Here is a 288358-nt window from a genome sequence, read left to right on the forward strand (position 1 = left end):
CACCAGCCTCCTCCGGGATTAAAGCTGATTCTTTACCCTCAAATTCTCCTGTTTTTCCTCACATGACCTTGCTGAGACGGAAGGTGGGCTGCTGAAAAGCTAGAGGAATCAGATGAATAACTTCCCTGAGAGTTTAAAATGGCATCCGTAGCATCCTTACTTGTTATCGACCAGGCCTAACGGGAGTCAAACACAATAGAGTGGCTCGGAGTTGTTTGAAAATAGTCAGCAAAGCAGCCATAAAGTAGCATCAAAAACCAAAGGGATTAAATTGGTTTACTAACAAGACTGTGAAACTTTAAGGGTGATAATGAAAATGCTAGCTGAAAAATATTTCTTTAGAAAAATGTTTAATCTCCTCCGAGGCAGAATGTACTTGAAACAGGTGAGCATGTTTCAAAGAACTCAAGCCTTTCATTGTTGAATCTAGTTTACTCAATATTTTAGAGACCTATTTAGAAGAACAAATGCTGAGACTATAATATATGTATGTTTCAGAAGTAGGCTACTGCTCTGTCTACCTCTGAGCTACATTCCTAGCCAGACCTGTCTTATCTGAAGGATGTACCTTCAAAAAGAAAAGAGAAGAAGCTGGGTGTGGTGCTGCATGCCTTTTATCCTAGCAGTGGTGGCTGAGGTGGGTTAGGGGTGTCATTGGCAGGAAGATCTCTGAGTTTGAAGCCAAGCTGGTCTACAGGGTGAGTTCCAGGACAGCTATGGCTACACAGAGAAACCCTGTCTCAGAGGGAAAAATGGGGGGGGGGGCAATGAAATATACTTCTTAGAATATGATCAGCTTATTAAATCTTAGTATTACAGGTACTTTTGCTTGTTGACTTTCTGTACCGTGTTTTAACATCTTTACTTTTTCTAGTTTGCAGTGGATTTTGGATAAACAAGATCTGTTGAAAGAGCGCCAGAAAGACTTAAAGTTTCTCTCAGAAGAAGAGTATTGGAAGTTACAAATATTTTTTACAAATGGTAAACTTTAAATTGGTTGAAATGGTATAGTATAGCTGGTCACCTTTGAAACTCTTGTGTGGTAATTTTCAATGGATTATTACAGAAGAGTTAATGCTTTTAAGTACATTTATTGTTTTACTCTTCTGGGTAACACTTTGCACCTTATGTGTCAGAAGCACAGTTTTAGCTAATCTCAGGCATTTCTAGTGCAGTCCCTTTTAAGGTTGACTAAAACAAAGCAAAAATAAATGATTCTCTAAACTGAGATCCTATAGTTGTCATTTTTACCTATAACTTCACATTAGCAAGAAGGGGATTTAGTCAAGATGCCTTTACTGTACTGGGATAGCTTTGTTGCCTGGTATTTTTAAAAATAAATTGTATTTGTTTTATGGGTATGGGTATTTTGCCTGCGTGTGTATATGTGCACTATATATATATATATGTGGTATATTTTGCCTGGTGCTGAGGAGGTGTGGTGAGGAGGTGAGCAGGCCTGCTTTTTGTCCCGCCCGGTTCCTGGCCGCCTGGCTAACTTATGCCCCGAAATAACAACACACAAATTGTATTCTTTTAAACACTGCTTGGCCCATTAGTTTCAGCCTCTTACTGGCTAACTCTCACATCTTGCTTTAACCCATATTTAGTAATCTGTGTAGCACCATGAGGTGGTCGCTTACCAGGAAAGATCTTAACCTGCGTCTGTCTCAGAGAAGAGAGGCATGGCGACTGTCTGAAGTGTCTGCCTGACTCTGCTTCCTTTCTCCCACAATTCTGTTCTGTCTACTCTGCCTACCTAATTTTCTGTCCTATTAAAGGGCCAAGGCAGTTTCTTTATTAACCAATGAAAGTAACACATAGATGACCCTCCTCCATCAAGGAGGTTTAGATCCCTCCTAGTTACAAATGATTGTGAACTTCCATGTGGGTGCTGGGAATAGAACTCGGGTCTTCTGCAACAGTAGGTAGTGATCTCAATCCCTGAGCCATCTCTCAGTCCTCTCACCTTAACTCTGTCACTTTCTGCAAATCTACCTTTCTCTTGTATAGAAGAGTAACTGTGGATTTCTTGGTAAATAACAATATCTAGTTTAATTAAAAATTTTTTTATATAGATAATATATTTAATGGTTTAATTTTAAACCATTAAAATACATAGAAAAAGAAGAATATTTGCTATTCAACCTCCTTATTGCAAGATAGCTTGTAGGCAGTTTCTTTGTCTTGTTTATGCATATTGCTGTATTTGCAAGTCTTAGGCAGCTGTGGTTCAGAAGGTGTCAGAAGACCAGGTGTGGTGTCACGCTCCACTAATCCTGCTCAGGGAGGCAGAAGCAGGCAGAGCTCAGTGAGTTCAAGGCCATTCTAGTCTTAAAAAAGAAAGAAAAACAGGGTGTCAGAGAGTACATAAGTTGAGTGAGCAGAAATCTAAGATACAGAAATTTTTGTTAGATGTTAATGTTATTATAATGCCAGATGATACATTTAAATTTTATTATTTCCCTTTTAGTTATCCAAGCATTAGGTGAACATCTTAAATTAAGACAACAAGTTATTGCTACTGCTACAGTCTATTTCAAGAGATTCTATGCCAGGTATGGATTTTATTTATTTGTTTGTTTTTGTTAGCCTGTTTGAAATTATTTTCTAAGCCAGGTGGTGGTGGTGCAGGCCTTTAATCCCAGCACTCGGGAGGCAGAGGCAGACGGATCTCTGTGAGTTTGAGACCAGCTTGGTCTACAAGAGCTAGTTCCAGGACAGGCTCCAAAGCCACAGAGAAACCCTGTCTCGAAAAATCTAAAAAAAAAAAAAAATTTATCTTCTAATTCCCATATGCCATATATAAGTAAGCCACTTGTTTGCTATAGAGTTATGATTCCCTGCTCCCCTGTCTCCCAGTGTGTATTTTTTAAATGAACATTATTTGATTCTTGTCTAATTATGTTTTAGGTATTCTCTGAAAAGTATAGATCCTGTATTAATGGCTCCAACATGTGTGTTTCTGGCATCCAAAGTAGAGGTATAAAATAATTTTTGTTCTTCATCAGAGTATAATCCTTACATATGTCTTTTTTTATATTGCCTTTGTATAGATAATCGTAGGGAGTAATTTATACAAGAAAATATACACATCTTGAAAATATATGCATATTTATTAAATATGGCACTTATATCATCAGGTGCTTTAATGAGACCCTTTATGAGTTCTTATTTAATCCTATAACAGTGGCGTATACAGCAGTAGTATCTCTGTAGGGTAAAAGGGCCTTGACCTTGACTTGAAATGAGACTGAATCCAGGGAAAAAACACTCTGCCCCTGACTTGACCCCAAGCCTGAGACGAGGACCGTGAAAAAGAATCTTGGAAATCTCTGCTCCCCAAGAAACCCTATATGAAGCCTGCCTTCTACTCAGTTTCCTGCTGCTTCTCATACAAGCAGAGACAGCCACTCTCCTGGGTTCTTCTCTCCCAGTAAATCTCTTACGTAAGGTTTGTTGTGCGATGTGACTTTGTGGTATGCCTGGACTTCCAACTGCCAGGATGCCTTCCCAGGAGAGATAGATACAACACTTTCATAGGGAAAGCCTTTCTTCTCAGAGCCTTAACACTTGGCATTGGGGAAATCCTCTCCTCAGCTGCCAATGGCTCCATCAGGTAAGCATTTCCCCTCAGAGCTGCAGTACCTCAATGGGCAAGCTTTTCCCTTCAGAACTGTAATATTTTGGTAGGGATGCCTTTTCCCTCAGAGCCATAACACTTACAATCCCCATTTTATAAATAAGACAGAGAGAGAGTAGCAGTCATACACTAGTCAGTGGCAGAGCCAGTACTCTGGTGCTAATATTCTGGTTCTTTATCTTATGATGTAATCGCTTTGCTACCTTTGAAATAATTGTTTGGCTGACTGTGGTGTGTACACCTTTAATCCCAGCACCTGGGGGCAGAGGCGGGTTTGTTCTCTGAATTTAAGGCCAGTCTGACCTAACAATGAGTTCCGAGTTCAGAGACAGCCGGAGCTACATAGTGAGACCCTGTCTCAAAGCTACAACAAAAGACATTGTTTGGTGTTAAGTACTACAACTTACCTGCTATAGCCTAGGAATGTCTCTGCTCCTCTCCCGTATGCTTTTTCTTTATTCCTGTCTTCTCTGGCAGTAAGCAATAGAGGGAAAGTGAAATGGTGGGCAAGGATTGGACTCTAACTAGGAAGAGTGTGGGTGGAGCAGAACGGTGATCAGAGAGAAGACAAATGAGGACTTTGGCCCAGCAACGGGAATTGTGCTCAACTGCTTTCCAGTGTTGCTGAGAAAGCTCGCCTTTCAGCTGTCACCCGAGTAGTAGCAGATTATAAGAAGTCTTTTTCTTAACTGATCCACACAATCTTTAATCTGTTGTTTTTATTCTTGGTAAAGTTTTTAGAATAATAATTGTATTCATGTGAATTGAATGTGATTTTAACCTAGTAAGTTTACATTCCTTTTATGTTCATTTTGATTTAGAAGCATCCATGGCATCTTTTTAAATTATCTCCCAAGAAGTACTAAAATCCTTTATAGGAGCTTTTGTTCACTCTGTCCATGAGTTATGAGATAAAGTTTGAATAAATCTAACTATGGAAGGCAGTTGTAGAGTGCTTGCCTAGCGTCCATGAGGCCTGGTTTCAGTCCTTATGACTGGATTTGTGAAGGGTTTTTTGGAATAAAGAGGTGTTGTAGGTGAGGTATATTTTCAGGTTTGGTTGTTGAATTGATTTTTTTTTCCTTAAAAATCTTTTTCATACACTATATCTTGACCATGTCTTTCCCTCCCCCGACTTCTCCCAGATCCTCTTCCCTTCCCACCCAATTTAGTGTTCTTTTTTCTCTCTCTCAAACAAAAAAGCATAAAACCAAAAACATAAAAATCAAAACAAACCAAAATGCAGAAAGAAATGGAAATCCTGCAAAAAAAAAAAATAAAACAATAACAAAAACTATGGAGTTCATTTTGTTGGCCAACTACCCCTGGGCATAGGGCCTGCTCTAGTGTGGTTGACATGCCCAGTGTCACTCCACTGGAGAAAACCGACTTTCCCTCTTCTGGCAGGTATCAATTACAGATGGCTTCTTCATTCCCCTTCTCAGTGTATTGCATTACATTTTATCTCTAACTATGACCAAATTTCTGTTTTGTCTAGTTGAATAGAAATTGTGTACAAATCATATTTAACATACTGTCTCTAGTTTTTAGTTCTACATTTTAGGATTTGAAGTTTAAATTTAAATATAAGTGTGTGTGTGTGTGTGTGTGTGTGTGTGTGTATATTAGGTTGTAGAGTACAGATTATTCCCCCACCCTACCCCTGGTTTTTTGAGACAGGGTTTCTCTGTGTAATAGTCCTGGCTGTCCTGGAACTAGCTTTGTAGACTGGCCTCAAACTCATAGAGATCTGTCTGCCTCTGCCTCCCAAGTGCTGGGATTAAAGGCATATGCCACCACCGCCTGATTAGATTACAGATTTTTAATTGAACGTATTTGAATAGTTTTTAATTTGTTAAATAAAGAACCAATTCTTTTCCAACTTTAAAAAGAAACAAATTATTTAAATCTTGAGTGATTTATATGAAATTAAATACAAGTATATTTAAAGTACATTACATGATAAAATTTAGTTATTTTATAGTGGTAATATATTAAGTTGAAAAGCATAAGAAGCCTTATATTCCATTATAAGCTTCATTCTTTCAGAAAGGTTGGTGTTTATATGGTCTTCTGAGTAATACCACATTTGTTTGTTCATTGACTGGTTGGTTGATTGTGCTAAGAATTGAACACAGGCAGGCCTTACACATTCTTGGCAGGCAAGCAATATACCTCTGAGCTATATCTCCCACCCAAATTATTGAAATTTTAAGGAAAGGTAATAACATTTAGAAATTTAAGTGCTTCATAGATTAAGTAGGAAGAAACTGAGCAGATTGTGAACATGTGAAGAGCTTGGAAAAACTGTGTTGAGTAGATCTCAGGTATCTTTAATGTTTATTGAGTTAGTAAGTACTTGATCTCATTCACTTTTCTCTAGGAATTTGGTGTAGTCTCAAATACAAGATTGATCGCTGCTACTACTTCTGTATGTAAGTGCAAAAAGTGTATTCTGCTTTAAGGCTGAAATCTAAAGAAAGCTCTGTAACATACAGATTTTGTTTTTTGTTTTTAGTTTTTATGAGCTACATGTAAGTGGGTTTATTACACAACTCCAAAGAGTATCCTTAGCATATTAGACAGGAAAAAAATGCTTGAAAAGATGTTTTTACTGCTGTAGTGGTGCAGACCTGTAATCTTAGTGCTTGGGAGATGGAAGTAAAGGATTAGGAGTTTAAGGCTAGCCTCACCGACATAATGATTATTGGGCCACATGAGACTATCTTTAAAAAGCCAGGGGTTCTGTGTTTTTGTTTAACTTTATTTTTATTTTATGTTCATTGGCATTTTGCCTACATGTATGTCTATGTGAGGATATCAGATCCCCTGGATCTGGAGCTAAAGACAGGTGTGAGCTGCCATGTCGGTGCTAGGGATTTAATCCAGGGCCTCTGGAAGAGTAGGCAGTGCTCTTAACTGCTGAGCCATCTCTTCAACCCTGAAATTTCTTCTTAATTTATTTCATTTTATTTTATGTGTATGAGTGTCTTGCCTACATGTATATCTGTGCACCTCATTTGTGGTTGGTGCCCAAGGAGGTGGTGAGCCTCCTTGTGGATGCTGGGACTTGAACCCAGGTCCTAGACAACAACAAGAAATACTCTTCACCACTGACAACTCTCCAGCCTCAAAAACAAGTTTTTACATTCATTATGATACTACTTTTCTTTTTTAAATCAAATCTCATCTGAAACTTAGGCTCCTCCAGCTTCTACTTACCAAGAAGGATTATTAATCTGTTGAGATTACAGGTGTGGGCCACCATGCCTAGTTTAAGACAATACTTTTCAGTGGTGAAAAATGAGCTGTATTGATGGGAATTATGTATTATCAAACCTTTAAATTGTGTGGTACAGAAAAGAATGCTGACTATATAGTCAGCTAGCTGAGTTAATTTTTGTTTTTTGGCATTTTGAGATAGGATGTCACTATATAGCCCTGGTTGTCCTGGAACTCACAGAGATCTGCCTCCTGAATGCTGGGATTAAATTGAATTAAAATTAAATTAAACTTTTATCATTATGTCCAGCAACTCCTGTGTTTTTAAAGCATTCTTTTTAATTATGTGTAGGTGTGTGTTTGCATGTGGGCAAATGCATGTGAGTGTAGGTGCCCAAAGAGGCCCAAGGCATCAGTCCCCTGCAGCTAAATTTTCGTGTGTGTGTATGTGTGGTTTGTATGTGGTGGGCATATGTACTTGTATATGTGCATACATGTCAAGACCTGAGGTTGATGTATAGAATCATCCTTCGTTTCTCTTGTACCTTATTTGTTGAGGTGGGGTCTCTCAATTAAACCCAGAGCTTGCCAATATGACTAGTCTTGTCAGTAGCCAGCTTCCTATGAGGGAACTCCTGTCCCTACTTTCTGAAGCTGAATCAGAGATGGACTGCCATACGTGTAATTTATGTGTCTGGGCATCCAGACTCTGGTTTCCTCGTGCTTGTAGCACTTCAACTGCTGAAACATCTTCCTAGACCACTTCTTAGGCTGAAGGGTAGAAGTTTAATAAAAATTTAAAAATAAAAGTTTAATAAAAGTTTAATAAAACCATACATACACGTCACCTTAATGATGCTTTGAATTGTTTTATGGAACCATTTAATCTATTTTCTCATCTGCAAGATTAGAGTTATTATGAAGATAAAATCAGTTAATATGTATAGCATGTTGAACAATGCCTTGCTATTTCTTTTCTAGGATTATTATAACAAAATACCCGATTGGATATTTAAACAGAAAGGTATTTTCTCTAAGTTCTAGAGTCTTAAGGTTCAAAAATCAAAGCATCAGCAAGTTTGGTTTCTCTGTGGCCTCCTTTAGCTGTTAGGGCTGTTCTTTCATTGCCCTTTGTGTACCTACATCCTTTCTTTCTCTTTGTTTTTTTAAACTTTGTTTATTTTATACATATAAGTATCTTGCCTTCATGTATGCCATGCTGGTGCTGTGGAGATCAGAAAAAGACTATTGTATCCCCTGAAACTGGAGTGATAGATGTAAATAGTGGTGGCCATGTGAATGCTAGGAACCAAACCTGAGTCCCCTGCAAGAGCAGTGTGTTCTTAACCACAGAACCATCTTTCTAGCCATCTCCCATGTGTCTTCAACATCGTGTTAAAACAACAGTAGCCGTGTGCAGTGACACACGCCTTTAGTCCCAGCACTTGGGAGAAAGAGGCGGGCAGATCTTTGCGAGTTTGAGGCATCCTGGTCTACATAAGTGAGTTCCAGGATAGCCAGAACTATATAGTGAGACCCTGTCTTGGGTGGGGCAGCAGTTAGACATTCTGTTGCTGTGGAGAATATTGAGTGAAGCAGCTCTTTTGTTGTTGGTGCTGGCTTTTTTTGTTTGTTTGTTTTGTTTGTGAAGCAGCTTTAAAGGAAGGATTCACTTTGACTCATAGCTTCAGTTTTCTGTCTGTGGTTTGTTGCTTCCGTCACTTTTGGCCTCTGGCAATGCAGAAACATCACAATGAAAGGGTGTCGTAGAGGAGAAGTGCTCCTTCATGATGACTAAGGACAAGAAGGATCTCTTTAGACACTCTCCCAGGGATCCACTTCCTCCGCTTCCACCACCCACAGCTCTACCGTCTCCTTTGGATGTCCAGTATGACTCCATCAGGGTTCAGAAACTTCATCTTTCAGTGATTTGGTGAAAATCACCTTTCAGGGATTATATCGTCCAGCTGATGACTTTGCCTTCAACATATGAGTCATGGGTGATATTTCAGTCCAAACCATATCAAGCACTCCTGTAGAATTATGTTCCACTCTCATGTTCTAATTAATTTAACCTTTACCTCTTTTTAAAAATGATTTATTTATGTGTATGTGTTTGGTGTTTTGCCTGTGCATGTGCATATGGGCACCTGAAGAAACAAAAAAAAAAAAAAAGTGTTACATTCCCAGGAGCTGTAATTACAGAGAGAGCTGCCTCACGTGGGTGAGAACTGAACTCTGGTCCTCTGCAAAAGCACTACTGAGCCTCTTTATTGCTCTAAAGGTCCTTGCTGGGTATAATCCCCTTCTGAGGTAGTAGGGATTAAGATTTAAGCATGTACTTTATTGTTTTTGTTTGTTTAAGTTTTTTGAGGCAGTGAGTTTTACTACATAGCCTTGGAGAGATGGCTCAACCCAATGGCCTGAGTTTGATCCCTAGATGTCCTCTGAGTTGTACCCATATCGTGGTGTACATGTGTGTGCATGCACAAACACAGGATAAAGAATAAATGTTTAAAAATTTGGATCCAGTATTAGTAGCACCTTTAATCCTGGCACTTGGGAGGCAGAGGCAGGCAGATCTCTGTGAGTTTTAGGTCAGCCTGGTCTACAAAATGAGTTCCAGGATAGCCAGGGCTACACAGAGAAACCCTGTTTCCAAAACAAAACAAAAAATGGATCACATCATTTCAGCATAGGTGGAATAGAGGCTGATGGCATAAGGTGAATCTAATCTCAGTGGAGATGTTGGGTGTCCGAGTCCAGGGATTAGTGACATGTATCAATTACAGAATTTTTGGAAACAGGATTTCAATATCTAGACGAGACTGGCCTCACACTTAGAGAGACCCACCTGCCTCCCAGCTGCTGGGATTAAAAGCATAAACCACTATGCCAGTCCTGTACAGACGTTATTTTGCTTTATTATTAATCTCTGCCATTAATAGGAACCTGTTTTATTTGTATACTTTACACACTGCTTACATATAAAGGAATTCTAAAACCCAGAAACCTTCCTAGGGATATTTTCAAAATGAGGGAAAGAATGTGAATTTCCTCATGTTTAAATAGTTCTAGGTTTCAGATCTTGGCAGATGTTACCTAAATTAATTGTAGAGAACTTCATTTATAAAATAACTTTTTTGAAAATTTAGTACATGAAATGCACAAATTCCTATTTTGAATGAAGGAAATCATTTGTACCAGTGGAAGGAATTATAAACCAGAGTTGCTGGGGCTTCCAGTTGCTACCTAATTGGTTTAAGGATGTATTCTAATGTCTTAAATACTATTTTCTCAATAGTACTTAAGTATGTATAATTCATGACTTCTTGAGGAGATAGCTAACGGGTCTTCCATTTGTACTTTATTAGTGAGTACAAATGGTAACTGTGTTGTATATGAAAATGACCTTGCATGTATCATGAGGCAGCTGAGCTCTATTACGTTGAGGCCTGCCTAGCCTACATAGCAGGTTCCAGACTAGCCAAGACTACATAATGATACCTTGTCTCAAAAAATAAAAAAAATGACAATAAATAAAAACATGTATGTGTTTCTTTATAAATACATTTACATATTTATGTATTTTGATAAAGAAACAGTTATAAGTTCAGAAAGTATCAATTAGTTAAAAAATTCCTTTAGTCTCAGATAATCACAACTAGTTTTGGTATAATTGCCCTAACTTCTTTCTCACCTTGATTTTTTTTAGAACTTGCTGTGTAAGTGTATTCTTTCTAAGATAAATTACAGGCAAACAGAAAAATACCACTCTAGAGTTAAAAAGATTTTAGAGATAATAGAATCTAGTGATTTTTTTCATTCTTTTAATCTTTTACAAAGCAGTAAAAGTCTTTCCTTTTCCTCCTTTCCTTTTCCCTTTTTCCCTATCCTTCTCACCCACTTCCTCTCTTTCCTTTTCCTTTACCTTTTCAGTCTTCTTGAAAAGTAGAAGTACTTTTCTCAGTACTTCTTCCCGAGTACTGAGAGTGCAGACACATGGTACCATTCCAGCATGAACGTGTGTGTGTGTGTGTATATATATATATAAACTGTAGCTCTCCATTGTATAGGCAAGGGTGCTTCCAACCACTCAATCATTGTCCTTTCTGGAAACAAAGCTCTCTTTTAAGTAGTTCTGAGATCTCCTACTGAAGGTAATAAATACAGCATACTGTCTAGGATTTTATGCTGCATTAGAGGAATTTTGGATAAAGTTGTGTTGGCATTTTCTTGGTTTTAATTGTTTTGCTTTCTTTCTTATAGTAAAAACTAGATTTTCATATGCTTTTCCAAAGGAATTTCCTTACAGGATGAATCATGTAAGTATATTATATAAAATTCTGTATTAACTAGCTCTATTCTATATTAGAATAAATTTCATAGACTCTTAGAAATTGTAGTTTCAAGTACTATAAAATACAAACATTATTTCACATTAAACCTCAGTTATTTCCCTCTCTCTATTTTTTTGGTAATACTTAACAGTAGTGATTATTGCTCTCGAATGCCAGTTAAATCATCTGAGGAAGTTTTTGTTGTTTTTTGTTGCTGGGGTTGGTTTTTTGAGGCAGGGTTTCTCCATGTAGCCTTGGCTGTCCTTGAACTCTCAAACTCACTCTGTAAACCAGGTTGGCCTCTCCCTCCTAAGTGCTGGGATTTAAGGCATGTGCCACCGTGCCCAGCTTAAGTTTGAAATTTCTAGCAATTCTAACAGGATTTTCTTTTCTTTTTTCTTTCTTTCTTTCTTTCTTTCTTTCTTTCTTTCTTTCTTTCTTTCTTTCTTCCTTCCTTCCTTCCTTTCCTTCTTTCTTTCCTTCCTTCCTTCCTTCCTTCTTTCTTTCTTTCTTTCTTTCTTTCTTTCTTTCTTTCTTTTTAATAGCAGGAATTCTGGGGTTATAGCTCAGTAGTAGAGTTAATTGCTTAGCATATTTGAGACTTTGGGTTCAATTCCAAGTTACTCCTATTCCCCAAAAGAAAAATACATGATACAGCCTTTTTTTTTTTTTTTTTTTTTTTTTGTAAGGATTTAAAACATAACAGTAAAATGCAACTTTTTGCCAAGTTCCCAGTACTGGGAAGGCAGAGGAGGCAAATATCTGTGACTTTGAGGCCAGCCTGGTCTCAAAAAACAAACGAAACTTGTAATTTTTATTGTGAATGTTATCGATTATATGTTACTGAGCTTATTTTCTTGATTTAGAAATTTCATATAAGACTGGTAAATTACTTAATTTATCTGTATTTATAAGTTACTAATTTAAACAAAGAATATTTACATAATCATGTTGTTTTCATTGGATTTTTTTTAACAGATACTAGAATGTGAATTTTACCTTTTAGAATTAATGGTATGTATACATTTTTTTATAATACAGTGAAACAATGTAATGAATTGTTCTGAAGGGAGGTAAATTTTAAATTTATCAAAATGACATGTGATGACAAATCACAGAAATGTAATAGCATCATCACTTTATGAGGTCTGTAAAATGACTTGTATATCTGACTTGAGCTTAAAAATAGTTTTATTATAACTATAATAAGGATTGCAAGCAAATAAGTCAGAAAGTTAAACCACTGTAAACTGTGTGCACAATTTGTGTGTGTGTGTGTGTGTGTGTGTGTGTGTGTGTGTGTGTGTGTGTGTAGAGTTAAAGATAGATTACTCTTGGGCAGAATTCTGCTCCTCCATTGAGGATTATGACTTCACAGACTTATAAGAGGTTTCAGTGTGTTGCAGATGTCACTTTGAGTCTCTAAGCGAAAGATGGATGCTAACTGTCTGCCACCTGATTTACCAAATTACATTCCAGACAGAACACTGCCTTCACTGTCATAGTAGCTCAGGGTTATATTTGAGCAAGAAATTAAAAAGGAAGCAAGTATAAGATAGAGAAATTCATTTGAACTACATAGAACAATAAGTTGGAAATGATATTGTTTTATGTTGTAATGAATCTGCTTTTGTACATATATATTGTTTCTAGGATTGTTGCTTGATAGTGTATCATCCTTATAGACCTTTGCTCCAGTATGTGCAGGACATGGGCCAAGAAGACGTGTTGCTTCCGCTTGCATGGTAACTAGAACAGAAATTACTTGTATATAACTTGTTGCTGGACAGGAGGGTTGACGACTAATAACATGGTTTAGTATTTTAAAGTACCCCAAGATGTTTTGTATTCAGCAAACTATCTGCTTGATAAATATTAATAGCTATAGTGGCATAAATTATAAGGTCATGCCTATCTTGAATTACCTATTTGATAAGTATATCATCTGTTAATGTTTTGTATGAAAACAAGACTTCACATGAAAATTAAGAATAAATTTATTTTTAAAATAATACTTTTTTGGTTGGATTCAATACAAATCCATTTCAAATTGTATCTTTAATTTTACTTTTTATTTTTCAAAAATGTGAAAAATTTTTATTTTACATAATTTGTTGTGGGGTCCCAAAATTGAAAATATACTCACTAATACATGTATTTTATGTTCAGTAATGTGTATCTCTTTATTGTCACATTCATGCACCCGTTGTTTTGCCTCTTTTCATCTTTGTGACTGCTCTTAGTAACAGAACAGAGATGTAAGTGTAGAGATGGGAAGTCTGGCTCTGTCTGGAAGGAGTTACATAGTCAGTGCAGTAGTTGTGCTGTCAGTAATATTAAGATTTACATTTCTACAGGAGGATAGTGAATGATACCTACAGGACGGATCTTTGTCTGCTGTATCCTCCTTTCATGATAGCTTTAGGTATGTAAATATGGAGTACCTTTATTGATTAAACTGTTTTTTGCCTATTTAGGTCATCCTAAGATACAATTAACTTGATTGTAATTTATGTTTTTATGAAGTAGTAGACTAATCCTTGAATGTGAGTTCTTGATAATATATGCTACGCCCCCTTTCTTGGTAATTTTCACCCCTTAATTCATTTAAAATATTTTCATCAGTACCTAAACAATTTTACTTACTGAAAGGGGAAAATTCAGGTTTAAATCTGCTGATATTAGTTGTATTTAAGTAACTGGTTCTGTTTTCCATTTCTGGATCCAATTAAGTACTCAAGAGCTTAAGGCAAGAAGCGTCTGTTGCTAGAGTTAGCTAGCACCCACGGTGTGGAGAAGGCACGCAGTGATGGGCTAGAGGTGTCTCTACAGAAGACTAGATTTAGACATTGCTTTCTTTACAGTTATTGAAACAATTATCTAATTTTTCTGAGTTTGTGAAGTTGTGGGAGCGATAATAACTTTATAAAGAATTGTCTCAATAGTTAAGTGAAATGCCCTATAGAGCCCCCAATGTCTGTTATATATATCCTAGGCGTTTTTAGTTTCTGCTCTTTTTTCTCTCCATCTGTTGATTTTCATGGCTCCTTTCTTATAACCTCCCCTCTTTTTAAATTTTAAAAATTAATCCAGTTTTTTTTTTTCTCCATACTTAATTTCACTGGATGGATTTCCCCTCTCTTCAGTTTTTTTTTTAAATTTTATGTAGTGAGTGCTGTGCACATGCATCTGCGGGCCAGGAGAGGGCACCAGATCCTATTATAGATGATTGTGAGCCACCATGTGGTGCTAGGAATTGAACTCAGAACCTCCAGAAGGGAAAAGAGGGTTTTTTAGCTCCCAAGTTGAGGCAATAGTACATCATTGTGGGGAAATAAAGACAGTGGGAACCTGAATCAATGTTAGTCACAGGACATCTACAGTCGAAAGCAGAGAGAATGAATGCATGCATGCTGCTTATGCTCAGAGCCCTTACTACACTTATACAGGGCCCAGCTCCAAAGAATGGTGCTGCTTGTTTTTAGGTTCTCTAGAGGAACAGGACTTACAGAATAAATCTATCCATATACATGGAGGTGGATTTTAGAATGGCTTACAGGCTGTATTCCAGCCAGTCCAACAATGACTATCTGCTAACAGATAGCCCAAGAATCCAGGAGTTCATTTCACAAGCTGGATATCTCAGTTGGTCTTCAGTATACTCCAGAATCCTGAAGATGTAGGCTCTTTGACAGTGAAGGAATGGATTGGCAAAGAGTGAGCTATTAGGATTCTTTCTACACAACAGTCTTTTATTTTTTAAGATTTATTTTTATTTTATGGGTGAGTGTTCTATCTGCATGTACAACTTTATGCCAGAAGAGGGCAATAGATCCCAATGTAGATGGTTGTGAGCCACCACCATGTAGTTGCTGGATATTGAATTTAGGTCCTCTGGAAGAGTAGTCAGTGCCCTTAACTTCTGAGCCATGTCTTCAGCCCTTAAGACAGTCTTAAAAGCTTGTCCAACCAAACATACCTGTAGTGTAAAGGTCAATAAATGCCTAAGTGAAATCTAGCTTTTTAAAATTTAGGCTTTATCCCTTGAGGTTGGGTTCCATTGGTTGAGAGCTAAAGATGAAGTTCTAGGGAGGGAAAGTCTGGGATAATCATCCTGGGGTATTTGGTGTGGTCTGCCTCTATAGATAGCAGGTCACCAGATCATTAATAATAGCAACTCCTAGCTTTCTGGATAAAAGGCAGGTATTTTATTTCCTCCTTTGAGGAGACACCCCTGCATGATTAACATTCCAAGGCATAGCAGTACATTGGTGAGGTGGGGCTCTGTTTTCTGTCACTAACTTCTGGGTGTGATTTAACTACTTTGCCCTAGTGTTCACAGGTAATTTTTCCAGTTTAATTTCTTAGAGTTGTTTCTCCTATAAAAAAAAAAAAAAAAAAAAAAAAAACTACCCTTAAGGCACCCACACTGTGACCAGTATACAGTGAAGACAGGGTGTCAAGAACTATCCTGCAGCTAGAGATTTTCTTCTGTATCATTAAGTTGATAAAGTGGTCTACTAAATGTTGGTACACAATGTAGTGTGTGTGTGTGTGTGTGTGTGTGTAATCTCAACTAGTATCTAGAATTTAGACTTTAAAAAATAGTATTGGAAAATAAGATAAAATCTGTATGAAAATCTTTAGTTCTAAGAGTGCTGTTAAATTTGAACAATTGGTTCTCATTTTCTTTCTAGCTTGCCTACATGTAGCCTGTGTTGTACAACAGAAAGATGCTAGGCAATGGTTTGCGGAACTCTCTGTGGATATGGAGAAGGTACTTTTTTGTTTTGTTTTTTGAAGACACAGTCTCACTGTACAGCCCTGCTTTGCCTGGAACTCTGGAACTTGCCATGTAGATCAGACTGGCTCCAATGCATGGCAAGTCACCTGCCTCTCTCTCCCAAGCGCTGGGATTAAGCATGTGCTACCAGGCTCTGTGTGATGTATGTTCTTTATATACCAATGCATTGCTAGTTTTTGCTACTGAGAGCTTTTCAAATATTTTCTTCTAGATTTTGGAAATAATCAGGGTTATTTTAAAACTATATGAGCAGTGGAAGAATTTTGATGAGAGAAAAGAGATGGCAACTATTCTTAGTAAGATGCCAAAACCAAAACCACCTCCAAACAGGTATAGTTTAGACTTAATTACTGATTTGATTTCATTGTATAGTAAACTCGGTTATATTTTTCTTAGATTGTGTTATATCTTTTTCTAAAAACTTACACTAAAATTTCTTGATTTATGTTTATATAATTTGTCTTGATAAATTAAGGATGTCTCAGTTTTAAGATAAATTTTCTGTCTAGTAACTTCCTAATGCAATGGAGGTCTATTACAGGTATCCCTCAACATATAGCACATTCTGTTCATAAATGGAATTGAATTAGGCAAACTTATTTAAAATTCAGAGATAAAATGCTTGACAATAAGTCTTTCCATTTGGTTCTCTGCCATTCCTCTCCCTTCAGTAATGATTATTTTATACATTTCAGTAGCCATTTTCAGAAATTTTGATGATCTGATATACTAAAGATAATAAATTTTGGCTTCTGAGTAATCCTATGATCCATATAGCACAGTTACATATAATTTTGCCATAAATGAACCTCCTACCTCCTCTGCTAAGAAGTTTTTGTTGTTTTAAATTAATGTTTAGTTGAGTGGCTCTCTGCCCTCACTGTGTGTCAGATCATTCGAGGAAGAGAAACAGGTGAGAAGGAAAGGCAATTCTGTCAGCTTAGTTGTTACTTAGACTTTTATGTGACACTGAGACGCATTATAGTCTGCTGCTGGTTACAGTGATGTTACAGTCGAGAAGAAAGTGATGCTTAAGTGTTATGAGGAGCTGCTTAAGGCAGTCACTCAAACAGCTACCTTTGGATGCGTGTTTTACAGAAGCTCCCTGAGTGATTCTCCACTAATGGCAGGGCCCGAGGCTGCAAGATGACGGTGGACAAGATAAGGCATCTCCGTTGTCACAGCTGCTGGTACTTTCAGCGTTAGTTCTTTTGATTTTTATTTTAATAGTCAACATTTTTCTAGGAAATTACCATATTTTTGATGTATAAAAGTTTGTCTTTACCATATGATTTTATTATGTCATTGGACAGCAGGTTGTTGTTGGTGTTTTTGTTTTTGAAAAACACTTTGGATTTTCCTAAAGAGTAAAAGTAGAGTTTTACATGTCAGATTTAACTTTGTAGGAAATTTGTCCAGAAGTTGTAATCTCTATGTTGAGTGATACCTGTAATAATAGTGAAATCTCAATGCTAACTTAAGTCTTTGAGTGTATATGAACACTAACTTCCAGACTGCTTGTTGTGTATGAGGGCCCAAAGTTACAGAAGAATAAAAACATAATACCAAATGCTAGTTTGCTGGGTTTTAATTTTTCTACAAATATGTCTTATAATACAGGAATGTCTTTGTTTTATAGAATTGTGCCACAGAATAATAAACTTCAGAAACTAGTAGTACTAGTTTCAACTATCAGGTGTTGAAAATGAATCTTTTAATTGGCATAAACTTTCTTTCTTCCCCGTTTGAACAGTGAAGGAGAGCAGGGTCCAAATGGAAGTCAGAACTCTAGCTACAGCCAATCTTAGAACACCCGGAGGAATCCTGTAGTGGACCACTTGGAAGTAAAGCATGGAACAGTTTGAGTAAGGTCTTCACTGAAAATCAGATGCAAGCTATTGGGAATTCACTTAATTTTCATAAAATAAGTTTTTCTTACTTAATTTGATTCTAGTGTATAATTTATTAAATCTTAATTACAAAATTTTGTAAAGCTCCAAGGGGACCTATCTATACATACACAGACATTTCAAAGTTAACTTCTGTCTCACACAAATATAATAGCTTTTTCTTTTAATTAAGGCAGGAAACATGAAATGTCATTTGTTTAAAATTTTCTTTGGACATTGAGGGACCAAAAAAAAAAAAAAAAAAAAAAAAAGGACATGAAAAGTCAATAAGAGCTCCCTATCCTCCCCAGTTAAATTTTAAAACTTTTTCTTTGTTTGGTTGGGTTTTTTTGAGACAGAGTTTCTCTGTAGCTTTGGAGCCTGTCCTGGAACTCACTATGTAGACCAGGCTGACCTTGAACTCAAGGAGATCCACCAGTCCCTGTCTCTGCCTCCCTAGTGCTGGGATTAAAGGCATGTACCACTACTGCCCAGCAAATTTTAAGTTTTTAAGAAATTAAATCTTAGGAAAATCTAGGATGTTTTGAGAATTATATTTATAATTTGGGGGAGATTAATCAAGAACTTAACTGATTTTTAAAATGTATTTTATTCAGTACTTTTTATATCATCACAGAAGATACTAGCCCAGCCTGTTAGAAAAGTGCAATATGTGTGGTCGACTTTGACATTTTAAAGGCTATATTGACTTATTAGCTGTTTTGAAATGCTTGGAAACCTGAAAGAAAATTATTTGCAATAATTCACAGTTAATAAACATTTTAAAAGTTTAATTTGGTTAATCAATGAAGGTGAAATTTTAATGTTAATCATTAATCTGTCCTGAGAATTTTTTATGAGATGCATACACCCCAGTCTAATTCTGTGTTTTAGTGTGAGCCAACAGATGTGCAGCAAGTATTCTAAGTCAAGAACCTAGTCAGGTTTTAGGCCAGTGTGATACTGGCTATTCTTAATTTTCATGAGTATAGACTTGAAAATAAATGTTACATTTGTGAGATTGGTATCTCTGGAACTTCATAAGTTACTCTTTTTCTTCAGACTTGAAGGAAATGCTAAATAAAATTTGGAATAATGGGGTATGAGTGTGTAGTGTTGCACATTTAAAAAATAAATCATGAAATAAATTACTAAGCATTGACTTCCTAGATAAATTGAAAGAATAAAAGTTAAGTTCTTCAGCTATATTTACTAGTGTCTTAAGTTCATCTTGTTAAGTTTGACTTAGGTTTTCTGAGACTCTTTCTGCATGCTAAATTAAAAGTCCCTCCCCCCAACTTTGTAAAGGGATGATTCCATATGGTTTATAATTAGATTGTAAGGAAAGTTTTGGTTCCTTATGGAAAGTATCAAATGAGCTGGAAAGGAGACAATACATTACTACCAATATGGGCCCTCCTAAGATTGTATAAGGATAAGAAACAAGAAAACAAGCTCTTGCCAAGTCTTAAGGAGTTAATCGGAGCTTAGCTTGGATGCTTGGTGATTGCTCATCATAGTCATTAACTATGTTTTGTCTTCAAGTTTTTTTTTTTTCCCCAGTTTATTTTTTCAGTCAGATCTTTCTGCTTCATAGTTTTCTTTGCAATCTCTTATGGTAGAAAATTGAAAATTTAGAAGAGCAGCCAAAGCAGTACAATAAAAATCCGTGTGTGTATGATCTAGCTTCAACAATCACTGGTTCATAGCCAGTTTCATCAAATTCCATACCAGTCTCCAGTTTGCATATTATTTTGAAAAAAATTCCAGATATATTATTTCATCTGTAAATGTTTCAGTATGTACTCTGAAAGGTAATGGATCCTTAAAACACTATAAAAGTAAAAGTGCTTTTATAGTTTTCTATGGTTTTTTTTGTACTTTACCTAAAAGTTAATAAAAATAATTATCAAATGTTACATTAAAAGTTTCAGTTCCCTTGAAGTTGCAGAACATTCTGTAGATTCATTTATAAATCCTATTAGTTTTAGATTCATGAATTTTTTTCTCCATGTTATTAAAAAAAATTCCCTGTTTTCATTTGTACATCTATGAAGTTTCCCATAGCCTAAATTTTGCTGTGGGCATCTTTAGCATGCCAATTAGTGTGGTTTTTTCCCCTTTGTATTTCTGTAAATTGGTAATTGAACGTGAAGTCTAATCACATTGAGATCATTTTGTTTTTGCTAGACTACTATCTATATAAGGTGGCAGTCGCTTCCGTTAGTAAGCAGATAGTGGCATTCTGTATTGTCACCCACTTACGACAAGTATTGTTTTTCGGAATCAGTTACTGTCTTAGGCACACTGTCCCGTATCATAGCCACCAGCCCCTTCGGGTGGAATGGTTACCATGTGGCTTGTCTGAATGCAGATATGCTGTAATGTGCAAACATGTTGGGTTTCAGGTACTTACTACAAAAGCAAAAGAATGTTAAAATTTCAATTTGTTTATAACCATCATGTGTTTTAAATGATAATATTTTGGAAATATAGAATTAAATAAAACATTATCAAAAATAATTTTTCTTGTTTCTTTTTAATTTTTTAAATGTGGGAACATTTAAAATCGCATTGGACAGTGCTGCTGCCAGATAATAATAAAATGTTAGACTTCTGTCTCATCCCATATACCTCTCATTCCCATTTCCTGCTTTTCCTTTTAGCTTCTAATCATTTCTCTGCTATTTACTTCAGAATTTCCAATTATCATGCTCTTAATATTATCGTTAATTTGAGCACTTGCTATGTGTCAGATGTGCGTCATGTGCTGAGTGTGAGCTAGTTCTCAGAGTAGGTTTACTCCACAGATGAGAACTCATTCAGTTATAGTTGAAGTAAGCTGCAGCTTAGATACAGATTCTAATCCATAAAACCTGGTGTCTGTACTCCAGATGTTACCATGCCCAACCACTTCTGCTTAGCCTCCTTCATCTATCTATCTATCTATCTATCTATCTATCTATCTATCTATCTATCTATCTATTTATTTATTTTCAGTTGTAAATATTGCCCTACTATGGAAGGTGAAAGGTCTTGCTTTCTGGCACATTTCCCCTTCACTCCTACAGTGGACTTCTATCATTTTGCTGTACAGTTTGAGCTGGCCCACACCTTTAGTACTAGCAACTTAGGGTATGGAGGTAGGAGATCAGAAGTTCAAGTCAGCTAGGTTGGATTCTTAGCACCCACGTGGCCAGTCTGTAACTCCAGTTCCAGGGGATCTGATGCCCTCTTTAAGCCTCTACAGGGGCCAGTTATGCAAGTGATGCATGACATGCATACAGGCACATAAACATAATAATTTAAAAGTAGTTTTAAAAAATAATGCAATACTTATTGTTAGAGAGATGGCTCAGAGGTCTAAGAACATTTGCTACCCTTGCAGAGAGCCCGAGTTTAATTGCCAGCATCCTCATGGCAGCTTACAACCATCAGTAACAACAGTTCCAGGAGATTTGACTCCCTTTTCTGGCATCTGTGGGCACTACACACATTTGGTGAACCACCAAATGCAGAAAGAAGTCATAAAACTATACACATAAAACATAAATCAATTTTTAGATATAAAACTTCAATAGATTAGATGCTGAACCTTTTTCCATTAAGTGTTATGACACATACATGGTAAATAGCAAAAGAATACATTCTCACAGAATCAAAGAGGCCCCATGGAAATCATGAAGTAGCTGATGAAGATAAGCATGAAGGGAAGCTGAAGCATTTGGTTAATATAGAATTTGGTCTATTGATGCCACATTTTCTATGGTTACCTCTGTTCCCTTGTGATCTACTTAAAAAGTGATCTGCCATGATTGAAGTAAAACAACTACTTTTAAAATTAAGGCATCAATTCATGTTGTATCTACATTTTGAGGCCTCTGACACCATAATAGTTCCATGGAACAGATGAAGATGGCAGACTAAGAAGCTTCCCAGTTGAGACTTAAGGCATCTCTGTCTGATTGTCTTTACCAGAACGTGGTTCCCAGAATGGTACTGGGACTGTCCTGTGTCTTATACCTAGGCCTGCCTGTTTATGTTCTGAAAGAACCTCTTGGGACTTGCTGCGGTCCTAGGATTATGCAGTGAGAACTGAGCTGGCAAAATCACAAAGCTAACCCACCAGGAACACATATTCTGATGGAGGACGCTGACACACAAGGCAGTGGGAGGATTTGCTTTATGAATAGCTGCTGCCTTGCTGTAAGTTCCCCTTGAAGCCATAGTGCTCCCCTCTCTATGGTGGGATTCATCCCAAAAACCCCAGCAGGGTATTTTCATCAATTACTGGGCACAATTCCTCCTATGCATTGGTATGTTGGATGACTCTTCCCAGCAGTGCGTGATTCTGGCAAGAAAGTAACCAGTCAATTACCCTTATTCTCTCACCCAGGTTTTTTTGGTGTTTTGTTTTTGTTTTTTAAAATTAACTTAGAAGGCTGCCCTCCTGCAATTATCTTCCTTGGCAGACAGTTGATCAGTGCAGAGAGACCTCATTTGAGATATTCACAGATGCCCACGGACAAGAATTATGGCTTATCTAAAGTTGTTGAGCCATAGATCTCAGAGAACAAGAGTGTCCTGGATTCCCTCTGCCAGCAGTTAGGAAAGCAAGCTAACCTCACATTGGCGTTAAAGCAGGCCTATTCTTTGCATGCCAAAGACCCAGGTCTCAAAGCTTATCTCACTGTACTTCCGCCCTCTGGTCACAGTCTCACTTCTGTAACCTTGGACCCTTGTGTTGCCATGGTAATGGCCCTGCCCTTACCACAGTGAAAAGCAAACTCTAACTCTTTTTGCTTCAAAGCCTCTGGGGAAAGAGATTTTGAGAGGTAAGACAAAAGAGGCAGTAGCTGGCAAAAGTTAGAAATGTAAAAGGGTAAGAGTTAGGAAAAGGCCGGGCGGCGGTGGCGCACGCCTTTAATCCCAGCACTCGGGAGGCAGAGGCAGGCGGATCTCTGTGAGTTCGAGACCAGCCTGGTCTACAAGAGCTAGTTCCAGGACAGGCTCCAAAGCTACAGAGAAACCCTGTCTCGAAAAACCAAAAAAAAAAAAAAAAAAAAAAAGAGTTAGGAAAAGAAGAAAGAAGCCAGGAGGGATTAGAAGAAGGGCAGGATTATTAGGGTAAGCACAGAACAATAAAGAGCATGGCCCTCAGATTGTGTGTGAAGTTATAGAGATCTTTTACCCACCCCCCTCCGCTCCTGAGAAGCCTTTTATCTTTGGAACCCTGGGTAGGGTCTGGAGCAGGAACTTGGCTACATGGGTGATACATGTTACCAGCAGTTAGTTTGAAGAACAAGTTACTTCAATGGACATGCCTGCTTTACAAGGCATCTCAGGGGCCATTCCCTAAGGGCTAAGGATAATAACTTAAGTCCCATTTATTCTTTACACTTTTCTGGCAGACTGGGAATGCCAGGGACAGTGAAGTTTAAATTGTATCCCCAAGTCCCAGGAAAACTCCTTGGGTAACTTCTGCCTTGAAGTCTGGCCTATTGCAACTCTGTATGCTCTTGAGTATCCCAAGCTTAGGGTTCCCCCTCCCCCCCCCCCCTGTTTAGAAGAATGGCCTTTCCATCTGAACAGGGAATGGCTTCAACTCATCCAAAGTGTGTACCCACACTGTAGGAGATGGGTCCTTGTCTCCCTGGTATGTAGGTAAAATCTGCCAATCCTCTTGGGTATTTTTTTTGCCTTTGCATGCCAGGGAGAGGTGAGTGATTTCCTGGGGATTTGTCTTTTGGCAGGTCCACATCTTTGGCCTATGTGAGCCAAGACTCTCAGTAGCTCATTCCCTAAGAATATCTTCTGGTTAACAATCTCAGGGTTTCTATTGCTGTTAAGAGACACTTTGACCATGAAAATTCTTTTAGTTTTTTGATACAGGGTTTCTCTATAGCTTTGGAGCCTGTCCTGGAACTAGCTCTTGTAGACCAGGCTGGTCTTGAACTCACAGAGATCTGCCTGCCTCTGCCTCCTAAATGCTGGGATTAAAGGCGTGTCATAGTCACTGCCTGGCTGACTATGACAACTCCTATAAAGAAAACATTTAATTATGGTGGCTCGCTTACAGTTCACAGGTTCAGTCCATTATCATTGTGGTGGGGAGCATGGCAGCATGCAGGCAGATGTGGTGCTGGACATATCTTGATCAGAAGACAAAAGGAAGTGAACTTTGTGTCACACTGAGGAACGCTTGAGCAAAAGAAATCTCAAAGCCCCTTCCCACAGATGGCACACTTCCTCCTACAAGACCACACCTATTTCAACAAGGTCACACCTCCCAGTAGTGCCACTCCCTATGAGCTTAAGGGGGCCAATTTCATTCAAACCACCACACTGACAGAATGGAAGTTTCCCTTCCCTAGTGATATGTTGGGTGCAGGGATCTTTAGAATTTTCGATTGTATTGATCTAGACGTGCATAAACGACGATTGGTGGCAGGCCACCATCTGTGGTGATCCAGGCTATAGCAGTTTTCCTGATGGTGTGTGATGTATCAGTAGAAGTAGGAAGTAGTCCCTTAAGAGGGGAAACCTTTCATCTGTCCTGAGTGCCTCTGCTCAACACCCTGCATCTGCTGAATTATTGTCCAGGACCGTCACTTTCTCCCTGAAAATGGCCATCAGATAAGAGTAATTGAAGGTTAGGTCTTTGCTCTCCTTCAGCTCTCTGAAACACAAAACACACTTTCTCTACCTTTTCCCTGGGAGTCAAGGACATTGCCAAATAGATTGCTCAAAGGGACTGCCCGGGCTCCTGTGGGAACTTAGTGGTGGACCTGTGGTCGTCACTATTATCAGCTACCACCCTGTTACCCTCTTCTTTCCCACAAGGTCAAAGTCTTATCTAAAATGAACAAGAGCTGGATGTGGTGACACAGGCCTTAGGAGGCAGAAGCAAGCACACTGTGAAACCCTATCCCAAAACAAAAACATGGCATCCCTCCGGGCCATGTCATAAAGACTCTTTAGTTCTGGAAGACCTGTTCCTATTGGTTGGGATTCTCAGCAAACTATCTATTCCATTTAGATATCTCTAACTCTGTTAATGAGAAGGTTCTGTGGGCATAGATGGATCTTAATTGCTCCATCTCCTTGCTAGGGAAATATCCCAGGAGCCTCACTCAGGCTGAACTTCCCTAGGTTTTCAGGGTATGGTGGGAGGGTTCAGGTGGAGCCAGGGCTGCCAGGTCAGAGTATATGGGTTTGAAGGAGCTGGAATTAGTAGAGAGAACTAAGGTGGCGGGGTTCCTGAGTTATGTAGGGGCACTGATTTCAGAGGTGGGAGCTGCACTACAAATGATTGTCAAAATAGTGGACTCCGCCTGGCAATAGACCAGTTCCAGGTGTTGTCAAAGATAAAAGGTGAACGTAGGGAACCTTGGACCATTTTTCCTCTTTTTTTGCAGGACTGATCCAGTTGAAGGATGGTATTATAATTGAGGGTCCCTGAGGCAGCTTCCCCCCACCTCACCCAGGGGACATGGGAGAAATGCCTCTGAAATAAAGAAAATTAGGGGTTTTGTTTGAATGTCTGTCTAATTCTGTTCTGTAAAGGCAGTCAAGTGAAGACTAAAGAGAAATCTTAGCATCTGTTCCTATCTTCAGTGAGGAGGAAAGTTAGAGAAGTCTTGGAATGGGGTTGCCACTCCCCCTGCTTGTATGCCCAAGGTCCCTGGGGATGGGGGTCATCTCCAACCTGCTAACAAGACAGTGTGGTCTTCTCTGTCCCAGGGAGAGGCCAGAACAGGTAGTGAGATTTCTGCACCTACCCATGGCTCATTCCCCTACCCACTCTCAGTTTCCTCCTTAGTCTGGCTTGGTAGAGCCATGTCAGCGTGTGATTGTCTGCAGGCTTGGACACCCGATTGCTCTGTATCTAAGATACTTCTGGGGCTACCATTTCTCAACACACTTGATTTGCCATCTGATTTCTTGCAAGAAAGAGTTTACGAAAGCATATCAGTCCCAGAGCTCCTCAATGGGAGAGGCTAAACCTGGAGGGGTAGTGGGCCTCTAACAGAGAAAAGAAGAGAGTGGCCACAGTCTCAAGGACCACCGTTGTCCTTTGTGATCCAGGTGCGATCATCTGGTCTATTGAGCCAGTTCCAGGACAGCCAGGGCTACGCAGAGACACCTGTCTCAAGATGTCTTACAAGATACTATTGGCCATTTAAATGACAGACAGCAGTAGCCACCAAGGCAAGGACAGACTGGAAAATTAAGCATTGGGAAGTATTGACAAATAGTCCTACCACCCTCTACATTGCAGCTGAAAAATAATGGGTTAGGGCAGAACATTATAAGCTTGTTACTACTGGAATTACGAAAAGATTGACATTTGCTCTCCTTTCTTCTGATGGGATTCCTTCACTCCCAAGCTTAGTGTGATGCCAGACACAGGCCAACCAAGACGGTAGTAAGAAAAGTACACCATAGGACCATGAGGGACTTCATTGCGCTCCTTTTTCATTTTCAAAGCTACCCGATCTCGTGTGCCCCTCTGTTGCTGTAGTAAACCACAGAGTAGAAACAGCTAGGGGAAGGAAAGGGCTCTATTTGACTTCCATTTCCGTGTCACAGTTCATCCTTGAGGGAAATCAGGGCAGGAGCTCAGTGCAGGAACCTGGAGGCGAGAACTGGCACAGTCCAGAAGAACCCTGTTTACTGACTTGTTCTCCATAGCTTGCCAAGCCTGCTTTCTTATATGACTCAGGACCATCTACCCAGGTCTGGCACTGCCACAGTGAGCTGGGCCCTCCCATATCAATCAAGAGAATGCCCCACAAGACAACTGGATGGAGGCAGTTCTTCAGTTGAGATTCCCTCTTCCCAGATATGTTTAAGTTTTTGTCTGTTTGGCAAAACCCAGCACACTACCCCAAGCACAGATCTGGCTTTTTGTTGTTGTTGTTGTTGTTTTTTCTTGTTCATTTGTTTTTTGAGGGTGTCTCTGTGTTACTTTGGAGCCAGTCCTGGAGCTAGCTCTTGTAGACCAGGCTGGCCTCGAACTCACAGAGATCCGCCGGCCTCTGCCTCCCTCATGCGCCACTACCGCCTGGCCAATCTGGCTTCTTTCTGCATGTACAGACATGACACAAGAAGCTAGTCTTGCAGGATTTCACTTGAAGAACCAACCCCATAACTTCAGAAGGGGCATCAGAATGTCTGGGTGCTGGGTGAGGAACTTGGCGTGGTCCTTTTCCAGACTGTGATGATTGAAAGAGAATGTCCCCCATAGCTCAATATTTGAATGCTTAGCTATCAGAGAGTGCCTCTATTTGAAGGCATTAGGAGATATGACCTTGTTGAAGGAAGTGTGTCACAGGGTGGGGGGGTAAGGGGGGTGGCGGGCTTTGAACTTACAGAAGCCCAGGTCAGGCCAGTGTTGTCTCTCTGCCTGTGGATCCAGATGTAGACCCCTCAGCTCCTTGTCCAGCACTGTGTCTCCCTACTGCTTGCCTTGAGTATGAGTCTTCTAGAATCCCAGGTGAGCCCTCATGAACTATAAGGCGTGTGCTCTTTGATCTAGGAAATGGTAGCGTTGTGCAGTGGGACAGGAAAGACAGCAAAAGCCACAGCTCTACTCAAGCAAGCAAATGGCTCGCTTTGGTATGGGAGGCCCCTTAGTGCTGGGAGTTGACTACATGAACTCTGGATTGGGGATTTTTAGACCCCCTAGGTCCTCTCCTTTTCCCTGTTGGTCCTGTTTAGATACCCACCCCCATGGCTTCTTCACTATCTCTCCTCACAATGTTTTCTGGAACAAGAAACATTCTCACTCTTCCTCTCTGCATATACCTTAGACTCTTCCCTCAATAATAATCCCTGTCCTCTACATAGAAAAGGCAATAACAAGTAACATATTAAATAGGATGTTAGCAATGTTGTTAATACCTATGTTTCTCTTCTCTCACTGGAAACCATTCTGAAATTGGCATTTGTTTTTCCATGACTATACTGAAATGCCTAATAAATGATACATAATTTCATGTTTTAAAGCTAGGCTATGTAATATGTTTCTATAATTTGCTCTTAACTCTAGTCTCTGTGTAGCCTTGGCTGTCCTGGAACTTGCTCTGTAGAACTCAAAGATTCACCTGTCTCTGCCTTCCATATGCTGGGATTAAAGACAAACCTCTAATTTTTCATTGACATTAATTTTTTCTTTTCCTTTCTTCTCATTTTTCTTTTCTTTTTCTTTTTGGTTTTTCAAGACAGGGTTCCTCTGTGGAAACAGTCCTAGTTGTCCTGAAAACTCACTCTGTAGGCCAGGCTGGCTTAGAACTCACAGAGATCCACCTGCCTCTGCCTCCTGAGTGCTGGGATTAAAGGCATGCGCCACCACTACCCAGTTTACTTTAATTTTTTATAGTTATGTTAATCCTTGTGACAGAGAGTCCACTATATAAGTCCCCTATGGTTCTGTTCCTAATCTCTTCTTTTTTTTTCTCTGGGGCGGGGTTTCATATAGCTCAAGCTTGCCTTGAACTCACTGTGTACCTGAGGACCTTTAACTTCTAATCCCCCTGCCTCCACCGTCCAAGTGCTGGGATTACAAGCATATGCTAACATACCCAGTTCTTTATTTTTCAATCATAGGATCCTATTTATTGATGGTGGTACATACCTTGAATCCCAGCATTTGGGAAGCAGAGGTAGGTAATCTCTATGAGTTGAAGACCAGCCTGATCTACATATTGAGTTCCAGACCATGCTAAAGAGTAAGACCCTCTCTCAAAACAAAAACAAAAGATCCTGCTCACTGCTGCACCTAACCACTTGTGATAAAAGTCTGAAACATTCTATGTGAAAACTTTAGAGAGTCTTTGGTTCTGGTTCAGCCAACCACACACTGTGTCCTATAGGCTAAATCTGGTTTGTCACCTCCTCTGTGGCCTGGCCTTGAAGTAAGAATGTCTGCTCTATTTTTAAATAGTTGAAAGGATATTTGGTGACGCATGAACATAACATTAAAACTTTGGTGTCCATAAGGAATTTTACTGGAATACATTTCTATATATTCATCTCTCATAGGATCAGGAAGACACCTGAATTTGGGATTTAGTTGATCAGAGTTCATGAGGGTACTGCTTATTTGCACCCACTAGTTGTAACTAAAAGCCTGGCACTTTTATCCAGGCTCCTGTGAGTTGATGGACCCAGTACTACCATGCAGGCTCATCCTCTAAAGCTCACCATCCACCTTGAGATCATAGATCTTCATAAACCTTCAGTAATGCTTTTAGTATTACTGAATGCTTCAGTAATAACTTTAAATAGACTGACCTGTGCGTGCATGCATGTGCGTGGGCGTGTGTGCGCACGTGAGTTTATATGTGTTGCAGCACTTCTGGTCCTAGTAGGAAGAACAATCAACAAACCAGAAGGACATTGTAAAAATAGTTCAACTGTTTGTATTTCTAGGTTTCTCAGTGTCTTTCCATCTTATTTTAGAGAGCTTTGCTAGGTAGGTCCTTCATGATCTAAAACACTACATGAATGTGGGTAAAAAAAATGGGTCAGGGACAGGCTCTAGAAACTACAGGGAAACCCTGTCTCGAAAAAAAAAAAAAAAAAAAAAAAAAAAAAAAAAAAAAGAAACAAAAAATGGGTCAGAAGAAGCCAGTAGGAAGATACAAATTTATAGACTGGAAAGATGGCTCAGGAGTTAAGAGCACTGGCTGCTCTTCCAGAGGTTCTGAGTTCAATTCCTAGCAACCATATGGTGGCTTGCAACCATCTGAATTGGATCTGGTGCCTTCTTCTGGCAGGGAGTGATGCATGCAGACAGAACACTGCATACATAACAAATAAATAAATCTTAAAAAAAAAGAAAACAAAAGTTTACTTTGCTACTATTATGCCAGCTCACTAACAAACGTATAATTTAACATTCTAAAGACATACATGCACGCTAGAAGGAATCAAAATGGTATAAATATTTGTTTTTAATTAGTTTTCAAATTGAGGTATATTTTTTGTAAAGCCATGTCTTTGTGTTTGCTTTGATGGGTTTTGACGGGCATACTCCTGACATTTCAGTCATACCATAGAAAATCGCTACTATCCTACAAAATTTCCTGACCTCTTCCAGGTTAGTTTGCCTTCCACAGTCATAACCCATGCAACTTTTTAGCTTCACATTGACCTTAAATTTTAAAATTAGTTACATTGTTTCTATTCTGGCCACACGTTGTCCTGAGTGTTCAGATGCTGTGAATGTGTTTTCCTGTTCCGAGTTTACTTCTCTGGACCCCAGATCCTTTTCTTTGCTTTTCTTTTGTAGCAGAGTATCAAATTCATAGCCTGCCCTCAAATTTACAGCAATCTTCCTGTCTCAGTCTACCAAGTATTGGAACTACAAGTATGGGCCTAAAACCGATGCTTAGTTATTGTTTAAGATGGGGACTGCTTGTTAACACGCATGCTTATAGCATGACTGCACATGATTAGGTAATACAAGCTACCTGATCCTTTGGAATACCAAATAAACTGTAGAATCTGTATATTTCGATGGCAATTGATATTATCTCAGTTCTCAGTAGAGTCTGAAAGTGTTCAGGGGAGCTGTGTCTTCAGTTCACAGAGCAGGAAAACAGTTGCCAAGCATATCCTTGGTGCCAAGACTGCAGATTTCTTTTGCTTCATCCACTATCCTTGGATGTATGAACACAGGACAGAGTTTCTTGTTCCAGAACTCAATTTTCTTGTTTCTTCTCGGAAATTTCATAGGTTACCCATTCTTTCCATCCTCCAGCATAGTGTTGAACACTGAAAACATACAAAATGGGGTTATATTTCATAGCAGAAGACTGGGAGGAACTTTGCAATAGCGACTCACCTTACTATCTAGTGCTATACTGCTTTTCAAAATCGTTGGTTTTTAGTAGGTGGGAAAGACACATGCCCTTGGTCTCTACACTGCCTTTATTAACATTTGGTTTGTTGTTGTTGTTTTACCCCTGCGGTAGTAGGGATTAAATCCAGGGATTTGGGCATGTGAGGAACATGGTTTACTACTGAATTCTATTATCAGCTCCAAGACACCCTTTTTTTTTCTGAAACAAATATCATGTAGCTCTGATTGACTTAGAATTTTTGTTACATATGTGTATTGGTGTTTTGTCTGCCTATCTGTCTGTACACCACATGCATGCCTAGTGCCCAAAGAGGACAGACGAGGGCATCAGATATCTTGGAACTGGAATTACAGACCACTGTGAGGTGCCATGTGGGTACTAGGAGTCAAACCTGGATCCTCTGGAATTGCAGACAGTGCTCTTAACCACTGAGAGCTCTCTCCAGCTCTGCCCCCTCTCCAAGAGACTCTTAAGTAGACTAACAGATGTTTATTTTTATTTTTGTTAAGCCAGGGGTTGCATCCGGGGCTTTTCACATCCTAGGCAATTATACTGCTGCTGGGCAATAGCCCCAGCATCCCAAATGTCTGTATAGTATTGCAATCCGGTGCTCAGTCTAGTTTCTCCTTCATTCACCCACCTGTTAAAGCCCAGTGATATTGCTGTATCCATAGCCTTCTTACTTCTCACTCCAGCAAAACAAGAAAACACTAGACTGTCGGATTTGGATGGCTTCACTTCATGGTACTTCTCTTTGAAATCCCTTGAGTTCATCTGTAGCGCTTCACCTACCTCATCCACTGGAAGGAAGTGGTAACACGTTTAATTAAGTTTTGGATATAATCACCTATTAAGCATATGAATGGATCTGTTTAAAACGCACAGCACTTACATGGTATGTTGACTGATCCAGGTATTTTTCCATGCTCAAGAACTTCCCACGTATCTCTAACATCAATTAACATAATGTTTTTGGAGTTCAACAGGTCTTTTAGTTCTCTATACGTGACACCCTTAGGAAGAGCAGAGCAAAATCGTTGGCTGCTTCCCCATATTGACTTCAAACCTATAAAAAAATTTCAGACTTTAGTGACATTGGTATTAACAGCTATAAGTAGGTTATAGTTAGATGACATAACTGAGTTCACCTTTTTGTATATTATATATACATACACACACAGACACACACAGACACACACAGACACACACAGACACACACACATATATATATGAATATGTATATCCCTTCTCAAGCCATGAGCCAAAATAAACCCTTTCTGAATTTGCTTTTGTCTGGTATTATGTTACAGCATTGAGAAAACTAATGAATATATGCTGTTGGATTTAAATAATATTAATGTATACACAGTGCAATTAATAATTATTCCTGTTTTCATAATTATACCATACTGCTCCTTCTGAAAGAAATACCTCTCCCTTCATTTTTACAGGGAGCATTTACTCTCCTTTCATATCTATTTAATATTTCTTTTTTTTTTTTTTTTTGGTTTTTCGAGACAGGGTTTCTCTGTGGCTTTGGAGCCTGTCCTGGAACTAGCTCTTATAGACCAGGCTGGTCTCGAACTCACAGAGATCCGCCTGCCTCTGCCTCACGAGTGCTGGGATTAAAGGCGTGCGCCACCACCGCCCGGCTATTTAATATTTCTTGTCACTTCCCTTTAACAATTCTGCTTCTAATCCATTCTACTAAAATACCTGTTGTGTGCACAGGGTAGATTACACAGTGATTATCAAATAATTTTATAATAAAATTTGGGACTTAAATTTTTTTTACAAGTGACTGGTTAGTAAACTGTAGTACATTCCCACTATGGGAAAATATGCAGGTTTTAAAAGCTAAATACCTATGTGAGTCAAAATATAGAAGTATATACATAATACACCATATAATACGAACTTTTATCTGTGGATAACCATAGAAAAACTTAAAAGAGCCATTATCATCCATATCTGAGGAGTGGGATTGAGTATTTAAAGGAGATCTGTGGCTCTGCTATTCTTTTGTTTGCTTTATTTTAGTGAGAATATAACTATGCACTATTTGTGTACTTTTTAAAATACGGAAAGTGCGAGGCAGTGATGGCACCTACCTTTAATCCCAGCACTCAGGAGGCAAGAAGCAGGTGGGTCTCTGTGAGTTTGAGGCCAGTCTGGTCTACAAAGAGAGTTCCAGGACAAACTCCAAAACTACAGAGAAAAACCCTGTCTCGAAAACAAGCAAAATGAATACACAAAGGCTCCTCCTCTAGCAGGGTGCTCAAGTCAGGATTCACTCTGGATTGGGCTGTGTACTTGTATCTGTCTCCATCTCGCTCATTCCATTCACAATGGTGAACTCCTTAGGGAGATAATTCCCTGCAGGAGGCCTGGCAGATTTGATTACCTACTTTTGCTACAGAAACATGAATGGTAACAGTTTGCACAGAAAAGTCCATCTTCAGCAACAAAAGAGCAAGGGAGGCTAGCTTTCTGGGCCCATAAACCTGCTTCTTTGGAAGAAAATGTTACTTTAAAGAAGAGACGGTTTAAAATAATAAAATAAAATAAAAAGGGTGTGGAAGAGTGTTGGGAAGGACTGAAGCCCTGGATTGAGTTTTAGACCCGGCTGGGTCAGTAGCGATATTCACTTCTGCCTTCTTCCAAATTTACAGAATTAATGGGAGAGGGAGTAGTTTCCTAGTTCTAACCCCCACCCCCGCTCTCAGTGTGTGTGTGTGTGTGTGTGTGTGTGTGTGTGTGTCTGGTTCATGAAAAGATGAGCTCTATCCCCTGGTGGGTCGGGTCACAATGGTAAGTTAAAAGGATGGGTTTATAATTAAGCCTTTCCGGAGCCTTCTTGCTGGCTCCTTTCAGTGGCGAAGTGACCTTCATCACTCAAATTTGCATAATTAATTTTCATTATAAATAACCTTGGTGCCATGCTTGCTCTGCCGCTGCGTTCATCAGCGCATCTCCGGACATGGAATCCGGAGGATCAAAAGGAGCAAAAACTGCACTACATACCTACGTGCCAAGAGTAGATAGTGGGCTTCACTTATATTAACTGGAAGTCTAAAGACGAGCGCACGCTCAATGTCATCCCCTCCCTGGCACTCGACATCAGGTGGGTTTTGTTTCTCAGGGATCAAGCTCACCGCTAAGCGCAGCCTCCACCGATCCTAGCGCCGCCCTGCGTGAGGTCCCAAGCACCCGCCTGGCCAACATCACCGTGGGCAATCTGGGACCCCGGGTGCTGCTGACCACTTCCTCCTCCTCCTTCCTGGCTTCTCACCACGGGCGCTGTCCAGGCTCTTGAGCGCCCCGCAGACAGCACCGACAGAACCGGGTACTGCCACACCGTGAATATTGTACTTTATCCCGAAGATGGTCTTTGGCAGTTTTATAGTGTTAGCTTCTTACTGCTACATTGACAAATCGCCATATGTTTACTGACTTAAATCAGCAGAAATTGATTATTTACAATTTTGAAGTTACCATACTTAAAGGAAATCAATGTATCCAAAAATATGTGTATTTTTTTGAAAACACCAGGGAAGCTTTTATTTTAATTTACTTTTACCTGTTTTCGTGTCTTCTCGTGCTGACTCATCCCTTGGCTCCTGGTCTTTATCCATCCTCAGAGCCAGTATCTAAGGACCTTTACATCTCTCTGGCTGACTCTAGCATCTGCTGTAAGTCCTTTCATTTGCCCTCCTCTCTTCTTCCTCTAAGGACCCTTACATTCAGACCACTGAAATAATCCACGCCAGTGTCCCCACTTCCAGAGAGTTAACACGGGATAATATCTGCAAAGTCTCTTTTACCAGGTGTGGCAGTTTGAATAAGAATGGCCCCCCATAGGATCATATATTTAAATGCTTAGGGAGTGGCATTAGGCAATGTTGCCTTGTTGCAAGAAATGTGTCATGGGGGTGGGCCTTGAGGTTTCATATGCTTACACCAGGCCAAGTGTGTCTCTCTCTTCCTGCTGCCTGCAGATCTGATGGAGAACCCTCATCTCCTTCTCCAGAACCATGCCTGCCTGCACACCACCATGCTTCCTGCCATGATTGTAAAGGACTAAACCTGAATTGAAAGCCAGCCCTGATTAAATGTTTTCCTTTAATAGAATTGCCATGGTCATGGTGTCTCTCCACAGCAATAGCACTGACTAAGATACCAGGTAAGGTAACACATTACAGGTTCCAGGAATTAGAACTCGGGGCATATTTGGGTTGGGTGGGCTAGGACATTTTTTCCCCACATAAAACTTCTTGTTTTACCTTAACTTTCTCCTCAGTTTAGTTCTCCAAACATCATGAAAGCTGCATTGAACTGGAATTTATTCAGTTAGAAATTAACATATTGCCGGGTGGTGGTGGCACACGCCTTTAATCCCAGCACTCGGGAGGCAGAGGAGGCAGGCGGATCTCTGAGCCTTGTCTACAAGAGCTAGTTCCAGGACAGGCTCTAGAAACTACAGGGAAACCCTGTCTCGAAAAACCAAAAAAAAAAAAAAAAGAAATTAACATATTAACTCAAACTGATATTAAATTGTATGCCCAAGGAATTATTTCATAAATACACATTTTGAGATCAGTACATTTTCTTTTTTTCTTTTTTGTCTTTGTCTTTGTATTTGTTTTGTTTTGTTTTTTGAAACAGGGTGGCTTTGTGTCCATGGCTGTCCTGGACCTCGCTCTGTAGACCAGGCTGGCCTCAAACTCACAGAGATCCGTGTGCCTCTGCCTCCCAAGAACTGGTATTAAAGCATGCTCCTCCATTGCCTGTCTAAAATCATCATCCCATTTTCAATAATTTAGTACTTTTTATTGTGTGTTAGGTGTGTGTGTAGTTGTCTGTATATGTATGTGGTGTATGCACTAGTTAGGGTAGGTTATGTGTATGGAGGGAGAGGTTAATGCTAGGTGTCTTTCTTCAATCATTACACCATTATTTTTTGAGACAATGTATCTCACTGAACCTGAAGATGACCAGTTTCGGGGGTGGGAGACTAGAGAATGGTTTAGTGGTTAAGAGTACTTGTTGCTCTCTCAGAGAGCCTCGGTTCAATTCCCAACATCCATCTGGTGGTTTATAACAATCTATAACTCCAGTTCCAGGAGATCCAATGACCTCTTCTAATCTCTGAGTGTAAGTACATGGTGCACAGACATACATGCAAGAAAACACTCATATGTGTAAATTAAATAAATAAATTTTTTTTTTTTTTTTAAAAAAGATGAATGGTTAGGCTAGGCTGACCGGCCCCTGAGCTTTAGATCAGACTGTCTCTGAACTCCCAACGGAGCACTGGAGTTATAGGCACATTGTGCTTTTCTAGATGGTTCTGAGATTCTGAACGCAAGTCCTTATGCTGTGTAGCAAGCACTCCGCCAACTGAGTCATCTCCTTAGATCCAGTAATTCAATAATTCATAAACCACATCAGATCCTACACCGGTGACATCATCTGCTACTAGGTGTTTCCTAATCACTTAGAGTTTAAGCTCTTAAATTTCGGGTTTGAGGGGGTTGCATGTGTGTGTGTGTGTGTGTGTGAAGAGCACATACATGCCACAGCATGTATGTTGGAGGTCAAAAGACAACTTTGTGGAGTCAGTTCTACCTTGAAACATTTATATGGGTTCTGGGGATCGAACCCAGGTTTGTCATGCTTAGTGACAGGCACCCTTACCTGCTAGGCCATCTTGCCAGCCCTCTGTAATATACATCACATGTGTGATGGTTAGCTTTAATTGTCAACTTACTGCAACTTAGAATCATCTGGGAAAAGTCTCAGTGTTGGATTGCTTACATTGGGTTGGTTAGTTGGTATATCTTTGGGGAACTACCTTAATTACAGTAATTGATATAGGAAGATCCAGACCACTGTGAGTGGCACCAATCCCTAGACAGGGGGCTCTGAATTGTTTGAAGAGTAGAGAAATGGAAGGGCTAAAGAGATGAGTGAGCAGGGAACAAGGAGTAGAGTTCAGTTCCTAGCATCTATGTTGAGATTCAATGGCCTTTTCTGACTTTGCAGACACACCTAGACACTTGGCACTCACTCTCAAACATACATACACATACATAAAATAAATGCTCCATTATTTAAAAGTGGAAAAAAATCAAGCTGTACACAAACAAATGAGCATCCATGTGTTCATTTCTCTCTGCTTGTGACTTGGTATTTTATTAGAAATAAGTTCAGGGTCCCAAAGAAAGAGACCACCTTTCCAACCTTACTCTTGAAAAAGAGGGCATTCTTGGAAAATTGAACAAAGACAGGAAGTGCCCTTGGTTTTTATTCAACTTTGAATGGGGATTGCAGTCTCTGGAGATTAAACTAAATGCATATCCGTTAGATGGCAAGGTTGCTGAATGAAATGGGGGTAGTAAAGAAACCAAACTAGCTACTCCAGGGTGAAAAGGGAAAAGGTTTTTTTCCAAACTGCAAGGCTGTCTCCTAGGAAAGCAAGGAAAAGAGATAGGGGAAAGATTTCCAGGGAATAGGATGCTTGTGAGCTGGGGTGGGGCTTGTGATCTGGGACAGGGCTTGTGAGCAGAGACTGAGGGAGCCAAGAGGCTAGCATTGACCTTGACAAGTTAATAGGTACCTTTGCCATCTGTTAATTGAAGAGCCACTTGTTCCTCTTGCCAGAGATGAGAATGTCTCCCCTTTTTAGCAAACAAGCACTTTCTTCAAGCCGCTGAGGGAATGATGGCTTTTGTCTAAACACCAGATGTGGAAAAAGCAATTTCTTGGCGGATCAGACAGTAGCCATGGGACTTCATTAATTGTAAGAGAAATTTTAATATTCAGTGATTAATTGCAGAGTTCTTAAATTTCTTTTTATTAAGAAGAGAATCTAAATTTTCATGTTTAAATTCAGCCCTTCTCTGTCTAACTGTAAAGTGAGTCTTAAAATATGATATTTTAAAAAGGTCCTATTCTAATGCAATTTAGTTGCAGATACTTGAGATTTGCTCTTACCTTTTCATCTTCCATTTCAAATTCAACATTAACATATGAAACTTTGTATTTATACAGACAATTTTGACTTGGAAATTATATCACAACGCAAACTGTTTTTCCCCATGCAACATTTTTTTTTTTTTTCATCCTGAAAGAGAATCTCCTAAAAGGTAATTATGCCTCCCCACACCTAGCACTTTGACCTGCATATTTGTATTCCATTGTATTTGTCCAATGCACGGTTTCTATAAACACAATGTAAACGAATAGCTAGCCCTTCCGGCAAGTTTTCCCATAGAAATGGATTAGAATTTTTAAGTTAACCAGCAGTCAGCTTTTGGCTCTTAGTTACAATCTTTTAACTTCTAACCCATCACCTTGTCCACTAGGCCACAACTTGTCCTTTGTGAAAGAATGAGACTTCTGGGACCCATCAACCAGTGCTTGCAACAAAATAATTTCAAACCAACTATTTTTACTCAAAAGCAAAGTGTACATCGCTGTTACAGATGATTGGACTCTGAAGAATTAAGGGCGTGATGCACTGTCTCGTTCAGGAGAGAGAACCACATGAAAAAAAAATTTCATGTACAGTGAATGTCGGATTTAATTCTTTCGAGTTCCCAGAACGGTGATGAGACACTGGAGGCCGTCCCAGACGGTGCTCAGCGAGACAGGCCTGAAGGACCAGAACAGCTCACCGAAGCCAGAACCTGAACCTAGGCCTGTGGCTGGCATTGTACCAGCCGGCTGCAGGGAGTCACCCCTTCATTACACCTACACCTACTCTGGTTCGCTCAGACCTCCTCGCGGCGGTTAGGACAACCGGGATCAGAGCCTAGACTCAAAGACCCGCCCCTGGCTCCACCCAGGACGCCAGGCCCCGCCTTCTCCGGGTTGCCTGTCGCGCAGGCGCAGAAGCTCCTGTGTGTGGAAGCTGCGGCCCGGCGGGCGGGGTGAGTCGGGGCCCAGGCTTTGGGGTCACTGCAATCCTTGTGTCTTCGCTGTTTTTGCTTGAGCGGCGAGGCTTCCTTCTAGGTGGACCAGCCTAGGAAAGGAGGTTTCCAGCGTGCCCTCGCGTCCACATTCGCAGGGGCGCCGGGCGGCTGCGGGGCCGAGTCTTGGTGGCTGCGGGAAGAGCCGGGGTCGGGGAGGGAGCCAGGCCAAATTCAGTCTTCTTGCTGATGCGGGATCTCTTGTCCCCTCGCATTCCACTCTGCTAACTTGGAGTGCATCAGTGGCCTGAGGAAGAGAGCCTAACTATGGCTTTCTGGCAACACCGAATATTAGGTTAGGGTCGTTCCTACCTGAGTCCACTTCTGGCTTCCTGACTTCTGCAAGTCACGTTACCTCCATCCAATTTCAAGTGTCAAATGAGGATGATGATAGTGATGATAAGAGTAGTTGGGAGAAGGTTCTTGAGTGTTTTGAGCCCGGGTATCTAAAAGGAAGATGTTTACGTTTCCTCTTCTCATGCTGGAGAATAGCAGCCCAAAACTTAAAGAACAGTATTTGGACATGGGTTGCTAGTTGAAAAGCAAAATATTAAATATGCTAGCTGTACATCCTGTGTTAGACAAAATGCAGGTGCCAAGTATTGTTTAAGTTAAAAACTGAAGCTGATGGTTCGGCCAGTAAAGGCTTTGACTGCCAAGCTTGGTGGTTCAGTCTCCCAGGACCCACGTGGTGAGAGATCTTCAGGGCAAAGCGAAACACATGAACACATGTACGCGTGTACATCCTTACACACAAAATACATAAATAAATAGATTTTTGAAAAAGCTGTAGCATTTGATGTTTAGAAAACGGCACGAAGTAACAAAATAGCCAGAACATATTTTATGATGAAGAGTTAACAATCAGGCCTGAGGCTTCTGTCCTATGTCCGGTCTCCCTGCAACCATGGCAACCTTGTTTGGCACCTGGAAACCTGGAGTTTGGGAGTGTTCTAATGTAGCAGCAAATTTTCTATGCCTAACGTTATATTTTATGCCAAAATTACCAATTACCATAGAGATCCCAGGCTTCTGTTATCTAATGGGTTCGTTCCCCTGAGCTCAGATTTATAGCTGCTTATTCCTTGTGAGGAGGAGAGGGAGAGAGCTTGTGGAAGTTATTGTAAAGCCCCCCTGTCCATTCTAATTACGTGTATGTCCATTCAGATGCTCTCTGAAATGTCCATGAGTACAACTTATAACCATGTGCTGACACCTTTGAATCCTTCTGCTGGCACCTTAGTTCCACAGTTTTGATAATGGAAAATTAATGGATACAGGTTTGTAAATTTAAAGATAGAAAGAGCAGATTTGCCATCTCATTGTGGGGAGGTAGAGAGTGGGCCATTCAGGAGATTGAAAAGGGTTGTACCGAGAGGTGTGGTGGATAAGGGTCGGCCCAGTATGCTGCATGAGAAAATGACGACTTCGTGTTCATCTAGAATTGACTTCTGCTAAAGTGGGTGATGGTAGTGTTGCTTGCCTGAAGTTCAATGTGACCATGTGATTTTTTTTCTTTAAATGCAGAAAAATATCCACTTAGGGCATTTATTGAAGATTCTTTTTTAAAAATTGTTTTTATTGAGCTGTACATTTTTGTTTGCTCCATGTGATTTTCTTTAGTCTGCCAATATGAGTTTCAGGCAAGGCTTTAAGAATCAGCTCTGTGTTAGAATCTTTCCCCGTTACCCTGTTGTGCTGCAGGAAGCCTTTGCTGAGATGTGTTAATAAGACACCTGCATGTACCACCCTCCACACATATTCTTTTTTAAAAAGTCGGAAAAGAGCTAGTTCCAGGACAGGCTCCAAAGCCGCAGAGAAACCCTGTCTCGAAAAACAAAACAAACAAACAAACAAAAAAAAGTCATATAAGAAAGCAGTATTAAAAAAGAATAAAGAACTGTAACATAAGAAGTACGAATAATGATTAAATCTTCATCCAGAAACCCCTTGTAGAATGCACTTGAATCAGAAAGGGAAATTAGAATATGTTAGGATAAAAGACATTAGGAAAACTTTTCCTACATATGATAGTGGTGTCATGTAGGAGACTTCTTTATTTTAAAACACTATGTTTAAGTATTTAAAGATGACTTTTCATTATTTCTACAATTTATTTTCAGATATTTATCAAAAATAATCACACACACACACACACACACACACACACATTGTGTTGGAGATACATCACAGTGCTTAAGAGAATGTATTACTCATGAGGAAGACCAGAGCTTGGTTTCCAGCACCCACACTGGGCAGCTCACAATTGCCTGTAACTCCCTGCAGGGGATCCAATGCCTTTTGCCCTTTGCAGACCCCTGCATCAACATGCACATACCCACAGGCATACTCATTCTTTAACAATTTTTAAATTGTATGTTTCTACTCGGGTGTGGTGGTACACACCCTTAATCCTAGTACCTTGGAGGCTGAGGCAGGAGGATCTCTGAGTTCAGTGCCAGCCGGGTCTACAGAGTTGAATTCTAGGACAGCCAAAGCTACACAGAGAAATCTTGTCTTGAAAAACAAAACAGCAACAACAAAAATTGTATGTCTCTATTGTTGATATTTAGATAAAACAAATATCGTAAAACGGTAATACATGTATAATCTAGACACTGTGTGAGAATTCATTATATGATTATTTTAACTTTTTTAGTTTAAAAAATTTTTCATAATGAGAACTTGGAGAGAAAATATGGCATCTGAAAAGTAGGAATTAATTTTTCTGTCAATAGTCCACTAGGTAGTGCAGCCACTGGGGCTCCTGACTACTAGGTTTACAGTTTCCCTCCCTAGCCCGCTCTTCCAGCTGCCACTGTCAGCAGAGATGACGGGGTGAGGAAAGAGGCCATTATAAGAAGCTCTACGTATTTCCTTGATGAAACATTCCCTCTGACACGTCATGTATACAGGAATGTGGGGGCTAGTCTTTGTTCAGGGGAAAATATTACTGTCCACTGAGTGTCTTAACAACAAACATTAGTTAGTGCTGAAGGCTAGCAAGCCCAAGGTGCTGGCAGATCTGGTCTATTCTTGGTACAGCAAGGGTAGTGTAGGCTTCAATTTTAAAGAGATCTATTTATCTTTCCTTTCTTCTTGCTACCTCACATAAATGCAAGGTTCACTCTCTCACCTACTCTTGTTCAGGCTCATCTCCGAGTACTGTCACATTGTGGATGATTTCAGCAGAGGGATTTTGAGTAGTTGGAATGTGTGATTTATGTATTGGCCTTTTTGTAGGTGTTGCAGTCCTGGGACTGGGGCCCGGTGTTTCATGCATGCTCTACTAATGAGCTGTACTCTCAGGCCTCTGTATTAGTTTACAGATTTATTTAACCTGATTTGTTTCCCTTATTTTTTTTTCTCTGTTGATTTATAGACCGGTCGAGTTTGAATATGCATTAAATACATGCAAATTTAATTTTAAAAATTATTGTTATGTTTCTTTAAACTTTTCAGTAGATAACAGATGCGGGTAAAAGATCCATCAAAAGACTTACCTGAGAAAGGCAAAAGGAATAAACGACCATTGCTACCTCATGACGAAGATTCTTCAGATGACATTGCTGGTAAATTGTGACCTCTGGTGTCTCAGAGAGAGGATGGGGCTCTTTAGTAGATGCTTCAGTTCTTTATTTTCACCGTTTTCTGCATAAACCTGACAGCCAGCTTGTCTGCTTCCCCCCACAAAACCATTGCTGGCATTCTTACTGGGATTTTAAGTTAAAGTATATTCAAATTGTTGTATTCTTCTTTGTCTTTTCTCAGGACTCGTTAAAATTAAGTCTCTAAACTACCAGAGATGGACGTGGTGAAACTTGTTTAACTGTAGGACTCACTTGGCCCGCCCTCCCCTCACTCTCTTCTTCTCCCTTCTTTCTCCTTCCTTTCCTTTCCTTTTTATGGTGATGTGGTTGAAATTGGGCCACATTCCTAGTTCCCCAGGATCTGCACGTGTTAGCTGAGTACTCTAGCACTAAGCCACATGCTTTCTTGCACATCCTGCCCCCTATTCACTCTTAGAGGGTAAGGCTTCCCATGGGGAGTCAACAGAGTCTGGCAGGACCAAGCCCCTCTCCACTATATCCAGGCTGAGCAAGGTATCCCTCCAAAGATAATGGGTTCCAAAAAGCCAGTACAAGCAGTCAGGGTAAATCCTGGTTTCACTGTTGGTGGCCCCACAGTCTGCCCCAGCCATACAACTGTCACCCACATCCAGAGGGCCTAGTTTGGTCCTGTGCTGGTTCCCTTGTTGTCAGGTTGGGCTTCTGTTTGCTCAGGTAAGCTGTTTCAGTGGGTGTCCCCATCATGGTCTTGACCTCTTTGCTCGTATTCTCACTCCTCCCACCTTTGACTGGAATTTGGGAGCTCAGCCCAGTGCTCCGCATCCATCCACTTATTTCTGAGATTACCAGTGATTTCAATTTTATAATGAATGGCAGCATCAGAAAAATTGTGTTATTTTGGTCAGAATCCCATGGATTGTGGAGATTTATAGAATAGAATGACTTTTCACCTCAGAATTTTAAACTAAAGATCATATAAAGTAATGACATTTTTGTAAGCTGTTGCTCTGGCTGGCTCGTCACTCATCAATTTTTACCCGAATGTTCCTTCCTTTAATGACACGGGTCCTCGCTATTTGAATCTATATCAGAATTCCTCTTTTGTCTTGTTTTGTTTTTTTCTTTTTGAGCCATGGTCTTCAGCCCTGGCTAGCTCAAACTCACTGTGTCGCTGAGGGCAATTCAGAACATTTTATGCGTCCACCTCCCGAGTGCTTGGATTATAGGCCTATATGACTGTACGTTGTGGTAGGGTAGTAGGGTTCAAACCTGGGGCCTTGTGCATGCTAGGCAAACATTCAACTGAGCTGCATTCCTACCCTTCCAGAATTAGTCTTTCATGTCTGTTTTTGTGGCTTGCCCTTGATGTAAAGTTAGGAATTTTAGTGCTTTACATATTTCATTGTAAATACCTCGTGAGGAATGACATTCGTGCCTGAATAGAGTTAGTGCATAGCTAGCCACACAACTAACCTTTCTAGTTAATTTCTAGATGGTTGTGGCTTTGTAAATATAGTTTTGATGTGGATATCTGAGGTAGAGAAATTAAAGTGTCCAGATATTTGGGGACAATTGAAGTATTAACTGGGCCCTTGGGAGGAGAATATAATTATTTGAAGACTTTGTACTTGTACTTTGTTTTAGCCAATTGTCTCCAATACAGTAGAAGCTTTTATAAATGATATTTAGGGACCAGACAAAAAAAATTCATCATGTGTGAATATTCATAAGAAGAATTCTGGGGGCTGGAGAGATGACCTTGATGACATCTTGACCAGATGACTGGTCAAGAGCACTTGCTGCTCTTACAGAGGTCCTGAGTTCAATTCTCAGCAACCAAATAGTATCTCAAAGCCATTTATAATGGGATATGATGCCCTACTTTGGCATGCAGGCATACATACAGAGAGAACACTCATACCTAAAAAATGCATAAAAAATAATTAACAAAAAAGAATTCTGAAGCTGAGCGATGCTGGCTCACGCCTTTAATCCCGCATTCAGGAGACAGAGGCAGGCGGATCTCTGATTTTGAAGCCACCCTGGTCTACAGTTCCAGGAGAGACCATATAGAGAAATCCTGTCTTGAAAAACCAAAACAGATAAACAAACAAACAAAAAACCTCACCTGGTTCCTATAATTTTGTCACCATTTGGTTTTTTTTAAATCTTTATTTATTTATTATGTATGCAATATTCTGTTTGTATGTATGCCTGCAGGCCAGAAGAGAGCACCAGACCTCATTACAGATGGTTGTGAGCCACCATGTGGTTGCTGGGAATTGAACTCAGGACCTTTGGAAGAGCAGGCAATGCTCTTAACCTCTGAGCCATCTCTCCAGCCTCCCATTTGTTTTTCTTTATCCTAACAATGATGAAAATAGCAACATAGCAAAACTAATATATATAAAAAGATTTTATGTATCTTTTTTATTTTACTTACTTATTGGTACTAGCATATGAACCCAGAGCTAAGCACTGACTCCATCTCTGAGCTACACTCCTAGTATAAATATGTGTCTTCCTGCTCTCTTTTGCAGTACTGGAAGTGAACATATGGATACACTTTAAGATAATTTTTATTATTTTTATTTATATGTGTATGTATTTGTCTGTGTCAGTGAATGTCATATGTGTATGGGTGCCTGTGGAGGCCAGAAAAAAAGTGTTATGTCCCTTAGAACTGGAATTACAGGATGCTGGGAGCTTCCTGATGTGGGTGCTGAACTCCAGTCCTATGGAAGAGCAGAAACTGCTTAATGAACAGAAAAGACATTCAAAGTGCTTGATACATTATAGCTGTTCAGGAAAAAAAGTCTTTAAAAAATACTCTCTGTTTCCCTGGGGGGGGGTCTCACAATGTATCTCTGCCTGTCCTAGAACTCATTATGTAGAACAGGCTGACCTCCAGTTCACAGAGATCCGCCTCCCTCTGCATCCAGAGTGCTGGAATTAAAGGCGTGGGACACTACACCTGGCTTAGTAAATACTAATCTTAATTGTATTTCTAGTTTTGAACTAGTTTTAGATTAACATGAAGGTCTAAAGAAATGTGTAGAGGTCTCGTTTGACCTTCCCTTGTTCTTTCCTAATGTTAGCATCTGGCATTGCTATAATATAGTGTCAGAATTGATGAAACTGTCCCTAACTTATTGAGCTGTCAACAGAGGTACATATACTTTGTATGTGTGTTGGTGTGTGTGCATGCTTGCATTTTTATTGATTGTAGTTTTGTATACTTCAGTAAGCCGTGCTTATCACCATCTTATATGTTACCTGTTTATATTCATACCCCTGTCTTCACCCATAGCTTGTAGCAACCACTAATCTTTTTTGTAATTACTCTATTTCAAGAATGTTATGTATGAGCCTTTGTGGAATTATATATCTTTATGAGTTACTTTGTTTTTGAATTCATGCCTTTTGTTCAGTATCACTTTAATGATACAGACATTTGCTTACTGCCCTGGTTTGCTTTCTGTGCCATGGTAAACACTAGGACCAGAAGCAACTTGAGTAGGCGAGGGTTCATTTCAGTTTATAGTTTATAATCTGTCATGAGGGAGATCAGAGCAGGAACATGGAAGCAGGAACTAAAGCAGAGGCCATGGAGGAACACCACATACTGGCTTGTTCCCTGTGGCTTGCTCAGCTTGCCTTCTTATACATCTTAGGACCACCGGCCCAGAGCTGGCACTGCCCATGTGGACTGGGCATTCTCACATCAATCATTAATCAAGAAAATGCCTACAGATTTGCCTACAGACCAATCTGGTGGAGGCAGCATCTCAGTTGAGGTTCTGTCTTTCCAGATGATTCTAGCTTGCATCAAGATAACAAACTAACCAGCACACTTGCTACTGGCAGTGCTTTGGCCTAGCAGCGAAACCGTTTCACGTTGCCCATCTCATTCAGTAGGTTTAACGTGCCAGCACATCAGTTATGCTGTCAGTGTGAACCATGTGAAGAAGGCAGTGGCTGAGAACCTGTGGGCAGTTTGTGCAGAGTGTCTCAAAGAGAGAAGATTTGGTGATGGACAGCCAGTGCTTCCTTCTGATGTCTGGCTGTGCCTCAAGTGTGGTTTTCAGGTAAGAAAGGCGTTATTTATATGTGTGCCTTCGATTGTTTGTAAAATGTTTACTGTGAGTTGCACATCTGATGACATAGGCCTTGAAATAGATTCGTTTCATGTTTATATTGTCATGCCAAGATGAAATGTTTAAGATTAAGTAAATATATACCTATGTTTAGAAGGTAATCATGTGTTCATACATAGTTTGGAAAGGAATCTAACACACTAATTTCTGGACCTTCTTGTTTTCAAATGCTGTTTATTATACTACCATAGAAAATGTCAAAAATAAACTTCAAATTCTACATTTTAACATGCTGGACCTTTTTTTCCCTTAAATTTAGAAATGGATTCAATTTTCTGAATTCCTTTTTCCATTCCTTTTTAACTTCTTTTTTATTAATTTACTTTGTGTGTGTGTGCGCGCGCATGCCACAACACATCTGTGGATCTCAGAGGACAGCTTATTAAAGTCAATTCTGTTCTCTGTTTATCCCCATGTATGACCCAGGGACCACCTCACCAGCCCTAATGATGGATTTTTCACTGAAATAAAAAGTTGTGGAACACACCTTTAGTCCCTGTAATCAGGAGACAGAGGCAGGTAGATCTCTGAGTTCGAGGTTCATAGGAAAGCTAGGGCTAGACAGAGATACCCTGTCTCAAAATAAAATAAAATAAAATAGCCAGGCGGTGGTGGTACATGCCTCCTTTAATCTCAGTATTTAGGAGTCAGAGGCAGACCAGGCAGATCTATGTGAGTTCGAGACCAGCCTGGTCTACAATATGAGTTCCAGGACAGCCAGGGCTGTTACACAGAGAAACCTTGTCTCAAAAAACTAATAAGTAAGTAAGTAAATAGATAAATAAATAAATAAATAAATAGATAAACAAACAAACAAATAAATAAATACAGAAATTTAGTTACTTTGGACCTAGTGATTAATTCAAGAGAAAGAAACTCTCAAAGTCAAGCCTTCTATTTTTTTTTTTTTACTGTGTTGTCTCCAGCTTCCTAGACTTCCTAGAGACTGGAGATGCTTCGGGTATTATATGTCACACGGCAGTCTGCTAAGCTCATAAGGAAGGAACAGTATATTCCTTTCTTTCTGCAGATATACAACGCCTTCCTAGACTCTTAATACTCATTAGAGTATTACCCAATCTGTGTAATTCTCATTCCTTTTCTTATCTAGTGAGGGCTTTTACCACACTGGCCCTGTTTCCATGTTCAGTGGCCTTGGGGTGGAGGAGTGGGAAATATGTATTTGGGGTAGGCAGCAGGATGCTCAGTGTCCCACAGTATATAATATACAGGACAGCAAATGCATGCATTCCTAAATGGCAGAGAAATAAATCCCCTGTGGTTATTTTAAGTAAATACATAATAAGCAATAAGTTATCTACTTTACAAATAATGAAATTTCGTAAAAATTTTATCGCTCTTTGAAATTTCCCTCTTGTTTGAAATCAAACCTGTGCTAAAGTACAATTTAAGATTTGCTTAGTTTGAAAGAAAGGTGTGTGTGAATCATACATGTAACATTTTGTTCATCTTCAGGGATGTGGTAGAAATTCCGAAAGCCAGCACTCACTGAGGCACTTCAAGAGCTCTGGGACCGAGTCCCATTGTGTTGTCATTAACCTGAGTACATGGATCATATGGTAAGTTAACTTTTGCTAATACTTTATCTGCTAAAAAACGCTGAGCTTTACAAGGCAAAATAAAACTGTATCAATGAATACATTTTTCTCTTGTATATACTCTGTGGGGTAATTTAAGAAAAATAATTTTACTTATAAACATAAAGCTTAAATTAAAAAAATTCTTATCTTTCCCATTTTCTTTGTACCATAAAAAGAAGTCTGTCTGTCTGGTTGAATTTTCTGTAAGGCACTAATGCTGAATTCCAGCATTCTAAGAGGAAGAAGGTACTTTAAGCACTCAGTGGGTCAGGGTGACCCTCACAGTGATTTTTTTAAAAGTATTATTGGAATCAAGTATGTTGCTGTACAACTGTAATCACAGCGTTGGGCAAAAACAGATGATTGTGAGTTCCAGGCTAGCCTGGCTCTCTGGCTAGACCCTGTCTCAGAAAGACCACAAACTGGGGCCAAAGAAATGGTTCAGAGGTTAGGAGTATGTATTTCAGGACTGGAGAGGTAGTTCAGCAGTTAAGAGCACTGCTATTCTTCCAGAGGACTCAGGTTCAATCCTCAGCATCCAGTGGTCTTAACTCCAGTCCCAGGGAATCTGATGCCCTCTTCTTGCCTCTGTGGGTACTGCGTGCATATGGTCAACAGACATGGAGTCAGGCAAATACTCACACACATGAAATAAAAATAAAGACTTAAAACAGAAAACGAAACTAGGCATGCTGATGGACACATTTAGTCCCAGCATTTGGAAGGCAGGGGCAGGTGGATCTCTCTGAGTTACAGGCTAGCCTAGTCTACATTGCAAGTTCTAGGACAGCAAACACTAAATAGAGAGACCCTCCCTTTGTTGTTGTTTTGTCTTGTTTTTTTGAGACAAGGTGTATCTACATAGTCCTGACTGTTCTGGAACTCAACCAGATTGTCTTCAGTTCACACAGATCTGCTTGCTTCTGCCTCCTGTGTACTGGATGCTGCCTCAAACAAACAAAAAGCTGCAGTAATACACCACACACACACACACACACACACACACACACGAATTGGTCTGTATAACTGCTCAGCCGCCTGAAACCTGAAACCTTATAACGTTCTGTTACATTTAAGACAAGCTGCAAAACTTGACTTGAGCAGTGGGGACCTGTGTGAGCCGGCCCTCCCTTTGCTTATTTGCTCAGGCTTACTTGCCCACCTTCCCCGTTGAGTTCCCTGTTCTATTCAGTTTAAAGTCAGAATTGTTAAGTACATACCTTATATGTAATGATTGAAGGTGCTTTCATAACACTGACTTGCATTTTATATTTTTCAGGTGTTACGAATGTAACGAAAAATTATCGACACAGTGTAACAAGAAGGTTTTGGCTCAGATAGTTGACTTTCTCCAGAAACATGTTTCTAAAACACAAACAGGTAATTTAAGCAATTTGCTAAAGCAATTTGTATTAAAATATGGCTCGCACTTTGTGTAAAGAGTTCCTGAAGAATACCTTTGACCCCTGCACTCAGGAGGCAGAGGCAGGCAGGTCTCTGTGCATTCGAGGACATCCCAGTCTACGTAGGGTGTTCCACGCCAACCAGGGCTCTGTATGGAGAACCTACCTCAGATACAAAACAAATTACATCTTTGATTTCACTAGACTTTTCTCAGTTGTCCTTTGAGTAAAAATACTATCATATGTTCTTAGCCAGCAGTCCCATCTTGCTGTCATATGTGTATATTTCTAATATGAGAAACAGATGCGTGTAGCTAGCCCGAGCTGTAAAATATAACAGCCCTAGTTTGAAGTTATTCTCCTGCATTATCAGCTGTGGGCTTCCCCTCTGTTGTTTCTGTATGGTAAAATTAGGGTAAGAATTCTATTTTGAGGAGTGTTGTGAAGCTTGACAGTAATGCTTTGTGAAGATTTAGAAATAATGTTTGTGAAAGTACCGGACTGGCTCCTGGCTCACATTTTTGAAACTGCAGTCTACGATTGTGTGTAGCGTGATTGCAGTGCTGTTCTGTTCCCAGCCACTCAGATGTAGGCCGGACTTCACTGCTCAGGGATCAAGTTGCCCACCAGTCAGCTTGGTGGCCCCAATTTTTAAATTTTTAAGGATTTTTTACGTTTATTTGGGCCCAGTGAGTAAAGAGATGGCTCAGTGGGTAAAGATGCTTTCTGCCAAGACTGATACTTTTGAGCTTAATCTTTGGGACCCCCATTGAGGGAGGAGAGTCAGTGCATTTGTGGGTACATATTTCAGGGCATCTGTGTGGAGGCCAGAGGGCAACCTGTGAAAATTGGCTCTTCCTTTTCATTATGTGGATCCTGGGGACCGGACTCTGTCATCAGACCTGGCAGCATGTTCTGTTACCCCTGAGCAACCTCGTTGGTTCTTGAGATGCCTTTGAATTAATGAACTACTTGGAATGTAGCACCAGCAACTGAAAGGGTTTATGAAAACATAGTTATGATAAAAATGCTGGGGTTTAATCCCAGGGCCTTGTACAGGATAGGGAAACAGTCTACCACTAAGCAATATTCTCAGCCCTTTATTGTTGTACAAGACCAAACAAACAAACAACAACAAAAACCCCATAATTTCCTATTGTGTTCCAGTATGTGGTTGTCCTTGTTAGCTACCTGTCTCTCTGTAGTGGCGGTTGTGGTAAAACCAGAGGAAGAGGAGGAGATAGAAGCCCAGGCTTCTGAACAGCAAAAGAAATCATTTTATTGCTTCTCTATTAAACCTATTCAACAAGCATTTGCGGGATTCCTACTTTCTCTCAGGTATGCCAGTCATGGCTCAATGTCTGCTGAAACAAGGAACCAGGGTGATGTGGCCAAAGACCTCGAGTGCTTCAGCCCCTGAAGTTGGCCCAAGTGCTGTCTCTTAGAACTGCACAGTACATTTTGCTCTGTTGCCGTCAGGGCACGTGCAGTCATTTGATGCCAGCAGGGAAGAGGAAACTATTGTTTTCTGCATTTCTTACCTTAAGTTCCCTAAGGTTAAGAATAATGCCATTCAGATTTCTTGAATACTTAACTGCAGAAAGAATATTAGGAAGAGACTATGTTAGTTTTTCACTGCTCTGACAAAAGCCGAAGAGAGCTGCAGTGGCGCACACCTTTAATCCTAGCACTCAGGAGGAAGAGGCAGGCAGATCTCTGTGCGTTCGAGGCCAGCTTGGACTACAGAGAGAGTTGCAGGACAGGCAGAGCTACATAGTGAGACCCTGTCTCGAAACACAAAACAAAAGCAACAACAACAACAACAACAAAACCCTGAGAGAAACAATTTATGGGAAGAATTTATTTTGCTCCCCTATTGTCTTAAGATGTTAGAGATTTTGTCTATGATCAGCTTGTTCCATTGCTGTGGACCTATGTTGAGTCAGAACATCATTGTAAGTTTTTTTGTTTTCAAGACAGGGTTTCTCTGTGTATCTTTGGCTGTCTTGGAACCGATTCTGTAGACCAGGCTGGCCTCGAACTCACAGAGATCTGCCTGCCTCTGCCTCCCTATTGCTTGGGATTAAAGGTGGATGCCACCAAAGCTCCAACACCCGGCCCTTATTTTTTTGAGTCAGAACATCATTGTAGTATGATGTGTGCCACAGTGAAGTTGTCTGCCTCATGGTGACTGGCGAGCAGAAAGAAAGAGGGAGTGAATCAGGAGGAAACAGGGCAAGATACAGCCCACAAGGACATGTTCACAGTGACCTACTTCCCCACTAAAGTTTCTGTTACTGGCACATCACAAATAGCAACACTAGCCGGTACAAGCCAGGCGCTCGAGAGTTCCGTGAGAGTTTCATTTGGATTAGTTATTTTTCTGATGTTGTGATAGAATGCCATGACCAAAAGCAGCTTAGGGAAGAAAGAATTTATCTTGGCTAATGGTTTCAGAGGGGAAGGAGTCCATCACGGGGGAGGAAGCATTGACGTGAGTGGCAGGATCAGGAACCAGGGCTCACATCTTCCGCTGCAGACACCAAGGAGAGAGTGAACCGGAAGTGGGGCAGTGCTGTGCGCTCTCAAAGCCTACCCCTGCTGACATACGTGCTCCAGAGACTCTGCTTCACTTCCACAGTGCCGCTCACTGGGAACAAGTGTTCGGATATCTGGGCCTGGGCCTGTGTGGGCCGTTCTCCTTCAAACCACTGGTCCTCAGACCTCAGCAGAACACGAGCTCTGAGTCAGGGGCCTGGCGTTCAGACCTGGCAGTCACTAGCTGGTGACCTCATTTTTACCCTTAGCACGTGGTTGCTTTCTCCTGGGCTACTTTAGAGTCCAATGGGTAGCAAATCTAATCCTTAGGATGAGGAAGGACTGGAGGGATGCCCTGCAGTTAAGAGCACTGACGGCTTCTGCAGAGGAACTGGGTTTGGTTCCCAGCACCTATATGACAGATCACAACTATCTTGTTACTCTAGTTCCAGGAGAGCTGATGCCTTCTTTCGGCCTCTACAGGCACTGCACTCATGTGGTGCACATATATGAAGCAAAGCACTCATACATATTAAAAAATTAATCACAAATAATTTTTTAAAAGACAAAAAGAGGGCTACAAAGGATGGATTGCGGCCAGATGGATATAATCACCTGAGGTTGTGGGAGACTAATCCTTAGTTATGTTCAGGAGCCTTGAGTAGCACCTAGGAAATGGGACTTGGAGATAGTTTGAAAGTAAGGAGTCATTCACAATGAGACGGTTTTGAATTCATGGTTTCCAAAAGTTCCAGCTATGGTGTTCCTCAGGGTAGATTTGGTTTTGAATGAGATCCCATGGCTTGTTGGAAGAAACCTGTCATATACCTGTATGAAGTTTCAATGTATTTTAAGAAAATACTTTGGAAAAAATGTGAGAATGACTGTTAAGGAAGAATTTGGAAGAATGGTACCTCTAATCATGCAGTTATTAAATAATAATTGTGAAGTCTCTATACAGTAAAACACCACAGCTCACAATTCAAAAGGATATGTGCTTGGGTAGGAGAAAAAGAATGGTATTTTTTTCTTTTTTGTCTATTTTTAACATTGTATATTAATTACAACATTTTTCCCTCCAAACCCTCCCTACTCTCCTTCAAATTCATGCCCACTTTCTTTCATGCGTTGTTATTGAATGCATATATGTATTTGTATAAACCATATATATTCCCAAATATAACCTTTTGAGGCCATATAATGATACTTTTATGTGTTTTCAGGGCTGACCATTTGGCACTGGACAGCCAGTTGGTGTGCTCTTCCCTGGGGAGGACCTCCTCATGCTCCCAGAGTTCCTCAGTTCTTGTCATTCTTTGTGTATGATATTAAAAATTTTTATAGTTTTCTACTGAGAAAATAATCACCGAGAAGAAAGCCAGTACCAGCTCCGCAAGCACACTTCAGTTATGCAAGGCCTCCTTTGTAACACTTTTATTGTTACTTAGAGAAAATCTAGGCCAGTTCCCCTTGCACCTCTAAAGACAAGGAGCTCTTTGAGTCTCAATATTTTGATGTCACTGCCTGTTTGCACTTTTAAAAAATGCTTGAGGCTCAAGGAACTTTGGTTTTGTAGCTGTCTGCCAGTCTTATTAGAAGTGAAACTAAAAAGTTGGGATGTTCAGTGAGAAATATCAATAATTCCATGACAGTTAAGATAAATACTATCTTTTAGGAACTATAAATACTTTTCAAAATTGAATGAGTAGTATTGTTTACACTTTTAGGGGGTGGATTGGCCCTAAAAGCCCTCTGCACTTTCTTTGTTTTTCCCTCCCTGCAGGTTCTGCCAAATTTAGCCAGTCTTCTACTGTTTCCTGGTGTGTGAGTTCTCTTTCTCCACTAGACAGATTCAATGTCACATAGCCCGGGGTAGCCTTGAACTCACAGAGATCCCTCTGCTTTGTCTCCCAAATCCTGGGATTAAGGGTGTGTGTCACCACTGTCTGGCCTCTAGTTGCTTAGCTCTGCACTCTTCAGGGAAGCTTTATTTGTTAAAACACAAATAAAATATTATTACAGTTTTGGCTGCCTCTAATATGGCTAGGCAGTAGTACCTGCTGATTAGCTTGAACTGAACATAAACAATTGTTGCTGAGGGAATAACAGAAAACCTTTGTTATTTTCATCCTCTCTAAACCCTGAATGTTAGCATCAAAATTATTTTACTTACCAATGTTTTATTATGTTTGTGTTTCTGGTTTTTGCAAGATGTTATGTATGATGTCCATCTATTCAAGGTGAAGCGGAAGTGAGTGGAAGAAACCACTTCCCAGTTACTGTCCTAGCCAGTCTGTTGGTATAATGAGGGATGTAAAGAAGCAACACTTCTCGTTTGCTTGTTTATGTGGTGCTGTGATTCAGTAAGCACAGTGGGCTAATGGTTTCTGACCTCAACTCAAAGAGCCAGGGGTATTTATTTAGAATTGCTTTCTAAGCCAAGAGCGGAAAGTTAATTATAGTATGGCAAAAAGAGAAAGGGTGTGTGTTTGAGGCAGAAGGAACAGGTTGTTGGTGAGGGTTTCTATAAAGTAGGAAGATGGATTTGGTGGTACTGGGGGCTCTGATAGAGCAGGAAGAATAGGTTTCGTGGCGCTGAAAATGGTGAGAGGTGAGATCAAAGTAGGAGCAGATGTTTAAGGGCCTCCTACTTACAGAATTTGTCCTTAGGACAGTGAAGAACCACTGTTTTCAGTGGAGAAGTGAATGGTCAGAGTTGTATTTTAGACAGGTTATTTGACTCATAATATAAGACAGGTAGAAGTGGATATTCCAGCTATTATTGATGACATTTATCATGTCTAAATAAGTTTATGTTTCTAAGGCTGATGATTAACTATGAATTAAACTTTGAGAATGGGTGAATTAATTATTCACTTTGAAAGTAGGGGAATTGTGAAAACAGTTTTTCTTAAAACTTCTTTCAGCTGTAGAAATGGGCAAATTAGCATTAGTACTACATGACTGGTTTAGGTAATTGCATTAAGCAATTGAGATGAATCCAGTGCAGGTTCCCAGAAGAATGCTTACAGCTGTGTAGATTTCACATCTGATGTTAGAATTTGTGTGTATGGTGGGGGAGAGCTCACCCTTGTCATATGCATAATGAAAAGGTCATATAAAACACAAAATTGAAAAATGGCAAAAAATATCCTTGCAAGATTCAACCAGAATGATGTTAAGAAGTAGACCAAAGACCTGGAAACAATGGAAGAAGGGATAAAGTTGGCAGAACCTTCAGGGAGGGAGGAACAAAGCGCAAGGGGCTTTTAGGGCCATGGGACTATCCCACAGGAAAAGGGCGGCTATCTGTCATTATGTATTTGTCCAGCTGAGAGGAGCATCCACCACCAAGAGGAAACTTAATGTAAGCTATGAATGCTGGCTTATAATCAAGTGTCAATGTAGCTTCATCATTTCTAACAAATGAACCATCTTGGTGGTGGATGTGGATAATGGAGAGGTTTTGAGTGTGCGGGGGCGGGCTGTGTGGCTGCATTTTGCTTTCAACCTAAAATCTGATTACAATTTTTTTAAAAAACTGACCCATGTACTCTGAAAAGTTCATTAAACTTCAGTAGACACTAGAGTATTGTACAAATACCAAATGCAGGAATTCCTAATGGAATACTGAAGAATATTGATTTGGTTTTTGTTAACTACACAGAAGACTGAAAGTTCCATGCTCTTTCTAGAGAAATTTAGCTCAAAATGTCAGTATTGGCACAGTGCTATTTTATTAGAATTAAAAAAAAAATCATAGGCCGGGCGGTGGTGGCGCACGCCTTTAATCCCAGCACTTGGGAGGCAGAGGCAGGCGGATCTCTGTGAGTTCGAGACCAGCCTGGTCTACAAGAGCTAGTTCCAGGACAGGCTCCAAAGCCACAGAGAAACCCTGTCTCGAAAAACCAAAAAAAAAAAAAAAAAAAAAAAAATCATGTATATCATGTTGAGTTCATTACAGTAATACTTCTTGGGGTACCAAAGACCTGAAGTATGTTTGTTTTAGAAAGTTTTCTTTTGTTTTGAGGCAGTCATAGCTGTCCTGAAACTAGCTCTTGTAGACCAAACTGACCTCGAACTCACAGAGATCCTCCTATCTCTGCCTCCCAAGTGCTGGGATTAAAGGTGGGTGCCACCGCTGCCCAGCGTAGAAAGTGTTTTTATGTCATCCCCCAACCCACATATTTTTTTGTTTTTAAAATGGAACAGTATTAAATGGTTTGATTAGGTTCTGAAGCTAAGGATTAAAATACTGTGACCTAAACCAGGCAATGGTGGCACATGTCTTTAATCCCAGCAAGATCTCTGGGAGGCAGATGCAGGCAGATCTCTGGGAGGCAGAGGCCAGCCTGGTCAATAAAGCAAGTTCCAGGACAGGCTCCAAAGCTACAGAGAAACCCTGTCTCGAAAAACAAAACTAAACAAACAAAAATAGTGTGACCTTATATAGTAAAAATTAGAAAGTGGTTTAGTATCATTTTAAAAGGTAAATAGTTTCTCTGCCACAAATTGAGAGTTCTACTCTTAATTGCATCTTCACAAAATGAACACTAGCTCTTTCCCTGCCGCTGCAGAGTCCTGTGAGCCAGAGGCTCGGGTGTATCAGGTTTGACTTACCGTGTAAGCTGCGGCAGAGGAAGGTATAGCTGCTGGGGGGGGGGGTAATGGATGTTAATACTACTTTTACAAGATGTGCTGAAGACGACCCTTAGCCATGAAGGCTGCACTTGGAATCTGAGAGGCTACCCATCTCTGTACACTTGTTTGGGATTTTGTTTAGCCTGCATATGTCAGGTTGGTGGAGGCTCTTTGTGCTGAGTATCAAATCCACCTAATTTAATGTCTTAGGGTTAGTATTGCTCTGATAAAACACCATGACTAGAAGCAATCTGGAGTGAAAGGTGTTGATTTCACCCACAGTTCTATATCAAAAAGCAGTGAGGACAGGAATTTGGAGTTAGGAGCTGATTCAGAGGCCAGAGAGGGGTATTGCTTACTCCCTTGCTCAGCCTGCTTTATAAAACCCAGGACTACTAGCCCTGGGGTGGCCCTACCCACAAGGGACGGTTTCTCCTATCAATCACAGGCTTGCCACAGGCTTGCCTGCAGCCCAATTTTATGGTGTTTAATATTTAGGTGTTTAATATTTGACTAATTCAGATACACACCCCCCCCCCCCCATTTTAAACTAGAATCTTAGCTCTCTGCAGACAGTTCATTAGTGACTAGATCCACAAATGTAGGTCCTGAAAGTTCTGCTGAGATAATACTATAAACTTGAGGCTTTCGGTACCAGCTCTATACTTTCTGGTCATAAATCTTAAGTATTCTATATAATATAAATGGTGGTTCATATAATACCTGGCAGACTGTAGGCATTCCATAAACTGACTGTATTTAAATTCTTCTGTATTATAAAACTTTTCCTATTTATTTTTTTTAATTAAAAAAGTAGCTTTCAGAAAATACTGTTATATTTTCTGGTTAAATTCTCTGGTGTATTTAATGCCCAAGTCTAACAGCATTGTTACATCCTGGCTATTTTCTCATAGACTTACCGCAAAAGTGAGCAGACAGACCCTTGCCACTTGTGTCAAGTGGCTATTTAACCGTGAAATCCACTGTGTTTATTGCTGCTGCCCTGTGGGCATGTTCTTCTGGCAGCGCTGTCCATATTTGGTGGCTGTGCATGGAGAGCCAGGTGGTGCTGCAAAGCATCGCACAGTGAAGCGTGGCTGTCTCCAGATTTGACATTTGCCATTCCTTCCTGCTGAAGGGAAGAGGAATCTGGTTTTCCATATGTTTATGCTTTTTTTTCTTGCCTGCAGATTTGTCCAGATGGTCTTATGAACATTGTTTACTTTGGGATGTCATCCCAGATGTTTTTAAAAGTGATGGATGAATGAGGTACAGAGATACATAAAGGATATATCGAAAATAATTTAATGTTACTTATTTCTAGGACTGTTTTTCCAAGTGGATTTGTGTATTATTTATCTCTGTGTAGTTACTTTCTGTAACTTACTTCTCCCAACCATTGTTTTTTTTTTGTGTGTGTGTGTGAAAAGTTCAAAGAACAGGGCTGGTATGTAGTTCAGTTGATAGAGTGCTGGACTAAGAGTCCTGAGTTCAGTCCCCAACACGTAAGAAAACCTGGCATGTTGATAATTGAAATCCTGAACACTGGAGGGAAAACAGCTACATGAGCCCCCATCTCAGATATGTTACATAGCAGAACAGCACTTATTAAGGTTGTTCAAGAAAGGAAAATCTTTTGAGGATTCATTTGTTCAGAGCTGCATACACCTAGATCTGTAAGAATCTTAATCGACTGTCTTTTATAGTTGTTTTCTTTGAACATGGGTCATTGATATGAGTTTAGGTTGTAAAGAGATGGATTTATAATTGGAATATTACTGCTATGTCCTTGAGCAGATCACTTAACCTGTGTGAGACAGTGCTGGACCTAAAGGCATGTGCCACCACACCTGACACAGAGACATTTAGTGGCACATCCACTTGTAAATGATTCCTCAGCTGGGATCTTGTAGGAAACATTGAAAAATGGGTCACCAAACAGCACCACTGACAACAAAACAACATGGGATGTAGAAATGGGGTTGACTAGGAAGCAGGGATGAGCAAGGTGACGAGGCGACCAAGAATGGAATAAAGGAGGATGGGGATAACAAAAACATTAGATACATGAAAATGTCACAACAAAACTCATTATTACATAAAATTAATATATGTGAGTAAAATAAATAAGAATCCATTATCACTGAATATCCACAAGATCAGACAGCAACACTAGTAGAAATCTAGCCTTTTTATGCCTGATGTATTCCCAAAATATATTTGAAGGATTTGAGTATTTGCATTCTAGGAGTTCTAGAAGTGTGGTCTACTGTGGGTATATCGAGGGATGACTCTAAATGTTTTTGTTTGTTTGTTTTTACAACAGGGTTTTACGTGTCCCAGGTTGGTCTCAAACTCCCTATGTAGTTGAGGATGACCTTGAATTTCTGATTTTCCTGCTTCCACCTTCCACATGCTGGAATTACATGCATATTCCCCCAGCCTGGTGCTCTGTAGTATAGGGAATGAGCCTAGGGCTTCCTCTGTGCTAGGCACAGTCCATGAAGTAAGCTGTTCACAGTGCCCTGTATGATGATTTTGAGTCACAGTAATCTGTTGCGTAGATATCATCGACATGTCAGTTTGTAAATGTCGAAACTGTTCTTCATTCTTACGTTGTCATTGGACACAAACTAATAATGCAGTTTTCAACTGGGCATGGTGTTACATACCTTTAATTCCAGCCCAAGGGTGGCTGAGGCAAGTTCAAATCTATCTCATCTACATAGCAAGTTCTAGGCCAACCACAGCTACATAGATCCTGTCTCTAGAGCTATGTAGACCCTGTTTCAAAACCAAATAAAAATCAAATGCAATTTTCAGATCTATTCTAGTTATCTAAATTATCAGTTACAAAGCTTGATATTTTACTTTTTGTAGTATACTGTGATCCCATTAACTGTTTCAATTTTTAAATTTTCAAACCCATAGGAAAGTTGCCAGTTTTACCAAAGGGCGTCACTGTAAGATGGTAGTTTCCTGACCTGGTCCTTTCTTTTAACTAGCCGTCATCTTTTCATCAGAAGTTTTCCCTCTGAGCATGGTTAATGATGCTTTTCTTTAGTCCCAGCACTCAGGAGGCAGAGGCAGGCAGATCTCTGTGAATTTGAAACTAGCCTGGTCTACAGAGTGATTTCCAGGACAGCCAGGACTACATAGTGAGACCTGTCTCAAAATCAAAGAAAAGTTTTCCCTTGTGGAGCTAAGAGATGGCTTAGCCATTAGGAGTACTTGCTGCTCTTTCAGAGGACCAGGGTTTGATTTTCCCTGACCCACATGGTGGCTGAGAACCATCTCTAACTCCATCTCCAGGCACCTAATGCCCTCTTTGGCCTTTGTGGGCATCAGGCTTGCATGCACAGGCATACGTGTAGGCAAAATACCAATGCACATTAAAATGTTTTTGAATTAAAAAATTCTCACTATTTCATCTTATAAAAAAGTTATTATTAATATGCCTTCATTCGGTAATCATCTATTTTACTACTCTTGTTTACTTTGATGTTCAAATTGTCCACCTTGGACTGATGTGTTATGCAGCCTGAAGCCAGTGGTTTGTTTGTCCATAGCCCAGGCTGACTTAAACTCTATTTGTAGCTGAAGATGACCTTGAATCTCTGACCACCCTACCTCTACTTCCCATGACCCAAGTGTTCATTACCATTTTGAACCCTTGCGTATCCTTTGGCACAACAACAATTTCATAGCTCATTTCTCATTTTTCCTTCCCGAGGCTTACAATAGCTTGTCTTTAGGCACTCATTTCTTTTTCTGTGGGGAACTGTATTTACAAGGAAGGTCTTTTCTGTTTGTTTTCACCTATTTTCCTATAAGCTTTTAAATGCATCAGGAAATTATTCTGCCATGTAAAGGTACAGATATCTATATTAAAATGAGTTCAATTCAATAGCAGTAAAATATAAAACCAAAGATACTGAGTTTGTGGTCTTGTTCAGGAACACTAAATTCAAAGATTCAGTCTTACTTGATTTTAAATGATATATCTAAATTATTAAGTGACATTTAATTTTATATCTCATGACATAAGTTTTCTGTAACTTACGTATGTTTCACAGGTGCATTTTCTAGAATCATAAAACTCTGTGAAGAAAAACGTGAAACAGGTGAAATAAAGAAGGGAAGAAAAGGCAGCTGTGTGCCGTCTGTTAAAGGAATTACAAATTTAGGAAACACTTGCTTTTTTAATGCAGTCATTCAGGTAAGAGTCACCAGAATGATCTGTAAACTGTAAACAATTATTTGAACTAGTTAATATGAGCATAGACACATTACCGTGGAGACTGTCCAGTAACTGTTAAATGTTATTCTAGAAAGTTCTTTCTGCTTTTCTTTGTTTGGAGTAGTTGTTAGTCATTATTGTATGTATACTCCACAGTGCTACTTGGAAGTCTGTTGTCTTGTAGTATCATACTGACAGACACATAAATTGTAGTCAGTTAAATCTGTAAGATTTTAAGTGGACATGTTTTGTTGTGCTGGTTATGATTGGAATCTTTGAGAGTATTCACATCATCACATCAGAACCACATACTGAGAACATTTTGTGTCGTCACATCAGAACCACACACTGAGAGAGAACATTTCATGTTATCACATCAGAACCACACTAACTGAACACTGACCATTCATATCATTACATCAGCACCACACACTAATGTCATCACATCAGGAACACACACTAACGTCATCATGTCAGGAACACACACTGACGTCATCACATCAGGAACACACACTGACGTCATCACATCAGGAACACACTGACATCATCACATCAGGAACACACACTAACCATCACGTCAGGAACACACTAACTGAATGGAGGCTTGACTCTCTATTGTTTAGAACTTGGCTCAGACTCACATTCTCTTTGAACTGATGAATGAGATAAAAGAGGATGGCACCAAACTCAAGATTTCTCTTTCGTCAGCTCCACAGCTGGTGAGTAACAGTACAACAGCTACAGAAACATAATAGCCTGTCGTCAAAATATTTCTTTTCTGTTTCTCTAAGCTACCAAATGGGACTGTAGTCTGAGGGCTTTAAAACATAATTCAAAAATATTGTAAAAATAATCAGATAAAGTTTTCAGAAATTGTAACTTTAAGGTATGCTATGGTTCAGAAATATTGTGGATCAAAAAATAGATATTGAGGCAATTATTTGCGGATACTAGAAAAAACAAGAGTCAGAACTTTTATTGAACAAAATGCCTAGGAGTCTTGTAGCTAACAGTAACATTTATTTAAATTTAGGATTTGTTGTTGTCGCTGTTATTTAAACGTAGATTTAAATATTTAATATTTGAAGGTTTAATTTCTTTCTTTTTGTTTGTTTGTTTATTTGCGTCAGGGTATCACTGTGTATTCCTGGCTGCTATTAAACTCACCCTGTAGGCCTCGAACTCACAGAGATTCACCTGCCTCTGCCTCCCGAGTGCTGAGCTTAAAGGTGTGTGCCACCACTGCCTGGCCAGGTTTAATGTATTTTTATTAATAGTTTAGTTATTTGGTGTGTATGTATGTGTGCCATGACACAGGTGCAGGGTCAGAGGGCAACTTGTGGGATTCGCTTCTTTCCAGTGTGGCTCCTGAGGATTGAGTTCAGGTCATTGGGCCTGATGGCAGGCGCCATCACCTGCCACACAGCCTTCTCACAGGCTCTTCTTGGAAAGGGAGTTAAAGGCTAGTCTGATGATGGGATTTTAAGCTAATGAGAAAGGAAGAGAATAACAAGAAGAGCAATCACTGGCATTCAGAGCTGGCCTAAAATACCCAAAGTCAGACCATGTTACTCAGTCTCACAGTCAGGCAACCTTGCGCTAGGTCTCTGACTGGGACAAAAAAGAGCAAAGTAAGGCCATTTTGTAATTTATCTATCAAGTTTACTCTGCCATTCAGAAAACCCAATACCCAGCTGGGTAGTAGTGGTGCACACCTTTAATCCCAGCACTCAGGAGGCAGAGGCAGGGGAATCTCTGTGAGTTCAAGGCCAGCCTGGTCTACAAGAGCTAGTTCCAGGACAGGCTTGATAGCTACAGCAAAACCCTGTCTCAAAAAAAAAAAAAAAAAAAAAAAAACCAGAAAAAAAAGAAAGAAAGAAAAAGAAAAGAAAACCCAATACGTAATACCCACGCTGGGTAACGCGAGAGCGAGTGGCAGGCAGTGTAGCAGACCTACCTCAGTCCTCTCTAGCTCTGTGGATTAGACTTGATGAGATAGTCAGTGGTAACTTCCTGTCTGCTGATGGCATCTGTCTAGAGGACATCCTCTTTTCCTTAGATTCTGTGCCAGAGTTAACCAAAGTCCAAAGTTGTATAGGTTCTTATACCACCCCTTACTGACACACTCATCACAGTGAGAACTTCTGCATCATGACAATGAGTAGTTGGCTTACTTTATTTAATTGTCTGTATATTTTGGATGGCTTTGGACAGAAAGGGCTGACACTAGTAGCCAGAAGTAGTTACGGAGAGCTAGTGTAGTATCTGTGCTTGTAGTCCCAGGCAATTGAACGGGAGACTGAAGCGAGGTGGTGGCTTGATCCCAGCAGTTCAAGGCAGCCTAGGCAACATGCTGAGACCCTGTGTTTATCTTAAAAATAAATAAAAAAGGCATAGGGTGTGATTGCTCCTGTATGGGATTCTAGGTACTTCGGAGGCTAAGTTACAGGTGTGCTTGGAGCTGAGCAAGACTTTCAAAACCGATTTTTTTTTTTTTTTTAAGACGACAGGGCTGGGTATATAGCTCAGAGGTGAGTGAGTGCTTGCTTAGCATATGTTCAGTCTCTAACACCACACAAATAAAATAGAAAAGTAATTGCTTTGTATGTATGTGCACGTGATACAAGTAGTTACAGGAAGACAGCGTGTGGCTCACAGCTCGCTTGTGAGAGCAGTTTAAGGACTTCGGTGCAGTGTTCTGGATCACACCTCCCAGGAGACCGAGAGGGATTAACAAGAGAGCAAAGCTTGGTGGGGGAAAAGACCTAAAATGGCTTAGTCCTTAACAAAGTGCTATTTATTGAGCTTTGTATCTCCTTTAAAAGAAGATGTAACATACCATTCTGTCATGTAATTCCCCATCCCTTCCTTTATTAGTAAAAGGGGAAAAGTAAATGAATTTTAAAAAATGAAATAAAAACATGGCTTCTAAAGTATGGAGAAGAATTTTGTAAGGGAGAATGCAGACAGAATCCAGGCTGATCATGACCAACAGACTAAACCAGACCTTGAGATGGGGAGGCAGAGCAGGAGAGGAGCTGCTGACTAAGGTGGCTTAACCAAGAGGTGAAGAGCCAGAGGAAGTGGAAACCCAGCCCCTGGGAGGGAGAGGTTTAGGGTAGGGAGTGCAATGAGAAGTGCCAGGAGGAGGCACAGGTACTGAGTGGTGCTGGGAAAGCTGGCCAGCATCCTGTCTGATATGTTGTTGATAGACTCCTCAGTTAGCCGTTTGTCCCTAACAAATGAGACCGGACAGTAAAGTGAAGTTCTAGTAAATATAATTTGTGTTTATTTGTGAATTTGTACAAATACCAAGCAGATTTATAATTTTGCTTGTAGAAAAATTTGCAGGTCGAAACAACTGAGGATTGATGATTTCACCAGGCTTGTGATTAAGTAAGAGGCAGAAGATATTGAAAATACTGGTTTTTTGTTTTGTTTTTTTAAGCAAGGCATTGTTATCAACCTGGGGATCACAACTTGTGCCTCATATCAGGTCCAACAAGTTGTCCTTCTCAATACACCAACTGAAGAAGAGCCAAGTGAAAATGGAAAGGAGGAAAAAAGAGTTATTGAGTATGACCACATTTGGGAAGAAGGACCAAAGAGATCCAGCAAACCCTTATGTCCATCCTTGGGGTCCTGAAGTGAGGAAAGTGTAAATAGAAGACCGAGGATATGCAAGGGCGTCAGTCCCATCCTGTTAAGTGATCTGGCAAGGAATTAGAACTGTGTAAAATCAGTTTTCCCATCTGGCTGGCACAGGTCCTGTTTCCCAGCATGAGATTACGGGGAAATTCCTAGTTCTTTGGGGTCCATTGTTCCAACTGCAATACAGTCAGATTGAGTGACTCAGTCTCTTAGAGCATTTAATCCTATTTTCTCTTTTTAAATATTTTATATATGAAGGACTAAAAGTTAATACACTTGAGACAGTTTAGTTACTATCAGTTAAATAAACTATAGCTTTAAGATTCTTGATAATATTTTGTTTTAAAATTATGTATTTCTGACAAAGCATTGATCATGTTTTCAAAGGATCCGTTAGTGGTGGAACTTTCAAGCCCTGGACCATTGACTTCAGCCTTGTTCCTGTTTCTTCACAGTATGAAGGAGGCGGAAAAAGGACCCCTTTCTCCTAAAGTTCTTTTCAATCAACTTTGCCAGAAGTGAGTGTGTCTGTATTCTTAATATGAACAATGAGGTCATAAAGTTCTGATGCGTTCCCACTTAACAAGGGTTTTATTCCCACTCTGTTGTTTGGGTTGCTGCCCAGACTGACAAGACAAAGAAGCAACATCTGTTAGCCACATCTGTGTGCTTTATGCATATTTTCACCATCCTCTTTAGAAGTGAGTGTTCATCCCCATTTTATGTGTTTTAGGAAACAGAGACACAGAACTTAGGTAGCACCCCTAGTGTGGGGGCAATAAAATGGAGAATCAAATTAAGTCTGTTCTGACTCAAGTCTATGATATAATGTTATGTATGTCTGTATCTCCTAGGAAGTTACAGCCTTTTTTGTGGTTTGGCAAGGAGAGTTGCTTGTGCTACCTGGACATACTGTTTCTGGGGTGGAACTAAGCGGTCAGGCTGGGGAACTAAGTGGGTCAAGCAATTCTTCATGGCTTGGGGCTATAGATGAAAGTTTTCTGTGTCCTGACAGTCTCACTGGACTGATTTTTCCCGCCCACTGCTCCCTGCAGCTGGCTATAAAATAATCATTTAGAGGCTTAATATTAATTATAATTGCTTGGCTAACTCTACATATAAATCAGGCCATTTCTAACAATCTGTGTATTGCCGTGTGGCTTTGTGGTGTTACCTGTTCTAGTACATCTTGTCCCAGCAGCTTGCCAGCTTCATCCGCAGTCCCCTGCTTTACCTATATCTATGCTTGGATTTCCTGCCTAGCTATATTCTGCCTTGCCATAGGCCAAAGCAATTTTATTTATCAACCAATAAAAGCAACACATATTCGCAGCACACAGAATATGCTATCATGGGGCTATCTTTCAGCTATAAAATCTAGAAAGTAGCATAACAAATATGTTTCTTGTGTTGGTGCCTCGCATGTGTCTGGCAAAGTCCACCACAAAGCTACATTCTCAGACCCTTAGCTTCTTTATTTTAAAGATGACTTGGAGGCAAATAGATTTTATGTGATTTCTCCAGGTACTAGTATATGCTTAAAAGTAAAATCTTCATATGCCTCGAAGTGAAAAGATGCCATAAAGAGCTTACCTAAGTTGATGTTTGTAAGAAAAATAAAGCAGAGAAGCAGACGACTGCTTTATTGAGACAATGATGGGCCTGACCCCAACCTTTTCACGGGATGAAAGTTAAGCTCATTTAGAGAGGCTGAGGAACATATTGTTAATCCCATCAATCGAGAATAAGACTACTACCACAATTTTTTGAGCCAAATTTGAAGCAAGTTTTAATTAAATACTAGCCAGGATGATAGACTCTGGCTCCCAGAAAATGGCTACGAGTCACATTTTGCAGAGGCTTATAAAGGCAAACCCATAAGATACCATATTTCCTGTAAGGTCCAATCAGGAGCAAGCATAAATCCTAACATACTTCTTCCCTGCCATCTACAACCAAGCAGGGGCAAGCATGTATTCTGACATACTTCCTGCCGGTATACTTTCTGCCTACATATGATCAAGCACATCCAGTGCAGTTTGGTCAAACAAACTTGTTTAGGGAGTGAAAACATGTGTCTTGTTGTCTTCCATAAACAATAGCCTCCAACATTTCAGGAAGTATATGTCCTTAAGGGGCTTACAGGTTAGAAATATTTTTGTTTTATAGACCTTTTAGTCACAGTAATTAAAACTTAAAACATATGTGCATACATGCATGTATGTATCTACCAGGAACTTACAGCATTTTTGAGGTTTTGTTATGGGAACCCACCAGAAATGAGCACTCAGACACAGTGTATAGCCAGTTAAGTCTTTATTCTTGCTGGCTGGGACTACACTCATGTGTTCAGGACCTCAGTAATAGCACCACACATTTAGACCAAGGGGATTTTAAAGGCACAAACCATGTTCTGGCTCGCTTGGCAGCTGCAGGGAGTGCTTTTTCAGAGAAGCAAGCAGTTTAACAGAAGCTAAGTGGTTAGCTAGAGGGGGTTCTGCACAAAAAGCTAAGCTAAATTATCCAGGGCATCTTGACCATGGGTTCCTAGAATAGAGTTGGGTATTTGTCCATGGGATTCTCCATCCAGGAGATCAAATTTTAGTTAAATCTGACATGGCCTCAGCAAGAATACAAGATGGAGGACCAGAAACGGTGTCTTGCCCTGTCACAGTTTGGCAAGGTGAGTTGCTTGTACTACCTGGACATACTGTTCTGGAGGAGGATCTGAACTGAATGGCCAGTCTGGGGCTAAGCCACTCATTTTGACTTGGAACTATCACCCAGTACAGCCTGATGTAGTTCTTCATGACTCAAGGCTATGACCCAACATATCCCAATTCTGAAAGGGTGAAAAGGAGAAAGGGGAAGAGTCATAGCTTTGGGGCAACTGCTTCCTGCTAGAGGGGGGCTGCGATCTCAGTTTTAGAAGGGGTACATTAAGGTTGCTTCCAGGTTGGATAAGGGCTAGTCAGTTACCTCTGGGCAGTAAAAGCTAGTACAGTAGTCTTTGTTGGAGGGACTTGGTGAGACAGCTTGGGAGCCAAGTGGGGATAATTTGTTTCTGGTCCTATGCAGTCTGCCTCTCTGATGGGGAGAGCTGGGAAACTAGAGCCTGGCTAACTTGAGCTTGGTGAGACCTAGAGATGTGGAGTGAAATTGTAGGGGAGCCTTTTTGAGTATGGAAAGGTGAAGACAGGAGACATTTATGGCCTATTAATCCTCTCTACTTCCATTAAGACAGGTGGAATTTCCTGGGGATTTGGAGACGGGTTGGGTAGTCGAAGAGAGAAAGTCAAGGCCATTGCCTGTCTGTGTGGAGGAGGGCAAGCAAAGGATGATCTCAGAGAGTAGTGTGTGAACTGTGTGCCCTCTTATTTGTGGCTGTGAAAGCCTCAGCCCATCCTGGAAAGGTGTCTGCAAATGCTAGTAAATATCTGTGTCACCCGACCAGAAGCCCATGGTGAAGCCTAACTGCTCGTCTAGGGGAGGTAACAACTCTCATTTGGTGAGATGGAAACTGGCGGCAGAGGTTGGGATTAGGATTTGTCTTTGGGTCAGACTCACAGGACTTGATTAGTCTTTTTAGGAATAATCCGTCAGAGGATGAGCGGTAATGAACTGCGGGGGGAAGGAAAGAAGGGTGACTCAGGGAGTGCAGACAGTTAGGGTGTCAGCCCTCAGGGAGGCTGCAGTTATGGGGAAAGAGCATCCATGTGGATAAGAAGGCTCTGGGGGTGGGGTCTTGTTGTTGTAGAATCAGGGTGTGATAGGGCGGTCTTGGTCGGCCTTGTTACTGAAGAGAGATAAATCTTTTTTTTTTTTTTTTTTTTTTTTTTTTTTTTTTTTTTTAGTTTTTTGAGACAGGGTTTCTCTGTGGCTTTGGAGCCTGTCCTGGAACTAGCTCTTGTAGACCAGGCTGGTCTCGAACTCACAGAGATCCGCCTGCCTCTGCCTCCCGAGTGCTGGGATTAAAGGCGTGCGCCACCACCACCCGGCGAGAGATAAATCTTTTGTCCTCTTCACGTCCACTGCAGTGGAGAATGGCTGCTTGGGTGGGAAGGAGAGCTGCTTCAAGGAGTTTCTGTATTAAAATGGGGTTAATAATTGGGATGAAGTTTGTGTGCATTCAGAGAGGCTTGGGGACATGTGTGTGTGTGTGTGTGCACGTACCTGCACGTGTGTGTGTGAGTGTGTGTGTGTGTGTGTGGTTTGGCAGGGTGAGTTGCTTATGTTACCAGTGCATTTTGTCTCTGCAGGTGGAACTAAACAGGCTAGGACTAAGTGTTGTTTGTTTGTTTGTTTGTTTGTGACAGGATCTTACTGTGTAGCCCTGGCTGTCCTGGAACTCCTGTAGACCAGACTGGCGTCTAACTCACAGAGAATCCACCAGCCTCTGTCTCCTTAGTACTGGGATTAAGGTGTGGGCCATCAATCCTGGTTTGCTAAACAATTCTTCATAGCTCGGGGCTATTGCCAAATACAACCTGACACAATTCCTCATGACCCGAGGCTATTACCCAACACTGTTAAAATAGTCACTCATTTCTTGTCTGAAATGGTGGAATGATTATATGTCAGGTTACTGTATGTAACATTAAAACTGGTCCTTTTCTCATGGACCTAATAAACAAGTTCGGTCCAGTTACTGAGGTGTGAAGGAAGCAAGTTCCTTAAGTAGGGACTTGCATTTTATAGTATTTACAGACTTCACGATTTTGTTTAAACTGAAGCGAGTCCCAAATGTAGAGGGTTGGCCGTGCTTCATTAATTCAGCACATACCATTTCTTTGCTCCGTGAAGGCCAGAAAAGACTGTGAGAGCTTAGAGATCTGACTGCCACATAAAGTTAACTTTAGAGCATTGCAGGCTTGACAAATTTGTTATAATTCTGTCCAAAATAGCTTCATTTGTTTTCATGTTTTCTTCTTTTATTAAGATTTATAAAGTCAAAAAGTATGTTGAAATAGTTGAGTACTCCTAGACAAAACTCAGGTTCTTGTCTGCCCTTTTCCTCAGGATTCACTGCAGGGTTACACCGTTCTCCTGAGATGCTGAGGGGCAGAAATGCCTTACACTTCGGTTTGTTCAGATTTTGGAACATTTTCATATATTATGAGCCCTCTTGAAGAAAGGGTTCAAGTAAAAACATAAAGTTGACTTATGTTTAATATACCATGTGAGCATAGCCTACCAATGAGTTTATTAATATTTTTAAAGTGATTGTTTATTATGTGTATGAGTGTTTGCCTGCATATATGCATGTGTACCCCCATGTGTGCCTGATGCCCTTGGAGGCCAGGAGAGAGAGAGCATCGGATCCCTCAGATCTCCAGTTGAAATGCTTGTGAGGCTTGGGATGTGGGTGCTGAGAAACAAACCCAGGGTTTGCAAGCAGCAAGCACTCTTAATGCTGAGCATCTAGTGGACGTTCTCGGAATATTTATGGGGACATTTTAGGCAGTTCTATAAAATGCATTTGAAGTGAAGCTAATTCATACTCTTGTTATCTTTTCTTTAGGCTTCTTCATATGTTTGAATTTTTCAGTTCATAGGCTTACTTGGTATATAGTTTTGTTTTGTTTTTGTTTTTGTTTTTGTTTTTTTTTTTTGGTTTTTCGAGACAGGGTTTCCCTGTAGTTTCTAGAGTCTGTCCTGGAACTAGCTCTTGTAGACCAGGCTGGCCTCGAACTCAGAGATCCGCCTGCCTCTGCCTCCCGAGTGCTGGGATTAAAGGCGTGCCCCACCACTGCCCGGCGGTATATAGTTTTTTTCCTTATTAATGTTCCTTCATTTTGTTCCCACTTCTTTCTTACCTCCTTGCCTCATCTGTTACTCCTTTACTTTCTCCCTTTTACATCTCCACTCCCTGCTTATTAATTTTAGATCTTAAATTTCCTCTCACATAATCCTCTGGCTGGTTTTGGAGGTAAGTTTCCTAGTGTGGCATTTACGTTGTGGCCATGATTTGGGCGTGTGGTGTAAAGGCTCGGCTTTAGGTACTCAGGCTATCTTAGTCTTTTTGTGGCTTTGGAAACGTTGTCCAGGGACTTTCTTTAAAGTTTAAGGAACTGTCCCTCATCCTTAGACCATCCGTAAACAGCTTCATTTTGGTCTCTTTCAGGTCGAACATGGCTGTGTCTTGCTTTGCCTCTTTTATGTTTGTGATACACGGAATTCGCTTGGAACTTTTGTTTTATTACCTTTCTATTACTCTTACTACTATTATTATTACTGTGTGTGTGTGTTTATATGATGCTTGTGATGCAGCATGTATGTGTGCTCAGAGGACAGCTCTGTGAAGTCAGGTCTCTCCTTCCACCTCTGTGTGGGTTCTAGGCATCCAGCTCAGTATTGGGAATTGAACTGGGTGATTTGGAGGAGCAGCCAGTGCTCTAAACTGCTAAGCCTCCTCCCCAGCCCTTGTATCTTGAAGAATTTGAAATTTCTACTTTCTTTTTTTTTAATTTATTTTGCCTGCATGCTTGCCTACATGCCAGAAGAGGGCACCAGATCTCATTACAGATAGTCATGAGCCTTCATGTGGTTGTTGGGAATTGAACTCAAGACTTTCGGAAGAGTAGCCAGTGCTCTTAACCTCTGAGCTATCCCTCCAATCCTTTTCCTTCTTTTTAAACATTTTTAAAAAAATCATGTGTGTGTGTGCTTGTGTGTATTTATGTGCACTACACGTGTGCCAGTGCCTTCTGAGGCCAGAAGAACAGCACATTGGATCACTGGAATTGGAGTGACAGGCGATTGTGGCCACTTGATGTGGGCATTGAGATCTTAAATCTGGTCTTCTGTAAGAACAATGATTGTTTCTAACCCCTGAGCCATCTATCCAGCACGTCTTGCCTCATGACAGCACCACTCATATTAAATGATAAGGTTTGAAATCTGAAATGTCTCTTAGAGGCTCATGTGTTTATACACTTGGTCCCCAGCTGCTGGGGTGCTTTGGCGGGGGAGGGTTGTGGAACTTTTGGGATAGAGAGCTGAGCTGGTGGATGTTTGGTCAAGAGGATTGTAGTCTGGCTCTGTGTCTGGGCCCTGTATCCTCTCTGCTTCCTGATCCAGCAAGGTGTGAATAAGCTACAGGGCAAGCTCCAACTGCCATGCACCAACCTGCTCTGGTGGCTAGCCCTTCCCCCCCATGAGCTCTTCCCTTCAGGTGTGTCTGTCTGATATATTGTCATAATGATGAAGAAAATAATTAATATACTAAGGCACCTTTCCAATGAATGTTCCTCTTATTTAATAAGCTGAATGTCTTCATATGTTTGGTATCTGCTAACCTTTTTAAAAGTAAGTTTAAAGGTATTTGATATTGGTACCTCAGATAGGATCCTTCAAAAATTTTATAAATTATTGGATTATGTTTTCCAGTTCTAAGTAGAAGAATGGGGAAAAAAAACCCTAGGTTTAATTTTTTTCAGTGATTATTTAGACGACAACCAACAATTTATACATTATGGAGATGGAGATAGGCAGCTTCTTTGTTCAGAAATGATCTCCACCCTATGTGCCTGTCTGTTCGAAGGCCACCGGGAGACTCTGGAAGGATTCCTGGTTCTGTCCTGGTTGACTTCACTAACAATGATATTAACAGCACAGGTCTATTATGTAATTTCTACCTCTTGTGATGCCAGCTGTAGAGGCTCAAGCAACTCTGGGATCTGTTTCTAGCCTGAGTTTCTCTGACCTACTCCCACAAGCCTTCTCTAACATAACGATGCTATTTGCAGCTACCGAGCAAAAGACTAGCTGAACCGGTGTTTCCTCTTCTGTGGTTACTTCACTGCCAGCTCCCTTAGCCTGTGGCAGGCACATCAGTGCTCTGTAGGGTGGATGCTAATTATGAGACTCTGAGGAATACTATTTAAAGTACTAGATTCTGGGTCATAAGAGCCGGATTAGTATTCAGTGACATTTAACTTGTTCCTCTTCAGTCTTCTCAAGTAGAAAAATGTAGTTCATTTTTACTAAGTCTTTAAGAGTGTGGTTTATATCAAATGAGATTACACATACACATCATAGTGACATTATTGTAAATTTGTTTTTATATAAATTTCATATCATTTCAGGTGTTACATTAAAGTCTTTTATGCATTTTGTGTTGGTTTTTAGAGGGTGAAGGATTATGTAATTTCTACCTCTTGTGATGCCAGCTGTAGAGGCTCTACATCTGGTTTTTATTCTTTGTCATGTGGATACAAAGTTTTCTCAGCACCGTTTATTGTTGAAGTGGCTGTCTTCTCTCCAGCATAGGGCTTTGACACCCTTGTTGAAGTATGTTTGCATCTGTATTGTCTGTTCTTTTCTGTTGGTGCACATGGCTGTTTTTGTGCCACTGCCTGCCCTCTGGCTTTGTTAGTATAGCTCTGTAGAACTGATTGGAATCAGGTATTGTGATCCCAGAACTGTTCTTTTGCAGACTTTAAAAGTTACCAAAATGAGCCGGGCGGTGGTGGCACACATCTTTAGTCCCAGCAGTCGGGAGGCAGAGGCAGGTGGATCTTTGTGAGTTTGAGGGCAGCCTGGTCTACAAGAGCTAGTTCCAGAACAGGCTCCAAAACTGCAGAGAAACCCTGTCTCAAAAAAAAAAGTTACCAAAATGAGCTAAATATTTGCTATTGGTATCTCTATGCATAGCACTTAACTATCTCATTTAGTCACATAGGAAATCTAATTATTAACTCCTTAGAAGGAATATATTCACATAGTTATCAGTGTGCAGTATATAAGATATATTCTGTAACTGTGTGACTGTATTTTTTCTAAAATAAAAAGCAAATAATATTTATATTAAGATACAGAATGTATCTTTTTATTCTTTTTATTCTTTTAGATAAAATGATAAATCACAGAGGCTTGGGTTTGAGTGCTGTTTTTCTTGCTGACACTATGACATTATGTATTGTTTTAATATCTCTTCTGGTCCCTGTGGTTGTACCTTTTCGTTGGGACTAACAGGTCCTCAATAATGACATGGAGACTTATTATTAATTATAAAAGCTCGGCTGATTACTGAGGCTCGTTACTAACTATCTCTTACAACTTAAAATATCCCCCTCCCTTTTTTTTTTTTTTATCAATCTACTTTTTGTCTCGTGGCTTTATTACTCTTACTCCGTACTACCCAGGCTGCTTCCTTTCCATCTGGTTGGTGACACCCTCCTTTTTCTTCACAGCTTCCTATGTGCCTGAAAATCCTGCCTAGCTATTAGCCATTCATGTTTTTATTAAACGAATCAGAATGACACATCCTTACAGTGTACAAAAAGATTCCACAACAGGTCGCTCCTTTACAACTTGAGAATGTAGCACATCTCAGTGAGGTTTTTTGGGGAAAGGGAGTGAGCGTGTATACAGCTGCCGTGTAAAGTACTGTGTGTGGCATGCCTGGTTAAGTGCCTACCCAGTGGACTCTTTTGCTCTGGAACACGAATAGCATCTTGTCTGTTTAATTGAAAAGCAGTAAACTGACTGTTAATTTATTTCACGGTGGTCTTAAGTAAGTCTGACGTGTCTGGTGATCTGTAAAATGATTGTTCCTTTTTCTTTGTTGCTCTGTTTTAAAATCCTAGGGCTCCTCGGTTTAAAGGGTTCCAGCAACAGGACAGTCAAGAGCTGTTGCACCATTTGCTGGATGCAGTGAGGACAGAGGAGACAAAGGTCAGATTTCTTAATGTGTGTCACATGTTCTCTTTAAGGCAGGGATATTGGTCTGGACTAATGTCTGTAATTTTAAAGAATAGTGACCAGTCATTTTATCTATATTTTGCCTTTCTTCGGTAAGATTGTTTCTCTTGTAGCCCTCTTTTTGTTTTTCTTAATGTCCCTCAGCTCTTAAATCAACTCAAAATAGCTCAGAGACAAAACTCACTATGGTACATATCTACTGTCCCAGCTACTCAAAAGGCTGAGGCAGGAGGATTACTGGGACCTGGGAGTTTATAGTGAGAGACCTCTCAGGAAAAAGAGACAGGCATGTTTTTAATCCCAGCACAAGGGTAGTGGAGGTCTCCGAGACTGAGGCCAGCCTGGTCTACATTGTGAGACTCTGACTCAGGAAGGAAGAGGGAGAGGAAGACATAAAAAGAAGGGTAGAAAGGTTGTTTTAATTATTGAGGCAAGGCATATAAATATAGAAGACAAACAACAGTCTGGAAAGCAGATTTTAGTGGGGCGAGGTAGGATTCTAATATTTTATTAAAAATTATTTCAGCACAACAAAGAAAGAGTTCATGTCTGTGTTCTACAGAACAGTGTGTCCTGTAATCGTGCTTTGCTGACTGCCTCTCTGACTGGGCTCAGCCTTCGGATCTCCAGACTCCCTTCTTCTTCAGCACTCTTACGTGTGTTTTCACTTTGGAACCTGGTTACCGTCTGTTAAGGTTTTTGTCATGATTTGGCGTGGATAGTCTAGTAATTCTAGCACTCTGGTGGCAAGAGGATGGTGGGTAGTAAGTTCTGGCAAGCCTAGGCTATATAGTAAGATCCTGCCTCAAAACCAACAATACAAAAGAAAGATTGTATCCTCTCTAACACCTTTCCTAAGTCGGAGAAAGGTACTGTTGTTTTGTTTCCTTCTTTATACCTGGATGGAGTTCTCTCAGTACTGTTGAGCAAGTTTATTACAGCTTCCAGTGAGAACCTGAGTGGGAAAGCACGTCACCCATTGTGTAGGTTATTCCTGGTTTCCTGGGGATCTGCAGCTGTTTTGAATATGTTATCATTTGAATAAGTCAGTGGTTAACTACCACATCATGTTGTACCTATTTTATAAAAGATAAATTAAGAAATTTATAGTTAAAATTTGGAGACATTAACATTCCCATGAGCTAAAATTTGATCATTCTTTCTTCTTTTTTCTGCAGAAGTATGTTTATTATCTAATGATAGTCATACATCATTGCAAATTAAATTTTTTACCATGCGTTGTTTTTCTCTGTCATACAATATCATAAAAACTCAGGAAGTATATGCTGCTCTTATTCTGCCATTTGAGGGCCATTGCTAGTTTGACAAGATTGAAATGTCATGTCTGTGGATGTACTTAACCTCACAAGCAGATCAGCCATGCTGGTTGGTTACAGTGAGCCCGCAGATGGGAGCAGCATTCTCTTACCTGGGAAGGAGCAGATGCGAAGTGCCGCTGTCTGGGCTTTCTTTTTTTTTTTTTTTTTAAATATTTATTTATTTTATTATGTAAAGAATATTCTGTCTGTGTGTATGCCTGCAGGCCAGAAGAGGGCACCAGACCCCTTTACAGATGGTTGTGAGCTACCATGTGGTTGCTGGGAATTGAACTCAGGACCTTTGGAAGAGCAGGCAATGCTCTTAACCTCTGAGCCATCTCTCCAGCCCCCTGCCTGGGCTTTCTTGATGGAAGAAAGGCTGCAGCGTTAAGTCTGCCACCAGATCATGGAGAAATGACTTACATATTGTCTCCGTAAAGGGTTTGCTTGTGACTGTAAGGTTGAAAAATATACTACTGCTAAATTGAATACAGATTGAATACAGTGCTAAAAGGAACATGTAGTCGAATTATACATATTTGTGTATGGACAGAATTTATAATTACATTTACTATAAATAGTTCCTTTATGGGCAGCCTTTTTACCTTCAGATCATGTTTTCTTTGCTTTTTTTCCCTTTTAATTTGAGCTTTCACTAAGATTAGACTTATTATTTTAAAGATACCTCATTTTAATGTAGTGTTGAGTAAGATTATGTTAAAGGCAGAAGTCTCAGCTACACTCTGTCACACATGTGTTTAAGCAGCTCCATCCCTGGCTTTCCCTTTTCTACTAACGTGAACATTTAGGTGATTTTGTGTGTGTGTGTGTGTGTGTGTGTATGTGTGCATGTGCACATCTTATGAGTTTATTATAGATGTATAGGTGGGAGCATAAGAGGGAGAGAGCTTTGCTGACAGAATGAGGCCTGGAGTCAGCAGTGCTAGGCAGGTGGCCTTTTCATGCCCCCAGTACTGTAGCTTGAACGTAGGGCCTGTGTTTGTCAGGCAAGCACTCTACCAAGTGAGTTACTTCCTCAGCTCTCTCGAGTCAGGTTTTAGACCTTTACTATACTTCATAGAAGTAATTTGGAATCTTTTAAAAATGAATTCTATGCCTTTAAAATAGGTTTGGTGGTAATCTGTGAAATTTTTAGGCTTTTATTCTTTCTTTTCCTTCCCTCTTTTTCTACTTCTGGCATGGTAGATGATTTTCTGCCTCTCCTATAATTAATTTTAAAAATTGTATTTTCCTAGAAAATTACCTACTATATTTTTTTCAAATGTAATTATGTTATAAAGTATTCTCTTGGGGTTATTTAAATTTTATTTAACTTTCTTAGTGACTTATTTAAGTATGATATTAAACTTCCCTTTATTATATAAAGATTAGCTAGTACTTTTACTTATCCTGTACTGAAAGAATTAGTTTTGGTTTCATGTATTATTTCTCTCCAGTTCTGTTTTTATTTCCTTTGAAGCTTTTCCTTCTACTTTTGTTTGGTTTTAGCAGCCCTTGTCTCAATTCATAATTTGTCTGCTTAGTCCATTTGTTTTTATTGTTTTCAATTTATTTGAATATTTAAGGTGTGAAATTTCTTCTGAACATTGGGAAATATCTTAGATTCTGATATGCAGTGTTTTTTTGTTGAAGTGTACCACATAGTGTCTCTAGGGCATTTTTTTAAACAGAGAATTCTGTGTAATTTTTACAGTGCAAAAAGCCATTTTAGCGTCTGGAGAGATGGCTCAGCATTTAAGAGCACTGGCTATTCTGGTAGACCCAAAGATGGGATCCCAGCTCTCATGCTGGGGTGTTCACAAAGACCTGTAACTCCAGCCCCAAGGGATCCAATGCTCTCCTCTAGATTTTTGGGTTCCTGCAAACACATACCTCATACACAGTTGCAAATAAGTGAATAATAAATCTTCTTTAAAGTCCGTTTCAGGCAATAGAGTTGGGTTTTAGTGCATGCACATGCACATGTGTGTGTGTGTGTGTGTGTGTGTGTGTGCGCGTGTGTGTGTGTGCACGCGCGCGCATGTTCTCATATGTGAGTGCATGTATGTTTCTGCATGGAGGACAAAGTTGACTTTGGTATTTTCTTTAATAGTTCCTCATCCTGTATTTTGAAGCAGCGTCTCTTACTGAACCCAGAAGTCATCTTCTCAATTAGTCTAGCTAGACAGCTTGCTAAAGGACTCCCTGCCTACACCTTTCCTACTCTGGGATTCCAGGCAGGCCCCCACACCCACCTTGGCTTTGTGGGAGGCAGGGTTTCTGGAGATTCACATTTTTGGTCCTCGTGCTTACATGGCAAGTGTTGTTCAACCGAACTTTCTCCCAACCCTTCAGCCTCTCAGACAGTAGTTGTAGAGTAAAACCTGTGAGCAATATGTAGAAAACTGTCTTTTGAAAGATGACAGGCTTCCCTTTACCCTATGTAACATTGTAAGTTACACTTGACAAAATTCATCTTAGAGGCCCACCTAACTGAAGGCCAATAATTTGTTGACTTAAATGAATATTTATTATTGTAATATATTCTTTTATTCTGTTTCGAAATGTCTGTTTTGGAAGGTTGAGACTTGCCTAACATAGACAGAAGATGGAGAGATAAGGACTATGAGTGTGTGACTCAGTGATAGAACTCTTACCTAGCATGTGTAGGCCCCAGTTTCAGAGCTCAGCATCACATATGAACACATGCACACACAGGTGTGGAAATAGAAACCTCGTAACTTGCTGTAAGCAGCTGAAGACACAGTCATTATTGACGACTGCGTGTAATGATCATCATAATTGTGATTTGGGAAGTTCTTGGTAGATGTTGTTGACAGTGTGGACTTTAGGGTCTGTGTGTGTGCACTTTCTCTGTAGAGACTGCAGTGACTAGTCTCATAGCTTCTTATATATTAAAATTTCTTCATAGACAAGAAATTTCATGTGATCTGATCTTTTTCGCCCTTTTCATATTTATATCTTGATAAAGAATGCTAGTTTAGATAGAATGAGAAGGGGCAGAGGGACTCTTACTCTGAAGCTGAGGAGAAGCTGAACTTACTGGGGTACTTGCTTTTTGTACCTGCTTTAAATCTGAGGGGGAACCTAAACACAAACTGCCGCTCATCTGGGAAAATTTGGCATTAGAGAGCTTGTTTGAGCGTTGTGTTTGTTTTTGAAGTTGTTTTAGAACCAGTCCAGACTGGTTCTTCCTCACTATCCTGCCCCTTCTTCCCACTGCCGAGATTACAGGTATGCACTATCATCTCCAGCTAGAGGTTTTGTTCCTTGGTGGAGTTTTAGAACTGAAAGATAGAGTACACTTAATGTTTCTAAATGTGTATAACGTAGGGAAATCTCAATCTCACAAAAATCTTTCAAAACAAATAAAACTACTTATCCCAACAGTAAGTACCTATTTAAGATTCAAATATTTTATTTTCAGCATAGGAACCATAGTGTATCTTGCTATTTGAAGGTTCTTTTTATTGAGAATGAGATCTTCATTGACTACCAGTAGGTTCTCTTATCTTTCTTTTACAGAGGATACAAGCAAGCATTCTAAAAGCATTTAACAACCCAACTACTAAGACTGCTGATGATGAAACTAGAAAAAAAGTCAAAGGTATGTCGACTCTGTTAAGGTACCTTATAGCTAGCCAGGCAGTGCTGGTGCATGCCTTTAGTACCAGCACTCAGGAGGCAGAGGCAGGCCGATCTCTGTGAGTTCAAGGCTATTCTGGTCTACAGAGCGAGTTCCAGGAGAGGTTCCAAAAGTTTCAGAGAAACCCTGTCCCACCCCCCCCCCAAAAAAAAACAAAAAAGAAAAGTACATTATAAAGCAATATAATAAAGGTTTTTTCATCCCAGAAGACTCAAGGAACATTGCAGAGGGCAGCATCTAAGAGCTGAGGGGGCAGGGAAGGGGAGAGTGTTGGAGAACACTTTCCTCTGGACATGGCCTACCTTGTACCCTGGAACTCTCAGCAGCTGTGATTTCCCAGTCCCTGAACAAACATGTAGAGAAGGGTGGAAGGATCAGAAAGGTCATGCTTCCCTGAGAGTAGAAATGCTGCTTGTGGTTGCTAGAGGGAGACTTGTTTCCAGAGTCTAATCACTGGTAAGATGCCATGCATCTGTAAATAGCCAGTCTGTACCCGTGCTCCTGTAGGGACGAGGAAAAGGTGATCAGTGGGAATGGGGGGGGGGCATAAAAGACAGTGATTCCCCCTTTTCCAGAATCTAGTGCTAGCCAGTAGTTCAAAGGTAAGGCCCCATGAGTGCCTTGATTTATTGATAATGCTGGTCCTGTGTGGTCCTGCAGCAATAACTACTGTGTGAGCTGATGATTATGGTAGTTGCATCCCATCTACGAAATGGCATCTTATAGCCCTTCACCCTTCTTCTGGCTCTTACATAATTCCTGCCCCTCTTCCGCAGTGTTCTGGGCCTTAGAGAGACTGGTGTAGGTGACTTGTTTGGGGAAGGGCCCACGATGGCTCTGTTCTCTGCATCCTGGGGCAGTCGTGAGTGTGTACTCACCACTATTCATTTAGGAGGGCTTCTTTGATTTAGGCTGGGAGAGACTTGTCTGAAAAACGCAGTTTGCTGCTCTGTCTAGTTCACTATCAGAAACATTTCCCCATTGAGTCTACGTCCCTGTACCTACATTGTTTACCTACATCAGTATCAGCCATTGGTTCGCCACCTCTGCAGAGATGGTATTGAGTTTAATTCAGAGGGCAGTTCCATCACCTTGTTTTAACTAAAAAAAATGACTGTGCTTTAAAGACATTGAAGATTCACTGTTTATTTAAGAGACTACGAATACTAGCACATCCTGCCTGCTCCAGCTTTTGCTACATGCCTGTCAATGTAAGCCAAGCCAGTGATTTCTAGATAGTGCGGTTTGAGTGTGTACCCTGTGACGCCCAATTCCTACTTCAGTATATGTTCTGCTTTGGAGTACTATATTAGTATGAAGTCGTCATTATAAAGGACACTTATCTCTGAGTTTTATTTTGTAGTATTAAACTGTTTATAATACATGACTATAATTGATAAGTAAGTGCTCTAATATTCTACTATAGTTACAGGTTTAAGACTTACTTTCTCAGCCAGGTGTAGTGGCACATGCCTTTAATCCCAGCACTTAGGAAGCTGAGGCAGGTGGATCTCTCTGAGTTTGAGGCTAGCCTGGTCTACATAGTAAGTTCCAGAACATCCAGAGCTACATAGTGAGACCTTATCTCGGAAGTGGGGGCAGCTGGAGGAATCATGTCTCCAGTGTGTGCCTTGTTGCTCTGTGTTGTGATGCTGCCATCTAGTGCGTGTTGGCGGCAGCAGCCCTGGTTTTTTTTCCATCTGTCAGTTCTCTTTTTAATCCCTTGTTCGATTGTTCTTAATGAAACATTGTATTTCTTACTAGTTTCTATAAAATGTCTTTTGGTATTAAAGTATGTCTTCTCTGTTATTAAGTGCTTTGGATAATGCTTTTAATAATTTTCAACACTTTCTCAGAAGGTAGAGGCTTGCAAAGGATAGGAGTTTGAAAGCAAGATGAACAGTTTTGTTAATATACTTTCTGTCTCAGAAAACTTGAAACATCTGTCCAAGCAGAAAGATTAGCACAATGCCTCCTCTTGTGTGTGTGTCACCTAACTTAGCTACATCCATAGCATATTGTTTGGTCAATTTCCCAGGCTATTTTAAAGTAAACCATTAGCACAGTTTCCTTTAATCTGTAAGGACTTCATAAACACAATTTCAGCTTTTAAAAGTAATCACCAGGCACACGTATGTACGTGTTCATGTGAGTTATTAATTGCCTATGGTCACTTCTCACACTGTGCTTCACATACCCGTTTCTTACATCCCTTTTTCATAGCTGTGATTCTGGAAACGTTAGCCTCAAAAACTGTTATTTTCCCTAGTCTGTCTACCTTTACATTAGGACAAGAGGCATCAAAAAAGATTAGTGGGAGCAGCTGGGATGTGATATAAGTTAGTAGTTATTGCTTGTTGCAAGGAGCTGCTTGTTCATCCTGGCCGCCCAAAACCAAAATAATCACACAGAAACTGTATTATTTAAATCACTGCTTGCTCCATTAGCTCTAGTTTCTTATTGGCTAATTCTTACATCTTAATTTAACCCATTTCTATTAATCTGTGTATCGCAACAAGGCTGTGGCCTACCAGCAAAGTTTCAGCACGTCTGTCTCCAGCTGCAACTCCATGGCTTCTCTCTGACTCTGCCTCCTTTCTCCCAGCATTCAGCTTAGTTTTCCCCACCTAGCTCTGTTCCTCTATAGCTCTACTATAGGCCCAAAGCAGTTCCTTTATTCATTAATGGTAATCACAGCATAAAGAGGGGAATCCCACATCAATTGCTTTACTTATTTTACCTCTTAAAAATAGTTTGGGCTGGCACGAAGACTTAGCAAATAAAGGCGTGTGCTGCCAAACCTGATGGCATGATTTCAGTCCCTGGAACCTGCATGAGGTTAATTCTCACAGATCACGGTACTTAGTAGCCATATTTTCTTTACAAGAAATTGTAAAGGAGAAGATGTAACATAATATAATAAACACATTATTGGATATAATATGGAAGCTATACTTCATGCAGATAACTTTTGAATAAACAAATAATGGCATGTAACTGTTGGATCATTGTTTTGTGAATTTTTTAATTAAAAAAATGGGTGCTCTTTACAGCCTATGGAAAAGAAGGCGTGAAGATGAACTTCATAGATCGGATCTTTATTGGTGAATTAACGAGCACAGTCATGTGTGAAGAATGTGCAAATGTATGTACCTAGAATTCACTTCATGGGCTACACCTCAGTCACATTGTTTCTGTTGTGCTGTGTTTTATTTCTCAACTATCACAGTGGTTATTAATAGCTGTTTGATAAATTGATAGACTTACTTTCAGTAACAATTACTTTTCAATGACAATTCAGATTCCCAACCTCACTTCACACACAACTAAAGCCACTTCAAGGACATTAGTTGTGTCCTAGAAGTGACAGAGTTATGTAAGTGAACTGCTTTTCCTTTATTAAGCACTTTATCAAGTGCTTGCTGGAGCTCAGAGATGCCAAAGCTTCTAGCACACAAGACCTGTTACTGAGGAAAGCAGAAATGCCTGTTATGGCAGCAGTCAGCACAGTTAACTTCCCTGTAAGGATCGGATGGGTAAAGACCACAGCAACTCAGGTCATCCTGAGTAAAGTGCATTTCTCCTGCGGTCAGCTTGTTGTTCACTTGCTCTGACTTACAACAGCTAGTGGTAATGGCAGCAAAGAGGTGTTCTTCTACATGCAGTGTTGAACAGTCATTAAAAAGACCTGCGACAGGTGGCTACGTAGTAATTCTTGTAAAATATACCTGTCACTTCTAAAAATCACATTTTTAAGTTTTTCTGTGTAAATGTGTTTGTTTTTATGATTTCATTTTTCCTCTTGATTTACCTGAGTCAAGTAACTCTTACTTCACTTCACTTGGCTCCCCTCCCTGTTTTGCTGTGTATATGTAGCCCAGGCTGGCTTTGAACTGGGGTTCTCCCATATCAGCCTCCCAGGCAGTAAGACTGCAGGTCTATGGCACCATGCCTGATGAGTCAGCCATCTCAATATGATCGGATATACGAGCTTCTAATTTAGGTTGAGGTGAGAAAGACATTTCTGTGAAAAGAGTAACGGTCACAGTGCCGTGCCTTAAATTGCGGTGGTGTAAGAAGACTGTCACACTTGATTTAGTGTGTATGTGTGTGTGTCTTGACTCAAATCTTTGAATTTAGTATGAACTCTTATTTTAATACTGTCTATAAGAAGATAAAACATGCATGCATTTTTATAGATTTTTCAACTGCTTGATAAGAAATAGTTCTAAAAATGTGACTGAGTTAATAGGTTAAACTATCAGATTTTAATAAAGAGTCTGAATGTTCAGTTTTTCTGCCCTCCCTAATTTTATAAAACTAGGGTTATTGTATCTCCTCTTGCCTATGGCATTAAAACATAGAATATGACTATAACTTTTACTAAGATTTATAGAACTTTGGGCACAGACACTGATTTCTCTCTTACATAGATATCTTCAAAAGCACAATTATCCTAAGAAATCAGTCAAACATTGTCATCTATGCTTTCTCTCTGTCTGTCTGTCTGTCTGTCTCTGTCTCTGTTTCTGTCTCTGTCTCTCTCTCTCTCTCTCTCTCTCTCACCCTCCCTCCCTCCTTCCCTCTCCCTCCCTCCCTCCCTCCTGGAGACAAGGTTTCTCTGTGTAGCTGTCCTGGCTGTCTTCAAGCTCACAGAGATCCACCTGCCTCTGCCTCCCAAGTGCTGGGGTTAAATGTGTGCCCAGCTTTCTGCTTTTTCTTAATACTTCATATTTAGTCTTAACTTGAGACTTAAAGTCACCTGGGAAGTTTGATTTATTTTGCTCATTGACAATAGTGTGTATCTATGTTAGAATTTAACTGACGTTCTCAATCTGCTTTTTCTTTTTTTAAGGTCTCCACCATGAAGGACCCCTTCATTGATATTTCCCTTCCTATCATAGAGGAAAGGGTAAGGAGAAGGATCCAGGAAACTCCTGTGAAGGGAGTTCATTCATTCTTCAAGCATCTGTTGAGCTTATTATCTGTATCTCAGAGTCATGTCTTTTATACAGAACTGGGTTTATGTAGTGTATTTGATTACCAGGGTTGTGTACATGTGCATGAAGTGTATGTGTTTCCTTACTGGAATTAGATCTCTAATGGACCGCCAGCTCCTGAATAATAACACAAAGAGTTTTTATTAATTATGAAAGCTTGGTCTTAGCTTAGGATTGTTTCCAACTAGCTCTTAAAACTTAAATTTATGGGGGCTGGAGAGATGGCTCATTGGTTAAGAGCATTGACTGCTTTTCCTGAGTTCAATTCCCAGCAACCATATGGTTGCTCACAACCACCTGTAATAAGATCTGGTGCCAACTTCTGTCTGCAGGAACACATGCAGGCAGACCATTATATGCATAATAAATAAATAAGTCTTTTTAAAAAACTTAAATTCACCCATTTATATTCATCTACATTCTGCCACGTGGCTCGTTTCCTCTCTTCAGTACCGTATGTCCAACTTCCTCTGTGTCAGGCTGTGAATCCCCTACCTCGGATTCTTTCCTAGAGTGCCTATCTTTGCCTAGAAGTCCTGCCTGTTCTCTTCCTGCCTAGCTATTAGCCATTCAGCTCCTTACTAAACCAGTCAGGGTGCCTTAGACGGGTGAAGGAAAACAGAGACACACCTTTATACAGTATGCAAAAAGATTATTCCAACATTTGTATTTTGAAATTGTTAAGAAAATTACCTTGTTAAGTGGGTTGGAGAGAAGGCTCAGCAGTTAAAATTACTGGTTGTCTTTCCAGAGGACCTGGGTTCAATTCTGAGTACCCTCATGACTTGTGAGCTTACGATTGTCTTGTCTTAGTTAGGATTTTTATTGCTGTGAAGAGACACCATGATTATGGCAACTCTTATAAAGAAAACATTTAATTGGAGCGACTCACTTATAGTTTCAGAGGTTCAGTCCATTATCACGATGGCAGAGAACACGGCGGCATACAGGCACACACGGTACTGGAGGAATAGCTTAGAGTCCTACATCTTGTAGGCAACAGGATGTTGACTGAGACCCTGAGCATAGAAAACCTCAAGGCTCACCCCCACAGTGACATACTTCCTCCAGCAAGACCATATACTCCAACGAAGCTACACCTTTCTAATAATGCCACTCCTTATGAGATTATGGGGGCCATTCAAACTACCACGTTCTTCAACTCCAGTTCCAGGTCCAGGACATCCATTGCCCTCCTCAGGCCTCTATGGGCAATGCATGCAAGTGTCCGCAGACATACATGCCAACAGAACACTCATTCTAATAAAGTAATTTACAATTATTTCAAAAAAAAGAAAATTACCCTTTGACATTTCCAGTAAATTAGGAATTTTGAAAAGAATTTATTTACTTAAAATGTTTTATGTTACATAGGTTTCAAAACCTGTACTTCTGGGAAAAATGAATAAATGCAGAAGTTTACAGGAGACAGACCGAGATCATAACAATGGCACTGTTACTGTAGAAAATACCCATCATCCCAGAGCTGCCAAGAAGCATTCCTCACCTAAAGAGAAGGCAAGTGAGACTTTGGGGGGGTATGTTTTAGTACTTTTATTTTGAAAAGTCTCCAGCATGTTAACAGATAGAAACAGCAGTATCTAAAAGACACCCCCCCTCCTTTTTCTCAGCTTTACAACAACCAGTTCGTGGCTGATCGTGTTTTCACCATATATATCCATCACTTCCTCTTTGCCCAGCCCAGGTTATTCCAAAGGAAATCCCAAAATATTGTGAAATTCAAAGTACATCACTAAAAGTTACTTTTTAGGAACCCAAGATAGAGTTCTGCGAGTGCTCAAACGTTCAGCAACACCCAGAACAACAAAGCAAAAAATGAAGATGCTGTCTATAAACATTACCAAAGGACCAGCATATATTTTGAAATCGTTAGTTAACTCATTAGTAATATTAAACATGCTTTAAAGTTTGGATTTATGATTTAAAGGTAGGGTCAACAGATTACTGTTGATTAGCACACTTTTAATCTCTTTATAATCTACAGATTCATTCCTTGAATCTATCCACTGAAGCAGTATAATCCTTTTGTTACTAGTGTCCCACATTCAACAGCAATTCATTTTGCTACTGAGTTTCGATGGCTCTGGCAGGTTCTCTATCCATTATCTCCCTTACTTTTTCTCTACTGCAATTAGATTTAGAGGCCAAATTTTAGTTTATTTAATTTTCAGCAAGACAGCTTCCATCCAGGTATGGTTGTGCATGCTTATATTTCTAGCACTGAAGAGACTGAAGCGGGAGGATCCCAAGTTGAGCTTCATAGTGATTCCGGCCTGGGCTGAACTACAGTAGCAAGATTTGTCTCTGAAACTGTAAACAAAACAAATTGGGGGAAATGGAGCTGGGCAGAAGGAGGAGATGGATTTTTACATGGTTGTCTATATTCCCACCAAGTAGGGATATACAGTTTTTGGTGTCTCTTTCCATATTGCTAGCTCTTCAAGCATCTTGCCAATATCTTATTTTTCTAGAGACATGTCTGGTTGTTAACTATTCTATTAAAATAGAAATCACTCCGAATTTGTATTTTATTTAAGGAGACTGCCTTTTATATGAAATAATTTGTACTGACTTGGCAAACTTTTAGAAGTCTTATCAGTGACAAAACTATAAAAGACAGACTGTGTGGTTTTCTCTTGTTATTTTTATCTTACTTGTTATCTGTCCATCTGTTTGCCTGTCTGGATTTTCTTTTTTCTTTTTCTTCTGAGACAGAGTCTTGTATTATAATTCTGGCTAGCCTGAAATTCACTATTTAACTCAGGCTGGCCTGAAACTTGCTTCTACCTCCTACGTTCTGGGATTACAGGTGTAATCTTTAAATAAAGTCTGTCTTGTTTCTACCTCATAAGATTCTTAGCATGGCTAATATACTTGAACATGTTCCTTTTTCTAACAATGGAGAACAGAAGTGCTTTGACTGGAACCTCGTGGGTTGGAAGCGATGAAGGCACTTCAGGTTCTGATGTGCTTTTCTAAAGCTCTGGCTAGTAAAATATGAGTGTGTGATGACTTTTAGCTTGTGGTTCTTTGTTTTGGTTTTGTTTTTTATTTGTTTGTTTTGAGACAAGGTCTCCCTGTATAGTCCTGGCTGTCCTGGAACTTGCTCTGTAGACCAGTCTGGCCTCAAACTCGCAGAGATCCTTCTTTCTCTTTGCTTCCCAAATCCTAGGATTAAAGGTGTACACCACTACTTCCTGGCTATTATTCATCTTTTACTATGGCTCTTTACTAGGCCAAATGCGTAATGGTGGATATAGATGTCTCATGTCTACTTGAAAGGTTTAAGTCTCCCTTGTAGCCCTTCTACAGAAGTGCTATTTCCTTCCCCACACATGGCAGCCACTGTTGTTAGTCTCCTGGGTAACAGTTTAGCTTTAAATTAGAGCAAGTTAGTCTGTCATCTGTTGATTCTTGTTAAGGTAGATTTTGAAATGGATCTCAGAGAATTGTTTTTTTTTTAATAATCATGGAAAATTAAATAGGACTTAGTGGCATTTGTTTTCCATAAGGTCACAAGATTTCTTTTCTCTGAAAAATACTGTCAACTTACAGAATCCACTGAGTCATGACAGAAAACCTTTAAGAGAATTGCCATCTGGAGAAGAGAGAACTGTTGTAAAGCATCAGAAGGATGGAAACTTTGAAGGGAGCCGGTTTGCCAGCATCGTGAGTACCGAGTCGTCACTGAACGAGAGCCCCACCGACGGCAGTGAGAAGGAAGCCGGCCTTTCCGAAAGCAGTGCCGATGCCGACAGCGAAGCCTCTGAATCCGAGAGCACGTCCCAGCAAACCATGCTGTTCCGACCCAGTGGCGATCCCTGCGGGCACACAGATCAGCACCCGCACCTCTCATTGGCAAGTGAATTGCCACACACCACGGAGACTCACAGTGTTGACGAGGAAATGGCTGAAGCAATTGCTGAACTTCATTTGGGCAGCCCTGTAATTGGAAATAGAGATTTTGACAGGGAAAAACATCCACTAAATGTCCCCAATAATTTGTGTTTTTCAGAGGGAAAACATATGAGGTTTCATAGCGCCCAAAATGCTTTTCAGACTCTTTCTCAGAGCTATGTAACGACTTCTAAAGAGTGCTCTGTGCAGTCCTGTCTCTACCAGTTCACGTCCATGGAGTTGCTAATGGGCAACAACAAGCTGCTCTGTGAGGACTGCACCGAGAAGAGACAGCAGTGCCAGAAGGGAGCCAGCTCTGCAGGTGAGCATTTCCTTGCTTTTTGTTCCTGCTTCCTGGTGGACGGTAGGCGGCAAGTGGTCCATAGTTCCCTAACAAGGCCACTCCATGAACCGGTGTGCATTGAGCCACTGTCACAGGCCTTGTCCCACTTACCCGTGTCTCTGCACTCAGGACACTGGCCAGGCAAAGTAGATTCCCAGTAGACGTGGCAGTCACTAAGGAGAAAGAAGTATATGTATATATATATATATATATATATCTTGAAAATACAAATGGATGTATTCTCATCTGAGGGATTTGAAACCTTGCCAAAATACCTCTAAAATTTACAATTGAATCATTAGTGGGATTTGAGATTGCTAGCCTTCCCAAAGGCCCTCAATCGCCTATAAACATGTTTATGCCATGAATCTAGTGGTTGCTTGGTTAAAGAGGGCGTTCTTATCTGATGAATTTTCACTACATGACTAGCATTCATGACTGGAAAGACTATTCTCAGTGATGGCTGAACTATTGCACAGGATGGGAGAGGGCTTAGTAGGTAAAGTGTTCCCTGAAACAAGCATGCCGACCCAACTTCTGGTCCTTGCCCCTGTGTGAAAGCCAAGGGATGCATCCTGAAGCCCTAGCATGTGGGAGGCAGAGACAGGCTGATCTCTGGTTACATAGAGACCTCCAGTACAGCTAGGGCTACACACAGAGACCCTCCCTGTCTTTAAAAAACAAAAACAGTGGTGGTAGTGGTGGTGCACGCCTTTAATCCCAGCACTTGGGAGGTAGAGGCTGGCGAATCTCTGTGAGTTCAAGGCCAGCCTGGTCTACCAGAGCTAGTTCCAGGACAGGCCCCAAAGCTACAAAGAAGCTCTGTCTCGAAAAACCAAAAAAAAAAAAAAAAAAAAAAAAAAAAAAAAAAAAAGATGCACGCCAGCACAGATGTCTGTCACATTCTAAGTAATATATTCCGTGGAATTTTACAAGTAACTTGTTGTATTTTATGCAGAAAAGAAACCAGGAGGAGTTTATACTAATGCCAGGAAGCAACTACTTATATCTGCTGTTCCAGCTATCCTAATTCTTCATCTTAAAAGATTCCACCAGGTAAGAGTTCATTTACTAACACTATAGTCAGTTTCAGCATATGTTTGCAGAGCCCTGAGTCCTATGGGAAATGGTTAAGCATTTCCATGAATTAAAAAAATTGTCATGTGAGATGTCCTGCACTGGTGGGGCAGGGGAAACTTGATTAACAGTTTTGAAAAGTATTGCTAGGTTTAAGTGGTAGGAACTTCAGTGAAGTCTCTAAGTGGCGTGTGGTCACAAGTGTGTTTGAATGGAGACTAAATGTTATCAAGAAGAATTAAAGGAGCAAAAAGGCAAAGCCCACGCGGCTTTCTGAGCCATCATGGGGTGGGGTGGGGGGAGCAGGGGGAATCTTTGTCAATTCAAGGACAGCCAGAGCTATGGAGAAAGACCTTGTCTCAAACAAAAACAAAAGAACCAAAACACACAAACACACACAAAGCTCCTGATTCTCCAGAGCCAGAGTTTCAGGAATAGGCATTTCATCCCAGTGCTTGGCGTAGTTCACCTCCACAGACTGTGACCAAAGAAGGGCTTGCCGGATGCAGAGACGAACTTGTTTTGTGTTTGGTACGTCTATCCTCTTTAGGAACAATTTAAAAAACTTGTGTGCTTCAGGGGGACTATTTATGAATTCTTCAATCCTTTTTTGTTCTGAAGCTAAATGTAACCTCAACAAAGCCACAGCCTTGTTCCCAAGGCTTGGGAATGGTGGGGACGAGTTCCTAATAATATCTAACATTTTGTTTCATAATATCCCTAAAATCTTGTTTCTCTGTATTGAATTAGAGCTATATTTCAGAACCAGTCACAGCACTTAAAAGCAAACCTCTATTCAAGATCTTTGTCATGGACATACCAAATAGATTATATAACTATGCAGACAGCTTTTAAAGAAAGATATTGACCCCAATAGATAAATATTGAGCTCTAGAAGAGAGAATACAAACTTCAGAAAAGTACGAAATAGCTTCTCAACAGCCTCAGACTGATTAGGGAAAACACAGTTGTTCACTAGTGTGAATAATCTCAATGTTGGTATTGGTTGCTTATATAGGTCACTTGATGAAAAAAGAGGCAAAGAAATTGAATATAGGTTGAATTCCTGGATATGATTTCATAATTTCATATTGGCTATTTTTTTTTTCTTTTTTCTTTTTTTTTGGTTTTTTGAGACAGGGTTTCCCTGTAGTTTCTAGAGCCTGTCCTGGAGCTAGCTCTTGTAGACCAGGCTGGCCTCGAACTCAGAGATCCGTCATATTGGCTATTATGTGAGTCCTTTTATCATCTTGGGGACTGTGGAAATGGCTTAGTCCATGAAGGCCTGCCATGTAGAAGGAAGCACCTGAGTTTGATCCTTAGAATCCATGTTTAAAAAAGAACTTGACGTGATGGGATATGTTTGAAATGTCATCTGAGGGGAGGCAGAGACAAGCTGATCATCCAGGGAGTCTAATTGGTGAGTTTTAGGCCAGTAAGAGACTATCTCAAAAAGCAAAGTGATGGCCAGGTGGTGGTAGTGCGGACCTTTAGTCTTAAGCACTCAGGAGATAAAGGCAGGCAGATCTTTGAGTTCAAGGCCAGCCTGGTCTACAGAGTGAGTTCCAGGACAGTTACGGTTAAACAGAGAAACCCTGTCTCAAAAAAAAACCAAACAAACAGAAAAGCAAAGTGGTGACAGTTGAGGAAATGACACCAGAAGTTGTCCTCCTATCCCCTGTGTATCCCCAGTACATGTACACATGCCTGTTCACACCTACATGAAGGAGCACACCTACATGAAAGAGCACACACATTTACACACACACACACCTACAGACCACCTGGGCAACATTAGTTGGCATATTTTTAACTATTTTTTTTTTCTTTAAAGCAAACTCAGAATACAGTGTGACAGACACAGTGTGAAGTTGTTTGCTTGGTGTGCAGAGAGGAGACCGGTGATGTCCCTGACATCACCTGATGGGCCTGCACAAAAGGTGGCATCTGCTAATGCTTGTCTGTGCACACTGCAGACTTAGTATTTTCCTTTTGTAAACTATAGAAGTTTTACGTGTGTTGTGTGTGAGTGCACACGCACATGCCCCTGTGGACGCGAAAGGACCGCTTTAGAGTTGGCTCTCTCCTTCCACCGCGGGTTCCAGGGATTAAACTAAGGTCATCACACAGTAATTGCCTTCTCCTGCTGAACCACCTCACCAGCCCTCCACTAGTTTTTACTACCACATAATAGAGAACACATATTTTTCAAGGTTAGCTTTGGAAAGTAAGAATAGAAAAAAAGGTAGAACTGATGAACATGAAAGTTTATTGTAATGTTTACTTTTATTGAAAAATATTGCAAGTGTGCTGTAGCACGGATAATAAAACCCGGAGACAGATATAGGGGTTAAAGCTGAAGGCCAGAGAAACAGAGCAATCAGCCACTGCAGAGATCTTTACCTCCACCAACGCTCAGGCCAAAGGGACGATCCTCAGTCTGCCTAGACTGCACTGTGTCTCCACCACACTCCAGCGAGTGTCTCTTCCTCTTTATAGTCCTCTCTCCACCCAGTCATATCACTCCTGTCTCCACCTAGTGCTGGGATTAAGGTGTGTGACTCCCAAACACTAGGATTAAATTTGTGAGACACTACTATCTGGATCTGTTTCTGGATTGGTTTTGTGTAGTACAGAGGATAGCCTTGAACTCACAGAGATCCCTCTGCCTCTGTCTCTGGAGTCCTGGGATTAAACGTGTATGCCACCACTCCTTGGCCTCTAGTGGCTTATCTTTGCACTTATCTTTGGGCAAGCTTTATTTATTAAAATACGAATAAAATATCACTGCAGTGTTTGAGTTCTTTCATAGCGAGTGAATTTCATTGAATTTTAGAAATGAAAAGATACATTTGTACCCATTTTCTGACTTGACCTAGATGAGATTGCCTACAGTCAAGTTGATTTTTAACTAGTCACTGAGTTAGGTATCCTTTGACCCTTTGCTGACCACATTTTCGTGACAGTATGTATCAGGATTAGCTTTTAGCATATTAAACTTATTTTCCCACTAATTGTTGTAAAAACTACAAAGTAATTATTTACCTTATTCATGGCAAAAAAGATCCTCTGTGAACAAATAACATTTCTAATAACAATATATGAAATTTAATTTTTAATATGTGAAACTTGATATGACTGTTATTAATCATATTTTATTTATATCTATGAGAATAATAACTTCTATAATTCTACATTTGGTTTTAATTTACATAGTACTTCAAACTTAAGATTGTTTTACTAAAAATATTGTCTTTTTAAGGCTGGCTTGAGTCTTCGTAAAGTGAACAGACATGTAGATTTTCCACTCACCCTTGACTTAGCACCATTCTGTGCTGCTGCCTGTAAGGTATGACATAATGGCTTTTTACCTTCACCTACCACCCAGCTCTCAAATAAATCATACATGGATGCTTATTCTTAGTTATGAATGTCTGGCTTTAGCTTGGCTTGTTTCTTGCCAGCCTTTTTTTTTTTTTTAACTCTTTTTAAGATGTATTCATTTATTAGTCTGTTCGCTTATTTATTCTGTATACAGTGTTCTGCCCTCGTGTATGCCTGTAGGCCATAATAGGGCACTACATCTCATTGTAAATGGTTGTGAGCTATCATGTGGTTGCTGGGAATTGAACTCAGGACCTCTGGAAGAGCAGCCAGTGCTCTTAATCTCTGAACCACCTCTCCAGCTCCCTTGCCAGCTTTTCTGTACTTAAATTAACCCCGGCTACCTTTTGTCTCTGGGCTGTTTCCTTTTCTTACTTCCGTGTCTCTTACTCTCACTCTAATCCCTGGCTCGCTGGGTGGCTGGCCGTCGACGTCCTCCTCCCCTTGTTCTCTCATTGTTCCTCCTCTTCCTCATTTTCTCCTCCTATTTATCCCCTCTGCCTGTCAACCCCACCTACCCTTCCTCCTGCCTTCTAGCAAGAGTGAGGCAGGGACAGGCAGATCTCTGTGCGGTCAAGGCCAGCCTGGTCTACAGAGCACATTCCAGGACTGGCTCCAAAAGCTACAAAGAAATCCTATCTCAAAAAATGAAGAGAGAGAGAGAGAGAGAGAGAGAGAGAGAGAGAGAGAGAGAGAGAGAGAGAGAGAGAGAGAGAGAGAGAGAGAGAGAGAGAGACTTTTTAAGCTCAGTGTTTAGTTTTTGAGAACATTGTGTTTTGAAGTACCCTTTTGAAGAATGTCTGACGTATTTAAAAGTAGACAGAACAGTACAGTGACCCTCCATCATCCATTCCTAAAAGGCTCAGGCTGTGGCCTGTCCTCATCCATTTGCTTTTCTCCTTTGTCTTCTGGTACTGCTTTGCTCTTTTACATGCCAGCTGTCGTTTCATTGTGCATGTCTAAAATATAATAATTACTCTCTGTTCTTTTTCTGTTTTTGTTTTGTTGTGCTTATCTTTTGAGATATGATCTTGCCCAGACTGAACTCATGTGCTCCCTACCCCAGCCTTCCAAGTGCTGCTGGGGTTACAAGCTTGTACCACCCTAACCACCATATATTTTCTTACGTAGATTGCTTTCTTTTTGCAGGTGGGGGTGGCAAGTGAACCCAAGACATCTCACATGCACGGGGCTTTTAACATTTTAACACAACCACATTTTAACACAACCACAGTGTCATTTAATATGTCCTTCATATATTAGTGTTTATGTTTCTTGTTGTCTCATAAATGTGACTTTTTCTCATAAATGAATTGTATACTAACTCATTTTAAAAATCAACACATTAATTAAAATGAATTAGTTTACAAATAAATCAAAGATTCCTATTTTACTATTTTAATGCATAATTTCTTCTTTCTCCTTTTGGAATCTTTCTTGTATTTTGCCATGATTTAGGTTTCGATGATTATCTCTCTGATTATTGTTTTCTATATACAGACAGTTGTAATTAAAATAGATTGAATAAATTTGGGGTCGATAGTCCCCCCTCTGTTTTGTTTTCTAATGCTGTTCCATAGTGGGCTTTCTGTTCATTGAGAAGCATAAGTATCTCGGTATGTTTTGTTTTGTTTTTGTTTTTGTTGTTTGTGTTTATTTCTTCGAGACAGGGTTTCTCTGTGTAACAGTCCTGGCTGTCCTGGAACTCAGTTTGTAGACCAGGCTGGCCTCAAACTCACTAGGATCCAACTGCCCCTGCCTGCCAAGTACATGCACCATCACCGCCCAGCTTCTTGATATGGTTTTAAGAATGATTCTCTTAGGGGCTGGAGAGATGGCTCAGAGGTTAAGAGCATTGCCTGCTCTTCCAAAGGTCCTGAGTTCAATTCCCGGCAACCACATGATGGCTCACAGCCATCTGTAAAGAGGTCTGGTGCCCTCTTCTGGCCTGCAGACATACACACAGACAGAACATTGTATACATAATAAATAAATAAATATTTTTTTAAAAAAAAGAATGATTCTCTTATACATTTACTTTTCCATGCAGTGTTTAACTGAATTTTACTAAATCTTTTTCTTTGAAAGAATATAAGCGTGGGAGAGAAAGTTCTCTACGGCCTCTACGGTGTAGTGGAACACAGCGGCTCAATGAGAGGAGGCCACTACACTGCTTATGTACGGGTGAGAGTGCCCTCCAGGAGACTATCTGAGTATGTTACTGGGAGGAAAACCGCACCAGGTGAGTATCCTAAGTATCGTTTGTTTTTTGTGGTTTTTTTTTTTTTTTTGTTTGTTTTTTTTCAAGACACAGTTTCTCTGTGTAAGTATATTTTATTCTTCGCAATGGAAGAATTTGTACTTTTTTTTTAAGTGAGTTATAGATTCATTTTATTAATCTTAAGTCTGCTTAGATAATCTTTAAGAATCTTAATAATCATAATCCTTTTAGGTAGTATGAACTGACAAGTGATTTTTTTAAAAGTTAGTTCAGAGAGGTAGTAGTTTTATTGTTTGTTTTTTTTAACTCTGTGTGTGTGTGTGTATGCGTGTGTGCGTGCGTGCGTGTGTGCGTGCGTGCGTGTGTGTGTGTGTGTGTGTGTGTGTGTGTGTGTGTGTGTACTGGTGTGCACAGATAGTCTAAGCATAAAGCCCAACAGTTGGTTCTGGTCTTCTACCTTATTCTATTGATTTTGCCACTGTGCTGTGTATTCCAGGCCTGGGAACTTCTGGGCGACCCTCGTTTCTGCCTCCCATCTCCCCCTAGGGCTGTTGGAATGACTGATATGCAACACTGTTCTCTGGCTTTTTTTGTTCTGGCTTTGGGATCAAATCAGATCAGCAGGCTTTTGTGGATAGTGCTTCTGACATCTGAGCAGCTCCACCAGCAGCACTACTCAATCTTGTGAAACTGTGTGAGGTCCTGAAAAGAGTGGGGCGTGGAAATTTGCTAGCTGTGTTCAAAGGCCATTAGATTTGCTTCCCCATTCCCTGTATTTTTTAAGGTGTATTTTTATGGGTTTTTTTTTTTTTTTTTTTTTTTGGTTTTTCGAGACAGGGTTTCTCTGTAGCTTTGGAGCCTGTCCTGGAACTAGGTCTTGTAGACCAGGCTGGTCTCAAACTCACAGAGATCCGCCTGCCTCTGCCTCCCGAGTGCTGGGATTAAAGGCGTGCGCCACCGCCACCCGGCTTTTTATGGGTATTTGTGTGTGAGTATGCAGGTGTGTGTACATGTGCAGCAGCTGTGAATGCAGTTGCTTATGCACTTCAGAAGAGGCACGCCCTGGAGAAGAGTTATAGAGGTGGTTGTGATTTGCCCAGCATGGGTGCTGAGACCCAAACTCCGGTTCTCTGCGAGAGCAGTACACAATCAGAGTATGCTGAGCAGTCTCCCTCATCTCTCTGTTATTAGTTTTTGCTGTTGGTTGGTTAGTTGTTGTTTTTGTTTTGACATAGGGTTTCACTACATAGTCTAACCTGGAATTCACTGTAATAGGTCAGGCTGACCTCACAGAGATCCACCTCCTTCTGTCTCCCTCATGCTGGGATTAAAGGCATGCACCACCACACCCAGCTCCTTTATTAGTTTTTAAAATGTATTTATTATTTTTGTGTCTGTGTGTTTACTGTATGTACATGTGCATATGTTTGGAGGCCAAAGAATAGTTTTGTATACTCAGTTTTTCCTTCCACCTTTGTGTGGGTTCCAGGGATCAAATTGGTGGCCAGGTTGTTACAGCAAGCACCTTTCCTTACTGTGTCGTCTCTCAAGCTCCTCCTTCCTCCTTGTTGGTGAAAGTGAATCTTTTCTCAGGGAAATTAAGTATTAGAATTATTTTACTAAATATTTAAATTAAAATTTTGTTAACTGGAAGTAATTATTAGTATATTTTATTAGACACATTGGTGCCTTGGAACCATTAGTTCATTTTGGGAAATACTTAATCTAAGAAAAAACTCTTAAAACAAGATGTTAGAATTAAATATATTTTATGATGTATGTGTTGCTGCTTACAATTTAGAGGATGTAAAGACACTAACTGTAAAATTGTTCTTTTTGTTCTGCTAGGTTTGAAGGAACCTGATAGTGAATTGGGAGGCCATTGGGTCCATGTCAGCGACACTTACGTGCAGGTGGTTCCAGAATCAAGAGCGCTTAGTGCACAAGCTTATCTTCTTTTTTATGAAAGAATATTATAATTGTCTGTCAACTGTTATTTATCTCATTTTTATTTTAGTGCTGCAATGGTAACCATATATGTAATGTGCCTTTGTGGTCTTAGGAATAGTACATCTTTCCAGTGTTATTTCACCTTTCCATCACGTGATGAATCCTTTGAAAACAAATTAATGTACCAGGCCGTGGTGGCACATGCCTTTGATCCCATCCCAGCAGAGGCAGGTTGATCTCCGCGAGTTTGAGGCCAGCCTGGTCTACAGAGTGACTTCCAGAATAGGCAGGACTACACAGAGAAACCTTGTGTCAAAAAATCAGACAAAACAGATCAGTTAATGCTTTCAAATCTATATTCTTAAATGTTAAAATATATTTCATGTTAATTTTCATGTCCTTGGAGATCCCTTTCTCAAAAAACAAATGTTTTTTGATAGTAGTAGAAAAGTCCCCTTATGCTGTGACTCACCATTAGACGTTCAGAGAGGACGGTAAACAGAGTCATCCTTTAATATGCTGTTTCCTAAATGTAACACAGCCTTCCTGCGTGCATGTAATACATCTGGTGTTACAGTTTACGTTTTGTTTTAGCCTTTTAAAATCTTGCCCATTTTGAATCACACTTCACATTTTTATGTGCTTGTTGTTTTTCTAGTAAAATACTGAAGTCAGTCTATAGCTCTGACAGAAAAACTGTTCATCCTTGTACCCACTCCACTGGAATCATCTCAGGGCTTTGCAGCGGTGTCTGTGTGTTACTGTACAGGAAATGTTGCTACAACAGTCTGAATTAGTGCCTAATGCAACAAGATTACTTTTTCATAGTTCATCAGATTCGCTCATGTAAAAAGGAGCCACTGGAATTTTGGTAGTGTGAGTTACAAGTAATGTATTGATTAGCTTATTGCTTAGAAAATTTGAAAATATTAAAACATTTCATAATTATTTGCGCTCTGTTAAAGATAATTTGACTGGCTAAGGCCAAAATGAAATTATAGGTAATTGTAGCACATAGAACTGGTAAATAGAAGTTGATAATCTATATAGGAACATAGGATACTTTAAGGATATCTTTGAATTATAAATTAAATTATATTTATAAATGGTAGAAAATCATATTCTTATCATTAGCAAGGGAATATAATACATTTTCTACTTATATACTTCAGCAAATATTAAACAGGGTGTTGTCTTCATAAGCATCATTTAACGTAGATGTAGCGGCGGGGCTGTGTCCCGCCACCCGGCTAGCTTTCCACCCGAAATAATTACACGGAAACTGTATTCTTTTAAACACTGTCTGGCCCATTAGTTTCAGCCTCTTATTGGTTAATTCTCACATTTTCCTTTAACCCATATTTAGTAATCCGTGTAGCACCACGAGGTGGTCGCTTACCAGGAGAGATCTTAGCCTGCGTCCATCTCGGAGAGGAGAGGCATGGTGACTGCTTATGGCGACTGCCTGAAGCCTCTGCCTCATTGCCTTTTACCCAGCATTCTGTTCTGTTTACTCCGCCTACCTAATTTTCTGTCCTATTAAAGGGCCGAGGCAGTTTCTTTATTAACTAGTGAAATTAACACATAGACACTCCTCCATCAATTTAAAGTGCAGGTGGATAGCTGGGGATGAAGGCTGAGCACTCACCTAGCCTGTGCAAGGCACTGCTTCAATCCCCTGCAACACAAAAATTTGGGTGGGCTTGGCTTTTGGTTTAATGGGGCACAGAGTTGCTACTTCTGTTTCCTTTAAATGATTAAGGGATAACATAGGATAATTTCCCCTTCTAGAATTCAAGTGATTAAACTGTGAAAACTTAGCATGAGAAATATTACAACCCAAATTCACTGAGGTGGTTTACTGACACATGGTGTTGAACCAAAATGTAAGGGAATGGTTCGATATCCTAACCATCAGTGCCAGTGGGTAATGCTATGGACAAAGGTCAGGAGAGACCTGTAACCAGGATTGAGCCTTTCTGACATGTGTAACATTATAAAGTCCCCAGTCTTGATATGTGGGTGGGTGAAACTGATTTGTCTAATGCAGAAATTTTAAAAATACCATTGTATAAATAAATTCTATTTTTAAATTGTGGAGGAAATTCCAATGGTAATTCTATTGACTTTTTGTATTAAAGATGGACAGATATATTTTATCTGCAGAGCTCTGTTGTGTCCCCTAAAGAGAGCTTTTTTTGTTTCATAAAAATCCATTGACATGGAGTAGACTGGTACCAGAACAAGTAGTTAAAAAATAATTTATTTGTTCAAGTTGGCATCTTGGTCATCTTAGCAATTGTTACTTTTTTTTCTCCTAGAAAAGATCCTATTAAGAAATATACTGCAGGGAGGGGAGAGATATACTGTGGTTGCGATATAATAGATGAGAGAAAAAAATTTTAAAAATAGTGGTGATGCACACCTTTAATTCTGGCCTTTAATTCCGGCACTCGGGAGGCAAAAACAGGTCAGTCTCTGAGTTCAAGGTCAGCATGGTCTACAGAGTGAGTTTTAGGACAAGAGAAATCCTGTCTTGAAGAGAGAGAGAGAAAGGGAGGAAGGGAGGGAGAGAGGAAGGGAGGGAGGGAGGGAGGGAGGGAGGGAGGGAAGAAGGGAGATCCAGACAAATACTCATACCTAGCATATAACAGTATTTTATCACCCTTTAAAATGGGAGAACCTAAATCTGTATGATTTTATACATTATTCTAGCAGTGACAGGCAAATAAAATAGTTTTCTTGTTAGCCTAGTGCTAATTGAGGAGATGCTGAAGTGTATTTTTTTACGATCTAAAGTTAGATTGTTTTTCTTGCCATCTAAAAATGGAAGTGAGTGGTTTGATTTTGATACCTAGAAATTTCTTATCAAGCTTTTGTAATAGAGAAAGGTTACTCAAGGTCACTTGAATTTGTGTTTTTATTTGGATGTTTCCATAGCACATTTGTAGGAATTTTAAATTGTGAGGCTACTGTAATAACAACAGTTTCCAGATTACCTCAGGAAACAGTGCAAATAAACAAGAATGTTTACAGGTCAACTCAGCTACTTAATGTTTTGGCACAGTGAATCTGAAAAATAAAGGAGAGACGTTTTTAATCTAGAAACTGGTTCACAGGGTACCTTAGCCCCAATTCTCCCCTCGTTTTTCCATACTTAAAATGGTAAAATTTTGATGATGTGCCAATTATGTGAATGTAACATAAATAAATATACATCTATATTTGAGATATGTTGTTTAATGTTTCAAAAAATTATATGATGATCACCTATTTAAGTGGTCAAGGAAGTGATTGTTATTATCAGCTCAGAGTAATATATCAACAGCTAAATTACTGTATTTAAAAACATTTAGCTTGCATGTGTGACTAATTAGTGATTTTATGCAATAGTTGAATAAAATTTCCTGACGATTTAGCTGTGAAATGTCATCACACATTGAATTTTTGTAGCACCAAATAACATCCTGCCTATGTTCATGAAGTTATACTCAGCTTATTTTTCTGCATGACATCTGATCAAATAAACCTAAACCAATTAGGTGTAATAAAATCAAGCTATTAGATAGCATTTATTGCATTATTGGAAAAGTGGTTTCTGTATTAAAACGTTTTTGTTCATGTAGAAATCATCAATTCAAATGTGTTCAAAAGATAGATGATTATTTTCAAGTATCAATAATAAACTCATGGTATCATTCCTACTCTCATGTATTTTTACAGTATTCAAAAAAACTATGTAACTTACTTAGCATCATTTTGGCATTACTGTATGTATAAACATCATAATAAATATTAAATTCTTATGGAGTTTTTGCATTATATGTTATTGAGTGTTATATAAACATTGTGTTTATAATTTAGTCTCCTTGGCTTGCTATAACAAAATGTAATTTGAGGAATTTGTGAACAACAAAATTTTATTTCCTACACTTTTAGAGGTCAGGAAGCTCAAGATCAGGACACAGAGTCACTGTCCAAATGACGTCCACTTCACATTTTCTGATAATGTTTGTTTACTTGGTCAAAAGGAGAAAGGAGCTTTATGACATCTCTCTTATGAAGGTCCTCATCACATTTTTTGCTTGTTTATTTTTGTTTGTTGAGACAGGGTTTCTCTGTAGCTTTGGAGCCTCTCCTGGAATTCGCTAAGTAGACCAGGCTGGCCTTGAACTCACAGAGATCTGCTGGTCTCTTCCTCCCCAGTGCTGGATTAAAGGCGCGTGCCACCACCGCCCACCACCGCACTAGTGGGACCTCATCATATTTATGAGGGCTTCACACCCAAAACCTAATCATTTTCTAAAAGCTCCAGTTCATGTATTCTCACACCAGCCAGGGTGTGTGTGTGTGTGTGTGTGAATGGGACATAGATATTTAGTTCACAGCAACCTTTATGTTTTAAGAATCTTAAATCTTAATCTTTTTATTTATTTTGTTTTGTTTGTTTTTCCCAAGACAGGGTTTCTCTGTATAACAGCTCTGGCTGTCCTAGAATTCACTTTGTAGAGCTGGCTGTCCTCAAACTCACTGAGATCCACCTGCCTCTGCCACTCAAGTGCTAGGATTAAAGGTGTGTGTCACCACAGACCATTAGCAACTTAATCTTACAGTTCCCTGTTAATCATTAACAGCAGATTGTCAGGTAATACCGACAAGATGCTGGTACTTGATAATTATAGTACGCAATCACCAGATTATAGATTACAGATTTTCTATGTGACAGCTGCTTAGACCATTAACACAACAGCACATATTCTAATAAAATAGTGTTTGAAATCACACACAGGAGAAATGTCTGGCAACGAGTTCCTGTCATCCCAGCACCTTTGGTGAGACAAGAGGATTATGAATTTCAGCGCAGCTGGGGCTATATAGTGAGACCCAGTCTTAAAAGCATTCATATTAAATCAAAATCAAAACACACACAGGAATGTGTCTGTTTTCCTCATCAGGTTGTATTATTACATGGAAATCCTAGGCAAGAGTAGTTAGGAAAAAGAAAGGAACGGTGAAACTCATTTTCTATTCTGATATAGTGATGGCTTAGAGTATTAGACTGACAAGGAGCAAAATGAGGAGGCATTTAATAATCTCTTTGGATATCCAAAATGATTAGCTGATACTAGACCAGTGTCACTAGTCAAAATATTTTATCACTTGACAATGTAAGCTTTTCTATGTGTTAAGTTATATGCTAGGTAGGCTCTTGGAGGGCAAAAGTTCTCACCCAAACATTGGTTTCAATTTTATTAGGGAAATAGCAAATGATTACAAGGTGATTATAGGGAGCAGGAATTTATGATAGCCTTGCTAATCTAATCAGATTTCATTGAGAAAATCTCAGTGAGAGGGACCACGGTGATGCATGATTTTCGTTCCAGCAACGGGGCTGGGTGCAAGTGGATCTCTGTGGCTTTTGAGGCTGGTCTATACATAGTGAGTTCCAGGACAGCCAGGGTCACATACAGAGACCCTGTTTCCAAAAACCAAAATAAAAAACAAATAAATAAATAGAATGCCTCTTGGTAAATAAACTTGCAAAATACAGATTATCACAGAGGTAACTACTGGTATGTTGTATATATGTTTTACTTTTGTTCCATAAAGTGAATTTTTAAACATTACATTGAATTAGCTGGGTGGTGGTGGTGAATGCTTTTAATTCTAACACTTGGGAGGCAGAAGCAGATGGTTCCCTGAGTTCGAGGCCAACCTCGGCTGAGGAATATTAGTTATGCTAAGTGGAAACAGAGTCAACTACAGCTTTTTTTTTTAAATCTAGTACTAACCTCATGAACTCACATTATAATATTGTCAGGTGGTTGGTAGTTTTCTTCATAGAACTCCCCCACTTCAATTATATATTGAAGATTAAATTTGAGGCCAGAAAGTGTTATCTAGGAGGACTTTATTCTAATAACGCAGGCTACTCTTGGGTTTCAAATGCTTAAGAATGACAGAATTTCTTGCAAAGGCCATTTCTATTCTCATATCTACCTATATTTTCTTTACCCAGCTAATACAGTTAGCTTACTGTAGTTAACTACAGTCTTTCTACAGTAATTTCATGTTTCTTGTGCACAATTCCCAACTCAATGACTTAGATTTTTAGTGTATTTTGTGAATGCAAGAAAACAAAAAAAAATACATCTCTCACCTTAAAGGGAATAAGAGCTATATTTGAATGCCCATGGCCCAGGGAATGGAGATTTGGGTTCTACCAAATTCTGGGTATAACATGGAAGTAGTTTCATGACATTTTATAGTTTTAAAGAACAAAGACAGTCATAAATCAAGTCAAGCTTAAAATACATTGGTGTACATCACAGAAAAAGTTCCAAGACATCTTTATATGGCTGAAGATACTGCCTGATAATATTCTTAGTTGTTGAGTTGGTTTTTTTAAAATATTTATTTATTGTGTATACAATATTCTGTCTGTGTGTATGCCTGCAGGCCAGAAGAGGGCACCAGACCCCATTATAGATGGTTGTGAGCCACCATGTGGTTCCTAGGAATTGAACTCAGGACCTTTGGAAGAGCAGGCAATGCTCTTAACCTCTGAGCCATCTTTCCAGCCTGTTGAGTTGGTTCTTGAGTTAGTTAACTAGGAGTCAGCTAAGTTGAAAGGTTCCAAAAGATTTTTATCTATTAAGTCACAGAATGTTAGATCCAACGTAAACATTGGAAAGGAGGGGCTATTCACTGGACAAAGCTAGGCCCAGAACAGGTAATTAGCCAGCCTCTGGACCTGTATGTAACATTCCAATCTCTCCACATTACTGCAGTGCTAATCAATCTTTGTAGACACAGCCTCCTTCCTAAAACTGCTTCACAACTCTTTCTTCAGGCACACTTAAATTTCTTTAAAGGGATTTGGCATTTCCCAAAGTTTAGGTTAAAAATACTCTGATTCTAAGCATTCTGATTTCTTTTGTAACGAAACTGGTAGGCTGAAAAATTGACATTTTAGATATATGAACAATGTTCAGGCTAAAACTTCTTTTACCTCTTTTTGACTTTTTTTTTTTTTTTTTTTTTTTTTGGTTTTTCGAGACAGTGTTTCCCTGTAGTTTCTAGAGCCTGTCCTGGAACTAGCTCTTGTAGACCAAGCTGGCCTCGAACTCAGAGATCCGCCTGCCTCTGCCTCCCCAGTGCTGGGATTAAAGGCGTGTACCACCAACGCCCGGCTTTTTACCTCTTTTTGGAAGGCCACCTTATAGTTGAGGTGAAGAGGACCCCGTAGGAACTGCTTCCCAGTTACTTTTAGTAGCTGAGCGAAGTTGAACTGAGTGAAAGTTCCCACAAGGGGGCGCGATGTTAGAGGTTAACAAAGAGACCTAGGCAAACTCCCTGCTTCCAGAACTCAGTGGGACTCCAGCCTGATGCCAGCTTGTCTGAAGTGGGCCAGGCAGAATCAATTTCAAGTTGGCTGGGTTTGACTTTGGGGTCCCTCCATGGTCTGAAAGTGGAGAAGCGAATTCAACATCTTTCCTTAAGCAGAAATGTTCGTAGGAGAGGACACACTTTCTATTGGAGGGTCTCCTTGCTAAAGTTAAGAACTTCAAGGCGCCCTTTGTACGGAACACTTAAGTTCTCGGCTCTGTGCTGGCTATACAGATGAAAATGTGTAGGGTATGACGCAGGCTTCATACACGAATATTCAGCGCAGAAATCGAGAAGGGTTTGCCCTTAAAAAACATGGCGCGGACGCGTCAAGCCGGTATAATCACATGCTCACAAGCCGGGCTGTGGGCGTAGACGACTTCAGACGAAAAGCGGATGTTATTATTCACTTCCGGGTGAGCCCTCTCCGGCGCCATCTTGTCTTGTTCATGAAGAAGTAGAAGCATCGAAAGGGTTGGAGAGAATTACAGGAACGGTGGCGACAGCGGTATTCCGGAATCGGAGCGGGTAAGCGTTGAGCACTTTACACGGAGGCTCTCGCCGGACAACTAAGAGCCTCCCGGTTGCTGTGGCGAAGGTAGCGAGACTTAAGCAGGCTGCGTACGCTGCTTGGCGCGACCGCCGGAACCTCGTTCCGAGAAGCCCCGGTGTCCGCCTGGGCTCGCCAATGGGAGCGCCACTCTCGCCGAAGAAATGAGTGTTTTTGGTGAAGAGAGTGTTCACGATCGCTTCTTGGAACTGAGAGTTTTCTCCGAGAAGGCAGGGGACTAATTGTTGGGCTCCTGACCGGCCGTTAAGCACTGCGCGTGCGCAGTGCAAACACTTGCGGGGCCAGCAGCGCAGAGGGGCGGAGGAGGCGGGGGCCGGGACCTGGAACTTCTACCCCGCGACTCGGACTGCGCAGGCCCGGGAAGGCGGCTGCGTCTTGTTAAAGTATCATTTTGTTGCCCAGTTTGCTTTTGTGTTTTTACCCAGTGATGGATATTTTGTGTTAAGCATCACAAAGGAGGCCAACAGTATCCTGTGTTTCAGTTGTTTCGTTCTTTTGTGGATTATGCTATCTAAGAAAATTGGGCTTTTGAGCAGATTTTGACTGTGCTTGATTAAATTAACAGTCTAAATCTTTAATATTTCACTAATCTTTTCTTTCCTTGACCATAAATAAAACAAAATAATATTGAGAGCTCTTGAGTACAGCAAGGCAAAACTAAACCAGATTTTATTTGTGGGGTTTTTTTTTTTTGAGCACCTAGAGAGGATGTAGTAAATGAGTTCTAGGATGTGTGCGTGTTTATGTATGTATATATCTACATATATCTATATATTTTTTTTTCTGGAACTCGCTCTGTAGACCAGGCTGGCCCCGAACTCACAGAGATCAGTCTGTCTCTGCCTCTCTACTGCTGGGATTAAAGACGTGCGCCACCACCGCCGGCTAGGATATTCTTAAGAGGCATTATTTAAAACATATGTAAACTTTATATTTTAGGAAAATTCTTTTGCATTTTATGGCCCTGACTGGCTTGGAATCCAGAGATCAACTTGCCTTTGCTTTGGAATGCTGGGATTAAAGGCATTTAGCGCCACACCAAGCCTTAGAATTAACTGTAGAAGAATTGAGCAGATAGTTTATAACCGTCCCCCAGCTGTTATATTTTCCTCGGAAGCATATGCTTGCATGGAACTTTTGATAGAATTTGGAACAGTGTTGCTACGTTATTAACTTATGGCTTACTCCTGTATTCTTAGTTTAAAAAATCTCTTAAAAACATTAAAAACAATAAGGTTTTTTTTGTTTGTTTTTGTTTTTGTTTGTTTGTGTGTGGAGAGGGTATCTGTGGAGGCCTGAAGTGAGTCAGATCCCCTGGCATTGGAGTTACAGATGGCTGCCATGTGGGTGCTGGGAATTGAACCTAGTTTCTTCTCTGCAAGAGCAGCCAGTGCTCTTAACTGCTAAGGCATTTTTCTAGCCACTATATATTTTTTAAAAGAAAAGTTATTATTTTATGCCTGGATGTCAGTACTATATATTGTTACTCAAATTCTGCTTTTGACCATTGCTGAGTCTTTCCTATGTCTACTGTTCCCCTCCAGTTCTTTATTGGATTCTTTCGTTTCTTTGTTACTCTGTCACTAAGGCTGGTCTGGAGTGCTCAGCAATCCTCCTGCCTCAGCTTCTTGAATGTTGAGATTACAGATATGTGGTACCACAGAGCTTGTTTTTTTTTTTTTTTTTTTTAATTTCAGTTAGGGCAAGGACAGGGTCTTATAGCCTCCAATTCAAAATTCTTCTTGCCTTTGCTTCTTTACCTCCTTAGTGATAAGATTACAAGATTGCTAGCTATAAACGGCTTTAGAACATTACATTTTAATTAAATTTTAATTATTGTCACACAGTCTATAAGTGACTTTTGTAAATATTAGTGATCATCATTTGAACAAGTCACTTTGGGAAACTCAAAACAGTTGAAGGGCTTTTTTTCCTTTTAAGATTTATTTTTATATGTGTCTGCACTAGTGCACATACATGCGTGTATCTGTTTGTGTCTTTGTATGTATATGTGCATATTAGTGTGAGTGTGTGGAGGTCAGAAGATGATGAGTTCCCTGGATCTGGAATTTCAGGAAGTACAAGTTGTTTCATGTGTGCTGGGATTGAACTTGGGTCCTCTATAAGAGTAACCAGCACTTCTTTAATCACTGAGCCATTTCTTCAGCTCTGGGTTTTGTTTGTTTTTCACTTGCAGTTCTAATAGTAAAGAAAGTAAAGAAAGACTGAATGATGATCATTCTGGTTGTGAGTATTTGGGAGTCACTGTAGCAGATTACTAGGCAGCTTAAAAATAACTGAAATGCACTCTTTCATGGCTCTAAGGGGAAAGAGTGAAGCAAAGTTTGCAGGTGTCTTCCTTGCTTCTGGATGGCACCTGTCTTTCTGTTCCTTAGCTGGTAAACTTGTCCAGTCTTTGGCATCGTAGGCACAGGATATCTCTCCATATGGATGATTGTATCTGTCCTCACTAGGGATTTATTAGTTCTTACCCTAATCAAATGTGACCTCATCCTGAATTGACTACTGTTATCTGCCCAGATTTGGTTTCCCATTAAGGAAAGATATCACGGATTAGGACTTCAGCCTGTCTTTGGGAAGACTCCAGGTTGGTCCATAATTGGTGATAGTGTTTTCCAGCAGTGTGATACTTTTGATGATCAGATGCAATCCTTGGTTAGTAGCTTTTCTCTTCTTCTCAGATTAAAGTTATTTTTTTTTAAAGACACACAATTAACTTGTCCCTGTGAAGGGAAATATTGTCAACAAAATCTTGTTGCATGAATCATCAGTAGTCAGACTTCTCCAAACTTGAAAAGTTGATAATCTATGAAAATAATTCTAAAAGGAGACTGAATAAGTTAATTCAATCTTGTAAAAGAATAGTTGCATTTATTTTATTTTGTATGATTATGAGTATATGTGTGGACACACGCACCATGACATTTTGTGGAGATCAGAGGGCTGCTTGCAGGAATAGATTCTCATTTAGCACCATGTGGGTTTCAGGGATTAAATTCAGGCAGGTTGCCAGGCTGGGTGGGAAGTGCCTGTATCTACTGAGCCATCTCATGGCTCTCAGAATTTATTCCCCCGGGGAGGGGGATATGTGGGTATTGGGGCTGATTATATAGACCTTACATATGCTGTACAGGTTTCACTACTTAGCTGTAGTCCCTAGGCAATAGAAATCAAACTGCGATATTAAAGAAATAAATAGTAATATTAGAATGTACTTTTCATGGTTAAAGTTATGTATGTAGTGGGTAATGTAAATGAATGAATAAAATACCTAACCGTTTAGTATAGTCAAAGTGGACACATGGCCAGGCTGATCTTGAACTCAGAGATTTGCTCCCTTAGTGCTGGTTTCCATACCTGGCATCATAATCTTTGTACTTTGACTCTTGTATGTAAGGAGTCATAGTATTCAGTTTTAGAGTTTTGTATTTGTCCTTTAGTATAAAGATTTTATGGTGAACATGAGGAAGTAGAGAATAGGGCTTCGAATTTTTGTCATCAAATCAGTCTTGCTCTTTTGTTAAGTAGTTGGTAAGCCCTTTAGTAAGTGTTGTGCTGGCTTAAAACATACAAAAGTATGTATTACATGCTTGATCAGTTCATTCTGTTTTTCTAATCAAGTTTTTGCCTAAATTCTGTTCGTTTTGCTTACTTTTTTTCTAGACTCCATTGGTTTCTTGAGACAGAGATACCCTGTGTAACTCTGGCTGTTCTGGAACTAGCTCTGTAGACCAGTCTGGCCTCCAGCACACAGAGATCAACCTGTCTCTGCCTCCCAAGTGTGGGGATTAAAGGTGCCACTACCTCCTGGCTTTCTATAGACTTTTGCGGGAAATGAAAGTTAAGTTTTTATGACCAGCAAGTTATCCCCTTAGAATTAGATTTCTAAATTTATTCTATAGCCTCTAAGAAAATGAACAAAGGCTCCGTGGTTTATCTTCTGTCTAGGTGACTTCTGTGTGATTTTTTTACTTCCTATATAAGCCTTTATGGATTGTGCGTCTCTTTCCCTTGATTCCTTTCGTCTTAAAGTTTATATATTTCTAAAATGTATACATTTATACACACAATAAAATAGTCTAAAGAATACAAAAGGTATGAAGTAGAAGTTCCCTGATAACGTTTTTCTTGCTTCCTTGAACTTTCAGGAATCTTATATACATGCTATAATATGAAAAACAAGAAGCTTCAAGTGGTAGTTTTCATGCTGTAATTCTATTTCATTGCGTGTGTATCAGTACATGTCAGTGTATAAAGCTCTTTTCATTTTAATTGCTTAGTAGAGTCCATTTTAATTTATTTATCTTTAGTTAAATTTCACTAAAAGTACATGCTTACCAGTAGAACATTTGCCAAGATTTTTAAAATAGTTTTCTTGTGAATATATTCATTCATGGTTGGGGCCTCTGAAAGGGATTTGCTAGGCCAGAGGCTATGTTTATAATTTTACTAAGAGATTGTAATGCTATATTGTTTTCAAAAAAGACCCAGGTAGTTGGTGGGCAGCCTTTACCTCATTCAATAGTTATATGAAACTAAATCAGGATTCTTTTGGTTTTGTTAAAACATTTTAGTTGGGGGCTGGAAGAATGGTTTGGAGGTCAAGAGCACTGGCTTTTCTTCCAGAATACACAGGTTCAATTCCCAGCACCCACATGACAGCTCCCAACTGTCTGTAACTCTGGTTCCTGGGGATCTGTCACCCTCACACAGACATACATGTAGACAGAACACCAAAATAAAAATAAATAAATAATTAAAACATTTTAGTGACTCCTGATACTGGAACTTTTCTTGTCATCTTTGCTCCTCTACCCCATATTTTACATTGATTTTTCTCAATCTAAATCATGAAACACCATTCCTGAATAGTAGCTCTTGAGAAAAGCTTTGGAAGACTCTGTGTGTGTGTGTGTGTGTGTGTACACACGTGTGTACATGTGTACATGCACACAGGTACCTGGAATCCAACTCAGGAGGTCAGGCCTGGCAATATATCTCCTTACCCACAGAGCTGTCTTGGTGGCCTCTGTTACTGTTTCTAAAGATTTATTTTTTATTTATTTTTAGATGTTTTTATTTTATGTGTATGGATGTTTTTCATGCATGTACTTATATGTGCCACTTGTGTGCCTGGTGCTCATAGATGTCAGAAGAAGGCTCTAGATCCTCTGGAGCTGGAATTAGGAATGTTTGTGAACCGAGTTCTCTGGAAGAGCAACAAGTGCTCCTAGCTGCTGAGCCATCTCTGCAGCCCCTAAAGATTTTGAAATTATGTGTTAGGTATATGTCTATGGGTGTGTGTAGCTGTTCTTTGAGGCCAGCGGTGTCAGAGCTCTGGAGCTGGAATTAAAGGTGCTTTATGAGCACACTCCATGTGGGTGCTGGAACCAAACACGGCTTCTCTGCGAGATCAGTTCGTACTCCTAACTGCTGAATCATTTCTAGCCCTTGTTGCTAGTGTTTTTCTTTTCTTTTCTTTTCTTTCTTTTTTTTTTTTTTTTTTTGTTTTTCGAGACAAGGTTTCCCTGTAGTTTCTAGAGCCTGTCCTGGAACGAGCTCTTGTAGACCAGGCTGGCCTTGAACTCAGAGATTTGCCCCCCCACCCCACCTCTGCCTCCCTAGTGCTGGGATTAAAGGCATGCGCCACCACCCCCCGGCGTTGCTAGTGTTTTTCATGGGTGGGTGTGGTAGGGTGCAGGGGCATGGTTTGAGACAGGGTCTCATTGTATGGTTCTGGTTGGCCTAGAACTCACAGATACCATAATTTTTCGGCCTCCTGAATGCTGGGGTTAAAGATGTGTTCTACCACCAAGCAGTGGTGGTGCACGCCTTTAATCCCAGCGTCTGTGACGCAGAGGCAGGAGATCTCAGTGAGTTTGAAGCCAGCCTGGTCTACAAGAGCTAGTTCCAGGACAGCCAAGGCTGTTAATACAGAGAAACCCTGTCTTGAAAATAACAACAAAAAAATGTTTCACCATGCTCAATTTGTTATTGGTTCTTGAACAGAGTTAGTTATACAGTGTTTGATAAAGTATTATATATGTATTATATATATATATATATATATATATATATATATATTGGACTTGTAGGAATTACATGCTTTATGAGTTTTCAGGCTTGTTTACAGAAAAGTGAGTGGTAGAAGGATCTGCCATCCCCTTACTCATAACTTAGAGTACCCCGCCTTCTTTTCATGATGTTTAAATAAAGGTAAGGGTCTTAGAAACTGTCTTACATTCTGACTTTGTCTGATTACTGTTTCTAATACTGTTTTATGTCATTCTTGAATGCCTAATAATTTTTTTGTGTTGGAAGCTCAGTTCATTAAACATCTGTTGTGAGATGATTTAGTGCTTTAGGGAATATAATACTAGATATTGTAAGTCATATCTTATGTGGGTGACACTGGAAGTCTTTAAATTTATAATTTCATCAATTTACAAAGTTTTCTTAATCAGGTATTAGATTTGCTATTATGTGTTTATTGTTATTATTTGCTGTAATACAAGAACAAGTTTTCTTCATCTGCTACAGCTATTTGTTACTATTTTAAAGGAACTTGGGGGTTGAATAAATCACTTTTTATAATTAAAATAATTGGCTTTCTAGAGATATTGGGAAATTATACACACACATTATATAATTATGTATTTGCCTTTAAGCATGGATGATTAAAACTGTACTTTTAACTAAACTCTGATACTAGCATTAACTTAAACTTTTCTGTTCTTGCTTTTCAATTTAAATCTAGTCATCTCTGGCAATATTTTGAATAGAGTTATAGCTCTTTCATCACGTAGAAATATCATCATGCAATTTCTGTTGTATAAAATTTGAAAATGTTAAAAAGTCCCAGCGTTAACTGTGCTTGCTTTGTTTAAGTAGAGACTTGAAGGATGTGGGATCAAGGAGGACAACCTTGGCAGCAATGGCCCTTGAACCAGCAACAGTGGATGCAGTCATTTCAGCACCAGCAGGATCCAAGTAAGGAAAATACTCCATTTGGAATCGGGTAGGGGTGGACATTTAGAAGTGGGTGAGATATAGATGATCACATTCACATTGGCTTATTGAATCCTTCATGGAAAGAGTTAGCTTTGCAGTCTAGTAGTGAATGCATTCCTGTTGTTGGCTGTTTTTTATTACTCTTTGCTCTTTAGGTCTTTTGTGGGGCCTGCCACTCAGTTCCCAAATAAATCATGCACAGAGGTTTATTATTACTTATAAATGCCTGGCCTTAGCTTCTCTTATTTCTAGCCAGCTTAACTTAGATTAGTCTGACTACATTTTGCCTCTGGGCTTTTTCCTTTTCTTCTGTATATTGTACTTAAACTCTTACTCAGTGGCTGGCTGAGCATGGCCTCTAGCATCCTCCTCTCCTCATCCTCTTGCTCATCTTTTCCTTCTTCCAGATTTCTCTCTCTATTTATTCTCTCTGCCTGCCAGCTCCACCTATCCTTTCTCCTGCCTCAGTATTAGCGGTTCAGCTCTTTATTAGACCATCAGTTGTTTTAGACAAAGAATCCCAGCTTCACAGAGTTCTGTGCAGTACATCTGTACATTGTTAAGCAAATGTTCCAGAGCAAAAACAAATGTAACACACCTTAAAGTAATATTTTACAGCACATTGTTCTTAAAAATGCTTTCTTGAAGTATAGAAAATTTTGTGACAGTTTTACATTTTTAAACTGATAGCGTTTTAGCACTTAACTTGGTTATGGCTAATTTTGTTTCATCATGTATTTTTTTTTTTATTTGACATTTCCTTAGGGAGATATTTATTCTTTTTTTGAGCAGCCTTATAATGTAGTACAGACTGGACTAGAATGTTCTATATAGCCCAGGCTAGCCTCAGACTCACAGTGCTCCTATTTCCACCTCCCAAGTTTTAGATTACATATGTATATAATATCCAGCTTGTGTTTTTTCTTTTAAATAGCTATGTAGCATTTAAAATTTATTGTTGTTGTTGTTGTTGTTGTTATTATTATTATTATTATATGTTCATTGGTGTGAGAGTGAAATGCCCTGGAACTGGAGTTACAGACAGTTGTGAGCTGCCATGTGGGTGCTGGGAATTGAACTCAGGACCTCTGGAAGAGCAGCCAGTGCTCTTAACCGCTGAGCCATCTCTCCAGCCCGCTATGTAGCATTTTAATGTAGGATTTTATTCTAATATAAACCAATAATGATAGCAACAGCAAGACTTCTGGATTTTTGTTGTTGTTGTTGTTTAAACCTTTCCAGGCTTAAAACAGTTCATGTAGTCTTGAGTATATAACGGTTACTTGTCAAAGTATTTTCTTAGTAAAAGTGTTAGATTTACTAGATCACAGAGAGTTGGAAAGTTTAACATGTATTTGGCCAAGTTCTAGTTCCATTCATCCATTTTCTGTTTCATTAAAATATATGAGAATGTTTATTGAAACCTGATTAAATGACTTTGTTACTAGTAATGATAGGTCTTAGAATTTTAGTGTAGATTAGAGAAGAAAGAACCTGAAAGAGTAGGAATGGTGGATTGCGAAGTTGTTGGAGAGGCGTTTCTGTTGACAGCAATGAGTGTAAAAGGAAGGTGTGAGAAGGAGCAGGGTAGAAAGTTACCCCGATCTATCATGTGTAGGCTCAAAGGCAGCCTAGAAAGAGTGGGTTTTACCTGTTTCCCATTATGTGTTTCTGACTACCTTTATCCTGTTTTGTGTGTCTGTCTTGTTGTCTGTCTAGCTGGTGACTCTCCCAACTCTGCCCTTCTTCATCCTAGCATCCTTAGTTTGGTTGCCCCATTTATACTTCCTGCCTGGCTACAGCCAATCAGCATTTTATTAAACCAATTCGAGTGACAAATCTTTACAGTATACAGGAGGATTATTCTACAGCATATGAAGAACAGAGATGCGAAAGAAAGGGGAAGAGGGAGGGAAAGAGATAAGGAAGGAGCCAGGGAGATGGTTTAGGAGTTAAAACTTGCCATGCAAACAAGAGAACTGGAGCCCTGTTAAATGCTGGGTGTGTAGTGAGTGAATGGTCCACTCAGCCTCAGAAGGCAGAGTGGGATCAATTACTCACTAAGCAGACTGGCTATGGAGACTAGTATTATCAGGGAACTCTGGGTTTGATTGAGAGACCCTCCCTCAAACAATAGTGTGGATGAGATAAAGGAAGAGATAATTCCATACACATGTAGATATACATACATGTATATACCACACAAATATATACATGAAAAGAAGAAAAATAATGGAATACTTGCAATGCTTGTTTTACATAGATGTGCTATTCTTTTAGCTCCTTCATTCTAAATGCTAAGTTCTGTTAATTTACTTTAGGCCAGATTGACTGGGCTGCTTTGGCCCAAGCTTGGATTGCACAAAGAGAAGCTTCAGGACAGCAAAGCATTGTAGAACAACCACCAGGAATGATGCCAAATGGACAGGATATGCCTACAATGGAATCTGGTCCAAATAATCATGGGAATTTTCAAGGGGATTCAAACTTTAACAGAATGTGGCAACCAGGTTGGTTATTTATGTTTCCAAATTTTAGGATGTTTTAAAATAAAATGAGGATTAGTAGTACATTGTTTTCCTTGTTTACTTCTATGCTTTTTGAAATTAATGGTCCTTAAAAAATAGACTTGTCAAAATTTGATTTTGACATTTTTGTGGTTAAATTATTTTGTACACAGTCTGCTGGCATTGTGGCACTCAGTTTGATTTTTTTCTTGGTTCTTCATTCCTAGGCTGACAGGGGCTGGGAACACTCTGGAAACTTCACTTGGCATCTAGGGAAAAGAGAGCACTCTTTGTCTCTCTCTTGCAACCTCTGGCCTTTTCAGAAGCAGCACTGGCAGAGTAAAACATGTCTAGCCTCTAATTAAAGAAAAGTTGTGCCACTGTGTAACAAACAAGCCTGTCGGCTATGCTCTGCTCCCATCGCCCACCCACCTCTCTCCTCTCCCCCTTTTTCAGATAGTCATGATTTTCCATAAGTTCTTGGTTGTTTGGTTTTATTTATTTTTTAAGCTTCACAGTATAATTTAGATTCCTTAATGCTAATTCTATGATTCTGTTAATATTTTTAATAACCACGTCACACTATTTGTAGAGATTTCACATTTGAATATCCTGCTGAGAAAATCATAGCCTCCGTTTGCTATTATTTATTAATTTTTAAAATGTATTCATTTATTATGTGTGTTGGTGTTTTACCTGCAGGTATGTCTGTACGAGGGTACTAGATCACCTGGAAGTAGAGTTACAGATGGTTGTGAGTTGCCATGTGGGTGCTGGGAATTGAACCCAGGTCCTCTGGAAGAACAGCCAATGCTCTTAACCACTGAACCATCAATTCAGCCCTTCACTTATTATTTCTGTTGTTAACTGGTGAGAATAGAAAACATAGGATATATTTCAACAGTATTTTTAAAAGAGAAACAAATACTCTCATCTTTGATACTGTGAGATGGTTGATTTTTGTCTTCTAAAAGGCTAAATTTTCCCAATTTTGAAAATGTTTTCTCAAGTTAAAGTTTACTCATTCTGGCATCTTTGATTCTCCTTTCACTCCTGCTACATTTAGGTTGACCTTAATTTTTTTTTTGTGACACTAGGAACTTACTAACTTCTGTGCCTCAGTTTCCCCTTCTAAAACAGATGATACCAGAATTTCTCCCTACCTCACAGGGTTGTTGTGAGGATAAATGATGTATTCATGAAAAAGGAGTAATATAAAATTTGAAGTATTTTTATGTTGTTGCCATTGAACAGTAACTGAGCAGTTGATCCATGAGTTGCTTTGGAATTTGTTAAATTTGTTAAAAATACTTTTTGGAGCTGAGTGTGGTCTCACATGCCTCTAGTTCCAGTACTAGAAAGGCAGAGGCAGAAGGGGCTCATGTTTAACTCCTGTCTAGGCTATGTAGAAAGTCCCAGATTAGCTTGGTCTGCATAGCAGGATTCTTGTCTCAAATATCAAAACAAAATAGCAACGTTAGGCATTTTGTTTAGAGTGTGAATTAGAATGGAGTTAACTTATTTGAATTATGTATGAGATGGTGCTTCATTCATTGCTTATTTTTAAGATAATACAAAAGGAATTTGACAAAAATGTCATAAATTGCTTTTTAAAATCTTTTGTTTCTGTAGCTTTCTTGAGATCTTAAAAATTGTATTGATTTTGTTATAACCCCCTGTTGAATGTCTTTATGCCTAAATCCTGAATAGAATGGGGAATGCATCAGCAACCCCCACACCCCCCTCCAGATCAGCCATGGATGCCACCAACACCAGGCCCAATGGACATTGTTCCTCCTTCTGAAGACAGCAACAGTCAGGACAGTGGGGAATTTGCCCCTGACAACAGACATATGTTTAACCAGAACAATCACAACTTTGGTGGACCACCTGATAATTTTGCAGTGGGGCCGGTGAACCAGTTTGACTATCAGGTGAAAGATATTTTGTTACTTTACTATCATAGACATGCACGTAACTCATTCTTTGGAAATGTCTCGTCAAGAATTCCTAAGATGTGTGTCATTTTCAGGATTGTACAAATAAGCACATAAACAGTGTCAGAATTTATCAGTGTTTATCAAAATCATTAGATTTTTAGTTTATTAGGAAAATGGTACAAGCAAATAGGTAAAAATTAGGATAAAGTGAAAAATGTATAAGTGCAAATAGTTATATGATGTCTTGTCTTCCAGTTTCAATATGATATGTTTAAATGTTATAGATGAGTACATTATATGTTAATAGATTATGAGTGAGACACAAAGCACAGTGAACGTAGATTATTCCTAACTTCTGTGTAGAATTATTATTGTTTTTCTCGGGTTTTTTCCCATTTATAGAACATATTAATGAAATTGTGTTCATGGCTTCCTCTGTGACATTCAGCTCATTTCTAGGGACGTAGAACTCTATGGAAAATAGTGTTATTGTATGGGCTTTATTTTCTTAATCTGCTTTGCTAGGGTCTACCCTTAAAAATCTAAATGTCAACATGAGATTATGGTGCACGCCTTTAATCCCAGCACTTGGGAGTCAGAGGCAGGCGATCTCATGTTAGTTCGAGGCCAGTCTGGTCTACAGAACTAGTTCCAGGACAGCCAGGGCTACACAAAGAAACCTTGTCTCGAAAAAACAAACAAATAAAAAGTTTAGATGTCATTGTGAAAAAACAAGTTTTTATGTACTACACTGTCAAAATAAAAATATTTTAGAAACTGCATATTTAAGCATTAATTGTAAGGTGAGTTTGATAATATGTTCACCTTGAGACAGTAGTCCTCTCATTAATGCAGGATTAGATTCTTATGTATTCACTCTTGGAATTCACATGTGACGAGCTTTGCTCCGTTATGAAGGGATGTAGTGACAGGAGCCCCGTTCTCACATGTGGCAGTTTTTGCTCTGTTATGAATGGATGTAGTTACAGGAGCTCTAGTTGAGCCTAATGAAGCCCATGTGAACAAGGCTGAGCCTGTTGGCAACTTTCTCCTAAAAGGCCTCTCTAAAAGTAGCAGAGCTTTGAAATAGTCATTTACTGTAGTAGATAATTCAGTATCATTTGGGGGTTATATAAAGCAAATCTTGCACTCCTTTAGAAACAGCCCGAATTCACTAGCAGTGAGAAGTTGAAATTGACAACAACAACAACAACAACAACAGAATTGTTATGTAGCTTTTGGTTAAATAAAATTGACTAAATGTGATGGTACCTCCCGTCACCCCGGCACCTACCTGTGAGACTCTTGAGTTTCAGACCAGTCTTGGGCACATTGCAAGTTCAAAGCTAGCCAGGCCAGGGCTATATAGCGAGAGCTTTCCTTTGAGAGGAAAGAGAGGTGGGGGGGAATGTTGAGGTCTTTGTGGTGATAGGGTGTATAAATGAATTTAGACTGCAAAGGTTCATATACATAAATAGAACTGTGTATGTGTACATGTGCCTTTCTGTAGTTAAATAATCTATAAGCTGGGTTATAGAAAGCTATTTGTATTTGCATAGGCAGAAAATCTTTATCTTTCCTGAGAAAAATAAGCTTAGGTTCTTGGGGCTACAGAAATACTTTTGGATGTTAGAACCATGGAATTCTTGGATTTGCTGCACACATGGATTTCTACTGTTCCATTTCATAACACGCGTGTGTCCCGGAGGGTATATGTACTAAATTGAAGAAAATTAAAATGCAATACTCTTTCAGCATGGGGCTGCTTTTGGTCCACCGCAAGGTGGATTTCATCCTCCTTATTGGCAACCAGGACCTCCAGGACCTCCAGCACCTGCACAGAATCGAAGAGAGCGGCCACCATCATTCAGGGACCGGCAGCGTTCACCAATTGCTCTTCCTGTGAAGCAGGAGCCTCCACAAATTGGTAGCTATTTAAATATGTCCCATGAACCACACTAGCATGATAACTTTATCACTGTAAAAACCTTTTTTTGGTTTCCTAAGTTGTATCTCTTTAATGTGGTAGAAATAACGGTATTTAAAAGCCCTATCATAGTCACAAATCTGAAACAAAAAACAAGAGAGCTACTGATCTAAATGTAAAAAGTATTGCATAGTTTTGTTTTTTTTTTTTTTCAAATTATTTGCCTTAAATAGTAGTTTGTAATTAAAAGTGTAAATTTTTGTTAACTTCAGAGTTGATAGTTCAGTGTTCTCTGCCTTGGGTCTCCTTCCAGTCTAGTTATGAGATACATTTTTGTCACATTGGTTTCCTTTAACTATTTACTTCCTATGAGTATTTTAACAACAAAATCAATTTTTAACTACCATTAAAGTTAGTAATGACAAGTTATATATTTAACCCAAGTTTTATATCGAAAGTTTCAAATCACCTACCATTTAATGGGCCAGGAAATAGAACTTTTAACACCTTAGGAAGATTCTAACTTACAGCTTTTTTAATTTAACTAGATGAATTCTTAGTATGAAAATGAACTATATCTTTGTCTGACTCTGGTCTGTTGTCATATTTAAGCAAGCAGCTCAGTGTAAGAATTTGGGTCTGAATTAGCCTTCATCACTGGCTTTTTGACCCTGGCAAACATTTGGCTTTGTCTCATTAAACTTTAATCTCCTCACCTACAAAAGAGGTTGAACAGTAGTAGTGATCTCAGGACTTTTGTATGCCTTAAATGAGGTGACACTTTAATATGCTCTTGTGCCCTGGCAGAAAGCTTTAGAACGTGCTCCCTCCTGCTATTCAAAGGAATAGCTTTTAAAGCACAGCATTAAAGGAATTTTACATGGGCTCATTGCAATTATAGAAGCTCAAAACTTTATTCGATTATTAGAGTTTTACTTAACTGACTTGTGAATTTTTTTTCCTTATATGAAACAGATGCAGTAAAACGTAGGACTCTTCCAGCCTGGATTCGTGAAGGCCTTGAGAAAATGGAACGTGAAAAGCAGAAGAAATTAGAGAAAGAAAGAATGGAACAGCAGCGTTCACAATTGTCAAAAAAAGAAAAGAAGGCCACAGAAGATGCTGAAGGAGGAGATGGCCCTCGTTTACCTCAGAGAAGTAAATTTGTAAGTAGATCCTGACATGAAACTGATAATTTTGACTATGTGAAAAGTGGCCTAATCCTTCAGAAAGATACTCATTTTCTTGAACATTCTTGGGACAAGTATATTGAGGTTTGGGGTTTGTTGTTGATGTTATTTTGTGTTTGTTTCACTGAGATAGGATCTTGTTATTTGGCCCAGGGTGGCCTCAAACACTTCCATAGACGGCTCTTGAACTCACTACCCTTCAGTTTCCCAAGTGCAAGGATTGTATGTGTGTGCCATTATGTCTAGTGGGGTTTATATTTTACATGTATGTTGTTGAGGGTAGGTGAAAGAAAAAAGTAAGGAGGCAATAAGTTTTTTAAAAGTTTATCCTGTAAGAATATCCCCTGTAATTCTGGTTAGTTTTTATGTTAATGTACAATTTTATATTTTCTTTATTATGGTGCAGCCAGCTCCCTAACAGTGGGTCATATAAAACAAAACAGTGTAAATAGCATAGAGAAATGTACCTTTAAATAGCATATGTTTTAATTGATGATTTAGGCAGATAGTTAATCCATACATTTTTTTTCCCTCTGAGACAGGGTTTCTCTGTGTAACAGCTCTAGCTGTCTTGGAACTTGCTTTGTGGACCAGGCTGGCCTTGAACTCACAGAGATCTGCCTGCCCCTGCCTCCTGAGTGCTGGAATTAAAGATGTGCACCACCGCTGTCTGATCTTAATACATACTTATAACTGAGCCTTTAGTAGTTTTCATTCTTTTTGACAGTTAAAGGGCTTTGCATCCTTTTAATATTTATTCATCGGTTATGTGGCATGAGTGGCTGACTAATTTTTCTGTTCTTTAATGATTCCTGGAATGACAGCCAAATCTGGACCCGTGTAGATGTGAGGAAATGAGCTGTCATTTCAGGGCTGATTATTGCCTTGGGAATAAGAGCCAGATAACTACATTGTGCGCTCACATTTGTTTTGTTTATAAACATCATAAATTTAATTTTTTCAAAACACCCACGCCAAAGCTTTTGTTCTGAATGTTATGAAAACAAGAAATGTCAGGAAAGGGGGAAATAGCTCTGTGTTCTCGGTTGGTTGGTTGGTTTTGGTTTGATTATTGTCAGCTTTCTTTAAGAGCAGAGGGTCTCAATTTTCCTAATGCTGTGACCCTTTAATACAGTTCCTTATGATATGCTGATCCCAGTCATACAATTATTTTTGTTGTTACTTCATAACTGTAATTTTGCTACTGTTAAGAACATTAATGCTAAATATCTGTATTTTCCAATGGTCTTAGATGACCCCTGCTTGATCCCTGAAGGGGTTGCTATCCACAGGTTTAGAACCAGTTTTAGAGATTGTTTTTCCTTTGTCTTCCTAAACATGTTGGGTTTGTGTTGCATAAGTTTTCTCTGGTCCTAGCATTCTACAGATTAGATGATCATTAGACGATCATCTGCCTTTTAACTTAGTACAGTATAGTTGCTAAGAGTGACCATATGGTCTATGGTTTCTTGGTACTAAAATCATACAGAGACAATTTCTCAATCTGAAATAGACTGATTTCTTATCTGTCTGTCCATTGTGTCGTCAAAAGGACGTAATTTAGGTGGAACAGTGACTTAGTGGTGAAGAGCACTGTTTGCTCTTCTAGGAAATCCAAGTTGGATTCCGAGTATCCACATGGCAACCCAAACATCTATAACTCCAACCCCAGGAGATCCAGTGTCTTCTCCTTACCTCTACGGGCACATAAGGCATAAGACCCATACACATAGTATAAAAATGAACGTCTTTTTTTAAAAAAGGGTTTTGTAATTTAAAAGAAGAGAAAGAACTCAGTTTCAGGCACAGCAAACTGAGATTTTTGGATCTGGCCAGAGATTTAGTATTATTAAATCATGTTAAGTAAATAAAAAGTTAGTTACATAGTACTGTAAAAATGAAACTGTGGTTTATTTATCCAAAGTTCTACCAGCCATTTGTTTCAGGAAGACATTCTCTGAATCAGTCATCTCTGCATATGATGCAGTCCTTATTATTTACAAAATAGGTCAAAGTTCATAATGGAGAAACCAATTGAAATGAAATGTAACTGCTTTTCATAGACCTTTTTATAGTCAGGCATGGTGGCACACAGTTTTAATTAATCCCAGCACTCAGGAGGCAGAGGCAGGCAGATCCCTGTGAGCTCAAGGCCAGCCTGGTCTATAGCCAGAGATACGCAGAGAAATTCTGTCTCGAAAAAGTAACAACAAAGGCCAGACTTGTTATAATCTTAATCCCTAGGTCACTCTTTCAATTACTAATACTATGCTCTCAGTATTTCCAGGGATGGGGCTGGATCATGAGTCTGAAGCTGGTTTCTCAAGGGGGAAAAATGTTGAAAAAGAACAATTAATGTAATTTAAAGAGGTTGAAGGTAAATGTCAGCAATAGGCTGCATTTTTAGCTCTTTAAAGCTAACACCAAAAAAAGAGTAAAAAGAGTAATTTAGGAGGTAGCTGCTCTTAGTTTGCCTGCTCGGCTCTATATTATAGTGCTAAATCTGTGTTCTCACGCTGCTGTCTAGGACAGTGATGAAGACGATGAAGATGCTGAAAACACCGAGGCTGTGAGCAGTGGGAAAGTCACCAGAAGTCCATCCCCAGCTCCCCCAGAAGAGCACAGTGAGCCGGAGATGACGGAAGAAGAGAAGGAGTATCAGATGGTAAGTGCTGCTTCCTGCCATGTGCAATTGTTTGTTTACAGTAAACTGTTGCGTGGCTATTTAAACTGAGAAGTCTGAAGCAATTGTGAATTATTCTGGTCTGGATGTGCTAGGTAAAGCATGTGTAAAGAGTGCTGATATTACTCCCTAGTACCTCTCCAACCCTCTAAAAATACAAAACCACAGGCCATATAAAGCAGTTATTAACTCTTTTAATAACAATTTTTTGAAATTATAATCACATTCTTTACTTCCTTTCTTGCTCCAGTCCCTCCCAAGTATACATCATTTGCTCTCATATTTATGACATTTTTTTCTTAATTGTCCTCTCTCTCTCTCTCCCCCCCCCCCCCTCTCTCTCTCTCTCACACACACACACACACACACACACACACACACACACACACCCCTAAGTGTGTAATAAAACTGCTTAGTCCTAATAATGTTACCTGTATAAATGTGATCTCAGGGCTAACCACTGGTATTGGGTAACTAAATTGAACAAGTCTGAGAGGACCTGAAAGCCTCCTCTGAGGACTAGCATTCATGGTACCAAAAGACCGTGCAAGTTTCCCAGGGAGGGAAGCAGCCAGTGTTCTACCCAGCTTTGACACCTGTGCACGAAAACAGTGACATGACAAAATAATCCTCATGATGTGGTGGTGGCGTAGATACCTTGATGGTATCCAGCCTATTGGACTTAGGGCCCACTCAGCAAGAGGGAAACATGCCTAGTGCTGAGAACCTACAGCTGCTACTTTACTAAAGCAGCATAACCCCTAATAGTATTCTACGTACTTATCCTTATGCCTGTAGATGAGTATAGTTCTCACACTAGTCAAAGAAACTCCTCTTTGCAACGGAGACCAAAACTTAACAGAAATAGAACAAGAGATTGTATGATGCTTAGTTACAACTGATAGATCTACAATACAGTTCCTGCACCTCTGGCCCAGAAATCGTTGTGGGGGAGAGGACAGAATGGTTGTAAGAGCCAGAGAAACCAAAAGTTTGCTGTGAGATTATATCTCCTAGAAATGTCAAAGTGGCTTTACCCATGAAGTCTTGTCAACATGACTACCTAAACAAGATTTGCGCAAGGCTAACACCAATAGATATGGTAACATGGAAATGGGAAAGCTCAAAGGGCCTCACCCTTAGACAAAGAACTAAATTGCAGGTAAGAAATGCTGAGAGCAGGAGAAACGATCTTCCTTAGGGAAGAGCCCTCTAATTGGGTATCCAATATAAAGTCTATTTCAAGTCTATATTAATAACAGCAATATAATTAAATAGCACTTAACTGGGCCAGCAAGTTGGCTCAGTGGATCAAAATGCAGTCATGTAAGTCCTTAGTAAGGACTCATGGTGGAAGGAGAGAAGTGGTTTCAAAATTTGTCTTCTGACCTCTGCACATGTGCCTAACATATACACACAATAACAAATAAAATAATTTATAAAAATGGTTTAGTATATATGAGGCTTGAGAACATTTATTGATTCATTTTTTTATAGTTTTTTTTAGTGGAAATGTTGAAAATAATTAAAAGAATACATGGTCTAGGAAGCAGTCGGGAATTGTCTTAGTTACTTTCCTATTGCTTTGATAAGACACCATGACCAAGGCAACAAAAAGACAGTTTATTGGGGACTTACAGTTTCAGAGCATTAGAATCCATTATGGTGGGGAGCATGATGGCAGTCAGGCATGGTGCTTATATCTTGATCTGTGAACGAGAGAGAGAGAGGGAGAGGGAGAGAGAGGGAGAGGGAGGGAGGGGAGAGGGGAGAGGGGGGAGAGAGAGAGAGAGACACACACACACACACACACACACACACACACACACGGAGAGAGGGAGGGAGGGAGAGGAGAGAGGGAGGGAGAGGGAGAGAGGGAGAGAGGAGAGGGGAGGAGAGAACTGGGAATAACATGGGGCTTTTGAAACCTCCCACCCGTCCCATATGGATCCCTCTTATGATTCCCAAACAGTCCCATTAACTGGGCACCAGGCATTCTAATATGTGACTCTATGGGGGCCATTCTTATTCAAACTCTCACAGGGATTGAGCAGGGTTAAACATTTTGTGTGTGTCTGTGAGAGAGAGAATTCCTAAAGCCTTTTTTCTCTGTGAAGTGCATTATCACTTGATAAGATTGGAATTTGCCCATAATCTCTGGAATATGGCAAATCACTCTGCTTCCATTTCTATAAATAAGTGATCATGGGTACAGAAAGTCTGAGGGGTGGAGAGTCAGAACTAGTTGTTGATAGTCAGTCACACCACAGCTACATTCCATGTCTTGCTCAAATATACTGTACTTTCTATTCTATACTATGTTTCGATATTATTACAGTTTATTAGTATATTAGGCCAGGGAAAAAGGAATCTTTGTCTGGCAAAATAGAGTACCATTGTTCTTTGTGTTTTGTTTTTCTTAGTTCCCCCTACAGAATTTTAGTTTAACCTTGAAATGTGATTTAAGAATCTAGTATTATATTCTTAGCAATATTGTTAAGTGAAAGGGTACTCCTTTCAACTTAAAACTCCTATAAACATTTGTGTGTGTGTGCGCGCAGAGGCACATGTGTTTGGGGAGTGGTAGGTGTGCATGTGTATGTGCGGGTGCCCATGCATGCACATGTGGAAGCTAGAGGCTTATGGTAGGTAGGTGTCTCTGATGCTCTCTATCCTTATTTTTTTTTTTTTTGGTTTTTCGAGACAGGGTTTCTCTGCAGCTTTTTTTTTTTTTTTTTTTAGAGCCTGTCCTGGAACTAGCTCTTGTAGACCAGGCTGGCCTCGAACTCACAGAGATCCGCCTGCCTCTGCCTCCCGAGTGCTGGGATTAAAGGCGTGCGCCACCACCGCCTGGCTATCCTTATTTTTTTTTTTCCTTCAAGTCAGGGTTTCTCTGTGGTACAGCTCTAGCTATCCTGGAACTTACTTTGTGGATCAGACTGACCTTGAACACACAGAGACCCCTGCCTTTGCCTCTGGAGTGCTGGGATTAAAGGCATGTGCCACCACTGCCCTGCTCTATTTTATTATTTAGTTATTTATCTTTGAGTCATGTGTTCTCACTGAACCCGACACTAGTTGGTTAGATTTCTTGGCCACCAAGTCCCGAAGACCCCTGCTGTCTCTACTTCTTAGAGCCAGTATTGCAGGTGCATGCTGTCATGCCTGGCTTTTTATTTGGATGCTGGGGTCCACGCTCAAGCCCTGTGCTTCCACAGTATCTGCTCTACACACTGACTCATCTTCCCAGCCACAGAAATTTCCCTTTATACAAGCTTTGACTTCTTGTTTTTAGCAAAAGAATTTATGGTATCTACAGATAAATTTATAGTTTTTATTTATTATTATTATTATTATTATTATTTAGAAGTAAGGTCTTGCTGTGTGGCCCATGCCATAGCTTCCAATCCTTTTGTTTCTACTGCTGAGATTACAGGTTTACACAAGTGGGTAGTCATTCTTTGATACTTGTGAATTTGAAGTTCTTTTTTCAAGTTTGAATGTTTTTCAAGATGGTCTATTCTCAGTAATGATTGATCTGATTTTAAAATATCTTAATTTTAAAAAGGCTTTTCATTTTAATTGTTTTGAAAATAATCAAATGTACTGAAATTAAATCGGAAGCTCTATATAAAATATTATTCTTTAGATGTTGCTGACAAAAATGCTTTTAACTGAAATTCTTCTGGACGTCACAGATGAAGAAATTTATTATGTAGCCAAAGATGCACACCGGAAAGCAACGAAAGGTACATTGTGGGTGTTCTTGGTTTTGTTTTTGTAGGGGAATTTTGATTTCCTTGGTTATTTTGGACTTTTTTGTTGTCCTCTGGATTTCCATCAACTACTTAAATATTCTCTCCTTGCATGTGTTAAACTCTTTGGGAAAGATTCAGTTTGAAGCTGTCATGTTGGAACTCTAGCAGTGTTTTGTTTATCGGACCTACCTAAGCACAGATAGCGTTCATCCTGTAGTCCTCTAACACAGCATGGAAAATTCCTCAAGCTCAGTAGATTTCACTGGTTTTGTTTTTGTTTTTTAAAAATAGATACCATGGTATCAATATATAACTTTTTAAATGAATTTTGAATTACATCAAACCTTCAGAGTTCTCAGTTTATCAGTTAAAGTTCTTATAACACCAGTGGCAACCACTTTCCTATATGATTTTAATAACACCTGAAAAACATACAGAAAATATATTATGTGCCATAGGTCATAGAAAGAAATACAGATATACTTACCAACCTTTTTCTTCATCATAAGCCAATTTCAGCTCACATCAGAACTGTAATTTCAAAGCCAGACATGCTACTGGTTTAAAATGAATGTTATGTTTTTAATGTTTTTTCTCTCCCCAAAAAGCAGCGATAGTAGTAGATTTAACAATACCGTAGACTCTCATGACTATGAAATCGTGGCTATTTGTGTTAACATGTTGTTCCTGTTGTTGATGTGATACAAAGCTCCTGCAAAACAGCTGGCACAGTCCAGTGCACTGGCCTCCCTCACTGGCCTCGGTAAGTGTTTCTGTGTGCGTGTGAGAGGGCTAGAGGGAGACTCACTGATCTTGTCTTTCTGCTTGTTCTGTTGGGAAATGCACTGTTCCTACTTAGTGGGCGAAACTTAGATGTCAGGCTTGCTTCAGCCTAAAAAAGCTTTATCCACCTTATTTGACTAAAGCATTCGTAGTAGAATGATTATAAATGCAATGGTTAATGTAGTTAGTTCATTTGAGTGAGTTGAGTGGAGAATTTCTTCATTAATTGCTCCAGTGTGTAATATATAATATGTAATTATATGTTATATATTACATACACATTGTTTGTACTTAATAGGTAGTGGTTTAACCTTGGTGGTGTCTAAACTGCCTTTCAAAATTACAGCATACATACTTAAGAATTTGCCTAGAGAGTGATGGATTTAATGATTTACCTGAATTGTTTTGGAGCAACTCAAGTTTCAACTTAGAGGAAATGGGTTTATGTTACAGCAGTAGTGATGTGTTCATAATTTGCTATTTGCATGGTATTAAGATTAAAGCTTAAATTTGCCTTTTCCACGTTAATTTATGTGAGGAACAAGAGAAATGGGTAGAATGAAATGCCCGTGTGGTTTTGATATGACTTCTGGGTGGGGAGTAGTTCACGTCATTTCTGTACCCGTGAGAATTACAGTATTCTGATTTATTAGAGAAAATTTGCTTAGCATCCTACCTGAACCCAGGAAACTTTGAATAATAAAATAATTAATTTTACAAATATTTTCAGAATCATCCTCAATGTTATTCCAGTAGTTGGATTGACTAAACTTTAGTAAGGCTTCATTATTGCCATGTTAAATGCTTTGTTGGTTTATGTGGACAATAAAAGAAAGCTATTATTATGATTCCTTGGTGGTGAGAAATATGTGAAATCGTCCAAAGAATAAGATACTACTATCACCATTGTCTGAAGATTCTGAGAATTTAATCTTTGAATTTATGCCTCTCCCTACCCGGAATAAGCATATTTTTCCAGGAAAAGGCAATGAAAAAATAAAATTTCTTCTCGGAGCTTTAAAAGTTGTTAGTGGATAATGTGATGTTTTCATATGCTAGAATGACTTTTATGCACACAGGTGGCCTGGGTGGATATGGCTCAGGAGACAGTGAAGATGAGAGGAGCGACAGAGGCTCTGAGTCATCTGATACTGACGATGAAGAATTACGGCACCGAATCCGGCAAAAACAGGAAGCTTTTTGGAGAAAAGAAAAAGAACAGCAGCTATTACAAGATAAACAGATGGAAGGTAATCCTAGATTTGTGTAGCTTTTGTGTAGTTTCATATGTGCTTTTTTGCATATTAGTGATTGAGTCAGCAGTAGTGCATGAGTGTCTCATTAAGGATAGAAATAAAAGCACTTCCCCTTGGAATCATGTAAACAAGAGCAAGTTCCGATTTGAATTCTCTGCTTCATGTTCACTGTGTGTTCTGTCTCTGTTGTGTGAGTCCAAATCTGCCTGTGTCTGTACCTGTGTCTGTCCTTGTGAGACTGATTATCTGTGTCTCTGTCTTTTCCTAGCAAAAGACTTTGCTCTGTAGTTATTGAACAGCACAGAAAATATCCACTGGGAAAAGAATGGGATACAGAAATCTTTAACAACATTTTACAAGGGACCAAGTCACTGCTTCCAACTGATCCCAATGGACCCAGAAAACAAACATCATCTCCTCCTCTGGCCCCCCAGCTGAGGACCAACCCTAGGGCCTTGCACTTGCTAGGCAAGTGCTGTACCACTGAGCTAAATCCCCAACCCCACAGACATCACTCATTATCAGCCTTTGTGATCAATTTTAGGAAGTTGCTTTCAACTCTGCGTTTGCAGTTTTCAGAAAATGATGCACATGCATAGTCTGGGTCAGGGGAATAGTAGAAGAGTAGTAATTTAAGATTACAGCTCTGCATTTGCTTAGGTTGTTAAAGTTCATTGCATGGGCAATCCAAGGCAAGTAAACTTGATTGTTCTATTTTCCTTTTAAAAGCAGGTTAACCAGTCTGAGTCTGAGTATACAGCAGGATAGCAGTCTTATGTCTTAAATGACCTCAGGGTGTGTTATTAACTTTGGCTGTGAGGTTCAACAACAACAACCAAAAAAAAAAAAAAACTCCTGTTTATTAGAATGTAAGAGATAGCTTTATAATATTGTAACACCACAATTTTAGTTTTAGACCAAGTAGAGATATTGTAGGCTAGAACTGGAGGCTTCGTTTTAAGTGGTATGATAACAGCTGAGATTAAGATCACAGTGTATTTTTTATTTTGTTTCAGTTTGTTGTAGGAGCCATTCATCCCTGTGATCATAAATCAGGCTCTTTAGAGATCTTTATTTTGTGTTAAAATTGTTGCAATGAAAATAGACTTATTGAATGTATTTATAAAACTATTGAGAAAATAGCTATTTAGGGAAAAGAGATTAGAAATACTTTATTAAAAATCTCTTACATAAGTACAGTTTTTAAGTATGTGAAAATACTAGGAATAATGAACGCGTATTAGGGTTTAATTTTTGAAAAGTATTATTTGTACAGCTCTTAGGACTAAGCTTTGTTAATAGTTTTCCAAGAATCACTGCTTGTCTCCCTCCTCCCTTCTCTCTGTCTCTCTCTCTCTCTCTCTCTCTCTCTCTCTCTCTCTCTCTCTCTCTCTCTCTCTCTCTCTCTCCTTTCTTCCTTTCTTTCTCTCTTTCTCTCTCTCTCTCTCTTTTGATGTTGGGTTTTGGTTTTTTGTTTGTTTTGTTTCATTTTTTTGTTGTTTTTGGTCTTTTGAGACAGGAACCCTATCTAGTCCTCAACTATCCTAGAACTCACTGTGTAGATCAGGCTGACCTGTCATGGAGATCCTCCTGCCTCTGCCTCCCAAGTACTGGGATTAAAGCTATGCGCCACCATACCCTACTGCGTATCTCTTACTTACTAGTACTGGACAAAGGGGAAACCTCTGCATTTTGATACTATTACTGTACTGTCTAGAATAGTAAATGGCTAACTACATGTGGCTTTTGAGAACTTGAAATGTAAGCTAGCCTTTAACTGAAGTATTGATGTAGGTAGATGGTGCTAGACTTCAAAGATTTTCTGTGGAAAAAAGCCTCAATTCTTTTTGATTTAGTGTTTGAAGTATTAATACTTTTGACATATTAGGTCCATGAAATGTGGAACTTAATTATACTTTATTTTTACCATTTTAATGTAGCTGTGAGAAAGTTTTTAATTAAATAGGTGGTCTGTACCCTAATTCTATTAAAAATGAAACTATTATTATAATTTGTTAGTATGGTAGTTTTTCATTTCTTACTTAGCTTTTCTGTGTCTTTTTGTCTTTTTCTGTTTCAGAAGAAAAGCAGCAAACAGAAAGGGTTACAAAAGAGATGAATGAATTTATTCACAGAGAGTCAAATAGTTTATCACTGCTAGAAGCCAGTGAAGCAGACGGTGATGTGGTTAATGAAAAGAAAAGAACTCCAAACGAAGCTCCATCAGCCTTAGAGGCCAAGAGAGAGCATAAAGGGAAAGAGAAAGAAGGAAGGAGTAGGTCAGGGAGCAGTAGTAGCGGCAGCTCCAGTAGCAATAGCAGGACTAGCAGCAGCAGCAGCTCCGTCTCCAGTTCCTCATACAGCTCCAGCTCAGGCAGCAGCTGCACGTCCTCTCGCTCCTCTTCTCCTAAAAGAAAAAAGAGACATAGCAGGAGCAGGTCTCCCACAGTGAAAGCTAGGCGGAGCAGGAGCAGGAGCAGGAGCAGGAGCCGCTCTCGCAGAGTTCAAGTAGACAGCAGTAGGGCCAGAGTGAAGCCGCGAGACAGGAGGCGACCTCATAGAAGTAGCATTGAAAGAGAAAGACGAAGAAACCGGAGTCCTTCCCGAGACAGACGTAGAAGCAGAAGTCGCTCAAGGGATAGACGAGCCAATCGTTCCAGTCGCAGTAGGAGTCGAGATAGGCGTAAAATTGAGGATCCACGTGGAAATCTTAGTGGGAGCAGTCATAAGCATAAAGGTGAGGCTAAAGAACAAGACAGGAAAAAGGAGAGAAGTCGAAGTGTAGATAAAGACAGGAGAAAAAAAGACAAAGAAAGGGACCGTGAACAGGATAAACGAAAAGAGAAACAGAAAAGGGAAGAAAAAGATTTTAAATTCAGTAGTCAGGATGATCGGCTAAAAAGGAAGCGAGAAAGTGAGAGAATCTTCTGTAGGAGTGGTTCTATATCTGTTAAAGTCATAAGACACGACTCTAGACAGGACAGTAAGAAAAGTGCTACCAAAGACAGTAAAAAGCATTCAGGTTCTGATTCTAGTGGAAGGAGCAGTTCTGAATCCCCTGGAAGTAGCAAAGAAAAGAAGGCTAAGAAGCCTAAACATAGTCGATCGCGCTCCATGGAGAAATCTCAAAGGTCTGGTAAGAAGGCAAGCCGCAAACACAAGTCTAAGTCCCGATCAAGGTAGTATACTTTTTAAAGTATTTTGTCTGCTTTTTTTTTTTTAAGTTTTTTGAATTTATTCAAAGTTGAAAGTGTCCTTTCTCTCTCTCTCTTTATAAACTCAGTTTGGTATTTGTTAAATATTTTTAAATAATGTTAGAAATCCTATATAACAGTATTTATTTATATTGCAGATTTTAAGTATAAATACATTTTTATTTTTAAATTTTGTCTTTTCCCATTTTTTTTTTTTCAGATCAACAACCCCTCCCCGTCGTAAGCGCTGAGGAATGATGTGGCAAGAGCCATGACGCTGTTTTAAAAATTCCATGAGTTTTAAGGGCTTGTCTCATTATAGAGGCACATTGTGGCTGTGTAGGTGAAACCAGATTTTTTTTAATTGTGTAAATAGGTGTCTTTTTCCAAATGCTGCTCCAAGTTAATAGGATTTCTTTGTATTACATTTTTTCAAGAAATAGTACATAATAAGACTATAAATATGCCATTCTCTTTCAGCTGTATTGTTCTTAAAATTATTCTTGAATGTACTGTGATGTCAATAAAGCTCTTCAGTTCATTTTTGTTAAACTCTTGCACATTAATTTTACGATTTTAACCTAAGGAACGTACTTTTATAAAAAGGCAGCTGAAGTTTTGTACAACAGGTTTTAAAGGTTCCTCACATCTTCCCCAAAGAAAATGGTTTTAACCTAATAGTTTGTCAGAGTTTGTAAATTATGCCCATGGACTTTTGTCAAATTCCAGTTTTAAGGCTGTGGGAAAGGGCCAGAAAACAACCTTATTTTTCATTTAAAGGCATCTGATAAGCTTTCTAAACTATATTTTTGGGGGGGCAGGGCTCAAGTAATATATTCTCTATGTGTATAAAATGTGATTCACTCCTGTACGATGAAACTGCTGAAAACAACCAGGCCATTGGCCCCAGTAGTGAATATTTGACACCAGTAGTCAAGCCTGGAGCTATGGAGTCACTTCTGTTTCACATGCATAACACCTTGGGGTTACCATAGAAATAGGACTTAGAATTCACTATATCTATATTTTTGAACTGTAATATGGCCTCAGCTTAATGGAGGAATACTGTATTATGCAGGATTGTGTTGATTACGTAGCATTAAAATGGTCTGATTTTTGTCAGTTTCCAAAAATTAGGACCCATGAGTGGTCTGTGTGAGTCACGGCTTCATGAGTAGTGGGCATTCTGACAGGCACTCAGCTGCCTCGGGGCCTGAGTTTTTAAGACGATACACTTATGCAGTCAGTGATAATCGGGTCTCTGGAAACAGTGCTTTAAATTCCAGCTGAGAAAGAGAAGTGCAAGTCCAGAATGCAGAGGTGGTTACAGTATTATGCTTTCTTACCAGCAATAGTTCAGTTTAAAAATAATGCCAGATTTTTGCCAAGATCAGTGTTTCCTCAAAATGAAGACAGAAATAGATTTGTTTGTGTGCGCTTGTACCTCAACATAGCATCTTAATTTTGAGCAGTTATGCATTTATCTAAAGGGAATAAATCTGTGAATAAATGCATGTTTACCAAAATGGCTGTTTACAGTGCATTTAGTTCCAATATTTATAGTTGCCATTTCACAGAATAAATAGTTTGGAGTTTTATATAGTTTACTCATCAGTAACACCTGGAGACAAAATGTGCAATATTTTTATGTAGGTAAGCTAACACAGTGTACCTAATTGAAGAATTCTGATTAATTTGTAACAGATAAGTTGTATAAAATTTTCATACCTTAAAGTGTTTTAGATCAATCTTCAAGTGAAATATTATTTTCAAAATAAAATTCTACTGAAAAATTTTGCTGGTTATGATACATACATTTTAAGACATACAAATGAGAGCCAAAAGGAATTTGCCAGTTTTATTTAATGATTTGCATGCTTTTATCATTAAATCTGTAATTTTAAAAACTAACAAAGTATTCATGATTTTTATTAGGTACACCTGTTGTATTTGTCAGGTTTTTGTGGAAAATTCATTGTTTCTTTTACATGTGACATAGTGTTTATCGGAGTGGGAAAATAACTATAGAATAGAGCTTGCATAATTGAGGATGTGAATGCTAAATCATACATGAAAGCTAATTAGATGTAACTTTGAATATGGATCCTTTAAAAAATGACACTTTCAAAAATGAATACCTTCAATTTTTGAGACATTGAGTCTGGATTGGTTAATCAGAGATTTTTTTTAAGAGATTCTCTTTTGGAAGGCTGGAGAGATGGTTCAGTGGTTAAACACTTGCTGCAGCTATTAAAGAGGACCCAGCTTTGCTTCCCAGCACCCATCCTAGGCTGTTCACAGTCAGCTATAAGTCTAGGCCCGGGGGTAAGACACCGTCTCTAGCCCATACGTGGCACACACACACACACAGCATAGATTAGGAAGAGAGGTGGATTGATTCTCTTCAGGGCTATGGTAAGTTGCCTCAGCAGGTAAAGGTACTTGTCACAAATCTTGGTGACCTGAGTTTAATGCTCAGACCCCAGTGGTAGAAAGAGAACCAACTCTGAAAAGTTGTTCTATCAGCCCTTGTTCATACCTTAAAGTGTTTTAGATCAATCTTCAAGTCAAATACTGTTTTCACTTTAGTAATAATACTGTTCTGAGTATTGTTAAAAATACTGTTAAAACTGAAATAATAACAATATTTAACCCTCCCACACTTTCATTGTGTGTGCCTGCACATACAGTAAATGTGGGGGGAAATTTTCTGAAAGGTTCTCTCTAGTGTAGGAATCAATGTTTTTGTGGAATACCCCCTGAAAATAATGTAATTTGGAAAAGAAAATTAGAAGATTTGTTTCAGGCACCACATAAATACTGGCATTTCCATTAATGTGTATGTCTTCTGCCTTTGTAGACTATCTTGTTGATTGATTTTTCTTTTCTTTCTTTTTTGGTTTTTCAAGAAAGGGTTTCTCAGTGTTTCTCAGGCTGTCTTACCAGGCTGGCCTCAAATTTGGCGATCCACCTGTCTCTGCCTCCCGAGTGCTAGGATTAAAGGCATGTGCTACTAACTGCCCAGCTTAAAAAAATATTTAATGTATTGAATTTTGTTTTTGTTTACTGGGTTCCTTCCCCTACCCCCCAAGATGAGGTTTCTCTGTGTAGCTTTGCAGGCTGTCCTGGAACTTCCTCTGTAGACCAGGCTGGCCTTGACCTCACAGACATCTCTCTGCCTCTGCCTCCCGAGTGCTGGGATTAAAGACATGTGCCGCCACCACCCAGACATACTGAAATTTCTAAACTGAACTAAGATGAATATATACTCTCTGTGCCCTAGGTGGGGAGTTACAGGTGGTTGGTTATGAGTCACACTGTAGGTGCTGAAAACTGAACTTGGGTTCTCCTCAACCATTTCTTCAGTTTCCCCTTTAAGTTCAGTTTTAAATAGAATTGGTCTGATAGAGTTTCTCAGATCTTTGTGAGTAAATACAAAAACCCATTCAGCTGAGTGGATGTAGTAGTAGATTGTGAAAGAATAAAACTTTTATAGACACTTTAATAGACATCCATTTTTATGAAAAAACTATAGAAAACACATTAAGGAATGCTAAATAGGTATTGACTTTTCTAAAATAGTATAAGCTAGTTTACAGTTTGTTCATAGGTTAGACCAGAGTTACTCTAGGATATCTCTGCAACAGTGACTACATACAACAGTAGAGTCAACGTGGTTTTATTTCTGACACAGTTCAGGCTTAACTTACAGAAAGCTTTTTGTTGATGTGTTGGGGTTTAGAAAGCTCTTTGCTTCCTCCTAGTATTTAAGGCACTCAATGATTGATTCCCTTTGTTGAAGTGAGGCTGTGAAGGCTGTGAATCTGTGTGGTGTACGTTTAATGTAAATAGGTTTACAGGAACTCCTTAGAATCTGAACCATGTTTGCACTATTGGTTTTCCGTGGATCTGTCAATCCAACAAAAACATAAGACGTGTTAACTTTTGTGTAGAACTTTCAGCCTTCATCTGGAGACATGACTTCTCCAAACACAGGGCTCTGAATATGCTCCAGCAGCTGGAAAGCCTGCTGCGGCTAGTATGTTAGTTAGCTCAGGATATGTAAATGAGAGCTTAGTAAATCTCACTGATTCAAAGAATGACACTGCCTTTTGCAAATGTAGAATGATATCCTAAATTTTAGGAATTGGCTCTTCTTTTAAACTGCCTGGTTTGCTTTATGTTGCTATGATTAAACATCAGTCAAAAAGCAATTTGAGAAAAGGATTTAGAGATTCCAGTCCATCATTGAGGGAATCCAGGGCGGGATCTATAAGTGAGAGCTGCTTACTTATTGGGCTTTCTGATACAGCCCAGGACCACTTGCCCGAGGGCTGGACCCTCCCACATTAGTCAATCAATAAAATGCCCCACTTCCATATCCACTGACCACTCTAATGAAGGCAATTCAAGTGCGGCGCCACATCCCCTGGTGACTCTTAAAGTGTCAAAATTGACAAAAAAATAACTAGCATGTGCAGTCAGAAGGAAAATGTTATGTACTGATCTGTTTGTCTAAACTAGTGTTTTCTGCTATATAGGGTGTATCCTATACAGAATATAAAGTCAAAATATAATTTCAAAAATGTACTTTAAATTTGGACTTCTGTTCTGTGATACCTTGAGAGAGAAAGAGTTCTGCTCTCAGAAGAAGTGCGTCCATACTTAGTGATTTTGAGTCAGGAACACACATCTCTGGAAAGGTAACTTGGTAAATACGAAATCCGCACACAGTGATACGTAGGGGAGATAATTAGGGATAGAAGATCTTCATGGACTTTTTATACTATAAGGAAGATTTTATTGTTTCATTGAAGACATAATTTGGTAGATGAGCTCGAATTTACAGTGGTCCCAAACTCACATTAACTAATGTAAATGCAAAAGTCGGCAGCAGATGGCGAGTGGGCATCGGAACTCTTCTCTTGGGGATTTGTTGTGTGGAGGGACCGGAAAAGGAGTGGGATTCTTGACGCGATGTGGAGCGGTCGAAGGCTGAGCTCTTGTGGGGTTCGTTTTTTAGAAACGCTTGGCTCTGGGTGTCCCAGCGCAGTAGCCGAACCTCCTCGTGTGACTTCACGGTCGGGTGAGTGTCGCTGCGGTTTTTCCGCAACCTTCCATTGCTGCTGGCGATCTGCGCAGGCGCAGCAGAGAGCGGCGGGCAGTCGCGGGCTCCGTGCTGGTTCAGCTTCCAAACAGTACCTTGCGGCCACCGTCTCACCCTGGTTGTCCTTCAGGACTAGGTGTTGCCCTCCCCAGTGGTTCCTCCAGTTCGCAGAAGTCGAGAAAAAGCTGAGAACTAAGAATCTGGGCGGCGGGGAGCGTTTCCCGTGGGCCGCCGCCATGGAGCCTCAACCTTTGACCTGTTGTATTTGAACTCTGAGCTCCTGCCCCCGGGAACCCCCAGTCGTCTTGCTGGAGCCTGAGGTGGTGCTTGCTCTTCTTACCAGATCAAGAAAGACACCCCTGCTGATCACATAGCACTGTGTCACTTCCTTGTTGTTTTACCACCTCCGCCAAAGACTTTAAGGCATTTGTGCTCTTCTGTTTTCCTCTAACAGCCCTCGCTCCGGAGACCAGGCTGGCCTGAGCTCACAGACATCCACCTGCCTCTGCCTCCCTGGTGCTGGGATTAAAAGTGTGTGCCAACACCGCCCGGCAGCCTCATTTATGCTCTTTGTTAATAACAATTCACCTGTCGGAAATGGGATTGGAAAACAAAACAAAACAAAACTAGTTGCGTTTGGTGCAATAGATTTTGAACTCCCAAGTAGTAAAGAGAAAATTAGGTTCATCCTTTACATGAGCATGACTACTATATGGTAGAGTGGTATGGATGGGAATTGTAATATGACAATAAAGGCAACAAAACCTACTTAAATCTACCTGTAGTCACCTGAAAAAATATTAGGATAGTTTTAAGAGAGCAAGATATAAACTAGTATTAGTCATAAACTTGGAAATGTAGCATGGAATACATATTCAACTTTAGCAAATTTAGGAATAGGTGATTTTGTATCATTTTATCATCTTTTATATGCTTTTATTTTCTTAGCCTTTATTTTTAAAGATTTTTATTTTATGCATATGGGAACTTTGCTAATATGTGTGTCTGTGCATCATGTGGGTATCTGGAGCCCTCAGAGGCCAGAAGTCTGGTGTTCCTGATGGTTATGGGCTGTCCTGTTGCTGATGCGTAAGGAAGCCAAGTCTCCCAGAAGAACAATCTGAGCCATCTCTCTCTCTCTCTCTCTCTCTCTCTCTCTCTCTCTCTATATATATATATATATATATATATATATATATCCTTTTATAATCAGAAATTTAAAAAAGAAAACCAAGAAAACCTAAAAATTTTGTAGGAAGAGCATCTAATCAGTATTTGGGATTAGGGAAAGTCTTGAATGAGGTAGAGAGCAAATGAGGTTAGAGGGTATTAAGGTGGGGGTGTCACCCCAGCCCTCTAACACCCTTATATCCAAGAAGTCTGGGATGATTGGAAGCCCCTGGCCTGGACCCTGTGTGTGAAAGTGTCTGTGAAGGCCAGAAGAGGACAGCAGAGTCTCCACAACAGGTGTTACAGGTGGTTGTGAGCTAGGGATGCTAGAAGCTGACTCTGGCACCCACATGGTTGTTCATTACTGTCTGTGACTCCAGTCCCAGGAAAGTCATTGTCCTCTTCTGACTTCCATGGGCACTGCAAACATCAGGTGCATACAATATTCATGTAAGCAAACCCATAAAATTAAAACAAATTTTAACCAGTCTGAGGTCAGCCTGGGCCCCACAGCTCAGAGATCCCCAGCTCAGAACCACGGCAGCACAAATAGCAAAACAACAATAAAACAATTTGAAGAGCATAAGTATGACAAGACAAAATTGGTATATATAAATGATCATCATATTAGATAAGATACTTTACCTCACCCATGATGAATTAAAACTACATTAGTAAACCATTTTCACCAATTAACATTGCATGGGTGGCCAGTGAGTAACCAGGCATTAGACGCTCATGCACATATATTGTCTACAGGGTTATAAATGTATAGATTGATTCAATATCTATGAATGGCAATTGCAAACTTGTAAACGTGCACACATTTGGACTTTTTGGTATTTCACATAAAGGAAAATATAGAAAATTATTTAGTTCAATTTCATGGCTTGGTATTAGAAAAAAGAAATAACCTAAATGCTCATTAATATGGAGCTGCTTGAATAAATGATAATATACCCATGCAGTGGATTACTGTCCAGCTCTTGATTTAAGCAAAAAATTTACAATATTATGAAACAGTCTCCAAAAAAACCATGGTAGATAAAGCAATGTACAAGAGAATGTGCATGTTTTGTAAATGACAGAAATTGATACATTAAAATAATTGCATATGTACAAAAGGTTTCTGGAAGCTTGCATGCAAATCTAGTGACACTGGCTGCCTGCAAGGAGAGAAACTAGATGATGACAGTAGAGTTCAAGAGCTATCCCGTTACTGGACTTTGTGACTGAAAAAGAAAACTATTGTAAGTCATTTAAAACCCACAAATTGCAAAAAAAAGGAAAGAAAACTATAGATATCTGCTGATAATATCTAGACTGCTTTCATTTCCTGTCTATCATGAACAGTTCACTTATAAATGTGGGTGTGAAAGTATTCTTTTTTTTTCTTTCTGTTTTTTGAAACAGGGTTTCTTTATGTAACAACCCTGGCTGTCCTAGAACTTGCTGTCCTCAGAGTCACAGAGATCCGCCTGCCTCTGCCTTCCTAGTGCTGGGATTAAAGGCGTGCGCCACCACCATCCAGTTTTTAGCACATTTTTTTCCCTTTTGGTTACTTTGGTTAAAGATTTGTTGATCTCATTTATTTTACAAAGAACCAACTTTTTTCAGTGCTCAGGATTAAACCTGGACCTTGTGCTTTCCAGGTAAGAAATCTCCCACTGAAGGAACTACACCCTCAGCCCCATGAAGAGCCAGCTCTGGGGTTGATTCTATGTTTTGTTTCCATAGTCTTCATTTTGCTGATTTCTGCTTCAATTTATTGTTTATTTCCCCCTACTGCTTTTGTATCTGAATTGTTCTTGCTTTTCTAATATTTGAGGATTTATCACTAGATTATTTGAAATCTTGATGATTTTCTTTCTTTTTTTTTTTTAACATTGGCACCTATAGCTATAAATTTTCTTCTTTGAACTGCCTTAGTTGTGTCTCACAGGTCTGGAAAGTTGTGCTTTCCTTTTCATTTGAGTCTAGGAACTTTTAAATTTCCCCTCTGATTTCAGTGACCCCTTGGTCATTCATGTTCCTATTAATTGGGGTGGTTTCTGTTGTTTTCTTGTATTGATTTTCAGTTTTGTTGTTCTGTGATCTGATAAGATATAAGACATTAAATCTATTCTTTTGTACTTGGTAAGGCTTGGTTTATGCCATAGGATGTGTTTTTTTTTTGTTTTTATTTTTTTTTTTTTTTCAGAGAAGGTTACATGAATTTGTATTTGGTTTCAGTTGGATGGAATGTTATGTAGATATGTTAATTCCATTTAATGAATGTACCGTTTAACTCAGATTTCTTTGTTCTGTGCGCATGTGTGCATCCATGCATGAGTTGGAGGTGCAGAGCAAGCACCAGATTGATGTCAGCTGTCTTCCTCCATCACTCTCCACATTGTATGCTGAGACAGGGTATTGTCGCCCCACCCCCACCCCCACTCCTTGAATTTGAGCTCGCTGGTTGGGATAGTCTAGTTAAGCCAGCTTATTCCTTACTGGTGGTCCCCATATCCTCGCAGGACTAATGTGAGTATTGAGGAACTGAACTCTTGGTCCTCATTCTTGTGTGGCAAACCCTTTACTCACTGAGCCATATCTCCCCTCCGTTGATTTTCAGATGGATGACCTATCTAGACATGAAAGCAGGATATTGAAATTACTTAGGACTTTTCTAACAGGACCTCTCTGACCTTTTATCTGCACATTAGTATTTATTTTATGGAATTAGGAGCTCCAATGTTTGGTGCATTATATTTTGTTGATGAATTGTTCCCTTTATTAGTGTGTGCTGACCTTCTTTTTCTCTTCTGGCTGATTTTTGTTTTATCTAGTTTATCAGACAACAGAGTAACTACTGCAGCTAGTGATAAATTTTTGTTTGCTTGATAGATAGATTTCCCTTTTTTTACTCTCAGTCTGAATATCTTTACTAGAGAGTCGTGTTTCTTGTATAAACAGCCAGTTGCATCTAGTTTTCTAATCCATTCAGCCAGCTTGTGCCTCTTTATCGGTGAGTTGAAGCCATTTACACTAAAGGTTATTGTTGAGAGATGTTTACCAACTCCTGTAATTTTCTGGTTGCTTGCATATTTTTTCTTGTTTTTCTTTTTTATTGTTTTTTATTGCACTATACATTTTTCTCTGCTCCCCTCTCTTCCCTCTCCCCTTCTACCCTCTCCTGTGACTCCCCACTCTCCCAATTTACTCAGGAGACCTTGTCTTTTTCTACTTCCCATGTAGATTAGATCCATGCATGTCTCTCTTAGGGTCCTCTTTGTTGTCTAGGTTCTCTGGGGTTGTGGATTGTAGGCTGGGTTTTCTTTGCTTTATGTCTGAAAGCCACTTATGAGTGAGTGCATATTATATTTGTATTTCTGGGTCTGGGTTACCTCACCCAATATGTTTTTTTTTTTTCCTGGATCCATCTATTTGCCTGCAAATTTTAAGGTGTCTTTTTTTTTTTTTTTTTTTTTTTTGGTTTTTCGAGACAGGGTTTCTCTGTAGCTTTGAAGCCTATCCTGGAACTAGCTCTTGTAGACCAGGCTGGTCTCGAACTCACAGAGATCCGCCTGCCTCTGCCTCCCGAGTGCTGGGATTAAAGGCGTGCGCCACCGCCGCCCGGCTTCTTTTTTTTTTTTTTAAAAAAAAACCCTGAGTAGTACTCCATTGTGTAAATGTACCACATTTCCTTTTATCCATTCTTCAGTTGGGGGACATTTTAGTTGTTTCCAGGTTCTGGCTTTAACAAATAATGCTGCAATGAACGTAGTTGAGCACATGTCCTTGTGGTACGATTGAGCATCCTTTGGGTATAAACCCAAAAGTGGTATTGCTGGGTCTTGAGATAGGTTGTTACCTAATTTTCTGAGAAATCGTCATACTGATATCCAAAGCAGCTGTACCAGTTTGCACTCCCACCAGCAATGCAGTAGTGTTCCCTTTACGCCACATCCTCTCCAGCCTAAGCTGTCATCATTGTTTTTGATGTTGACCATTCTTACAGGTGTAAGATGGAATCTCAGCATTCTTTTGATTTACATTTCTCTGATGGCTAAGGATGTTGAGTTTTTCCTTAAGAGTCTTTCATCCATTTGAGACTCATCTGTTGATAGTTTTCTGTTTAGGTCTATACCCCATTTTTTTAATTGGATATTTTTTGTTCTTTTGATGTCAAGTTTCTTGAGCTCTTTGTATGTTTTGGAGATCAGTCCTTTGACTTGGTTTATTTTTGTTCTTTGCCTTTTCCCTTATTAGTATTAGGAACTCAGTGGTTTGGTGTGCTCAACTTCATAGATTCTTTGCTATCCTTTCTTTGGCTGCTTTTTTCATGAAGTTTATTCTTTCAAATAAAGATCTTATGATCTTTTTGTTTTGTTTTGGATATCCTGGAACACACTGTGTAGACCAGGTTGGTCTCAAACTCACAGAGATTTGCCTGCCACTTGTGATTGGGGTGTTCCTGCTTTGTGCATAGTTACCACCTACATGTCTTGGGCAGTCTGGCTTGGTGATCATGATGAATTGCTTTAATTTGTGCTTGCCTTGAAATGTCCTATTTCACTGCTGGCTTTATTTTCTGTGTGTATGGATGTTTGCTTGCATTTATGTCCATGGACCACGTGCATGACTGCTGTCCAGAAGGGAGTCTCAGATGCCCTGGGACTGTACTTAAGTGTGGCTGTGAATTGCCACATGAGTCCTGGGAATCCACTCCTGTTCCTCTAGCAGGATAGGCAGTATTCTTTTTTTTTGACATTTATTTTTTTTTCTTTTTTTTCCCATTGCTTTATTTTTTTTCATGGTTTATTTTTTTATATTTAAAAATTTCCATCTCCTCCCCTCCTCCTCCCCTTTCCCTCCCCTCCCCTCCACCCATACCTCCCACCCTCCCTCTCCAGGCCAAGGAGCCATCAGGGTTCCCTCCTCTATGTTAAGACCAAGGTCCTCCCAACTCCCCCCAGGTCCAGGAAGGTGATCAACCAAGCTGAGAAGGCTCCCACAGAGCCCGTCCATGCAGAAGAATCAAAACCCAGCGCCATTGTCCTTGGCTTCTCAGTCAGCCTCCACCGTCGGCCACATTCAGAGAGTCCGGTTTGGTCGCATGATCCTTCAGTCCCATTCCAACTGGAGTTGGTGATCTCCCATTAGTTCTGTCCCACCGTCTCCATGGGTGATAGGCAGTATTCTTAACTCATTATCCAGTTCCCTAGCTCTCATTGCCAGTTTTAAAAGTGAGCTTTTTGGGATATAACAGCCTTGGTTGAGAGTTAATTACCTCAAGAGCTTAAAATGTATTTTATTTCATGCTTTTCTGTTTTTGAGGATTGTTGATGAAGAAATCTGGTGTTAGCCTGATGTTTTGACTTTGTAGGTGTTTTGGGGCATGTTTTTCTGCTTACACTTTGTAATATTGTTTCTTTACTTTAAAATAGATTATTTTTATTTCTAATTATGTGTATGTGGAGGGGTATGTGCTTATGAGTGTGGGTACCTTCGGAGGTCAAAGATTTTGGATCCCCTGGAGCTAGAGTTAACAGGCAGTTATGAGCAGCTTGACATGGACGCTAGGAACTGAACTCCTAGAGTGTGCTCTTAACCAATGCTTTGCCTTTTTGATATTATGTCTGTAATGTATCATGGAGAGGCTTTTCTCTAGTCACACTTAATTGGAGTTCAAAGTCTCCTAATATGTTTTGAATGTCCATTTCTTTCTCTAGATTTGGGTAATCTTCTGCTCTGATTTCAGTGAATAGATAGTGTGTGTCTTTGCTGTTTACCTTAACTTGTTCTTCTATCCCAGGGATTCTTAGATTTGTTCTTTTGATTTTATCTCATTTTTGTTTCTTTACTGATATTTGAATACAGTATTTTGTCATCATTCTATTGATGATGCTTTCCTTTGTATTACTGATCTACCTATTTATTAAGGTTTTACTTTCTAGTATTCCTGTTTATTTTATTTCTTCGAGCTGTTTTGACTGATTTTTTTCTTCTGTGTTACTGACTTTTTCATTCACCTCACTGAATTACTTATCTTTTTTTGAAGAGGAAAAATTAGTAGAATCATTGTATCTAGGGAAAACATTAGTGTTAGCATACAAAAGAGTTCCATAATAACCCAGAATGGAGTATAACAAAGGTTTATTTATTTGGGGATAAACTCACAGAAAGGATAGTGATCTGCAGCCCTCTGTGCTGATCCAAATCCAGCAGCCAAGAGGGCCTCTTAAACTTTTCATTTACATTTATAGCTCATGAGACCACACCCAAAATGGGCTGGTATCTAAAAGGCTACTATTGACTGAAGAAGTTCCCACAGCGCCTCCCCTTTTTGTCTAAATAAGGGAATTCTAAGCCTGATACAAAGGTATATACAATTAGAACAAATATCAAATATTTTCAAGGGAAAAGAAGAGGCAAAAATATACATAAAAATTAGAATTACAATTAATGTGAATAACATCAAACAAGAAACATATGCTAAATGTTTCAATAGTTATCCTATCCTAAGCAGTCTAAATCTTATATTAAATATGGCTTGGCTAAGTCCTGAGAGGAAAGTAACCATGATTATCTAGTCTTCAACCCCATCAGAGACCTGAGAAGGGAAATAATATTACTTGGGTAAGCAAGAAGTGCAATCAAGCAACTTCCAAAATGTGCCAGAAATGAAAGAGACTACTTGGGTAATCACCCAAAGTCTTATTTGTAACGTTTGGGCAACCAACTTTGGCTAAAGCCTAGAGTATTTGACAGACCATTTTCAGAGGCAGAAAAATTTGAAAAACCCTGTTTTGGCAAGGTTTGGAGGTCTTTTTGCTTGTGTCCTGCTTGTACAGTCTGGATACCATGCATTTTTCAGTGATTGAGGCAGGGACAGTTCTTTGCCCAAAGGCCAGTTTTGCCAAGAAAAAAAAAAAACAAGCTCTAAGTAGAGTGTCTTCAGTGCTTAACATTCTCTCGGGAATAGTGTGGTGCTGCCAGCAGCAATTGTGTCTCACATCAACAGAATCCTAAGTTATTTAAATGCCAGATTCTACAGTTCTTTGAAGTGTTTCAAGATTAGCTGTCTGTGCAGAATACAATCTCTATGTATCTAAAGAACCTTATTAGTCTAACCATAAGTATGACAAACATGAATGACTATTGACCTGTAATTCTTAATACCTATATAGCTTAAAGATTAAGGCTTCATACTAAAAAAATCAAACAATCTTTAAACAAATGTATAGCAAATGAGCACAATGACCTCAAGATGTAAACAATATACAAGTATATTGATCAGAGGTAGAAATGTATAGTGCAATATGAAAACTATATCCTAAATTGCATCAATATACAAAATATCATAAGCAGAGGTAGAAACATACAATAGATGTTTATCATATTAAATATGGCTTGGCTAAGTATTGGTATAAGTTTAGAGCATACAACATGACAAAATAACTTTGCTTTGGTGCACAAATATTATAAACAGAAATAGGAGCATATTCAATACAATAAATATAATTTTAATTTCCATCAATATACAAAAATCTATCCAATGTAAATTGTCTATAAATAATAACTCACAAGTAATCTCACTATTACTATTATTATTAGTGTAAGTAAGCTCATACTAATCTGCCTATTATCCCATCCCATCCATTCAGAGATTCAGAGATCTCTGAACTCGAAGCAGTTGCCCATTAAACCTGAATAGGTTTTAATTTTCTAAATTCTACAAAGTGGAATACATCTATCTTCCAGTTTCATTCCTTTGAGTACACCTTTGGGTTACTTCTTGCAGGTAGTGGGGTTTGGTTACAGAAAAAGCAAGTAGGGCCTCTCTTTATAATCCCCTTAGCTTGTTGCCATGTACTAGGAAACTCTTTAAACCTTTCACATGATTTTTTAATGAAATTCTAAGGCTTTCAGCACATTTCCAATCAATAATTGATTTATTTCTGCATTACCTTGTGCTAGAGGACCTGGAGACTTGTATGGGATCAGATGTTCTGTATGTTATGTATATAGGACAAAGCCTGTTCCTGATTATATTTCTTGAACCTGAATAAATATTGAAGTCAATTCTGTATCATCTGGTATAAATTCAGTGGTGTCAATATGCAAAACAATTCTGTATATTGTGAATCAGTAACTATATTGATAGGTTCTTTAAAATCCCTTAGTACCATGAAAATAGCATATAATTCTGACTCTTGGGTAGAATAGTAAGGGCTTTGTTTCACTTTTCTTAAATCTTCTGATTTGTAACCTGCCTTTCCTGATTTATTTGCATCAGTATAGAATGTAGGGGCTCCAGTTATTGGTGTGTCATGTACAGTGTGAGGAAGAAACCAATTAGCTCTCTTTATAAGGTGAACTCTATTGCTTTTGGGATAGTTCTTGTTAATCTCTCCCAAAAAATTAGTACAAGCTCTTTGCCAATGTTTATTGTCTTCCCATAATTTTTTAATTTCATCATTAGTAAAAGATGCTATAATTTCTGCTGGGTCTATTCCTGCTAATTGACAAAATCTCAGTTTTCCTTTTATAATTAATTCAGAGATCTTTTCCACATAAGATTTAATTTTTTACTTGGTTTATGTGGCAGAAAGATCCATTCTAAGACAGTATCTTCCCTCTGCATTAAAATTCCTGTAGGGGAATATTTGGAGGGCATTATGATCAGAATTCAGTTAAGATTCAGATCTACACAATCCCCAAGTGCCTCCTGTAATTCTCTTCAGTCAAAGTCAATTCTTTCTCAGCTACAGCTGTTAAAGCCTTTGGGATTATTTAAGTCTTTGTCACCATCCACGGTTTTGTTTAAATGAATTATTTAATCAGGTGTTATCCCAGAAGTGTGCCATAGATTGGAAATGTATCCTAGCAATCTTTGGAAGTTATTAAGAGTCTGCAGTTGGTCTGTGTGCCAATTTTTTGGTATACAAAAGAGTTCTACAGTGGCTTGGAATGGAGTATAACAAAGGTTTATTTATTTGGGGATAAACTCTCAGAAAGGGTAGTGATCTACAGTCCTCTGTGTGCGCTGGGAACTGGAACCAAATCCAGCAGCCAAGTGGTCCTTGCATGCTTTTATATCATTTATAGTACATAAGACCACACCCAAAGTGGGCCGGTATCTTAAAGGCTATTGGCTGAAGGAATTCCCACAGCACATTAGAATGAAATAGTTGTTTTTACTGTATCCAGGGTAAATTTCAAAATGAAGCTGTTTTCTTGACTTCCTAGAGAAGTCATTGTGGAAAACAGTGATTGTTCTCTGTTATGTACAGAGCTTTGTTCTGAAGGAGCTTTACAGCCTTGCATGACTCTGGTCACAAGGTGGTCCTGCCTCTCCCGGAGTGTCTTGCATTATTGGGCACTGCAAACAGTGCACAATAAATAAGGACTAAAGTTGCATGTGTGCCATGTTTTCCTTCACAAAAGATACAGATTAGATCGGGAATTTGGTATGAGGAACTTGTTTTACCCAAAAAAGCAACTTTTGTGTAACAATCAATAAATAGTTGGAGGTTCAGTCCTCGAAACTGTTCCTCCCTGCTGCCACAGAGCCTGAATTACATCCTAGAGTGACCCACCTTCTTTGATTGTCCCTCGCAACATAGAATGCCTTACACACATGTAAAACTGATTACAATCCACTAATCTGTCACCAGTAGACACAGCACTAAACGTGGAAAAACTGCTGTAGAATTGCTACGGAGAATAAGTGTCAAAACTGTAAATGAATAGCACTTAGGAAGGAGATGGGGAGAGTGATGTAAAATAGAAAAAGAACATGGTTAAACAGATTAAAGGAGAAAGGGAGTGTTGAATGTTAGGGATGTGAAAAGATCAAGAGAATAGAAAAATAAAGAAGAAACATTTAGAATGGTTAAAACATTCAAAATCAAAATTAGATAAATGTCAAGGGATAAAATAAAAATAAAAACATACTGTTAAAAAGAAAGCCAGGTGGGAAGATGGCTCAGCCAGTAAAGCATCTGGTGCTCAGGTAGGAGAACCAGAGTATAGATTCTAGAACCCAAGGAAAAGCCACTTGCAGCCACTTCTCTGTAACTCCTGCAGTGGTGGGGTGGACTGGCAGAGATGCGTGGCTCCCTGGAGCTCACTGGCTGGCAGCCTAGCTGAATGAGTTCAGTGAGAGAGGGTGTCCTAAAATATAAGAGTGATGGAGAAAGACATCTGATGCCAACTTTTAGCCTCATGCACAAGCATGTATACAAATAAACAATTTCATAGGCACATACTGCATATACACACCACACACAGGTGTATACTTCATATACATACCACACACAGGTGCATAAGCACAATTTTTTTTAATAAAAAAAATCTGTTATGTAACAATTTCTTCTGAATTAGAACTTTCCTTGCAGGAAGAAGGGACAGTAAATGAATCTCACAAGTTGGGAAAGCTCAAAAGAACACGATTCACAGAGGCCTCTCTCCTAGGCTATAGAAGCTATAAACAATTGCTGAAAGGAGAGACTGGCCTACTCAACTGCTTGTGAGCCCTGCAGAGAGCCCAGAGGTTCCAGCTTCATGAGTTCTTACTCATGCTAGGGAGGGTTTTTTGGCAATATAGCTGCCTTCCAGTGACTCTGGCTCCCAAACCAGCCCCTCACCCAGAACCCTGTAACTAGTACGAATGAACTCATGATTTGCCGGTTGGACGTTGGTTTGTGGCTGGCTCCCTATTGTTGCTTTCTCATCAGCACAAAGCCTGCACTTTACTGCTGTTTTATCCAGGATTGTGGCTCCTCGGTCATTGGCCTGCTTCTCTGACTGTTTAGGCTGTGGCCTGGTGGGAACTCTGTTCCTGCAGGCACCGGCTCTATCACTGCCACCAAATATAGCTTTTAATTAAATCTGTATTGTTCTATTTATCAATAAGACTCAGGAGTCAGAGGCTGAGGTGAAAACCCACTAGCTCAGAAAGACGGAGTAGCAACTAGTTGGCCTTCTCTCTTTGCTGGTATCTGAGAAAGAGCTGTTCTTCTGTCTGCTAAACCAAAATAGAAAAAAACAAAAAAAACATGCCACTCAAAGCCCCTTCCTACTACTTCCTGTCTGTCTCCATCATCTTCCATATATCTTCGTACTCTCTGTGGTTACTTTCTGTCAAATAGTTGCTAATTCAGCCTCCCGACCCAAGGTTGATTCTATTTAATTAACACAAATGTAAACTTGGGGTTCACACTTTGGTTGACTGTCCCACAGCATCCTATTTTAGGTCTATAGATGTTTGTTCACATCTCACATAACACACTTGACACCCAAGAAGGGACCGATAGAACAGAAGATGAGTTGTATAGGATTGGTTGCATGGCCCCATGCTCAGACATGCAACTGAGTCTGATCCATATGAGGGTAAAATACCCATGGGAGAAATCCCAAGGCTTCCTGTTCCCATGAGATAATGTACCTCCTTACTGTAGTGGTGGTCAGGCCTCATGAAATAGGTGACAGGACGTGTGACCACTGGGCTGCCTGGGAGTGAAACATCTTTGAAGGGAATTCCAGGATGGCCATCTTCCTGTACTTGGCAAGGTGGCATGTCTTCTTGGTGAATGGCTTCCACCTCCTGAGTTATGGGAATACTCCCTAAACAGCTAGTGGGCCAAAGAGTGTTTACCAGTCCCTGAAAGTAGAATGTATGAGTTGGTGTCTTAAGCAGGCTATGGCTTCAGCCATGTAGCCTTTGTTTTGGGCAACATGACATACATATGAGGGCTTAGCTCTCTTTCAGAAAGAACTTGTGAGAGTATGGGAGGAATTATGATTTTTTTTTTTAAAAAAAAAGCAAGTAAGCAAACCCTAAAATGTTTCATTTCTAGCCTCTGTAGTAGTCACTAATCTGGAAAAGAAAGTTTAAAAAAAAAGAGGAGAAATGAAGTGTTATTGGTGTGTTGTTTCTCACAGTTGGCAAGATTCAAGTGAGAGAGAGTGCAGGCTGGATGTGTGCTAAAGAGTCCTTCCTGGGATTCCAGAAGTTGGTACCCCAGAGAAAGATCAAGGTAAAGGTGATAGACGATAGCCTTCAGGTCCAATCTTTTTTAATAAGAGAAAGAAAATCCATGACTGATCTTGTAAATAGGAACCTTAGGAATGGCGCAATCCAGGGGATCATGCAAGGGAGTATTCTGTCTCTCAACTGTGTGGCATAGAAAAAACTTCGTTTGTTTGTTTTTGAGATAGGCTCTCACTATGTAACTTTGGATATCCTGGAACTCACTATGTAGACCAGGCTGGCCTTGAACTCACAGAGATCCATCTACCTTTGCCTCCTCAGTGCTGGGATTAAAGACAGTGCCAACACACCCACATGTGGAAAGGACTTTTAAACAAGCAATGAAAGCCTGTCAGTCTTTGTCTTTACAGCTGCATGAGCATGAATGGGATTAGTCTGAGTGTTGCAGAGGCATAAAAACTAAATAATAGAACCATCCATCCTTTCTTCAGACAAAGGCTATATAACCTGAGGCAATATGAGAAGAGTCAATTCCTGGTGGACAGGCTTATTACAAGCTATTGGGAACACTTGGTTATTCCCTGATAAGATCCACAGTGAAGGTCAAGAAGCAGATGACAGTATGGGAAGGACATGCATTACTGGGGAAGGTAGAATGAGAAACGGAGTATTGATGTCCACAGGAAAAGTTAAGAAAGTCGATTCAGTAGGAGCTTTAGTGGCTTTGCTGAATCCTATGCTAGGGTAGGCTTTGGTAGCCCTGAGTGATCTAGCCTGGCTTCTAAATCATGTTCATAAAATGCTAAAGCACTCAGGAGGAGGTGAAAGAGCGAGAAAGCAAACGATGGGGCCTGTCCCAGTTAGCTGAAAATGGGTACCGCAGTCCTGTGTCCAGCCCGAGTTCCTCTGCCGGAAAACTGATGAAGCCAAATGCTGTACTTGTGAGTTTTTGGAAAGCTTTCAAACTTGATTGACAGTTCACTAAAGGCTCACAAAAACAGATGGAAGAAAGCATGTCCCCACTGTACTCCTTGCTAAGGCAGAAGGCCATGTCCTTGAGTCACCTGGCTGAGGGCCAGGTTTAAGGAGCTGGAGTCTTTTGTGGACTTACAGCTTTACTGGTCTGTTATTCATGTGTAAAAAAAATTGGACCTTGGTGGAATGCCTTTAGTTCCCTGTCTGGGCTGAGTAGACATTTGTTTGTGTGTCCACAAGAAAAGTCTCGCATATCAGTAGGTAAAGTCAGAATACTACCAAGTATAGAGAAGGGAAAAAAGAAACAAAGGATAAGAAAAATGACTGCCTCTAATGGGGGGGGGATTGAAGGGAAATGACAGATACATACAGAGACTAAAGAGAAGAGGGCTGGAGAGATGACTCACTGATTGAGAGCACTTACTGCGCTTTCAGAGGATCTGGGTTTGGGTCCCAACACCCACATGGTAGCTCACAACCATTTGTAACTCCAGGAGGACCAATGCCCTTTCATAACCTCTGTGGGTAACAAACAGATGTGCACATACGTTCATACAGGCATAACGCTCATACACTTAAGATAAATGAATAGGTAGAGAGATAGATTGTAGTTAGAATTTTCTTTGGGCCACCAATGAGCTCCCAATAAGGACATGGAGATTTATTATAATTTTGAATGCTCAACCTTAGCTTAGGCTTGTCCCATTACTTTTTATTTTTAATTTAACCTGTTTCTGTTCATCTACATTTTCCTCGGGACTTTTTACCTCTTTTTCATTCATACTTTCCTGCTTCTTCCATGTCTGTCTGTCTGGCCCCTGGCATCTCCCTGGCATCTCCCTGGCATCTTTTTCTCCTCCCCGTCAGCCTAAATTCCTGTTTCTACTTATTCTCGATGGCCAGAAGTCCTGCCTATACCTCTTTCCTCACTATTGGCTGTTCAGCTTTTTATTAGACCAATCAGGTGTCTTAGTCAGGCAAGGTAAAAGAGCAACACATGTTCACATGATTAAACAAATCCAGCACATCTTTGCATAGTTAAACAAATATCCCACAATAATAGATAAATAAATAAATGAATAAATTAATTAAATAGAAAAAGAAGATGATGGAGGACTAGTAAGATGGCTCTTGATACCAGGCCAACAACCTGAGATAGGTTCCTGGAACCCACACGGTGGAAAGAGAACTGAAGTGGATAGACATACATACATACACACACACACACACACACACACAGAGAGAGAGAGAGAGAGAGAGAGAGAGAGAGAGAGACAGAGAGAGAGAGAGAGAGGCTCCTAGTCCAGTGTGTAAAGAGGGAGAGCCAGCTGAGCTTGTGGGCTCTTGTCTTTGGGTTATTCTGTTGCTGAATGGTGTTTAAGTGCCCAATGTCTTCCAGAGTAATCTTCACTGTTGGTGTTTTCCTTTTTCGTGTGTGTGCCAGAAGCCTCTGCTTGCCACAGTTAGCTTTGCATTATGTGGGCAGGGCAGATGTCATACCTTCCAGAAGCTCCCCAGATGATACAATATAGGACTGCTGTCTTGCTTCTGGGTATCTCCCAAGTGAGCTGGGAAGTGACCACAGTACTGGGATGAGCAAAAGCAGAAAACCTGTTGCCCTAGCTGCAAGGCCTCCTGAGTACTAAGCACCCTGCTGGAGGGATGTCACTGTGGGTATGGTGTACCCCTCAGGAACTTCTGAGGTCATGGACTTCAGCGGTGAAGGACAGAGTGGTATCGTCAACACTGTATCTACCAACTGACTTCAGTATCAGAACTACCAAGCACCAGGGAAACAGTGGATGAGATCTGCTTCTGACCACTGAGAGAGGAACTGGCTTGCCTTATGCACTTCCCACCCTGAACTACCCTCTTGCTCTCTCCGTTGACCTTTTGGCTCATAAGGCCCTCCTGCTTCTTATAGCTGCCTCTAGGCCATCCTTCATCCCGGAGCTGTGGCAGGCTAAATTAGGGTTCCACAGGCTGTGGCTATTCCATGATATGGCTCCTGGGGTGGCTCCATTTGTCCCAATAGTTTTTCTCAAGATGATACTTGCTGCTGTCCTCTGAGCAATGCAGGGTGACAAAATGCGATTTTTCTTTGATGCTGCTGAACTGTGCCTCAGAGGAATCACGATGTCACCAAAGCCCGGGGCTGGATTTGAGGCTGTTGACCTGAGGGTGGGACTTCCTGGCTCTTATGATTTACTTTTTGGAGGCAGCTGGGGCATGGCGAAGGCTGTGTTCAGCTTCCTCCTCTGTGTCAGGTTTCTTTATTTCTGTTCTTTTCTAGTTTCTTCTCACTTCCATGGATTTCCAAAGCATTTCCTCTATTTCTCTTTGGAATAAAGTCTATTTTCCCCCTCATTCTGACTTCCTCCATCAGTTCTCATAGAAGTAGCCTCTAGTTTGCTGCCTCATCCAAAACTCCCATTGATCTGTTTTCTGTAACTTTTGTCACTTCAAAAGTGCGGCTTACATAAATGGGACTGGAGAGATGACTCAGTAGTTAAGAGTGCTGACTGCTCTTCCAGAGGACCTGGTCAGTTCACAGCACCCACATGACTATTTACAACACCCACGTGGTTGACCATAACTGTCCGTAACCCTCGTCCCAAGGGACGCTGTACTCATTTTTGGCCTCTGCTGGCGCCAGGCACTGAAGTAATACACAGACATTATACGTATATACATATTCATGCAAAACACCCATACACATTTGAAAAGATTTTTTTTAAAATCTAACTTTCAGGAGGCAATGGCAGGTAGATCTTTATGAGTTTGAGGCCAGCCTGGTCAACATAGTAAGTTGCAGGTCAGCCAGGGCACATAGTGAGACCCTGTCACAAAAACAAAAACTTAAGTATTACATAAATGAATTATACATTATGTGTCTTTTTATATTGAGAGTCTTTCTTACTTGGTCTGAATTCCCTTAACTTCATCTAAATAAGTCTGCATGTATCAGTGTATGCCTTTTATTTCTGGATATAGTGTGTAGTTATAATTTCTGAGTACAGTTTATACTGTATACTATACTAAGTATAGTCACTCCACGGTTTCAAGCTGGCTATTTCAGTACTTTTTTGTTGTTCTCAGTTTGAAGCTTTTATACATTTCACTGCTCTGAAATTAGCGTTTACATAGTCCAGCTGCTGACTTGCACGTTAAACATACGTTTTACTTTATTGGAAGCTGCTAAATTGCTTTCCAGAATGGCTGTACCATTTTCCGTGCCCACTTTCAACATATAAAAGATAGAGTTGCCTCTTTCCTGCTCTACATTGGATGATATCAGTGGTTTTAAATTTTAGATATTTTGGTAGGTGCGTGGTTCCCACCGTGACTTTCATTTGTTTTATCCCTCATTTTCATTAATATCGAACACCTGTTTTATTCTTTCACAATTACACACACACACACACACACACACGCACACTGACACACATACTGATCATAGTCATTCCCTATTCTTCTCCCTACTCTAACGTCCATTTCTGAAGAATCTCTTTCTCCCCAAAAGACCCCGTCTAGGTCTTTCTCTGTGTGAGACTCACTGGATTCAGTCAGGGTTGCTTGCATAAACGTCAGTGGGTTTCTCTTTTATTTTTTACATTTTATTTTGTGAGTGTGTTGGGGGTGGGGGTACACACCTGTCCAGGTCAGAGGACAGCTTGTGGGGATCCATTCTCTCTTTCCACTATGTGGATCCCAAGGATTGAATTCAGGTCAGGTCATCAGGCTTGATAGCAAGTATCTTTCTCTGCTGAGCCATCTTGCTTTGTTTAAGTTATATTTTGCTATTTTAGCTAGGTGGTGGTACACACCTTTAATTTCAGCACTTGGGAGGCAGAGGCAGGTGGATCTCTGTGAATTTGAGGCTAGCCTGGTCTACAAAGTGAATTCCAGAACAGCCAGGACTGTTATATAGAGAAACCCTGTCTTGAAAAACAAACAAGCAAACAAAAATTTGCTATTTTTTCCCTACTGCTTGTTTCAGTTTGTTGAATTCAAATCTTTCATTTAAGGAGCTTTTGTTTAAATGTAAGATTCCTGTGGGGGCTGGAGAACTGGCTCAGCAGTTGAGAGCATGGTTGATCTTTCAGAGGACCTGGGTTCAGTTCCCAATACCTACGTGGTAACCCACCATGTCTGAACTCCAGTTCCAGGGTACCAGACTCTCTTCTGGCCTCTGTCTGCACCACACACACAGAATACAGTTGCATACCGGCAAAACGCTCATAAGGTAAAAATAAATAAATAATAATAAATAGATTTAAGATTCCTTGGGATTTTCTACAAAGTTAAATTTCTTTATTTCCAACATGCATGCATTTTGCTTCCTTTTCTTGCCTTATTGCCATAGCCAAGATCTTGTTCCTGATGTGGGCAGCGTCTCACTCTTTTGTCATTTAAGTTATATGTAAACTATAGGATTTGTGTAGATGCTTTGTAAAATAATTTCTCCTCCATTCTTATTCCTTGAGTTTTCATCCTAGATGGGCAGGGATTTTGTAAAGTCTTTCATCTGCCTCATCCAGTATGGACCTGCTAGATTATTTTTCTATATATTGCTAGATTTTATTAACATTGATTTTGTTGTTATTTTATGTCTACTCTTTAGGTGGATTAATCTGTAATCTTCTTTATTTTCTTTTAGAGTAATTCTAGCTTTGTTAAATGAGTTGGGAAGTATCTTGCATTGATTCTCTCTCTCTCTCTCTCTCTCTCTCTCTCTCTCTCTCTCTCTCTCTCTCTCTCTCTCTCTCTCATAGATAAATAACTAATTTAAAAAAAAACCAAAAACCATAAACTTCAACAAGACAAGAAAAAAAAGTAGCAAAATAAATCAGGACAGGGCCACTATCCTGTAGCACAGACTGACCTCCAGCTTGTGGTCTTCCTCTCCAGTGCTGGAATTACAAGTGTATTCTGTCGATGCTCACTGTCCACCACTGTGGTGTTTAATTGAAGGGGCTGGGTAGCATTGCTTGTTGTTTCTTCTTCCTGGAGTTTTGTTTAAATGTAAGGTTCCTTTGGGAGTAGAAGAGATGGCTTGGTGGTACAGAGCTCTTGCTGCCCTTGCACGGGAGATTCTCTAGTGGAACTGGCTGAGCCTGGATATTTTTTAAGAAGGTTTTTAAGTATGAATTTAGTTCCTTTAGAGGTTGAATAATGATGATTTGGTCTATCTTTTTAAACACTCTATGAATGATTGAGAGCATGTAGAGTCTGTTGCAGTTTGGGTGGCGTGTTCACAAATTTCAGTTATCCGTATTGCTCAGCAATGTTCAGTTCGGTATCCTTGCTGACTTCTGTTGGTTGTTCCACCCTCTGAGGAGCACTAGAGCTGTGGGTTTGTTCTTTCTTGTTTCAGTTCTGTCAGTTTTGCTTTATTTGTTTTGAAATCCCACGTTTCATACAAACACCACATTTAGAATTGCTTTATCATCTTTATCAAATTGTCCTTTGTCATGATTTATGTAATTTTTGTCTCTAGGATCTTTTGTCAAAATATTAATTGAACAACAGAATAATCCATTAAGCATGTCTCTATGTAAGTTTGAACATATAATTCATGTGTTTTTATTTTAGGCCACACACACACACACACACACACACACACCCCGACCCTGACTTTTGTTCCTCTCTAAAAAGCATTTCTAAAGAACTGTTTCAGGTATCTAGCATGGAACTGGCAGAATCTGAACTAGTTTTGACAGCCTAGAAATTAATACTTTAGTATAAAGATGAAATAGTTTACATTTGAATGTATTTTGTGATTTTTTTTTTAAATGCATCCTAGCGTAGATGTAAAAATTAATGGCAGGGACTGGAGAGATGGCTCATTGGATAAGAGCAGTTGTTGATCTTGACGAGGACTGGAATATGGCTTTCAGCACTAATGTCAGGTGATTTATAACTGCCTGTAACTCCAGCTCCAGCGGTGCAACATCTTTTCCTAGCCTCCACAGGCACCTGCATATCCACAGAACACAAACACATACAAATACACGCACAAACACACATACACACACAAACACATACAAATAAATGTTAAAAAAAATACAGTGACAGGGCTCACATATTCACTACTTAATTTTGATAATTTTAATTTTTAGATGGAAGAAAGTAAGACCTTTATTTTTTGTTTTTTAATTAAACCCCAAATTAATAAACTCATTTGTTTATTAGTTATAATATACCATAAGAATGCCATATAAAAATTCTTCAACTGTGTTCATAGCAAGAAATTACATGCTGGATACTTAACTTTGCTCTCAGGTGACTCAGGGAATCAGCCCACTAGGAATCTCCAGATTAAGCCACGGAAATTCACTGAGCACAGGACCATGTGGTGTAGAAGCTACAGCATGCCCGTTTCCTGTCTGACCAGAATGAAAGCTTACAGGTGAGTTTATTCGTTATTCTGGTAGGGATTTACATAATTGTGCATAATAGTAGTTTAGTTTCGATTGTGTGTAATAAACTTGACCAGTATGTAAAAGCTCATCTGGTTTAGTTAAAGTGGCCTTATTTAAATATTTTTAAATAATATGTTCTAATAATTTTTAGGTTTAGAAAACTTCAAGGTCACTGAAAAGCTATAAGAAAATATAGTATACAGCCATGTATGCTATTTATTCAAATTCAGGGACAATTTTTATTTTTAATAGATTAGACACATCTCTTTCCAGTTCTCCAGCCTACTTCCACCCTGGAGAGTGCATTTTTCCTTCTTAGTAACCCCCATTTATATCATAAAAAAAGAAAAGAGAAGACAGAAGGCTGCATTAAGGACATGGAGATGTTTTACTTCTCTGTAGTCCCCGTGTGATGGAACAAAAACATAAACACGCTAAGGCAGAGAAGTCTGTAATGCTAGGTAGTAAGAGTAAGTCAGCAAATCGTGTGTTTAGATTTTCCAAATTCGTTTCTAATCTTGTGAAAAACTAACTCCCTGGAATAGTTAAAACTGAGTCTACTTCCTGAGGGCATGGCCTTGCATCTTGTGAGCATGGTTGAGACTGGGTGTAGGTGAGACTCTTCTCTGTTGGAGCAGCTACTTACTGTGCATCATCTTTGCGTTACCTTTGCTGTGCTAGTCCTGGCTACTGAAGGTCTGACTTAATCTCGCCCAAGGAAACAGGAAACTCATATTCCTGAGAAAACGTTAGAGAAAAGTGACAACTTTCAGGAATCATTTCTCTTCTTCAACCATGTGAGTTTCAAGGATCAAACGCAGCTTGTCAGGCTTAGTAGCAAGCGCTTTAAGGCAGTGAACCATCTCACTGACACGTGGTACTTGAATTTAAATAATATAAAAAGAATACTACCTACAGAATGTACTCTCTAAATGTAGCCAAGAAAAATAATAAAACAATAAAAAAAATCAAGTGGCATTATTTTTTCTGCTTTAGCAACCTAATTATCTTTGGCCAAGCAGAACTTTGGAGTATTTCTCTAAACTGTACTGACGTGCAGTTCAGTGTTGTGTCTAATTTTTGTTTTGCTTCCCCTCCTCTTGTGACTAAAAGAGTGAGGACAAATTATCCACTTTTTCTGATCTCTTCTCTTCAAATGTCTATTTGACAATCATCTCCCGAGAGACTGCTGTGTTCTCGGAGCTGTTCTCATCCCTAGGAATACAATGATTTGCCACTGTTCTTCAGTGTAGGTAGTCGTCACAGTAGGTAGCCTGGTGAGTAACAGGCGTGATCAGAAGATATACAACCCATGAAGAAATACTGTGACATAGGAGTTAAAATGGGGGGATGTGACCCATGTTTGAATACCAAGGACGATTTTGTAGTAACATTCTATTTAAATTAAGATTTGAGGTGGGAGACATAGTGCTTAGTAGAGAAAAGGAAGGGCTGTGGGGAAAGTGATCTATCCAGAAGAAACAGTATCCACAAGGTCTGTGAGTAAGAGCAAGCATGGCCCATTCAAAGGCTGTATGGCTGATGGGAGAAGATGAGGAGAAAAGGAGCTTAGAGAGGAAGGAAGCTGGGGACTCCATAATTCTGAGCTTCCTTTCACTCCAGTGGTTTTACTCTTTTCTCTAATGACACTGGAAACCTTGAGAGCATTTTATGTGAGAAAAAAAATTAATTAGATTTTTATTTCAGAGTAATCTCTCTGTAGTTCATCTGGGAAAACTAGAAGGTGATGTATGGAGTCAGCAGACTATGGAAGAGTAAGACAGTGGTCAGAGGAGTTGGTGGAGATTAGACTTCCATAACAGCTGTGGAAGTGGAGGGGCATCACTTGTGTTCAAGTCGGGGCTTAACCACTCGACCTCTCTCAACTTTTCTTTCCCCAACCATAAAATAAGGATAACAGTACAGCTGTACAAAATAACATGTATCAGATAGTACCTGACGTTTAGTGGATACTTGAAAAGTGATAGCTATTATTGTTGTTGTTATTATTTTTTTTGTATTAGATGTGACCTAGAAGAACAGGCTTTGTACTCAAAAGCTTGTGAATTTATATGAGCACATGATTGAGCCATCTCTATATATATTTAGAATCTAATAAATTAGGATATCTTTATATACAGTATATTCTGTTTATCATACTTTTTAGAACAACAGTATTGCCTGGTTCTTTGTTTTTGTCCCTTAGGTCCCCTTGGCGAAGCTTATGCAGTACTTCACAGACAACAGTTGACAGCAAGGAGGTAAAAACCTTCCTGGCCCTGGCTCACAAGTGGTGGGATGAACAAGGAATATTTGCACCTCTTCATTCTATGAATGACCTGAGGGTGCCATTCATTAGGTAATACTCCAGAAACTCCTTTAAAGTCTTTAAAAGTGCGTAATTCACTATTTTGCATTCATTTCCCCTTTGTTTTTCTTGCGTTCAAAATTCCACATCTTAGGTTTGCTTTGGAAATTAGGTCTGTTTCTCATCAGGATCCACCATTTATAAGCATTAACTTTGGGGGTGGGGAGATGACTCTGCAGTTAAGAATTCACCACGCTCCTCACAGAGGACCAGGGTTTGGTTCCTCTCATGCACATCAGGCAGCTTACACCATTCCAGTTCCAGGAGATCTGACAGTCTCACTGGCTTCTGAGGGCACACTGGGCTCATGCACATACCCAGACACATTCACACAATAAAAAAAAAATTAAAAATCTTTTAAACCATTAACTTACAGAAACAGTACTAAAACCCAGGTTGCTTTTAGAACTTAATTATAAACATTTTTGGCCCTATTAGGTGATTAGAATTCAGTCCTAATGAAAGGGAACCACAGTGCTACAATCATCAGGTCATTTTATAGCTCCTGTCTGCAGCGGCCTTGATGACCTTTAGGCAGTTTTGCTAAGGGGAACCTTGCAGAGACAGATAGGTTCAACTAGGGCGTTTGAGAGCTCACACTTGTGGGACTCTAGTAACAGACTTTGAAAGCTACTTGGACCATGTGTTTCAATGAGAGATAAAGAAAGGCAAGAACTCAATGGGCTTGCCATTGATGTGTTATGCTCAGATCAGAGTCCTCCCAAAACCAACTAGGAGACCCAGTCCTGTATGTAAAAGCAAAGAGCCTTTATTCTTATATAAGTTTACAAACTCGGACTCTCCATGTGTCCAACTTATTGGAGTGATCTGAGAGGCCCGAGCTCACGGGTGGGTTTTATAATAGCAAAGGTTTTCTAAGGTTCAGGATCCCCGATGGGCTGACATTTGTCTAGGGGTGTCCTGGCAGGTGATCCTATCTACAACAGTTGGAACGTTAGGAATTTCCATTGGATGGTCTGTTCCTGGGTGGTGCCTGAGCAGTCTGTAATGTTTCTTGGAACCACGTATTGCCTTAGGGTAAACTACTGAGACTCGGGTCTCTATTAAGCTTCTCATGGCTGGGTCCTCCAGATGCAGTTTGTGTTTCAGAAAATCTTCTAGGTGATTCCAGCATTACTAAGTCTGAGAACTGTAGTCCAACTACTGTGGCATCTTTATTTATACATATCACATAACACAAGTCATCTAGTGTGGTGCAAGCTGTGGTTGTATGTTTGCATTTTGTTTTCATCATAACTAGAAGCTATTAGAAGAAAACGGTACAGTCTGAGAATTATAGCAGTCATTATGTGGCTATTTGAAGAATGGCTTGGGTTTCATTAGCAGTGGCTCATTCTGTACAACATCTTGAAGTGATCTACTTAGCCACTGTCTGGATTATTTTAAGAGTTTAGTTACTTTTACTAGATACCCTAAGATGTTCATTATATATTTTTTTATTTTAGTATAAGTACAGTTAAATTATATATCCAATTTAAAACTTAATTTATAATACTAAACTACATGTGTGTCAGATTATGTAGGTGCGTGTACATATATGTTGTACATATGGTAAAGTATTACAGGTCTGGAAAGATGGCTCAGCACTTTAAGAGCACTGACTGCTCTTCCAGAGGTCCTGCGTTCAATTCCCAGCAACCACATGGTGACTCACACCATCTCTGGTGGGATTTGATGCCCTCTCCTGGGATAAAGGTGTGCATGCAAATATAACACTCATATATATATATATATATATATATATATATATATATATATATATGTATATATATGCCAAAAAAATCTTTAAAAAAGTATTACAATGATTATACTAGAGTAAGTTTACTATACATGAAAAAGCCCTTTAGGAGTCTAAAAGAGACATAATAAAAACAGGAATGTAGACCACTTAAATAAATGTGGTACTCCATCTGCTTTTCTAAGTTTTATTTATTTTTATTGTATATATATTGGGGTTTTGGCTGCAGGTATGTCTGTATAAAGGTATTGGATCCTCTGGAAGAGGAGTTATAGACAGTTGTGAGCTGCCATATAGATTAATGCTGGATTATTTCAGAACTTTATTGAAAATGTACAAATTAAGTAGGTTATTTAATTCTGAAAATAAAAGATACATTTATAAAAATTTCAATGAGTCATTTCAAATTAGGATTCCAGACAGGACATGGTGGCAACACTCCTGTTATCCTAGGAGTCAGGAGACTGAGGAAGGAAGATTGGGGTCTCAAGGCATATCTGAGTCTTGTAGTGAGCCCCTGTCTCCAGTAAGACATCTAAATATGCAAATTAAATTAAAAGGAGGTTAATATTTCCTTGAAGATTGTATATTTTAAGACCTTTTGTTGACAAAAGTAACCATCTGTTTTTATATATTTGACTTTTGCTTTTACAGAGACAATCTTTTGAAAACAAGTGCTAGTCACCATCCAGGGAAACCTTTGTCTGGGATGAAGATTCTTGACGTTGGCTGTGGCGGAGGCTTATTAACTGAAGTAAGTGCCTTGCTGTGTTTTTACACTCTTCATGCTCATGAGATTGGCTTAGGGGGCCTAAGAATGCTAGTAAAAGTAACTAAATTCTTAAAATCATCCCAACAGTAATGAAATAGACTGTGTTGCTATGTTTACAGAAACAACCCATTTCTAAAGATGTCCAATTCATCAAACAGCTTGGGAGATTTATGCATGCATTTAATATGTTTTGATCAAAATTTTGTTTTTTTTAACTGGGTAAAAAAATTGAGAGTGGCCTTCTGCTTCATTTATCCCTTTGTCAAATGTACTGTTTATTTTTAAGTGAATAGTACTAATTTTAATATTATTATGAGTTATAATTTTATTACAAGTTCTGTTTTCAAAATTGAAAAAAAAAAGAATTTTCACAAAACTACTGAAGTTTTTTGGGTTTTGTTTTTAATAAATGGGCATGGGTCATTCAGAGCTTTGTTTAATCTCTTTTAGCCCAAGAAATTAGGCAGTTTCTTCGAGATTAAATGCAGGCTTAATCTCTCCTTTTACACATCTCTAATAAAGCCAGCAAGAGTTTTACTACTTGTGGGAATCAGTCCTTTAAAGTGTTGTAGGGTACTGAGATGTGTGGTTGTTGTCCCGGGAGGAATGTGGTACAGCTGTGATTTATAGTCTTCATCAGCACAGGGGCCTTCGCATCATAATTTAATCTTTGATGGATATTTTCCATGGTAGTTTTTAGTATTTTATGTGCTGCCCTTTGAAACATGGAATAGCAGTTTTGAATTACTAAAGAATTAAATTAATTTTAAAAATGTATGTATGTATATTGTATTGATATCATTTCTCTTCCATCTTTCTCCTCCCTCTACCCCTCACCCACGTCAAATCTATGGCCTCTTTAAAAAATTATTATTGTTACATATAGGTATTAGAATAAATATATGAATACAACCTCCTGGTCCTGTTGGTTCTGCTTAGTGTTGGTGGCATTTGTATGTTTTTAGGGCTGACTACTTGGTATTGGATAACCCTTTTGGTTAAATTTTTTGTTGCTAACATGTATTCTGTTTTCTTCTTGAGCATAACAATTTTTATGCCTTTAGCCTTTAGGGCGACTGGGGGCTTCAGTTACTGGAATTGACCCTGTGGCTGAAAACATTAAGATAGCGCGGCACCATAAGTCCTTTGATCCAGTCCTGGATGCGAGGATAGAGTACAAAGTGTGCTCCCTGGAGGAGACCGTGAAGGAGACTGCACAAGTTTTTGATGCTGTTGTGGCTTCTGAAGTTGTAGAGCATGTGATCGACCTCGAACTGTTCATACAGTGCTGCTACCAAGTATTAAAAGTAAGACTTTCTTTTTTATACAACATTTCTCTGTGTAGCCCTAGCTGTCCTGAAACTTAGTCAACAGACCAAACTGGCACCACCACTGCCTGAGTCAATTTTCTTGTTTCTGTTGAGACTTAATTTGTGCCCCGGTGTGTGGTCAGTTTAGGAGACAGTTCCATGAGGTGCTGAGGAGAGGGTATATTCTTTTGTGTTCAGGTGAAATGTTCTGTAGCTATCTGTTAGGTCCATTTGGTTTATAATGTCAGTTAACTTCAGCATTCCTTCTATCTATATTGGGCTGGGTTTGTTTATAGATGTTGCTAAATTTGATTTTATTGTGGAATGTCTTATTTTCTTCATCTATGATGATTGAAAGTTTTCCTGGGTATAATAGTCTAGGCTAGCATTTGTGGTCTTTTGGAGTCTGTAGTACATCTGTCCAGGCCTCTATGGCTTTTAGAGTCTCCATTGAGAAAGCAGGTTTTATTCTAATAGTCTGCCTTTATATGTTACTTGGTCTTTTCCCCTTGGATCTTTTAATATTCTTTCCTTGTTTGTACATTTAATGTTTTGATTATTATGTACTGAGGGGACTTTTCTTTTCTATTTTGTGTTCTGTATGCTTGTACTTTGTTTGATAGGCATCTCCTATGATTTTGTTGAAAATATTTTCTGCGCCTTTGGCCTGTGTTTCTTCACTTTCCTCTATTTCTATTATTCTTGGATTTGGTCTTTACATAGTGTCCCCAACTTCCTGGATGCTTTTTGTGCCAGGAGATTTTTATATTTAATGTTGTCTTTGGTTGAAGAATCCATTTCCTCTATTATGTCTTTAATGTGTGAGATTCTCCTTTCCATCTCTTATTTTGTTGGTGAGGCTTGCCTCTATGGTTCCTGTTTGATTTGCTAAATTTATCATTTCCAGATTTCCTTCATTTTGTGTTTTCTTTATTGATTCTATTTCCACTTTTATGTTTTGGACTGTTTTATTCATTTCCTTCCACTATTTATGTTTTCATAGATTTCATTAAGGAATGTATTAATTTCCTCTTTAGAGTCCTCTGTCATATTCATACAGGCTGTTTTAAGGTCTTTTTCATGTGCGTCAGTTACGTTACAGTGCTCATTGCCTTTAGTGTTAGGCTTCCTGGGCTCTAGTAGAGAGATATTGTCCTGGATGTGATTGGTTGTGTTTTCATACTAGCATCTAGGTATATGGGATTGGGAAGATTGTAATTCTAGATTCTGATATCTATTCTTGTTGTTGGATGGATGTTTTTGTTCCTTGGTTTCTGTTTCATCTCTGGATCTTAGGCAAGTGTAGTGGCTGTGTGTTGCCTGGTAGGAGATTCTTCTGGGATCCTAGATGTGGCCACTGGGGATTCCAGGTGAAATGTGTTTCTAGGTCTTAGAAGCTGATAATAGAAATGGGGATGTGGCGGCACTTGGGAGATGGGGCCCACCAGCTGGAGGAAAGCAGGGTGTTCCACTAGGATCTGCTTAGTCCTCTGGGAGTGGGGTAGAGAGTGAAGAGAGACCACAGCAGGTGTGCTTCAGAGCTGGGTATGAGACTGGGGGATAGACTTAGAGGAGAAGGGAGAGGTGAAGATCTGCAGGTTTGCTGCCTGCTTTGCCGGCTGAAGTTCCCAGGAAATGCCTACTGGAATTGAGGGCTGGGACAAAGCAGTGAGCTGGGGAGTGAGATTTGGTGGGGAAAATCTGTGTGGTCCATCGGGAATGGGGGTAGGAAGGGAAGGGAGATCAAAGCAAGTTTTCTGCTGCAGAGCTGGGGATGAGATGGGGATTGGATTTGGAAGGACTGAAGAAGAGGTGAAGGTGCAGTTAGCCTACCTGCTTTGCTGGCTGCAGCAGAAAGCGTTATAGTAAAATAATTGTAGATTTGCAGAAGAGTTGCAAATACAGAGTGGTTTTGCCTTCACTTGTTTTTCTCCGCATATTAACACAGTTGTTCTCCGCCTTCCTAATGCTGCTACCATTTAATACATTTCCTCATGTTGTGGTGACCACCAACCATGAAATTATTTTTGTTGCTACTTCATAATTGTAATTTTGCTACTGTTATGAATTGTAATGTAAATAGTTTTGGAGATAGAGGTTTGCTGAAGGGGTTGTGACCCCCATGTTGAGAACCACTATATTAACAGCTCACAAATGGGTAGAAACTAAGATGTGCCAAACCAGGTACTTAGGGCCCCATGTTGAAGGATACACTTCCTCTCGTATATCACTGAATGCCCTGAAAGCACGTGCTGACCTCAATTCTGTGCCTCAGGCTCCTCATTTGCCTCTCCACCGTCCTTTTACACATAACCCCTGGTACACATCTACAGACTTAGACACGGATAGTGTCATTGCCTTATTAATGCATAGAGAGCTTGCCAGGCTTATCCGTTTCTCCACTGATGTTGTTTTTCCCATTATGTATCCAACCTAGGCTTCTGCATTTCATTAGGTACTGTGTATCCTTAATCACCTTCCATCTTTGATGGTTTTGTACCTTTTCATTACTTTTTAATTTATTGTGTGTGTGTGCGCACGCGCGCGCGCGCATGCATGCACATGCGTCCTGGCTGTCCTGGAGCTCACTCTATTTACCAGGCTGGCCTCAAACTCACAGATCCACCTGCCTCTGCCCCCCAAGTGCTGGGATTAAAGGGAAGTGTTTCACTCTTAAATGGAATTTTATTACAATAATTTCTTGTTTTCCAAGTAAAATCCTTAATTATTAGTTGTTGTATTTGTATCAGTATATATGTCTAAATGAAGATTCTTTGACACATACAAGGAATGCAGATGTAAACTTAAATCTAATTTGGTTTTTAGTGGAGACCTTATGTTTAAAGAAAAAGAAACATTGCTTACCACTATCACCGTGAAGTGTGATACTACAGAACAGAGACGAGAGACTTAAATGATTCTTAGTAAGATTTAAACTACTAGAGTTTCCAGAGAGGAACTACAATGTGTAGTGATGTGCACACTCTAATATTTTGTCCTCTGTCTTAGTTTGAATCAAGTTGGTATTAAAAATTACTTCTCCCTACTATACATGCAATATCTATCTATCTATCTATCTATCTATCTATCTATCTATCTATCTATCTATCTATCTATCTATCTATCTATCTATCATCTATCTATCTATCATCTATCTATCTATCATCTATCTATCTATCTATCTATCATCTATCTATCTATCTATCTATCTATCTATCTATCTATCATCTATCTATCTATCATCTATCTATCTATCTATCTATCTATCTATCTATCATCTATCTATCTATCATCTATCTATCTATCTATCATCTATCTATCTATCATCTATCTATCATCTATCTATCTATCATCTATCTATCATCTATCTATCTATCTATCTATCATCTATCTATCTATCTATCATCTATCTATCTATCTATCTATCTATCTATCTATCTATCTATCATCTATCTATCTATCTATCATCTATCTATCTATCATTCATCTATCTATCTATCTATCTATCTATCTATCTATCTATCTATCTATCATCTATCTGTGACAATTGATAGAGAAAGAGAGAGAGACCCATAAGGTGATTTTGGAGTGGCATTTTATCCTCGTTAAGCTAATGAGACTATAAGGAGTATGTCTTTCTTGCTGTTTTGAAAATAAACATGAAATAAAAACATTGTCTTTAAATAGGCAGAGTAAATACTCCCATAAATGATTTGCTTTCATCTAAGTGTTTGTCTCGATCCTTCCATAACCATTTCACAAATCAAAACATGCTTGAACTTTAATCATTAATGTTTGTGTCAGAGAGCATTTGTTGGCAGTGCTTCTGAGCACACGATGTGTAGAGGATGCTGCTCGAAGAGAGACACATGGAAGACCTCTGTATGTTAAGGGGACCCCGAGGAATCAAGGCCTTCTAGACACAACAAAACTGACACACATTTGAACTCGGCAGTACTACGACAACATGCACAGGGCCTGGGCCTGCATAGGTCTGCACCAGGTGCACAGGGCCTGGGCCTGCATAGGTCTGCACCAGGTGCACAGGGCCTGGGCCTGCATAGGTCCACACCAGGTGCACAGGGCCTGGGCCTGCATAGGTCTGCACCAGGTGCACAGGGCCTGGGCCTGCATAGGTCCACACCAGGTGCACAGAGCCTGGGCCTGCATAGGTCTGCACCAGGTGCACAGGGCCTGGGCCTGCATAGGTCTGCATGAAATGGCCTCCTAAATCTAAAAGAAGTAGACAACAGACACATTCCTTTTGTTCAAATAATTTATTTATTTTTATTTTATGTGCATTGCTGTTTTCCCTACATGTATATTTGTGTGAGGGTGTAGGATCACCTGGAACTGTAGTTACTGACAGTTGTGAGCTGCCATGTGGGTAATGGAAATTGAATCTGGGTCCTCTGGAAAAGCAACTAGTGCTCTTAACCATGAAATCATCATTCTATGCCCGACCCCATTCTTAACCCAGAAGCTATCTCCCATTGAGAGCCAATTAGTTTTCTCCAAGGGGGTCTCACTAAGGAAACAAATCCTGGTAGACCCTGGTAGCTGGTCACAAAACTAACGGTGACATCTTTGAAGGTTCTTTGTCCCTTAATGTTAAGTCAGTGCATTTTTTCTTAATCTTACAAGTCCTTTACTTTATATATTATGGCTTCCAGTTTTGATTTTTTGTGGGATTTCTGTGCATTGCAAACGTGTGTCTGCATCTGTATGTGTTTCTTGTGCTTTTTTCTTTGGCTTTTTTTCTTGTTTGGCTGTTTTGTCATATTCTAATTATTTGATTTTGGTTTATTTTATTTTATTTTTTATTCCCTAGGTACATGTTTGTTTTCTAGCAAGAGACAGAAAGAGTGTGGATCCAGATGGGAGGGGAGATGGGAGGACATGGGAAGAATAGGAGGAGGGAGAACAGTAATAGGAATATATTGTATGAAAAAAATCTATTTTCTATAAAAGGAAAAAAGAATGTATACAGGTATCGACCTTGATAAAGTGTTTAATACATACAATAGAGTATATAGAAATATGCCATAGCAATAAAAGGATTTTGAGTTGAAAGCCGTGCTTGATGTTTACAGACTTAGTGACTGTGTCTGCAGATTTCCTGTGATAACAGATTTTTCCAAGAGAGAAGAAAAGTGCTATTTTGGTATTTGTTTTATATGTACTTACGTATCTGGTTTGCACCAAAGTCATTTGGAAAGGAGAGTGGGGAAGTAAGCCTTTCCCTGACAGTTGCTCCTAACTTTTTACACTTCACCTCCATCGGTTCACTTGCATATGTTTCCTCCCTTTAGCCTGGTGGCTCTTTATTCATCACTACAATCAACAAAACACAGCTGTCCTACGCCTTGGGCATTGTTTTCTCAGAACAAATCATGGGCCTTGTTCCAAAAGGCACACACACATGGGAAAAGTTTGTTTCACCTGAAAAGCTGGAGAGTATTCTAGAACCAAGTAAGTGTTACGACTGTTGTCCAGTCCTGTCTGAACCTTTAATGCATGTATAATTATTAATCTCACGATCTAGCACTTATTTAAGCAGGTTACATTTTTTTCCCAATGTTAGTTGTATCTCTTCTCCTATGTCTCAAACCCTTTGAAACGGTGGTTGTGGAGGAGATACCACTTCTACTTGGCTCTTAGTCCTGGCTGCTTGAGTCTTTATTTGTTTAAGGATGGGCATCAGTGTGTCTTACTTACTTACACATGCTCAGTTGCTCCTGGTGAGCCCTGCATATCTTGATTTATCATATGATATCTCTGGACTCTTCTATACTCAGATGTATTCCCAACTTCCATGTCATTTCTTATGTATCTCTGGTTGCAGAAGTGACCATGGTAGACGTCAGAGTTGCAGTCGGCTTTGGAGCACGTATTCATTCACTCTGCAGTAAAGTGTGATCTAAATATGGCTGCACGTCATCTTCACATTTCTCCACTCTTTTCTGGCCCATAGTCTCCTTCTTGTACTCCACACAGTGCCTCACCATGCTGTGGCCCAGTCAAAGCTTTGTTGAACACTGTTAGTAATGCTTCTTAGCTCACCCACTTGGCAGAAGTGTATCCACCAACTGTTTCATTTAAAATACTGTCCGTTCAGGGCAGCGTGGTGGCTTCTAGAGATGTCTGTAGTTTTGTTGAAAACAGACTAGAAAAAAGATATTTTAAAGAATATTTTTGGAGCTGGGAATAGTAGTGCATGCTTGTGATTACAGCATATGAAAGGCTGTACCAGGAAAACTGGGTATTCAACGCTAGCCTGGGCTACACAGAAAGGTGAGGCTCTGTTTCAACAAATAAAAGAGAAAACAAACCAAAGAAGATACCTTATGGAGACAATCTCTTATTGACAGGTATTCTCAAGTGGCAGCTAGCATTTGTTGAGAACTTAGAGAATTCTAAGCACCGAGCTATTTTAGACATATCTCCCCTAATTCCAATGCTGCAGGACACATGATCTATATGTGGCATTCGGAATGGGTCACCATTGCAGCAGGCATCAGAGCTGGCACTTGACCCCAGTCCTCTGCTTTGGAGGACATATTCTCACCTGCAGTCAAGTATGATCAAAGCAGTTTTGTTCATTAAATTAAGAATTACTGTAGACTCTTGTGGTTTGAATGGTACATGTTTATTGAGTTCAAGTTTTCTGATTTTTTTTTCAGATGGTCTGTCAGTTCATACTGTGGCAGGAATGCTCTACAATCCGTTCTCAGGCTACTGGCACTGGAGTGACAATACCAGCCTTAACTATGCAGCACATGCTGTGAAATCCAGTGCACAGGAACACCCTGGGCCTGCTGTGTCTGCTTTACAGGGGGATGCAGAAACGCTCCATGCTAATGCCTCAAATAGCCCGCGTGTACATGAAGAGCTGAAGAAAGTAGGACAGTAGTAATGTGCTTAAAAGTTTGTTGTTTACAGATTCAGAAAGCTTATTTTTTTTCAACAAGAGCCTGAAGAACAAAAGGTCAATAAAAATATCTAAATCATTGGAGAAAAGTTTTTGTGTTACCTAAGAGACACTTGGAGAAATTTTCTCAGGAGGTTTTGTCAAGTGTGCTAAAGGAGCTTTTATTATAGAAACACGTGTGTTCACTTCATTTCATTCTACATACTAGGCATTTCTCACATGTGTATACAAAACATATGCTGTTATTTATTTTAACCTAAGGAATCTCTGTTGTTTGTGGTATTTCTGTATTTTTAGTTAAAAGAAACACCTGACTAAATAAAAGCTACTGTAATTTATATCACTTATACTCGTGATATACAAAATATATTTTGAGCCTGTGGTGGTAGTGCACATCGTTAATTCCAGCATTTAGGAGTCAGAGACAGGTGGATCTCTGTGAGTTGGAGACCAGCCTAGTTTACACAGTGAGTTATAGGCCAGCTAGGTCTATATAATGAGATCCTATCTCAGTCAATCAATGTTTTTCTTTGTTATTTGTTCTTTTAGAATTCTGAACAATATATTTTGTATTTTGATCATATTCATCCTCCTACCCCAATTCCTTCTCTACCCATCCACCTGTATGCGCATATGCATGCACATGTGTGCATGCGTGCGTGTGTGTGCGTGTGCGTGTGTGTGTGTGTGTGTGAGGGAGACGTGTCTGTGTCACTGTCAAGTTCAGTTTGTGCTGCTCTTAGACTTTTGACTGTGTGGATGCACTGAAGTGTGATTGACTTACCAGGATCCCCACCCATAAAAACAAAACAAACAAAACCTGATACTATGTCTTCCAGTAGCTGTCAATTCCCAATAACTTCTAAGCTAGTGGTGGAACTTTGTACCTACCTCTCCTTTTCATACTGGGATTTTGTCTAGCATAAACTCTAGCAGGTCTTGTCCATGCTGTCTCAACCACTCTTAGTTCACATCATATGTACACCGGTCCATTGAATCTAGAAAACATTTTCTTGTATTCATCTGCTCCTTCTGGTTCATGTTGTCATTCTGCTCCATCTGCTCCATCTTCCCCAGTGATCCTTGAGCCTTAGAAGAAGGTGATGTGACACAGATGTCCTGTTTAAGGCTAAGCATTCTGTAATTTGTTGTGGGATATTAGCTGAAGATGTATTACATCCATTTATGCTGTAGAATATTCGTTTAATGATGCAAAGATGTGTTGCATTCTTTTATGTTGTATGTGTTTAACTCTGTGAAGCTGTTCTACTGTGCCTATCTAAAACACCTGATTGGTCTAATAAAGAGCTGGACTGCCAATAGCTAGGCAGGAGAGGGATAGGTAGGGCTTCCAGGTAGAGAGAATAAATAGAAGTAAAGAATGAGAAGACAGGAGGAGGAGGAGCAAGAAAAGGAGAAGGAGCCACACAGCCAGACACAGAGAAAGAAAGAAAAGATCCATAGGAATAGAGAAAGGCAAAAGCCCAGAGGCAAAAGGTAGATGGGATAATTTAAGGAAAGCTGACTAGAAATAAGTCAAACTAAGTCCAGGCATTCATAAGTAATAATAAGTCTCTATATATTTATTTGGGAGCTGGGTCATGGGCTCCTCAAAAGCAAAGAGTGAAAACAACCAACTACAGTAATTTCTTATTCTCTGTACCTTGACTGATGTGGGTCTCTGTGTTAGTCACCATCTACTGTAAAAGGAAGCTCTTCTCTGATGAATATTGAGAGGTCTGCTAATCTATGGTATTGTAATTAATCATTAGGAGTTAATATTATGTCCATTTAGTAGAATACTAGTAATAGGTTCTCTCCTATGGCCTATAACTAGTCTAGCCCCAGGTTAACACCCACAATGGTGTCATCTTGTGGAGTGCATCTTAAATGTACTTAAATGATTACAACCACTTCATACTTGGATTTAAGTTACTCCTATGACTTCTGTGCCACAGATTCTACCAATATGCATATGTTGCCAGGCAGATCATTATCATAGTTTGCAGGATACACGGCTGTGTAAAACTGATGGTTTTATCTAGTCTTATCCCTCCAGATACTCCTTCCTTTGCCTTAGTTTTCCATCCTACCTCATTTGTTCCTTCTTGTTCCATTTATGCCCTTTCTTCCTTTTATAAGACTGTGATCTATCTCTACTCTCTTAATTCCCTCCCATGTCCCCTTAGTCATTTCCTTACTTCCACAGGTATTCCAAATGCAAGCATATAACCAAAAGTTCAAAACTAAGACCCATATATGATTGAATGAAAACACATACTGAGATGTGTGTGTATGTGTGTGTGTGTGTGTGTGTGTGTGTGTGTGTGTGTTTCTGGGTCTATGGTTTCTTTCAGAATTATTTTTTCCAGACTATCCATTTATCTGTAAATTTCCTTTTTTTTTTTTTTTTTTTTTTTTTTTGGTTTTTCGAGACAGGGTTTCTCTGTAGCTTTGGAGCCTGTCCTGGAACTAGCTCTTGTAGACCAGGCTGGTCTCGAACTCACAGAGATCCGCCTGCCTCTGCCTCCCGAGTGCTGGGATTAAAGGCGTGCGCCACCGCCGCCCGGCTGTAAATTTCCTTTTTAAAATAATATTTTTATAAATCTTTGAGAATTTTATATTGTATATGGAAGTTCTGTTCTGTCTGATCCTACAGCCATTCAGTCCCAAAGAAACACACAGAGGCTTTTATTAATTATAAACTGGCCTGTTAGCTCAGACTTATTATTAACTAGCTCTTACAACTCAAAGTAACCCATAACTCTTATCTGTGTTTAGCAATGTGGCTTAGTACCTTTTCTCAGTGAAGCATTCCCATCTTGCTTCCCATGTGTCTGGCTGGTGATTGACTCTCTGCCTTTCTTCTTCCCAGAATTCTCCTACTCTGGTTCCTCCACCTGTAATTCCTACATGGCTACTGGCCAATCAGCATTTAGTAAACTAATACATGTGACAAATCTTTACAGTGTAGATGGAACGGCGGGGCTGCATCCCGCCACCCAGCTAGCTTTACCCAAAATAATTACACGGAAACTGTATTCTTTTAAACACTGCCTGGCCCATTAGTTTCAGCCTCTTATTCTCTAATTCTCACATCTTGGTTTAACCCATATTTAGTAATCTGTGTAGCACCACGAGGTGGTCGCTTACCAGGAGAGATCTTAACCTGCGTCTGTCTCAGAGAGGAGAAGCATGGCAACTGCCTGAAGTGTCTGCCCAACTCTGCTTCCTTTCTCCCACAATTCTGTTCTGTCTACTCTGCCTACCTAATTTTCTGTCCTCTTAAAGGGCCAAGGCAGTTTTTTTTTTATTAATCAATGAAAGTAACACATAGACACTTCTCCATCATTATAGGGCACAAGAGCATTCTCCCACAGCATTATATAATGTGTTTTGATCATGATCAGCACCTTCTCTCAACTTCTGCTATTTCTACCCCAGCTTCACTTCCTACCCAATTTTGTGCCCTGTGTCTCTCTTTATCCATTGAGTTCACTTTATGTTGAACAACTGCTCTTGAGTATGGGGCCTACCCTGGAGTGTGGTTTATACACCAGAGGTCATAACATGAAAGAAAATTGACTCTTCCTTTACCAGCAGCTATCAAATACCAGTAACATCTCCACTAGAGGCAGACTACTTGCTCCTCTATCTAAATAAAGTACATTTTCCTGTAAAATCTTCTTTGATGGAAATAAATGGGTTGCTAAATGGTTTGAATTCAAACATAAAAAGAAGTTCAGGTAATGTTCTATATATATAGGACTTAGTTCTGTATATAGTTCTTTGATAGTTTTATGGTTCCCGGACAAGAGAGATTGCTCAGCAGTTAAGAACACTGGCTGCTCCAGCAAAGGACATGTGTTTGATTACCAGCACCCCCATTACGGGCCACAGTTGCAGGGGATCTGATCCCATCTTCTGGGGTCTGTAGGCACCAGGCACTCATACTGTGTACAGACATACATGCAGAGAAAAATAACCATTCATATAAAATGATAAAAAAAAAATAACAGGTGCCGGGAGGTGGTGGCGCACACCTTTAATCCCAGCACTCGGGAGGCAGAGGCAGGCGGATCTCTGAGTTCGAGGCCAGCCTGGTCTACAAGAGCTAGTTCCAGGACAGGCTCTAGAAACTACAGGGAAACCCTGTCTCGAAAAACCAAAAAAAAAAAAAAAAGGTGCTAATTTATATGAGAATGGTCACCATAGGTTTGTATGCTTGCATGCTTGGTTCCCAATTGGTGGAACAGTGGGAGGTGTGACCTTGCTGGAAGATGAGTGTTTTTGGTGGCAAGCTTTGAGGTTTCGAAAGACTCATTTCATTCCCAGTATGCTCTCTGCTTCCTGCTTGCAGATTTGTGTATGAGCTCTCAGCGGCCGCTCCTGTACCAGGCCTGTCTGTTGCCGTGCTCCCTGTCATAGTGGTGATGGACTCCTATACCTCTGGAACTGTATGAAACCCTTCCCTCTATAAATTGCCTTGGTCAAGAGGCTTTATCATAGCAGTAGAGAAGTAATTAATACAATAGTTTTAATTTTAAGGTTTTTTTTTATCCTTTTAGTGGTAGAAATGAATTTTGTAACTTACTTTAAAATTTTAGTTTTGAGATTTTTTTTTCTCTCCAGCTATCATTTATATAATTAAAAGGGCTAAAGTGAGTTTTTTTTCTACTTGAATTATATGAATCTGGCTTTTTCTCCAAGTCCAGATGCTACACAAGGACAGCCACAGAGGATGCTGGCTGAGTGACACAGGTGGGAAGTATGTGGTTCATGTTTTGACTTCTCTCTAATTTGGAGTCTTTTTCACTTTTAGGTTTATGTGACAAACAATAAACTTTGAACAAACATTTTCCTTAGCCATCTGTTCTCAGTGTCACTGAGATTCTAGTTCATTCCAGATGTAGACAAATTGACAACGAAGCATAGCCATCACCCATCTGGCTTGGGCTGACCCGAAACTTACTTTGCAGATCTGGATTGCCACAAACTCACAAAGATCTACCTGCTTTTGAAACCCCAAAGTAAAATAAACTTTCCTTCTTAAAATAAACTACCTTTCTAGTGCTGGGATTAAAGGCATGTGCCATGACACCTGGACTTTTTTTTTTTTTTTTTCGAGACAGGGTTTCCCTGTAGTTTCTAGAGCCTGTCCTGGAACTAGCTCTTGTAGACCAGGCTGGCCTCGAACTCAGAGATCCGCCTGCCTCTGCCTCCCTAGTGCTGGGATTAAAGGCGTGCGCCACCACCGCCCGGCCTGGACTTTTGTTTTTGAGACAGAGTTTTGTGTAGCCACGGCTGGCCTTGACCTGACGGTATAGCCAAGAATGACTTTGAACTTTTAATTCTCTTACCACTACCTCCCTGCAGATATTCCTCACTCTACCCAGTTCACTACTTGTGGTTGAATAGGAATGTCCCCCATAGACTCACATGTTTGAATGCTTGGACCAGAGGGAGTGGTACTATTAAGAAGAAGTATGCCTTTATTGAAGTGTGTGTGGCTTTCTTACAGGAGGTATGTCACTTGGGGGTAGGCTTTGAGGTCTCAGAAGCTCAAGCCAGTCCACTTTCTGCTGCCTATGGATCTAGATGTAGAACTCTCAGTTACGTCTCCAACACAATGTCTGCCTGTTTGCTGTCATGCTTCCCACCATGACAATAATGGACTGAACTGGACTTTACATCTGTCAGTAAGTTATCCCTAGTTAAATGTTTTCCTTTATAATAGTTGCCATGGTCATGGTGACTCTTCACAGCAATAGGAACCCTAACTAAGACACTACTCTGTCTAGTTTATATGATGCTGGGGATGAAACCTTGTGTACTTTACCAACTGAACTACATACCTAGCCATGACTAGTCCCATGATGGAACTGCTCTTTCTGTTCTCCCTTGCCTCTGTCTGATACACTATACTTATTATGCCAATGTTTATAATATGGGACTGGAGAGATGACTCATCAGTTAAGAACACTTGTTGTTCTTCCAGAGGACCTGAGTTCAGTTCCTAGCACCCACACTGAGTGGCTCACCACCATCTATCACTTCAGCTCCAGGTGATTCAATGCTTTCCTTTGACCTCCACATCAACACACACACACACACACACACACACACACACACACACACAGAGAGAGAGAGAGAGAGAGAGAGAGAGAGAGAGAGAGAGAGAGAGAGAGAGAATTAAAAATAAAGTCTTAAAAAAGAAAATTTGTTATATTTTAGCGTGGGAGCCCACAGTTTTGAATCTGTTCCATCTTGACTAATAGAGAGCTCAAACCTATTCTTTATCTTCAAGGATAAATAAGATGTTCGGCCAAAGGTGTGCTACTGATGTCTTCCTACTCAAAGACCAGACAGCAGGATGTTTGACTTAGGGTGTGGTTACTAGGTGTTTTGAGATGTTAGGAGGTAATTATGCTTGTTTGTTCCTTGTATCATGGGAGGGAAGACCTTTTCTCTTTCCTTTTGGTTGAGGTGTATAAGGACTATGAGGAGTAAACTTTAGGCTGCTCCAGGGTTCACTGGAAGCCCTTCCAACTCTACCGTCTGTCTCTTGTCTCTTACTCCTCACTCCCCTTTTCAGGCACATGTGAACAAGTTGACTAGTACCTACATGTTAGTGTTGTCCTTAACTTCATTAGAAGGCTCTTTGTTCTGATGACTTTCAGGGTAGGTGATGATCATAAGCTTGAGACCAGGTGAGGTAACAGAGAGCTTGAGGCCATTCTAGTCTATGTTCTGGACCAGAAGTTCATTCTTCAGGGACAGGGTCCTGAGGGGGATGATGAAGGGATGAGAAAATAAAGAACATAGGAAAGTCTGGGATCAGGAGGTCTTGCACACACTGATGGCTCACACAGACAAGTTTATTAAGAAGCACAGTACCTTACATACAGTTTGGAAGGGATGGAGTCAGCAGAACGCTATTATACAGTAGGACAAGAAAACCTTCAAGGCCCCAGCCCCAGACTGGACCTTGCAAACTCTGCCCCTGGGCAAAGACACAGAACTAATTTTTCTTTGTCTTTTCACTGGGGCCTTTGAGAAAGCCTTGGAACAGCTCCCAACAAATCTACACAGCAAAATCCTGCCTCACAAAACAAATATTTGTGGGTAAAATGTGTATGTACATCTTAGCTCTGGTTCATAGCTTTCTATTTTAGTGTAACATCTGGCACATTTAACTGGCACATGTAATGAACTGATTGTAGTAAGATTTTTCTTTGGGCTGCCAGCTCACAATTAATGACACAGAGACTTCTTATTAATTATGAGAGCCTGGCCTTTAGCTTAGGCTTGCTTTCAACTAGCTCTTATAACTTAAATTAACCCATATTTTTATTTATCTACATTCTACCACATGGCTTTTATCTCTGTCCCATTTTGTGTGTCCGCCTTTTGTTTTCTTTGCCTCTATCCCATTTTGTGTGTCTGACTTGTTCTGCATCTTGCTTGTGTCTCTGGTGCCTAGATTCATCTTGAGTTTCCCTTCTCTGCCAGGAAGTCCTGCCTATCTCTCCTGCCTAGCTATCGGTCATGTAACTCTGTATTAAACCAATCAGAAAGTGTCTTAGGCAGAGACACATCTTTACAATGTAAGCAAATACGCGGCAACAACTGATGAGGTTAATTTTCTTACATAGGCTCATTTTCCCATTAAAGAAAATGTTTTTGTTCTTAGGGACTGAATGCTTGAAAAGTAAGAGACATGCAGTTTAGGTGAAATGGTTTTAAAAATGGAAACAGTCCATGTTGTTAGAAAAGGATGATTGCAGCTGTGCATGGGGGTGCACGCCTCTAATCCCAGCACGTGGGTGAGAGAAGCAGGCATCTGTGAGTCTGAGGCCAGCCTGGTCCATACAGCAATTTCTATGTCAGTCAGGGCTACATAGTAAGACCCTGTCTCGATTAATCAATCAATCAAACACACAAACCCCCAAGGGTAAAACTAGACATAACAAGAAGTGATAATAAGAAAATGAGAACAGAAAAAGATGGCTGGATGAAACACTTCAGAACTTTAGAAATGATTCCTGTGAATGTACACTTGCCTGGGTAGAATGTACACATGCAGAGAAATGTCAGCTGCTGGGGATTCTAGGCGCTTGTGTGAAATTTCATTTCTGTTCTGACAAATAAAGTTTTCCTGGAGATCAGAGGGCTGAGCTAGCCACAAGGTAATCATAGAAGCTGGGCAGTGGTGGCACATGCCTTAAATCTCAGCACTTGGGAGGTAGAGACAGGAAGTGATAAGGTGGGGTGGAGACAGGATCTCAGCCCTTTCAGACGGAGGAAGGAAGGTTCTCTGATCTTCTAGGGTTTTACACCGGTATCTGATTTGTGCTTTTTACTGCTAAGAGTGATTAGTATCACGCTTCACTTGATGGGCGTACACAGATGCCCACTGCATTGCTTCTTTAACTTCTCTATAAATATGAAGAGTTCCAAAATAAAAAAAAAACAAGGAGAAGATGCATTGAAAATAGTTTTGATTAGCCTAATGGGGAAAATCCTGCATCAATCAATTTGAAATTATGTTTCATACTGTTTTTTTTTTAAATTAAGAATTCTTATGTAGCTGTGCCAGGTCTTTATCAAGTGCCAGGTCTCGTGCCAATGCTATCTTCTCTAATCCTCACACTGACCCCATGAGATCAGGGGTATTAGCAACTCTGTTCCATGGAGATAGCAAACGACATATTCAGAATTACACAGTTGGTAAGGAGGCAATTCTGATCCTGTGTACTTCACCCCTTTATATGGTCACAACTGCATTTTTGCAGTATAAGCATGCAGCCAGATTATCTTGACACATTTGAATGTTCTGCACACAGCATAGCCCCATTCAAAAGAAAGAAAGCTGGTTTACAAAACAGTGTTTCTATGTGTAGCCTTGGCTGTCCTGGAACTAGATTTGTAGGTTGGCCTTGAATTCAGAGAGCCACTTGCCTCTGCCTCCTGAGTGCTGGGATTAAAGGTGGGCACCACCACTGCCCATCTTTTCTTTTTTAAAATTCCATTTTATTTTTAAAATTTTTTTAAACTTTATTTTATGTGTATCAGTGCTTTGCTTGTGTGTATGTATGTATGTATGTATGTATGTATTATGTATGTATGTATGTGCATCATGTGCATGACTTGTGCCTAAGGAGGCCAGAAGAGGGTGTCAGGTTCCTGGAAATGGAGTAACAGGTGGTTGTGAACCATCAAGTAGGTGCTGAGGGTTGAGTCTGAGTCCTCCGGAAGAACAGCCAGGGCTCCAAGCCACTGAGCCATCTCTTCAGCCCTTGTTACCCTTTCTTCCTAAGTCATATTTAGAGGTTTTACTATGGTAATCATGTTGAATAAAAGGGAAACTAGCATTTAAATAATATCCATCAAAACTCTCTTAGTTGCATGGATAAAATGACTTAGAGGCTGAAAGCGCTAGTTATGCAAACCTGATGGACTGGGTTGATTCTTGGAGACTGGGTAGAAGGACAGAAACTTCTCAAAGTTGTTGTCTGGCTGCCACACTCCTCTCTCTCTCCCTCTTCTTCTCCTTCTCCCTCTCCCCCCCCCCTCTCACACACACACAGAAATATAACACAAATATGGCTTTAAAATCTTAGTCAAGGGGGCTGGAGAGATGGCTCAGTGGTTAAGAGTACTGACTGTTCTTCCAGAGGACCCGGGTTCAATTCCCAGCACCCACATGGCAGCTCACAACTGTCTGAAGATCCACTTGCTATGGGATCTGACACCTTCACAGCAATGCGCATAAAATAAAGTTAAATAAACCATAAAAATATTTAAAAAAAATCTTAGTCAAGTAAAAAATAAAACTTTTGGATATTATTTGAAACATCTCGTTTTGTCTGCTAGATGCACTCAGGAGATTTCTTTGCTGCCATTGATTTAGGATACACCACAACACCGGAGAATCACCAAGTAGAGATTTCGTGATGACTTACTAACTGGGCATGAGTGTGTCTTTGTGGAGATATTGAAACTTCTTTTTAAAGAAGTTTTAAAAACGTGTATGGGTGTTTCATGTACATGTATGTCTGTGCACTATGTGCATCTGGTGTCCACAGAGGTCAGAAAACCCACATCGTATTTGGAGTTACAGACAGCTGTGAGCCGTCTCGTAGATAGTGGGAATTGAATCCAGGTCCCCTGGAAGAGCTGGTGTTCCTAATCTCTGACCCGCCTCTCCAGCCCCTATTTTACAAACCTAGCCTGGTGAGGTTGTCACCATTTTATGAAACACTTGCATTATTATAGGCTACGGAGAAGGAGTCTGAAAATTTGAGAAAAAAAAAGTCCAAGTGGAAACAAGTATGAAATGAGACTAAATGACAGTGTTTGAACAGCTAACACACACCGGCTTTGGTTAAGTCACAATGTGACTCTTTTAGGAAGAAACTTCTTAACTTGCCTGTTAGTAATTTGATGCAAATAATATGCAGGGTTTTTTCTGTATCACAAAAAGCATTTCAGCCCTGATAATTGACATAAAAATCAAGGAAACAGTAAAACCAATAAACCTCTTGTAGCTCAAATGAAAAAAAAAATATGCAGGTCAAAAAAGAGGCTCAGTTCAGAAGATAAGAAGCACAATTAAGACCCAAAGAAAAGAAAGTATGATCTCAAGACAGTGTGGTTGTCAAGTTGAGCTCTACTAGGGAGTTACAAGGTAGCTATGCTTGCCAGTGTTTCCCCTTCAGCCTCCAGTCCTTGTTTCCATTTTAAAGTAGGACCTTTGTTCTCAGCAACCTCATAGCCCACATAACTTCTTATCTTTTCCTAGCCCTCAAATTAGGTCTTTCTTGAGGTTCACAGGCAGGTTTTACACGTTACATATGGCATCCAAAGTGCAGGCTTGAATAGCAGTCTCTTGGGTAGTCCTGGTGTACAGAGGCGCGGCTCTTTTGAGAGGCCTGGCTGTTCAGCAGAGCCCTTGAGCAGCTGACATTGGGTGCACACTCCTGCTTCAGGCAGACACAATACATTCCCAGAGCTGGGTCAGGTAAATGGGGCTATGGGCTGGGGTTCAATACCGCCAGCGTGAGGCTAGGCTCTCATGGACCTGAGGGGGCATAGCCCCTGCCCGTGCCACTCTGTGGCGGCAGCCTAGCAGTTTAAGATTTGCTTTCTGTGGTCAGTGTTTTCTGACAGCAGTGGTTGCAACCCTGCAAAAGGCCAGGTTCAGACACAGAAAACCTCTAAAAAGACACAGTATATTTAAAAATTTGCGTAGATGCTTAAGAAAGAAAAGAAAATGTGTATAGACAATCATAGAAAAATAGTTTAAAATGATAAAATATTTAAAGAGAGAGTAAAGTAATATAAAAATAAGCCACACAAGGATGAAACATATTATGGTACAGAAAGTTTAGACCTTTTATGGTGCTTTGTTAGTTTTGAATTGTTTAAATGCTAATGAACAAAAACCAATAACTAACTGCTAAGAGACATTGGATTGTGGAAACTGTCCAATTAAGCCAACCCATATATTTTAAGAATATCTTAACTTCAAAATGAAAGTCATAAAATATGTTGTACTGGGGGAGAGGTTATGCCTTTGTTTCCACAGGAAACAAAAAGTTATGGTTCTTTTGGAAGTTGCTTGTTCTACAATTCCTGTTTACTCAGGTAATATTATATCCTTCTCAGATCTCAGATGGAGTTGAAGATTGGATAGTTATAGTTACAGTTTTCCATAGTTTTGATAGAAAGTAAATCAGGTACAAAACTTTGAACTCACCAAGATAGGATAGATAATGGAGTATTTTCTTTGAATTTACCAAATACTAATGGATTAAACATTGTGAATATATTTACTTGATAACTGTTCTTATTGCATATAGTTTTACTATGTTAGAATTAAACCCTTTTTTATTTAGACAAAAAGAGGAAATGTTGTGGAATATTTATACACTGTGTTAAGATGTATTGTTATGACTGGTGTAATAAAAAGCTGAGCAGCCAATAGCTAGGCAGGACTTCCAGGCACAGAGAGGACTCTGGAAAAAAAAGCAGAGTAGCCAGCCTGATGAAGAGAAAGGTAATACCATGTGGCAGATCCTAGATTAATGTAAATGGGTTAAGTTATAAGAGCTAGTTGGGAAAAAACTAAAGCCAAGTTTTCATGTCATTATTTGTGAGCTGACAGCCCCAAATCACTGACTGACATAGAAAACAAACTTGTGTGGGTAGTGTATATGTGTGTGTGTGTGTGTGTGTGTGTGAGAGAGAGAGAGAGAGAGAGAGAGAGAGAGAGACAGAGAGAGAGAGAGAGAGAGAGAGAGAGAGAGAGAGAGAGAGAGAGAGAGAGAGAGAGAGAGAGGAAGAGGAGATATTCGGGGTCTAAACACACTCCGGATTTATACTGTAACAAGCTTTCCCATAATTCATGTGTTCAGAAGTGTTTGAGGAACACTGGTGTGACCCAATTGTCATTAATTTGATGACCGACTCACAGGTGATACATGAGCTGGTTTCTTTTTTGAAACAGGTAGTTCAGACTAGCCTTGAATGGGAAATTCTCCTGCCTCAGCCTGAGTGCAGATACACACACACACACACACACACACACACACACACACACACAAACACACCTGGCTATATACATACACTTGAGAGTTTGGGAAACTGGTTTTCTCTTGGTCAGCTGTCACGGAAGAGGTGACAATGTAACTGTAGGTCACTGAGGTTTTGTAGTCATTCAATTTAGATGCAATTCACATTGTAGCCTAAGTATTCCTTCAATACTGCAGACAATGGTCCAGCACCCTTGTGGGGTGTGATTGACAGTGCAAGTGATGGACAGTTCACAGGGCCACTGCAGGAGACTTCAGACTTCTTTGGGTTTCGACACTGACTCTATTGCTACAAGCTTCTGGAACTGGGTAGTTCATTGTTCTTCTGGGACCTTGATTTCTTTGTAAGATGGGTGAAAACATGTGTCTGAGAAAGTTTGTTTTGGCCGGGCGGTGGTGGCGCACGCCTTTAAACCCAGCACTCGGGAGGCAGAGGCAGGCGGATCTCTGTGAGTTCGAGGCCAGCCTGGTCTACAAGACCTAGTTCCAGGACAGCCAGGGAAACCCTGACTTGAAAAACAAAACAAAACAGAAAAGAAAAAAAGAAAGAAAAAGAAAGTTTGTTTCGAAAAATTATGTAGCATAATACCACATAGGCAGGTGGTGTTGGGTTAATTAGTTCCCCTTTCAACACCTTGATGCAAGTTAATTTTGATAAGCAAAAAGTTTGGAAAAGAAAAATACTTATCAGTTCCGAACCAAGTGTGATTTTAATGCTATTATAGGGGAAATTAAGACTCCCTCTTTGGGTTCTTAGTTTTGTTCACAGACCAACTTAAAAATAGCCAGTAGGAGCTCCAGGGAAATTTTATCAGTAAGGAGTTGGTCTCTTGGCCAAGCAATTGTCAGGCTCAGACAAATTAACTCTTAAGGGAGGAGACAATGGTATGAAGTTTTCTATTCTTCAGAGAAGATCAGAATGCCATGTTCCCACCCAGGAAGACCCAGAGATGTATTCCATTCTTTTGACCACTAGGAAACAGCAAAGCTGACAAAATCAGTTGTAATAATGGGTGGGATGGAACAAAGATGCTGGTTATGACCCCGGGACCTTCAAACCATCTCAGTGACTGGTGGAACCTAGAAGGGGTGCGATAGCTCATGCTTAGCTTCTACACCTTCTGCCTTCAGATGAGATGGGATCACACAGCTACTGCCAAATCAAATCTGGGATCTCAGTGTCCCCTGGGCTTTAAGAAGCCATTCTTTAAAGACTCAGTCTCCCCAGCTCTTTGGTTAACCCAATTCTGTTTAGCTATTTATTTGTTTATTTATTTATTTACTTTTTTTCTAGTCAGGGCTTCTCTGTGTAGCCCTGGCTGTGCTGGAACTCACTTACTCTGTAGACCAGGATGGCCTTGAACTGAGGCAGATCTTCCTGCCTCTGCCTCTCCCTCAGGAGTGCTGGGATCAAAGGCATGTGTCACCTCTCTGGCCTGTTTAGCTGTTTAATTTCCTTCTGTTGGGCTCACCACCTGGTTGAATCCCTGCCCTGAGCCCTGTGTTGCCTTCTTGCTGTAGCTGTGCAGATGCTTTTTCTAAGTGAGATTTAGGTGAATCTTGAATGAAACACTGGCTAAAGGCTTCCATAGCTTGCATAGCTGTTGCCTTAATGGTTGTATTTGCTTTCCTTGTTCTCTCAAAGTTTACTGATTCTTAGTTGTGTTGGCTTTTTGGAATTGACTGTCTCCTTTCAACATATTTGGCTATAGTAATAATAATCTTTGTCTTCTACGGTATGTTAAAATTTAACCTGCATCAGATTAAGATGCTCTTTTGGTTTCTCTTGTGAGATTTTTTTTCCCGGTTTATTTGAGACAGGGTTTCTCTGTGTAGTTTCCGTGCCTGTCCTGGAACTAGGTCTTGTAGACCAGGCTGGCCTAGAACTCACAGAAATCCACCTGCCTCCGCCTCCAGAGTGCTGGGATTAAAGGCGGGTGCCTCCACCAACCGGCCCTCTCTTGTGAGATTTTACTTGACTCTACTTGCTGCTTAAAGACACCCACTGTAGAGTATCATGAACATTTAAGCCATATTTGAGTCAAAGATCAGGAAATACTCAACAACTTTCAGATGACTTTCCATACGCCACAGGGAACAGCAGAGGAACTGTGTGAGTGTCTTTGCCGGATGGGGAAAGGAACCCCTGAAATTCATGTCAGCCTGGCTAGGGACTCCTTCCATGTCTGTGGGGCGATGATTATTTCGACTACCTGCTTCTTCTAAAGGGGCGAAGTCCAGGATATGGGAGGTCCTTCATCACCACCCCATTCTCTACCGTCTTGGGGGACGAATGTGTTCTTAATTTCACACCTGCATTTTAATTGTGAAGAATCTTACTTTTTTAATGTTTTAATTTTATTTCTTCTAATCTAAAACTGCCCATGCTTTGGTTAGAATTTGTGCACAAATCACAAACTTCTATAAGACACGGTTTTGTTCTCTGTGCCTAAGGACTTAAAGGGCTGGGAGGAACATAGTTTGTTGGTAGAGCACTTGCTCTACATACATACATACATGTATGTATGTATGTATGTATGTATGTATGTATGTATGAGGCCCTAAATTCAGTTCCTAATAATCTCCTCAGTGTTATCCAGGGTAGGGGAAACCACTGAATACACAGTTGCTTATTTTACAATTGTTCTGCACCAAAGGGGAAGGAGACCGACAAAGCATGCATCAGTGATATCCTTGCTAACAGTTTCTGAGGGGCAAAGACAAGCAGAGGGAAGATTTCTCACCTAGAGTACTTTCTGCTGTAATTTGTCAAGGCAGACATCTCTTCGTCGGCACCCTGCCCAGGTTTAGGTGTCTGTGCCTCCCTGAGCAGAGGTTTCCTGATGGCCAGACTCTCCCAATCTTAACCTGCCTCCGCCTGACGCTTCAGGCCGGCGGCTCAGGGCAGGTGAGTCCCGCGCCCGCCCCGCACGGCGCCTGCGGGAACGGGCGGCGGCGGCTGCGGGCTCGGCCTAGCCGCAGTCACAGCTTCCCAGGCCACCCGCCTCTCCGAGCCTCGGCGGCCAGCCCTGCAGCTGTCCCCGAGCAAACGGAGGCAGAGCATCGCCGAGATGCGGGGCGGGGGGCAGGGCGCGGGGTAGGTGACTTTATCCCTCCTCTGTTGCCCGGCCCAGGGGAGCAATGACATCACGTGGCCCTTTCCACGCGCCGACACAAAGAGCGGCTGCGAGAGGCCTCGGCCAGGGAGGCCGGCGGCCGCCGCTGCCTCTCAGGGCTCCGGGGCCCCGCCAGCCCGGCCCTCCACCCGCTGTCCGCGCCCTTCTGACGCCGCCTCTGTCGCCCGCGCCCCCCGCGCACCGCTGAGCCCGCCCGGGCGCCGGCCCTTTCCCATGCGGGCTGCGAGGGCCCTGGGAGGGGCGCCCGGAGCCAGCCGCGCAGCATGCACTGGGGGGTTGGCTTTGCCTCGTCCAGGCCGTGCGTGGTGGACCTGAGCTGGAACCAGAGCATCTCTTTCTTCGGCTGGTGGGCCGGGTCCGAGGAGCCCTTCTCCTTTTATGGGGACATCATCGCTTTCCCTTTGCAGGATTACGGTGGGATCATGGCAGGGCTGGGCTCGGATCCCTGGTGGAAGAAAACCCTTTATTTGACCGGGGGAGCTTTGCTGGCCGCGGCTGCGTATCTGCTCCACGAACTCCTGGTCATTAGGTGAGCCGCAGAGAGGGACCCCGCACGCGGGTGCCGGGAACCGACAGGGGCATCTGGCCCAGACAGGGCTGGCGCGCAGGGGGGTCCGGGGCCAGCCCCGCAGTCCTGCCGCCCAAAGATCCAAGCGTCCTCCCTCATCTTCTTCCCTCTAAGGGTTTCATGGTCACCTGGCCACTTGTGAGGGGTCATTTAGAGTTGATGGGAGAATTAAATTGGGAGGGGAAAGCATTTGCCTTCTAGCATTTAGATGCTAAAAGCAAAGTGCTGTGAGTCACTCATGCAATGGATCAAAACAGTCTGTTAAAGCCCATAGAAAGATTCTAACTGCAATCAATGCCTTTGCAACAATAGAATGAAGCTTTGCAGAAATACAAAGGTACACTTTTATAAACGCCTAATTGGCTTATGGGTAACAATCCTGGTATATTAAGTATTAACCGCATCTCTACATAAAAGGTTAGCTCTCCCTAACTCCTCTATAAATGTCAACATCATTAAGAGGCTGCAGTTGCAGAAGCTTGGAACCTCCTGCCGCCTTGTTCAGTTTGGATGCAGCCTTAACCTGCTTACCTGCTTTATCTGGTATGGAACTGTAAGTGCCTTCAGGTTTAAATGCCGTTGTTGTGTGCACAATAGGAGATCCGAGGGGAGCATTAGCACATGGGGTACTTGCCATAACAGGGAGTCTCCCTGGGCTGTAAACAGTTTCATGGCTGCCTGCCGCAGAATGTGTACAGGGCTGACTTGAGACTTAACAATAAACGGAGGCCCCCTGGTGTTGGTCCTGCTAGTCCCGTAGGTCTTTAGCGGAGTAGGTGATACCACAGGATACCGAGACAGTCTTTAGTTAACTGATACGTCCGTTTATGGTTAAAATTTCCCTGCATTTGGGTCTCCAGTCACTGGAGATTACTGGAGGCAGAACAGTTTTCAGTAGTTCAGCATTTCTCTTCTGCCCAGTATTTTCTGGAGGGGCAAGGATGTGTTAACACCACTTTCCCCAGAGGTATGGTGACTAGAATATAGTGAGTAGAGGCGTACCGTGCTAGGTTATGAAGTGGCTGGTGACCTCCAGCGGGCTGAGGGGCGCTCCAGGAGGACGCTGTGATAGCCCTACAGTGTTCACACTGTTTGTTGGTTCTGAGAGGGTGAGAAATCAGCTAGGTCTGAGAAAATGTGTTGGCTTTCATATTATTTAGTCACAGTGGAAGACTGAGTGAGAGGTTTAAGCTCACCACATCTCATTTAGTGCATTGTCTCGAATCTACCTGAACCAAATAACAAAAGTTTTTAAAGTGAAATGTCTCCAACATTACTCCCCATTTGTGCTGCCTTAGAACTCTCTTTCAAGTCAGGTTTTGTCCACATGCAGAACTCACACACACTCTGCAGCTCTTTAAACAGTAGCTAGTTGTTTCCTGGTTGTATTTCAATCCAAAGCCTGTGGGGACTGACCCTGCACCATGCAGCTTCTCAGCATTTTCTCAGTTGTGGAGAGCGAAGGCTCCATATAATTGAATCTAAAATGTGGCCTAGATGACCTTGCAGAAATAATGGGGCCTTGGGAGCTCACTTTGGAAAAGACCACGCCCTGGAAGCTTAGGATCCTGGACACTCTTAAGTCCTCTGCCCACGTTAGGTCCTTCCCGGTTATGGTGACCACAAATCTCAGCTCTGGATACTTCCTTGGATCAAGATGTTTTAAGACCCCTGTTCATTTACTTTTGTTTCTTGAGAAATGAATTGATAAAACTTATTGATAATGCAAACTGAAAGAAGGCTGCCAAAGTTTTAGGAACTTGGTAGGACTCTGTGCGTGTTGATTGCAAGTATCTTTAACAACTACCACTCAAGAGTAGAATGAGGTTAAGGAACCTGCGCAATACCACGTAGAAACAGGAGTGAGGCTAAGGTTCCAATATGGAGCCTGGCTGCTTGTGAGAAAGTGCTCACTTTGAGGTGTTTTGTTGGGGGAGAGAGGAGAAGAACAGGGGCATTTCCTAGGAAGACAGGCCTGTGGTCAAGATGCAACTTTCTGCCAGCTTCCAAGAGCAGAGAGATAAGGGACAGACAGGAGCACTGAAGGCAGGCTTCAGAGGGCACAGGATAGGACAACTTCCACTTGCTGTGTAGTCTCAGCTTCAACTGTCTGTACAGTGTAGGCAGAAAAACAAATCAAAATCTGAAATGTGTGGGAGGAAAACATAACGTAAAATGTTCCCACTGTCATTCATTGGCAGCTCTCAAGTCTTCCCTACTGTGCCTGGACTTTCTGCTGCCCAGGTTAACCTTAGTCTGTGACTTTGTCTCATGAGAAAATGAAGTTGTCAGGCCACACTTAAGAAGCCTAATTAATGAGTATAACCAACGTATTTATTTCTAGGGGGAAGCATGGGTACTTGTCTGGGATATTATTTTGGGTATCTGTATTTTCTCTACTGTTATATTTTTAAATGATTATTGCCTTAACCCTTTGTTTTCCGCAATTGGAGATGGCCTGGCATCTATAATAAAGTCACTCAAGCGTCTGGATATTTGCTTGTAAGCTGAATGACTAAATAATGTCTTCATTCCCCGGAGCTCATTTGTGGTACTCCAGCTGAAGGGTTCCTATCTGATCTCCACAAGTGACTCATGCCTGTCACAGAGGCATGATCATCTGTGGTGTCCTTAGAGCAGGGCAGGACCTAGTGAGTCTCCTATTAGGTGGGCCAGCTGGCTTCTGCACGTGTTCTCTTCTCACTCTAGGGTCATTTTAGGAAACACACTGCACAGAAAGCAACTCATCTATCTGACCCTAAACTAGGGGGTGGGTCCTGACAAACAGGAGGCCTATGGAGCCACCAGATTATCTGGGTTCAAATTTGATTCTGCATTTAGCCAACCAGACACTGTTGATGCTAGTAACTTCTTAATTAGTATCATCTATAGAGTAGAAATAATAGTAGTGGTCTTCCTTATCCAGTTGACTTAATATGTAAACAACAGTTTGTCATATGGGCATTCTATAAAGATTAGCCATCCCTAGCGAGCAGAGTCGCACTGGCTGGGTTAATAGAACAAGCCAAGGAATTGCCAGTTTTCTTTTCTTTGGCCTTTTGGGATCTGGAGTTATTTCAAACTTGATATATAATATTTTTTTTTCATTTGTACTAGGGATTGGACCCAGTGTTCCACCTGTGGAAGCCAAGTAACCCAGCACAGAGCTATGTCCTCACCTCACTCCACTTTTGGCATTTTCTCTTTCCTCCCTCCCTCCCTCCCTCCCTCCCTCCCTCCCTCCCTCCCTCCCTCCCTCCCTCCCTTCCTTTCTTCCTTCCTCTCTCCCTCCCTCTCCCCCTCTCCTCTTTCTTTTTCTTTTCTTTCTTTCTTTCTTTCTTTCTTTCTTTCTGTCTTTCTTTCTTTCTTTCTTTCTGTCTGTCCGTCCGTCCGTCCGTCCGTCCTTCCTTCCTTCCTTCCTTCCTTCCTTCCTTCCTTCCTTCCTTCCTTTCTTCTCCCTCCCTCCCTCCCTCGCTCCCTCCCTCCTTCCTTCATTCCTTTCTTTCCTTTCTTTGTTTTTGTTTTTAAGGCATCGTCTAGCTGAGTTGCCTAGGCTGGCCTTGAACTTGTAGTTTTCTTGCCTTTTGAATCCCTGTGGTCTACCGCCAGGCTTGGCCTGACAGACTTGATCTGAAATTGGTGTTCCTTGGGCAAGTTACATTCTGACTTTCAAGTTTCCTGTCTTCTATGAAGTGTTAGTATGGTGTCCCAAATTTAAACTTTAAGAGTCCCCACTTTAGAGTGCTATTATCAGAGTTAAGTAGGCTAATATGGATCATGTCTATAAAGTCATTAGCACGCTGGCTCCTGACCAGCATCTATTTTGACTATGAGATGCCTAAGTAACTCTTTAGAATTCAACTCTTCTGGCCAGTAGGGCAGAGGATGTCATATTTATTGCCTTTTAGTTCTTAAACTTTTGCCCTGCTAATTTACATGAAAACACTGCTTTGTGCTGTGAATTATTTTATTGGGTAAAGTCAGTTGTGAATTGTAGAGTTTGTGTTGTCTACTAACAGTCCAAATAAGTCCTGGATTTTAATATATGCCCTCCCACACATTTCCTATCAAGGGAAACCTTTGTTTTATAGTAAATATTTTAATTTTTGGCTTATAATTTCAGAACGAGTTATTCTGAGTTCTTTAAATTGACTAGGCCTCTGGCTGGTGAACCTCAAGAGAACTTGTTTTAGGAAGTGGAGATGCTGAAGCTGGTGAGCACCATGCAGTGAAGGTGACATGCCATGCCTGCTTGGCCAGAAGTCGGTGCAGAATTAAGCCAGAATGTGGAGAGGAAAGTAGAAGCTTAGGGAGGGTCAAGCCTGACGGTGGAGTTTATCTGACTGGGAAAAGCTAAGCGGACAAGAAGATGGAATTGTAATAGGTTTTTGTGGAGTTTATTGAGTTAGATTTGGTAAACTGGGAAGAGTTTGTATGTGAACAAGACCATGTCGTGTAAAAATAAATTCCTCCACACTTTCAATGCTTAATAGCTTACTAAATGTTTACAGATACTGTTTTATTTAATCCTGGTGATTATTAATACAGAAAAAGAAACAGAATGTTTGGTATCAGATTCCCGGTAGATATGCAGCATGCCACAGCAGACCCATCCGGTTATCACCTCATTTTATTGGGAAGGGTCTGTTCCGGTGTGTTGTATAAGGCAGGCACATAGGCTCTGTCCAGTTCTGCAATGTACTAACAATGTGACTGTCTCTGCACCCAGCATTCTCTGTAGCTCAGGCAGGCCATAACCATGTGATCCTTCTGTTTCAGCCTCCCGAGAGCTAGCATTAAGGTCCTGACGTACTATACTCACCTTCTAGAACTTGCATCCATAAAATATATGCAATGTATCTACATCATAAGGTTGTTTTGAAAATTAAATGAGATAATACCCATGAAATCAGAATGCTGCAGAATCAGGTGGAACACATAGTAAACCCAAAATGCCTCCTCTTGGAGGAAACCCGAAGGTAATCCTCTGCATGTAATGGAAGCAAGTTGATTTGTAGTTACTTCCCAGAGCCACTGGATTATAGTCATTTCAGAGTGTGTAAGAACCTCTTGCATGTCCACTATGCTTCTGTTCTCTAAACACGGGATGAGGTAAGACCTGCATACACACTTCCGCTTGTTCATGGAGGACTCCAACCCTACAGGGTCCCCTTGAGGCCCTAAGGCAACAACACAAAGCTAACACGCAGGCTATTCTTTATTTCTGTTTTGGTTTTAACAGGAAACAGCAAGAGCTTGACTCCAAGGATGCTATTATTTTACATCAGTTCGCAAGACCTAATAATGGGGTCCCCAGCTTATCTCCTTTCTGTCTGAAAATGGAAACCTACTTAAGAATGGCAGACCTACCCTATCAGGTACTTGTTTGCAAATATGTTTTATTCTTATGTGTCTCAATATCACACAGAGGGGGTGTAGTTAATGTCACACAAATGGATGTCAGAGTAGAAGGGTCTGAAGGTAACAGTGCCCAGTCTTTAGTAAGAGAGAGATGCTTGATTCCAAGGTCTTTGATTTCTTTTTACATCAGTTTTAATGAAGGAATCATGGTATCTCTTTTAATCTGTCCTTAGGTTAGAGGTTTGGGTAGGCTTACTGGGCAACAAATGAGAAATGTGAGTGTGCCACTTCCTGGTGGGACTTTTCTTTTAGGTTTTCATTTATCATTTTGTCCTTCATGAATGTGGGTTTGGAGGGCGCAACAGGCACTGGGTGGATATTTGAAAAAGACAGATTGGCAATATCAAGGATTAAAGTGTATTAGACATGTACTAGACAAGGTTTCTACCGCTTAGCTATAGTTCTGGGCTTCGAATATATGTTTGAATTTTTTCATGTTTTGCTCAAGTTATTTGTTTTCTTGGAAAGAGCCACTCTGCTTGGAGTGGGATGGACTATGTGCTTTTTTTAAATTCTGGGGAAACTATGATCAATATTCTTAAAATATCCCCTTCAATAACGTTTCCTGCCTGTTTTCTGTTGTCTGGTTCTCTGATTTTATTTCCTGTCTCTGCGCTGTCCTGCAATTCTCTGCTTCTATGTGGAACTTTCCTCTTGTTGAGCTTCCAATGCAATGCAGCGTTCTGTTTTTGTAACATTATTTTTTCTAAGTTTTATTGTTTTAGTTTTTAATTATGTGTGCCTGTGTGGTTAGGGGTATGCATGTGTGCATACAGGTGCTTGGGGGAGGACTCAGGTGATCCTTTGAAGTTGTACTTACAGGTGTAGTTGTGATCTGCCCGGTGTAGGTGGTGGGAATCACACTTGGGTTCTCCTAACTTTTGATCCATCTCTCCAGCCCCTCATTCTGTTTTTTTTTCCTGTTGTGTTCTTTCTTTTTCAGATGGTTTCTGTGTTGCCTTGGTTGGTTTTTCCTCTTGTCTTTCCCTTCCTAGTACAGGTGTGTATCGCCATTCTTGGTCGACAGTTGACTAAAGTTGACTTTTTTTCTTAAAAAGCGTGTTTCCTTAATCAGTTTTCCTAATATCTCCCTTTATCTGTGGGAGGCTATTTATAATGCTACCTAAAATACTGGTCTGTTCCAGTATTTCTGCTTCATGCTGCCTATATTCAGCGTGTTTCTTTTCTCTTGTGGTGGTTATCATTCTTGGAGGTCTAGTGCTTTGTTTTTAGATCTCCTATGAGGGATACTGGCTTTCCTGCCCAGGAATTTGTACTGGGCAAGGGATGAAGCCCTCTCCATTTTTCTTAGGCTTCATTTCCAATGTTCTGCTTATTTTCTCATGCTGTCTTTCCATCTCTTGACTTGATTATCTCTCATCTATGGGGAACTTAAATGACTACTATAATGAGCACCCCAGTCCTTCCCCACAGATTCACTCATGGTTATTATTTGGCTTCCTTTGCTTTACTCTTCTTTTAGAAACATGTTTGGGTACATCATTTGGAAGTACTATGCAGAAATTATGACACTTCACTTTCAATGCTTTAACATGCATATTTCCCAAATAAATACAGTTTTTTTTCTACAAAACTACAATATACAGTAGATACATAGACTTTCCCCAATGTGTTGCAGTTTTCAGAAGGTAGTCAGATTATTTTGAATGTAGCCAGTGGAAGGTGTTTGGGGTAGTTCCGGAGTGGCAGTGATTATTCACTTCCTTCTAGAGCGGATAGCAGTTGAGCTGTAGATTTAGTGGTCAGTTTAGCAAGTTAGAAACCCAAGACTTTGAAATCCTTCTTAGACTTTGAAATTCTTCATCTCAAAATGGCGGTGATGATAATGCCAGTATCATACTTACGTATAATCATGTCTAAGAAACCTATAATTATCTCTAAAATCCTGTCTCCTGCTTTTTGGCCATAAAGCAAAAATTGATTATGGAAAACATAACTTGAGTTAATCATTTCCAGAATTGATCTCTAATTTTTATTTCTGTAGTGTTTTTGTTCATTTTGTTTTTTTGATAAGGATCTCATTATGTAGCCCTGACTGTTCTGGAATTCACTATGTAGACCTCAAACTCACAGAGATCTTCCTGTTTCTGCCTTCACTTTGGTGGTATTAAAGGCATGCATCACTATGCCCAGATGTTTCTGAAGGAGAGTGCAAGTCACACAAACATGTACCAAGAGTCCAGGGGAGAGCATGGTTTAGGGGCAGATATGGGAACAGTTCTGCTTTAGGGGAGGGGCATGTACACTGTTTAGTGGAAGCAAAAGAAAGGGCAGATAATGGTTTCACCCTGGGGAAGTAGTTCATTAAGATGAAATTTGAACAAAATTGTTTAGGAGGCCAGGGTATTACAGAGGATGGAGGGGAGGGCCTCATATAAAAGTGGCGACTATGCAGAGTGATCTGGTTGGGTGTGGAAGTGGAGGCTGGCAGGTGGCAGCTGCTGTCTGGTGTGAGTATAGGGTTGCCACTGGAATTAGTTTCTTGTGAGAGGAGGTTGCTGGGGTCAATCAAGCGCCTGAGACAAAGAGATCTACGATGAGTTACAGCCTTAGCTTTTAAATTTTGTTTTGTTTTCATGTGTGCATGTGTACTGTGCTTGTGAATGTGTATGCATCGTGTGTGTGTGTGTGTGTGTGTGTGTGTGTGTGTGTGTGTGTGTGTCAGCGTGAGGGTGTGTTTTTGGAAGTCCATGGTTGATAATGGGAATCTTCTTTGATTGCTCTTCCACCTTATTCACCAAGACAGGACTTTTCAATCAAACCCTGAGCTTGCTGACTTGGCTAGTCTCCCTCACCAGCTTTGGGATGCTGTCTCCATCTCCAAGGTTGGAATTATAGGTGAGCTTCCATGCCCACCCAACATTTACATGGGTCTGGGAATCTGAACTCTGATCTTCCTGAGTGCATGGTAAGACTGGTCTTGAACTCAACTATGTTGTCCAAGCAGACCATAGTCTTAAAGTGATCCCCCTGCTTCAGTCTTCTTAGTGCAGGGATACAAGCATATGCTACTATGCTTAATTACCACTTGATGGTTTTGAGGAAGAATATTTGCCCTTGTTTGCAGTGTAAAGAGTTCCTTCTGGTGGCATTGTTGAGGCTAGGTGACCTTTGAAGTGATGAGTCTAGAAGGGATATGTTAGGAGGATACCAGTGAAGCAAGAGAAACTGGAAGCAGAGGCTGCGTGGTATGAGGATTTTACACTGCTAGAATACAAATTGTAACTTTCAGAGATGTGTGTAATGAGTCTTTTTCTGTCCCACCAGCCAACTCCCAAATACCCATCCGAGACTTATATTAATTATGAAAGCTCAGTCTTTAGCTTAGCCTTGTCTCAACTAGCTCTTATAACTTAAATTAACCAATTTATATTAATCTACATTTTGCCATGTGGCATTATCTCTCTTCTATATTGTACCTCCTTTTTTCTCCAAATCTGGGTGGTGACTTTGTTTTTTTTCTTCCCAGAGTCCTCTCTGTCCCTGGAAGTCCTGCCTAACCTCTTCCTGCCTAGCTATTGGCCATTCTGCTATTAATTAAACCAATCAGAAGGCATCTTGGCAAAGACACATCTTCATTGTATAAACAATATGCCACAACAGATGTGTGATGTTTCTTTTAGTTAGCATTAATAATGTTAGCATTAAGGATAATGTCTAGGTAGTGGTCATGTGTGCTTGTACAAGTTGTTTATGCTTGTGCAAGTAGTTTATATAGCAGTATAGGACCAAAGATTCTTGGTATAGAATATATTACTAGAGGAGGTTCCATTTTATACATGGTGCATAGGCGATCTATTTAGTTACCGTTTTTCAGGGTAGGCCTAATTTCATTTGTTAATAAGAAATGAGATAAAGCATCAACACACTATGAATAGAGACTACTCTACCCAAAATAGTGCTAAGTGGCAGTTAGCTAGTTTACACTGCTTTTGAGTCTTCTGAAAAGGTAAGATCACCTACCAGTTTGAGAAGTCCAGGACCCTGAAACTCAGTCCAAGCTTGTGGGCACAAACAGATGCCTGCCCTGTCACCATGACCCTGTGATCTCACTGAGATCTCAGAAGCAGGGCATACTCTAGAGTGTATCATACACAGTTTGTAAGAAGGGCAGCTCCTAGACAGATACTCGCTTTAGAGAGTTGCCATCTTCTGTTGTTATCCACTGAGGCGACATGCACCACTGGGAAAGGCACATGCAAATTTTGGCGTGATTTAGGCAAAAGCAAGTTGAATGATTTAAAAACACATATTTCTCTAATCTGGCTTATGGGTGTTTGGCCTGTATTTATGTCTACGGACCATGTATGTGTGTGTGTGTGTGTGTGTGTGTGTGTGTGTGTATGTGTGTGTGTGTGTGTGTGTGCGGTGCTTGTAGAGGTCAGATCAGGGCATTAGATCCTCTGAAACTGGAGTTACAGATGGTTGTGTGATGTCATATGAGTTCTGGGTCTTGAACCCAGGTCCTCTTGAAGAGCAGTCAGTATTTTTAGTTACCAGGCTGTGTTTCCAATCACAACATGATTGACTTTTAATACAATAATTTTTTTTGTTTTTTTTTTTTTTGAGACAGGGTTTCTCTGCAGCTTTTAGAGCCTGTCCTGGAGCTAGCTCTTGTAGACCAGGCTGGTCTCTAACTCACAGAGATCCACCTGCCTCTGCCTCCCGAGTGCTGGGATTAAAGGCGTGTGCCACCACCGCCCGGCTTAATACAACAATTTTTATTAGTTCATGTATTTTATTAGTTCAAGTAAGTATTAGTACATGTATTTAATACAGTTAGATAATATTCACCCTTAGCTCTTTCCTCAGATATTTCCCAGATCTACCTTTCCACCCCCGTCAATCTTTTTTATTTAAATACCACACTGAATTCAATTTGTTGGGCCCCATTTACCCATGGGTGTGGAGTCATCCGCTGGAACATGGCCAACTTCCCAGATACCACATGCTTAACGAAAACGACTATTCCTCACCTTCAGCCATCCCCTGTGGCTCCTCCCATCAGCCTCTTCTCCCACCATGCTGCAGTTGACTGATGTGTCTTCTACAGGTCCTGCTCACACGAGTACAGCTGTTGTGCATTGGTGAGCACTGTGGTCCTATCCTATCCTGTCCAGAAGACACTGTCTGTTCTGGTCTTCTCTAACATTTTGGTCTTAATCCCAGCGCCCTCCCCCCGCCCATAACCAAACTCTAGTATTTTCATTTTGTTTTGTGTTCTGAAATTTTTTTTTTGTTTTTTAAAGATTTATTTATTTATTATGCATACAATGTTCTGTTAACATATATACACCAGAAGAGGCACCAGATCTCATTATAGATGGTTGTGAGCCACCATGTGGTTGCTGGGAATTGAACTCAGGACCTCTGGAAGAGCAGCCAGTGCTCTTAACCTCTGAGCCATCTCTCCAGCCCCCTGTGTTCTGAAATTTTTGAAGTTTTGGGATTACTAGGGAGAGTTGGCTCATGCTTTTCTAGAGTTTTCTGTTATAATACATCTTTGCGAAAAGGTGTCTTCTTGTCTAGGGTTTGGTCTGAATGCTACCTTAGTTTAGTTTGTTTTCTCTAGCAGAGAAGGTGGGTAGCTGCCAGTCTTTGCAGCAGGGGCTATCATATCAGGCCTGAGAAGGAAGAAACCTTTATACATATTTAAATACTTGAGAGGGGAGTAAATAAATATTTTGTTGTACATTGTCATCAGAAACTGCTCTTTTGTTCCTGTCCACCAAGACCTGAATAATCACCCAGAAACTATATTAATTACAACACTGTTTGGCCTGTGAACTCAAACTTCTTACTAAGTAACCCTTATATCTTAAAATAACCCATTTCTATTCATCTGTGTATCACCATGAGGCTGTGGCCTACCACAAAGGTTCTGGGCATCTTTCTTCTTTGACAGGCGCATGGTGTCTTCTTGACTTTGTGTCCTCTGTCTATGTCCTGTCTGTCTTTACTCTTGCTTTATCATTACCCAATAAAAGCAACACTTATACAGGATATCCCACATCAATACATGAAGCTCAGATTTCAATGTTCCAAGTTTTTGTTGGAAGCAGCATTCAGATTCGTCCCCTTGTGGTGACCCATGCCTGCTCTTCTGCGTCTGCTGCGGGTGTTGCGCTCTTAGTAGACTTTACGGTGTTAAGTATGTACTACATGGGCTTTTATGGGAAGGTTTTGCTGACCTCTAGAGACACATTTAAAGGACTGATAGATCCCAGATTTTATCTAATACTGTCTTCTCTTAAAAGGAAAACACCACAACTTTATATAGCTAAAATTGACACGCAAAGAGCCACACATTTCAAGAGTTTTGATAACTCTTTTTTCTTTTTAACTAGGGAAGTACTTACAAAAGCATTGTCACAGTCAGGAGTGAGGGGACCAGCCAGGTGGGGGTGCAAACCTCTCATCCTAGCGCTTAGGGCCGGAAGCAGAAGGACCGGGAGTTCGAGGCCAGTCTTAACTACATGGTGAATTCAAGGCTAGCCCGGGCCACTTGAGACTGTCTCAAAACAAAACACAGTGAAACTATTCCATTTTCTTCTCAAATTTTCATCTTCCTCTTGGAAGTTCGCTTCCTCACATCCTTCATTATCCTTAAAAACCATGGACAGATCTGTCACTGCAGATTAGTTTATACTTTCAGAATAATTTACAGTGTACCTCTTTTGTATGTGTGCTGGCCTGGAACTCACAGAAATCTGTCTGCTTCTGCCTCTCTAGTGCTGGATTAAAGGTCTGCACCCCGTGCCCAGCATGTGTGTGCCTGTTTGTGTGTGGTCTGTAGAAGCCATAGACTTATGCTGGTGTTTTCCTCTATTGCTGTCTATCTTAAGTTTTGAGACATGCTCTTCCTGACTTGGTGTTGTCTTAGTTACTCTCCTATTGCTATGAAGAGACACCAAGACCATGGCAAGTCTCTTTTTCTTTCATTTAATTAACATTTTTTCATTTATTTTACATCCTAACCACAGTTTCCCCTTTCTCTTCTCCTGTTCCCTCCCCACTCCCACGTGTCTTCCACTCCTCTTCCCTCTCCATTCAGAAAGGGGCAGGCCTCCTGAGGGCTTGAATACAGCGTGGCACAAAGCTGAGGCAGGACCAAGCTCCCCCCTCTATATAAGGCTGGGCAAAGTAATCAGAATGGAAAACAGGTTACCAAAGCCAGCTAAGCCTCAGCTAAGCTTCTGATCTCACTCTTAGGAGCCTTACAAAGAGACCAAGCTACACAACTCTCACACACATGAAGCGGGCCCAGGTCGGTCCCATGCAGGCTCCCTAACTGTTGGTTTAGAGTCCATGAACTCCCATGAGCTCAGGTCATCTGTCTCTGTGCTGCCAAATCCCCCAGCATGACCTTGCCCTGCCTGGCTCATTCAGTCCCTCCTCCCTGTCTTCAGAACTCCCAGAGCTGGGCTTGGCTGCGGATCTCTGCGTCTGCTTTCATCAGTTACAGGATAAAGGCCCTCCGATGACAATTAGCGTAGTCACCCATCTGATTACAGTAGATGGCCAGTTCAGGCACTCTCTCCACTAGGAGTCTTAGCTGAGGTCATCCTTGTGGATCCCTGGGGTTTCCCTGGTATCAGGTTTCTCCCTAACCCCTAAATGGGCTCCCCATCAAGAAGTCTCTTTCTTGACTCTCCCTCCAACCTGCCTGCAACCTGCCTCCTGCCTCCTACCCACTCCCTCAAGTTCTCCTTCCCCCCCCCCCCCCCCCCCCACCCTGGTCTCTCATTTTCTCAGGAGAGCTCTTCTTTTTCCCCTTCCCAGGGAAATCCTTGCATACCTTTTTGGGCCCTCCTAGTTATCTAGCCTCTCTGGGGCTGTGGATTGTAGGTTGGTTATCCTGTACTTTACTCCTAATATCTAGTTATAAGTGAACGCATACCATGTTTGTCTTTCTGGGTCTGGGCTACCTCACTCAGAATGCCTTTTTCTAGTTCCATCCATTTGCCTGCAAATTTCAGGAGGTCATTGTTTTTTTTTTTTATTTCCTTTTGTTTTTTTTTTTTTCGGCTGAGTAATACTCCATTGTGTAAATGTACCATATTTTTCTTATCCATTTGTTGGATGAGGGACATCTAGGTTGTTTCCAGGTTCTGACTATTGCGAATAATGCTGCTGTGAACATAGTTGAACAAATGTCCCTGGACCACAGCCACCCTTATAAAAGAAAGCGTTTAATTGGGCTTGGATATAGTGTTAGAGGGTTAGTCCACGATCATCATGGCAGGAAGGGGGCAGACATGGTGTTGAAGCTGTAACTGTAAGCATTATATGCTGACCCCCAGACAGCATGTAGGGGACAGGGGAGGCAGAGACGCAGAGATAGAGAGAGACAGAGACAGGGACCAGCAGTCTTTTGAAACCTCAAAGTCATCCCCCAACGACATACCTGCTCCAACAAGGCCTACTTCCTATCTTTCTTAAAGAGTTCCCCTAACTGGGGACCAAGCGTTCAAACACCCGAGCTCCATTCAAACCACCACAGAGCTCATGATTTTGACCAGGCCGGCTGGATAGCAACCCCCAGGATTCTGCTTATCTCTGCTTGCCTGGTGCTGAGATCACTTGCCAGTTCTGTTTGTGGCCTTTCGTGTGGATTTTGTGGCTTGAATGCAGATCCTTATGCCTGCAAACCAAGCACTTTACTGACTAAACTGTCTTCCCAGCCCTGTGTAATCCTTTTAAGTCTGGCTAACGCTAGTCACAAAATTACTTCTCAGTTTATCTATATTATTTGTGTATAAGTAGTTCATTTTCTTTCTTTTTTCCAAGAGTGATAATCCGTTGTATGTTTGTAGACTTGTTTATTAATTTACCTCTGAATAACATGTTTCCTGTTTTTGATCATTAAAAATGTTTGTGAATTTTAAAAATATTTATTTTATTTTGTTTTATGTCTATGTGCATAGAGTTACAGGTGGATTGTGAGCCACCTGTTATAGTCAGTGAGAACCAAATTCCAGATCCTCTGGAAAAACACTACATTTTCTTAATTACAGAATTATCTCTCCAACCAAACTTTTGTTCAGATGTCTTTGCATGGCTATATGCTTTCTGATTTTTGAGTAAATACTTAGGGGTGAACTGGCTCAATTAAAAGAAAGTCGTAGGGGGCTGGAGGGATGGCTTTTTAGTTGAGTTGACACTTTTCTTCCAGAGGAACCTGGTTCAGTTTCCAGCACCCACATTAAGGCTCACAACTGTCTGTAACTCCATTTCCAGGGATCTAATGATGTCTTTTGCTTCTGCTGGCACTAGGCATGCATGGGGTGCAGACATACATGCAACCAAACACTTATACACATAAAATAATAAGTACATTTAAAAAAAGATGAAGAGAGGTGTGTGTTTAACTTAATACATTGTCAGAGGTTTTTAAGTGGTTGGCCAATTAACATCCCTGCCATGTAGTTGAATCCCTGTTTTCTCAGAGGGGCTAACATTTGCTAATATCTAACAGGATTTGCATTACCTATTTGTACAAAGTATGAGGAAGAGTTTGTGGCAATCAGATTAATTTAGGTTGTATAGTCTGCAAAACAGTGGATACAGTTCTAACAATCAACTTTGAGGTTTAAATGACTTTATTTATTGAGAAATGTGATTGAAGACATGAAATTCTTCAGGATCCGCTCATTCATGTGGTCCAGGTTTTTGCTTTTCATACATTAGAGAACACACGTTAATGTAATTTTAACAATTAATTGTGTGACTTGATCTGGCTACCTCCTTTCTGGATCAAGATATTCTGAGATACCGTAAGCTTCTAATATGCTTACAGATCAGAATGGAGCTTGTCTGGACAGCTTCTGGATACCACCCCTAGGACTAGAAATGAAAGGTTTGGGCTGAAAACCAGGAACCTGCTGAATTTCCTTTAGGAGACACTGCAGTGCCTTAGAGTCCCCTAACTCCCTTAGTCTAGATAGAATTTGAGTTCATGATAGAACCTATGGGAATAAATTAATATTTTCATGTTCAGTAAAAGGCTCTCCTTCCCTTCTAGCGTAATGATCTTAAAGAGTTAATATGCTGAGCTCATTTGAGTAGATAGTACAGGCGCGAACACTCATGGGTTGGGATGTTTGTCTCTGCTAACCGGGGAAATTCATAAACACATTGCTTTTCTCTTTTTTAAAAAATGCTATCCAGAACTATTTTGGTGGAAAGCTCTCTGCTCAAGGAAAAATGCCTTGGATTGAATATAACAATGAAAAAGTGTCTGGCACAGAGTTCATAATCGACTTTCTGGAAGAGAAACTTGGAGTGAACTTAAACAAACACCTTGGCCCTCATGAAAGAGCCGTCTCAAGAGCCGTCACCAAGATGGTGGAAGAGCACTTCTACTGGTGAGTCCCTGCTGTGTGTCCCTGCACTCTCCCAGCTAGCCCAAAACCTTTTGGGTTTTCCGAGACTCACCTTCTCATTTTTTTGGCTACATTTTACTTACCTTTCCCAAAGTGTTTTTTTTTTTTTTTTTTTTTATCAGAAACAACTTTGACTTAGGGTCAGAGTTCTCTCTGTTGTCTCTAAGCACACCAGGACTCCACAGGTATTCTCTAGAGCCCATCTTCCACAGCTACAACCACTCAGCTCTGCCAAAAAGCCTGGAAGTTTATAAGCAGACTGCATTGCAGTAAATCTATCATGTACATTGAAACTTGGATTTCATTTATGATAACACAATCTTCCTTTGATATTTTTCCAACCACATACACACGCAAAACCTTCACAGCCTGCTGGATTTTAGGTGAGGTGGTTATTTTAATTTGTGGGGCTCATTAGTACAACCTTCTGAATGACAGTGCATCAGACGCCTTTAATCCTAGCACTCAGGAGGCAGAGGCAGGTGGGTCTCTGTGAGTTTGAGACCAGCTTGGTCTATAGAGCGAGTCCCAGAACAGCCAGGGCTACACAGAGAAACTGTCTAAAAGGGAAAAAAAAGAAGAGAGGAAAAAAGAAAAGAAAAGAAAGAAGGAAGGAAGGAAAGAGGAAAGAAGGAAAGAAAGAAAGGAAGGAAGGAAAGAAAGAAAGAAAGAAAGAAAGAAAGAAAGAAAGAAAGAAAGAAACAAAGAGCGAGCACCGGACACCAGAGGAAGGCATGGAAGGCTAAGTAGAGATTGGACTCCTCAGTGAAATCAATTACACGTTTGTGAGATAATGTCACCTTTCCTTAGATAGCCCTCTTCTCTGATTGCTGTAATTCATAGTTCATTCTCCCCAAGTTTGAAGCATCACATAAATGTGAAGCGTCATACAGTTGGGCTTGGGTTGACCATTTGCTCTGTTTCACTTTGGTGGCCCCGTGCTACTTCAGCACCATGTGGATCAGTCCCATTTGGCTAGTCTTGCTTTGCAAACCTATTTGTCTTGTGGTCTGTTCCCCCTTACATCTAGTTTCTGACACTTCACCCCTTCTCTATACTCCTAGAGATGACAGGAGGTCTCTTCCAAATATTTGCAGACTTTTACTTTGACCTCAATACTTAATTAAACATCATTAATCCTGCTTTATTAGCATTGCTATTTCTTGGCCAGATGTTGGCCGAGGAGCTTTCACTAACCACTTCCTCCCATCCTGGCCATCTCCTCTGGGACTGGCTGTGCGATTCTTCCTCTCTGGTGCACTATTTCATCTATTTGCCTTCTTTATAAGTAGAAAACTGCAAGTTCCTATCTCCGAGATTTTAAACGAACCTCTATTTTTCTCTTCCTGTGTTTGGTTTTCTTAAAACTCTGTTTATCCTAGGCATTCCACGTCCTCTCCCCACCCCACTGTAAAGATGAAGGACGGCTGAGCAGGGAGGTGCCTTGTGGGAGAGTGTAGACATAGCAGTGTGGAAGAGAGCAGACTGAGTGTTTGCAGGAGCCTGGGGCCTTCCATGTAATGCTGGTGGAGATGCCAGGTCTGCTTTGTCACAGTGGGCATTAAGATGCATGACTGTCCAGCTCGCTTGGCTTCTGGAAAAGGCTTTTGGAAAGGATCTAATGCCATTTGTTTGCCAGGTTTCAAACCTGGCTCTGCAGTGGCAGAGGGAAACGAGGAGCCTGACCTTTTGACAGTGTTCTAATATTTTTATTCCTACTTTATTCTCTGGTAGGAGCTCACAGATGACATGCTTCTGTTCTTCTCTTCACTAGCCCTCAGCTAATATGGGAGGTAGGGTGAGCTGTGGATGTGAGCCAGAGGGAGCAGGAGGAAAATCATTAACTTCCAAGAGCTCACTACACTTGGCTAGTATTGCTTCTCGAACTCACTTTCTATTAGAAAAATTGGGGGGGCATTTTGAGATATAATATATATTCATGTCTAGTAGCAAAAGGAAAACAAATCTTTGTCCTATTTCATTTCCTCCCCCTCCCCATTCCTTCCTGAAGAGACTCCCCCACACCCTCTGGGGAGCTCTGTATCCCCTCTCTCACAAGAATGTCTAAACCACAAATCCCTGGACTGCCCTTCTCCTGTCCTGCTCTTTTCGTCTCAGAGAGCAGAGTGGAAGCTGGGCCCTGTACAGGAACTGGGCTCAGTGTATGGAATTTCCTGTGAGATCCTCTTACACGTTAACAAGCTTTGGGGGAAGAGTCAGTAAACCCTTGGTGCTTGGCTCAGCTATTTGATCATCTGAGGTTTGTTTTTTAGGTATATTTTATTTTGGCCTGAATCTTTAAAAATGTTTGGATACAGTTTTCTGCAAGGCAGAGGTGATGGAAAGCCAGCATTGTTATGTAACACGACATAATTTCGAAGCTCTGGTTTTGGTCCGTTCAGATAAGCACAGTCAGCTCTAAAGTTGTTTCTCTTGCACTTGAAATCTATATAATTATATCCCACTTGCATTATAAAAGCTATTATTGAAGACGAAGAAGGCTTTTTTTCTTTCTTTCTTATCTCCTTTGTTTTATACTGAGTGCTTAAGTTAGATCCAATGCTTGGAAACTGGTATAAGAGGTTTTCTGAGACAGAGAATCAAATTACCAGAATGAAATTGATTTTTGTAATACCCTTGCTTCTTCAGTGATACATACTGCCCCCTTGTGGCCATCAGAGAAGACCTCAAGAGGCTTCTAACCCTATATAATAAGTACAACCCTCAACATTTTCAGTGATACAAATCTGCTTCTAGGTTCCCCATAATTTGTGAATTCTAAGTTTCAGTGTCTTTTGGCACTGGTATTGAAGCCAGGGCCATGTGCATGGTAGACAATTACTCCAGTGCTGAAGGCCATCTCCAGCTAGAGCTTGGCTTTTGGTGTGATTTTAGTATCTGAGGGAGATGGGGAACCTGCATAAGATGGTTTACAGGGAGCCCGAACACGATGGTGGATTATGATGGCACAGATGTATTCCACTTTTCTCTTTTCTTACCCAATTTTAACTGTAGGGAGTGCTCCTGTTTGGATGGCTTGTGAGATTTGAGGGCAGTGGAAGAAATATATCATTAAGTTTCTATCCCTGTATAATAGAATATAGATAAAAGGCAGCAAGGGTATAACCCCATGTGGAGAGAGGTACATTATATATATATATATATTTAATATATATATATATATAATATATATATAATAAGCCTCTCTTATATATATTTGTTTGAGATAGGATCTCACTGTATTATCTTGGCTAGCTGGGAACTCATAAAGATCCACCCACCCCTGCCTTCTGAGTGCTGGAATTTAGTGTGCCACCATGCCTGGCAGTGAAAGGCATTCTTATGGCTTGAAAGACCAAGCTCTCAGACTCAATAGTTTATAACTTTCTGTTTAGTAGTATTCATTTATGCCTTGGGCCTGACTTCATGGTAGATTATGGTGGGGATATAGCTCAGAGGTTGAGTGCCCGCTTAGCAAGCACAAGGTATTGGGTTTGATTCTGTACTAAAAATCAAATCAAAACCAAACCAAACCAATCAGGGATCAACGCTTTTGCCCCATTATTTTCTTCCTTTTCTCCACCTTGATGTATTGGTCTCCTTGAGAAAGTCGTGTTAGGTAGTCTAGTGAGTTATGTAAACTCACTGTCCCTCTGCCTCAGCCTCCCTGGTGCTGGGTATGGGCATGGATGATGATGCTCGGCCTTTTGCCTGTTTTCTTGGTTTCCTTTAGAAATGTTTGAGCAAGTTTTAAATCTTTAAATCTTTGACCCCATTCTTGTTGGCAAGATTAGACCCATTAGTTGTGCTAAGGAAAATGAGGATCTTAACTTTCTGAAATAGATTTTCCCATGGTAAATTTCTCTAATTGCTTATGCTACTCTGCTTTCCCAATTGACCCTGCCTGCTGACTCCGGTTAATAATTCACGACTCCCTGTGCACTGGGCTTCTTCCCAGTAAAGATAAAGGTGTAGACACCGGTGCCAGCCACTTCATCATCTTCCTCATGGATCCTTCTCTCTGTTTTTCCTAAGTACATGACCTCCTCCCGCAGAAACATCACGTAGCCAGCATTGGTCCAGTTAAAGTTGGTTTTCACTCAATCAACAATTCATGCTTCAGCAAATGAAGTGAATGACCACTAGCATACAGATACCATGCTCCTACCCCAAGTGGCTCTCAGGCTGGCTGGAGCCTTTATAGAGAAAGCCGTCCTTAAGCCTCCAGGGTTGTCACTTGCGGGAGGGAGAGCTTGAGTAGCAGAGGGAGGGCAGCAAGCACCCACTGGTGAGATGAAAGCAAGGCTCCCAGAGGAAGCGGCAGCGTGATAGTGCCAAGGACAACTGGAGTGGCAGGTGAAGGAGCCTATGGTAAGGGCAGTTAGGATGTTCGGGTACAGGAGGCAGTGTCTGTAAATACTTGGAGCCAAGAAACAGGGGTTTGGAGAATGTCTCAGTCCATCCAGGCTCCTGTCTCTGAAGAGCAGTTAGCCTGAGGCCAAGGTTTTGGCAGACTCGGTGTTTAGTGAGGGCCTGCTTTCTGGTCCACACATAACCATCTTCTTATTGTAAGATCACTTGACAGAAAGGATATGGAAACTCTATGAGTTCCTTTTTATAAGGGCAGTAATCTCACTCTTGAGTCCTCATGACTTAAGTACCCCAAAGGCCCCCTGCTTCCTAATACCACCAGACTTGTTTCAATATAAGAAATTTGGGGACATGAACATTCAGTCTGTAGTGGGGAAGGGAGGTATATGTATTTCTGTACAGCTGATCTGAAGGGTTTATGGGAGGCCATATTGAGAGATGGAGACTGGGAAGGGCCAGACCTTGGTGAGGGTCCAGGGGTTTCCGTCATTGCAACATGATGTAATCTACAAATGTGTTGGCCTGTGAGCATACGTTAGGCACACCTGGGTGGGAGCCATGGAGAAAAATCTCCTGGAATTCCTGACGAGTGACTCCTGGGATTCTTCGAGGGTGAGGTGAAACAAGAAGAGAGAGAGAGAGAAAGAGAGAGAGAGAGAGAGAGAGAGAGAGAGAGAGAGAGAGAGAGAGAGAGAGAGAGAGAGAGAGAGAGAGAGAGAGAGAGAGAGAGTCCAATTTTGGAAATGTAGTTTGCATTTCCTGAGGGTCTCCTGTGTGGGACTCCTGGGTCTCAGGACAGAGGTCTGGGTTAGGTATAGATTTGGGCATCCCTTTGAGTTGCTGGTATGAGTTAGATCACCTCATGACTGTAGATTAAGTAGGTAGGAGAACAGAAGAAGAGTAAATAGATAAGTCTTTGGACCTTGGGAAAAATGGGAGGGAAACCAGCTGCATGAGCTAAAGTTCCCAGAGAGGCTAATCGTGCCAGATATGGTAGGGTTGTGAGAACTGCATTCAGAGAAGAGGTGCTGGAGGGCCTGCGGCAAGTTGCTGACTGCTGGATTGGATGAGAGTTGTTTGGGTCAGGGGATGAGGTGGGATCTCTCACCATTTTTGGAATCCTGGCTGAGAGTAGTATCCTTAACTGTGACATCGTGGAAACACACAATATGATGTCCCCAGCTTGTCATAGCACTTTTGACACTTGGTTGGAGTTGATCCCTAACAAGCCTGTGGGGTCCTTCTTTGACCCTGGTCTTGGATGGGGGCAGTAGAGAAACAGAGAAATCAAATACAGAGCAGGTGCAGGGGAGATAGACCCGAGTTTGATTTACATAACCCGTATTTTAAAAACGATGAGTTTGGGGACTGGAGAGATGGTTTAGTGGTTAAGAATGCTTGCGGTTCTTCCAGTGGAGTTGAGTTCTGTTCTTAGCGTCCACAGAAGGCAGCTGGCAGCCACCCGTAACTCCAGCTACAGGGTATCTTCTGGTTTCTTAGGGCGCATGCACACAGAGTGTACTGCCTGCACTGCTCCCGCACAGGAAACCAGGTGTGGTGGTGTATGCTCATAATCTCAGTGCTGGGAAGGCCTGGGACTTATTGGCCAGCTAACCTAGCTATACCCGGTAAGTTCTAGGTTGGTAGAGACACCGCCTGAAAAAAAAATTGTGGGGCAGAACCCGAGGAACCTCCAGCCTCCATACTCACGTGCACATATGTGCTTATGCACTCTCATAACGTGTTCACTTGTGTACATAGTGAACATGCATGCATGCAGAGCAGAAAGGGGAAGAGAGAATGACCAGTTTGCAAGGTTACTATTAGGGCAGAGTTCTGAATGAGCTCAGTGTTTCTTCTTCTGTACCATGTTTTCAAGCTGCAATTGCAGGGTAAGAACCTAACACCTTTGACGTCCTGTCATCCCTGCTGTGTGGCCCGACAGCTGCCTTTACTGCCATCTGCTATTCTGTACCCATTGTCATACCTTACTTCCTGAACATGCCCACATGCATGCTTCCTTCTCTGGTGAGAAAAGAGAAGTCACCATGGGGCAGGAAGCTTAACCTCTGTAGCCCTGTATCCTTTATAAGACCCACATCCGCCTCCCCCACCCTTCTTGGAAAATGAGATTTCTCTCTTCTCCATACCCCCTTCCAGCCTCACTCTCTTATCTTTGAGCTATGGTTTTCTGACATTATCCTTATTCTAGAAACTTCCTTGGATAATCTCATTTCCCCTCACAGTTTTAAAACTTGCTAACAGTCCCTGTCCACCAGTTCTCTGTGGAAAGTCTGAACTTGTCTCCTGAGTTCGTTCTACTTTCTGAACATCTTCAGTTGGTGGCTTTTTGGGACCCTCAAATGCACCTGGGGAACCTGTCTCTCCTTCCCCAAAATCATTCCGCCCTGTGTAACCTAGCCCTGATTAGTGAAATCCACTTAAATGATTAGCCTGGGAGAAAAACACCCACTTTTTCCTCTTATCTGTCAGTTACTGGACTCTTCTGCCTCAGCATCTCTCCACACACCACATGGCCCCTCTCTGTCCTGGTCTAGTCAGCACATCATTTCTTGCCTGCCCACCATAGCCTGTCTTCTAGCCGGCCTTCCTCCCAGCACTGCCACAGGTCTGACGATGTTTCTTGTCGGGCTGAAGTTTCCCAGTGCTTAACCTTTCCTTTTGGAATTAAGTGATTAAGCTTTCCCAGTGCTTAACCTTTCCTTTTGGAATTAAGCGATTAAGCTTTCCCAGTGCTTAACCTTTCCTTTTGGAATTAAGCGATTAAGCGTGGCCCTGCGGTGATCTGCTCCGTAGCACCCATCTGCCCCAGGCCTTGCAGATTTCCTCACACACATCCTGGAGCCCACACTCCTGGACTTCCTGTGGGTCCAGCAGGTCAGTCTTCAGGCCAGCACCTCTTGAGCTCATGCCTGTCCATCCTGCAGTTCTGCCCAGAATCTAACTTGTGTGACTGGCTGACACAAAACTTCCTTTCTTTTTACGTGAACCTTCCCGGGTAGAGTCATCTGCCCCTTATGTTTGTGCTTCAGGCGCCTCCTCTGTTCTGACATTACCTCTCTGTATTCAGTTTAGAATTAATTTTTTTCCTAAGGCCGTTGGATTTCCAGACAATCAAAGATTGTGTAACCCTGTTGTGAATTTCGATGATGTACAATTAGAATTTCGGTGCTTATTATTCTAACGAAATGTGAAATCCACCGCTAGATTATTGCAGATATAAAATATTCACATTTGCATAGAATTCAGTGGAATAGATGTGAGGTATTTTACACCAGAAGGCCTGTTGCTTGCACTGTCTATGAACAGTCAAATATTGCTGTGAAATACTTTTTCCTGTTTTCATCAAATGCTTTATTTTGAGAGATTTATGAAACACACACATACACACACACACACACACACACACACACACACACACACACAGAGCTTTCTACAAGAATTGTAGGTATTCCTTTTAGAAGATAATAGGGAAGAGTTATATATGGCATAGTATGGAGAGGGCATTAAAATGAGGACTTTTTAGTAAAAATTCAAGGATGATTAAAAAACTTTAGGTAAACCTATTTCTTATATATTTTCATTTTTAGTGGAGTGTACCCCAATAGAACATAACTACATAAAAATGCTAAAAATTTCAGGGCATTTTTTGTAGTGCTAGGGATGGATGCCAGGGCCGACACATACCACTGAGATGCATCCCAGCTCCCATTTTCTTCCTAATGCATAAAATAACATTTCTTTGTAGCTACAACTTACTATCATCCTTTGTGTTTTTCTAATAATATTTATTTTTACATTTATGATTTTTAAGAGGCCATTACTAAATATTAGCCCACATCAGGAGTAGAGATAATGATCAATACATTTTTCAATTGAAATATATTTCCTGTGTATATTCTCACAGCTCTATTCTCAGAGGGAACCCTTTACTTTATATCTGACAACATGGTTAGTTATAAAAAGGCACTTTTGAGATTGTACAGGTTTCTAAAACCAAGTAAAGAAAAGTACAGGCATTGCAACCAATAGGATGCTTGACTGTCTGTGTGTGTCCTGTGGGAAAAGGGGATGGGTGAGTTTGCCACAAGTGCCACCCAATGGGAAAAGCCACTCCACAGTTCCTTGGGTGAATACTTAAAATCTTTGGAAACAGCTTGAGGGAGAGAGTTGATTTTTCTGGAGAGCAAATAATTTACATGTTCACAGCATATAATTTATGACATATCGACACAGACAGGTGTACCTTCCCATAAAACTTATCCACAAAGCAAAAAGGTGTCTTAAGAACTAACCCAAGCCCTTTCATCATGAAATGTAAAATACATACAGTATAGAAAATAGAAACACACGACTTAGCACAGAGCCCTTGCCTGTGGAGCCGTCCTTAGGCTCCAGGAGGGAGCGATGCCCTCTTCCCCCTTGCTGCTGCCACTGCAGTGCTCCCCGTAGCATTTGCCAGCTCAGGTGAGAAGCTCCAGCTTCTATGAGATGGCATAAGAGGAAGAACAGAGGAGGCTGGGGAGATTCGGTCAAACAGGAGCACGTGACACTGTCATCCAAGGCTTGTAAGTGTAGACATGGACCAGAGCTGCTGTGGTAACGCCTGGCCCCAGGTTAAACGCTGGGGTTGTTTGGTTCCTCCAGGGAGTGCTAACTTCTGAACAATGCTTCTGAAAGTGACTGCAGAGCTACACATCTCCAGTGCACTGTAGTAACTTGTTTCCACACAATTCCAGGACGTTAGCTTATTGCCAGTGGGTGGACAATCTCAATGAGACCCGGAAGATGCTGTCTCTTAGTGGTGGTGGTCCCTTCAGTAACCTGCTCAGGTGGGTCGTGTGCCACATAACAAAAGGAATTGTGAAACGGGAGATGCACGGCCACGGCATTGGCCGCTTCTCGGAGGAAGAGATTTACATGCTGATGGAGAAGGACATGCGGTCTTTAGCGGGGCTTTTGGGTAATGTACCACACCTTCTATATTTCTGTGTTCACTGTTGCATGACGAGTAGACTGCTGCTGCTTTACGAGCTTAACTTGGTTGGGGTTTTTGCTCCTACGCGTAGGTTGCATTTGCACCATTTAACCAAGTCCCCTTATTTCCTGGAGCCATCTCTGGTATTTGATATTAGCGTAGTCACCGAGGTTCCATGTGAGAATATGTGGAGCCTGCTTCAGCATCAGGACCTGGCTGCAGGGGATGCTGTCATTTCCCAGTGTACTGTGAGGATAGGGCGATTCTGAGCAGGGAACCTCTTCTATTTATGAATGGGCCAGGCTGGTTGTGAGAACATACGCCAGTAAAGTTAGACAGACGAGGTAACCATCGGGCTTCTGACCTATTTTTTTTTTTTTTGTGTGTGTGTGTGTGTGTGTGTTTGTGTTGACATCGTCTTAGACCTGTCATGTTGGTGTGAAGCCTTAGCTTTCTTCTTCCTGGCATGTTTTATCCCAGATGTTGCATTTGTTGCACGGCATGGGCTAAAGTGTGTCTGGGGAGCTCCCAAGAGAGGCATGGGGCCTTCAGTTCCCATGGACCAGTGAGGATGGACATATTCCACTCACCAGCTGGCCACAGAGAGCCCTGGGCTGCTGTACTTCTGCACTGGGCGAGCTTGATTCTTTGCTCTGACAGTTCACAAAGAGACGGTTCAAAGTAAGGGCCTAGATGTGAACTAATGTCCTCTAGTATGGGGCAGTTACAGGTACCGAATCCTCGACGGGACTTCTAGTTTTATTTTCAGAAGTTGGTTTTGTTCCCGAGCCCTCCCATGAAGGCAATGATTTCCAGATCTGTTACCATCCTCATCTTAGAGCATGTTAGATTCCTTGCCTCCATGAGGAAGTGGGGTATGGGACTTGTTTTGTTGAACCTACCTGGTGCTTGTAAGTGGAGGCTCTGTGAGCATCACCTCACTGGCAGAATCACCTGCGTTGACCACTCTTCATTGTTCCACATGCCAGATACTTGCTGGACCCAGAATCCTCCCCTGAACTCCATTTGGTGCCTTGCTCTGGGAATTGAACTCTTAGCCTCAGATGACCAGCCCTGAGTTGGGTCCTTCTTCCCTAACAGTGGCAGTAGCTGTTTCTGACTCACTCCTCCTCCTTTCTAGTGAATGCTTCTGGAAGCCTCAGCAAATAAGCAGTTGAGTCCCAGAGTTATTGTGGCAACGATTATGGCAGTAAAAGCCTTTTAACAACTGCACAGCATTAATCTGCACACCAGAGCATTGGTAAATCTTGCTTCACTAGAGTGTTTCTTGTTGAGAGAAGTTTAGGGGGCAGGGTGAAGGCACTAATGTAAACAGACACTTTCTCTAAGCACTCAATGACTAGACCAATGCTTTGTTCCCAATCGGGATGACAGGAGGCCAGTGCATCACTAATGGGTAGCCTGGAGACCTTGTAAGCGCGGTAATTTGCCCTCAGTCAGCTCATTTGTTACAGTTTCAGGTATCCGTGGCTGACTGTGATCTGAATGAGAAGTCCCATTTAATATTTGTCAATTTGAAGTTGGTTGCTGTCCTGCGTACCATGATACATTATTTTTCTTTTCTTCTATCTTTTCCATTATTAAGTATTCTGAACCATGTGACTAAATGTCTGGTATCACTTGGGCTGGGAAAACTTACCAGACAGACTCTATTTTGCTTACTGCTTGTCTTATACTTTGGTTCTGTTAGTTCCGAGTCTATAGATACTTCATAAAACAAACAGAAAATAAAGACAGTCTGAGAAGAAGATTTGTACAGTTATGTCTATTATTAACAAAGAGCTCCCCAGCTGTGGACATTAGGTATGCAATCAAAGTAAGAAAAGACCATGGAATCCAGGATAAAGTCAAATAAGACCACCCTTTTGATAGATGAGGAAATCTGAAGCCTACAGGGATTGGATGACTTTCCAAAAGTCACACAATCAGGTGGATGTGAGCCGGGATTCAAATCTGGAATATCAAGCTTAAGACATTATTTTCAAACTGCTGAATCTTTGCATGCCTTGAGTTTGGGAACCCGAATGAGGTGATGAGGGAATAAAGCAAGGTCAGACACATACAGGAGAGCTCTGCCTGGGTGGTGTGGACTCTCTGATGGAGAAGCTGCAGCACACTCAAGCTCAGTGTGTTTATTATATACAGTTGAATAAGGAGTCAGGGTTATGGCAAACAGTGGAGTCAGGGACACAGGTTAGGTAATCATGCTAGGAACAGTCTCAGCGGCGAAGCAGCCTCAGGCTGTAAATCTGGGCTGAGGAGACAAAGCTACGGTAAACATTTTGTGTACATGCTATCAATCCGCGCATGAACCAGGAGGGAAGGCTTTGCCGTTGCCATGGGTCTGAGGCACTGCGGTCCTTGGCATGGCTGTGCACACACTGACAACACATGTTCACTTAGGACCCCATTGGATCCCTACTACCCAATTACACCCCCAAATTTCCTCATTAATTATGCTTTAAGGTGAATTTTTATTACCTCAGGATGGCAGATATAGAACATTTCCGGAGGTAGTCAGAACCTGGACTATGGAATTAAGGAATGGTCTCTGAAGTAATGTTTGAGAATGTTTTATTTGCTCGCTCCTAGAAGTGGACTATGGGATGATTTCTGGTTGTCTGGGAATGTAGCTCTGTTGCAGAGTGCCTGTCCAGTGGAAGACCCCGGGCTGCACCGCCAGGACTGCAAACGAAACAAAACAATCATGGGCATGTCTGTAAATTGAGGTTGTACCCTTTCTCAAGAGGCATGCTTTTGAGAGCCTGCTCCGGTAGGAGCCAGATGATAAATGGGACTTACAAATGGAGGTGATGAAAAGCTGACTTCCAGAAAGCATCAATTGCTTAATAAAAAATTGATTGCGCATTTTCTAGTGTGAAGTATTTGAGTACGAAAATAGCTCAGGGTCTCTTTGGTTTTCAGTCCTTGTTGACATCAGGTTGGCACATTTGTAAGAACTACATGCGTTGGCTATTTTAATAAGTATTTGTGATCTTGATGATTTAGTGAAGGGTAAATGATGCAAAGGAGGGAGTTCTGCCAGAGGCGGTCTTCCTCCCTCAGCCGCCACCTTCCCAAGCATGTGTAATTAAAAGGTGGTGCAGTTTTACAAAATGGTTATGTGGTGGTGCTGGCTAAAAGGAGTCATTCACTTCTGTTTTTCAAGTAAACGTATTTGGCTCGTCACTTAGTTCTGGGTTACATAGAAAAATAAACTATTCTTCAAGAACAGCAGAGAAAAGCATTTGTAGTGAGAAATAGAAAATCTCTAGCCCTCTTGGGTAACCACCTTACCTTTTGTTTTTTGTTTTTTTTTTTTGGTTTTTCGAGACAGGGTTTCTCTGTGGCTTTGGAGCCTGTCCTGGAACTAGCTCTTGTAGACCAGGCTGGTCTCGAACTCACAGAGATCCGCCTGCCTCTGCCTCCCGAGTGCTGGGATTAAAGGCGTGCGCCACCACCGCCCGGCCCACCTTACCTTTTGTTTCTCAGACCTTCCGAGTCACAAAACAAGATTGTATTTTGTTGCTTTTGAAAAAAAAAAAAACAGATTTCATAGTGATGATCACAGCTAAGTGTTACAAAATATGGAGGTAGTGACCGTGTGTGTGTGTGTGTGTGTGTGTGTGTGTGTCTGTGTGTGGTGCATGCATGACGGGGGAAAGAGGTGGGTTGAAATGAGCTTTGGTTTCTTATCTAGAATTTCTACTGACTTCTAAGGCTCATGATGGAGTAATAATAGGCTCCTGGCTGTGGGAACTGGATTTGGAGACCATCCATCTGAGCACTGTGTGTCTCTGATCATGATGAAGCAGTATAGACTATTCAGTTATACCTTTGCTTTGGGACATTGCAGGTCCTGTGTGGTGAAACTACCATGATCTCATTTGACAGTAGATGAGTAATTGATAAATGGAGGGTTTCTTTTGGTGTGTGTGTGCACGCGCGCACGCGCGCGTGTGTGGTGTGTGTGTGTATGTGTGTGTGTGTGTGTGTGTGTGTGTGTGAGAGAGAGAGAGAGAGAGAGAGAGAGAGAGAGAGAGAGAGAGAGAGAGAGAGAGAGAGAGAGAATAATGAAATCCAGTTTTAGGCATGGGGACCAACACTGTATAGGCAGTGGCTAATAGTGACTGTCTGCATACAGTTAGAAGACAGCCAATAATAAGCTCAGGATTTCTGGATCTAAGAATTAATTCTGAGTAGAATATTAAATTCACAAATCCCCACCTGCTCTTTTTGTTCTAGTTAGAGTCTCAGGAAGCATAGTCTGCTCTCAAACTCACTATGTAGCAGAGTCTGGCCTTGAATTCCTGATCCTCTTGCCTCAGCATTCTGAGAATTGGGATTACTGGCATGTGTCATTATGAATATGTTAAATTATGGATACTTTTTAAAGGATGGGGACAAAAAGAGTCACAGGCTCTAATGCCCCATAAGACCCATTTCCATGGGCTAGAAACATAGTAGGAGGATATATTTGTAAAAATGAGAATTCAGAGCAGTTTCTTTTATCAAAGAGGCATGCATTGACTAGCATGCTGAGATCTTTGTGAAGGGCTTAAGAGTCAGGGATGAACAAGTTTGGCACAGCTCTGAGTTAGCAGGGCTGCCATGAGAAATAAATATTGTTGGGAATCATTTGTAAAACCACACATTTGTGAGGGATGCCTCTGGGAAGAACAGGATGCAAAGAGGGCAGTTTTCAGGGTAGTGGTTGTGGGCAGGATATGGTCATTCCTGGAGTGGGTTATTGCATTGGGGTGGGGTGACATTTAAACTGGGTGCTGAAACATAAGCCAGAGCTGAGCAAACGTGTGTGTGGAAGGAGGCAGGTCTATCATGGTGGATTGAATAGTGTGGGATAAGGAAGGAACATCTCGTAGAAAGATCTAAAAATCAAACACAGCCGGGCGATGGTGGTGCACGCCTTTAATCTCAGCACTTGGGAGGCAGAGGCACGCGGATCTCTGAGAGTTCGAGACCAGCCTGGTCTACAGCGCTAATTCCAGGACAGGCTCCAAAGCCACAGAGAAACCCTGTCTCAAAAAACCAAAAAAAAAAAAAAAAAAAAAATCAAACACAGCTGGGAGTGTTCAAAGACTGAACAGGTGGCCTGTGTACTTAGAAATTTTACAAGAGCAGAGGGTTGTTGGTAGGCAGAGGTAGGCAGGGATTGAGAGCATACAGGTGTTACATCACAGAAATATTTTTGTGCTTCTTGTCTGAGAGTAAAGGAGACCAAGAGAGACTTAAAGTAGATAGGTAGGGACTGATGGGATGGCTCGGCAGATAAAGGCAGCTGTTCCCAAGCCTGATGAGCTGAGTATGATTGATCCACAGTGCCCTCGTGGTGGAAGGAGTAAACCAACCCTCAAAATAGTCTCTGACCTCTACACATGTGTGTTGACATGTGTGCTCACACACATTCACACACAGGGAGAAAATTTAAAAAATACAATAAGAATAAAGTAGGAACGTTGCAGAGCTGTATATGTTAGGGTGGTGGCCGAGTGTGTGCCTCTGTGTGCTCCTCTCTCTCTCTCTCTCTCTCTCTCTCTCTCTCTCTCTCTGTGTGTGTGTGTGTCTCTCTCTCTGTGTCTATGTGTCTCTCTGTCTCTGTCTCTCTCTCTGTCTCTGTCTCTCTGTCTCTGTCTGTCTCTCTGTCTCTGTCTCTGTCTCTGTCTCTGTCTCTGTCTCTGTCTCTCTCTCTCTCTCTCTCTCTCTCTCTCTCTCTCTCTCTCAGAGAATTGTTATTGTCCGGGAAAGGTAAGAAGGTGCTGGGACTACAAAGACGGTGGTAGAGCCAGGCTGACAGTCATGGATTATGGCTGAGTTTAGAGACAGAACTGGAAAGTCAGTCATTTGTGGAGGGAAGTGGGGGCGATGCAGTGTGGTAAGGAGCAACTAAGTTATGGACATGAACTTAAAGGGAAAAGTAGCTGTTCACAGAGCCAGTGTTCAAGGAGGGGGATGTAGGCAGATTTTTCTGTCCTGTCAGCCAGCTCCCAAACCACCACGGAGACTTCTTATTAATTATGAAAGCTCAGTCAATAGCTTAGGCTTGTTTCTAACTAGCTCTTATAACTTAAATTAACCCATTTCTGTTAGTTTCTGCCTTGTGGCTTTGTTACGTTTACTCTGCCCGTGTTGCTTTCCTGATTCCTCCGTGTCTGCCTTCTTGCCAGTGTCCTCTCTGCTCCGAATATCCTACCCCAACTATTGGCCATTCAGCTTTTCATTAAACCAATCAGAGTGATATATCTCCACAGCGTACAAATAGATGATTCCACAGCAGAGGGGCTCGTGATTTTAGGTGTGGGTATGCTGCGTCTTAGAGGAAACTCTAGTCCAACCAGGGCTAAACACTGCTCTGAAAAAAAAAAAGGCAAAAAATAACAACCAAGAACCAAAAAAATCTTTATTGATGTTTATATTTTAGGTTTGAATATAGAATGAGATGCTTAGTGCCTGTTTTGGTTGCTTTTCTGTGATAAAACACCACACTCAAGGTAACTTGGTTTAATTAGACATACAGATTGTATGAGCATTAGAGTCCACACTGGTGGAAAAAAGGCATGGATAGGACGGCTGAGAGCTCACACATTAAAACAGAAGTGAAAGGCAGAGAGAGACACTAGGAGTGGTGCTAGTCTATTGAAACCTCTGAGCCCGCCCCCAGTGACAAACCTCCTCCAGCAAGGCCATGTCTCCTCATCCTTCCCAAACATTTCACATCAGCTCTGCAGCTCACAGGCCTCCTGAGGAGACGCTGGTGATCGCAAGCTGTGTATCACAGCCACTGAACCCCACAGATACTCTCCTCAGTGCCGGAACTATGCCACATGCCATTCAGGCGTACTAATTGTTCACATGACTTGCTCCATGAGCAAACCAAGAAGAAGGATACCCAGCTTTATCTTACTTACGATGCTCTCTGGCCCTTCTTCCCATCTCTTTTTTACGGGTTTATTACATGCTGATAGTTTCAGACTTACCCCCCCCCCCACTTGTTTCTCACTGCATACTCCCACACATGTACATTCCAAAGTGTTCTCTCTCTTGAATCTCAGGTGTTTCTAGCCTTCACTTAGATGTCTACATCCTCCTCAAATGGAGTAGATCTTCAGTTGGGACATATCACCTTCCCTCCCACCAGAGTAACAACCCCTGTGACCTCCCTTGGTGAACAGGAGTCTTATCCAATCATTTGCTTGAGATGACCGGAACTTGCCTTCTCTCCATTTTCTGCCTCTGGCTTCAAGCCCTTTACCATCTCTTTACTCCCGCCTTCTCTCTAGCCTCAACCCAGTTCTTCCTTGCTGTATCCCAACAGCGTCTGTCACCTTCATGCTTCAACACCACACCCTGCTTAACCTTCAAGCATACGTCTTAGCTGTTTTGCAACTGTCAATTATCTTCCTTTAAGAATTTGCATCTCTAAGTCCTTCTTCATATTTCCGTATCAATGTCACCTCCCCGTGCGGGGATCCCTGGCCATTTGTCTAACGCCGTCGACAGCCGTCCTCCTCATATCACCTTACCTTCCGTCTCCGAATGCCACGTGTCACTAGCTACTGTTTTCTATTTGGTGGTTATTTGTAGTCACTCCTTGTGATGGGAACTCCACAAGAGTTTGTTTATTCTATTCATGCCTGTATCTCAAGCCCGCAGAGCTGTGCCTCATATAGAATCAAGATCGCATTGATAAGAGCTGCCATTCATGCCACACTCACAATGCACATAGACAGCAGAAATACAGGGTATAATACGCACTTTCATAGTTCAGTGCAACTATGAAGTTCCTTCAGAGGAACACAGTTCAAAATAATTTGTGTATTATGTATAATATGTTACTATGAATGTATTATATATGCTGCAATTTGTGCAAAAACACTGACTATAAGTTAGATATGTGTCCTAGTACTGATATAAGGACAATGTCTTATGTAGGTTTGGTGAGATTAGAGATTGTAGGAGTAGAGATTGTCTTCATTAATCCTCACCAGACGGTAGGTATTATTCTGATTATTGTTACCAGTGGTATCATTATGTCTGGTATGTAGAAGGGGAAGACCCTGGCTGCAGAGATGCTCAGTAGCTGGTTGCTCACTGGGAAGACTGATAGATTTCACTGTCAGAGTGCTCACCAAATTCTCTAGTCTCCTACCTGCTTTCTGCCCTCAAGCTGTGGTAGAAGTGCCAGGTGGCTTGCCTGGATTTGTTCTAGCTTCAAGGCTGCTGGCCCAAGCCTTAGTTTTATCTTTTATTCTAGATCTGTTTATCTACATTTTAGTTTCAAAAATATAAACCAGAACCAAAGTCCTTCACTGTTCTTTGCTAAAATTTAAGCTCTTTTAAGCTCTTTTTTTGTGACTCCAACCCTGCTCTCAATATATATATATATATATATATATATATATATATATATATATATATGTTATATAATAGCCTTTTCCCCACTTGTTCCTATGTGTGTCTGCCGCACTGTAGAGCCTTTGCTTGCTGAAGTTCACTGCTATCTCCCCTGCCTTGTTTGTTACTTATTTCTCCCTAGACATTTTCTTTCTTTCTTTCCAACCTCATAAAACGACTTGGATTGTTTTTTCCCTCCTCTGAGCAGGGGAATAAGGATTCTTCCCTCCTGGCATAGGCACCTCTAGAAGGCACCAATGATCCTAGGATGCAACCTCTGTGAATCCTCCCTGGGGGATCATAGGCCAGACTTACTTTGCTTCTAAAAACTGAATTATGAATTATTATTAGGTGACATCCTAAGCTTTAATTACATAAGATGGTGCTCTGTCCTAGGCCCCCTGTCCTGCCCACTGTTATTTCTTCATCACTTGCTCTGATAAGCCAGCTTTGCTGTACAAAGGAACATGCACCAAGGAAGAGTTATCCTAACCCAAGAGCCAGTGAAGAACTGAGACGTACGAGCAGCTACATGAGCAGTATTTTTTAGTAGATCTTCCCCAGGTTAGCTCTGGCATATCAGTCAGCTTTCTGATGCTATAATAAATAGCAAAGAGAAAAGGTTTATTTTGGCAATAGAGACTATTCAAGGTCAGGGAGACTCATTGCTTTTACCCCTTTGATGGTGGTGATGGATGGTAATGATATGTTAACATGTCACAAGAAAACTGCTCATTTCATGGAGGGAGGAAAGAGGAGGGTCAGGGATAGAGAGAGAAAGAAAGAGAGAGGGAGGGCAGAAGGGAGGGAGGGAGGGGGAGAGAGAAGGAGGGAGGGAGAGAGAGAGAGAAGAAGGGAGGGACAGAGGGGAAGAAAGAAGGAGGGAGGGAGAGAGGGGGGCAAAAGGGAGGGGGAGAGAAAGGAGAGAGAGAGAGAGAGAGAGAGAGAGAGAGAGAGAGAGAGAGAGAGAGAGAGAGAGAGAGAGAGAGAGAGAGAGAGAGAGAGAACGCAAAGCAAGCACGCATACCGATGCCCCTTTCAGGGCATGCCTCAAATGACCTAAAGATCTCCCACTAAAGTCTTGCCTCCTAAGAGTTTTGCTAGTCTACCAAGAGAACCCCTCTAGGGATGGGCCTTTTAACATGTGGACCTTTGGAAAACATGTAAGATTAAAACTCTCACACCTGGCTAGCATCTTATTTGTAGATTCTGAGAGACCCTGATCCATTGGTACCTAGATAAGGTTTCCTAGGTTCTGGACCCATAGATTCTAGCTTATTGAGTAAGGACACTAGTCACCAAACCTGGCAACCTGTGTTCTGTTACCAGGACCAACATGGTGGAAGGAGAGAACACACACATAATAAATATAATTAAACATATGCGTGGACATGGTGGCATGTACTTTTAATCACAGTACTCAGGAGGCAGAGGCAGGTAGATATTTGCAGTTTTCCCCATTTTTTTCTTTCTCTTTCTAAAATTTAATAATTTATTTATTTTGCATCCTGACTGCAGCCTCCCCTCCCTCCTCTCTTCCCACTTATTCTCTTCTCTCTGCCCCCCTCAACGCACCCCTCCTCAGTATTTGCTTAAAAAGGAGCAGACCTTCCATGGACATCAATAAAACTTGACATATCAAACTGCCCTTAAGGCCAAGCAGCTCCCCCTGTATTCAGGCTGGGCAAGGCAACCCAGCATGAAGAATAGGTTCCCTAGAGCCAGCCAAAGCACTAGGGACAGCCCTGCTCCCACTGCCAGGAGTCCCTCAAATAGACCAAGCTACACAACTGTCACATATATGTAGAAGACCTAGGTTTGTCCCATGCGGATTCCCTGGTTGTTGGTTCAGACTCTGGGAGTTCCCATGGATTGGTGGTTGGTGGGTATGGAAGCTTGAGGGATTGAGCTGGGGGTGGGCAGAGGGGGAGAGTGTTGAGAGAGAGATGACTGGAAAGAGGGCTTTATGGAGTCAGCCTCTGTAAGGGATATTTGTAGGTTTTAAGCCAGGATACATAGAGAGACTCCTGTCTCTCAAAACAGTAACAACAGCAAAAGTTTATTGTTGTAATCTGCTAATTTTTTTTGGGGGGGAGGTGATTTGTTATCAGCTTGCAGTAATGCTCCAGTATAGCCCCATTAATTATAGTAGTCTCCTTTATTTAGCTGCTAAGCTGGTAGAGGAAAGCCAGTTTGTCATCGGTCCTAAGAATGTTTACTCGTCCGTTGATAGCAGGCACCAGATCTCATGCTATTTTCAAGTTGTTTAAATAAAAGACTTGACATCTTTTAGAGGTAACATCTTACTGTTCAGTCTCTGAGAGATTCTCGTTATTGCCATCATTCTGAGCCCAGCAGGGGTATTCTTATCTCGACTGTGAAGAAACGGACTAATTCCAAGGTTCCAGAGCATGGCATGTGGTGGGTTCTGTCTGTGCATTCCGTGGTCTTTGGGAAGGGAGTGTGCACTGGCAGAAGAACTATGGCCATTTTGAACATTTTAGTGGTCCAGACACAAGTAAGAAGAGCATCGGGCAGGCAATAATAAAGTCTCCCACAGAGCGGGGGTTAGAGGGTCAGTATTGTACTTGCCAAGAAGCCTCATACAGAATTTTGGCATGGTGCCCAGAGAACTAAGAAAGCATAGGGCTCCTGTGTTTAAAGACAGGAACCTGGGGAGATAGTTCAACTGCTTAAGTGCTTCCCCTGCAAGCATGAGGACTTGAGGTGACCCCCAGAAGCCATGTGAAAAGCTGTAGACACACATAATAATATCCCAGAACTGGGGAACTAGAGACAGGGGGATCCCTTGAGTTCAATTATCAGCCAAGCTATTCTAATCAGTGAGCCCTGATTCCCTGTGAGGAACCCTGTCTCAGAAACCTCTAAGTGGAGAATGGTTCCTAAGGAGCAATGCCTGAGATTGGCCTTTGGTCTCAATACATGTGCACACATGTACATGTATATGCACCTGTATCTGCACATGTGATTCCCTCCTATCCCCACCCCATGCACAAAGCACCTGGACTTCCTCCTTGGGGACCCATGCTCAGGGGTTAGATTTTGTATAGTTTACCACTCTAGTCAGGTCCAGCACACTGATTGTTAAAGACGTTCACCAGTTTGCTGCTTGCACAGATGTTGGAAGTTATTGATGACCTCGGGTTCTGTTTAAGGTGACACATGGGGTTCATAATTGAAGAAACATCCAGAAGTCTGCTTGTGTAGCTGGGCTCTTCTGGCCCTGATAATCAAATGCAGAACCATTCACCAGGGTCTGCTACTATTGTGTTTTCTTAATAGAAAGGCATGCTCCTTGTAGAAGGTTTGAAAACAAAATTTCAGCATGACATTGAGTTCTCTGTAATAGGTTATCGCAATAAGCCAAATTTAAAGGTTGCCAAATAGTCGTGTAAGGAGAATAAGTCTGAATAAAGAGATAGAAAAGCATAGAAAAGCAGGTTCATTTGATAATCAAAATAAGGCAGCCAAGGCAGAAGTGAGGGAGCCTGTCTTGATGATGTGGAGTTTGGGTGTATCTGGTAGAGAAGTTAGAAAAGGAATTTTTGTACTGGGACAGAGATTGAACTGGTTCATTCGGAAAGCAGTTACTTGCACTGATTATTGATGATAAATATAAAACAATTTTTTCTATATGGTGACACCTCCTAATTTTAAAGTGCTTTTGCATTATGTTTTTAAAATCTCTATCATAGCTCTTCATTCTAAGGAAAAAAAGAGCTAAAACTAATTAAGTGTAGAATCACTATAATTGATGGTTTTTATTATGATGGTTACCAAATAGACAAAAAAGTAAAAGAGGTTTCATGAATCTCAAATGACTTAAAAACTCTTTGAACAGATAGGGCATACATATAAGTAAGACTACAAGATGACCCATGTCATTTACTTCATGAGTTACTGGACGAGTGCTTTTCAAAATGTAGTTCCTAGAGCAGCAGTTATCCTCATTAACTTGGAACCTTGTTACGAATAGTAGGTACATATAAGTACTGCATGCTAACTGACTGTGAGTAAAAGTCATTCTGAGTGAGGTAGCCCAGACTGAGAAAGACAAACATGATATGTACTCATTCATGAGTGGATATTGGCTGTTAAATAAAGGATAACCATGCTATAATCCACAGACCCATGGGTATAGATAACAAGGAGGATTCAAAGGGGTTGTCCCGCATCTTCCTGGGAAGGGGACATAGAAGAGATTTCATGAGTGGGAACATGAGAGATCACTTTGTAGGGGAAGGAGGTAGGGTACCTAAAGAGACTATTGGAAAGCGGGGGGTAAAAACCCGGCACAAGAGAACCTCCCAGGAATCTACAAGGATGACCCCAGCCAAGACTCCTAGCAATAGCGCATACTGGCCATCTCCTGTGACCAGATAAGACTTCAACTGGAGGGAGTAGGAAACCAACCCAGTCACATAATCTTTGACATACCCTTTGTCGTGCCTATGGGATGTACTGGGGTAAAGGTGGCCTAGAGATTGAGGGAGTGGTCAACCAATGACCAGTCTAGTTTAAAACCCATGCCAGGAGAGCAATCCCACCCCTGACACTGCCAGGAGCACCAGAGCCCACAGGCTGGATGACCCAGAGACCTAGGATAAAACCAATGGGGAAAATGTCAACGTAATGATGCCAATGATATTTTCCTATACACATGGATTGGTGCCTAGCACAGTTGTTGTCAGAGAGGCTTAATCCAGCAACTGATGGAAACAGTGCAGACCCACGGTCAAACATTACGTGGAGTTCGGGGAATCCTGCAGAAGAGAGGGAGAAAGGATTGTAGGACACCAGAAGAAAACTCACAGAACCAACTAGCCTGGGCTCATAGGGGCTCATAGAGACCAAACCGATTGAATCAGGGAGCCTGCAAGGGACTGACTTAGGCAATCTGCGTATGTTCCATTTGTGTAACTTGGTCCTTTTTTGGGAAAAAGGACTGTCTCAGACTCTTTTACAGGCTTTTGGGACCCTACTCCTCATGCTTAGTCTTACTGCAACCTGATATGCCATGCCTTGTTGATACCCATGGAAGACCTGCTATTTCCTAAACAAAAACAGGAGGAGGAGATTGGGCGCTGGGAAGAAGGGGGGTTGGGTGGGTGGGGAACTGGGAGGAGAGAAGGGAGAAGAATGTAAAATAAATAATAAACAAACAAACAAACAGAAAACAAATAGTAGGTACAGGCTACACTTCGCACTTAGAATGAGAAACTCCTGGAGTGAGGACCGAACCAGTGGGTTTTGTCACTATTGATGCTGGAGGGGAGTAGACGGTCCAGGGCCTCCTGCCTGCTGAGCATCAGCTCTGAGTTGTGCCCCACTGAGCTACAGTCCTACCTTGTGATAAGTGTTCTCAAGTTTAACATCACTGCTCCACTCTAGTATGTTCTTAATGCTTCTCAATTTTTTTCCTCAGTGCCTCTCAGATTTTAGTATATATAAAAGCCATTCAAAAATTATTATTAAAATGTGACACGGCAGGAGATTCTTTAGTGATTTAATGCCCCCTAAACTTGAGAATTGCTCATTTGAAAATGTCTTAACATGTGTTTTCTTCTTCCCCATACAAGCATCTGTTGAATTTATTTATGGGCTTTTTTTTTTTTTTTTGGTTTTTCGAGACAGGGTTTCTCTGCAGCTTTTTTAGAGCCTGTCCTGGAACTAGCTCTTGTAGACCAGGATGGCCTCGAACTCACAGAGATCCGCCTGCCTCTGCCTCCCGAGTGCTGGGATTAAAGGAGTGCGCCACCACCGCCCGGCTTATTTATGGGCTTTTGTGATTGTTCTGAGACATGTGTTCTGGGGTGGCCTTTAGCTTCCCATGCAGCCAAAGCTGGCCTTTGTAATCCTGATCCTTCTCCCTCCCCTTTCAAAATGGTGGAATTACAAGTTCACACATCCATACCCATCTTGATTTGTGTTTCCATCAGTTCTGCTGGATGATTCTCTGATAGCTGTAGAGTTGTGCTCTGTGATTTGGGGAGAAGAGTGAACTCAGAGATATAGTGGACCATAAACTCAAGTTTAGACTACAAATGGCAAATATTGTCAGGCTCTGAATTTTCTTGTTATTCCTGGATTGGCATTTATAGATCTCTTTACCTATAAGTCAGGTAAAATCTGATGAAATTTTCCTTTTCCTTCTGGGCATTTTAGGTCAGTTGATAGAGTGCTTATCTAACATGTCTGAGTTCCTGGGTTTGATACCCAGCGTACACTTATATCTCAGCACCCAGGAGGTAGAGGCAGGAAGATAAGAAATTAAAGATCATCCTTGGCTATATATAAAGTTCCAAGGCCAGTCTAGGCTACATGATATCCTTTCTCAAAACAAAAATAAAGTATTGGGTTATAACCCATAGAACAAGTCAAATATCCATGAGTGTATACTTTAATACATAAATAATTGAATACATTAGTAAATGAGATGGCAGGATAGTAAAATTCTAATTAATTTGTACAGAAAGAATTAGAGAAATAGAAAATCAGAAGCAAGTACTGTAGCATTGTTTTAGATAATACCTCCTAATGAATAAAAACATTAGTGGGTCAGAATTTAAAGAAAACTGAGATATTTGTTTCAATGAATCTTTCCAAGATTATTAATTGCAAATAGAAATACAGTACTTTTATGAAGAAGCCTGTCATAGCTCACTTTTCCCTCATGGTCAGAGTTACCATTGCCAGTGATAAGACATAATCCTGTACCCCTTTATACACACCCTCAGAAGGGAGTTAGTTAGAACTCTCCAGAGAAACACAGCTATTAGGATGTAAGTACATTTATCATAAGGAGCTGCTTCACACAGTCATGGAAGGTGGACAAGTCCCCAAATCAGCAGAAAGACTTAGTATGTTGGAGGACTGGGCAGCCCATGGTTTGCTCTAGCGTGATGCAAATGCCGAGAACCGGACAGACTTGCTGAAGCATAGATCTGGAGAGAGCAGTTAGGACCCTCCATGAGCCAAAGTTTCAGACTGAGTCCGAAGGCAAACAGCAGCAAGTCTGAAGACAGTCGGGAAGGAGCTCTCCCGCTGGGAGGAGGATCAGCCTCTCTGTTCTGTTAGCTGCCAGGGAGAGGCCTACTCACTTAAGGGAGGATAGGTACCTTCTGTATTCAGTCCTCCAGCTCAGTTGCTAATTTAATTCAGAATACCTTCACAGACACACCCAGAATATTGTTTGTGCAAACAGCGCAACCCTTGGCCTGGTTATAAAATGACACAATTTTGTTTGCCAATAAGAAGAATACATGAGTAGCTCTGTGGTATTCGTGCCAAACAATGTGGGAATCTCATCTCATCATAAGGGAGCCTTAGGTATATTCAAGTTGATAGGTATTTGATAAAATAACCGACCAGTTTTTTTGAGGCAGAAGCTGAGACTTGAGATCAGCCTGCGTCAGCTTCCTGTGTGTACACTGCATCCAGTTCTGACCGGTGTCATTTAAGGGTACCAAGGGTGTAAGAGAAAAGGACAGACTTAGGGAGTTCAATAAGTCGAAGCACACTCAGGTAGGACAGCTGGATGCAATGTGGAATCCTGAATTGGAACCTGGAACAAAAAGGGATGCTAATCCAAAAACCAATAAAATTAGAAATAATTCCACAGTGGTCTTAATTATATTGCACTCATGCTTAATTTCCTGGTTCTTGACTTTCATAAACATAAAATGATTATGTAGGGTATTAATATTAACAGAAACCGGTTGAAAGGTATACAGAAACTTAATTATTTTTGCAGGCTTTCCATGGCTCCAATAAATATTTTATTTTAAAATATATGTTTAGATTCTTTTTTAAAAGGATTTATTTCATTTTAATTAGATGTGTGTATATCTGTGTGTAGGCACGTGCATGTGAATACAGGTGCCCACAGAGGCTCTAGGTGCTGGGTTCCCTGGAGCTGGAGTTACAGGTGATTGTGAGCTGCCTGATGGTAGGTGCTAGGAACAGAACCTGGGTCCTCTGTAAGAACAGTAGGTTCTCTTAGCCACCAAGGCTCTCTCTAGGCCCTCAAAACAGGAGCTTAACGGGTACTCTGAGGACTTTTTAATGGTAGAAGATATTTTTATACCACTTAAATTTACAACTGTCTCGTGTTTGTGAACATACGCATGCAGTTTTCTGTCTGCCTCAATGTTTTCCACGAGTGCTAGATTCAATTTATATTTATTGTATGAATACCTTTTTAAAATCTCTCAGATTTCTGTCTTACTTTTCTTTTTCTACTCTGTGCTTTTCCTCTCTTGGCTCTGCTGGCCTTGTTGTTTCTGGGGCCTTTATTCCTGAGATGGATGCATGCATATTATTAGGAAGACAAAGAACACTGGGCCAGAACCCATGAGGCTGTGGTGCCAGCAGTATCGTCTGGTTCTGTTGTCAATTTGGCTTCTTTCCACTTGTAATTTTCTAAGACCAAATAGTTTTGGCTAACTACCATGCACACAAGTTGATAGACAAGTTAAAATGATTATATAGCTAGTATATGTATTATCATGCTCTGTGTTTAGATTTTCTAAATGTTTTATCTATATACAGTTTTCCATTTTGTCCTCAAAGTCTTTGATTTTTATCAGACTTCATAACACACATCCTAGCATTTCCCTTAGTGCTTGTGTGTGTATGTGCTTGTGCATGTATGTGCTTGTGCATGTGTGCTTGTGTGTGCTTGTGCATGTGTGTTTGTGCATGTGTGCATGTGTGTTTGTGCATGTGTGCATGTGTGCTTGTGCATGTGTGCATGTGTGTTTGTGCATGTGTGCATGTGTGTTTGTGCATGTGTGCATGTGTGCATGTGTGTGCAGGAAGAGCCAGAGGACAACTGCAGGTGCTGTTCCTCACGTACTGTTCATCATTGTTCTTTTTTAAATGCAGACCTCTTACTGGCTACAGCAGCTGAGTGAGCTAGCTTTCCTACAAATCTGAAGGACCCTGTCTCTGCATCCCCAGTTCTGGGGTTACAAACAGTCTTTAAAAAAATTCCAAAGTGTGTTCTGCAGACTGAATTCAGTTGTGCTTGTTGCAAGACAAGCACTTGGCTGATGAGCCATCTCTCTAGCTCCTCTGGAATACTTCTTTCCATTTTTTGGGGGAGGTGAGTGGGACAGGAGTCAGGAGTCAGGACTCTTTCCTTCTTCTTCTTTCGGCTGATGGAGGCGGAGGAGGAGCGGAGGATGAGGAGGAGGATGGAGGAAGGAGGGAAAGAAGGAAGAAGAAGAAGAAGAAAAGAAGAAGAAGAAGAAGAAGAAGAAGAAGAAGGAGGAGGAGGAGGAGGAAGGAGGGAGGTAGGAGGCAGTGCGGAGGAGGAGGAGGAGGAGGAGGAGGAGGAGGAGGAAAAGAAGAAGAAGAAGAAGAAGAAGAAGAAGAAGAAGAAGAAGAAGAAGAAGAGGAGGGGGAGGAGGAGGAGGAGGAGGAGGAGGAGGAGGAAAGAAGGAAGAAGAAGAAGAAGAAGAAGAAGAAGAGGAGGAGGAGGAGGAGGAGGAGGAGGAGGAGGAGGAGGAGGAGGAGGAGGAGGAGGAGGAGGAGGAGGAGGAGGAAGGAAGAAGGGGAAGAAGGAGACTACTCAGAAGCCCCATAATAGCTCACTCATCTCCTCCTCTTCTTCTTTGCTTTCATCTCTGTCTCCTCCTCCTCCCTCATTCCTCCTCCTCTTCCTCCTTCTTTCCTCTTCCTTTTTTTTTTTAAGTCTTACTTGCTCTGTAGGTTGTATGTGGCTTTGTTCTTACTACCTTTAAGGTGTCTACGTGGGCTGGCCTGGTTTGAACTGTGACTGGGAGGATCCCTGACACAATCCCAAGGAGGGATTCTTGGATCATCTGCTGATGTCTCCTGCCCTAGCAGAGTGGCATAAGAGCCCTGAGAAGTATCTCTCAGCCACCAACATTTCCCATGTAAATAGAGCAGTAACTGAGGCATGGAGAGATCTACCATCAGAAAATCACTGGCCTGGGAGAGAGCTCAATGGGGAAGCATTTGTCACACAAGAGTGAGAAACTGCGCTCTGTCGCCCAGAACTCACATAAAGCAGATACTATAGTGTGTGTCTGCAGTGTCTGTGCTCCTGCACTGAGCTAGTAGGCAAAGGCAGGAGAGTCCTTAGGATGTCAGGTAGCCTGGTGTACATATGACACACAGGAGATGCAAGGTAGGAGTGGGGACTGGTACCTGAGATTCTCCTCTGACCTCTACATACCTGCTGTAGCAGACACACACACACACACACACACACACACACACACACACACACACACACACACATGCACAGAACTTTTATAAAGTTAAAAAACAGAGATATTGCAGTCTTAGATTGAATGATGATCTTCTTGCCCAGGAAGTATATCACTACTTTCCTATTACTCGAGTAATTTGCTTAGATTCTGAGGTAAGACAAAAGTAATAGAAATCAGTGGGCAATAAGAAACACTGAGGGCTCTAACAAGGAAAACTTGATTTTCTTCATCAGAAAAAATAATTTGGCTAAGCTCAGGTATTGTCCTAGCATAGGGTATTCCTTGGTTCCTACAGAATACATAATAGATGTTCTCTCTCCCTCTCCTTCCTCCATTCTCTTCCTCCTTCACTTTCCCCCCTTCTTCCCCTCCCTCCCATCCAACCTCCCTCCCTCCCTTCCTCCCACCCATCCTCCCTCCCTCCCTCCCTCCCTTCCTCTCTTTCTCATTTCTTGAGACAGGGTCTCATTATTTTTCCCTGGTTGGCCTGAAACTCACTGTGTAGACCTCAAACTCACAAAAATTCTTTCTGCCTATGCCTCCAGAATAGGGGGACTCAAGGGGTGCACCCCATGTCTGGCAGTAGATATAATTTAAAAAGCAGCTTCTCCTGGCTTCATTTGTCTTTACAGCTTATTTCCTCATGTTGCCTTCCCTAGAAGTTCTCCTCTTCCTTGGCCTGTGCATTGACATCAGAGGTCTAACTTCCTCAGCGTGCCACTCAAAGATATGACAAGACCAGGAAAATAAAAGCACATTGCCAGAGTTTGTTAAGTAAAAATCAGAAATGACCCCTGCTTTCAGAGTGCTTTCCATCTACTAGAAGGATAAAATCTACCGACAAAAGACAACCAGAGCACACACAGCAGAGGAAAATTACTATGTAAGGGGCCTGAGAGGAGGATGCCAGGTAGATATTTATTTCCTCTGTGCTCAGCTGAAGTCCCCTCTGTCTTCTTGATGACTTGAAACTATTCCCACTTTATAGTTCAGGAATATGATGTTAATAGACATTAAAAGCTTTATGTTCTGGGCAGTTAATGGACAGAAGTCGGACTGAGCTTCTGCTGTGTGAAGTGGAAGCTTCCATCATCACTGGGCAGAGTAAGGGAGAAAGCTCTGAAAGGAAGCTGGCGATGAGCTTCAAAGATTGACAGGGTGGATGATGCAGAAGTGGGGACTCATACAAGCTGTGGAGCATAGCAGCAGAAGTATTCAGTGGGAGACAGCGTGTGCTGGGGGAACGGAACAGTGGGGCTGCTAGCGTAAAGGAAGACGGATTTCACCGAGTACAGGTTGGGTTGGGAGCAGAGGACCATGGGCCTCATCTTCCAAGTTGAGTTTGGACTTTATTTCCGGACTCCTTTAATAAGCCATTGAAAATGTTTGTGGAAAGGAGTGGAAAAGGCCTTATAAGATTACATCCATATGGTATGAGGCATGCACCTAATGTAACACACTTAAGAAAGGGAGAGTCTCAGCCGGGCGGTGGTGGCGCATGCCTTTAATCCCAGCACTCGGGAGGCAGAGGCAGGCGGATCTCTGTGAGTTCGAGGCCAGCCTGGTCTAAAAGAGCTAGTTCCAGGACAGGTTCCAAAGCTACAGATAGACTCTGTCTCAGAAACCAAAGAAAGAAAGGGAGAGTCTCTCATCAAGAGTGCTAGTGTTCACCAAGTTACTTGAAACGGATGCAGAATGTTTGGCATCTCCACAGCAGTCCTGAGGAACAGGCTCATTTGTGTTTGGCATCTAGAGGTTAGGGAACAGCCTTAGGGGTTTTCCCTCAGATGTCATCCCCTTTTCTTTTGAGACAGTCCCTCCCACTCCCCTGACACTCACGAAATAGGCTCGACTTGCTGCCCGGCGAACCAGGTTCCACCTCCCCCCAAAGCACAAGCAGATGCTGTCGCACCCGTTTTTGCTTTATGTAGGTTGTAGGGATTGAATTTAAGTTATTATCCTTGCAAAGAAAGCACTTTATGGACAAGGTATGTCCCCAGATCCTAGGAACATCTCCCTGTTGCAGACAAGAAAACTCTTGAGAGGTTCGGTAAGGATCAGGACAAATAGCCATGTTCCAGGATGTAACCTGGGTTAATACAGCGCTACAATTGCCTTCTTCTGACAACAGCCAAGGGGACAACTTGGGACCGTTTTTCTTCTCCATTAGAGTAATGAAAATTTATACATATGTGAATGATAATTATCCCCATTTCCTCCCTCCAGCTTCTCACTAGTCCTCACATCCCATTCCCTCTCAAATTTGTGGCCTCTTTTACTTTCATTATCATTGTTACAAATACAAATGAATAAGCACATAAAACCTGCTGAGTCTACTGAGTGTGGGTTATATTTGTATGTTTCTAGGGCTGACCACTGGTATTGGGTAACCTACTAGGGGGCTTTGCCCTGCGGAAAACTAATTCTCCTCTGCTCAGCAGTTGTTTATTGCCTATAGCTCTTCATCTAGGGGTGGGGTTCTGTGACTCATGTCTAAAGGCAGATGTCCTAGTCCTCTAGCTCTTAAAATACTTTTGTCCCCTCTTCCATTATGCTCCCTGAGCTTTAGGTATAGGAGTTATATTGTAGATGTATCATATCAACTGGGACTGGGCATCCCATGATCAACTGTTCTCTACATTATGACTCGTTGTGACTTTCTGTTGGTCTCAGTCTGCTGCAAGAAGTTACTGTTTATGCTATACAGTACCCAGCAACAGACCAAAACATAACGTGGGCAGTTCTTTTTAGCCTAGTGTGATTGTCCTGGACTTAGTTAACATCAGTGTTGGATAAGCAGAGACACAAGGACCGTTGTGTGAGCCTAGGTCCTGATGCCAGGGCTGAACCTGTGACCTTGTATCTTCTCTGTAGTTGAGGTTTCCCAGGGAAGCTGGCACTCCGTGCAAAACAGTTGCCCTGTTCATGGGAGTACCATGGACAACCTTGCTTCAAACTCCTTAGCCTAGGTTTTTCGCTCATTTCTAAGCAAATGTATTGATTTAGTCTTATAAATATCAAGGTCTTGGGTGCATGGTGTAAATTACTTTTGAGATGGTTCTAACAATATTTTCAGGTTTTGGTAAGCATCACATCTTTTTATTACTAGAGTTGAGACAAGGAGGTTCTCTGGAATTTAGTTGTTTATGAATTATTCCCTTTTCTGGGCTCATCCTTATTCCTTTGTGTGCGTGAGCATGCTTCCCTGCTTTGCTACCTTGGGAGTTACATTTGTTCATTTTTGTTTTTGTTTTTTTTTTGTCAAGGGCATGCTTGTGTTTTGACCTTAAAAAAGTTTTTGGCGCACAGTTAAACAGCTGCATAAGGAGACTGTGCTCAATGCCCTTGTGATCACATCAGACGGTGTGGGCTAGTCCAGTGACCTTTCTCTTCCATTTGCTGCAGGTGACAAGAAGTACATCATGGGGCCTAAGCTTTCCACTCTTGATGCCACTGTCTTTGGGCACTTGGCACAGGCAATGTGGACTTTGCCAGGGACAAGGCCAGAGCGGCTAATCAAAGGCAAGTACCAACCCCCTTTGTGTTATAGGAGCTGCTGGGACGGGTAGGTAGGGAGCAGCATGGGGAGATGGGTGCAGTGAGAATCAGTGACGCCCACAGTTCTGTGTTCCTAACATGTAGCGAATTTGGTATCCACCCCTTTCACTGCTTTTGTTCTCTTGGTAGAAACTTTGCCAAGAAAGTAGCAATAAAGGACCAGGATAATTTAGAACTAGTCGAAACCCAGGAGCCTAAGTGGCTTGGGTAGGGAAGTTTTCTGCCATAGCCATGGAACAACCAGGGCACCCTTGGCTTTGTGTATGAGTGTGATGGAGTCCTAGCTGCTGGCAGAACCACACAAGCTACTACTGGAGCTGCTTGACAGGGTGAGAAATTCTCCTAAGTTTAGATGACTAGGAAGACAGACCGAATAGTCAGCGGTTCTGAAATTACGCTTGTCAGTGAGATGGCACAGCAGGTAGAGGGGCCTGCCCCCAAGCCTGCTAGCCAGTGTTTGATCTCCAGAACCCACACAGTAGGAGAGAATCAATTCCTCTGACCTTACTTGTGACACTCCGAATAGATAAGTATAATAAAAATAAAGCCATGCACAGCAGCTATACATATAACTGTCAGATATTACATATTTAACTGGAGAAAATATAGAAAAAATAGAAAATGTAAAAAATGAGAAACATAAACAAGGCATGGGGGTTCACGTCTGTAATCCTGGCACACGGGGGACTGAGGCTAAAGGATGGTGAGCTCGAGACCAGCCTTGTTTACATAGAGTTCCAGGCCTGAGCTAACAAACAAGCAGACAGACACACATATTTGTGATTTCACCCATCACAGAGAACACTGATATATTGTGCTGTGTTTTCATTTTTTTTAAATCAAGTACAAGTGTGCATGCACTTTAAAAAGCTGGAATTATCATGTTGACACAGTTATAACCTGAAGTTTTAGATAAACAGTACATTTTACTCTTCCCTTATCATTAAATATTCTTCAAGAATATATTTTTAATAGTTATATAATATCCTATTCTTTTGCTGTATTGTAATTTATGTGGTTAGTTTTTTTTTGTATTTATGGGTTGCTTAAGATATTTTTGTTATTATTCTTTTTTTAAGTTTCCAGGACATGGGACAGGGATGTATTGAGTACATGCCTGCCTGCAGAACACACGTGTGTGTGTGTGTGTGTGTGTGTGTTTGGCTATTGGCCCCATGTTTGACAAATGTTTGCTGGTTAATGCCCCAGGGTAGGCAGTAGGGATTGCTGGGGGATACTGTAGACCTCTCCTTTTTCCTCATTCCTACCATACGTCATTGAATCTTAGAGAAAATTGTCTTGGCTCTCGGTATGGTGACAGTGTTTCCAGTGTCACAGAATGTTTTTTGATTATTATGGATATTAGGGTGACACAGGAAGAGAAAACTACTCACATTTTTTTTCAAAAAGGAGTACAGGGTGTTTCCATGTGGGAAATCCCAAGAGAAGGCTCTTTTCTGTCTAGGATTGCCTTCTGGGTAGAAGGACATTCAGATTTGAAGTTGTCTGAGTCACTTCAGTTTTTTCTTTCTTCCTTTCTTTCTCCTTCCTTCCTTCCTTCCTTCCTTCCTTCCTTCCTTCCTTCCATCCTTCATTGATTGATTGTATTTTAAAATTAGACAGTAATATGTAATGGTTACAAATTGAATCATAAGAGAACAGGTTAAAATGTATGGATTTCCTCTTTATCAATGTCTATTTTCATTCCCATGGAATAATCGACATAGAAGAGTTAATATAAGCTCTTTATCTTTCAGGTACAAATTTATACATACATATATGGCTTTGGTATGCTTGTTTTTACTATTTGTTTAAAGGAGAGCAGTGCTGTATGCCTTACTCTATAATGTTTAACTTACTAGAATCTTTAATAGCTGTACGACTTCCTATAGCAGGGGTAATTTGTTCAATCAGTCTCTATTGATGGACATCCATATTTCCTTTTCTCTCCTCCTCCCTCATCCCCCGTTTCCTCCCTTTCTTCCTGAGCTGATATGAAATGCCACACTTGACAGCCATGTGTATGTAACTTTATATACTGATGAATTTGTTTTAGTAGAATGGAGAACTCAAAGTGGAATCCAAAGCCAACATATATGTACACTTAAAGTTTCAATAAATACCATCAAATTATGTTCCAAAGTAGACTATAACAGCCCTTTACCATCCACATAGTGAGATGCTTAGCCTCTATATCCTTATCATTATTGGATGTTAACACACTAATTTCTAGGAGCTTATACTCTACAGAGGATGAGATTGTTATGTGATTGTTGAGTGTGCCTTGAAGAAATCCTGTTTTTCTCTTCATAAAGTTTATATATTTAGCATAGGCACTTACGTTAACACAGTGTCCTCTTTCCCTCTGTCTTTCTCTCCCTTCCCCCACCGCTCTCCAATCCTCCCAACTTCTGCTTCTATTGTAACTTTTACAATTTTTTTGGTTGGTGGCATGCTGAGTGGGCCATCTCATGGGAAAGGAATAGAGGAGCAAGGTAAACGTAGATTCCAGCTCCAGATGTTCACTCTTTGTTCCGTTCTCTTTTCAGGGGTAGGGTGTGATATGTGGGTTCCCAGCCCTTTCACATCAAGGCTAACCCTCTCAACTATGCAATAGAATTATGACTTTGTCTTGCATAGCTCATGGCTGTTAGGAAGTCGTTCCTTACCTCTCGTAATTTCAGGAAGAAACACAGGGCAGTAGTTCATGGCCAATAGTGTAAAGTTAAATGCCAGGTCAATCTACTCCTCAGCAGAGACTGTAGGATCGTGGTTGGAGGTGATGGGTGTGCAGGTTAGTATTAGTTCAGCAAACGAGGAAAGCCCATGCTGTGGCATCTTGGTCACAATGAAGAGCATATAAATGTCAGCTGATTATTTGTAAATGGATGTTTCCTGTCCCGACCGTCAGGTTCCAGAGGCTGAATATGAATTATAAATGCTCGGTCAATAGCTCAGGTTTGTTACTAACTAGCTCTTACATTTTAAGTTAACCCATATTCCTTATTTACACTATGCCACTTGGCGCTTTCTTTACTGGCATGGCATGTTCATCTGTTGCTTCCTCTACACCTGGCTGGTGACTCTGGCTCTACCCTTCCTCTTCTCAGAATTCTCCTAGTCTGGCCCTTGTGTTCAATCTCTCCCTGCCCAGCTACTAGCCAGTCAGCTTTCTATTAACAATGACATAATCCACAGCAATTATTAATTTTCATGATCTCACACAAAAGTGACATTAGTGTGTGTCTCCCCCCCCCCTCCCAAGGGAACAACTCCTCTGATAGAAAGGTAAGGAAACAAGGGCATAGAAAGAAAGGCACTCCCAGTGGTAGAGGCTCAAATGCTGTGTGGCTCGTAAATCTCATGGCTAGAGTTTAATTTTCTTTTCTTCTTCCTCCTGCTATTCCTATTCTACCCTTTATCTTCCCACTCCTTCTCCTTTTGCTTCCCTTCCTCCTCTTTTCCCATTTTTTTTTTTTTGTTAATGCTGGGAATGAGTGGCTAGGCTAGTGCTCTGTAACTGAGCCATGTCCCTAGCCTTCATTTTAATATACTTTTTAAAAAATTTTACTTTTATATTTAGAGACAAGGTCTCATTAAGTTGTCCATGGTGGCCTTGAACTCCCTCTTGTAGTCCAGGTGTCACTATTTTATTGCTGTGAAGAGACACTGTGACTCACAGCAACTCTTATAAAGGAAAACATTTAATTGAGGGCTGGCTTACAGTTTCAGAGGTGTGGTCCATCATCATCATGGCACAGAGTGTGGCATGAGGCATAGCGCTGGAGAAGTAACTGAGAGCTTCATCCTGATCACAGGCAGAAAGAGACCCTGGGCCTGGCATGGGCTTTCAAAACCTCAAAGCCCACCTCCAGTAGCATCCTTCCTCCAACAAGATCACACCTGATTCAACAAGGCTACACATCTCCTATTATTTCCAATCCTTTCAGATAATACCATTTCCTGGTGAACAAACATTCAAATGTATGGGCCTGTGGGGGGGGGACATTCTCATTCAAACTACCGCACCAGACAAACTTCACCTTCTGATCTGCCTGCCTCAGGCTCTCAAGTCTTCCTGTCTCTTGCTGCTGTCTCCACATTCCTTTACAGTTCCTGGTTACCTGTGGTTGTCACTGGTACCTGAGAAAATGTCCCATGCCTATCCCTGAGGGAGAAAACAGGGAAAGAGTTTATATACATCTCCTCAAGGGAGTGATAATTCCCATGTCTCAGTTTCTGCCTCCTGAGCCAATGGATAAATATCTCAGCGGAAGACAAACAGCATGGGCTCTTGAACCATGTGGCCAGCACTATTGTGATTTAAGAATCAAATTGGTGACCTCTAACCAGTAGAAGACCTTAGATTTGCAGGCCCATAAAGCAGGGACCCTTGTGTCATTATGCTTATATGGGCATGTAAATTCAAGGAAAACACCTATCAGGGCCTGGACTTTTTAATGATAGGGGAAAATGTTTACAGTAACGTTAAATGGAGTAACTGCTAACGACAATAGATAAGTAGGAAAGACAAGTTCAAGTGTTAATAGTGATTACCCTGGATTGATGATAAATGCTTTTCCTTTGTGTTTATATACTTTCCATCCACAGACTTGTAGTCTTACAAATCATTTTCTCTAATAGAGCAGTTAGACTCTGACCATCAGTGTGGAAAGAAGCGAAGCGTCCTTTGGCAAGGGGCTGAAAGAAAGAAAATTCGTGTGTGCTGCCTTCACATATTAATAGATCGCTAGATAAACACAGGTGCTGTACTGTGAAGCTTAGGCCCTTGTGTGTGCTGTTCAGTAGACAAGGGACCGCAGACAGACTGTGTAGCAAATGCAAGTCTGTATAAGCACGGGAAAAGGACATGAACATAAAAAAATGTTACTGAGGATGGGGCTACTAGACATTCTTTGATTTTTGATTATTAGTATTTTCTAGTTTTTTTCACTAAAGATGGGTTACATGTAGTAAGGGACATGTTTATAAAGCTAAAAAGAAAGCGTCCTAGAGGAAGAGTTAGTCAAATTACTGTTTATAAGCAACACTGCCATCTGGTGGGTCAAAGGCAAAACTCATTCAATTTCTTCATTTTTTTCTGCTGGAATTGGGAAATGGTGGTCAGAGTCTATTTATAATTGTCTGTACAACTGTTTAACTTGAAATATTTAAAGGAGTAAAAACAAATTTTATTAGATGTGTTTGTAGGTACAGTTATCTGTAAGTACAATTTTTTTCATCTATTTATTTTACATTTCAGCTGCAGCCCCTCCCCCCCCATTTTCCACCAGTCCCTTTCCCCTATTCCCCCTGCCAACCCCCAATCTCCTCCTCTTCCATCTCCATCCAGGAAAGGGTGGTTCTCCTATGAGTTTTAATAAAACATGGCCTATCAAACTGCAGTAAGACTAAGTACCTCCCCATATATTAAGATTGGGCAAGGCAACGCAGTATGAGAAGTAGGGTCCCAAAAGTCAGTAAAAGAGTTTGAGAGAGCCGCTGTCCCCACTATTAGGAGTCCCATAAGAGATTCCTGGGAGAATCCTTTGTGCTGTACTTCCATACAACTCTGAAATGCACCCCCAAGCAGTCTCCCTCAGCACTCTTCCCCTTTCTGCCCCCACCAAGCTGATCACTCACGTTCCCATCCCCACTCCCCTCCCCCCCCCAGTCCACTCACAAAATCTCTTTTATTTCCCCTTCCCAGGGAAATCCAGGTGTCCCACAATGAACTTTCCTTGTTACCTAGTCTCTCTGGGTCTGTGGATTGTATCATAGTTATCTTTTATTTTACTGCTAGCCTCCATTTATGAGTGAGTATGTACCATGTTTGTCTTTATTGGTCTGGGTTACCTCACTCAGGATAATTATTTCTAGTTCCATCTATTTGCCTTCAAATTTCCTGGTGTATTTGTTTGTTATAGCTGAGTAACATGTCATTGTGTAAATGTACCACATTTTCTTTATCTGTTCCTCACTAGAGGGATATCTAGGTTCTGGCTATTACAAATAAAGCTGCTATGAACATAACTAACCAAGTGTTCTTATGGTATGATTGAGCATCCTTTGTGTATATGTCCAAGAGTGGTATTGCTGGGTCTTGTGGTAAATTGATTCCCAGTTTTCTGAGGAACTGCCACACTGACTTTCAAAGTGGCTGAAATAGCAACTGAGGAATGTTTCCCTTGCTCCACGTCCTCTCCATCATAAGCTGTTGCTTGTGTTTTTGATCTTAACCATTCTGACAGGTATAAGATAGAATCTCAGACTCGTTTTGATTTACATTTCTCTGGTGGCTAAGGATATTGAGCAGTTCCTTAAGTGCCTTTGAGCCATTTAAGTTTCCTCTGTTGAGAATTCTATGTTTAGATTTGTACCCCATTTTTAATTGGATTGTTTGTTTGTTGATATATAGTTTCTTGAGTTCTTTATATATGTTTTGGAAATCAGCCCTCTGTCAGGTGTGGGGTTGATGAAGATCTTTTGTGTAGACTCCCATTTTGTCCTGTTGATGGTGTCCTCTGCCTTAGAGAAGCTTTTCGGTTTCATGCGGTCCTATTTATTAACTGTTGGTCTTAGTGCCTGTGCTCTTGGTGTTTCCTGTGCCTCTGCAGTCAAGACTACTTCCCACTTTCTCTTCTATCAGGTTCATTGTATCTGGATTTATGTTGAGGCCTTTAATCCTATTGAACTTGAGAGCAATTTCTCACTGCCCACTTTATGGAAAATATAAGGAATAGTTTTTAATCTTTTAAAAATTTATTCTCATTTTTTCCTTTTATTGAAAATAAATTCTTTTCTCATACATTATATCCTGACTATAGTTTCCCCTCCCTCTACTTCTTCCAGTTCCCACCTCCCCTCCCCTCTGGATGACTCCCCTTCTGTCTCTCACTAGCAAAGAACAGGCTTCTAGGAGCTAACAACCAAACATGACAATATAAAATATAATAACCCATCCTATCAAGGCTGGACAAGGCAACCCAAGAGAAGGAAAAGAGCCCTTAGAGAGGGCACAAGAATCTGAGACCCACTCATGTTCACATTCTGGAGTCCCATAAAGATACCAAGCTAAAAGCTATAATATTTTCACAAAAGACCCAGTGCAGATGCCTGTAGACTTGTGCTTGCTGCTTCAGTCTCTGTGAGTTTATATAAACCTTGTTTAGTTGTTACATAGGGCCTTGTTCTTCTGCTCTCCTCTATTTCCCTTTGGTTCTTACATTCTTTCTGACTCCTCTTCTGAGGGGTTCCCTGAGCTCTGAGGGGAGGGACTCTCTTTCCACGTGATGTCTGGCTGTGGGTCTCTGCATCTTTTCTCATCTGCTGCCAGAGGAATGCTCTGATGATGATTAAATAAGGAACTGATCTATCTATGGGTATTGCAGAATACCAATAGGAGCCATTTTACTTAAAAAAATCAATAGTATTTGGTTTTACCCATGGTCCCTGGGCTCTCTAGTCTCTGGTTCTTGGTCACCAAGCAGTGTCAGTTATGGGTTCTGTCTTGTAGCGTAGGCCTTATGTCAAATCAGACATCAGTTGGCCACTCCTATAAGTTCCGTGCCACCACTGTCCTGACATGTCTTGTAGGCAGGACAGACTGTAGGTCAAAGGTTTTGTGCCTGGGTTGGTGCTTATAAATTAACCTAAATATGAATGGATGGACACGTTAGTTCTTTTGCTATCCAGGTATGAAGTGGTAAAATGTTTCACAAGCCAGCTGGTCAGAGTATAGCTGCCAGTTTAGGTAAACTGCCCTTCTGCTTCTGGTCACTGTATGACACACTCATCTCTTCACACTCAACCTGCTCACTGATTTTAACTTTTCTCACTTTAAAAGCATTTACTGTCTACATAAAAATCTAAATATTTCTGCATTGTCTCTGTGAAAAAAAAAGTGTTAATGTCTATCCCACTTCATTCTTCCACATTTTCTGGGAAGTCCAGTGACTGCTTAATGTCTCCATTAGTGACATTTTTTCCCTTCATAGTGCTTGAAATTGGGAGGTCCATGATCATGGCGTAGAAGACTTGGTGTCTGAGGAGGCCTGCTTCCCTGTTCACAGATGCAGTGCCACCTCACCAGGTCCTCACATAGTGGAAGGGCAGCTCTCAGAGCCTTGCTTTAGAGGTTGGAATTACATTCATGAGGGCTCACCTCACCCTCATCACCTCCAGATGCCCACTTGAGCCCCCTCCCTCATGACCTGAGCCCCCTCCCTCATGACCTGAGCCCCCTCCCTCATCACCTCCAGATGCTCTACCTCCCAACATCTCCTTGGGAGTTCAAATTGTAGTGCTTGGATTCCGGGGGGCACAGGCCTTCTGACCACACCACTGTTAGGTCACAGCCATTGAGAGCTAACTCTTGCTTATCTGCCACACTGCAGGGGAGCTGATCAACCTCGCCATGTACTGTGAGAGGATCAGGCGGAAGTTCTGGCCTGAGTGGCACCATGATGACGACAATACCATCTACGAGTCCGAGGAGAGCAGCGAGGGCAGCAAGACTCACACACCCATGCTGGATTTTAGCTTCTACTCAAGGACAGAGACCTTCGAAGACGAGGGGGCTGAGAACAGTTTTTTCCAGGACGCCAGACACGGATTTCACGGGACACTCTCTCTTTGATTCTGACGTGGACATGGATGACTGCACAGACCATGAACAGTGCAAGTGATGTCTCGCCACGGACCCCTCTTCCTTAGGAGCCGCCACTCCCTGGGGTTGGTCTGGTTTCCCAGGTAGAAATCCACCTGAGCTGGGAGGAGATCTTCAAGCTTGGCTCAGTTTTAACATGCTAACTGGACTATAAGCCGCCTTCTTTCTTTCTTTCTTTCTTTCTTTCTTTCTTTCTTTCTTTCTTTCTTTCTTTCTTTCTTTCTTTTTTGTACAAACAAAACACAGAACCATTCAGATGGCTCCGTTTAAAACAGACCAAACAAATATCAGCATGGTACCTGAAATCCATTTTCATTTTCATTAGAAAACCAGTATTGTGTGGGAGGGCAGCTACATGAGTGGGTTGTCACCTTGAGTGCTGACACTGATCCTTTCAACTCGGTCGTCAGGTGGATTCTTGAACATCAGTCATCTACCTGGGTTTTAAGTAATAAGAGGTATCATCAGAAAACATGTAGGCGGTGATGTCCTTCAGCTGCTGCTGTACTTTGTGTGTGTACTTGTATGTTGAGACAGAAGTCAAATGAAGTCCGCCGATATTCAGTGGACAGATACCCATTATGCGTGCAGCGCTGAGTGAGGGGTGCTATGCAGCAGGAGTTTCGCTCTGAACCCTGCCAGTGACTAGCTGGGTGATTTGGGGCAGGTCCTTTAACTCTTGTGTGCCTCATTTATCCCACCTGTAAAGTGGGCGTGACAATACTCTCCACCTACCTACCTCACAGGGGTGTTGTGGGGATTCGTGGGGTCGCATTAGTATGGCGCTTTAAACCTCCCGGAAGTGGTGCAACACGAGCCAATTTTATTCCTCACCGGGCTTCATACATGTTAGGATCTGCGGGCAAAGTGACTTCCATAGCTGGGCAACAAGCATGGCCACCCGCAAAGGCTGTGCAGACGAAACACACACAAAGCCAATTGGGGCCGAGTCATTCCTCCTTGTGACTTGGCTGGAAGAATGTTGGAAGTAGCTTCACAAATCATCATCAGCTACAATGTGGTCCTCTGCTCTGGGCCTCTACGGAACAGCGTTTCTTTCATTGCCGAGTGCATTGGCATGTGGCTTCGCTGCCTCCCAAGTGTGTTTATTGATTTGGAGAAGATAAACACGTGTGTGTGTGTGTGTGTGTGTGTGTTTATTGATTTGGAGAAGATAAAGCTTAGGACCATGGCAGGTTAACAGAGGTGAAGGAAAGTATTTGACTGTTGTAGGCAGAAGGTTGTCGACTGTCATGACTTCTTGAAGACAAAGATGCAATGGAAAGAGAAGCCTGAGGGTGTTCCTTGTGTCTGAGTCCCCTGCAGTTTCCTGACTGCACCTTGTCAGGTGTCCCACTGTCGCTGGGTCAGAGTAGGACAGGACTGACACCAAATCCTAGGGCTTCATGATCTCTCATCCCTTCCCATCACTCCTCTCTCTCTCCCTCTCCCCAGAGCCCCCGAATGGGTGGAATGTCTCTGTATTTGTCTCTGAAGACAGCTTTGGATAGCTTAGTTTATTTTCCAGGCAGTTGTGGGGCAAGGGTTCTGTGTGGTGGCTGTGGATTTGGGCTGTAAGACTTAATTGCAAGTCAATGAGTTTGCTTCTGACCAACTATGTAAAAGTTACTCCTTACTGGGTTGATGAAGCCCCTCAAAGATGGAAGTTTCTGAGAAATTAATGCATTTTGCTTGAAAAGCAACCTATTTTTGATATAGCTTTTCCACAAAAATCTTTAAAGAGTGTTGTTCATTTTCAAAGAGGCTAAGAGGGAGCATTTTGAAGATGCTTGTCACCTAAGCCCCTGCAGGGCATATGGAAATGGGGATAATGCTGAACTCTTAGGTTAGAAAGTTTTACCTGGGTTAACTGGGGCTGGAGAGATGGCTCAGAGATTAAGAGCATTGCCTGCTCTTCCAAAGGTCCTGAGTTCGATTCCCAGCAACCACATGGTGGCTCACAACCATCTCTAATGGGGTCTGGTGCCCTCTTCTGGCGTGCAGGCATACACACAGACAGAATATTGTATACATAATAAATAAGTACATAAATAAATATAAAAAAAGAAAGTTTTACCTGTAGAAAACTTAGCTGTAGATTATTTTCTATTGAAGCCACTCCTGTGTGGAGGAACCTGTTTGATGAATAGTAAGAATAGGCTCAAGAAGCTGTGCTTGATTGAACATATTTGTGTGTTGGTGTCATGCGTGTGTCCTGCTTGCCTCCTGGTGTTCTGAGCACCTGGCGGCAGTTCTATGTCACTAGGGAAACTACTGAATGGAGTGTAGATAGGACTACTGTGGACCTGACTGGGTACAAGTTTTCTTGTCTGTTCCCCTCTCTCAACTGGAAAGAAATTCTTGACACTTTGCTTATAACTGACTTATTCTTCCTGCCTGGTGCTTTTCCCTGTAAGAATGTTTTGAGTAAGAGTATGCGGACTAATATCTGCTTTCTTATGCATTGTTTGGAGGCAAACTCCATAGTCAAGCAGTGTTTGTTGTTAAGTTGTAGGGCAATTTATTCCATCCAGGCACCCCCAGAGGGGGGTAATGAGTGGGCATTCTCAACTAGAGTCTTAGGAACTTACAGCTTACAGCTGGGTACCTTGTAGATACGAATTTGAATAGAACCTGAGACAATACCTCTGTTTCCCTCCTCCATATGGATTATTGAAACAAAATGACCAAGACAAAACTCATGGCTATGTGGGTCCTTAATGGGAGGGCTTTACTTCTTTATGTGTTGCCCGGATTTGAAGGCCTGTGCAGTTTGGTGGGTAGGTGCTATGTGTAATGACAACAATAAGAAACTAGAGAATGTTTCACTCACTTGCTCAAGTCTTTCTTTTTTCCTTCTGGAAAGTAATGTAAGGGAGCACAATCTTTTATGTAAACTGATGCTTTTGATTGAGCAGAAAATCCGAGGACCAAGGGTTACTTTTAAGCTTTTAATATAGAAACAAAGCTTCTTATATGTCTGTTTCCCATTCCACACTCAGAATGAGTGAGCAGTAGTTATGAGCTCTGGATCCATCAGGACAGTTAAAAGGACAATATACATTTTTTGCAGAAATAGATTATGTTGCCAGATTCTACCATTTTGTTGTCCTATAATCAGTTGTGACCAGGGGCACACCAAGGCCATGGCCACCACATCTTTGCTAACAGACTTAGAACCTTTGGACTTGAATCATTATTGCAATCTAGGCCTCAGATGAGTCTTGTCCGTGTGCACAGAGGCATTTGATTTGCTTTTGGGAAATGAGTAGGAGTCAAAGAAAGGAAGGACTAGAGTTCTTTGCAAGTAGAGAGCTGAAAAAAGTCTAGGACATAGCTGTAGAGGGGCCCATGCAAGAGAGCTGCAGAGGTCATCGCTGTCTCGATCACACACCGTGTAGTCGGAGAAAGAGTAAGAACCACAACTGTCGTCTTTGACCTTGCCCTAAGGGCTCTTGCCATCACACCACCTTGCTTTGGCTTCCTTACACACTCATGTTCTGAACAATTGCTACCTGTTTCAGTACCAACACACCTGGTCCTCACTCTGAGTGCTGGATCCCCACTACATCTCTTTCGCCTCCCACATCCAGCCAGGCTGGTTCAGGCCAATTCAAGAGACCCTTCCTCAGTACCTATCCTATGTGTAGCACTGCTAAGCTCTGTGAATCACAAGAAGATGGCTTTTCAAATTCAGTATTCCCCTTTCCGTCTTTTGTTACCTTTAAAATAACTGGTGTTCCCTTAGTCACTCGCTCACTGAATGTGTACTGAGCATCCACCCTGTGTCTGGCCCTGGGATGCACATTAGGTGTAGACTAACTGACAGGGCAGACTGACACAGACTTCAGAGCATCTTCTTTTGCTTAGATTTGAGTGAAAACCTTCACATGCCCAGATTCTCCCCAGATGCGTCTCACACTGGAGGAGTCTTTGGAACAAACTTTTGGTCTGTAGGGGGTCTCAATTGCCTCAGGCTGAGGCTTCCTCCTCAGGGCTTGATATTCTCAGTTCCTTCTCTAGTCTCCCATGGCTCTTCCACACACCCTCTAGTGCAGCAGATCCATTTATCATTACCTCTACATGCCTCCCGTATCCCACCTTTGGGTTTCTGGTCATGCCAGCTCCTCTGCTGAGATGCCCTACCCTCTGGTCCCAATCATCATCATCTCTTAAGGCCCAACTTCATCAGTTCCGCATGAAGAGCCCCCGATTTATTATCATCCCCATTCCTCTAAAAACAAAAACACTTATCATTTCCCTCCCTGAAGGCTAGAGGGGAAAAGCATGCTCAGAAAGTGCACCACGTGCTATAAAGTAATGGGTTTTCATTGTGTGTGTCAGTGCCTCCATTGATAATCTAATGAGAGTCCTAGGCTCTATTCCCAGAAAAGTGCACATATGCAAATCTCTACAATTTTACATATAAATTCAAAGATTTGGAAAGTAGAATTGCTCTTTGGTTCCTCAGGGGGTCCAGGGACCCCAGATGAGGAGGTCTTGTTCTAAAGAATCTCTAAACATCAATGTTGGTGTTGTTCTTGTCTTTTACACGTCCAGGGAGGAGAGAATTGGTATGAGATGTGCAAGCACAAGTCTATTGTTATTCACCCTGAATATGTGCTGAGTGACAGAGAGGGAAGAATGAACAGTTGCCTCACATTGTCTGAGAAAATATCTTTATTCAGACAGAGCTGGAATTTTTATTTTATGTGTGTGTACATTGTCTTTGGGGATGTGCGCACCTTTGAGGGTAGACAAGACAGCATGGGGAATTGGATCCTGCTCATCTGGAGATATGGGTGTTTGCGAGAAGTGGGTGCTGGGGTTAGAATTCTGGTCTTCACAGGCTGGAAAAACGCTTCATCCATTAAAGGCTAGGCTCACAAGCAGAAATATTAGGATTCTAAGGCCTCATAATTGAGCAGCAATCACTCGGAGCCACTGAACCATTCCTCTAGCCCCCAGATTTACAGTTTTGAAAGCGATAGTTTGTCATTGTTGTCATTACTACTTATTTTTAGCCACTTCTGAAGTTGATGTAACAAAGTGAGTTCAGGACCAAGTCAGCATCATTTCTGCCCTGAAAGCCACCTCTTCTGAGTGGGTAAGCAGTGGACTTGCGGCTGAAGGTTGAAAAGAAGTAGTTGGTTTTTTTTTTCTTATGGAATGAGATCTATGCAACAAATTTTCCTGTGTTCATTTTATTATGGGTCAATTGCTGATTCTATTTTCCATAAAATAGTGATGCTTTATCCTGGTAGGGAACAGCTCAGTTTATTCTTCCATTAAAAAACAAACAAAAATAAAATAAAAAGAAATGAAGCCAGAACAAAGTTATCTTTAGTGCTCCCGACTGACCCGGGTTCCTTTCTGGGTGTGCAGTATTGTTCGAGTAGACCTAGGACTAGTATGCTGAATATATTAGGAAAGTATATTGAGTTGCAGTTTCCCACTTTGAAAGCTGAGCTCTGCCAGCCCATTGTTAGCAGGTCGGGAGATCAATGGTGAACAACTGTGACATGCTTTGCCTTTATTCTGTGCTTCTGGTAACCTGAATGAACCTGCAGAGTTCACAAGGATCCCCTTGGTGGGTAGGTGAGACTGGCGTGCCCCTTGCCTGTAGAATTCTTACTAATGCCATAAGTAGGTAGCAAACACACGTAGGATGCTTCGTTTATTTCAACTCTTTACTCTTTCTTTTTTTTTTCAATTCTTCACCTGGAGCTTAGGCTTTTGGTCTTTGAAGAATACCTGAAGCCCTGAAGCAGTGATTGCCGGCACCAGTCAGTACCTTCCCTTTCAGAGTACAGTTATGGGAGGGAGTGAAAAGCGGCTTCCGGGAAAGGGACTCAGGGATTTTAGAGACCATAGACCCGTGTGACCCCGGACACTCTGTCTTTTGCAGAAGCGGAGAGCTTCTCCAGACCCACAGTTTCCAAAAGTCATCGTGCTAGACCATGACAACCATGAAGCTCTGGTTTCAGGAGGATCATTGCTGCAGGATATCTAGTTTGTGGGCACAAGAAGGGGCCTTTGCAATAGTGAAACAAGTACCTTATGAATCTGGTCCCACGCTACAGTGCTTTGGAGTTCTGTGCACAGTGAGTTCCAGCATCGCTTCCTGGCATTTAAGAACACTAGCACCCCTCATCACAACTCTCACTACTCCAAGACAATCTCCTGACTGCTGAGTACGATACACATCCACTTATCACGGCCCTGAGATGAGGTGTATGCTTTAAAAAGTAGTATTGGTAAATGAGAGCAATTTGTCTCCCACCCTCTGTCAGCAAGCATTTATTTTTATTTATTTGCTTTTATTCCGTGGTTCTAGAATACTTCATTTGTCAATAATATTTTAATTTTTTTCCTTTATTTAGCACTTGAGCTACCCTCTGATCTTTAAAAAAATGGATTTAGCTTATAAATTGCCTTGTTTATTAGTGCTAACAAAAAAGACAGAATGGTTGTTTCTGGGCTATGAGAGAGGGAGGCTCTTCAGTCGGAGGTGTTTCCCCTTTAACAGCTGTTTAGAATGAAGTGGTCCTCTTTACCTCCTTCCATCTTACACCCTCTGGGAGAGCACTTTTGATTACTAGCCAAGTCCAGTGGCTATATTTTAATTTTTAATTATATTTGATTTTTTTTGTAGTAACATGACAGAAGACAACCTTTCACTGTTTGGCAGGTCTCTGTGTCAACAGGAGCGCCATGTTTCTGTGGCTCCTGTCAAAGTGATTTTGCCTCAGTAGCAAGCCTCCTGAGATCAGATCATGCCAACTGTAAACAGAGTTTTTACTAGCTTGCCTGCACTGTATTAAATGACAACTCCAGTTTTAATTTGGGTGATGGTTTCTTCATGACGGTGGTTGGGAAGGTGAGGTACCAAGTCCTTTTCCTGGGATTCTTAGCCTTTCACTGAGACAGGAGAGAAAGAAATGTCAGTAAATGCCGGGACTCAGACAACGGTGGGGTGTGGCTGGGTTGAAGATGTGTTGGTCATGGAAAGTTTTTCAGGTGGTGAAATGTTATGAAAATAATAAAAAGCACAGGCTTCCACATGAAAAAAAAAAAAACCCCACAGTCTTCACAGTGATGGATTGCCTATGGATGTACAAGTGGCCAATGTGGGAAGCACCGAAGTAAGGTTTGTTTAGCATAATTTCTGACCATAGACATGATCTCTGAATACATAGTGCTGTTGTTCATCCTGATCTCAGTGTCGTGTCCCTGTGCTGTCCCACTGAGGACAGTCACTGCTCATCCCGATCTCAGTGTCGTGTCCCTGTGTTACCTCACTGAGGACACTCACTGTTCATCCCTATCTCAGTGCTCAGTTCCACCGAGGCTGAATTGGCAATTTGCAGTGCAATTGACAGGTCCTGGCCCAGTGTGTTTACTCCTTTGATTTCGCAACTTCGTTCTAGTATCAAAAGTTATGGCACTTATAGAAAGTGTATGAAGCAATTATTTTTTGTTCGAGAAGTTTTCAAAATGTTTGGAGACACAATAAGTCATTTATATTTAGCCATCTGTCCGGACTGTCTATTTAATTTATCCGTAGAACTTTCTGTACCTGTCTCTCTGTATTTACTTATGATCAATGCAGATGGATATGTGCAGAAACTGTTGTAGATGCGTATATGGCTCTGCTGTTTATAATGTTCATTTCAAAGCATCTTAGGCCTAGACATTAGAAAGTGTATTATTCAGTAGAGTTTAAGGAATGGAGACTGTTAGCACTCAGAAGGCTGTAACTGATTAGAGAATGTGTCTGTAACCCGTGTGGCAAGTGGAGAGATATGGATGCATGATTTGGGTCAAGTTATTTACTAATTTTTACGTAAAGTAGCTGACAAGAAAAATCAAATGTTAGATGCAGCGTGTTTTCCTTTGAGGCAGGATCTCATGTGGCTAGATCTCACTTTTGCAAGAACTCGTTTTAATTCTGTTTTTTTGGGAACACTTGGTCTAGAATGTCTTGACAAGTCCCCAAATGCTTTCACCATACTAAGGTAAAAACAAGAAAGTCATGGGAGATGAACCCCAATTATTCAATAAAAATGCATTGCCGGAGAATTTGGGCACCTTTCTGAAATGCAAGCTTTGCTAACACCAGGTAATTACCCACCCGTCTCACTTGTGTATCCGAATGTATGGGCTATGTCTGGGTTTACCCTAAGAAAACTAAAAGAGCAAGGGCCTACACTGGCGTGATTTCAACCCACCTTTCAGCTGTTTGGGGCTGATGGAGAACATTGACCTGTGTCGTCTGGTTCGCAAACATGGTGACTAGCATCTCACTGATGGAGGTCCCCACTGTAGAGGCATCATGCAGTGTTATTTCTGGGGCCATGAGTTACTTTAGCACAGCTGCTGTTAGTAGTTTATAAAGCCATACTTCCACTTGTACACTTGATTGTGAGGTAGACTTAAATTGTGCACTATGTTGAATACTCCATGTAAATGTGTGAATTCTGTATATTTGGTCTTATGCTGTATGTATTTGATGTGTAAATGATAACTAATGGATATGAAATAGCTTGCTGTGGATGTCTTCATTCCAATTCGTTTCTCTTGAATATGTAAATGTTTAGTATTTATACCTATGGGGAAATATGGAAGTTTGCATCAAATATGCTGTTAAGTAAGTGGTGGCCTCTTCTTAACATTTTAAGGCTATTGTAGGGCTATTGTACAATTGGAACAAGGTAAGGACTTGGTTAGACATATAACTTCCTGCTCGGATTTTGAATGAGTGTGTTTTTAAGAGAAGCAGCACTGGTGTCTGGATTATGCTGCCCTCCCTTTTCTGCTTTTACGTCATGCTCCATGTGGCCGCTGAGAACACTAGAAGGAGTGATAACCCTGGCCAGGAAGGAATCAGAGGGACAGCTAGTGGCACTTCTTAAAACTTTAGCTGTGGCTAGACCCTATAAAGAACCCACTTCTTGTATGATATTGCCTCTCTTAGTTACTATACTTCTTTTTTTTCTCCCCACCCCGTTACTATACTTCTTCAATAAAGTAACTATACTTTCCATTTATAGACCAACGAGGTGGGATTTGCATATGGCTAATGTGTGGATAATATCTTGGTACCAGAGATGCACAGGTGAAGTTTTGGAAAGACAAATCTTGTTTCTACATGTCCCACAGTAAGTGTGTGGCACGGAACCTCTGAGGGAGGGTAACAGGACCTATAGACATATCAGGTTCTATGGAGATATGCAGAAGGTTTCAAACATAATCATCAAGTTGGATCCTTTAATAATCTAATAATAGTTTTTTACAATTTAGGACAAATTACAGTATGGTAATTTTGCATACAGAATACTAAGTATTCTACAATCAGAATACTAAATAGAAAATGAGTAGATTCTCTCTCTGATCATACGTTCTAAATAGAATGGGAGTTTCCGTCCTCTGAGAACTCACGGGTTGGGATGTAGCTCAGTGACAGAGTGCTTGCCTACCACCCCCAGAATCTTCACCACACCATATACACAAATCTTGGTTAAGAACTTCGTTTTCTCCCTCTCCTCGACTCAATTTTTTCAAGACAAGGTTTCTCTGTGTAGCCCTGGCTGTCCTCAAACTTGCTCTGCAGACCAGGCTGTCCTTGAACAGAGAGGTCTGCCTGCTTTTGCCACCTTAGTGTTGAGACTAAAGACATGTAGCACCACCACACCAGGTCTAAGAACTCATTCTTAATCATTCACCCATGCCTACTTTAAAGTTTTGTACTTTGAGGCACAACATTATTTTGTAGCCTTGGATTGCCTGGGGCTTGCTATGTAGACCAGGCTGGCCTTCAACTCACAGAACTCCTTTTTCTCTGCCTCTTGAATTCTGGCATTAACGGCATGCATCACCATGCCAAGACTTCATGGACCTTCATCGGATATATTTGGTTATACATATACTCTACCCAAATGTAAGTTGGTACCAGACCCTTCTAGGAGGAGGGGGGTGTATACTCTGAACTTGGCACCTGCCTACTTAGGAAGGCATGGCTGTACTTGCCTTTAGGAGTCACTAGGGGAGGGCTGTTTGCCTTCCCTGCTTGTGCTGCTACAGAGTGAAGATGAACACTTTGTTTTGCTGCTTGTACTCAGTGTTCCCTGACTCTCATCTTTTGTCTTCCTTTCCTGCAAGAGGAGAGCGGAAGAACTGGTCTCTGTGCTCCAGGACCTGCCTGCTCAGCTCCCATTGAACATCTCCCAACTACGCTGCTACTTTTTGGTTGTAGACTTTTCTTTTAGAGACGTCCTATGGACAAAAGGGAATTCTAGAAAATAGACTTCTTTAGGGAGTTAGAATTAGGCTGCTCTGTGGGTATGAGGAAGGTGCCTGGTTGGTTGATGCTGAAACTCCTGAAAGCTATTTGTAGGGGAGGTACCCTTGGGTCTGAGACTGAGGCTTTCCTATCTGGGCGGAGGGGTTGCCTTGGCTTGGGCAAGTGTTCTGTAGTTCATACTCTTCAGTGTAACCTGAAATCCAGGCAACACCAAGACCCGTGTCAGCCTTGAAAAGGACGAGGGTCAGAGAAAGGTAAAAAGGAGCAGGAATCTCAGTCCCCTGTCCTATGAGGTTCACAAGTAATAGCCGATCATGCTTGGCTTCCTTATCAGTCCTCCTAGGCCTCTCTAAAACTTTACTTGAGAATTCAAGGAGGGTGGCAGGAAGTTTATACATTTACTGGTGACATAAAATAATTCACATTTGCTGGTGGCTTAAGCCTTGATGGGGTCTGTGAGGAAGTAGGACCAGGCTACTTGAAAACTATCTCCAGGACTACAAAGGGCATTTGAGGAGAAGACTAACATGGCTCCTGCGTTTCACCGAGCTTTCTATGCGGGTAGCCCATGAGAAGGAGTGCTCAGAGAAGAGGCCACCGCGCTGACAGCGGCACTGAATTTCCATGATTGAGATGAAGGTGATGCGGAAGTTCCTGGCCTGATGTTGTTGATGTCGGATGGCGGAAAAGGGAAGGAGGAACAGGGAGAGTTTGGTGCTAGTCCCACTAAGCCCATCCTGTAGGAGGTTGAATTCTGGAACTTTTTTTTTCTTTTTTTTGCATTTTTTATTAATTAAAAAATTTTCATTTATTTTACATCCCAAGAGTTCTCAAACTTCTCAAGGTGGGAAAGTGAATTCACCCTGATGAGATGCTGAAGCAAAGGGGCAGGCTAGAGAACAATTAATTATATTAAATTAATTAATTAAAAATAAAATATCAACCATGCCTGGGCCCTTCTACATAAAATGAATAATCTTCCATGTTGATCTCTGAAATCTTCCAGCCCGAATCTCCTCCCATCCTTCCCTGAAGCCGACTCCTTCTCTGTAAACACTGACTTTACCTCCTGCTTTGATGATTTTACAGCACTGGGAAGAGGAGTTAATTGACCAAATCAAGTAATTATAGCTAACATGAACAAATTGCTATGCACTAAGCACAGCGTTCTTAGGAGCCTGCGCGTCTAACTCATTTAATCATCCCTACAATGCTCGGAGATGTGTTTTGTCACCGCCATAGTCATGATTGCAAGTATTCATTTCTTTAACGGCGAGTTAATAGTGGTTAATTTTTATTAACCATCGCTTTAATTTTACGATGGCTAATTTTATGTGTGAGCTTGAGTAGGTCATGAGGTGCCTTGATTAAGTGTTGCTTCAGAGTGTGTCTTTGAGGGTATTTCTGGATAAGATTAGCATTATAGGAGTTTATATGCTGTAGGAATTTTAACACTCTAAAAGATGAATTCCACAACACCCATGGTAAGCTGAGGATGTACATGCTTTATTTCCATTTCTAAATATGTATTCCTGACCCAAAGCCACAGGAATAAGGATCTTGAACAACAAGGTGTGCAGAAGGAGGACTGGAGAAGGTACAGAAGACCGGAAGCTTGGGTCCAGGAGGTCCTGCTGATGGCTCATGTCAAGCAAATTTATTAAGAAATTTCTAAAGAAGTATTATACAGGGGCTAGAGAGATGGCTCAGCGGTTTAGAACACTGGCTGCTCTTCCAGAGGTTCTGAGTTCAATTCCCAGCACTCACATGGTAGCTCACAATTGTCTGTAACTTCAGATCCAGGGCATTTGACTCTCGCACCAATGAACACAAAAAATAATAATAAATTAAATTTAAGAAAAGAAGTATTATACAGCATCTTATATTCAGTTCGCGGTGAAAAGATGGGACAGAGCCAGGAGAAAGTTATCACACAATGGGCAAAACCAGTGGGAAGCTAATGAAGCAAGGCTGCACAAAGGGGACACACGGTGTCTCACCGCAGACAGAGCACTCAGCAGCCTCGGTTCTGATACGCCAGGGCTCTTCACAGGGAAAGGCCAGCTTCCCAGGAGTGGAAACCTTAACTCCTACGAGGCCCCAACCCCAGACTGGACCTTGCCGACTCTGCCCCTACGCAAGGACACAGAACTAGCATTCCCCTTGTCCTTTCATGAGGACTTTTGGGAAAGCCTTGGATTGCCGTGACTCTCAATGGATTCCAGAGAAAAGGAAGCAGAAGCAGGCTTCCTTATCTACAATAATGGACTGGGGTGGCGCCATTCATTCCACAGACGGCTCAAAGAAGAAAACGTGCAGAGGCAGGAAAGAGTAAATCCTCACCTCTTGTCTGCCTTCCTACTTCAGTTGGAACGTCTCACGTCGTCTGTCCTCCAGACTTGGATTTACATATAAGATCCTTTTCCACATTTAGGGTGGAATCAAAGGTATGTGTAAGATAAGCACTGACCTTCCCTTGAGTGGAAGGTAAGGCGTGAACACACAAGCGTGACCAAGCAGAGGTGCCGGTAACAAGATAGTCTGGGCCCCACAGTGGAGCAAGTCCTTTAAGCCTGCGAACACGGGATCCTTGAAAATGGAAGTCCTTCCGGGCTCTTTAATCTCCGTTATTCACCGGCCTTCGTAGCACTAACAGTTAACTTCCTCTTCCAAGTCAGAACAATTCCGGAAGTGTCCTCTCTCTAGGAGAAGGGGAAATTTAGCTTTCTTTGCTGGAAAAAAGTATTTTTAAAAACCGGATAGGTGAAAAAGGACAGGCTATAGAATCACATGGCCTGAATCCCAGCCCCCCTCTTTTTTGTGGTCTTTGGACAAGATAAGAAAATTTATCTATACATGTTCTGCTCCTTTAAAATGTGCACAAAGCACAGGAGACAAAGACAACTTCTGCTAAAACTAAGAGAAGAGAAAAGCAATCAGAAGCGGCCCCGTGGAGAGCAGTCACACCAAACGTCCTTCGGCCCCTCTGCATCTGCTGATTTTGTTTAACAAGTTAATATGCATCTCAGGAATGTTCAAATTCTTATTTCTAGTCATTTCACATAATAATCTTCTTTTATTTATTAATGCACTATCAGATAAGAGATTCCTTAGATTGCCTATATCCATAAAATGCATTACACAAACTACATGCTTACCAGAGCTGGCAATGGTAGAAGCAGATTCAACTGGGGAAGCAGTGCTAAAATACAGGCAATATTCTTGTATGAGCTGGTACTTAAAGCCGCATCTTATCACCTTATGTGTACAGGGAAAGTTCCCTGGGTCCCTAGTGAGTAACCAGTAATGATAACTTCTTGATCCATAGGGTAAGACAAAGGTGTTTCCTTTTCTTCCAGAGGCATGTTTTTGATTAACCAGAAGTTCTCAGTAGGTGGCACTAGAAGTATGACATCAGGGAAGAGAAGTGCCTAGTAATTATTATATGTGAAATATTATACATGAGCTAGAAGCTTGGATTTTGACTATAAAAGCCGAATCAGGATTGTCTTTAAAATCTTTGGATATTCATCTAGCTCATTTCTGCGCTCTGTAAGAGATTTCTGAAGGCTGTGTGGCAAAAAGCCTGTCCAGTGAGAAATGAATTCTTCTAAGGAAGATTCCCCACTGCTAAAGCTTGAAGACTTCCTGCCCTTTCCTTCAGCAGGCATCTTGGGCTCCTTGTCTCGGGATGGGCCCCAGAGGTTTCAGGACCGCTGTGGTGGATGTCTCTCTGAGGAAACGGGGCCTGCTGAACTTTTCTCAGTCCACTTGAGTAGACTGTAAAAGGCATCCTGAAAGATGTCAGGAAACTCACTCTGTGCATGTGATACCGCATATCACCATGGATGACTCTGCTCCTGAAACCATCACAATTGTTAACCACAAGAAAAATATGCATTGGGAAGGCGTTGCCCATGCTCTTCCAAGACCTCATTAGCTGGGAAGCAAAGGAACACCCTTCATCTACTTGGGTTTGCTAATTGATGTCACATTACCCAAGTCACCAGTCACATCACACCAGCAGAGAGAGGACAATCAGTTAGCTTCAGGTTTAACCTCTTGGGGTCATCACTTGGCACCAGGGCAATCTATCGAAGGCTACTCTTGAGTTGACTTGTGAACGTGGTTACAGTGGTTACCAGATGTAGCATTAGCATTTACAAATACAGCAACTCGCAAGCTCCCATCCTTATTTACTTTGATTGATCACATGATCCTCTTCTGCAAAGGAAGAGCAGTACTGTACCATGCGGGGCTGATGGCTAAGCACCACATGAACATTAACTTTGTGCAAATCCAAACTTTGATAATCCTGGAAGGGTTTCTGTAGAGCGCTTTATTGCATAAACGCATCTCTCCAGCCTCTTAATGCACTTGTAGAACTGTACCAAATCCCTCAACTCCAATTTCTTCTACTTCCAAGAATTCTTTCTTATAGCAGGAAGCCATATTAGTTTTTTTGTAGAACACTTGCCTTAGCAGGCAGTCACATTCTGTTTTGCCTTCCCCTTCTGCAATTTCTTCAAGCTAGTTCTGGGCTTCCTCTTGGCCTTTGATAGAAGGAATAATGCTCTATAGGTCTCTGGAGTGAATGGATTGATATTGACTAGAGGCAAAGAGGTCTTCTTATCAATGAGGCAAGCAGGCATGAGTCTCAGATGCTTAGAGCTTTGAACAGAGACCTTTTTGTTGAAGAAATCTCTGGCTGGCTCAGCACCGTTAGGAGTAGAGAGGTTGTCATTGGATCTGCAGCTTGCACTTGTTATGTAGGACTGGTGTCTCCAGACATTTGGGAGAGTCTGAAACTGGAGCCTGAAGGACTGGATCTGGACTTTTCTTGTCTTTCCTTGTCTCCCTTGTCCTTCTTAGAGGCATTAAGTTCATCTCTGAGGGGAGTATCCTCATATCGTGTAAATTTTTGCCTCAGGGTCTCCTTGCTGTCTTCTGCCCGTCATTCCATCTCTTCTTCACAAAACGATGTTTAATTTTATATTCAGTACCTGGTTAGCCCTGTTGCTGTCTCAGCAAAGGGCCTTACAGTGTGGACAAGGAGGTCTTTGAGTAAGTAACACTAAATCCATAAAGGTAAGGAGGGAAAACCAAAATAAACCCAGCATCTTCCACAACTTTAGCCCACCCTTCCTCCTACCAATCAACAGCTGTTGACCTGAATCCTAAATAATAAGTGTGAGATACTGCTATATCATCATCCAGAGTGACTCATACTATCAAGGATTCTCCATAATCGGCATCTTACACTAAATACTGTTTGCAATGAAGGGATGATGAATGTAACAATGCATCTTAAAATAGACATGCAGTGTCTTCAGTAGGAAAGAACCAGAATGCTCAATAGCATTCTAGCGTCTTGGAGGTCAGTGGTATGGGCTGATTGATGTCTACCTTATATTTTAGCTTCATCTAAGTGTTTCCTTCAAGAGACTTCCTTAAGAGGAGCATTCCCAAGTCACTGTGCATTAGCTTTCTTTCCCCCAAGTAGAGTTCTGGGAAACTATTTAGAGCCCCAAGGATGCAATCCCCTGAGAATCCCATCCTGAAACATTTGTAGTTGTGTCCTGAATAAACATTTGCTTTCATTTCAGATGTCAATAGGTACTTATTTTCTAGGCAGGGCTTCCTGACTGGCTCTGGGGTGTCTGATTTCTGCGCTGGTTAATATGAAGGACGTAAAGCCTGCAGCAGCTGGAGGTCCAAACAGGACCCCACAATCCACTTCTCTCCGCAGCATGACACACATAGTAAGTGCTCAATGAAGATTTGCTATAGAAGTGGACCGATTCTCAGATAAAAGACAAATCAAATTGCAGAGAAATATCCAAAGTTTGAAGTTTGACACAACATACTGTGCGAAGGGAGTCGGTAAATTACTCATAAAACAAACCACAGGTGGCTGAAATACAGGATAGTAATTTTTGTAGGCTCAGGTGGTTTATGCAGTCTTCAGCATCTCTTGATGGAATTATAGCCCCACAATTCAAATAGCTCCTGCTTCCTTGAAACACAGGTAGCATGGATATGAATTCCAAATCCTGGCCTTGGTTGGCACTGTGTGTCTTTACTACTGAACTTTTGTGCTGCCCAATAAAGTCTCTTGTTGGCATCTTCAGTGTTAGGGATCTTGATTTCAGATTAACGAAAACACAGTCACACCCAGAGATTTCTTTGTATTACCTTGCTTTCTATATTTAACTTGATAAGGTTCTACACATTAAGGTGTTATAGATTGTTCTGAGATTCATTACTGGACTGGCGATGTTGCTCAGTGGGTAAAAGCACTTGTTGTACAATTCACTCAGAACCCATGGTGGAAGGAAAGAGTTGAACACCAAAGGTTGTTCTATGACCTTCATATGTGTGCTATGGGATCAGTGGTATATGTAAATACACACACATGCACATACATACATGAACACATACATGCACACACACACACCATATACTTACCTAAGCACTACTAACAGTAATTAGTGTAAAACAATTTTAAAAATAAGTTCATTCCTGTTATCTGTTGGCTCTTGCATTCTATATAAAGTAGATTGAGGTTAGTGATGTTCCGTCAGCTTAAGTGCCTGCGCACATGGATGCCCTTAATCTCTGCACACAGAGACAGTAGGAGAAATTCCTAGGTAGTAGGAGATGATGGTCCCTCTCATTTTTTTCTTCTCCTTTTTTTTATAAGATGAATTCCAACTTATAGAAACGTGGTGTTGTTTTGGGTCCTCTTTCAGATGCTATCAGATGTGTGCCACCAGTATTTCACAGGTGCAACTGTACAGCAGCTCAGTGGGGCTTGTTTTCCCCCTGATATTGGATGCTGTACCAGGAAAGCATCATTATGTGTGTTATATTTACTCTTTGACAATAAAGAGTGGAGAGGTAAATCTCTAGTTCCTGAAAATAGTTACTGTGCTATTATTAAAACATCGAATGGTTAGCATGAACCGCACTCACCTGCCATCCTTGGGTCCCCATATAAAGATGAGCACGACACTTTAACTTTCTTTGCTCTATCAGGTTCATCTCCATCCCTCCCTGTGCTACCCTGTGCACACACTGACTATGCCCAGAACTCAATCACAGTGCTTGATTTTTCTCGTTAAAATGGAAGATTGCTTTGAAGGAGCATCTATCTCATTTGCCTAACACCAATTGGTTGTAGATGCCCACAGATGTGTAAGGATGACTTTCTGGGACACTTTCACAGCCCCCTTGAAGACTTCCCTGTGCTGGAGATCTATCACCTTTAGTAAAACAAGCAGCTCTTCCTCGGACTGACTTCGCAGTGAGGCTGTTGCTTCTTGTTTCAGATTCTGCCTCTCTTCCAGATCCTTTGTGGGAAAGTCTCTCTAAGGTGGTGTCATTCAGAGCTGTGGAGTGATGAAACATTTACTTAAAAATTTGAGAGAATAATGTCATTAAAGAAAAATATTTTCTTTCCCCCAAATAAAGATGGTACCATCTTAACTTCGGAAGCGAACACAGTTCACTTGCTATCTTAGCGCTTAGCCTAGGTCTACACAGTTTCTATCCATCCCCAGGGATAGATGCACCACTTCTCACTGTATAAATTATACACTTCCAGAAAAAAAGTAACCGAGTTCCTGAATTAAAACAAACTTAAAACAAACTATTCCCTTGCTAGGTGTGTGTGTGTGTGTGTGTGTGTGTGTGTGTGTGGCAGTGGAGGAGGAGGGAGTAGGGATGTCAATAACCATCCTGTTGAAGGTGGGGACAGTGAGAATGTAAGGGAAAGGACACATGACAGTGATCTTCAGGGAGGCGGCAGTGTGATACAGTCTTACAGTGCTTGCCCAGCCTGGCTCAAAACCTCCAGCTCAATTGCTCCTCCTTTCTTAGGCTTGAGCCACCACTACTCCCCACTGCTTGAGTGATTTTGAAAGAAAAACCCATAGGACCCTGTGGTTAGTGACTTATCCAAGTTATGGTTGTGCTTATTTTTGTTGTTGTGCCGTTCAAACTTTTGAAATGATGCGTTCCACAAACATCCAGACTCCTGGGCAAAGAGCTGCTTCCTCTTATTTGTTCTAAATTGCCCTTTATACTGATGATCCTATTTAAAGCAGAAGGTCTATATGCCTTTTAAAGGTTAGGGCACTGTTTAGCCAGACACCCAAATATTTATACACAGAGAGCTACACGAGTGTTGTCTGATTAATGCTTGTCTTCTTGGGGAAGCTGCGAGTAATGTCAACACGCACTATGTTATTCCTGCTAGAAATTCATCCATTTAGTTTAACTCGCGTGTAACAACACCTGGAAGCCAGGCGCTGCTTGCTGGGTGCAGATGCGGTGCGGTGCTGCTGTAGCTCTTTCATGACGAGGGGTGCTGCCGAAACTTCCGCATACCAAAGGGGGGGCTCAGCATAAGTGGGAAGTTTAGGTGCTGCTGGAAATCCTTAATAGGCGATGGGTATAAAGGGAAAAATGCTGCAAGTCTCAGGGAAACCCTCGATTGGACAAGAAGAACCTTTAATAATAAAATTGAATTGGAAGTTAAAACGGCGGTCCTAATCATGTGACTTGCATTGGTGCCATTGAGATCTCCTGAAGCGCTCTGGATGGCACTTTGAAGGAAGAGCATCTTCACCAGCTTGTCCATGTGCATCCTCCACTTCGCTTCTGCCTGTTGTTGTCTTTTAAATTCTCTGTTGTTACATGACTTTTGTTTGTGCATTTCCTTTCTTTTGCAACTTTTCCTTCCCCTGGCTGTTGTTTAGCCTGTGCAGACCCCTTTCCTTCCATGCTCCCTCTTCCTGCTCTCTGCCTACAACCCTTCCTTGCCCGATGTCCCTTTTCATCAGAAGATACGAAGTTTTGCAATGTGAGGCAACTTGGAGGCCTTACACTAGTCTTTTCTTTCTAGAGGTGAGGCTGAAAAACCCAACACAAACTCTGCTGTGGTATTTCATGAGTCACCTGAAAAGAGGGACTCTCAATTGAGGGATTGGCCTGGGCCATGCATTTTCTCATATATATATATATATATATATATATATATATATATATATATATATATATATTTAAAACTATATTCTAATTATATATACATTTAAAAAGGCTTGTTTGCTTTTCTTAATTTAATTTTTTGAGATTATAATACAATTTCCCCTTCCCTTTCTTCCTTCCAAACCCTCCCATGTGTGCTACCCCTGATCTCTTTCAAATCATAGCCTCTTTTTCCTTTAACATTTTAACACATATATGTGTGCATATGCATAAATAGATGTACACATACATACAAAGTCCTAAGTATATAAATATAATATGACTAGTCTATATAATGTTGCTCATATATATGTTTTCAGGGCTGACCAATTGATATTAGACACCAAACTAGGGAAGACTGTATTTTATACTCCCTGACTGAATTCCTTCATTGCCTGTGCTTAATTGTGTGCGGTAGAGGCCTCGTGAGATTTCTCCCTTCTATGTTAGCATGTCATTTTCTTTCTTTCTTTTTTTTTTTTTTTTTGGTTTTTCGAGACAGGGTTTCCCTGTAGTTTCTAGAGCCTGTCCTGGAACTAGCCCTTGTAGACCAGGCTGGCCTCGAACTCAGAGATCCGCCTGCCTCTGCCTCCCAAGTGCTGGGATTAAAGGCGTGCGCCACCGCCGCCCGGCAGCATGTCATTTTCTTAATGATTGATGTGAGACAGCCTGACCCACAGGTGGTGGGTGGTCCATCCTTGGGCAGGTGGTCCCGGCCTGGCTGAACAGGTTGGTCAAGCCATGGAGAACAAGCTGATAAGCAGGATTCTTCTGTTCTCTTGTGGTCTGTTCTTCTGGTATCTGTCTTGCCTTCCTTCTAAGACTGGGTGTAAAGTCTAAGATGAAGTACAGTATTTCATGTCCAGGCTTCTTTGGTCACGGCGTTTATCAGAGCAACAGAACCAAGCTAGAGCACTTGCTCAAGTCTCTCAGATGATGACTGATAGAACCCTAGGAAACCACCGCTCTGCATCTTAGTGTGGAAAGAGACTGGGTGGCATCTCCGTTGTTCAATGTCCACTCCATACAGAAGAGATTTCCAAATACTGCAGCACAGAGAACAGTACCAGGAGAGCAGCCCACTCGGGCTTATGTGCGCTTATGTGCATTCCTATACTGTTGGAAAGCTGCCGTTCTCACCCACCTGCTCTGTGCGCTGGAGCTACGATCAGGACTTTCCTGTGAGTCTTTTTTCTTTTCTTTTAGAAACATTTTTGAAGAGGTTTTACTACATAACTGTGAAATTAACTGTGTAGACCAAGCTGGTCTGCACCCTGCTAAAGGTCCTCCTGCCTCTGCTCTCCTCGTGTCAAGCTCTCAGACAGGGCCCCTGACCTGATTGCTCTCCTCTATTTCCTTTAAGATGTGACGAGACTGTCCGTCAGGTTCTCTTATAACTTTCCCTGTCCTCATTACTCGCACCTGGCTTTCTCGTGCCACGTGGTTTACAGGTCTCTCATCACCTTTGGGCCCTCGTCTGGGTGACAGCAGATTAGGGCATACCACTTAATACCACATTGACTGAAAATCTCTAGTATCTATCCTGATCTGGGTTTGATCCCGTGTTCCTTCTCAACATGTGTGTTCATGGCGTTGGTTTCCGCCCATCTGGGTTTGAGTCATTTCTCATCACGCACGTTCATGCTACACCAGGAACTACATTCTACACCAATCGGGCCCACCTGAGACCTCCAAGTCTCTTCCTGCCGAGAAGCCAGATCCTCTGAGCTTCTCTTATCACAGCGTCCAGATAGGTCTTACAAATACTTATCTAAAATCTAATCATTTTGATGCATGCCTGTCATCCTATCCCTTGGGGAGCTCAGGTCACACCATGAGGAGTTTGAAGGCGTGTGCGCAAAGCTATGAGTGTGGGTCTCAAGAAAATAAAAGAACCTTTTAAACATTCCTGGTTTTGTATCATTTCCCCAGCACTCTGGGTGCTTTCTGGGTCACTAGTTTTGCCCTTGTCCCTGTACGTCATGTGCATACAGGATGGCTTCCCACTGGTGAGCAGCTGACGTTCATCAGTGAGTAAAAATATCCGTGTGATTATTAACCATCCGCAGTCCTGTAGTGGTGTCTGTGCCAGGGTCATGTGCTCCAGAGTGGAATGGGGCACACCCTGTCTGGATTAGTTATGATTCATTGGCTTACAAGCACTAGACTCCTTTGGAAGAACTCCGTTGTAGCTCATAGAGGTATAGGAAGAATGTTGTTTTCCAGGGACACGGGACTACCAGGATCTTCCATTTACCTTTCAAAAAAAAGTTTATCATTTTGCCTAAGACCATGAACTTAGTTTGGGCCAAGATTTGACTCCAGGTTTCCCGCCGTCTCTTAAATTTTCTTTCTTCTGGATCTCTAGTGCTGAGGGAGGAGGGGACTTACTCTGTTGGGAGCACCATTTCACCTGTGGCAGCATCATGAAATCAAAGGTCATCTTTATTTTTACAAATAGCAGTTCTCCAGTTTTACAAAGTAATACTAACGACCAAGAAAACATTTTCAATAAGATGTATTTTATTGAAGAAGAGTGGACAAGTTTTATTAGTTTATTTCATGTTGCTGTAACACAATAACCAATGAGAGGTAGCTTATAAGGAAACTGATTTCTCTCTTTATCCTGGTGGCTGGTGGGTTCATGTGGAAAATCAAAAGATTGGTGCTAAAACCCTAGTGAAGACCTCCTGGCTATCTAGCAACATGGCAGAAAAGCAGAAAGAGGAGCAGCCATGTACCAAAGGGCCAACCGAGTATGTTGGGTGGATTCACATTTAAACAAGTAGCGTTCCAATGCAGTCTCTCACTAATCTAGCATTGGGTGATCCATGACCTGGTTACCTTTCAGTGGGACCTGCTGCTTGACGGTTCTACCTCAACACCATCTTACTCAGCTTCTAGCACATGAAAAAAAATCACAGAAAAGTACTGAATAGTTTATATAAAACAAACAGCTATGGATTGTTCATAAGAGACCATATATTACCACAGACAGATGACCTTTGGCTTGTCATGCTTAAATCGATCATTTTAATTTTTTTTTAACGGTATGTGATACGCATTCATTTGAATTTTGATATTTTCTGGAGCATTAACACGTAGACAGTACCCTCTCAACATGTGTTGTCCGATATAGTAGCCATGTCTGCCTATCAAGTTCTTAGCATGTAACTACTGCAAGGGAGACATTTTGAAATATAAATGAAAAAAGATAAACATGGCCCGTGGCTTCCATACTGGACAGTGAAGCTCTAGAATATGAGGGCTAAAGTCGTGTCCTGGTAGGGCCAGACACTGTCAGGTATGACTTCCATGAATTCTCTATCTGAAGAATTATTAATAAGACGCTATTCCTATGCAGTGCCAGCGTAGTTAACCAAGTAAGAAAAAAAAAAAACCTGAATCAGCCAGTTTTCACATTTAGTAGATTTAGAATCAATGGTCGTGGGATGAAGCATGCTCCCAAAGCAAGCTTTTCTGTTGTGAATATACTCGCAGGATGGAGGTGGATGCGCCTTACGAGCCACTGTGCCGAGCCGTGGTGACATATCACCAATATAAAGACAACAGTAAACAAGATACTGTTTGTGAAGGTTCTTCTCTTTTCCCAGACTACTCACGTGTGCAGTTGCGTTTTTCTAAGATTTCTGAAATTTCATTTACATTTTAAGAATGCAATAATTTAAAAATATCCGTTCTGGTTTACGTGCCTGTCCCTAGTTAAGTTGCAAATGATGTAGGAGCCAACCGGGGAATCGTAAATCTTTCATTAGCACAGGCTGCTCTCTAGAGGGGCTGTGACTTGCACTTTGGATTTATTCCAAGTCCAGGAGGATATTTTTCGACATTCCTAAAGACAAAACCAATTCTCTTAGTCGTTCACGGGCCAAGAGTCTTGTCTGTCCTCTTGAGAACAGGACTCGGGCTGCGGTGGAAAGAGCTTTGCGCGGCATCTGTCCCCGGCTTAGCCTTGCCTCTCTGCTATTCCTCGGAGCCCAGGTTGGTTTCACAGTTGATCTGATCCAGGATTTCATGATGGCTCCAAGTCCCTGAACAGAAGTACCTTAGAGAAGGTATAGCTCCCCACGGTACAGCTTGCAATCCCTTTCTCCTATCTTCCACCAGAAGAGCGGGTTAGTCCCGGAGCCTAAATCCAGGTTTGTGCCCTAGGAGGGTGAGAGAAGCCGTGACAAACCAGACTTTGTGTTTTCTTTTCCCTCTCGTTTCCCGAGGCTAAGGGTGTAGCACAGATTTCCTTGGGGGGTACTTTTAATTTAGATGGAGCTAGGCACGAATGGGAAGTGGTATGCCTGTGAGCCCGAGGAGGCACTGTTTTCTAGGTTCTTTGCCACAGCGGGCAGCCTGTTTGGGTCTACTGCTTATCCCTTGTCAGGACAGGACCCCGAATCACCCACAAGAGGGCAGCAAATGATTTCCAATCTGGTTTTGACGCCTTTAAAAACATCATTTTGCTTTGCTTCCAGAGAGCTTCTGTTTAGTCAAGAAATAAAAATTTGCAGCCGATGGGAGGAATGGGACCTGGCTTTCATTTCTCCGCACATTCTTGTTAGCACAGCTTATCACTGGAGCGTGGCAAGTGTGGGCTGGTGGTATCCCGGCCCGGGGAAGGGTGGAGGTCGCGCCTCTTTGTATGCTCAGCTTTCCAGGTCAGGGTTTATTCCCAGGGAAAGGAAGGCTTTGTACACTGCATTTGGTAGAAGCCAAATACACTTATTGTTTTAGTGCTCCTTATTCCTAAAGAGCCTTTACACTTCACACAAATTATTAGATGCTAATCAATTGACAATTTCCCTACCTAGGAGGCCATAGAAGGTATCTCAGAGGGACCTTTTCCTTGTTGATCATAGGGTTGGATGCTGTCCTGTGAGTGAGTGTATATCACCACTCCCGTGTTTCCATCATGGAAGGCACAGACAGGCCCAGGCTGAATTATGAGTTTAGCCCTTCCTTGACATCCTTTCATTTCCCCTCTCTATGTCCTTCTGTCTCATGGGAGGGTTCTTCTATAGTCTCCACATTCAAATCAATGAATATTTATTAGGTACTTCTACAGGAAAAATCACTGGGTACATGCCTTCCGGGACATAAAATAATACCCACAAAAAACGTACGTATTAGATATGTGTGCTTAGTTCATTGGCTGACATTTCATTATCCCCCAAACAACCCTATAGAGTAGGTATTATTTCTAATATACAAATGGAGAGATTGAGGCTGTGGGAAGTTAAACAATTTGTCACTTAGCTTGTCAACAGGAGGAGCAGGAACTTGAAAGCAGACCTCACTGACTATCCCTAACCACACTGCTATATTCCTAGAAAGGCATTTAGTACCAAATATCATCTGAATTAATGCAGTAGTTCTCTGATGTGGGTGCAGATAGGAGGTATCTAGGGAGTTTTTAAATTCAAGGGTCAGCGTCCTGTCCAACAAGGTAGGGTGTGTGTGTGTGTGTTGGAATTTCCAGGCATTCTTATTTTGTAAAGGTTTCCAGGTGATTTTGAATCGGAATTAAAAGCCCTGCTTTGATGGATGGGAAAAGGTGCAGAATATGAAGTCCAGACATGAAAAGAAAGAGAGGAGTATGTCTGTGTGTGTTGGGACCGCTTGCCAGTGTTGTTGGGCCTTCGCTAGTGAGTGGGTGATTATTCCTGTAAGGTGAGCGCCTTCATGCAGTGGTTCCCTCATCTGATAACAGTTACGGCTAGCTCATTTTTAAGCGGGTCTTCATGTACCACAGTTCCTAGTTTACTCACTCACAGTAACTTTTCTTAGTGCTATGATTACCATTAAATGCTAATCATATGAGTGGGTTCACCGTCCAGCTCACCACAACTTAGTTAGAACTTACCTTGTCATCAAGCCTAAGGTGTGGTATGTTCTAACATACAATACGTGTTACATATGCTAAGAGGTACAGGAAAAACATGACCACCTAACTATAAATCATCCTAACTTGTGATTTTTACAGAGATATAAAATGTGAAGAAACACATATCTTAAAGCTAGCAAGATAGAGTGCATTTCAGTGGGTGCACGACAGACTTTGTGGCATTTTTATTCTGCAGCACATGCCCATCTACCGAATGAACATGGTCGTGAAAGCAGATTAAGAGAGAGATCTGATCTCAAGGATTTGCGGATACGCAATTGCTTTTCTTCTGTTTTGGTAAAGATGCCAAGTGTCAGTGTATTGGCAACAAATTTTCCTAGAGGAACAAAACATCACTGACAAGGTGCACAGCAATTTTATTGCCCTGGTTATTGATCATCTAAGTCAGGAAGACAAAGGGAAATTGGCCATTTTCTAATAATTCTATGATGGCTATAATTAGCTCATCATCATGTTTTGTTTTGGCTGGTAGAATTCTTGTCTTAGCTGTTGGCGCTCCTGGAGAAGGAACAGCGAGCCCACTGTTGGGACAAATAACAAGATAGTCACTGGCCTCAATGCATTACAACTATAGGAGGACAGGTTCTGCATCCTAACTTCTTAACCATAGTATCTGACTGATGCAGAGGACATCAACCGCGAATGTGGTGCGAGTGGACCGAGGAGAAAAAAATGAAGGAGACAGGCAAACCTAGAGAACTCCATATAATATAAAAGATAAAAGAAAAAATAAGCTCTTCCTACATAGACCTTCACATGTGGTGGGAGATGAGCCCAATTGCAACAGGGAAAACGTGTGAAGCGGAATTGTGACAAGCTCACTGAGAAAAGCTTGCAGGGTGTTAATAAACGGCAAGAGATTAGGAATAGGGAGGCTGTTGTCTGGAACTGATTTCTCAGACATTTATGTGCACACGGGGATTCTGACAAAATGAAGATTCTTATAAGATTCATAAAGGCCTGGATATCTTTATTTTTAACAATGTCCCCAGTATTAGAGAGCCCTGCTGTCCCAGAGGAATCTTGCAGGAAGAAGAGGCAGGAGGCAGGTTTTACGGAAGAAGAGTTTGTGATACTCAGAGTTGGTGCTGATGAGTACTGCGAACGTGGTCCTGTCTCTTTAAACCTCACATTCAATTTTCTCCTAGTGTGTTAGGATTCCGGTTTACTAGCACCCTTCTTCTGATGATCTCTGAGGGAAGTCGGGAACTTCCTAATTTTTGAAACTACGTTGAGATAGTGAACGGATGTTTCTGCCATCCAAAATTTATTTGAAGATTGACATGATGTTTGAGGACCCCTAAATTGTCAAAGATGAGAAATTCTTGAACACACTAAAAGAATATCCCTTGCTGTTACTTTTTCTCATTTTCCTTAAATGTCATGGCTTTTGTTTCCCCAGCTAAATATAGTGTAAAGTCCGAGCTTCATGTGGTTCTATTGTGGTCTAGAAGCGGCTCTGAGACCTCCCTGCCCAACACCATCTGCCTGCGTGAATGAAAACGAGGACATTACTTCTCCAAGGTATGGTTGAGGAGAAAGCTTTTATTGAAGAATGAGGGAGAGTGCAGCCAGTGACAACTGGAAAAATCTAGACTGAACACTGCCTTGAGAGGAGAGAGAGAGAAAAGCCAAGAGGACAGAGAGAAAAGGATGAGTCAAGAAATGAGAAGTACCAAGAGAGAAAGATGAATCAAGAGAACCGAGAGAGTGCGTGGTCAAAATGGCAGGGTTATATAGGAAAGAGAAGCTGGGGGAAGGGGACAGAAGCCCCTAGGCTAGAGAAGTTTTTGGGTGTATGTGGTGGTGGAGAAGTTTAGGGAGGAGCCATGTACACTGAATGAACCTGGCAGCATTTTGGTATGCTAATAGGTACTACAGTTAACCAATTGTCCTGGGTTCCTTTGGGGACGGGACATTGCATTCCAATGGATCTGTGTAGGAGGGGCAGATTCCTGGCCTTTACTATAGCTAAACAGAGTTCTGTGTCTCTACCCAAGGTTGCTTGGCTCCCTTCCTGGTGAGAGGTACAGACATGAGGGAAGGGCTTACAGACCTATGGGTCCTCTCCACCTCCAGCCCCAGCCACTGTTCAGACAGCGGCCATCTCCTATTGTCACATCTCCATCAGTGTTGGGGACATGACGGTTAGGATCCCTAAAGGAAATATTTTGAGCCCACTCAGTGGTCTTTGTTTATAGTAGTTCTTCAGGCATCTGCTTTCCAGGCTTTATGAACTGTGGCGTGATGTCTGTGCTGTATAGAAAGAGTTGATTTGCAACACTCATTTGCCAGATAATTGTTTTCTTCAGGCTTACGTTGCTGGTGAACCACGCCATGGAAAACTAATACAGTATCTCCTTCTTCTATTGTGGTCTAGCTTCGATAAGGAAACATGATTTCAGATCTTATCCAAAGCCCATGCAAACCACTTTGGTTCAGGAAATTGGGCTGTAAATCTTACAGAGTTCAGGATTTTCTTGGGCACTTACATAGTTTCAGGTGGGTCAAGAAATATTGATATAGTCTGCCCTTAAAATTACAACATGGCTTTCTGAAGCCAGCTGGTAATTGCAAAGGCTGGAAGTATTATGAAATGGAAAGGAGGGGTTCGTAGATACTGTGAGCTCTAGGAGAACTTCTGTACTGAGGATTGAACTTAAGGACTTAGGTATGAGAGGCAAGCACGCTACCACTGAGCTATGTCCCACTATTTAACCTTGAACTTGTGATCCTCCTTCATTGGCCTTCTGAATGACTGGATACAGGCCTCTGTCACTGTGCCAGGCTTAAAAAAGAACTACTGTGTCATTTGCATTGGGGTTTAAGGTCAGCCCTCTCTGATGACAAAGCAAGCATATGTTGTCCTCTGCCTGGCCTTCATCAGGAAAACTTTGTTTTCAAAAAGCATGTTGTGCAGGGTCCAAAGTTGAAGGCAGCCGGCAGGATTAGCTTGGCGAACGGCTGCACCTGCCATATTTGGTGGAGTTGAGTGGTTTGGGGTGCATATGGTAGCTAGGTATAAAGAAAGCAACAGTAGATTACACACTGCTGATGCCTTAACTTGTTAGGGAATAAGACAGTGCAAACTGCTCGCATTACTGTATGTCCCCCTCATTCTTGGCTCTGTGTAACCACCAGGTCATGTACTCCCTTCAGCCGACCTGTAAATAGGTCTCATTCTCACTGCCCACTGGAAAAACCAGGCTCAAATGAAAGAGTCTCTAACTCTCTCCCGTAATGGCATTGGAAGGATTTGCCAATAATCTGACTTCAACAACACCCAAAATTACCTAGATGACCACCACCTCCCACCTCATTGATCCTATATTGCTCTTTGGTCTTGTTCCCCAATCCTTTTATTTTCTGTTCAGAAATTCAGAAAGGGTGATAAGGATAGAAGGAGAATGAGTACAAAGAAAACCACAAAAAAGTCTGTGCAAATTCAGGTAATGCAATAAAGTTGTTTTGTTATGATTTCCCAGGCTCCAACATATATAAACATTAATTTTTTTATGTGTGCTAGTGTTTTGACTGCATGGATTTAGTTCACCACATGCATGCCTGCTGCGCACTGCAGTCCTGGTCTGCACTTTATGTGCTAGACCCCAGTTCGGGAGCTTCGGGCAAGGGGCTGGAGGTTGAGAATACACACTCAGAGACAGACCGACACACAAACCTTCAAACACTGATACCAAAAGCTCCTTCTTTATTAGCACCATCTAGACTTAAATACACTGCAGTCAATGGCCAACAGGTGAAAATCCCATCCTCTGATCCTCTAAGCTAGGCACAGCTTCTAGTAACTTCAATTAGAAGGTTCTAGGAGGGAAGAGCAGCTGAAGGCCAGGACTCATTAGTCCCAACACATGCTGTGAGCAAGGAGACCAGAAGAGAGCATCAGATCTCTGGATCTGGAGTTACAGATGCTTGTTAGGTAACCTTTGGGAACTGGGAATCAAACCCAGGTCCTTTGGAAGAGCAGCCAGAGCTCTTAAATACAGAGTCATCTTTCCAGCCCCTCAAGAACATTGAGAAAAGAAAATTAAAATTATGTGTCTGCCTGTGGGGCCACTGGCAGTGAGATCAGGATTTATCCCTATTGCTTGTCCTGGATTTTTGGAGCCCATTCTTTTTGGAGGGATAGCATGCTCAGCCTAGATATAGTGGGGGAGGGCCTTGGTCTTGCCTCAAAGCAATGTGCTAGAATTTGGTGACTTCCCATGGGAAGCGTTACCCTCTCTGAGGAGTGGATGGGGATGGAATGAGGGGGAAAGTGGAGGGAGTGGGGGGGTGGCAAGTGGGAACTGGAATTACTATGTAAAATGAGAAAAGATATATTTTTAAACAATAAATTAAAAAATACGTGTCTGCCTATTTGTTTGTGTAGAGCTATGCGCACATGAGTGCAGAGACTAGAAGAATGTCATGGAGTCTCTGGCCCTAGAGTTACCGGTGGTTATGAGCCGTCTAATGTGGATGCTAGGAACCCAAAATAGGTACCCTACAAAAGCATTATGTGATTGGAGCCATCGAGCCGCCTTTCTATCCCCTAAAGATAAAGAAAATGTTTAAATGTATGTGTGTGTGTGTGTGTGTGTGTGTGTGTGCAGGAATGTGCTAGTGTTTTTCAATGCCAGAAGCATAGGATTCCATGGAGCTAGAGTTGTGGGCATTTTCGAGCTGCCTGGCACGGGTACTGAGAACTCAAGTAGGGTTTTTTCTTTGCCTGTTCAGGTGGCATGGAAGACATAGGTGAAGGAGAGGGTTTCTGGGGCTGCAACAGATTGCAGTGGCGTGTATGACACAGGTCACAAGTAATACACTTGTCTCTAAAGACAGGTCTTTGTGTCTGTCACGACATTCAGACGTGATATGTATTTCGTCTTTTGTTTCCTCAATTATATAAGGAGCCAGACTTTTGGGGAAGCACATCTTCAACTTCGTTAGTTCTGCTCTGCCTCCAGGGTGAAGATGCTGCTGCAGCATGCCTTACAAAACTGGGGACCAAGGTAACACAGACCCTGGCTCTGGAGAAGCAAGGATTCCTCCCAAAATCTCTAGGAACTTTGTTTTGCAAGGCGGCTCGTCTCCTTCCTTTGAAACTGGGCTTATTTGTTAAGCAAAGGCAGCACCATTACATCTTGCTGCTGCTTGGAGCAAACATCAGTAGCAAATGATCCTCTTAAGCAAGTGCAAGTGGCTGCAGGCAATGCTGGGGGCTAAAAGTACGGAATGGACTAAAACCAAAACAACTGCTCAACCTCAATGCCACCAAGCATCAGAGGGACCCTTCAGAATACTGATGCAGGGAAGGCTTTTCTTACAGACAGCTGATGGACTGGGAGAGGGGCTGCTTTCCATACGAGCAAACAGCTCACATTTGGGGGGCACCAACTCATTACTTCAGCTCTCCTCATTGTCTGGCTACAGAGAGGCTCAGCAGCTGGGGACCTGGCTGAGGCTATCAGAGGTGTGGAGCTAAGCTAGAAAGGAAAGTACCCTATGTACACGCTGGTAGTATTCTTAAGCCCAAATGGTTCATTTCCCTTCCTAATGGGAAGTCCTTATTGCTGGGTGACCTGCCTGTAATTCCAGCACTCAGGAGGCTGAGGTAAAAGGATTGTTCTCAAATCTGAGGCCAGCCTAGGACATATAGCAGGACCCTGCTTCAGAAAAACAAACCAGAGACAAACAAACCACCCTCAACATTTTACCCTACGTGCTGCTATGGAAAACTGTCTATGTTTGGGGCTTGGGAAAAGAAATCCTTGAATAATTTCCATGCAATCCTTGATCAGTCTTAGCGTTCCTGTCTGTTCCTTTAGGAATTCTCTTTCTGATAGAAGCCTAGGGTAGGATAGTCCTCTCCGCACAGAGAGAAAGTTGTGGAAGATGATGCTCAGCTGTACCTGTGTTCCTAGGTTACTAGGGACAGTATCAGTGGGACTTCACAGTTATCCATGTTTCTCAGTCGTAAAGTGATGTGGATTGCGGGAGTTTTAGATGATGGCTGTAGTGGTCCACGGGACTTGATGGTTTTGCTTAGTTCCCTTTCAAGTGGCATCGTTAGGATCCCGTTTCCTTCCCAGGTTCTCTGGTTTCCAGCTCATGTTGTTTCCCCTCCTGCAGGATAGGTCTTTTGAACAAACCACCAGTTTCAGTTCCTGGTCTGTTCCTACCTCCAGACAAGAGGGGGGTTCAAGGACTATAAGGTTTTGTAGAAGATTGCCTTTGGCATGATTCCAGTCCTGACATCACGACCCAGTTCTGGTAGCTGACATTAGGTGGTAGCCCTAGGACATCTCACACTTGCCGTAGGTGATAGTGGAGTTTCACAAGTGCCCTCTCCAGGGCTGTATGAGAGGTGACAATTGATGGGGAGAGAGACTCTTTAGTTGGCTGAACCAGTCAAAATTGTGCGAGGATCCTTAGGGAGATAGCTTTTGCAGGTTGTCACCCATGCTGGGGTAGAATGTTGTGTGATGTGCTGCCTTAGCGTCACTCATGAGTCTGTCTATAACCCTAGAAAGCTTACTGATTCGCCAAGGTAGACTAAGGTTGAATAATTTCTTTGGTATGCCATTGATGTCCTATCTGGGGTGAATAGATGTTTGCTCAAGTCTCCCTAGGAAATGTCACACAATGAGAACTAAAGACCCATTTACTGTTAACACCTTATAGAAAAAAAAACATTTGTGTTAATTTTCTCTTTAGTTTTTGTATTATTTGTCTATGCTTAAAATTTTCTTTCAACAATCTTAAATTTAGCTTCATTCTTCCAGCATAGAAGCTGTGCTCTTACTAGACTCTACTCTTCTCTCTTTCTCCCTGGGAAACTTTCACTTGTTGATGGTTTAAGAAACTTTCTTCTACTGCCTGTGGAGACTGAGTCTGTCCTATGTCCCAAATGTCTCCCCATCTACTGCCTTGATAGATAATATGATCTCTCATTTTGAATCCAATTCAGAATGTACATCCATGCATCCATCCATGCATCTCTCCATACATTCATCCACCCATTTGCCCATGCATCTATCCTTGCATCTGTCTATGCATTCATCCATGCATCTATCCATGCATCCATCTATGCATCTGGTCATGCATTCATCCATGCATCTGTCCATACATTCATCCACCCATTTGCCCATGCATCTGTCCATGCATCTGATCATGCATTCATCCATGCATGTATGCATGCATGCATCCATCCATCCATGAGTTAATGAAGGAGTAGTCGTGGCATTCTAGGCATTATCTTCTGTGACTGCCCTTCAGAGATCACATCCGCCCTGGCATGCTGGATTTCCTTTCTGTGATTGTAATAAGACCGCCCTTAAATTCTGCCGAGAGGATCAAGACATAGACACAGATTTTCATTCCTGATGTCAATTCTTTCTAGTTTCCCTGTTGCATTATAACTTTACTGGGATTTGTTTGCCCATATGTGACAGAACCCCAAATTTTGTTTTCATTTTTTTAACCACTTTGGTCATGACCATGAACTATTTAGTTCACATTTAAATTCAATTATTATTATAACACCACAGAATTCCTTTAACTTTGTTTATTAAGACATAAGGATCAGGTTAATATAAACATGATGTCATTATTCCAGTATGTTCAAATTACTTCAAAGCTGTATATCTAGTTCTTATTATTCCCATAAGAATATGGGAATTCTAAGAATTCTAATAATTCTTATTATTCTTATTTGTCTTGATAAATTTTAATACTGTATCCCAAGAGAAATTTTGTACCATTTTGTTAAAATATATCATATTTTCAAGACTTGTATGAATGGAAAAAATGAAGTAAAAATTGTCTTACTAATTCACTTAAGGGAATAACAAAGCTGGAGGGGAGACTGTTCGGTCCTCTCTCTACAGATGACTCAACAGGTGATTATCTTTGAGCTTTGCATAATCATATTGTTTAAAGTTTTTGTTTCTTGCGAGGCTATGGGTATTCTCAAAACAATAAAATGAAGAAAACGTGTTGCAACGTTTAAGAAACTTAATACAGCTATTTGGTTTATGAGAGTAGGAAAAGACATGTGGTAATCTGAAAATCTGGTGAAATAAATTTTTTCTTACTTAAAATGAAAAAAAAATGTATCATAAATTGCTACAAATGCAACAGAAGTACTAAACTGAGTGAAGCGTTCCAAATGAGGAACATTGAAGGGAGAGGAAATTAGTACACTTTTTGGAGGAAGATTATTGGAATAAGGGTAGCATTCTAGACAAGGTCTCTGGGTTGCAGTGAAGATTTGAAGACAAGCAGATCCCACAGGTATAGTGGGCACTTTTCCTTAAGCGTCTAGACAGACTGTTCTAAATGAGCACTGAGATGGGTCCTCTGGGCAGACTTTAGATGTGGTGGCTGAAAGGCAGTCCTATTACCAGCAGGCCCTCCTTGCTTAACTCTACCAACTCACTTGATTTTCTAAATGAAATCTTTCTCTCAGTCAGTCTTTGATCTGCATGCCAGCTTCACATTGGATTGTGTGCCGGCGTTCCTCTCCTCGTTGTATCATCTTACCTTGTTTCTTCTGAACCGCGTGTCCCTTCACATTTGAATGACGACGTTTGAAAATGCTGTCTTGACATTCTCCCTATGGTGCCCTGTGCTCCTACTCCCTCTAGTATAGGAGAATGTGGAGTTAAAGAATCCCATACAGGTGGCAAGATAAGGCGAATTCTTTCTTAGATGTACCATGTATTAGGGCACACCTGAGGAGACACCATTAAGCATATAAACACAGATAGACACACAGACAGACAGATGCATGCATGTGCACGTGTGTACACACTCATTTCTTTAATATGCTCTACATGTATTTACTTAAAGTAGTTATATATGGTGTTTTGAAAACTCAAAATTCTCTGTGGGCTCTGATTGATTTAGTTTCTTTAGCTTTAAAAAGTAATTGTTTACCCAAGACCTGTCTGCATCCGCTGTTTTCAGTGTTCTCTATTATAGCATGGTATATGTTATTTATTACGGAATAGCACTGAAGTATGTATATGGTCACAATCATTGATCTTCATCAAATTTAAAATCACATTGGGTTCCTCTTGTTAAGTACATCCTAACGGAACAGTGGTTTTCAAACTTGGCTGCTGCATCCCAGGATCATCTAGGGAGCTTGAATTTGGTGTCCTAATTCCATACCCCCAACTGACTGCATGAAACTCTTGGCAGATAGTACCCAACCATCATTTTTTAAACTTTCCTTGGTTGATTCCAGACTAGTGAAGGCTGAAAACCCTGATGTACAGCCTTACTGTGGAGAACTTGGTCTGCGGCCCTACAAGCAGTGTTGGGAGTTACTGGTAGCTTGTGGGAACTCTCAAGTCCTATTTCATTCTTTCTGAGTCAGAATTTGCATTTTCTCAATACCCGAGATGTTTCCATGTGCCAAGTTGTTGGAGCATACATAAGAAATTAAAGGCTGGGCACTCTGCTAACCCTTTTACCCATTTCTTCATAAGTGATCGATTAAGTTATCATAGTACACCGAGCAAGCAAGGGATCAGTCTATGCTGTTTACAAAGTGCTATTCCAGTATGATTTTAAGAGGAAATTGGGGACCTGTGCAGATCAAGTACTTCCAAATGGGGGTCAGTCAGGATTTGAATTCTGGTGTCTGTTGTTCCAAAATTGAACCTTGCCCGCAATGCCACACTACTTCTCAGAGTAGGTTTTTTTTTTTTTGATATTTTTACATTAAACCAAGTAAACAATACTTCCTAAGTCTTCATCGTACTGATAAAATATTTGAATCCAATTATCAGGGATGGAATTAAAGGCGGTTAGTTGGTGAAACAGATAGTTGGGGCAGTTGCCCAGTGAAGCGAAGAGTTGTTTTTCAGTTACAAATGCAGAAAGCAGGGAACAAGACGAAAATATTCCCCCTTGGCTGTGAGTGAGTCCCAGGGGACACAGTGAATATTCATTTTAAAGAGGGAATATTCTCAGTTAGTTATATGGGGACTCTAGTGAGCCTGACTTCAGGTAATGGGTCTGAAAAAAACCATAGTTGCCTGTAGGGTAGCTTCACGTGATCCTGCAAGCATTCTTGTCTTCTTGTCTGCCTCAGGGGCATCATTCTGAGGCTACTTGTTCGAAGATTTTGTGTAAGCAATTCACAAGGACTGTGGGAGCTGGGATGTGAGGGATATTTGATATGACTGGGAGTGTGCTTAGTGATGTGTATTGTATGTTCTGGTATTATTCCAGCTAAGTAACAGGAATGGCCTGTCACTGTAGGGCTCTTCCACATACCTGACTCTCAGCTCTCTTGTGTTAGTTTCCTTCCCAAATCCAAGTTAGTTTTAGTGGGTCATCTCTAAGCCATATTAAATAAAAGAAAGCAGAATCAGAGAAACAAGCCACACTTTTTCATGCAATCCCAAGTAGTTGAAAATCACGAATGTGCAATTGCCTTTCAGATTACTGTTTCCAGTGTGGGTCTTCAGATACATCACACCTCATTTCATCAGCACCGTCTCTTTGGACATTCTGCTTTTTGGATTTTATCTGCACATTGTTTTCTATAAACCTTTGTTCTGAATGTAGGGCTTTCTAAGGTAGAGACAGTGTATCAAAGACTATGAGGGCTAAGATTAGAAGGGAACTGTGTTCATTTACGGCAGAAAATGCAATTCATCAAAAAGATGACCCATCAACACATCATTGCTTGTCGCACAACAGTACAGATGTTTTGAAGGCTCCTTATACTCCCTGTAAAGTCACTGTCTAGACAGCTTCCACCAGTGTGCATTTGTGCTAGCGGTAGAGCTGGAAGACCAGCTGCCCCTGTAAGCCTGCTGACGGAGCATCAGCAGGATGGAACAGTTAGCAGGAAGATGGTGGCAGGATGGGGCATGAGCCCTAGCTAGCTCTGCCCCTTTGGCCTCTTGTTATGAGCAACCATTGGTGGTCACTAGGTTTATTATTTTTATATCTGACAATATATTGGGCATTGATATTCCCTAATACACACACACACATAACACACACACACACACACCAAACCCTGGAATATATTATGATTTAACCAGTGCCCTTTGCATGGATATCTGTTGTGTTTTAGGTTTTTTTTTTTATTATGAACAATTAAACAATACATTTTTTGTAACAGGAGTAAATATGTTTGAAAGAGAGCTTCCCATGTGTGGAACTGATGCAACAAACAACATTCAAAGCTTGCTACACAGTAATCCTATTTTATGTAGTCAAGGATCACTTCTAGAATTTCATGTAGATTTGGAGTGGTTTGTTAACATTTTAATGACTTTGAAGGGTTGTGCATGAGCCACAGCAGAATAGTGTATGAGACAGTAGAATTTCTGTAATAACTCATTAAGCAATAATTTTTATATACTTACCATACACAAAAACTCTTGTGGTTCATATACAGAGGTAAATTATAAATGAAATTCTTGGACTCTTAAGGAAGGAAAGTGAGTATTTTACGATTAACAAAAGAGAAGAGGTGATGCACTAGGGATTTAAAATGTGGAGGTGGATCTTATCTGGGGAAGTAACTAAACTCAGAGAAAGCAATGTTTCTACTAGGACCCTAAAAGAGTTGGTTAGAGAGGAGGGCAGTAGATATTCAAGACAGAGAAATAGCTTGTGGGAAACACAATGCCTGGAGATGAGGAGGAGGGTGAGATACTTGAAGACATCCCATCCGTATTGACTGAAATAGAAAACCCGAGTGTTAGTGACTGAAGCTAGCTAGATAGGTAGGGGTTAGCTCACATGTAGCTTGTAGGCCATGGAAGATTGGGAGTCTTTTTCTAAGCCATATGGGAACCAAATAAAGGGATCTCTCTTTCCCTCTCTGTTATATGCATTCATATTTACGTGTAAATGCACTTGACTTTGGGCACATGAGTGGAAGCCAGAAGTATGGAACTTGTTTGTTTAAGCTAGATTGGCTGACCAGCTGACCAACATGCCCTTGGGACCCACCTGTTCTAACCCTCTCTCCCCCAGAGCTGGGATACAGCTATGCGATCTAGTCCTGGATTTTATGTGGGTAATGGGGATGGGAATTAGGTACTCATACTTGTGCTCTTACCGCTGAGCCATCTCCCCAGCAGAGTAAGACAATCAAATGACATTGGAAAGCATCTTCCTGCCGTGTGGATGATTAATTGGAAACAAGGGATATTAGAGATGTGGAGTCCAGAAGAGGCTGGTTCAGTGGTCCAGGAAAAGACCTCGGATGTTTGGATAAGCTGAGGATAGCAGAAACAGAGAACTAAGTGTAGAAATGAGAGATATGCAAGGAAAGAACCAGGAGGATTTGGATTTAGAGGTGGGAGAGGAGTGAGGGGTGCATTTGAAAGAGAGTTGGCCCAGACAACATTCCAAAATCCTTTGCATATTGGAGACAATAACACTGTGTGAGCCTTAATAAATCTGCCTTTTTTTAACTCTAAAGGGAAGAAAAGACAATTTTTAATCTCAAAGGTTATTGCTAGTTTCATTGTTTTCTGCCTGAATAAAAATAAGCCTAACAATGAGAATCATGCTTGTGTGTGAGTTTTTAAATATTTGGTGATTATTTATTTCTCAAAAGATTTATCAAGATAAAAATTATATTCAGAAAGCTCTCATATTTAAAGACTACATTTTTGTAAGTTTGCCATATGTGTATGTATATGATGTATATGATGTGTATGTATATGAATATGCCATCATCACAAGGAAGACAGTGAACCCATTCATCACTTTCCAAGCCTCCTGTGAACAACTGAGGCTTCTGCTTCCTACTCTGTCCCTTTCCAGGCATTCACCTGGGTGATTAGTTTGCATCTTTGTAGAATTTTGTGTAACTGGAATCATGCGCTATTGTACTCTTTTGTGAGTTTTAGAGTCTTTTCTTTAAGAAAATCTTTGTTTGGAGACTTGTACTCAGAGAATGAACTTCAAGGTCATCGACTAAGTGATTCATGTCCACTGTCACACGCCATCTTGATGTGCGTGGTCTGTGGCATTTCATCCCTGTGGTGATGTGACTTCACAGGGCAGGGGCTGACCTGATGTCTTCTGGGTGTGGGGATTGGGATTATGACGTGGTGTGTCCGAGGTGAGCTCCTGACTTCTCACCTAGTGGCAGAGCAGGCAGATACAAGCAGCCTTAAGTGGTGTGGGGCTTCCCTTGGCTTCTCATCACAATCCTGAGCAGACCTGTGCTCAGCTAAAGGTGTGTGGGTGGGGTGTTGGAGAGATGGCTTGGTGGTTAAGAGCACTTGCTGCTCTTGCAGAGGATCTGGGTTTAGGTTCCAACACCAACATGGTCGGTTATAATCATCTGTAACTGCAGTCCCAGAAGATCTAATGCCCTCTTCTGGCCTCTGTAGAGTGTTTGCACAGCATGCACGTGGTGCACACATGTACATGTATGTACATATATGGCAGAAACACATATAGCACAAAAAATGAATAGCTCTTCTTTTAAAGGATAGTAGGAAGATTTTTTTTTTTTTGTTTTCCTCTGCCCTGGCCAGAATAGCTTGATTCTGATTTACGTGTGCACACCCTTGAACACATGATATTCAAAAGTTTGGAAAGCACTGAAGTAACTGAAGGTTCCATTTGGAGATTGTAACCCGAGGCCTTAGCAGGGCTGACAGATAAAATGTAGATACCTAATCAAAATCGAATTTTAAATGAGCAAAGGATACTTTTTTGGTATAAATTGGCCTTAAATATTACATGTGACATACTTATATTAATTTCCCCTCATTTTTACTACACGGATGGGCACGAAACTGTACTGTCCAAGCGAAGGGCAGAAGTGAAGGGTGTGAGGAACGGACTGATTCTAATGAGCTGCAGCTTGTCCACAAGTGGTCCTTGCCCAGACTGCCTTGTGCTAAACACGATCGGATCCTCCCTGATGTGAAGCCAAGAGTGACTTCCTGCAGAGCCACGCCTGCTCAGAGGCTGGCAGGAGAGAAGCTGATGGGTGCAGACTGAGCGAGGCCAGTGCCCACCCAGCTTGCCTTGTATCTGCTTCCTCCCCTTCCGCCCTCCTTCCTTACCTGGGTCCTGGGGTGTGTGTGCAGTGCAGAATTTCTGGGGTGATGAGAGACACCCTGGTCCTGGCACTGATGCTTGGTGGCAGGGCACCCTGAATTCTTGTTTTGAGAGCTTCCACTTTAAAAAAAAATCTGAAACTTGAGGGCAGGAGGCATACGTGGAGGGAGGAGATAAGGAGGAGAGAGACGAAGGTTGAGAGTTAACAAGCAGAATAACTCCAATGCTCTTTCCCCTTCCTCTTCCCTGCCCTGGCCTCATTAATACAAGGAGGCTAATATTTGGCTGCGGAGTGCGGCCAGGACTGGAGCTCTCTCCAGGGGCTCTGTTAAATGTCATAAATTGCGAGCGTGCAGTTAGAGGAGTTTGTGAATGGCATCTGAGCCTCAGGCCATCTAGTAATATTTATACGGTGGAAGTTCAGCCATTTCCCTTTTAGAAAAAGTTTCTGATTTGCTTCATAAGATGTCCATCTTAATCACTGTTTCCGGCTCCAATGGAGAAGACTCTGCGATCCAAGTGCCAGGGGTCTATGCTTGGGGAAGGTTCAGAGACTCCCATCCAGGGCCTTTTATTCTGCCCCATGCCTTCTTTCTCTTAGGAGTGCAGTCAGGAGCAAGGTCTCTAGCTGTTGAGAGTAAAGGGAATCACGCTTATTTTAGTCTATAAAATCCAGAGAATAAATTAAGCATGACGTCCTAGCCATGTTCAAAGGTCATGAAACCCCACAGCAGGCATGATGGAATATTACCAAAAATAATAAAATCCCAATGCACTCATTCCTGGAATGTATTTGCAAGCCCTGTTTAAAGCTGTACACAGAGACAGCCATTTGTCCCGGGAGCAGCACTGCCAGGCGGATAACCCCCACTGTGAAAAGTGAGGACCCGAGGCTCAGGTTTCCTTCACAGAGACAAACACAGGATGATGCCAGCTGCCCATACATAGGCAGCCATCCCAAACCCATAGAGCATCATCCCAACACCGTCACCGTTTGGCCCCAGCCTTCATGTTTACTCTAATCTCATTCAGTACATCTTTGAGCACCTGCCTGTTGAGAGTGTTGGCTTCCTAATTTCTCTCTCTCTCTCTCTCTCTCTCTCTCTCTCTCTCTCTCTCACACACACACAAATCCGTCTCACCTTTCACCTGGGGATCTTTATGGCCATTCCAGACCATTCTGGTCTATAAAACCCAGAGAATAGATTAAAAATGCTGTCATTGCCAAAAAAGATTTCCCTTTTGTTTCGAAGTATTAACTAATTCTTGTTTGTTTATTCCTGTATGCCCTTGAAGTTAGTTTGTACTGTCACTCAAGTCTTGTGTTTTTCTTAATGAACCATCTCTCTCGGCTCCATTACTGGGCAATTCAGGAGGGACAGGCTGTGTATGAGCACAATAGTTTCTCAGTCAGAGACACTAAAGAAATCAGGGGCTGAGGGCTTAATTTTACAGTTTTGGATTCATAAGAGGATCACAAAAGAGGTACACGGAGTACTTCCTGGGCAATTGGGATGCTCATGGTGTCTTTTGGGGTGGCTAATGTCTATGGTTTAACACTACATGTGAGCAGATGGCCCCGTTCTTATAACATCCTGGTCTACACAAACTCTCCCCTTCTCAAAGTGTTCTGTAAGGTACAGTAAAACTTTAGAGTTATGGGAGTCCAGGAACACGAAATCAACCATCATCAATGACAGCAACAACCATGAGTAGGCTGTGCCCTTTCTTTTTCTGGAATAACTTTGGTTGCTGTAGGATTCATAATTGTAAGCCTATAGTATCAGGTGTTAGTTATGGACTTACCTATTAATTGCCATTGATTGTCTTTTCCATTAATTCTAGAGCTGTGATTCAGAAGAAACTCAAGGTCAAATTATGTGATACCTGAACCGACTGTGGGTCTAGTCATGGTTTGTTCAATACATTAAGGCTTCCTTTAGAAGGTGACAGGGAGCCCTGGAATGGCTCTGACAGGAACACAAAACCATTCTGGAGGGATTTTGACTCAAAACTTGGATCCCAAGACTTTTTTCCCAGTGAGTGATTGGGCATCTTGCGGGAGCCTATGGGCATCTCATGGGGGCCCTGTGACTTGTAGGAAGAGTCACTGAGAACTGGGAGGAATTTTGTGCCTTTTTCCTCCGTGAGGTCTCCAGGCTCATCTTTCTGGTACTTTTGGTCTCTGGCCTGTCCTCCACTATCCCCAGTGCCTAACAAGAGCTGTTTGTCCTCATTCCAAGAGGGAAGAGACCATCTGGGCACAGAGAGTGACGGCTGCCTTTCTTTTATATTCATCATAAAGTTCGATAATCCACATACAGCTTCTACACTGGGTGGTAAGTATGAGTAATTATGGAATAATTAAATGTGCAAAGGGTGGCCAGGACTGTTAAGAGAGCAATTATGTAGCTAACTCCTCTGGGCTAACTTCACTGTGAGCTGAAATAAAATAATTTGAAATATAACATCAGATTCCAGAGTGAACATTTTAGAATCCTCTTCAACCCGTAATGGAACTTTCTGTCTCAAAATTTAATGAACATGTATCAGTCCCAGAGCCTCAGACAAGGACAGGGATGAAAGGGATCCAGACTGAGCCACGGTACGCTGCTCTTAGGGGGAAATCTCTTAGAACATGTACAGAAGGAAATAAGGTGATGTGATTCCCAGATGCTGGTGGCCTGTATCAATCCAGACTCCTCTTGTAGCCCTGTTTATTATAATTTGCTTCACATGCAGGGTAAGTAGCTTGACTGTAGCCCTGCTGTACAATCTTAATGTGGGAGTCCCCCTCTGTGCTGTGATTACCATTAATGAATAAAGAAACTCCCTTGGCCTCTTGATAGGATAAAACCTAGGTAGGAGTGAAGGACTGGACTGAATGCTGGGAGAAAGAAGAGCAGAGTCAAGGGACACCATGGATCCGCCACCAAAGATAGACATGCTGAAACTTTGCTGGTAGGCCACGACCTCATGGTGACATATAGATTAATAGAAATGGATTAAATTAAGATGTATGAGTTAGCCAATAAAAAGCAAGAGCTAATGGGCCAAGTGATGATTTAATTAATACAGTTTCTGTGTGATTATTTTGGTTCTGGGCGGCTGGGACAAACAAGTGGGCCCTCTTCCTACACAATCTTCACTTTGGGATCCAGGTTAACCAGTCATGACAGTCATAGAAGTGACTGAAGAGATAAGGTAGTAAAACCATGCCATACCTTCTAAGGACCCTGCTCAGATGTGGCATTCATCTTTTAAAAAATTTCATTTTTTTGGGTGTGTGTGTGAATGTATGTGTGCTAGCACATGTATGTGAAGGTTGGGGGGGACAACTTGCAGGAGTGAGTTCTCTCCAACTCAAGTCACTGGGCTTGGCAGCAGGCACCTATATCCTCTCGCATCTTGCCTGCCCGGCACATGTCTTTTCTGCTTGCAAAGTGGAGAATATTCTTTTCCTTAGGCTTGTGTAGCTGACCTGAATGATAAGTGTGCGTTGGGCAAGCTAAGGTTCATGGGCTGAATTCTGCCCAGCACTGATGTTATACAACCTGTAAGCAAAGAACTGTGGTCTCATTTTCTTAAGTTTGAAATAAATCAAAATTAATAAAAGAGGAAAACGATTCCTTATATATTAAAAAAAAAAAACGACATTCACACCGGAATGTTTTTAGATAGTGCTCTTGTTTATATCATCTTTGTATGTGTATACCTGTTTCTTCGGATGATGTGCATGTGTTTGCAGACAGAAGGCAGAGTGTAATCTCCAGTAACATTCCTCTGCTGCTATCCACCTTTTAAACTCTTATTTTATTTTTGAGAGTATACTATAACTGCACCATCTCCTCCTTTCTCTTTCTTCCATCCAAACCCTACCATACATACCTCCTTGCTCTCTTTCAAATTCATGGTCTCTTTTTCCATTAATTGTTCTGATATGCATATATGCATATATATACATACACACACATATATATATATATTTCTAAATGTTACCTGTTAAGTCTGTATGTCACTTTTTAAAAAAAATATGAAACACTTCATAAATTTGTCTGTCACCCTTGTGCTGGGGTTATGCTAATCTTCTCTGTATTGTTCTAATTTTAGTATTTGTGCTGCCGAAGCGAGCAATTGTACGCTACTTGTATGTATCGTCTTCGGAATGATTCTTTGGTATTGGATGACTGGTCTTCCCTGGAGCAGAATACTTCTGTTCCCATCTTTCCTCAGTTGCCCCTGGTTCTCTGTGTAGGGTTGAGGCCTCAGGCTTTGCCCTGTCTATGTTAGCACATCTATGCTTGCTTTTCTTCATCTCATGTTGGTGACATTTTATGACTTTAACTTCCGACATCACTAGGAGACAGTCTCACAGCAAACCTGTTTTTTTTTTTTTTTTTTTTTTTTTTTGACAGAGTCTTTCACTAACCTGCAATCTGTCATGTTGTCATGTTGTCATGTTGTTGTCAGTGAATCCCAGGGCTCCACATGTCTCTGCCTCCCAGGACTATGGTTACAAGCTATACCCGGGTCTTTAAAATGTGGGTTCTGGGGATCAAACTTATTCTTACAAGGCAAGCGCTTTACAGACTGAGCAATATCCCTCCAACATTATATATTTTCTATGGCTGTTTTCATGCAGCAGCAGGCCTGAGCAAAGTGGATCAAGATTTAGGTCCTCGGGATTAAAATACTTACTTTCTGGCCTTTTACAAAGATCTTTCCTGCACACTGTCTGGTATCACCGATCAGAAGTCAGCTTGTCCGGGGAGAAGGTCAAGAGTGTCAGCTGCATTTTCTCCTTTTCAATCTTTGTGGATCATGAGCTTGGCCTCCAGGGTCACTCTCTCTGTCTGTGCATAGCAAATAGAGTGGCCCAGATCACCTGATTGTCTTAGGGTTTGATACACTGTGACCACAACAACTTTTATAAAGGAAGGCATTTAATCGGGCTCCCTTACAGATCAGAGGGCTAGTCCATTATTGTCATGTTGGGGAGCACGGGGAGTGCAGACAGACATGGTGCTGGAAAAGGAGCCAAGAGTTCCACGTTCAGATCCGAAGGCTGCAAGAAGAGCGAGTGAGACACTGGGCCTGGCTTGGACTTCTGAAATCTTTAAGCCCATCCAAAGTGACACACTTCCTCCAACAAGGCCACACCACCTGACAGTGCCACTCCCTATGAGCCTATGGGGGCCATTTTCATTTAAGCCCCCACAAGGACAGAGGCCACTCCTTTCTATATACTGGAAGTTTCTTTCTTCTGACTTGGAGCACATTCAAAATGACATATGAATGAGAAGTAATATCAAAAGATCACCCCAAACAATACTAAAATAACAATGATAGCCTGGGCGGGGGGGACGTATACTGTTAATAGATATGGTAGGCCAATGATAAATTCTTACAAATTAATAGAGAAAAGATAAATGTCTCAATTTATTCTAACCTGCTTTTCCCAGAAGTTATCTGCCAATATTAAGAGTTCCACATGGATGTATTTAAAATGCTTCTTGTGAAAGATTGCCAGCAGTGACATTTCATGTTCAGCAATGGTGACCACTTCGATAACAATTCTAGAGACAAAATCAAAGTCAGTTGGATTAGCTTTCCTCTAGGCCAACCACCCCAGAGCCAAGCTTTGCTGGATTCCTTGCTAGCTCCCCTATACCTGCCTTTGTTCCTGTGTTCACTAATCTTTGACTTGGATTCCCCTGGCCACCATAGGCCAGATCCTTTTCTTCCTTTAGCTTAGTCAAGTACTGTTTCTCTGGGAAGTCTTTTGGACCATGTTGGCAGTGTCTTATTCTTTGCATTTTTATCTAATATGAAGAACCCAAGGGACAGTCCTGTAAACACAGAGATCTTCTGCCATTTCTGGAGAGTGTTCTCCAAACACATATGGGATCTGGGCTTCTAGGCACAGAGTTAACTGATGCTGTAGAGCCATGGCCGGTCTTGAAAAATGGGGTTGTAGGGTAAACACCCCAGCATCCTCATCTTTCTTTTCACTGATTCTGACTCCTGTCAGCCTGTGTGCGGTAGAGCCCAGCTCCTCACAGATGTAACTGTGAGAAGTTCATTTAAGGATTCTTTACTGACTTTTGCTTCCTTTGTCTTTTCTGTCTTCCCTGCATGATGGAATGTTCTAAGATGTCCCCCCATCTTTTCCTCTGTTTTAGTCACTGTTCTGTTGCTGTAAAGGGACACCATGATTAATAAAGGCAATTCTTATGAAAGAAAGTAAAAGAAAGTATTTAATTGTCGGCTTGCCATTATGATTGTCATCATGGCAGGGGACATGGTGGCACCCTTAACACTGGAACAGTAATTAAGAGCTACATTCTGATCGAGAGAGAGAGAGAGAGAGAGAGAGAGAGAGAGAGAGAGAGAGAGAGAGAGAGAGAGAGAGAGAGAGAGAGAGAGAGAGAGAGAGAGAGAAAGAGGAGAGACTGGGTCTGGCATGGGCTT

General features: G+C 41.1%; 6 protein-coding genes and 1 non-coding gene across 21 annotated transcripts in view; 5 read left to right on the top strand and 2 right to left on the bottom strand.

Annotated features, from left to right (window-relative positions):
* Ccnc (cyclin C) overlaps nt 1-17952 on the top strand; it is a 19732-nt gene extending 1780 nt beyond the window's left edge. The window contains exons 2-13 of one of the 4 annotated variants that reach the window (XR_005287396.1): nt 875-981; nt 2474-2558; nt 2914-2983; nt 6027-6078; nt 11135-11190; nt 12184-12219; nt 12859-12950; nt 13563-13630; nt 15903-15982; nt 16221-16339; nt 17108-17210; nt 17763-17952. Coding sequence is in view for 3 of the 4 variants with exons in the window: in XM_038347510.1 (XP_038203438.1) it covers nt 875-981; nt 2474-2558; nt 2914-2983; nt 6027-6078; nt 11135-11190; nt 12184-12219; nt 12859-12950; nt 13563-13630; nt 15903-15982; nt 16221-16339; nt 17763-17817 (820 nt within the window). In the remaining variant the exon portion in view is untranslated. Of the gene's footprint in view, nt 1-874; nt 982-2473; nt 2559-2913; nt 2984-6026; nt 6079-11134; nt 11191-12183; nt 12220-12858; nt 12951-13562; nt 13631-15902; nt 15983-16220; nt 16340-17107; nt 17585-17762 lie in introns of those variants that run through there. The other 3 variants (XM_038347512.1, XM_038347510.1, XM_038347511.1) reach the window with 3 other exon arrangements.
* An 11888-nt stretch (nt 17953-29840) lies between these two features.
* On the bottom strand, nt 29841-34072 carry Tstd3 (thiosulfate sulfurtransferase like domain containing 3). The gene is made up of 4 exons (XM_038347839.2): nt 33926-34072; nt 31663-31836; nt 31411-31570; nt 29841-30681 (listed from the first exon to the last, which is right to left on the bottom strand). Exons 1-4 carry the CDS (start codon nt 33993-33995, stop codon nt 30609-30611), a joined length of 477 nt encoding a protein of 158 aa, XP_038203767.1. The 5' UTR covers nt 33996-34072; the 3' UTR covers nt 29841-30608.
* Nucleotides 34073-38664: 4592 nt separating this feature from the next.
* On the top strand, nt 38665-97173 carry Usp45 (ubiquitin specific peptidase 45). Of its 7 annotated transcripts, none has more exons than XM_038347890.1 (18): nt 38665-38704; nt 42206-42315; nt 46228-46400; nt 47946-48049; nt 49350-49450; nt 60729-60871; nt 61516-61611; nt 64931-65061; nt 74134-74221; nt 79114-79195; nt 82288-82379; nt 84090-84146; nt 85609-85752; nt 87811-88474; nt 89454-89551; nt 92835-92921; nt 95045-95198; nt 97026-97173. In XM_038347890.1, exons 2-18 carry the CDS (start codon nt 42216-42218, stop codon nt 97154-97156), a joined length of 2445 nt encoding a protein of 814 aa, XP_038203818.1. In that variant the 5' UTR covers nt 38665-38704; nt 42206-42215; the 3' UTR covers nt 97157-97173. The 7 variants fall into 7 exon arrangements, with proteins under 7 accessions (XP_038203818.1, XP_038203821.1, XP_038203822.1 ...); XM_038347893.1 differs by having other exon boundaries at nt 46231-46400; XM_038347891.1 differs by having other exon boundaries at nt 38669-38704; nt 42209-42315.
* A 7759-nt stretch (nt 97174-104932) lies between these two features.
* On the top strand, nt 104933-131909 carry Pnisr (PNN interacting serine and arginine rich protein). 5 transcript variants are annotated; one of them, XM_038346986.2, is made up of 12 exons: nt 104933-105044; nt 112000-112098; nt 114441-114629; nt 116337-116560; nt 118322-118493; nt 119469-119659; nt 122211-122348; nt 126016-126115; nt 126834-126887; nt 127987-128157; nt 130244-131342; nt 131578-131909. In XM_038346986.2, the coding sequence occupies exons 2-12, from the start codon at nt 112011-112013 to the stop codon at nt 131606-131608; spliced, it is 2457 nt and encodes an 818-aa protein (XP_038202914.1). In that variant the 5' UTR covers nt 104933-105044; nt 112000-112010; the 3' UTR covers nt 131609-131909. The 5 variants fall into 5 exon arrangements, with proteins under 5 accessions (XP_038202914.1, XP_038202916.1, XP_038202917.1 ...); XM_038346987.2 differs by having other exon boundaries at nt 104954-105044; nt 111997-112098; XM_038346988.2 differs by lacking the exon at nt 126834-126887.
* Coq3 (coenzyme Q3, methyltransferase) lies at nt 131578-170492 on the top strand. 2 transcript variants are annotated; one of them, XM_038346993.2, is made up of 7 exons: nt 131578-131696; nt 156875-157001; nt 159221-159373; nt 161796-161895; nt 162978-163220; nt 168536-168695; nt 169907-170492. In XM_038346993.2, exons 1-7 carry the CDS (start codon nt 131651-131653, stop codon nt 170134-170136), a joined length of 1059 nt encoding a protein of 352 aa, XP_038202921.1. In that variant the 5' UTR covers nt 131578-131650; the 3' UTR covers nt 170137-170492. The 2 variants fall into 2 exon arrangements, with proteins under 2 accessions (XP_038202921.1, XP_038202920.1); XM_038346992.2 differs by lacking the exon at nt 131578-131696 and adding an exon at nt 136310-136443.
* A 15658-nt stretch (nt 170493-186150) lies between these two features.
* Nucleotides 186151-242543, top strand: Faxc (failed axon connections homolog, metaxin like GST domain containing). Its single transcript, XM_038348406.1, has 6 exons — nt 186151-186416; nt 191698-191833; nt 202068-202264; nt 211414-211637; nt 233753-233869; nt 242302-242543. The coding sequence occupies exons 1-6, from the start codon at nt 186151-186153 to the stop codon at nt 242541-242543; spliced, it is 1182 nt and encodes a 393-aa protein (XP_038204334.1).
* Nucleotides 242544-285914: 43371 nt separating this feature from the next.
* LOC119826977 lies at nt 285915-286021 on the bottom strand. Its single transcript, XR_005287531.1, has one exon. It is a non-coding gene; the product is annotated as a U6 spliceosomal RNA (small nuclear RNA).
* Nucleotides 286022-288358: the final 2337 nt, after the last annotated feature.

This window comes from Arvicola amphibius, chromosome 11, assembly GCF_903992535.2.
Source record: "Arvicola amphibius chromosome 11, mArvAmp1.2, whole genome shotgun sequence".
Lineage (NCBI taxonomy): Eukaryota > Metazoa > Chordata > Mammalia > Rodentia > Cricetidae > Arvicola > Arvicola amphibius.

Coding starts and splice junctions, on each gene's coding strand:
- Tstd3 (XM_038347839.2), bottom strand. CDS start 33,995: ATGTTGGCCAGGCGGGTGCTTGGGACCTCACGCAGGGCGGCGCTAGGA. Junction 31,571..31,662: donor TGGATCAGTCAACATACCAT/GTAAGTGCTGTG, acceptor ACTTCCTTCCAG/TGGATGAGGTAGGTGAAGCG. Junction 30,682..31,410: donor ATATCACTGGGCTTTAACAG/GTGGGTGAATGA, acceptor GTATGTTTTCAG/TGTTCAACACTATGCTGGAG.
- Usp45 (XM_038347890.1), top strand. CDS start 42,216: ATGCGGGTAAAAGATCCATCAAAAGACTTACCTGAGAAAGGCAAAAGG. Junction 74,222..79,113: donor TGAGGACAGAGGAGACAAAG/GTCAGATTTCTT, acceptor TTTCTTTTACAG/AGGATACAAGCAAGCATTCT. Junction 95,199..97,025: donor TGGGAGGAAAACCGCACCAG/GTGAGTATCCTA, acceptor TTGTTCTGCTAG/GTTTGAAGGAACCTGATAGT.
- Pnisr (XM_038346986.2), top strand. CDS start 112,011: ATGTGGGATCAAGGAGGACAACCTTGGCAGCAATGGCCCTTGAACCAG. Junction 114,630..116,336: donor TAACAGAATGTGGCAACCAG/GTTGGTTATTTA, acceptor AATCCTGAATAG/AATGGGGAATGCATCAGCAA. Junction 128,158..130,243: donor ACAAGATAAACAGATGGAAG/GTAATCCTAGAT, acceptor TTTCTGTTTCAG/AAGAAAAGCAGCAAACAGAA.
- Coq3 (XM_038346992.2), top strand. CDS start 136,335: ATGTGGAGCGGTCGAAGGCTGAGCTCTTGTGGGGTTCGTTTTTTAGAA. Junction 163,221..168,535: donor GCTGCTACCAAGTATTAAAA/GTAAGACTTTCT, acceptor TCCTCCCTTTAG/CCTGGTGGCTCTTTATTCAT. Junction 168,696..169,906: donor GGAGAGTATTCTAGAACCAA/GTAAGTGTTACG, acceptor TTTTTTTTTCAG/ATGGTCTGTCAGTTCATACT.
- Faxc (XM_038348406.1), top strand. CDS start 186,151: ATGCACTGGGGGGTTGGCTTTGCCTCGTCCAGGCCGTGCGTGGTGGAC. Junction 191,834..202,067: donor TGGCAGACCTACCCTATCAG/GTACTTGTTTGC, acceptor AATGCTATCCAG/AACTATTTTGGTGGAAAGCT. Junction 202,265..211,413: donor GTGGAAGAGCACTTCTACTG/GTGAGTCCCTGC, acceptor ACACAATTCCAG/GACGTTAGCTTATTGCCAGT.